Genomic DNA, 267,508 nt, shown 5'->3' on the forward strand with positions numbered 1-267,508 from the left:
CTTGCTTTTTGTTATATAAGCCAACTCATGATGAAGAAAAACTCTGGATAAGTGTTATTTGCCACAAACCCTGGGTTATAGTAGTCAATGTTTATACAAGAATAACATCATGAATGAAATTTTCTTTGCTGACCAACTTCATTTAATTTTATTTACGGGGTTTGTCTGCATCTTTGGGTGAGTATGTGCATGTCTATGAAGATTTCCAAAATTATTAAGTTGTTGTATCTTCTTCTAGCAGAAGATACACCAAGATGTCCAAACCTGACTTTGTCCCTGGGAATGAAATTTTCTTAATTACTTGGCCATGTCTCTAGCCATCTAAATAATTAAAGTGTTTTATATCATCATGATGTCAGGAAATAGAAAAAAATCTTATACAAGAGAAAAACCCTATCCATGTTGATGACCTTGTTATAGCCTGTAACATCACAGATGTTTTCCATATCAGGGACAACATCCTGTTTCTTCTCTTTTCATCAGAGCCTTGAAGGAAGTAAATTATTTCCCATGGTCCCTGGAGTGTTGTAGTAGAGATCACCAATTGTGCTGGTGGTTTTATTTTCAAACATTTGGAATAGATATTAAAGTTTGTTCTATGTCTTTCAAACCCATTTACAAACGTATATTATGCGATCCTTGACTTCCTTCTGTGATTTCTGTTCAGCTTTAATCCCACTTTTCTTGTTGATAGGTACTCTTCTACTGCAATGAAATGAATTGGATACTCGTCTTCTAAGTGGTCCATTGTTTATTTAAATATGAGGGCAGTGAGATCTTACATTTCCAGTAAGGTTGCTGGTGAAAGCATGGTGGGCGCTGCTTTGTGTTTCATTTTCTCACATATTCCTCTGAGAGTTGGTTGTTATGCATCCTAGCTTTTGTGTCAGTCACTAATCATTATCCTTTTTCTTTGTTTTGTTTTTTTTTTTGTTTGTTTGTTTGGTTGGTTTTTTTTTTTTTTTTTTTTTTTTTTTTTGGTTTTTGAGACAAGGTTTCTCTGTATAGCCCTGGCTGTCTTGGAACTCACTTTCTAGACCGGACTGGCCTGGAACACAGAAATCTGCCTGCCTCTGCCTCCAAAGTGCTGGGATTAAATTTGTGCTCCCCCATGTCTGCCTTGTCTTTTTACTCTTGTTTTTTTTTTGGGGGGGGGGGTTGAGACGGGATTTCTCTGTATAGCGCTGGCTGTCCTGGAACTCACTTTGTAGACCAGGCTGGCTTCGAAATCAGAAATCCGCCTGCCTCTGCCTCCCAAGTGCTGGGGTTAAAGGCGTGCGCCACCACGCCCCGCTGTCTTTTTACTCTTTATAGACATGTGTCAGCCTTCTGAGTTTAAGTCCAAAGATAGAAGATATACAGTCAGAGGGTCCTCTTTTGTCAACACACTTTAATATTAAATTTAAATGGTTAATATATGAAAATAGAAAGAACAGCAATACCTTAGGTATACACCCAGAGCATCCTATTCATCTCTCTCATAGAGATGTAATAATGTAGAATAGTCAGCAATCAACTACATATCTCACACATAGGTGGGCACGTTGTCGCCAGAAAACAATTTTTTTTCTTGGCTTAATGAGGCTGAATGGTTCAGCCTAGCTGGTTAGAGTAGTTAGGACACAGTCCCTAGTCCTAACACTATTAACAGAAGTCTCCCATCCTATGTAGCTCTCCTTCCTAAAAGCTACTCTCTGTGAACTAAGAACATTATTATTTTGGTTTATGGTGGCATCTGTTATAATTCACCAAAACTAGGGTAGACTTCTATTTTTGTTCTACAGATGGTAACACTGAGGGTCACACAGTTAAGTTGCTTCTGAATATACTTAATTGGAACTGTTCGTCTTTCACATGCTGTAATTCTAATGCATTAATAATTGAAGTGGAAGCCACCTAAACCAGGTATGGTTGCACATGCCTATATTCATGGTGCTTACAGAGTGAGGACAGCAGGATTTCACAGTCATCCAAGTTAAAAGTGGTCAACAGAGTGTGTTGCAAGGTCCGGAGAGCCAAGGCCGAGGTTTCTTTGAGGTTAGAGTAGCTCAGCAGAATTGTTCATGTAAGAGCAGCAACCACAGTACTGTTAGGTGACTTTTGCAATATTCTATATTTGTTTTGTGTCCCTTGTATGTGTGAGGATTGTGGCATTGATACATCTTTTAACTCAATCTTTGAAATTCTACTTCATGGTTAAAATGTGGACTTGAGTTATAAATCCCTATGTGCCTCAGTGGCTAGACTTGCAGACTCCTTTCCCTATTGCTGTGGTTCAAAGGATGACCTGGGTCCTAAAACTTAAAAAGAATTAAAATGGTAGCATATGTGAAATGCAAAATCTGTTCTTGGCTGGTTTCTCTTGAGCTGAATACACACTCTTCGTAAAGAGATTTTTCAAAATAATCATTTACTTTTATGCAGTGATTTCCTTATCAAAACACATCAGTGCTAGAGCAGCTGTACCTCCAGCCTAGAAAGATGTTTCTGAGAAAACTCTCCCACTTACACTCAGGTGGCCTTGATCTCAGTTCTTGCTCCTGAGGGCAATAACATATTGTCTTCTTGATTAAGCTAGCCAAATGGTTAAATGAACTGCCTGCAGCACCACTCAGTTTTAAATGACCTGTTAGAGCCATGTAGTCAACTTTCCAGTGCAGTAAGGGGGGAAAGGATTTGCATGTGGAGCATGGCTTCTGCCTTCAGACCAGAGTAGGAGGACAAGATTCTTGTGTAATTCACAGAAAGATATTTGGCACACAAACAACTCTTAGTATCACCATTATGTAGAAGTCCCTGGTTATGCCAGGGTGAGTGAACTTGTAGTTCCCCAGCATTTATTAATTCATGTCATGTGAGTGAAAGCAGATCAGACTGGTGGGCATACACATTGGGATAATTAGCTTGGTTCGATGAATATTGAATTTCCCACTAGATGTCAATATTGCCTATATGTCCAATCCACTTGCAAATTTACTTCAGCTCTGAAGGCTGAGAAACAGGCCAGTGATTACATGTGATTGCATGTGTTAAGTTACATAACTCAGCAGCTAACATTGCTCATGGGGTGAGGTAACACCCTATCTTCTTAATAGCATTCCCTCTGCCAGGGAATGCTCTCTTTTTTTGAAAATTGGTGGAGATTTTCAATGATATTTATCTTTTTAAAGAGTTAATAATTGATTTCAGTTTTTTGTTTGTTTGTTTGTTTGTTCGAGACAGGATTTCTCTGTGTAGTGGCTGTCCTGGAACTCACTCTGTAGACCAGGCTGGCCTCAAACTCAGAAATCCATCTGCCTCTGCCTCCCAAGTGCTAGGATTAAAGGCGTACGCCACCACCCCCTGTGATTTCAATTTTTGAATGTGATTTCCTTTAAATGCATTGCTGCTATTGTCTCTTAATAGTTTTCATTCTCCAGTACTTCCCAGTCATTAAAATTTTCTTTTCATTTTTAAAGAGTGCTGTAGATTATTTATTTCTGTTTAGAGCATTATCTCCTGGACCATAGGCTGGCTCCTACTCTGTAATTTAGAATTAATGTGATCTTCCAGTCCTGTCTCTGCTGCCACAAGCTTGGATGTCAGTCCTGCACCTCTCCCAGCCTGGGCCTTGACTGCATTGAAAGGAAAGATACTCCAGTGAATGGTTGCCATCCAACTTCTGTTTTCTGTTGGGACTGTCCAATGAAGCTGCACCTGTGCACGAATTGAATTTTGTGACCAACTTTGCAATATGTTTAGTCACAGCCCAGAAAGGGTCAGTACAAAAGGAGGTAATAATATCTCTGCTTTGACAGTACTTAAGATTCGCATTGAGATAATCAATTTTAGATGATTGATAACTGTCCTGCTGACCCATTTTTCTATCCAACCCCAGGCAATCAAGAATTTGGATAAGAAGCTGAACTTGATAAAATGTCAAATTACTGTACTTATACTTGTTCTGCCAAGAATAATATCTAGGTAAAGATTGTCTTGCTACCAAATAAGACAATTTTTTTTACACTTTTAAGATGATCCTCCTGAGGGCTGGCAGTATGGCTCAGTGGGTAAGAGCACTGACTGCTCTTCTTAAGGTCCTGAGTTCAAATCCCAGCAACCACGTGGTGACTCACAACCACCCGAAATGAGATCTAATGCTCTCTTCTGGTGCGTCTGAAGTCAGCTACAGTGTACTTATATATAATAATAAATCAATCTTTATCCTGAGAGACTAGGCTTGAGTAATACTTGGTGTGCTCTAATACACTTCCCTCCTCTCTGGAGCACATAATCATCAAGCCTTTTCCACTTTAAAACTGTATTTTCCATTATTCTTACAGCATTCCCACCATCTCTCTTCTGTCTCTGAATTCCTTCATAGACAATTCATTATTTTTCATGAGGGCCATTTCTCCTTGAACAACAGTTACTGTTTGAATGTGACCTATGTTTGCCTGCAGGACTTCCCAGCTATGAAGCAAATTGATGGCTGAACTGACTGTAGGTGTGTAAGAGAATGTAGACATGATGTACCCTGTTTCTTGATTGAATAAATCAAATAGACATGCTCTGGAAGGCTGCAAGATCTTCTTCATATCTAAAATTTCCCAGTCTAGGACCCTGTCTGCACCCATTGTGGAATGGCAGAGCTCAATAGGTCTGGACTATCTCAGTCATTTGATCTCTTCCCATCCAGTGGCAGTGCTGCTACTTTCCTTCGGTCCAGCAGGGTGACCCTAGATAGTGATGGAAGCTGGAAAGAGCTAACACTCAGTAGCTACAGTAGGAGGAACCTTGTGGGTTCATTCTAAGATTCTCCTCTGAAGCAGCCCTACAAGCAATACTGTGCTGAGTGTGGCAGCCAGTGTTTAGGATGGTAAATTCCATGGTCAGGGAGAGCAGGTTGGCTGAGCTATCAGAATCTGATCTGCTGGAACTGGGAAGGGTTGTTAGAGAGACAGTAGTCCTGCTCATACATGTAGTGACCTGGGCAGAGGAAAATTATACCAGTAAGTGTGGTTTAACGCAGAAAACAAAGGGAGTGAAAATAAAACATGGTCCAAAATTGAACTGTGAATCTATCTGTGTTCGGGGATTCTGTGTTTGTAGATAGAATAAACTCTTCTCACTGTAGATTAGGATTTTTGACAAACAACAACACAAATTGTTTAAAAGCTTGTTTTTTGTTTTTGGTATAGGTGATTTATTTCCCCCGAAATCATAGACTAGAATATACATTTGATATTTTATTTCACATGTCATTGCTGAATGAAAGCGTAATTCAAACAACTTTGTTTTGTTCCTCTGTAGTATAGAAGAATATTTTCATGCCATTCATTTTAGAATCTATATGAAAGACATGCAGAAAAGGTCTCATTTATGGTAATACCCCAGAAAATACCAGTTAACAGCTCATATGTAACAATTTAGACCTTATGTTTTTGTGGAACTATAGTTCTAGATTGTTGTGAGCTGCCATGTAAATACTAGGTATGAAGCTTAATTCTACAGTCAGTGCTCTTAACAACTGAAACATCTCTCCTGCCCCAGTAACCCAATTTCTTTTTATTTTATTTCTTTATTCATTTATTTGTTTTTTTGTTGTTTTTTTTTTTTTCCCCGAGACAGGGTTTCTCTGTGTAGCCCTGGCTGTCCTGGAACTCACTTTGTAGACCAGGTGGCCTCAAACTCAGAAATCCACCTTTCTCTGCCTCCCAAGTGCTGGAATTAATGGCATGAGCCACCCCCACCCGACTAACCCAATTTCAACAAAGTAAAATATAATACCATACACAAGGTGTTTGGGACAAGAAGAGAATCTTTCAAAACAGCTCTAAGCATGTTGTTGGATTGGCCTAAAAGTGAAGCCATGTGTGCTTCAGTGACAGAGGTGGAAGACTAGGGATGCCTAAGTATATTGTAGTCTAGGCCATTTCATCATTATCTGAAGAAGCTGAACAATGAACTTCATGATTTCATATTTTCCTGCTGGATTTGGTCTTTCTTTGCTATGTTGCATCGTTGATAGGCTGTGACTCTTTGTGGAATAATGTTGTTTATTATTAGCATTGTATGTTGGAATCATAAGTCTCATTGATAGTCATGGAAGAGTGTGGTAGGGTAAGAGGCAGGATTCACTCTATAAGAGTTGAAGCAAGATATTGTGTTTAAATGGGAATGTCGCCCTTTGCTCCTATGTTGAATACTTATTTTCCAGTACCTGGAAATCTTTGGGAGGAGCAGGGGGAACGTCTTGAATAATCATTCTTGGGAATGTGGGTGACAGCTACCTCTATATTGAAGGTATGGTAGGCTTGCCACCACCAGTAGCAAAATGCTCACAAGTAAATAAAATAATCCTCTTGCAGCTTTTGGATTCAAGGCAGGTATTTTGTCTACTTCTCAGAGAAGAGACAGCTCTGCTGTGAGCCATTCTTACAGATCCACTTCTGCATGCATAGAGAGATCCATGCTATGAGTTCTGTTCCCATGGAAAATCTTTACTAATACAGATATGTTTTTTCACCTTCTCATGTAGGAAGATGTGCTGGCTAACAATAGTGCTCCATAGTGATTGGAATCCATCCCCTGCTTTTGTCCCAAGGTTGTTTGGAATCTCATGTTGAAAGGGCAAAATAAACTTCATTTCTGGAGAATCATAATGAAAGGGAGTGATAAACTCCACTTATCTCCTTTAAGGAGCCCATTTGTCTCCATTTGGAAGACAGGGCCTGGTTTTTAAAACAGCCATAAAGCACCAGCTTCAGGAACAGGCCACAGTAACAGAAGGAAAGTTGTAAGACACCAGCTCTAGGAACAGATCTTAAATCCAGAACAAATTCATAACACCACACCCACAGAGACCAGCCCAAGAAACAAGGGGTGATATCCTCTCTCAGAATGGGCCATCTGCACTGGGCAGCCCTATTTCATCATGTGGTTAGAAGTCCATGACAGAGGCATGCAGACAACTGAAAACCTGTGACCCCCTAGCACCCACCAATGAAATTTTTGATACCCTAGATTGTTTCCCTGGTTCTCGATTAAAAAGGTTTCATACCTTTGTCTGAGGTCGCTATTTCAATGAATGACTGACCCCTGTATGATGATTGTTTCTGTACATTAAGCCCTCTTTGTTTTTGCATAGTATCTGAGTCTGGGGTCTTCCTTCAGTGATTTTCAGACACATACATTATGTAGCAGATGAATATTACCTACAGTTTTCCTGATGGCAGTGTGAAATCACAGAATCACATATCGTATTTTTTGTTTTTTGTTTTTTGAGACAGGGTTTCTCTGTGTAGCTCTGGCTGTCCTGGAACTCACTCTGTAAACCAGGCTGGCCTTGAACTCAGAAATCCTCCTGCCTCTGCCTCCTGAGTGCTGGGATTAAAGGCGTGCGCCACCACACCCGGCTCATATATCATATTTTGTGTCCTAAAATCTCTCTTCAACTTTTAATGTCCTTAGAATCATTCTGTGCATGGATTATACAATGACTAATGGACTTTTGAAGCTCTCCATCTTGATTCAAGGAGGTTTAGCATGAGAAGAAGAGGAGGGGGGAGGAGGGGCAGGTAGAAAAGAAGATGAAAAATAAGAGAAAGAACAAGAAGGAGACCAAGAAGAAGATGAAAAGAAGGGAGAGCAGGAGAAGAAGAAATAGAACAGAAAGAGGAGGTGCAACAGTATGAGGAGAAGGTGGAGGAGAAGGGAGGAGGAGGAGCTGGGGTGGCGGAAGAAATCCTTGCTTAGTGTTGGAAGACAGAAAGGTAGGCTATTGAAAGATAGGCAAAAGTGATACTGAAAGGCAAAATTTGCCATTCTGATAATGGGTCAGCTCCTGCACAAGAAAGCTGGGCCAGGAAACCTAATGTTGCTGTGTGTCCTTCAGCACAGTCTAACCCTAAGGAAGGTGCTAGTGTCAGTCAAGATTCACTGGCCAATCAGAAACACCAGGAAGACCCTCCAGTCAGAAGAGGAGGAGGGTTCTTCCATATGCATTGTTCTGTTCACCTCCATTGCTGAGCAGGCTTTTGCAGTTGGTGTGATATGCTTTGACTTCTATTGCTGAGTGCCTTAGGCAAGTGGCAGCCGTGACCACTGCCCCCTAACCTGAATTCCTAGTGGACTGAGAAGTGGGAGATGAGGTGGTGACTCTCCCCTGGGCGGAGTAGAAACCAGCAGCCTTCTGTCAGGTTCCTAATAACTTTTTTATTTGAGCTGGATCTACAAAAACATTTGGAATACGGGATTTCCTGTAGAAACATCCTTTTAAAAAATGTTTTATTTCTAATTAAATTTTTACACTCCATATTCCATTCCCCGCCCTTCCCCATCCATCTTCTGAGTGCTCCACATCCTACACTTCCTCCCCACCCCACCCCATCTACATGTGGATGCTTCCATCTCCAACTCCACCTGAACTCTGTACACCTAGCCTCTTGAAGGTTAGGTGTATCATCTCGGAATGAACACAGAACCGGAAGTCCTCTACTGTATGCGTGTTGGGGGCCTCATATCAGCTGATATATGTTGTCTGTTTGGTGGTCCAGTGTTTGAAAGATCTCGGGGGTCCAGATTAAATGAGACTGCTGATCCTCCTACAGGATCGCCCTTCTCCTCAAGTTCTTTCAGCCTTCCCTTATTCAACAACAGGGGTCAGCTGCTTCTGTCCCTTGCTTGGGTATAAATAGCTGCATCTGACCCTTTCACCTGCTTGTTGGGTCTTTCAGGGGTCATTAATGATCTCTTTTTGTGAGCTTTAGCTCTTTTTGTAAGCTTTACATAGCCCCAGTAATAGTGTCAGGCTTTAGGACCGCCCCTTGAGCTGGATCCCACTTTGGGCCTGTCCCTAGACCTTCTTCTCCTCAGGCTCCTCTCCATTTCCATTCCTGTAATTCTTTCAGGCAAAAACAATTATGGGACAGAGATGTGACTGTGGAATTGCAACCCCATCCCTCATTTGATGTCCTGTCTTCCTGCTGGAGGTGGGCTCTATAAGTTCCCTCTGCCTACTGTCAGGCATTTCATCAAAAGTCCCTCCCTATGAGTCTTGGTAATCTCTCACTTCCCAAGTCTCTGGTGCATTCTGGGGGTGTGTGGGGGTGTCCCCCCAACCTCCTATTTCCTGAGGTTGCCTCTTTACATTCATTCTGCTGGCCCTCAAGTCTTCAGTCCTTTTCTCTCACCCAATACCAGATCAGGTTCCCCTCTACCTCCCACTGCCCCCCAACCCCATCCACTTTCCCTCTCAAGTTGCTCCCTCCCTCCCCACTTGTGATTGATTGCTTTCTTCACTCTCCCAAGTGGGAATGAGGCATCCTCACTTGGACACTTCAGCTTGTTGAGCCTTTTGAATTCTGTGGACTGTGTCTTGTGTATTCTGTATAGGGTTTTTTTTTTTTTTCCTTTTTCTTTCTTTTTGGCTAATATCCAGTTTTTTTCTTTTAAGATTTATTTATTTATTTATTTATTTATTTATTTATTTATATGTAGGTACACTGTAGCTATCCTCAGATACTCCAGAAGAGGACATCAGATTTCATTACAGATGGTTGTGAGCCACCATGTGGTTGCTGGGATTTGAACTTGGGACCTTAGGAAGAGCAGTTGGCGCTCTTAACCACTGAGCCATCTCGCCAGCCCCTAATATCCAGTTATTAATGATTACATACCATGCATGTCCTTTTGGGTGTGAGTACATACCATGCATGTCCTTTTGGGTGTGAGTTACCTCACTCAGAATGATATTTTCAAGATCTGTCCATTTGCCTGCAAAACTCAGGATGTCCTAGTTCTTAATAGCTGAGTAGCATTCCATTGTACATAAATGAACCACCTTTTCTGTATCCATTCTTCTGTCGTGGGACATCTAGGTTGTTTCCAGCTTCTGGCTATCACAAATAAGGCAACTATGAACATAGTGGAACACCTGCCCCTTTGACATGGTGGGGGGCATCTTTTGGGTATATTCCCAAGAGTGTTATAGCTGGGTCTTCAGGTAGATCTATTTCCAATTTTCTGAGGAACCTCCAGATTGATTTCCAGAGTGGTTGTACCAGTTTGCCATCTCACCAGCAATGGAGGAATGTTCCTCTTTATCCATGTCCTCTCCAATATGTGTTGTCACCTTAGGTTTTAATCTTAGCCATTCTGACTGGTGTACAGTGAAATCTCAGGTTCCTTTTGATTGGCACTTCTCTGATCACTAAGGACTTTGAACATTTCTTTAGGTGTTTCTCAGCCATTTGAGATTCCTCACTTGTGAATTCTCGGTGAATTCTCGGACAGTGGACTGTGGTTTCTGTTTCCCTGTGTACAGCAGAACTCCAGGAAGGCTTTCTGTCTGTTGGGTCAGTTACCCTGCATGCCACAGAGACCCCAGGAGGTCTTCAGAAGTTGGTGCCCAGTTGCCCTGTGTACAGAGGAACCACTGAAGTTCCTTCAAGCTGTGGTGTCTTCAGGGGATCATACAAGTTGGCTATCGGTTGCTCAGTTGCCCTGTGAGTAGCAGATCTCCTGGGATGCCTCAGGCTGTAGTGTCAGTTACCCTGAGTACAATCAACAGTGAAACAGGGTAGGCAGAAGCTAGATCATAGACTAACTTAAGATAAAGGCACTCAGCTGCTCACCAATAGGAAGAAGGACCTGATTTGCACAGGTTGGGTGATTTTGTAATTTTCTAGCCTATGTTAATTTGTACATTTTAATATAAACACACAAGAGTGGTGGGTGTACAATTTGAAGTATTTAGGTTGATCCAATGAATACTGAATTTCCAGTTAAAGTACTGCCCTATGTGGATGTGTGTGGTCCTCTTTGACATGGTTAAGTCAGCTCAGATTTTTTTGTTTTTTTGTTTTGTTTTTGTTTTGTTTTGTTTTTTCGAGACAGGGTTTCTCTGTATAGCCCTGGCTGTCCTGGAGCTCACTTTGTAGACCAGGCTGGCCTCGAACTCAGAAATCCACCTGTCTCTGCCTCCTGAGTGCTGGGATTAAAGGCATGCGCCACCACGCCCGGCTAAAGCTCAGATTTTTTAAGACACAGGCCACTCATTAGGTGCAGTTGTGTGTGTCAGGTTACAGGACTCAGCAACTACCAGTCCACATACAGGCAAGATCAAAAAGTATTTTATTAATACCATTGCCTCTTTTTCAATGTCAATAAACCTATGTGTTATATATCTTCCCGCAAAGTCCATTTTTGGCATTAATTTATAAATTTCTTTTTGTTGTTGTTTTTTTTTTTTTGTTTTGGTCGGTTGGTTGGTTTTTCGAGATAGTGTTTCTCTGTGTAGCCTTGGCTGTCCTGGAACTCACTATGTAGAGCAGGCTGGCCTGGAACTAAGAAATCCACCTGCCTCTCATTTTTTTAAAGAATCACAGGCTAACCAACTTTAGCAAAGTGGCTGGATATAAAATTAACTTAAATCAGCAGCCTTCCCCTACTCAAAGGATACACAGGCTGGGATAGGAATTAGGGAAATGCCACAGTAGTCACAAATAATATAAAATACCTTGGTGTAACACTAGCTAAGCAAGTGAAAGATTTGTAAAACTTTCAAGTCTCTGAAGAAAGAAATCGAAGAAAACCTCAGAAAATGGAAAGATCTCCCATGCTTGTGGATTGGCAAGATTAATAAAGTAAAAATGGCCGTCTTTCTAAACGTAATATACAGATTCAATACAGTCCCTTTCAAAATTCCTACTCAATTCTTCATAGAGTAAAAAAGCAATTGGAAATTCATTTGGAATAACAATAAACCCAGGCTCCTAAAAACTATTCTCAACAATAAAAGAACTACTGGAAGAATCACCACCCCTGACCTCAAGCTGTAATAAAACTGCCTGGTATTGGTACAGTGACAGGCAGGAAGATCAAGGGAATGAAGTTTGTAAGAACCAGCCACATAAAATGCCTTGTTAATTGAGACACTTGGTTTTAGGATTTAATCACAACAGATCTAGCTTGCTAGTCAGAAAAATAAAATGCTAAGTAAAACATGAATTTGCTGCTTGACAGAACCTAGGGATGTTGTCATTTCCATTTAGGTTGAAAATATAGGATCTTTAGATGGTAAAGGCATTGAAATATATATTTATCTTAATTTACTGTCCTCATAGAACCCAGAAGATTGGCCCTGTTATTTGCATACAGCCGGGCGTAGTGGCACATGACTTTAATCCCAGTACTTCGGAGGCAGAGGCAGGCAAATTTCTGAGTTCAAGGCCGGCCTGGTCTACAGAGTGAGTTCCAGGACAGCCAGGGCTATATAGAGAAACCCTGTCTCAAAAAAACAAAACAAAACAAAAAACAAGAAAAGGGAAGGGAAGGGAAGTAGAGTAATATATTGTCTTAGGGTTTCTATTCCTGCACAAACATCTTGACCAAGAAGCAAGTTCTGGAGGAAAGGGTTTATTCAGGAAAGGAAAAGGAAAAAGGAAAGGAAAAGAAAAAGAAAAAAGGAAAGGAAAAGGAAAAGAAAAAAGGAAAGGAAAAGAAAAAAGGAAAGGAAAAGGATTGTGGGCTGTTTGGCCACGTTTTCATGTACATTTTTTTTTTAATCCAATTCCTTTGAGTTGTTGCTTGTTATGTGGCCTGGCTTGGAGGTCTGCTATTAGACAGGGCTACATTTTAACTCTTCATTCTCATGTGACAACCTTTGAGGACAGGTCCAAGAGTAGAAGATGTACCCACAATGTGTTCTGTTTTGTCAACAGTTTTTAATAATATTAATGTTAAAATGCTTAATACATGGGACTATGATAAACACTTATGTGTGTATCCAAAGCATAATTTTCAACTGTCTCTCACACATGTAATAATGTAGGATAATTAACAATCAAATGTTTATCTCATAATACAGGTTACTGTGCTATGGATATATATGTATTATTTGATGACCCATAATTCTTCATGCCTGTATTAAGTATCCTTTTGGAACTATGTACAGATGCTACATTATGTAAGAACAATGAAATTTCATTTTTTGTGATGTATGTTTGTGTGTGTGTCTCTGTGTCTATGTGTATGTGTGTATGTGTGTAATATGCTGGTAGGCTTTTAGGCCACCACATATATTTGGGAAATGGAAGACAAGTTTGTAGGGTCTACATTTGGCCATCATGACCTCGATCAAGGTCAGATTGCTAGTTTTGCATACCACAAATGTTTGACACTAAGCCTTCTTGCTGATCCTCAAATAAGATTAGATAAAAGATACCATCAGTAAAATATTTTCTTCTTTTCAACATACAAACATATTGTCATCAAAGGATAATAAATCTCATTTGCCAATGAAAAGTATATACTGTTTTTTTTGCAATGTGTTAATTTATTCTTGGAATAAACACTTCTTTTTTTAATTAATTAATTTATTATTATGTGTAAGTACACTGTGGCTCTTTACACATGCACCAGAAGAGGGCGTCAGATCTCATCACCTGTGGTTGTGAGCCACCATGAGGTTGCTGGGAATTGAACTCAGGCCCTTCAGAGGAGGAGTCATAACACCCGGAGTAAGCACTTCTTAATAACACTTTTCTCAGAATCACAAATGAGTGGCAGAGAATTGTTTTAATGGGTAAAGTCGGTTGCAGCTATGCCTGGAAACCTGAGTTTAATCTCTTAGAAACTCATATTACTTGTACAAATTTTTCTTGTGTTTCTACAGTTAGACTCGGGCCTATGCATGCTCACACCCCAGCACTTACATAAATACAATTTAAGCCCAAATAAGAGACACTCAGAGCTCCTTGGGTTTATCTGTAGACCTCACCTAGTACACGAAGATAACAGATACCTGTAAGGTCTTCTCTCACTGCAAGCTACACACCATGGCACACGTGTATATCTACAAACACTGTACCATTGTATGGTGAAATTAGCAAAGCAATGAAAATCACGAAATTATTGGGAACATATGAAATGATTCAAAGTTGAAATTACTATTATTGGATTTCATATGAGCCCACAGGGACACATGTCAGTTAATGTAATTTTTGTTTCCTGTAAGGAGAGAAAAGGAACATGCAAGCCTGAAGATTGATTTGTCTGAATAGAATCATATTCTGCTTTCTTGACGTACTTAGGAGCCCTGAGTGGTGGTGACTCTGAATGACATCAAGTTCTTTGTTTTTTGTTTTTGATTTGTTTTTCGTTTTTGTGTTTTGTTTTGTTTTGTTTTGTTTTGTTTTGTTTTGTTTTGTTTTTGGTCTGGGGAACCTGAACCTCAAACAGAAGTCACTGTAAGGCTACATACATGAGGCATTTACAAAAGAGCCATGGATTAGGGATGAACAGCTTAGAGTCCAGTGCTTGGGGTGTACCTGAGAACCAGCTGTCTCCTATTGTACTCTCTGTATCCACTCAGCTGTGGTTCTTCAGCCCCACCAGGTCTTCCACTCTTTTTTTTTTTTTTTTTTTTTTCTTGGCAGCTACCTGTACCTGTCAGTGACAGCATCCTGCAGGTCCCATTTGACACTCTCCCAAAGCTCCTTGCTCCTCAGTCCTCACTGTGTCATTCCTGCCACATGCCAGCATGGTAGGAATTGTATATTCTAAAGAAATATACATATCTAAAGAGACATTCATATCCTTCCTTTTGGCTAATGTCAAGTGAAACAGTGCATCCCATTCAATTAGAATTTCCCTCCGATCACAGCTGGAAAAAGTCTGATTCCTCAAGAAGAGAACTTATCTGCTGAATAAACGTTTAGTCATCGTCTGTATACTTTACAGGAGAGAATTGAGCTAAAAATCAGGAACACATCTACAGATGGGAAAATAGTTGTTATATCGATTGGTTATAGTACTCAGTTGTGCATATAAAAACATGTTAGGTCCCCAAGGATGGATTAGTTACCTTATGTCTTTATCAGCATTCCAAATTAGGCACACTAAATAAATATGTTAACATATTTTCAATTTTCATTAATATTTTCTTGTGTTCTTTCAGTTATTTTTGTTTTATTTTAAAGAATTGTCTGACTGTTAATTTCAGGCTCACCTGGAATCTAGTATGTGGAATAGGTTGTGTGAAGACATCAGAGATCAGGCAGTGGTCCTAACTCAAGTAACAGAAGAAGGCTCCTATCAAACACAGCCCTCCTGCCTCACTGTCTTCCAAACACAAGCAATATTGTTTTTGCTTTTTCACAGCATCTGTTAACACTCACCAAAGAACTAGGGCAGAGTTCATTCCTTTTTCTATAGATGGTGAAAACCAGGCTCACAGAGCTAAGTCGTGTCTGATTATACTTCAGTGTAACTGTTCATCTTATTCATCCTGTAACTCTAATGACCAGCTCTGTGAAGTGGAAGCCAACTAAACCAGGCATGGTGATACAGGCCTGTATACATGGTGCTTAGATAGCACTGTTAAAATTTCAAGATGACAGTGGTTAGCGTGGTATGGTGGGAGACCCAGAGAGCCAAGAGCGCCTGTGAGTGATTGGCTCAGGCCAATATGGATAGTTTTCCCTGCAGCTGCAGAACTTCAGGACCATGACACCTGTAACTTTTAGCACACATATTCACCATGCCAAGTGCTCTATTGTTGATAATGTTTCCTGTCCTAGATAGCCTAGGTTACTTCAGGGTCAGAATGTACTGTGAGTGGGAAGGTCATCCTCAGGCAGTGATGAGCTCCCTACTGTCATTTTCAATGGGAAATGTTCATCCCTGAAATATACACACAAGCAACAGAAATGGATACTGCCAGAGCCCAGCATGGCCTTGGTAGGGACAGCAAGACAGGGTTCCTGTTCCTAGGACAGGACCAGAAGGCATGGGCCATTTGGAGTCAATGAATGCTGGGGGTGGGAAGGCTTGTTTGTATTATAATGTACATGTTCTCACATTCCACCTTGAGGAGTCTCCTCCCTGTTAATGTTAATGACTCCAAGATAACCAGAGACAGAATTAGTCTGGGAAGAAAAGGTGTGGCTAACATCCCATCAAAACGGTAAATCCTAGGACCTTCAAGAAAGACCTAAGGCTGTGGAAAAGAACTTTAAAATCATGAGTTTGAAACTATATCATTTCTGAACTACACAAAAATATAAGGGTGCAATATAAATTGTATAAGGATCTTCACAGATCTTAAGAAAAACAGGCAGTTATATTTAAAGACAAGCAAATGCAAATGCAGGCAGATTCCTGAGTTTAAAGTCAGCCTGCAACAGAGAGAATTTAGGTCCTGGTGTGGTCAGAATGGAAATCTCAGGACAAGGTCTCACCCAGCTAAATTTATGCTGGCAGACAGACCTCTGAATTCTTTTGCAGTGCTTAAAAAAAATGCTTGTTGTCAAGGTTCTGGTGACACTGGATGCTGACTCATAGGATAATCAAAGCGACCCTACAATAAAGAATTAAACTGATGTGTAAATTAAAACCTTGGCTTTTGGTCTGCATTAGATCAACTAGCAAAAAGCTGCAGCACTTCCTGTTTAAATTTTTTTTTTTTCCTTTAGCTAGACCTGAGCAGTCTGCAGTCTGGACATATCTCGAAAACCTAAACAGTTCTTGAAAAAAAAATTTTCAGTGGGAATTTCTGATATTGTTTGGAAAATCTATGGAGAGAAAACACAACTCGTTTTAGAAATTTTCTAGCTCTTTTAGAATTCTTTCAAAAGCAGATATCTAAAGAACATTTCACATTAAGACAAAAGAATATGCCTGCTTCTAAGCACCTCACAGAAAATTCTCCAAAATTAACCATATAATTGGAGACAAAATTCTCAACAGAAGAATCTAGAATGTCTAGAAACACTTAAAGAAATGTTGAGGGGCTGGTGAGATGGCTCAGTGGGTAAGAGCACCCGACTGCTCTTCCATAGGTCCGGAGTTCAAATCCCAGCAACCACATGGTGGCTCACAACCATCTGTAACAAGATCTGACTCCCTCTCCTGGAGTGTCTGAAGACAACTACAGTGTACTTACATATAATAAATAAATAAATAAATCTTTAAAAAAAAAAAAAAAGAAATGTTGAAACTCCTTACTCATTAGGAAAATGCAAATCAAAACAATCCTGAGATTCCTCCTAAACAATCAAAGTGGCTAAGGTCAAAAACTCAAGTAAGAGCACCTGCTCCCAAGGGTGTGGAGAAAGGGACCCCTCCACCCCTGGTGGGATTGTAAAACTGTATAACCACTCTGAAAGTCAATCTGGCCATCCTCAGAAAATTGGAAGTAGTTGTACACACAAGGTACTCTGTCCCTTGATTGAATAAGAAAATGTGCTTTGGGAGACTGCAAGAATTTCTTGATAACTACAAATTTCCCACACTCAGGCCCTGTGTGCCCCTATTGTGGAAGCAGAGAGCTGGGCAGGCCTGTGCTGTCTGAGTCATTTGATCTCCTCTGGTCCAGTAGGAGTGCGGCCACAGTTTTGAGGCCCAGCAGGATGACACTAGATTGTGATGAACTCTGGGTAGACGTAGTCACTAGAAGCAACAGTAGGAAGTACCTTGTGTCTTCCTTCTGGGATTCAACTCTGATGTAGCACTAGGGAGCTGTGAGGTAGACCATAAGCTGAGTGTCACAGCTCCTGTCCAGGAAGGTCACTTTCAGGACTAGGAAGAGTAGGTTGGCTAAACTATCAGAATCTGATCTGTTGGGACTGGGATGGATTGTGAGCAGTCTATGGTTCTGTTCATACATGTATGTGGTGACCTGGACAGAGGCCCTTGGCCTGTGAGCCTTCCTGAGTTTTAATTTCCTGCGGGGAGGGGGGTGGTGGAGAAAGGTTCTGTAGTCCTGGCAGTGGAAAGCTGTGGTTCTTACAAAATGACTATCCAGTGCACACACCAAGACACTGCTTTGTAGATGTAGGGGAAAGACAATTTTAGAAAAGGAATTTCTGGTTCTGAACATTGCATTCCAAAGATAGTTTTGTGTAACAAATTTTACAAATACTTTAGAAATTGATTCACAGGATGAGATGGGGTCTACTTGAAAGAAAGATGAGTACTTGCTGGACAGTAAGAAATCTGCCAAACTAGGGTCTATTTTGAGTTATTATTGTGGGTGTTGAGAATTCTTTGTATTTTAATAACTATTTTAAATTGATCATCTCAAATGATATCACCCTTCCTGGTTCCCCCTCCACCACCATCACATTGCAAATCCTTCTCCCCCCTCACTTTGCCTCTATGAAGGTGCTCTCCCACCAATACACCCATTCCTGCCATACCACACCATCAGCCCCCTATGCTGGAGCATCAAACCTCCACAGGACCAAGTCCCTCCCCTCCCATTGATGGCAGACAAGGCCATCTTCTGCTACATATGTATCTGGAGCCATGGTACACTCCTGGGCTGGTGGTCAAGTCCATGGGAGCCCTGAGTGGTCATCTCAGCCTACATTGTTCTTCCTATGGGGTTGCAATCCCACTCTGCTCTTCCAGTCCTTCCCCTGAGCTACCCAACCAGGGTCCAGAGCTCAGTGTGATGTTTTGCTGGGCGCATCCACATGTGCTCTCATCAGGTACTAGCAGAACCTCCCAGGAAGAGCCATACCAGGTTTCTGTCTGCAAGATCCTCTTGGCTACAGCAACAATGTCCAGAGTCAGAATTTGGTGTCTGCAGAGGGAATGGATGCCTAGTTGGAGTGGTCCCAGGATGGCCCTGCTTCAGTCTCTACTCCAATATTTGTCCCTGTCTTTCCTTTGGACAGAGACATTTCTGGGTTAAAAACTTTGAAATAGGTGGGTGGCTCCATTCTTAGACTGGAGGCCATGCCAATCTACTGGAGGTGGTCTCTACAGGTTCTATCCCTCCTTTGCTTCTCATTTCAGCTAACATCATCCCTGTTGGATCTAAATTTGCCCCCATTGTGTCCTGGGAGCCTCTTGCTTCCCTGGCTTCTGGGACTCTCCAGTGGCTACCCCCAGTTCCTCATCCCCCACTGGTATATAATATTATTCAATTTCCTGATCCTCTGTAATTCTCTCCTGTCCCCTCCAATTCCTCACACTGCCCTCTCCCCTTTTCTTCCCTGTCATCTCTACCTCCCAGGTTCCTATTCCTTCTACCGATTTGAACCATCTTGTTCCCTTTTCTATGCAGGACTGAAGCATCCACACCCTTGTTTTCCATTCCCCTGAGTACCATATGGTCTGTGTGTAAAAAATGGGTTACAGAGCTAAACAAAGAATTCTCAACTGTGTAATCTAGAATGGCCAAGAAGCACCTAAAGAAGTGTTCAAATTCTTTGGTCATCAGGGAAATGCAAAGCAAAACAACTCTGAGATTCCACCTTACAACAATCACAATGGGTAAGTTCAAAAACTCAGGCAACAGTAGATGCTGGCAAGCATGTGGAGAAAGAGGAATATTTCTCCATTTCTGGTGGGACTGCAAGCTGGTACAACCACTTTGGGAATCAATGTGTCAATTCCTGAGAAAATTAGATATACTTCCACTTGAAGACCAGCTATCTCACTTCTGGTCATATACCCAGAACATGCTCCAACATATAACAAGGACACATGCTCCACCATGTTTTTAGCAAACTTGTATATAATGACCAGAAGCTGCAAAGAACCCAGATGTCCCTCAAAAGGGGAGTGACTACAGAAAATGTGGTACATTTACAATATGGAGTACTACTCAACTATTAAAAACAATGACTTCATGATATTCACAGGCAAATGCATAGAAATAGTATCATAAGTGAGGTAACACAGACACAAAAGAACACACACTGTATACACTCTCTGATAAGTGGATATTACCCCAACAGCTCAGAATATTCTATTAATTTTCCACACATAAAGCCATAGAAACATTGGTTAAGTTCACATCTTTCATTGCAGAGGTTCCTTAAATTTTTGGTGAAAGCTTTTCTTTTTTTTTTTTTTTTTTCATTTTCTTTTTTTCCTGAGACGGTTTTTCTGTACAACCCTGGCTGTCCTTGAACTCACTTAGTAGACCAGGCTGGCCTTGAACTCAGAAATCTGCCTGCCTCGGCCTCCCCAATGCTGGGATTAAAGGCGTGCACCACCACGCCTGGCTGGTGAAAGCTTTTCTAAAGTTAGGTTTTTGTTTTTGTTTTTGTTTGTTTGTGTTTTGTTTTTGGGTTTTTTTTTGTTTGTTTGTTTGGTTTGGTCCTTTTTTTGTTTTGTTTTTCGTTTTGTTTTTTATTTTTGGATTTTTTTTTTTTTTTCATTTCAAAGGCTGTCCCTTCTGCTGGTTCCTCCCTAGCCTCTTCCTGCCTTAGAGACCTTTCCCATTGTTTCTCCTGGCCCTAGGTATCAAGTCTTCCCCAGATTAGGTGCATCACATATCACAGTAAGGCCACAGGTTTAGGGACAGCATCTTCTGCTGGGGGCATAACTGGCCTTTGAGGGGTTACAGCTCAGGCGGATGGATCACAGGGTTGGATGAGGCCCAAAAGCCTGATGATCACTGGCCTTGCAACTTTCTCCAATTGTACTGGATGCTCTCAGCTCATGGCTTCTAGAAACCTAACACTCTCTTGGCTAGATTCTTTTCTCCTTATCTTGCTGTGTGTTATTGTTATTTTATAAAACTCTGGGCTTTATTCTATGCTGTATCTTTATTTTATAACTCTCTCTTCTATGCTGTATTAAGCCCTGACAACTTAACTCCTTATTAACTCCTTATTACTGTTCTGTGCGAAAATCTAAATTCTTTCTTACTGTATTGTGGTTCATAAAGTACTGGAGAAAAAACTCTTACTGTTCTGTGCTAAAAACTTAACTCTTGGGCTGGAGAGATGGCTCAGCGGTTAAGAGCACTGACTGCTCTTCCAAAGGTCCTGAGTTCATATCCCAGCAACCACATGGTGGCTCACAGCCATCTGTAATGAGATCTGGTGCCCTCTTCTGGGGTGTCTGAAGATAGCTACAGCTATATATAATAAATGAATCTTCAACAACAACAACAAAAAATTAACTCTTTATTACTTGTGCATAAATAAGTGCTAATATCTGGGGATTAAAACATACTGTTTCTCGTAAAGTTATTAAGTAAAAGAATTTATTGCTAGAAGGTTCTTGCTGACCTGGGAGCTTGTTAACACTTTTAAACAGAGAGATAGGAAAAGAGTCACTCCCAGGCACAGATACACTAGGTGAAGTAGAAAATGGCGGTATTCATACATTTTAATGAATGGATGGATGGACAGATGGGGCAGAACACCCAAGATACCAACTTTATTACTTTTTCTCTACTTTTTATACCTTCATAAACAAAAGTTCCTTAAAAGATTGCCTCATATATAAAAGGTTACAAAAAGGAGAGTTTCAGCTGGGCATGGTGGCACACACCTTTAATCCCAACACTTTGGTGGCAGAGGCAGACAGATTTCTGAGTTCGAGGCCAGCCTGGTCTACAGAGTGATTTCCAGGACAGCCAGGGCTATACAGAGAAACCCTGTCTCAAAAAACCAAAAAAAAAAAAGAGGGGGGGGGGGAGTTTCAGAAAGCTATGCTCATTGTATTTCCTATTTTAAAGACTTTACTTAGTTTTAGTAAGAATGGGCACAGTCTATAAAAAAAATTCTTCCCTAGATTATTTTAATCAAATGAAGAACTCCATAAAATCATTAATTGTTCTAAAAGCATTAATTCATCAAAGTTCATGTTCATGTGGATCTGAAGGAAATTTACCCAATAAGATTTGCTGATGCCCATGAATCATTAAACTAAGTAATAGTGATAAAAACGCGTATCATCTGCCAGAAGCAATCCTGGTGTGAAGTGTCTTGGGACCTTTCTTCTAAGAGCTCACCCATCTTATGCCACGCAAAAGGAGGTGGGCTGCATATAGGAAGGACTCCTGCTTGACTTAGCCTTTCCTAGATGGCCCCTGACACTCAGATCCATTTGGTGGGAACCCTAGAGGGAGAGTAAACCGCACTTCTGTTACATATGTACCAGGCACCTCATTCCAGCCCATGTGTGCATGTCTTAGTGTGCCAAAGGCGTGTGCCACCACCGCCCTGCAAGCTGGAACTTTAAAAAAAAATTTTTTTTAGATTAATTATTTATTATATGTAAGTACACTGTAGCTGTCTTCAGACACTCCAGAAGAGGGAGTCAGATCTCGTTATGGATGGTTGTGAGCCACCATGTGGTTGCTGGGATTTGAACTCTGAACCGTCGGAAGAGCAGTCGGGTGCTCTTACCCACTAAGCCATCTCACCAGCCCAAGCTGGAATATTTGAATTGACAAAAAATGTCTTTAATCTAGGACACAGCTTCTGGTGGCAGTGTACATATATAAAGCATATGGAAGATGGTAACTCATTTGCTTTTTCTGCTTGCCACATTCTAGCTAGCAAGATCATTATATTTTTCTGGCATTAGAGGCTGCTTCTTTGGACTCCTGGTATATGCTGAAGACCAGCTGAGACATACAGGCACTACTGTAGTCTTCAACTCTTCATGGGTACAAATTAATTGCTTCACTAACTGAACCACATTTTGTGAACCATTCATATATATCCCCTTTCTGCATACTAGAGAGATCCATGCTATAAGTTCTGTTTCTGTGTAAAACCTTTCAAATACAGATATGCTCACTAACCTTCCCCCTGAGGAAGACGTGCTGGCTAACAATAGTGCTCCATAGTGATTGGCATCCATCTCCTGCTTTTCTCCCAAGGTTGTCTGGAGAATCATATTGAAAGGGTAAAATACACCCCATTTGTCTCCATTTAATTTCCATTTGAAGACCAGTCCTGATTTCAAAAAGGTGCCAGCTTCAGGAATAAGCTGTAAATGCCAAAAGTAAGTCATAAGACATCAGGTCTAAGAACAGACCATGAAATCCAGAAGAAGATGATAGAACCGCCTTCCAGAGACCAGACTGGGGATAACCACAGAAATGGGGAACTATCTGAGAATGGTCCATCTGGGCTGGGCAGGCCTGTTTCATCATATGGTGAAAAGTTCATAACATAGGAATGCAGATCACTGACAACCTGTGACCCCCTAGCCCCCACCAATAAAATTTAAGATTGCCCTATCTTTCTAGAAGAGTTCCATTTTTTTGCTATAAGCAAGTATTCATGCTTTTGTCTGGGGTTGCCATTTCAAAGAATGCTGGTTGTTTCTGCAAAACAAGTGCTTTTTTTTCCCCTTACTATCTGAATCTGGGGTCTTCAGCGATTTTTGGACCCTTACAGTATATAGCAGATGAATATTAGCTGCAGTAATCCTGACATCAGTGTAAAATCACGATAAGAAATATCATATTTTGTGTCTTAAGTTGTCTCTTTAATTGTTAATAGGCATGGAACCATTCTGCCTATGGGTCATATAGTTTACTCTGCTCCAAGGTGAATAGTGGACTGTGCAAATTATCATCTTGAGTCTAGGAGGAAGAGGAGAGGCAGAGAGGATAAGGAAAAGAGCAGGACTAGGAGGAGGAGGCGGAGGAGGAGGAAAAGAAGAAGGAGATGAGGAGGAGGAGTCGAAACAGGAAGGGGAGGAGGAGGAGGACTAAGATGATTATGAGGAGGAGGAAGATATTCGTGCTGAGTACTGCAATACAGAAAGATAAACTATTGTAGGACAGGGAAACTCCATACTGAAACAAAAGTCTTGCGGATCTGGAAAAGACCAGCTTCTGTCTTAATTCCTGGGCCAGGAAAGCATTAGGCCTGGGCCTTCAGTACTCATGTCACTCAAGATTGCCTGCCAATCAGGGCCTGCAGGAAAACCATCCAATCAGGAGAAGAGGCGGGTTTTTCCGTGTGATTTGTTTAGTGCTGCAGATTCATCTCTATTGTGGAGTAGCCTTGAATGGTTGGTGTGACTTGCTTTGACCTTTGCTGCTGGGTGCCTTGGCGGAGTGCTTGCGAGCTATTGAGTCTCATCATGGTAAGCATGGGAACACTGCCCCTAAAGGGAGGGAGCAGTGGTCTGAGAAGCAGGAGTCTTGGTAGTGGGTCCTCCCCTGGGTTAGGTGGAAAGTAGCAGCCACCTGTGAGGTTCCATGAGGTCTTAGCCACTAGATGTACTGAGTGGTGGCATCTGAATAACTTCATCATGGGAGCTTTATCTGCACAAACCATTTGGAACAAGGGCTTGCATATAGCAACATCCTTAGTGGATGCCAAATTTGGAGAGGCCCATTATCTCTGGTTTCTTTTGGAACTTGTGTCCTGGCCGTTTAACATCCATTTGGAATTAATTTTGTGGTGGTTGTAAATCCCATCGTTTGTGCTGCGTAGCACTCCAAATTGAAGCCGTGATAAGGAGAGTAGAATCGATGATGTACAGGATTTTCTTTCTTTCTTGAGACAGGGTTTCTCTGTGTAGCTCTGTGTGTCCTGGAACTCACTCTGTAGACCAGGCTGGCCACGAACTCAAAATCTGCCTGCCTCTGCCTCCCGAGTGCTGGGATTAAAGGCGTGCACCACCATGCCCTGCTTAAAGGATTTTCAAATGCATAGGAAATAGTAAGTCACAACTAGTAGAATTTAGCAGAGGTAGGGACTGCCTCTAAAATACTTTACAGGTAAGTAATATGCTAACCCAAGCATCTGAGAGATTAGGATCCTGGGATACAAATGTTTGTTCATCAGGATTGTCAGGAATCCAGGTCATATGAAAGGAGACAACCCCGATTAACAAACAGCCACTTTAACAAACAGCCACTAGGCCCATGTCCAGATCAAAGGTGAGTACTTGAACAATCTGCTCAATGGAGCATTGCAGGGTCACAACCAACACTAAGGCCTGGTGTGCCATAAAGGATCAGTTTTCTTCTTGAGAAAAGCATAGTTCTGTCACGTGGGCAAGACATCTGGTGAAACCATTTGAAAAGGAAAAACACTGTTGTGGTAAAAACTGGCCTGCCCAAGCAAGGCTGTCCATGAGGCCTTCGTGGATGGAGAATGACACAGGTCCTTCTCAAATACAGATACATGCTTGGCAAAGCCTGTAACAGCCTGTGGTCTAGGACTCAGGAACTTTCCCTAAGGTCTTGAGGTATTTATTTAAGAACAAAACCAAAGCTGGGAATGGTGGCTTACTCCTTTAATCTCCGCACTTGGGAGGCAGAGGCAGGCAGATTTCTGAGTTGGAGGCCAGCCAGGTCTACAAAGTGAGTTCCAGGACAGCCTGGGCTATACAGAGAAACCCTGTCTCAAAAAAAAAAAAAAACAAAACAAAACAAAAAACAAAAAACAAAAAAACAAACAAACCTAAAAAAACAAAAACCAGAACTGCTTCCCTTTAACCAGGCATATGCTTGAGAGAGCTGCTAATGGTTTGGGGCTTGGTCCTGTGGTGAGGGGATGTCTCTGATCTTGAGATTCCAAGAATTCCTCCCATGTTAGGCTGATGATATCAGTTACAAATCACTGTAGGCATGGTTAGTAGTGTTGAAGAGAGTATCCTGTTCTCAGAGAGCAGCATTGTTTGATTAGATCCCTCTTTAATTTGTCCCATTGTGTGGTAGTTTCTGCTGACTTCATAGAAGCCTCCCATTTCTTTCCTTTTCCCCTGTAGGTCGTATACAAAATGCCTTAGCATAAGCCTTATCTCCTGGCCAACCACCCCAGCTTTTATACTTTCTACCTCCTACTTTTTGTACCTTTTGCCTCGTCTGAGGCCTTCCACTTAGGACTGTGTCAGTCAAGAATGGCCTGCTCTTTGAGGGTATTGGTGTCTTAAGAAATTATTAGTGAAATATATTGGTAGTGTAAATCTACCAACCGCCAAGTGGCTAAGCCAAGTAGTGCCTGCTCTATCCTTAAAGTGTTCACAGTTGCCAGGCGTGGTGGCACACGCCTTTAATCCCAGCACTCGGGAGGCAGAGGCAGGTTGATTTCTGAGTTCGAGGCCAGCCTGGTCTACAGATTGAGTTCCAGGACAGCCAGTGCTATACAGAGAGACCCTGTCTCGAAAAACCAAAACAAACAAACAAACAAAAAAACCAAAAAACAAAAAAACAAAAAAAAAAAAAATCAAAAAAAGTTCACAGTATACCCTAGGGTGTAAACCTAAAAGAGACATAAGTATGACAGAGTATATGGGATGCAAAATCTCTTCTGGCCTGGCTCCTCTTTGACCATTAATCAGAGCTAGATGAGTGGTATTATTACAGAGATTTTTTTTTCTTAATGTTTTGTTGTCAGATTTCCTTCCTGGGAAGACATGTATATTCTAGAATAGCTGTATTTTCAGCCCTTTAGAAAAATGTTTCTGACACAAACATTTTTGTGCCCTCAGGGGAAATGGCACTGATAGGAGCCTGCTGCTCCCCAGGGCAATGACCTTGATTTCCTCTTCATTAAAGTTTCTAAATTCTTAAGTTAAAGGGAAGTAGCGCAACAAAGTTTTAAAATTACTCGTTTGAGTCATGTAATGAACTGTGCATTGCAGTAAGAGGGAAAAGATTTGCAAGTAGAGCATGGCTTGTGCCCTCAAACCTGAACAGGAGGAACAGTGTCCTGTGTATAGAGCAGAGTAAAAGAGGGAAAATGATAGCTAGATCACAGACTAACTCAAGTTCGAGCCAACCAGCTGCAGGTCTCACCATTATGAAGAAGGAGCTGATGGATGCAGGGTGGGTGATTTTAAAATTTCCTAGCACGTATCAATTCATGCATGTTAATGAAAATACACATGATAGGTGGTTGTACAATTAGGAGAGATTGGGTTGATCCAATGAATATTGAATTTCCAGTTAGGGTACTGTCTGTCCTTTGTGGTTACCTCTGGTCCTCAATGACATGGTTAAGTCAGCTCAGATTTTTGGGACACAGGCCATTCATTGGCTGCAGCTGTGTGTGTCATGTTACAGGACTCAGCAGCTACCAATTGACATAAGGGCAAGATCAAAAAGTATTTTATTAATGCCTTTGCCTCTGCCAGGGGATGGCCTGCTTTTTAAAAAAACAATATACCTATGTCTTTTTGCAGATATATATATATATATATATCTTCCCCAAAAGTCCATTTTTCTCAGAACATGTTAAATTTCATTTTTTAAAGATTCTCAGCCTAATCCTTTATTTGTTTCAATTCTCCAATGTTTCTCCATCACTAATCTTTTCACTTTTTCCCAGTTACTTTATATCTGTTCATAGCATTATCTTTTGTTACTTGCTTGACTTATCCTATTTAATTGAGAATTACTTTGAACAGTCCATCTTGACTCTGCCACCCAGTTCCTGGAAGACAGTCCTGCAACACCTTCCAGCATATGCTATGACTGGTCAATGGGAAGGGAAACAGACCAGTGCAGGACTGTTTTCTGAGGTCTCTATGCTTAATTACAAATAAAGAAGAACTTTTGTAAGAATTGACTGCACTGTTCTCTAAGGAAATATAGGCCTATCAAGAAAGCTTTCATATAAATAGTTATAATTGATAAATGGTTCTCTGTATTTTTTCATATTTTTAAATTTTGTATTTATTTATTTAATGTATATAAGTACACATATGTATATGTGGTTGTTAGGTATTAAATTTAGGACCAAGACTCACTTAGGTCAACTCCACTTGCTCTGGCTGGTTCCCTGGCTCAGTCCTTCTTTGCTCTAGCCCAAAGATTTACTTATTGTTATAAATATGTACACTGTACCAGTCTTCAGACGCTCCTGAAGAGGTCCTCAGATCTAATTACGGGTGGTTGTGAGCCCCCATGTGGTTGCTGGGAATAGAACTCGGGACCTTCTGAGAACAAGTCAGTGCTCTTACCTGCTGAGCCATCTCATCAGCCCAGTTCTCAGTAGTTTTATGAGGAGTCTCTCATAAGATGTTTCTTGTGTATCTACAAATAAAGCCTCCAGTCACTAATTACCCAGAAGGTACAGTGCAGGTTTCTTGTGTGTCCATGTAGAGTACATGCCACAGAGATGTTCCACTAGGAAGAACAGTCATTGGCAATAACTTGCATTTTTTGAAACTAAGAAACTGTTAGTGTAAATAATATTCTCAAATATTTCCTTAAAGGTCATCATCTAATAAATCTTTTTACTTGAAAATTCAAAAGCTGTAAAGTTGCTAACGTATAGACTCCTTATTGCAGGTTGATTTTGAAAGAATAACTTGCCAAGGGAAGGAAAACTTAAAGTGAACATCTCAAGGGTCGAATACACTTTGACCCAAGTCATTGCTCCAGAATTGTCATATCCATTGTGTTATCTTGCAGATGAGATAGAGCTTGAGATATATATCTGACTGTGCACATCATAATGTGCCAGTTAGATTACTCTGCACTATCAAAGCTAAAAGAATCATACTTGATCACAACTCATTCAGTACATGTCATGATGAGTCCAGTGATTGACAATGAATTATAATGTATTTATTTTAGTGCTTTAATTTGATGTATTTTGCTAATGGTAAAATGAACTGTCTCTTAAAGATAAAATGCTGCTCATTGAAAAATAAAATAAAAGAATTGACCTCACTGACAACATCATGTGGAAGAGTGGATCTCTGAAGACCTGTCCTGTCTGAGTTACTTGATCACTAAATCTCAAGTAGGGGAGATGCTAAGTTCCTGAGGCCCAGCTGTGTGGTCCAAGTGAATGAGGGACATGGGCAGGCCTGGCAGTCAGCAGCACCAGAGGGAAATAACCTGCAGATACTCCTAGGATTCTCCTGAGACAAGGCCATTAGTAACTCTGAGGGAGACTACAGTCCTACCATGGTGAAGGTGAGGACCAATGACCCCAGACCAGGAAGGTCACATTGGCAGCACTATCAGAGGGCAGTGGAAGATGCAGCAATAGGGGTAACTATGACTACTGTGTCTCAGATAACAGTTACTGGGGATGGTTGCCATGCCTCTCTAACCTGTCCCTATAACTAACATCTAAATATCGAGCTTCCAGTTCCCTGGATTAATGTATTCAGTTCTTTATTAATTTAAATTTTTATTGTTGTTAATCTGTGAAAATCGTTTCCTTTATTGGCAGCACTATCAGAGGGCAGTGGAAGATGCAGCAGTAAGGGTAACCATGACTACTGTGTCTCAGATAACAGTTACTGGGGATGGTTGTCATGCCTCTCTAATTCAGTGAGCTGGGCAGGCCACTCAGGAAGCATTTTGCTTGGGGTGACCTGAGTTCAGATACCAACACCCATGTGAACTACCTGCTACTCCAGATCCAGAGGATCTGACACCCTCTTCTCTGCTGTGTCACTTGCACACATATGGAATGTATTTTCTGTCACACATAAAAACATACATATGAAAATGGAGACTAAAGCTGTGGGTGGTGGCGCACGCCTTTAATCCCAGCACTCGGGAGGCAGAGGCAAGTGGATTTCTGAGTTCGAGGCCAGCCTGGTCTACAAAGTGAGTTCCAGGACAGCCAGGACTATACAGAGAAACCCTGTCTCAAAAAAAAAAAAAAAAATGGAGACTGACATGTGTTGAAACGTGCTAATATCTTATAAAGCAAATCAAGCCAATTTATGTGTATAATAGAACTCATACACTTTTTAAATATGTTATATTGTATTTTTTAAGGTTTTCATTTCATAAATGTGGTACACACTTAACATCTAATCATCAATCATAGGAGACCACATGGTTTCTACGTTATCCTAACATGTACCCTTTTTTCTTAACATAAAAGAGTTAGGTAGCTTTAGTTATCAACCCTATTTATTCCAAATTTGAAGTGTCAGAATGCTTAATCTCTTCAATGTGTTGGAAGAGCCTCCGCTCCCAGTCCATCTCCCACTATTGTCAAAGGAGAGAACCTGAATGAACAGGGTGAGTGCTGGCCACTGATTTTGTAATTTTTATTCTGATTACAATCTTGCAGTTCTTAATTTAAATGACCATGCTAGGTTCGCAGGTCTCTTTTTGTGTTTCTTTTTTTCAGTGTTGCCATCTATGGTGTAGGGTTCATTAATAATAATCTTATTATATTGTTATTTCTCTAGGGAATGATAAACCTTAACCTCTTTTGTCTTCTGATAACTTACTGTATTATAAGATCTTTGAGTTTTTGTTGGTTTGGGAATTTCTTATGGAAAAACAATTTTAGTTTTCTCTTTTTAACCCAAAAGGATTGCCTCTCTCATTTCTTGGAAAATCTGTGTTTTCCAGTTCTTACAGTAATCAATGTTTGGATTCTTAATACTTAAGTGACTGATTAAGTTTGGGATTCTTAAATTTTTCTCATATATTATTGTCCCCATCTTAATTTCTTAAATTGTCAGCATTTCAGAGCCTACAATCATTTGAGGGAACTACAATTGAGGAGGTGCCCCAATCAGAATGGCTCTTTGCTAACTTTGTGAGAGATTGTGGTGATTGACAATTGTCTAGTGAAGGCTCATCCACTGAGTGGGGATGAATCCCTAAGGAGGTGGGCCTAGGCTGGATGAGCCAGCTAGCTGAGCATGAGACAGTGGCCAAGGGAGCGAGCAGGCCAGGAAACAATGTTTGCCCATGGTTTTTGCTTTTTCTTTTGAACTTGAGTTTCTATTACAAGCTTCCTAAATAATGTGATTGGGAAGAACCAACCAAATGAACCTGTTTGTTCCTTGAGACACATTGGCTTTTAGCACTTCATCACAACAGTTCTAACATGCAAGTGAGAAAGATAAAATGGAAAGCAAAATGTGTTTGCTTAGGTGCAACTCCTTTTTGAAATGAGATTTAAGTGTCTACAGACTTAATCCATTTCCTCTCTCTGTATATTCTTCTTTGCTTGAAACTCATCCTTCATTTTCCATCTCATGTTCTTCCTTCCTGTCATGCCTTCCCCATAATAGATTCTGTCCTTGAATCACATAAAATGGAATAGAAGTAATAGCTAGCTATTCAGTGCTAAGCTGTTTTGCTTAGTTAATGTTTTCATAGTTTAAAATTATTTATTTTTATTGTCAGATGGGTCTGTAGTGTACATGTTTTTATATGGCAAGCATGTGCTTTTGTGCTGAGCTTTGACCACATCTTGATTTTTCAAATTCTGGATGCATTATCATTCTCTTTCCCAGGATGGTACTACTCATGATGATAATACTGCTGACCCTTCTCAGTCATTGGATGGCAGGTGCTGACCTTCTTTTTCCCTTATGTGTTTGTTGTGACTTATGTTAGGTGGACTGTGAGTCTTTTGCCTGTATGCATGAATATAAACTTCATGTGTGCCCAGTCCTTACAGTAGTCAGAGATGACCTGAGACCTCCTGTAAGAGGAAGAATCGATAGCTGTGGGTCCCTGAAAATACAGGCAGGCACTTGAGCTCACATATTTGTTGGGCCAGCAAGAGCTTCTCATGTAGTGTGTAGCCTTTTAACTACCTCTTCTTCTTTTTGTTTTTTTGGATTTTGTTTGGTTTTTCGAGACAGGGTTTCTCTGTATAGCCCTGGCTGTCCTGGAACTCACTTTGTAGACCAGGCTGGCCTCGAACTCAGAAATCCTCCTGCCTCTGCTTCCCAAGTGCTGGGATTAAAGGCGTGCATCACCACCAGCTAGCAACTACCTCTTCTTAAGCTCCACACAGGCATACTACCAGCCCCAACTCTGGTTCCCTTCGCTCCATGGATTAAAATTACACACAAACACACACACACACACACTCTAATATTTTTACCCTGTCTTATGGCTCAGTGGCTGGGCTTTTCCCTGCCTCTGGCAGCTATTGTGTTCTTTTTAGTACTTGCTCAACAGTCTAAATCTTTCATTAGCTTATTTGGTGTTACCTTCTCCTTGCTCCACATCTAAAATCTGACCTCAGCCTAGTTGCCCTGGTTCCTTCTCCTTGCTCAACACCCTAAATCTGCTCTCAGTTTAGTTGCATTTCTAAACTGCCAACTGGGAAAGTGTCCAGTGTCTTCTCCAGTTGGGATCTCACCTGGCTGGTGACTCTCTCTCCCTCCCAAGCCTGGCCAATCTCCCTTTCCTGCTTCCTGCCTCTTTTTCCCTCCCCTTTAGGAACCTAGAAATCCTGCCTCTTCCATCCTCCCATTGGCTGCTCGACTCTTTATTGATGGTTCAAGTGCCAATTGGAGAAAAGGACCTTCAGAGTTTACAGGCCAAATCCCAGTCAGAGCATCAGAACCATGCCCTACACTGCACTTCTGAGCTATCTCTACTGCCCTATGTTGTTTACCTCTAATCAACATTAACATTACAAGTATTTTCTTCTGTCCAATTATAACTGTTTAAACATATATTCCTTTTTGATAGTATCTTATTAATGTTATAGTTTGAATTGGTGTACCTCAGGTTTCTGGAAGATGAATTCAGAACTAGATTGTATGTATCACTCTATTAAGAATTTAACTAAAAACCTATGAGTTCTTTCTAACTTTCTGGTTAGGTTGATGAACTCTGGCAAGGGACAGTTCGTACTTTGAACCTTTGTCTGTCCTAGAACTTACACTGGCGTCCAACTCAATGTGATACTTCTGCCTCTGTTCCCTGACTGCAGTGTTAACAACATAAGGTAGTAGGCCCAGCATGCTTACTGATTTTTACGTTTAGTAATTGTTAATGTTACTACAATTTCTTTGATGTGTGGTAAGCACTATTGATCTTGTAGAGCTTGTCTCCTCTTTATATCTGTAACTGACATTTCTCTAGAAAGGCTACATCCTATTCAAAGGGCTGAGAAATGACAGAGGTGAACTTCATTATTAAGTTACCTTCTAATATGACTTGGTAGTTAAAGTACAACTTCAGTGTCAGTAAATAAGTGGAGTAGGCCCCAGAGTTATATGAACACATTGCCTATGAAGAATAGATGCCCGATGTCTCTATTGTTCTTTCTTTTGTACACGTTTATGGGATGCTCTAGAATGCAGTGACTTATGAGGACGTGCATGTGAACTTCACTCGAGAGGAGTGGGCTCTGCTGGATCCTTCTCAGAAGAAGCTCTACAAAGATGTGATGCTGGAGACCTACAGGAACCTCAACGCTATAGGTAAGACTATGAATTCCCTTTCCTGTTTTAAAACTGGAAAAAAGTTTCTTTCTTTTGATGCACATCTGTAATTTCAATAGAGATGGACGAAGAATTTTGTGAATAAATCATCCATAATTCTAAGGTTCATTAAAGATAGTAACTTATATTTTACCTAATTTCCACACATACATTTCCTGTTACTCTATTTTAGGATTTAATTGGGACGAGAAACATATTCAAGAACATTGTCCAAGTTCTAGAAGACACAGAAGGTAATTTTCTTTCTTTCTTTTTTATTTATTTTTACTTTTATTTTTATTAGATATTTTCTTTATTTACATTTCAAATGTTATCCCCTTTCCTAGTTTCCCCTGAAAATCCCTTATTCCTTCTCCCCTTCTCCTCCCCCTGTTCCCTATTGCAACTACTCCTGCTTCCTGTCCCTGGTGTTCCCTTATAATGGAGCATAGAACCTTCACAAGAGCAAGGACCTCTCCTCCCATTGATGACTGACTAGGCCATCCTCTGCTACATATGCAGCTAGAGCCATGAGTTCCACCATCTGTTTTCTTTGATTGGTGGTTTAGTCTCAGGGAGCTCTAGGGGTACTCGTTAGTTCATATTGTTGTTCATATTGTATGGGACTGCAAACCAGTTCAGCTCCTTAGGTACTTTCTCTAGCTCCTTCATTAGGAACCCCGTTCTCTGTCCAATGGATGGCTGTGAACATCAACTTCTATATTTGTCAGGCACTGGCAGAGCCTCTCAGAAGACAGCTATTTCAGCCTCCTGACAGCAAACTCTTGTTAACATCTGCAATAGTGTTTGGGTTTGGTGGTTGTTTCTGGGATGGATCCCCAGGTTGGGTAGTCTCTGGATGGTCATTCCTTCAGTCCCTGCTCTGAATATTGTCTTTGTAACTCCTTCAATGGGTATTTTTACCCCTTCTAATAAGGATCAGAGTATCCACACTTTGGTCTTTCTTCTTCTTGAGTTTCATGTGTTTTGCAAATTATATCTTGGGTATTCTGAGCTTCTGGGCTAATATCCACTTATCAGTGAGTGCATAGCATGTGTGTGCTTTTGTCATTGGGTTACCTCACTTAGGATAATATCCTCCAGATCAGTCCATTTGTCTAAGAATTTCATAATTTCATTGTTTTTAATTGCTGTGTATTCCATTCTGTAAATGTACCACATTTTCTGTATCCATTCCTCTGTTGGGAGACATCTGGGTTCTTTTCAGCTTCTGGCTATTACAAATAAGGCTGCTATGAACATAGTGGAGCCTGTGTCCTTATTACAAGTTGGAGCATATTCTGGGTATATGCCCAGGAGTGGTATTGCATGATCTTCCAGTAGTACTATGTCCAATTTTCTGAAGAACTGCCAAAGTGATATCCAGAGTGGTTGTCCCAGCTTTCAATCCCACCAGCAATTGAGGAGTGTTTCTCTTTCTCCACATCTTCACCAGCATCTACCGTCACCTGTGTTTTTGATTTTGGGTATTCTGACTGGTATGAGATGGAATCCCAGGGTTGTTTTGATTTGCATTTCCCTGATTATTAAGGGTGTTAAATATTTTTTTAGGTGTTTCTCAGCCACTCATTATTCTTTGTTTATCTCTGTACCCCGTTTTCAATAGTGTTATTTGGTTTTCTGGAGTCTTACTTATTGAGTTCTTTGTGTATATTGGATATTATCCCTGTGTTGGATTTAGGATTGGTAAAGATCTTTTCCTAATCTCTTGGTTGCTTTTTGGTCTTATTGATAGTGTCCTTTGCCTTACAGAAGCTTTGCAATTTTATGAAGTCCCATTTGTTGATTCTTGATCTTAGAGCAGAAGACATTGCTGTTCTGTTCAGGAAGTTTTGCCCGGTGCCCATATCTTCGAGGCTCTTTCCCACTTTCTCCTCTATAAGTTTCAGCATGTCTGGTTTTATGTGGAGTTCCTTGATCCACTTAGACTTGAGCTTTGTACAAGGAGATAAAAATGGATCAATTTGCATTCTTCTACATGCTAACCACCATTTGAGCCAGCACTATTTGTTGAAAATGCTGGGTTTTTTTCATTGGATGGTTTTAGCTCCTTTGTCAAAGATCAAGTGACCATAGGTGTGTGGATTCTTTTCTGGGTCTTCAGTTCTATTCCATTGATCTACCTGTCTTTCACTGTACCCTTATCATGCAGTTTTTATCACAGTTGTTCTTCAGTACAGCTTGAGGTCAGGCATGGTGATTCCACCAGAGGTTCTTTTATTGTTGAGAATAGTTTTTGATATCCTAGGTTTTTTTGTTATTCCCGATGAATTTGCAAATTGCACTTTCTAACTCTGTGAAGAATTGAGTTGGAATTTTGATGGGAATTGTTTGTTTTGGGTCTGTAGATTGCTTTCAGAAGGATAGCCATTTTTACTTTATTACTCCTGCCAATCCACGAGCATGGGAGATCTTTCCATCTTCTGAGATCTTCTTTGATTTCTTTCTTCAAAGTCTTGAAGTTCTTATCATACAGATCTTTCACTTGCTTAGTTAGAGCCATACCAAGGTATTTTTTATTATTTGTGATTATTTTGAAAGGTGTTGTTTCCCTAATTTCCTTCTCAGCCTGTTTATCCTTTGTGTAGAGAAAGGCCACTGATTTGTTTGAGTTAATTTTATATCCAGCTACTGCACTCAAGTTCTTTATCAGCTGAAGGAGTTCTCTGGTATCCAGCTACTGCACTCAAGTTCTTTATCAGCTGAAGGAGTTCTCTGGTGGAATTTTTGGGGTCACTTATATATACTATCATATCATCTGCAAAGAGTGATATTTTAAATTCTTTCTTTCTAATTTGTATCCCTTTGATCCACTTTTGTTGTCTAATTGCTATGGGTAGGACTTTGAGTACTATATTGAATAGGTGGGGAGAGAATGGGCAGCCTTGTCTAGTCCCTGATTTTAGTGGGATTGCTTCAACTTTCTCTGCATTTAGTTTGATGTTGGCTACTGTTTGCTGTATATTGCTTTTATTATATTTAGGTATCGTCCTTGAATTCCTGATCTTTCCAAGACTTTTCTCATGAATGGGTGTTGGATTTTGTCAAATGCTTTCTCAGCATATAATGAGATGATCATGTGTTTTTTTTTTCTTTCAGTTTTTTTTGTATAGTGGATTATGTTGATGGATTTCTGTATATTGAACCAACCTTTCATCCCTGGGATGAATCCTACTTGATCATGATGAATGATTGTTTTGATGTGTTCTAGGATTTGGTTTGCAAGAATTTTATTGAGTATTTTCTCATTGATATTCATGAGGGAAATTGTTCTGAAGTTCTCTTTCTTTGTTGGGTCTTTGTGTGGTTTAGGTATCAGAGTAATTGTGGCTTCATAGAATGGAGAAGGTAATTTTCATGTGCAAGCTCATACAAATATGCCTCTGAAGAAATTTTAAGGTGTGCTGAAGGTTTTAAAGAAAAGCAGCAGTGTAAATAAATACAACTATAATTTTATTGGTTATTCTTACATTCTAACAAAACCATAGTCCTCAGTGTCCTGTACCTGATTTGTTTTTGCAAGGCATTCCTTTAAAGTAGAGGACATGGAATTTCATAAATTCATTCTGATAAGTGGATATTAGCCCAAAACCTAGGATACCCAAGATATAAGATACAATTTCCTAAACACATGAAACTCAAGAAAAATGAAGACTGAAGTGTGGACACTATGCCCCTCCTTAGAAGTGGGAACAAAACATCCTTGGAAGGAGTTGCAGAGACAAAGTTTGGAGCTGAGATGAAAGAATGGACCATGTAGAGACTGCCATATTCAGGGATCCACCCCATAATCAGCTTCCAAACGCTGACACCATTGCATACACTAGCAAGATTTTGCTGAAAGGACCCAGATATAGCTGTCTCGTGTGAGATTATGCTGGGGCCTAGCAAACACAGAAGTGGATGCTCACACATGGATGGATCACTGGGCTCCCAATGGAGGAGCTAGAGAAAGTACCCAAGGAGCTAAAGGGATCTGCAACCCTATAGGTGGAACAACATTATGAACTAACCAGTACCCCAGAGCTCTTGACTCTAGCTGCATATGTATCAAAAGATGGCCTAGTCGGCCATCACTGGCAAGAGAGGCCCATTGGACATGCAAACTTTATATGCCCCAGTACAGGGGAATGCCAGGGCCAAAAAGGGGGAGTGGGTGGGTAGGGGAGTGGGGGTGGGTGGGTATGGGGGACTTTTGATATAGCATTGGACATGTAAATGAGCTAAATACCTAATAAAAAATGAAAAAAAAATAAAAAAAAATAAAGTAGAGGACATGGAAATAGTGCCTTAGTGTATATCATCATTTGAAATATAGCCATATTAGAGCTACACTGTACAGCTGGCAATCCATTTCTTCTCATTATGTAAAAGCTATACACATTAAATGGTAATACATATAGGACCAAAATCTTCTAAGAAGCAAATAGTCTATAGTAAAGATATTGTTACTCGTATATTTGTAGTAACATTGCTAAGTTGATTGAGACGAGCAGCTTATGGGAGGTAAGAATGATGTTGTATGGTAACCTTAGTCCCTAGATCACATATCACTGAGGAACAAAATGTTATACTCAGTGAACGAAATGTTAAAACTTTTTAGTTGTTCGTTGTCCTTTTATAGATGTGTCATGTATCCTAATGGATACCTGCCACGTGTCCTTAAGGGATATTGAATGAAACAGTGTACCCCCTCTGTCTCCCAGAACAATTAGAAGACATGCATTTGCTTGCAGTTAGGGTAGACTTTTTGAATGCGATACAAGTTTCATATCATTGGTTTTCCAGCTTCAATGACAATACATCAGCAACCTCATTCTGTAAAAAATTCTCTTGAGTCCTAGGAATGTGGAAATGCTCCTCTTTCTCCTGATTCACTTTGCAAATATAGAATGACCCACAGACTAGGATAAATTGGAATACACTTATGTGGTAAAGGTCTGAGTTGTTCCACTTTTGTTCAAATATGGGAAAACCCTTTAATAGAAACAGAATATATATAGCTGAACCATGTAATACATGCTCATTCCTTCTCAGGTATCCTTGAAGATGAAAACCAACCCATAATGATGGGGTAACAGCATGAATATAAGCAAAGTGATAAAAATCTTAAGATCTGATTCCTCTTTATATTTAGACAAATAGTACCATTAAATCATACAGATGAAAGTATTCATCAGTTTGATAAAGCTTTCACATGTGCCAATTTTTTTCTCAGGCATGAAAGAAGTCAGAGTGCAGAGAAAGCGTCTGAATATACTCAATGTGATAAAATCTTTTTTTTATGCTCACAGTCATGCTCAAAGGCATGAAAGAATTCATACAGAAATGAACCCCCTTGGAATTATTCAATTTGTTGAAACCTTTGCTCAACATCGTCTCCAACTTCATAAAGAGCACAAACTGGAAAGAAACTCTATGAATGGAAGCAATGTAGTAAAGCCTTTGAAGATCAAGTCATCTTAAAAGCTATGAAGGAATTCATACGGGAGAGAAACCTTATGAATGTCATCAGTGTGAAAAAGCCTTTTCAAGTCACAGTAATCTCCTACAACCTAAACGGACACATACTGGAGAGAAATGCTATGAATGTGATCTGTGTGGTAAAGCCTTTTCACAACATAGTCGGCTTAAAAGGCATGGAAGAATTCATACTGGAGAGAAACCCTACAGATGTAATAACTGTGAGAAAGCCTTTTCACAACAAATTCACCTCCAGTCACATAGAAGAATTCATACTGGAGAGAAACCCTACAAATATAATAAATGTGAGAAAGCCATTTTACAACATTATAACCTCCAAAGTCATAAAAGAATACATATTGGATAGAAACCCAATGAATGTGGTCTGTGTGTGAAAGCCTGTATAAGTCAATGGTATCTTCAAAAGCATAAAAAAAAATTCATACTGTAGAGAAAGCTTATGAACATATATAATATGGTAAAATCTACAAATATCCATAGTCTTAATCATCATGCACATATTTGTATTGGCAAGAAATCCTCTGAATATTAACTGTGTGATAAAACCTATTTCAACACACTTATCTCCTAATGCATCAATGAGCACATACTGGGGAGACAGAGGTGTGAGGAACTTATGAATGTATACAATGTGGTAAAAGTCCATGCTGCAGGGAAGCCCTACAAATGTAGTCATTCTGATAAAATTTTGCACTTCACAGTATGTTTCTGTAAGAGGAAAGTCATTAGCTTATACTAAATCTGTTAATGTTTGCATGTCACAGTAATTTTTCAACTTCTAAGAACTCATAAGTAGGGCAGTCTATGACTCTGATGGCCTTGGTACGATCTTTAGCCAGTCCACTTACATTAAGTTACACAAAATTATTTATTCCTGAGAAAATCTCTAGCAAGTGTCAACTATCTGCTCAAATATGATGATGTGTCTTTTTTTTTTTAACATGTAAATTCATAGGTTCAAAAGCCCTTTCAATTTCATTGATAAGGTACTGGTTTAAATTTCACAGCTCATTAAATTTCACAGTCCATTAAATAACTCATTCATGTGTCAAACTTTGGGTGCATATTTGTGTGTTTTCTGTTAATATGATAAAACATTTTAAGTACTGTAGAAAAATCCCAAACCATGGTTTCCACCCCATCTTTGGCCATTTGTTTTTCAGGTAAAAGACATACAGCCTTTATACTAAGCCTTGATCAGCACATGAGCTTGGCAGATATTTATCCTCTATGCTATTATGTCTATTTCCCAGCCAATGATTTCATCCTAGAATTTGCCTTGCTTCATCTAGGCTACGCTTTGTCTGTGGCTATGTGTGATTGTGTGAATGCTGATTTCCAAGAAAATTAAGCTGTTGTATAGCAGAAAATATAGGAAGATGTAAAACCCTGACCTGGTTTCAGGGAATAAACTTTTCTTAATTGCTTGGCCATGTGTCTAGGCATGTAAATATTTTACAGTGTTTTACATCATCTTGATGTCAGAAAATTGAAAACACTTATACAAGAGAAAAACCCTATGTATGTTGATGATCTCATTATAGACTGTAGACACCACAGTTGTTTTTGATATTAAGGAAAAAACTCTGTTTCATTTCTTCTTCATCATGGCCTTGAAAGAAGTAAATTATTTCCCATGTTCAGACAAGTGTTTTAGTAGAGATCACCAATTGTGGTGGTGGTTTTTATTTTCAAACTTTTGGGATAGATATTGACGTTTGTTCTATGACTTTCGAATCCATTTACAGGTGTTTATTAGGGGATCCTTGAGTTCATTCTGAGACTTAAGTTCACCTTTATTTCAACTTGTTGAAAGGTATTTTTCTGCTGCAATGAATTTAGTGTGATACTCCTCTTCTAAGTGGCCCATTCTTTAAATATAAGGATCTGTGTGATTACACATTTCCAGTAAGGTTGCTGCTAAAAGCATGGTGAGCTCTGTTTTGTGTTTCATTTTATTCACAAACTTCTTTGAGATATGGTTGTTATCCAGCCTGGAGATGTGGTTGATCCAGTGAATATTAAATTTACCAGTAGAGGGCGCTCCTTGCAGATATATCTTATCTACTTTCATAGGTAATTCATCTCAGAGGGGTGAGAAACAGGCCATTGGTTTTAACTGTGTGTTTGTGATGTTTCCTATATGCTTGGCCTGGGGCATGTCATTGTTGGAGCTGTGGCCTTGTAGGTATGTGCTTTAATACCCTTGTCCTAGCTGCCTGGGAGCCAGTATTCTGCTGGCAGTCTTCAGATGAAGATGGAAAACCCTCAGGTCCCTCTGCACCATGCTTCCCTGGACAGAGCTATGCTCCTACCTTGACGATAATTGACTGAACCTTTGAAACTGAAAGCCAGCCCCAATTAGATCTTTGCTGTATAAGAGTTGCTTTGTTAGTGGTGTCTGTTCAGTAAAACCGTAACTAAGGAGTAAAATCCTAACTAACACATTGTATGTTCACATATCTTACACTGCATTTAGATGTTTACATTGCATTTAGGGGCAAGATTAAACAGTACCTTCTTAATGCCATTCTCTCTGCAGGGGAATGGCCATCTTTTTTTTTCCCAAGATTTATTTATTTATTACATGTAAGTACAATGTAGTTGTAGAGGGCATCAGATATTCTTACTGATGGTTGTGAGCCACATGTGGTTGCTGGGGTTTGAATTCAGGACCTTCAGAAGTTCTTGTAACTGCTGAGCCATCTCTCCAGCCCTGCCTTCTCCTTTTCAAAGTTAGTACAGCTACGTAGATTTTTTTTTAGCATATTTGCCTTTTTAAGACTCAACAATTGATTTCATTTTTTAAAAAAATTATTTATTTTCAGCTAAAATCCCAGTATCAGCCCCTCTTCTCCAACCACCCTCTCGAAGCTCCTCTCCACATTCCCTTTTGAGATGGAGGAACCAGATCCTCAACTCTGCCGCCTCCTCAACCCCTCTACCCTGAACACATCATTCTCTACAGGACTAGGCACATCTTCTCACTGAGGCCAGATATGACAGCCCAGTTAGGGTAATGGAATCCACAGGCAGGCATCAAATCAAAGACAGCCACCACTATAGTTGTTGGGGAATCCACATTAAAACCAATATGTACCTCTGTTACATATATGAGAAGGAGCCTAGTTCCAGTTCATGCTCACAGTTTGGATGGTTGTTCAGTCTCTGGGATCCATCAAGATTCCAGGGTAGTAGATTCTATTGGTCTTCCTATGGATTCCCTATTTTCTTTGGATCCCTCAATCTTTTCCTCAACTCTTCTAAACACATCTCTGCATGTATTTCTGTTAGCTGTTCATTAGAGTCTCTCAGAGAAGAGGTTTGCTAGTATCCTGTCAGCTAGCATAACATGATATGATTAATATTGTGAGGGATTGGTTCTTGTCCATTGGATGGTTCTCAATTTGGGCCAGTTATGATTGACCACTTCTTCCTTCTTTGCTCTCTTCTCCCTATTTGTCTTATAGACAGGGCAGATTTTATAACGAAGTTTGTGTGTGTGTGTGTGTGTGTGTGTGTGTGTGTGTGTGTGTAGAGAGAGAGAGAGAGAGACAGAGAGACAGACAGAGAGACAGAGATAGACAGAGAGAGTAGAGAATAGAGTTTATTCAGCACAGGGGAGGGGAGATAAGAAGGTAGTAGAGATAGACAAGGGCAGAGAGAGAACAGAGGAGTAGAGGCTGGCCATGAGCACTGGAGAGAGATGGGGAGAGGAATGGGGTGAAAGGGGGAGCAGGAGGGAGAGGACAGAGCTAGAGCAAGAAGTCAAGAGTAGATGGAAGATGTTTTTGAATGAGGTAATGTCCTTATTTCTCCACTGGGAGACCTGCTTGTCTACAGGAAGTGGCCAATTCATGATCTACATCTTACAGTCCTAGGAGTTTTAGCTAGAGGCTTGCAATAGTCATCTTGGGGGCTCCCCCTGTCTGCGGTTCCAGCAGAACCTAGCGATGTCTTTTGGATCCCTATACCACCACTTTCCATTATCTCCTCTGCTTCCCCTGCATCTGTACCCGAATCCTCCCACCCACAGCTTCCTTCTGAATTTCTTTTTCCACCCAGTTTGAAATCTTATGAGGAACATTCAATCAGCCTTCATGGGCCCTCTGAATTATCCCGGTGCTTTAGATCTGTGAAGTTTAGTGTGATTATCCTATACTTTATCTGTAATATCCACTTATAAATCAGGGCATAACATTCATGTATTTTTGAGTCTGTGCTACTGCACCTAGGATGACATTTTCTTATTTCTCCCATCTGCCTGCATGATGCCCTTGTTTTTAATGCCTGAGTGTTCCTCGTGTAATGGAATGGCTTGTCCTTTATCCATTCTTCAGGTCAGTGACATGAAAGGTTTTTTTGCAGTTTATATCTGGTATGAATAAACCTGCTCTTAACATAGTTGAGAAAGTGTCCTGGTGGAGTGGGGGAGAATATTTTGGGTATATGCCCAAGAGTGATATTAGCTGGCTCTTGAGGTAAAATATTTCCCACTTTTCTTGGAAGCTGACAAAATGATTTCCAAAGTGGTTCTACAAGTTTGCAGCAATAGGAGAGTGTTTCCCTGGCTCCACATTTTTGTTTGTTTGTTTGTTTGTTTGTTTGTTTTTTGTTTTTTTCAAGACTGGGTTTCTCTGTGTAGCCCTGGCTGTCCTGGACCTCACTTTTTAAACCAGGCTGGCCTCGAACTCAGAAATCCAGCTGCCTCTACCTCTGGAGTGCTGGGATTAAAAGCGTGTGCCACCACGCCCGGTCTGGCTCCACATTCTTTCCAGCATGTGCATTTTTTGATGTTAGCAATTCCAGTGGATGTAAGATGGACCCTCATAGTGTTGATTTGAACTTCCCTGATGAAGAAAGACTTTGAACATTTCTTTAATTATTCCTTGGCCACTCACAATTCCTCTGTTGAGAATTCTCTGATAAGCACTGTACCCTATACTTTAAGTGGGATATTTGGGTTGTTGGTGTCTAACCTCTTGAGTTCTTTAGAAATTTGAATATTATCCCTCTGCCAGATGAAGGATTATTGAAGATTATGATCCAGTGTGTAGGCTGCTGTTTGATCCTACTGACAGTGTCCTTTGCCTTACAGAAGTTCCGCTGTTTTGTTTTTTTGTTTTATGTTTTTTAAAGATATATTTATTTATTTTATGTATATGAGTACACTATAGTTATCTTCAGACACACCAGAAGAGGGCATCAGATCCCATTACAGATGGTTGTGAGCCACCATGTGGTTGCTGGGAATTGTACTGAGGACATCTGGAAAAGCAGTCAGTGCTCTTAACCACTGAGCCATCTCTCCAGCCCAAAAATGTATGTATGATTTGACAATTCATGCTCCTTCATATCCCCATTAGTTATCCATTTGGTACTTCCTCTTGAATTACTGACTTCTGATAGAATTATCTAGAGATGCTAGATATTGCAAGAGCAATGAGATGTATTATTTTGTTTTGTGTTGTATGTGTGTGATGTGATAATGGGCCTTTAGGCCCCCATGGATATGTGGAGACTGGAAGATGATTTTGTGTGATCACATTTGGCCGTCTTTATACGTTGATCAATATCAGTTTGCCAACCTTGCACACCAGAAGTGTTTCGCACTGAGCCTTCTCATAGATGCTCAAATAAGATTAGGTGAATGGTCCCTCCATCAGGACTTAGTTATTCCATGGGTCTAGGAGGACCGAGGCCTGTAAGAAAAACCAGCAGAGAAAGGGAAGCGAGACCAAGCAAAGACTTCAAGGTCTGTTTAATGGAGGCTAAGAACCTGGTTATAAGAACAAAGAGAAAAAATAGGAAGGTGTCAAGGGGGTATAATAAAATACAGAGAAAGGGATGGACATCTGGGGCAGATGCTGATTGCAGGCTTCAAACATCTTGCAGCTTCTCTTGGAATGTCGGCCCTAAAACAGTTCCGGGCAGCCTTCAAACATCCTGCAGTTTATCTTGGAGTGTCAGCCCTGACTAAACAGTCCCAGGCAGCCATCAAACATCTTTTAGCTTACCTTGGAGTGCCATAAACAGTCCCAGGCACCAAATGGAGACATGGAGGAGGAGGTGAAGCTGGCAGTGCCAGGCGCCAGGTGGAGACAATGAAGGAGGGGGTGACATAACTCCCTTCAAAGGATCAGCCGGATCTTCAGGGTGAGAGTTGTTGAGGGTCTAGTTTCCCACAGTTTGGTCTTTCACAGTGAACCAAACATTTACCAGAAAACATTGTCTTCCTTTTAGATTGTAAACATATTGTCCTATAAGGATAGAGGAAAACAGTACAAGGTGATAACACATTTTATCTGCAAAAGAAAATGATGTACTGCTAAGTCCTTTTAAAAATGTGTTCTTTTATTCTTAGGTGGGAACCCTTCTTTAGAACACTTTTCTCAGCACCACAAATGAATGCCAGACAACTGTCTCAGTGGGTAGAGCTAGTTGCTTCTACACCTGATGACCTGAGTTCAGTGTCTGGGAGACCCATATTATCCACAATTTTTTCTCCTTCCTTTCTTTCTCTTTCTTTCTTTCTTTCTTTCTTTCTTTCTTTCTTTCTTTCTTTCTTTTTTATTTTATTGGTTTTTCGAGACAGAGTTTCTCTGTATAGACCTGGCTGTCCTGGAACTCATTTTGTAGACCAGGCTGGCCTCGAACTCAGAAATCTGCCTGCCTCTGCCTCCCAAGTGCTGGGATTAAAGGCGTGCACCACCTCCCAGCTGCTTATTTCTATACTTAGGTTCTGGCTTATGCATGTCACACATCAGCAGTATATAAACAAAATAAGGAACAACGGTGTGAGTTGCCGCCAAAACCTCTTTGGGTTGTACCTCTAGAACTCACATATTGGAAGTAGATAATAGACAGCTGTAAGGTGCTTTCTCACTGCTACCTACACCCATGGCACAGGTGTATATCCACAAACACAGTTGAAACAATTTTCCATGGAAGAAATTAACAAAGCAAAAAAAGAACAAACCCAGTTTTGAAAACATATGAAATGATTTGCCAGTTTAAATTATTACTATTAAATTTCAGTAGGTATTACTGAACATCAAAACCATGAGGTTTACTCTTTAGTCCTTACCTTGTCATTCATTGTTTGGTTCAAATGTTAAGTCATTGAAAAAAATATCTCAGCTCATCTTAGAGGTGCATACCTGTAAACCTATTACATTAGAGATGGTGGTAGGCCTGTCTCTGAGTTTTAGGCCAGGGTCGTGTACATAGTGAGTTCTTAGACATGTTTTATAGTGACATTCTATCTCAAAAAAAAAAATATTAAAAGAAAGAGAAAAGAAAAATCGACAAATTTCATTTTATTGAAATTTTTCTAATGGAATCTGTATGTTTTCTGGACTCATTTGGCAGCAGTATGAGCCCACATGCACACCTGTCAATGCATGTCAGGTGTACCTTGGATGTAATTTATGCTTTTTGTAATGAGAGAAGAGTACCATGCATGTATGAACATTGACTAGCTGAATTGGGTCCTATTCTGGTTCCTTAATGCCTGTAAAACATTCATTTCTGAATTCTGAGTGATGGTGACTCTAGGTGACATCAAGGCTGGTGTCAGGGGACCCGGGGCCTCAAAACAGAGGTCACTCTAGAACTGTGGAAGTCAGGCATTTCGAAAGAACCTTAGCATATGGATTGGGGGTGGTTGAGGCTTTGATTTTAAAAGAAAGAGGAAGAAAAGGCCCTCTGGAGTGCAATGCTTGGGGTGTAGCTGAACACCAGCTGCCTTCTATTGTGCTCTCTGTATCCACTCAGCTGTGGTGGGTCAGTCCTTTCCTGTTCTTCCCCTCTTTTTATCAAGGCAACTACACAGATCAGTGGATGATAGCATCTTGCATACCCCATGGGGCGTCTCCAATTAGGCCATAAAGCCTCTCAGCCCCTACCCCATTATCCCTGTATCCTGCAGGGATGGTAGGAATTGGATACTCAGCTCTCCCTTTGGTTGTGGTGTAGTGTTACAGTGGACACCAGGAATTTTGAATTTTCCTTGGATGACTTTTCCCTCTAGTTAAGGACTTCTGTGTATAATAAATATTCATTTGTTAACTAAATGCTTTTCAGGAGAGCATGGAGCTAAAATTCTGTTCAGAACTTAGAAAAGGGAGAAAATTCTGTTTCAAATTAGTCACACAGAACAAATATTGTATTCTGTTTTCAATTCTCATTAGAAATTTCCTTTTTTATTTTATTCACTTTTATTTTTGTTTTTTGTTTGTTTGGTTGGTTGGTTGGTTTGGTTTTTTGAGACTGGGTTTATCTGTATTGCCCTGGCTGTCCTGGAACTCACTTTGTAGACCAGGCTGGCCTGGAACTCAGAAATCTGCCTGCCTCTGCCTCCTGAGTGCTGGGATTAAAGGCATGCGCCACCACGCCTGGCTTTATTGTTTTATTTTATTTTTTTTTAATTAGGTATTTAGCTCATTTACATTTCCAATGCTATACCAAAAGTCCCTCATACCCACCCACCCCCACTCCCCTACCCACCCACTCCCCCTTTTTGGCCCTGGCGATCCCCTGTACTGGGGGATATAAAGTTTGCATTACCAATGGGCCTCTCTTTCCAGTGATGGCCGACTAGGCCATCTTTTGATACATATGCAGCTAGAGTCAAGAGCTCCGGGGTACTGGTTAGTTCATAATGTTGTTCCACCTATAGCGTTGCAGATCCCTTTAGCTCCTTGGGTACTTTCTCTAGCTCCTCCATTGGGAGCCCTGTGATCCATCCATTAGCTGACTGTGAGCATCCACTACTGTGTTTGCTAGGCCCCGGCATAATCTCACAAGAGACAGCTACATCTGGGTCCATTCGAAAAAATCTTGCTAGTGTATGCAATGGTGTCAGCATTTGGATGCTGATTATGGGGTGGATCCCTGGATATGGCAGTCTCTACATGGTCCATCCTTTCATCTCAGCTCCAAACTTTGTCTCTGTAACTCCTTCCATGGGTGTTTTGTTCCCACTTCTAAGGAGGGGCATAGTGTCCACACTTCAGTCTTCATTTTTCTTGAGTTTCATGTGTTTAGGAAATTGTATCTTATATCTTGGGTATCCTAGGTTTTGGGCTAATATCCACTTATCAGTGAGTACATATTGTGTGAGTTCCTTTGTGAATGTGTTACCTCACTCAGGATGATGCCCTCCAGGTCCATCCATTTGGCTAGGAATTTCATGAATTCATTCTTTTTAATAGCTGAGTAGTACTCCATTGTGTAGATGTACCACATTTTCTGTATCCATTCCTCTGTTGAGGGGCATCTAGGTCCTTTCCAGCTTCTGGCTATTATAAATAAGGCTGCTATGAACATAGTGGAGCATGTGTCCTTCTTACCAGTTGGGGCATCTTCTGGATATATGCCCAGGAGAGGTATTGCTGGATCCTCCAGTAGTACTATGTCCAATTTTCTGAGGAACCGCCAGACTGATTTCCAGAGTGGTTGTACAAGCCTGCAATCCCACCAACAATGGAGGAGTGTTCCTCTTTCTCCACATCCACGCCAGCACCTGCTGTCACCTGAATTTTTGATCTTAGCCATTCTGACTGGTGTGAGGTGGAATCTCAGGGTTGTTTTGATTTGCATTTCCCTGATGATTAAGGATGTTGAACATTTTTTCAGGTGCTTCTCTGCCATTCGGTATTCCTCAGGTGAGAATTCTTTGTTCAGTTCTGAGCCCCATTTTTTAATGGGGTTATTTGATTTTCTGAAGTCCACCTTTTTGAGTTTTTTATACATTGGATATTAGTCCCCTATCTGATTTAGGATAGGTAAAGATCCTTTCCCAATCTGTTGGTGGTCTTTTTGTCTTATTGACGGTGTCTTTTGCCTTGCAGAAACTTTGGAGTTTCATTAGGTCCCATTTGTCAATTCTCGCTCTTACAGCACAAGCCATTGCTGTTCTGTTCAGGAAATTTTCCCCTGTGCCCATATCTTCAAGGCTTTTCCCCACTTTCTCCTCTATAAGTTTCAGTGTCTCTGGTTTTATGTGAAGTTCCTTGATCCACTTAGATTTGACCTTAGTACAAGGAGATAAGTATGGATCGATTCGCATTCTTCTACATGATAACAACCAGTTTTGCCAGCACCAATTGTTGAAAATGTTGTCTTTCTTCCACTGGATGGTTTTAGCTCCCTTGTCGAAGATCAAGTGACCATAGGTGTGTGGGTTCATTTCTGGGTCTTCAATTCTGTTCCATTGGTCTACTTGTCTGTCTCTATACCAGTACCATGCAGTTTTTATCACAATTGCTCTGTAGTAAAGCTTTAGGTCAGGCATGGTGATTCCACCAGAGGTTCTTTTATCCTTGAGAAGAGTTTTTGCTATCCTAGGTTTTTTGTTATTCCAGATGAATTTGCAAATTGCTCCTTCTAATTCGTTGAAGAACTGAGTTGGAATTTTGATGGGGATTGCATTGAATCTTTATTGTTTTATTTTAAAGCATATTCTTACTATGAACCCCTGGATGGCTTGGAACTGTACTATCTGTTCTAGGACATCAGAGAATTCTGCCCACCTTGCCTCTAGATTACCAGCATTATAGGTGGGCATGTCACAGCTAGATAAATCAGTCCTTTTAAGTGGCTTAATAAGGATGAGTGGCTGAATCTCTCTGGTTAGGGTGGCTAGGACATAGTCTGTGGTCTTAGCTCTACTAACAGAAGTCAATCATGAAATGCAGCCCTCCTGCCTTTAACTCCACTGTCTTTCAAATTAAGAGCACTATTGTTTTGCTTTATCATAACATCTGTTATAAGTCACCAAAGGACTAGGGCAGATTCTGTCCTTATTCTATAGATGGTGAAACTGAGCCTTCGAGTGTTAAGTCAATACTGAATAGATATGTGGAACTTCTCTTCTTACTCATGATGTGTTTCCAATGACTTAATCAATGAAATAAAAGCAACCTCAGCCAGACATGATGGCCCAGGCCTGTAATCACAGTGCTTGAAAAGTGGAGACAGAAAGGGACAGGATAAAAGAGCTGATAAAGTTCCCTCATTTGACAGTACCTAATATTATCAATGAACACTGAGGTAATCATTTTTAGATGCTTGATAAGTATCCTGCTGGTCCATTTTTGGGTTCAACACCAGGCATTCAAGAAACTGCATAAAAATTGAATTTACTGAAAAATCAAATTACCGTAGTTATACTAGTCCTAACAAAAATAGTATCTAGGTACTGATTGTGGTTGTGCCTAATAAGACAAGTTTTTTTTTTTTTTTTCAAGTTTTAAGATGATCCTCCTGAGAGACTAGGCCTGAGTAATACTTGGTGTGCTCTAATACACTTCCCTCCTCTCTGGAGCACATAATCATCAAGCCTTTTCCACTTTTAAAACTATATTTTTCCATTATACTTACAGCATTCCCACCATCTCTCTTCTGTCTCTGAATTTCTTCATAGACAATTTATTGTTTTTCATGAGGGATATTTTCCTTGAACAATAGTTACTGTTTGAATGTGACCTATGATTTCCTGCAGGACTTCTCAACTATGAAGCAAATTGATGGATGAACAGGAATATAGGTGTGGAATAGAATGTACACATGATGTACCCTGTTCCTTGATTGAAGAGGAAGACATGCTCTGGGAGACTGCAAGAATTTCTTCATAACTACAAAGTTTCCAAACTCAGTCCATGTCTACCCCTATTGTGGCTGTGCAGAGCTCAATGGGCCTGTGCTGTCTGAATCCTTTCATCTCTCATCATCCAGTAGCTGTGCTGCTATTGTCCTGAGACCCAGCTGGGTGACCCTAGATAGTGATGGACTCTGGGCAGAGCTATCAATCAATAGCAACAGTAGGAGGAACCTTGTGGGATCCTTCTAGGATTCTCCATTGATGTAGCACTAGTGAGCTGTGGGGTAGACAACAAGCAATTCTCTACTGAGTGTGGCAGCCACTGTTCAGAACAGTAGGACAAGAGGAGCAGCTTTTAAAGGAACTGCAAGCACATAATGGAGTTGGCCTAAAAGTGAGACTATGTGTGCTTCAGAGACAGAGGTGGAAGACTAGGGATGCCTAAGTATATTGTAGTCAGGCCATTTCATTATCTGAAGAAGCTGAAAAATAAGCTTCATGATATTATATTTTTCTGCTGGATTTGGCATTGCTTTGGTCTGTTCCATCGTCGATATGCTTTGATTCTCTGTGGAATAATATTGTTTATTCTTAGCATTGTATGTTGGAAACATAACACTCTCATTGATGGTCCTGGAAGAGTGTGGTTGGGTAAGAGACAGAATTCACTCTCTAGGCATTGAAGCAAGATGTGGCGTTTAAATGGGAATGTTGCCCTTTGCTCCTATGTTGCATACTTATTTTCCAGTACCTGGAAGTCTTTCAGAGGAGTAGGGGAAAAGTATAGGATAATCATTGTGGAGAATTTGGGTGACAGCTACCTCTATATCTAAGGTGGGAGAGGTTTACCACCACAAAAAGCAAAAAGCTCACTTGCAGCTTTTGGATTCAAGGTAGGTACTTTATCTACTTCATAGAGAAGAGGTCCTATCTTATTTTCATCCTAATCTGTCATTTGTGCTCCCCAAGTCCTATTGCTTATTAAAGAGGGGAACTCTTAAGTAGGAGAATTAGCCCCAGGCAACGAGTTCCCTGTTTGGCTAATCAATGCAAGTCAGTCAGTCCTTGAATCATACACATAACCAATAAAAATGCAGTCAGCAAGTTTTATTTATGTATTTGAGTCTTCATAGTCACACATGTATGTAACAAGGGTGAAATTGGCAGGGAAGAATTTAGGATGGAGAGGGGAGAAGTAAGGGGATAAATTGTTGAAGGATATTTGAATATGGTTAATAGAAAACCTAATTGGTATTGAAATATCCAAGCTTGGGAAGATACTGCCTTTTCAGATGCACCTAGGTGTGTCTTGGAAAGGTGTATTTTGGGTGTGCCTCTGACAGCCAAAGCCTCAATACAAGAGAATGCTAAGGGTTGGAAAGTGCCTGCCCATTTTGAGGCAAGTTACTTGGGAGGGGTCTTGAGGTCTTTGCTGGGTGACTTGGGGCAAAGTCAGCTTGGATGGCATTGATATGCTCTTCTGTAAAGGTGAGAAGTTTCAGCTCCCTACAGACTTGACCCGGGTCCTCGCACCACTACCTCCCCCTTGAGCTGACCTGCTGCAGCCTGCCAAGGATGTAGTAAGGGGGATAGAGCCTGGTTTTGTAGCAATAAGACATTTGAGCTTTCTCTTGGTGGGCATTCTCTTTGGACTCTGTCTCTATCTCTTGACTTAGAATAGCATTGTGGAAGCAGAGTGGTAAGAAATAGCAGGACATAGATGAGGCAGGATTTGAAGAAAGAGAGCAAAGGAGCCCTCCTGGGTTTCAGTGAGCTCAAGAGAAAGGTAGACTATGTAAAAATGGGCATAGACAAAGAGATTTCTGAGCATCTAGCAGTTTAATTGTACATTCAAGCTTGTAAATAAATATATTGCATATAGTTAAGGAAATGAAGTTAGCTCACTAGGCTAGCATGTTTTAACCAAGCCTTCTACCTCATTTGACATTATTGGGAATATATATTATAAAATGTAGGCAGGGCGGGGCGGGAGGCTAGGTAGGGTGACAACAGGGGCGTCCGGTCTTCTCTGTCTCTAGAAAGCAGGCAACCGGAGGGAAGATGGTTTACATCTTGAATGGTCAGGTGTTGGACAGCATTAATCAGTCCCTATGGAGAGTGTCTTTCCTAACAGACTTCTGGGGAATAGCAGAATTTGTCGTTTTCTGTTTCAAAACTCTGCTTCGGCAAGATGTAAAGAAAAGAAGAGGCTACGGGAGCTCCTCTGATTCCAGATACGATGATAGAAGAGGGCCACCAGGAAACCCTCCACGAAGAATGGGTAGGATCAATCACCTTCGTGGACCCAGCCCTCCTCCAATGGCTGGTGGATGAGGAAGGTAAATGTCTGCTCTGAGAAGCAGACAACTAGACATACACACGTGTAGAAGGAAGCCATCAAGCAGTGAAGAGCGGCTCATGCAGGAGTAGATGGTGTATGTCCAAACAAGGATTGCTCTGTGTCCTCACAGATGAATGAGGCCATGCTGGAAATTCCCTCTGCAGGATCTGGCCTGACTGATACACAGTTCTATAAATGTACATGTTTGTCTACTTATCTCTTTTTTGTATAGTTTACGATAGTATTAATATAGTTTTAAGAAGTAAATATTTCCAGGTTGCAAAACTTGATTGTTCATCTTTATATGATCATACCCAAAATCTTTGATCTGGAAGAAATAAAGGCCATGTATTTAGTCCTGGAAAAAAAAGTGTAAAAAGGTAAAGGTTACATGAAGTGGTGTATTATGATCTAATTTAAATGCATAAAAATTAACTTTACAAGAAAAAATATAATAAATACAGATATAGTTATGAGCAATTGATGTTATTCCAGGTAATACAGATTGCATTTCAAAAAACCTCATGGCTGTAATTCAATTGCTGTAACTGCAATCCAGAGGGGTATAATGCCCTCTTCCGACCACTGTAAGTAATGCACACAGACATGTTCCAGCAATAGACTCACATAAGTAAAATAAAAATAATGTATAAAATATGGAATCTTCTACAGAGATGTCACAGCCTTGAGACACACAGCATTCAGGATGCACTTCTTTCTGGTCCTACAGAGATGCACCTGTGCCTTTCCTCTGAACCAAGTTGCTTAGTTAAAAAGCAGCCTTATTCTGAGGTTAGACTAGATCAGCAAACCTGCTCAAGTAAGAATGGTAACCACAGTGCTGTTAGGTGATGTTTCCTTGATATTTTCTGTTTGTATTCTCTGTCCATTGTATATGGAGAGTTGTGGCATTGATACATCTTTTAAATGTACTTTTAGATCATACATTGTTGACTAGAAGGTCGTTTTCCTCGGTAAATCTCCATCTGCCTCTGTGACTATTGTTCAAACTATAGCTGTGGCCCAAACCTAAGAGAGACTTAGGTACAACAGCATATTGGGAACTAAAAATTCTGTTCTAGGCTGGTTCTTCTTTGGGCATCAGTCAAAGATGAATGAGTGATCTTTTCCTACGAAAGGATGCTAATTCTACCTGTTATACCTTCAGCCTTTTAGACAATTATTTCTGAGACAAGGTTTCCTATGGTGAGTCATGTAGCTCTCATTCCACTCTGTTATGTCTCAGGGCAGTAACATTGCTATCCTATTGTTTAAACCAACTAAATTCTTTTTTTTTTTTTTTAAGATTTGTTTATCGATTATACACTGTAGTTGTCTTCAGACACACCAGAAGAGGGCATCAGATCTCATTAAGGATGGTTGTGAGCCACCATGTGGTTGCTGGGATTTGAACTCAGGACCTTCGGAAAAACAGTCAGTGCTCTTAACAGCTGAGCCATCTCACCAGCCCCCCACAACTAAATTCTTAAGTTAACATCTGTACCACCACTGTGTTTTAAAATTATGCATTTGAGTCATGTAATCAACTGTTTACTGAGTTCATAGGAAAAGCATTTGCATGAGGGGCATAGCTTCTGCATTCTGACCAGAATAGGAAGAAGTTTATTGTGTGCACTAATGGGGGAATCAGGGTGGGTAATCAGCTACTGGAGTCGCCATAATGAAAAAGTGCCTGATGCTGGCATGGAGGTAATTTTACAATTTTGCAGCTTGTCTTAATTCATGTTGGGTAAATGAAAACAGACTAGATCGGTGGGTGTATGATTTGTGATGTCAGTTAAGCCAGTGAATACTCAAATTGCAGTTAGGTTACTACTGTCCTATGAGATATGTGCAATACTCATTGACATAATTAAATCAGCTCAGAAATGTAAAACACAGGACTTCATTGGCTGTAGTTGTGTTTGAAGTTACAGGTCTCAGCAGGCAACAATCCACATAGAGGCAAGGTCAAAAAATATTTGAAAGATGCTATTCCTTCTACCAGGAAATGGACTATTCTTTTACAAAGTCAGAATGGCTATGTGTTTTTTCAATAATATTTCTGTTTGTAAAAAGTCAATTATTGGGGCTGGTGAGATGGCTCAGTGGGTAAGAGCACCCGACTGCTCTTCCGAAGGTCAGGAGTTCAAATCCCAGCAACCACATGGTGGCTCACAACCATCTGTAACAAGATCTGACGCCCTCTTCTGGAGTGTCTGAGGACAGCTATAGTGTACTTTACATGTAATAAAGAAATAGATAAAATCTTTAAAAAAAAAAAGTCAATTATTGGTTTGCTTTAAATGCAGCACTTATCTGATCTCTTACTTGTATTCATTCTGTGATGTTTCCCAGAAATAAGAATTTCTTACCATTTCTTTTACAAGTGCTGCTTAGGACAAGGTCTCCTGAAGCCCAGGATGGGTCATGCCATGTAATTGATAATTGCCTTGAACATCTAATCCTGTCTCTAAAGCCACATGTTGGGAAGACAGTCCTGCATCTCTTCTAGGCTAGGCTTTGAAGGTGAACATTTTCCTGGTATGGCTGTACTTGACATTAGCAATGAGTAGTGAGGTCACCAATTTTCCATCTTGATAGTCACCTTGACTGGCCATTACTCTGGTCTGCAGACCCGGCAATTAATAATCTGGATAAAGGGGCTAAGGAGAAGGCTCAGTGGGTAAGAACACTGACAGCTCTTCCCAAGGTCCTGAGTTCAAATCCCAACAACCACATGGTGGCTCACAAATATCCATAATGAGATCTGGAGTGTCTGAAGTCAGCTACAGTGTAATTATGTATAATAATAATAAATAAATCTTTGGGCCAGAGCAAGCAGGGACTGAGTGGGGTTGACCAGAGTGAAGTAGAGGTCTGAAAAATTTAATTCTCCACAGCCACATGAAGGCTCACAACCATCTTTACAGCTACATTGTACTCATATGCATAAAACAATAAATATATAAATCTAAAAAGAAAGACTCTGGATAAAAACTGAACTTCTTGTCAACTGTTGTTGCCACCAATGCAATTATTTCAAATGACTATAGTTACAGGAGTTCAGTTACCTAAAACCAAACAGATGGGCACTCTGAGGGGTTTTTATTATTTTCACCATTTAACATGGGAAAACCCTTCTTTACTCTGGAGGTTTCGGTTAAGTAGAAAAAAAATTAATCCAGGCCAGAACTTCTGCTTTGAGCCCACATATATAAAGGATATTGAAGATGGTAGTTCTTTCTCTTTCTCTTCTTCCCACATAGTGGCTTGCAGGGTCTTTTTATTTTTCTGACATTAAGGCTCCATCTTTGGAATTCTGTTACGTGCTGAACACCAGCTGAGACATACAGGAACTACTGTTTTCTTCAACTCTTCATTGGTACAGTCATTGATTTACTAGTGGGGCCACATTCTGTGAGCCATTCTTATCTATCCAATTTCTGCATACTTAGAGAGATCCATGCTCTGAGTTTTGTTCATCTGGAAAACCTTTACTAATACAGATATGTTTTTTCACCTGCCCCCGTAGGAAGATGTGCTGGCTAACAACAGTGCTCCATAGTGATTGGCATCCATCCCCTGCTTTTCCCCCAGGGTTGTCTGGAGTCTCATATGTAGCAATTGCATATTAGCTGTGGTTTTCCTGATGTCAGTGTAAAATGAGAGGAGCAAACATCATATTTTATGTCCTAAAAATCTCTCTTTAATTGTAATTATCCTTGGAACCTATGGTTCACTCTGCTCCAAGTTGAATAATGTACTATGCAAGGTGTGACTCTTGATTCCTTGGTGGAGGAGGGGGCGGAGCGAGGAGAAGGTGAACAGGCGGCGGCCTTGGAGGAGCAGGAAGAAGAAATTCCTGCTGAGTTCTGGATGACAGAAAGATAGACTATTGGAGGAGAGGACTGAAAGAAAGTCTTGCAGATCTGAAAAGGGTCAGCTCCTGGATAAGAAACCCGAACTGGGAAGCCATATGCTGTGTGCCTTCAGCGCACTCTAACCCTAAGGGAGGTGCTCATGTCAATCAAGTCTCACTAACCAATCAGGGCCTCCGGATAGGCCCGCCAACAGGAGGAGAGGCGTGTTCTTCCGTGTGCCTTGTTCCCCTGCTCTCTGTTCCTCTCTGTTGCGAGCAAGCTGAAAGATTGGTCTGATTTGTTTTGATCTCTGCTGCCAGGGGCCTTAGGGCAATGTCAGCGATCTACAACGTGGCGACATGGTGAGCGTGTGACCACTGCCCTTAAACGGAAGGAGCAGGGGGCTAAGCAGCTGGAGTCGGGGTGATGGGATGCAGGGGACCGGCCCTGGCCATTCTTGGTTCCTCTTCAGGCAGCGGAGGGGGAAGAGTGTCTGAGGTGACAGAACTTGGTCTTTAGGGATGTTTAGGGTTGCTGTTTAGTATTAAGACGTTTGCCTATCTTAAGTCTCAGTCGCGTTGCAGCCGAAGCTGACCTGCCGGAGTTCCTCTGAGGCAAGGCTGGACACTGCAATCAGGTATTTAGAGCCTCCTCTTAAAAGACAGGGGATTAAGTGAGTAGCTTTTGTTCTATCTCCACTGAAATTGAGATACTCTTAACTTCCAGCTGCTAGTTGAAGTCACAGGAAGAAAAGTTGGACACTTTTAAACATCTCTTTAATCTTTTTTTCCAAGTTCTTCTAAAAAGTTTCCTATGAAAGTTCTCTATGGAAAGGGAGTGGGTGATTAAGTAAAGGAGTCATTGCTAGAGCCTTTCCCTCTTGTCCAGATGCCTCTTGCTTGCTAAGCCTGGGAGAAGTTTGGAACAATAAACTTCTCTTAAACCAGGAGAAGACAACCACCCTCACAGGAGGAAAGGCTTTTTACACAAGCAAATAAGAATAAATTTACATAAATTCATATACGAATTCATACACTTTTGAGAGGTTAGTTTGGTCCAATGTATGTTGAATTTCCAACTAGAGGGGACTCCTTTGCAGATATGTCCAATCCACTTGCACAGTTACTTCAGCTCAGAGTGTTGAGAAGCTGTGTGTTAGGTTACATCTCTCTGCAGCTAATGTTGCACATAGGGGTGAGATTAAACTGTATCTTCTGTTTTGGGTTTTTTTTTGTTTTTTGGATTTTTTGAGACAGTGTTTCTCTGTATAGCTCTTGCTGGCCTGGAACTCACTCTGTAAACCAGATTGTCTTCGAACTCTGAAACCTGCCTGCCTCTTCCTCCCATGTGCTGGGATTAAAGGCTTGTGCCACCACTGCCTGGCCAAACTTTATCTTCTTATGCCATTATCTCTGCCAGGGAATGGCCTACAATTTTTCAAGATAACTCTCCTTTACCAATAACTAGACCAACGCCCAATGGCATATCAGCCCTCTCTTCTGAAGATTCTGAAGCTAGGAATATTTGCTCAAAGGCGCATACATCCTGCTATCTATTGTACTTTTAATATGTATTATACATTGTAGTGTGGTTGGTGAGTCAAAATCAGCTTGGTGTCTGTATCAGACCCTGTCTCAAACACAGGAAATAATCAAAATTGTATTTGTGATAGGCTTGCAGGCTCCAGTTTTTCTTTCTTTTACAAATTAATATTAAGATTAAAATTAGATTCCAAGTTAAAAGTCACCTTCTTTTGTGTGTGTGTGTGTGTGACTTGTTCTTTATTTGTACTTTTGTGATTTCCACATCAGAAATGGATTCCAGCTTTCCTGGTATGTTCTGTTAACTGTGTGATAGTGAACTAAATTACTAACTGAAAAAGTTTCTACCTTTGTAAGCACATGCTATGTACCTAGGCCTTGAGCTTGACTATAAAAGCACTCCCTTGCTTTTTAATAAATTGATTTCTCTTTATTTATTCAATTTACATCCTGCTCACTGCCTTCCTCCCAGTCACCCCCCTCCCTCAATTCTTCCCCCAGCTCCCCCTCCCCTTCTCCTCTGAGTCGATGGGTCACATTGTATTACCTAGATTTGGTAATATAATGTGTTTGGTAGGACTCATGTAGTATCTTAGTTTTGCAGTTCAAATTTTTGTTCAGATTCTTGATTGCCTGGTGTGTGGACCCCAAAAATGGGCCAGTCAGACTCTTGTCGATGGCCTAAAATTGATTGCCTCACTGTTCATTCTTTTCTTTTTTTTTTTTTTTTTTTTTTAAGATTTATTTATTATTATACATAAGTATACTGTAGCTTACTTTAGACACACCAGAAGAGGGCATCAGATCTCATTACTGGTGGTTGTGAGCCACCATGTGGTTGCTGGGATTTGAACTCAGGACCTTTGGAAGAACAGTCAGTGCTCTTACCTGATGAGCCATCTTGCCAACCCTCACTGTTCATTCTCAATATTACATACTGTCAAAGCAGTGAAGTTATCTACTTCCTTTTGTCCTGTCCCTTTCTGGGCTGTGACTACACTACTTTCAAAGTTCCTGAACTAGAATCCTGAGCATTGAAGGTCTATACTGTGTGCCTTCAGCACACTCCAACCCTAAGGAGCATGCTTATGTCACTCAAGAATCACTGGCCAATCAGGGCATCCAGGCAGGCCAATCAGGAGAATAGGAGGGTTCTTCTGAGTACTCTCTGCCATAATGGAGGTTCAGCTCTATGCTAACCTGAAAGAGCAGGGGCATGAACATTTGAAGCTGGGGAAGTGGGCACTTCCCTTGGTTGGGTGAGAACCATTTTCCAGATGTGCTGAGCCATCTCTCCTGCCCCAAGTTAAACAGTTTAAAAAGTTGCCTTGGATGAATGGATGGATGGAAGGATGGATGGATGGATGGATGGATGGATGGATGGGTAGATGGATGAATGGATGGATGGATGGAAGGATGGATGGTTGGATGGATGGATGGGTGGATGGATGGATGGATGGATGGATGGATGGAAGGATGGATGGATGGATGGATGGATGGATGGATGGATGGGTAGATGGGTGGGTAGGTGGGGCAGAACCTTCAAACAGTCTTATTCTGAGGTTAGAAAAGACCAGCAGGCATGTTCATATTAGAACCGTAACTACAGTGCTGTTAGGTGATGTTTTCTTGATATTTTCTGTGTGTTCTCTGTCCTTTATGTATGGGAGAGTTGTAGCATGGATTTATTTTTTAAAACTCTTTTCTAGATCTTACATTATGGACTAGAAGATAGTTTTGCTCTGTAAATCTCCATTAGCCTCAGTGACTAAAATTGCAAGGTCCTGTCCCCTATTAAATTGTTCAAAGTATAACCTGGGGGGTGAACCTAAAAGGACTTACTTATTGATGACACCATATGTGGAATTCATGCTGTTTCCTAGGCTGGGTCTTCTTTGGGCATCAGCCAGAGGTGAATAAGTGATCTCTCCCTGGGAAAGATGTTAATCCACACCAGCTGTACCTGCAGGCTTTAAATAATGTTTCTGAGACAAGCTTTCCTATGTCGAGTCAGGTAGCATTCATTCCACTCTGTATTTCCCAGGACAATGACATTGGCTTCTATTGACTAAACCAACTAAATACTTAAGTCTAAATCACTACCACCACCGTGTTTTTAAATTACTTGCTGAGTCATGTATGTAATCAAGATTTTTATTACAGTAAGAGGAACAGGATTTGCATGAAGGGCATAGCTTCTGCATTCACATCAGAAGAGAAGAGAGTTTATTGCGATCCCTACTGGGGAAACAGGGTAGGCAATCAGCTGCTGGAGTTGCCATTATGAACAAGACCTGATTAGGGCAGGGAGATGATTTTTAATTTTGGATCATGTATTAATCATGTTCTGTGATGAAGACAGCCTATATTGATGGGTGTTTGAGTTGTGAATGTCAGTTAAGCCAATGAGCATTCAATTTGCACGTAGGGTACTGTTCTACATATACATGTGCAATCTTCACTGACATCATTAAGTCAGCTCGAGAATTGAAACCCAGGCCATCGGGTGTAGTTGTGTGTGTGTCAAGTTACAGGTGTCAGCAGCTAAGAGTCCACATAGAGGCAAGATCAAGTATTGTTTGATTAGTGCTATTCCTGATGTGAGGATATGGGCTGCTAGTTTTGAATGTCAGTATGGCTATGTGGTTTTTTAGTAATATTTAGTTTTGAAAAAATCAATTATTGGTTCCCCTTTCAATGTAATTTCTGTGAATTCTGCACTGCTCTGATCTCTTACTATTTGCAATTCTGTGGTTTTTCCCAGGTATAAGAATTTCTTTTCATATTTTGCAACGGCAGTTTAGGACAAGGTCTCTTGATGCCTAGGCTGGCTCATGCTATGTAATTGATAACTGTTTTGAACATCTGGTCCTGTCCCTAAGACCACATGATGGGAAGACAGTGCTGCATGTCTTCTAGCCTAGGCTTTGAAGGGGAAAGTTTTCCTGGTTTGGCAGTACTTGACATTAGCAATGAGAAGTGAGGTAATCAATTTGACCTGGTCGATAATCACCCTGACTGGCCATTACTCTGGCTGCAGAAAAGGCAGTCCTGAATCTGGATAAAGAACTGAACTTATTGTCAACTGTAATTAACACTACTTCAAGTAGTTCAAATTACTGTATTAAAACAAGTTGACTTAGCTAAAACTGGAACAGGTGGTCATTGTGAAAGTGTTTTTAATTATTTGCAACATTTAACATGGGAGAACCCTTCTTTATTCTGGATCTTTTGAATTGACAAAAATGTCATTAATCTAGGCCACAGCTTCTGGTGGCAGCTTGCATTTATAAAGGACATTGAAGATGCTCGCTCCTACGCTTTTTCTGTTTGCCATACTCTGGTAAGCGAGATCATTTGATTTTCCTAGCATTAGAGGTTCCATCTTTGGAATTACGGTATATGCGGAAGGCCAGTTGAGACATACAGGCACTACTGTGTCCTTCAACTTTCCATTGGTACGCAGTTATTGGTTTCCTAGTTGGTCCGCATTCTGTGAGCCATTCTTATATATCCACTTTCTACATACATAGAGAGATCCATAATATCAGTTTTGTTTAAGTGGAAATCCTTTAATAATACAGATGTTTTTTCACCTTTTCAACTCAGGTAGATGTGCTGGCTAACAGTAGTGCTCCACAGTGATTGGAATTCATTTCCTCATTTCCTGCTTTTCTCCCAGGGTTGTCTGGAGAATCATTGAAAGGGCAAGATAAACCCCATTTTTCTTCATCTAAGGAGCCCTTTTGTTGCCAGTTGAGGACCAGTCCTTATTTCCAAAAGGTGCCAGCTTCAGGCATAAACTGTAAATCCCAAAAGTAAGGCATAAGACACCAGGATTAGGAACAGACCATAAGATCCAGAAGATTGTAAAGCACCCTTCCAGAGACCAGACTGTGGATAACCACAGAAATGGGGAACGATCTGAGAATGGTCCATCTGGGCTGGGCAACCCTATTTCATCATATGGAGAAAAGTTTATGGCATAGGAATGCAGATCACTGACAACCTGTGACCCCTAGCCCTACCAATGAAATTTTACACTACCCTATCCTAGAGGGTTCCACCTGTTTTCTATAAGGAAGTCCTTGTACCTTTGTCTGGGGTCGCCATTTCAAAGAATGCTGGTTGTTTCTCCAGAATAACTTCTTTTTCTTTTTGCATATTATCTGATCTGGGGTCTTCAGTGATTTTTCGACCCTTTCAATATGTAGTAGGTGAATATTAGCTGAGGTATTCCTGAGATCAGTGCAAAATCACAGAAACAAATATCACATTTTATATCTTAAAATGACGCAGTAATTGATAATATGCATGGAAGCATTCTGCATGTGGTTCATATGGTTCACTCTGCACCAAGATGAATAATGAACTGTGCAAGCTACCCATCTCGATTCTAGGAGGAGGAGGAGAGGCAGAGGAGGGCAGGGAAAAGAAGAAAAGGAGGAAGAGGAGGGGTGAGGGAACATTCAGAAGAAAAGGAGGAGGAGGAAGAACAGTAGGAAGAACAGTAGGAGGAGGAGATAGAGAAGGAGGAACAGGAGCAAGAACGGAGGAGGAGGATTGGGAAGTGGAGGAGCGGAGGGGGAGGATTACGAAATGGAGGGAGAAGCTGTTTGTGCTCAGTGCTGGTAACGGAAAGCTCAGCTATTTGAGGATAGGCACATTGCAATACTGAAACAAAGATCTTGCAAATCTGAAAAGTGCCAAGTCCTGGACTGATTTCCTGGGGTAGGAAGCCCTAAGAGGCAAGCTTTTCAGCAGTATCTATCCCTAAGGCCAGTGCTCTTGTCACTGGCCAATCAGGGCCTCCTGGAAAACCGTCCAATCAGATGAAGAGAGGCCTCTTCCAGGTGTTTTGTTCCCTGTTCCAGGTTCAGTAGCATTGCAGAGCAGGCTTCTATGGTTGGTGTGATGTGCTTTTAACTCTGATGCTGGGTGTTTTTGCAGAGTGCAGGCGAGCTACTAAGTCTCATCATGGTGAGCATGTGACCACTGCCACTAACCTGAAGGAGCAGTGGTGTGAGAAGCAGGAATCCTGATAGTGGGCTCTCCCCTGGGTTAGGTGGAAACTAACAGCCAGCTGTGCGATTCCTTGAGGTCTTCGCCACTAGATGTACTCAGTGGTGGCATCTTAACAACTTCATTATGGGAGCTTCATCTGCACAAAGCATTTGGAGCAAGGGTTTGCCATGTAGAAACATCCTTAGCAAGATGCCAAATTCGGAGAGTCCGAGATTCTCTGGTATCTTCTAAACATTGTGCCCTGGCCACCATTTAAGATCCATTTGGAGTTAATTTAGTGGCAGTTGTAAACCCCATTCCACGAATTCTAAATTTATGCTGTGATAAGAAGCATAGAGTAGAATCGCTGATGGAAAAGATTTTCCAATGATAAGAAAATGGGAAGTCACATTTAGTTGAGGGAGGGACTGCCTCCTAAACACCCACAGAGAAGTAGTATAGTAACCAAGCATCTGAAGATTAGGATGCTGGGATACACCAGGTTGTTCATCAGGATTGTGGGGAAATATCGCTCCAGGTCATAACAAAGGAGACAATCCTGATTAACAAATAGGCCCTTTCCCAGGTCACAGACCAGCCCTTTAACAAGCTGCTCAATGAAGTATTGCAGGCTCACAACCAACACTAAGGCCTGGTGTCCCATAAAGGACCATTTTTCCTCTTGAAAAAGCATAGTTCTGCCACATGGTCAAGACATCTGTCAACACCATTTGGGAAGGAAAAACACTGTTGTGGTGAGGACTGTCCTGATCAAGCAAGGCTATCCCTGAGGCCCTCATAGATGGAGAATGACATAGCTTCTTCTCAAACTCAGCAACATTCTTGGTTGGACCTGTAAAAGCCTAGGGCCTAGGCCTTGGGATCCTTGCCTAAGGCCATGAGGTATTGACAAAGAAACAGAAAAAACGAGCTCCTTCTTTATAACCAGGCACATTTTTGGACGAGCTGGTAATGGTCTGGGGCCAGAGCCTGTGGAGAGGGGTGGTTTCTTATCCTGAGAATCTAATAGTTCCTACCACATAGGGCTGATGATGTCAATCACAAACCACCGTAGGCATGCGCAGTGATATTGATGAGATTACTTGTGTTCTCCTTGAGCAGCAGAGTTTGATTAGATTCTTCCTTTGTCCCATTGTACGCTACTTTCTGCTGACAGCATGGAAATCTCCCATATCTTTCTATTTCCCTGTAGGAAGTATACACACTGCCATTCTTTTTGTTGTTGTTTTTCAAGACAGGGCTTCTCTGTGTGGCCCTGCTATCCTTGAACTCACTTTGTAGACCAGGCTGGCCTCAAACTCAGAAATCCACCTGCCTCTGCCCCCTGAGTGCTGAGATTAAAGGTGTGCGCCACCACACCCAGCCACAAGCTGCCATTCTTATGAAGCTTCCTTGGCATAAGCCTTAGCAACTTACTACTCCATTCCAGCTTCCTGCACCTCTTCTAGGCTTGGCTTTCAAGGTGAACGTTTTCCTGGTATGGTTGTACTTGACATCAGCAAGGAGTAGTGAGGTCACCAATTTTCCATATTCATAGTCACCTTGACTGGCCATTACTCTAGTCTGCAGACCAGACAATTAAGAATCTGGATAGAAGCCTGACGGTGGTGCCCCACACCTATAGTCCCAGCACTCGGGAGGCAGAGGCAGTTGGATTTCTGAGTCTGAGGACAGCCTGATCTACAGGGTGAGTTCCAGCACAGCCAGGGCTATACAGAGAAACCCTGTCTTGAAAAAAACAAAACAAAAGAAAACAAAAAGAATCTGGATAAAAACTGAACTTCCTGTCAGCTGTTGTAGCCACCAATACAATTATTTCAAATGACTGTAGTTACAGGAGTTTAGTTACCTAAAACCAAACAGATGGACACTGTGAGGGGTTTTTATTATTTTCACCATTTAACTTGGGAAAACCCTTCTTTAATCTGGAGGTTTAGGTTGAGAAGAAAAAAAATTAATGTAGGCCAGAACTTCTACTGTGAGCCTATATATATATAAAGGATATTGAAAATGGTAGTTCTTTCTCTTTCTCTTCTTCCCACATAGTGGCTAGCAAGGTCTTTTTATTTTTCTAGCCTTAAGGCTCCATCTTTGGAATTCTGATAAATGCTTAAAACCAGCCGAGATATACAGGAACTACTGTTTTCTTCAACTCTCCATTGGTACAGTCATTGATTTACTAGTGGGGCCACATTCTGTGAGCCATTCTTATATCTCCACTTTCTGCATACTTAGAGAGATCCATGCTCTGAGTTCTGATCATCTGGAAAACCTTTACTAATACAGATATGTTTTTTCACCTTCCCACGTAGGAAGATGTGCTGGCTAACAACAGTGCTCCATAGTGATTGGAATCCATTCCCTGCTTTTCTCCCAGGGTTGTCTGGAGTCTCATCTGTAGCAATTGCATATTAGCTGTGGTTTTCCTGATGTCAGTGTAAAATGAGAGAAGCAAACATCACATTTTATGTCCTAAAAATCTCTCTTTAATTGTAAATATCCTTGGAACCTATGGTTCACTCTGATCCAGGTTGAATAATGTACTGTGCAAGGTGTGGCTCTTGATTCCTTGGAGGAGGAGGGGGAGGAGCGAGCAGGAGAAGGAGAATAGGGGGTGGCCTTGGAGGAGCAAGAAGAAGAAATTCCTGCTGAGTTCTGGATGACAGAAAGATAGACTATTGGAGGACAGGACTGAAAGAAAGTCTTGCAGATCTGAAAAGGGTCAGCTCCTGAATAAGAAACCCGAGCTGGGAAGCCCAATGCAGTGTGTCTACAGAGCACTCTAACCCTAGGTGAGGTGGTCACATCAATCAAGATTCAATAGCCAATCAAGGCCTCCGGTTAGGCCCGCCAATAGAAGTAGAGGTGTGTTCTTCAGTGTGCCATGTTTCTCTTTTCTGTGTCCTCTCCTTTGGGAGCAGGCTGAAAGATTGGTCTGATTTGTTTTGATCTCTGCTGCCAGGGGCCTTAGTGAATTGCCAGTGATCTTCAACGTGGCAACATGGTGAGCATGTGACCACTGCCCTTAACCAGAAGGAGCTGGGGTCTAAGCAGCTGGAGTCGGTGTGATGGGATTCAGGGGACCGGCCCTTGCCATTCTTGGTTCCTCTTGGGCCACCAGAGAGGGAAGAGTGTCTGAGGTGACAAGACTTGGTTTTCAGGGATATTTAGGGTTGCTGTTTAGTATTAAGACGTTTGCCTGTCTTGAGTCTCATTCGCTTTGCAGTTGAAGCTGACCTGCCAGAATTCCTCTGAGGCAAGGCTGGAAGCTGTTTTCTGTAGTATTTAGAGCCTCCTCTTAAAAGATAGGGGATTAAGTGAGTAGCTTTTGTTCTATCTCCACAGAAACTGGGCTGCTCTAACTTCCAGCTGTTAGTTGAAGTCACAGGAAGAAAAGTGGGACACTTTTAAACATCTCTTTAATCTTTATTTCCAAGTTCTTCTAAAAAGTTTTCTATGAAAGTTCTCTATGGAACGGGAGTGGGTGATTAAGTAAAGGAGTCATTGCTAGAGCCTTTCCCTCTTGTCCAGATGCCTCTTGCTTGCTAAGCCTGGGAGAAGTTTGGAGCAATAAACTTCTCTTAAACCAGGAGAAGAGAGCCACCCTCACAGAAGGAAAGACTTTTACACAAGCATATATGGATAAGCTCACATAAATTCATATACAAATTCATACACTTTTGAGAGGTTAGTTTGGTCCAATGTATGTTGAATTTCCAACTAGAGGGGACTCCTTTGCAGATATGTCCAATCCACTTGCACAGTTACTTCAGCTCAGAGTGTTGAGAAGCTGTGTGTTAGGTTACCTCTCTCCGCAGCTAACATTGCACATAGGGGTGAGATTAGACTGTATCTTCTTATGCTGTTCTCTCTGCCAGGGAATGGCCTGCACTTATTCAAGATCACTCTCCTTTCCCAATAACCAGACCTACGCCAAATGACTTCTCAGCTCTCTCTTCTATAGAAGATTCTGATGCTAGAAATATTTGCTCAAAGGCACAAGACTAGATACATCCTGCTATCTATTATACTTTTAATATGTATGATACGTTGGGGTATGCTTAGTGAATCAAAGTCAGCTGGGCATCTGAATTAGACCCTGTCTCAAACACAGGAAATAATCAGGATTGTATTGGTGATAGGCTTGCAGACTCCAGTTTTTCTTTCTTTTACAAATTAATCTTAATGTAACAGTTCGATTCCAAGTTAAAAGTCACCTTCTTTTTTTTTTTTTTTTTTTTTGGACTTGTTCTTTATTTATAGTTTTGTTATTATAGTGTTCCTAAATTACTAACTGAAAAAGTTTCTACCTTTGTAAGCACATGCTATGTACCTAGGCCTTGAGCTTGACTATAAAAGCACTCTCCTGCTTTTTAATAAATCGATTTCTCTTTATTCAATTGACATTCCGCTCACTGCCTTCCTCCCAGTCACCCCGCTCGCACAATTCTTCCCCCAGGTGCCCCTCCCCTTCTCCTCTGAGTCGATGGGCCACATTGTATTAATAGGTTTGGTAGGACTCATGTAGTATCTTGGTTTCACAGCAAGTTCAAATTTTTATTCAGATTCTTGATTGCCTGGTGTGTGGACCCAAAAAATGGGCCAGTCAGACTCTTGTCGATGGTCTACAATTGATTACCTCACTGTTCATTCTCAATATTACATACTGTCAAAGCAGTGAAGTTATCTACTTCCTTTTGTCCTGTCCCTTTCTGGGCTGTGACTACACTACTTTCAAAGTTCCTGAACTAGATTCCTGAGCATTGAAGGTGTATAATGTGTGCCTTCAGCACATTCCAACCCTAAGGAGCATGCTTATGTCACTCAAGAATCACTGGCCAATCAGGGCATCCAGGCAGGCCAATCAGGAGAATAGGAGGGTTCTTCTGAGTACTTTCTACCATAATGGAGGTTCAGCTCTATGGTGAGTCTGTGACAGCTGCCTCTTACTTGAAAGAGCAGGGACATGAACATTTGAAGCTGGGGAAGTGGGCACTTCCCGTGGCTGGGTGGGAACCAGTGGTCTGATGCTCTAAGACATCTCTCCAGCCCCAAGTTAAACACTTTTAAAAGTTGCCTTAGATATTTTGTTTTATCACCAGCAGCTGAGATGACCCTGGTACATAGCCATAACCTTTTACACCTAAATGAGTTATATCATGGAAGCAAAGAGAAGTGTGAAATCTAAACAGGTTACCTTATCAATGAAATTCATAGGTTTCTTTCCATGAGTTTGCAAATACAGAAACAACAGAAAGGAACATCAGTATACTTAAGAAGTCTCATGATACTTGTTAGAGTTTTTCTCAAGAAAATACAATCCTGTGGAACTTAACATAAGCGGGCTAGCTAAAGATCATACCACATTCTCTGTAGTCTTAGAGTTCCTTCAGTATTAATTCTCTCTGGTCCTCAAAAACTTCTGTATTATGCAAAGGCTTTGACAGACTGAGTACACTCTCATAATTTTACTTTTAAAGAGACCATGAAGTGTTGACATTTACCACAGTAACTGTATTTATAGATTTTCTTTTAATTTTTTATTAAGAGACATCTCTGTGTCTTTGTGATAGGATATACATACTGGTTTCCCAGAAGATTTAAACATTAGATCTTCTTTTAGAAGGAATTATAAGAAGTTGGCAAAAACTTCATTTGTTTTGGAAATGAACTTTTCTTTACGGCTTGTCTATGTCTATAGCACTGTAAATATTTTCAAGTCTTCTTATATCATCTTGATGTCAGTAAATAGGAAAAGATTTTAGAAAAGAAAAATCCTTTCCATGTAAATGACTTGGTAAAGACTATAGACACCAGAGTTGTCTTCAATTTCAAGAGCAAAATATCTTGTTTCAAAAAACAATCTTGTTTCATCTATTCTGTATCATAGCCTTGAAGGAAGTAAATTATTTACCACATTCACTCAAGTGCTTTTGGGGAGATCACCGATGTGGTTGTTGTAACATTGGTAGTAGATATTAACATTTGCTCTGTGTGTGACGAATCCATTCAGAGAGATTGTTTGGCTGTTCCCGTCTTCCTTCTATGACTCCTGTTCATCTTGGAATATGCTTTCACCTGGTGATAGGTAGCCTTCTGCAGCAATGTATAGAAAGGGACTCCTATCATCTAAATGCCTCAGTTTATACAAATATCAAGCTGTGCTTCATCATACTTTTCAAGGAAGACTGCTTGTTCGGAGCAGTTTTGCCTGGTATTGTCATTCATATTTCCACAAATTACTTTGAGAGTTGTTTTGAGAGATTATATCTACTCCATCTTGGGACCGTCCTCCATCTTAAAGAAAAGAAAAAAAGCCTGAGAACTTGACCTGCAGGAGTACCCAAGCCCCACCCCTGTTCCAGCAAGGACCCCACTGTTTGTCCTTGGCCATGAGTTCCTCCCTAGCTACTTCAGAGCAGCAGTTAATCAAAGGTAGTCTGATTGTTTCAGATGTACTTTCAGACTTGTGGTGATTGTATATGATCTTGCCTTAGAGCACCCACCTGTTGGCTTACAATAGTTATTCTAATAGATATTTGTCAGACTGGACTTCCTCCCTCACCCCCTCACTGGGTTCTATTTTCCTATAAAATCTTGTCCTGCTGAGATTTGGGGCTCATCCACCTTTCCTTCCTGTCCTACTGTGTCACAGTTGGGTTGGAGGAGAGCCCAAGCCTGAGCTTGTAACTAAGCGACCCTTATTCTATTAAATCAGAAATGGCTCCTTGGTGGTCTTTGGGGTTAAGGAATGCTTTCTGACACAGGAACTCCAAGGCCACCAGGACCCAACACAGTAGGTCTCAATGCCAGTAATGTCTGTGTCATACCATAATAATTCTGTTCTAAATAATTCTCTAATTCTATTCTGAAGAAGCCTAAAACTTTGTATTTCATGGAAGAAATGAGAAAAGAGTATGTGGAATCTCACTGCAGCAGATGTGTTGGTTTTTCATAGCCATGGAGGCTTGAGAGATGTTCCAAGTACCCCAGTGAACAGAGTGTTTCCTGGTGTTAATTTCTGGAAAAGAATGAGTGGATGTGAAACCTCGCTACATGGTGCCTTGTTTATTCTTGCTCACTGTCACTTTTGTCCACTCTGTTTTCTGTTTCTTGTTAAGGGGCAACTTTGACTTTGAGGGACTGACAATGTTGATATTAGAAAATCCACCTCACTGGGCGGTGGTTGTGCACTTTAATCCCAGCACTTGGGTGGCAGAGGCCGGCCGATTTCTGGGTTCGAGGCCAGCTTAGTCTACAAAGTGAGTTCCAGGACAACCAGGGTTATACAGAGAAACCCTGTCTCAAAAAACCAAAAAAAAAAAAAAAAAAAAGAAAAAGAAAAAGAAAACCCAAAAATTAAAAAGAAAAAACAAAGAAAACCCACCCTCTTGACTTAACAGCTCCACCCCTTTTACCTCCTGGATCTCTCTTATGCTTTATGGGGCTGAGAGTCCCTGGCTGAGGAGCAACAATATGAACTAACCAGTACCCCCAAAGCTCCTTGGGACTAAATCACCAGTCAAAGAAAACACATGGTGGGGCTCATAGCTCTAGCTACATATATCGCATAGGATGGCCTTGTTGGTCATCATTAATGAGGAGAGGCCCTTAGTTCTGGGAAGATTCTGTGCCCCAGTATAGGGGAATGTCAAGGCTAGGGAGTGGGAGTGGGTGGGTTGATGAGCAGGGGGAGAGGTGAAAGGGGATTTTCAGAGGGGAAACTAGGAAAGGGGATAACATTTGAAATGTAAATAAAGAAAATATCTAATTAAAACAAGATTTATAAATTTATAAAGGTCATTTTTAATTGTGTGGAGTGATTTCCTTATCAAAACGCATATTAACGTACTTCCAGCTTAGAAAGATGTTTTTAGAAAAGCTTTCCCGCACATACTCCATTGTCCAGTGTCCTTGATCCCAGTTGTTGCCCCTGGGGAAATAACATGTTATTTTCTTGATTAAGCTATAGCTAAATTCTAAACGAACTGCCTGCACCGTCACTCATTTTTAAACTTACCAGTTTTGAGTTATATCATCAACTTTCCACTGCAGTAAGGGGAAAGGATTTGCATGTGGCGCATGGCTTCTGCCTTCAGACCAGAGTAGGACAGGATTCTTGTGTAATTCACGGAGAGAAATAGTGCAAGCAAACAACCGTTAGCATCACTGTCTTAGTCACAGTTGGTATTCCTCCACAAACATCATGACTGAGACGCAAACTGGCCGGCTTCTTAGAGCACATGCCCATAAGGCCCATTTCAACTTTTAAACAATATTTTCTGACTATACTTATGGCATTTCCACCATCCATCTTCTGCCTCCAAATCCTTCCATAGGCGACTCATTGTTTATCATCTAAGAGCTCTTTTTGCTTGAACAATGGTTACTGTTTGAATGTGACCTAGGTCTGCCTGCAGGACTTTCCAACTATGAAGTGAGTTAATGGCTGAAATGGACTATTGGAGTGTAATAGAATGCACACACAAGGTACTCTGTCCCTTGATTGAATAAGAAGATGTTCTCTGGGAGACTGGAAGAATTTGTTGATAACTCCAAATTTGCTACTGTCCTGAGGTACAGCTGAGTGACTCTAGGTTGAGATGAATTCTGGGAAGACCTAGTCATTAGAAGCAACATTAAGAGGTACTGTCTGGAATCATGCCGGGATTCTCCTGGGATGCAGCATGAGTGAGCAGTGAGGTAGACCACAAGCAATACTATGCTGAGTGTGGCAGCCACTGTTTAGGACAGGAAATTCCATGACCAGGAAGAGCAGGTAGGCTGAGCTATCAGAATCTGATCTGCTGGGACTGGGATGGACTGTGAGTCAGACAGTGGTTCTATTCGTCCATGTGGTGAACTGAGCAGAAACCCTTGGCCTCTCAGCCTTCCTGAGTTTGGATTTCTTGGGGAGAGAGAGGTTCTACAGTCCTGGCAGTGGGAAACTGGGGTGCTTATAAAATTACTATACAGTGTACACATTGAAACATTGTTTTGTGAATGTAGTGGAAAGACAATTTTACAAATAAATTTCTGGTTTCTAGGTTTTCTGAACATTGCATTCCACAGACATGTTTGTGTGATAAATTTTACAAATAGTTTCAAAACTGAGAGAGGAGGTGATGGGGATCAGGCTTGGAAGAAAGATCAGTAGTACCTGGAGGGTGAGAAATATAACAGATTACGGTCCAGTGTGAGTCATTATGTGGGCATTGAGAAGTCTGTGTTGTTTTAATTTTCTACACATAAAGCCTTTGTTAACACTGATCAAGTTCACATTTTACCTCTCAGAGTTGCCTTAGGTCCTTGTGAAAGCTTTACTAAACTGAGGTGCTGTTTTTTGCATTTCAAATGCTGTCCCATCCTAGATCTCACCTCCTTGTCATAGAGACCTTTCCCAGCGCTTCTCCTGGCTCCAGGTATCCTCCCACATTTGCTCATCGAGTCTTCCCCAGATTAGGTGCATCAGATACCACATCAGGCTACAGGTTTAGGGACAGCCCCTGCTGCTGGGGGCATACCAGCTTTTGGGGGTTTACAGCTCAGGTGGTTAGGACACAGCATTGGATGAGGGCCAAAGGACTGATGATCTCTGGCTTTGTAACTTTCTCCAATTGTACCGGATGCTATCAGACTTGAAAGAAACCTCATAAAAATAAGGAATGTGGTAAAGCTTGTGTGTAGACAGGTCATTTTTTCTTGAGAAAAATCCATGCTGCAGGGTAACCTTGTAAATGGTGCCACTGTGGAAACCTTTTGTATGTCAAAATATCTGTATGTGAGAGTAAAACTTTTAGCATGAACTGGGTCGGTTAAAGTTTGCATGTCACAATAATCTTTCAGGACATTAAAGAACTAAAAAATAAGGCAATCTGTGACTCTGATGGACATGGTTCCATATTGGGCCAACCCAATTACATTAACTTACACATAACTCATTCTTGAGAAAAATTCTAGCAACTGTCAACTATCTGCTCAAGTATGATGATGTCTCTATTTTATTCATACATGGAAACTCATAGGGAAAAAAGCCCTATGAGGTCCATTGATAAGTAACTGGTTTAGAATTCACAGTTCACTTTAAGTCCATGAAATAACTCATTCAGGTGTGAAACACTGTTGGTGAGTATTACTGCCTTTTTGTTGTTGTGATAAAATGTCTAAGGTATTGTAGAAAACTGCAGTCCCAAACCAGGGTTTACACCCCAGCTTTGGCCATTTCTTCTCCAGGTAAAACACACACAACTTTTATATTTGTAATAAACCTTAATCAACATCCAGTATTGACTGATATCTATCCCCTATGCTATCACATCTATTTCCAGCCAGCAATTTTGTCATTTAATTTTGCTTTAGTTCATCTGGGCTATGCTTAACTCCACTTAGTCACCCCACATGGCCATTATCTTATTATTGACCTAACTTAAGGCTGTTTTTTCTCTGTCTACTTTCTTCTCCTTGTGGTTCTCCTCTGACCCCAAGTCCAGTATCCCCAATCCCTGTCTATGTCTCTTCTGCCCAGCTACTGTCCAGCTATTGATTGTTGTCATCTTTAATAACCAGTCAGATGACACTTGAGAGCAAGGTTACACACCTTCACTTGGGGCTGTGTGCAGATCTTGTCTTCTATGGAGCAATCATTTTTTAGTTTCCTGCGTTTAACATTACAGGTCATAGCAAGAGACGAAACCCCAACATGAAGGCAATTTTTAGAAGCATTTAAATTTCATTAGAGTTCTAAAGGGATATAGGATCACCATGATATTGTCAGGGTAACAAGTGTAATTTGTGGCAGCTAAAGGAGGAGCTCAGAACTCACATCCTCAACCTATAGCCTTAAAGAGAGGGTTAGAGCCAGGTGAGGTGTCACTCACCTTTAATCCCAGCACTTGGGAGGCAGAGGCAGGCAAATTTCTGAGTTCGAGGCCAGCCTGGTCTACAGAGTGAGTTCCAGCACAGCCAGGGCTACACAGAGAAACCCTGTCTCAATAAAACAGAAAGAGAGAGAGAGAGAGAGTGTGTTTTAAGACTAGACATGATTTGAGGAAGTAAACTCTAAAATTCAACCTCAGTGACATATTTTCTCCAGCAGGCAGACATTTCCTACATCTCCCCAAATGACACTACTAACAGAGAAGTATTGATTTCTCTGCCATCAATCCTCTATGTTTGCTTTTTTTTTTATATAAGCCAACTCTTGATGAAGAAAAACTCTGTGGATAAGCGTTAGACTCCACAAACCCTGGGTTATAGTAGTCAATGTTTATACAAGAATAACATCATGAGTTAAATTTTCTTTGCTGACCAACTTCGTTTAATTTTATTTATGGGGTTTGTCTGCATCTTCGGCTGAATATGTGCATGTCTATGCTGATTTTCAACATTATTAAGTTGTTGTATCTTCTTTTGGCAAAAGATACAAGAAGATATCCAAACCTGACTTTGTCGCTGGGAGTGAAATTTTCTTAATTACTTGGCCATGTCTCTAGCCATCTAAATAATTAAAGTGTTTTATATCATCATGATGTCAGGAAATAGAAAAAAATCTTATACAAGAGAAACACCCTATCCATGTTGATGACCTTGTTATAGCCTGTAACATCACAGATGTTTTCCATATCAGGGACAACATCCTGTTTCTTCTCTTTTCATCAGAGCCTTGAAGGAAGTAAATTATTTCCCATGGTCCCTCGAGTGTTGTAGTCCAGATCACCAATTGTGCTGGTGGTTTTATTTTCAAACATTTGGAATAGATATTAAAGTTTGTTCTATGTCTTTCAAATCTATTTACAGATGTTTATTATGCGATCCTTGACTTCCTTCTGTGATTTCTGTTCAGCTTTAATCCCACTTTTCTTGTTGATAGGTACTCTTCTACTACAATGAAATGAAGTGGATACTCATCTTCTAAGTGGTCCATTGTTTAGTTAAATATGAGGGCAGTGAGATCATACATTTCCAGTAAGGTTGCTGGTGAAAGCATGGTGGGCGCTGCTTTGTGTTTAATTTTCTCACAAATTTCTCTGAGAGTTGGTTGTTATGCATCCTAGCTTTGGTGTCAGTCATTAGTCAGGGTTATCCTTTTTCTTTTTCTTTTTTTGTTTTGTTTTGTTTTTTGTTTTTGTTTTTGTTGTTGTTTTGTTTTGTTTTGAGACAGGGTTTCTCTGTATAGCCATGGCTGTCCTGGAACTCATTTTGTAGACCAGGCTGGCCTCGAACTAAAAAATCCGCCTGCCTCTGCCTCCCAAGTGCTGGGATCAAATTTGTGTGCCACCACGTCTGCCTTGTCCTTTTACTCTTTATAGACATGTGTCAGCCTTCTGAGTATAAGTCCAAAGATAGAAGATATACAGTCAGAGGGTCCTGTTTTGTCAATATGCTTTAATATTAATATTAAAATGCTTAACACATGAAAATAGAAAGAACAACAATACCTTAGGTATACACCCAGAGCATCCTATTCATCTCTCTCATAGAGATGTAATAATGTAGAATAGTCAGCAATCAACTACGTATCTCACACATAGGTGGGCACGTTGTTGCCAGAAAACAATTTTTTTCCCCTTGGCTTAATGAGGCTGAGTGCTTCAGCCTAGCTGGTTAGAGTAGTTAGGACACAGTCCCTAGTCCTAACACTATTAACAAAAGTCTCCCATCCTATGTAGCTCTCCTACCTAAGCGCCACTCTCCCAACTAAGAACAATATTATTTGCCGGGTATGTATGTATATATATATATATATATATATATATATATATATATATATATATATATATATATGATTTTGGTTTATGATGGCATCTGTTATAATTCAATAGTGTATTAGTCAGGGTTCTCTAGAGTCACAGAACTTATGGACAGTCTCTAGATTGTAAAGGAATTTATTGATGACTTAGAGTCGGCAGCCCAATTCCCAACAATTGTTCAGTCGCAGCTGTGAATGGAAGTCCAAGGATCTAGCAGTTACTCAGTCTCACGCAGCAAGCAGGCGAAGGAGCAAGAGCTAGACTCCCTTCTTCCAATGTCCTTATATTGTCTCCAGCAGAAGGTGTAGCCCAGATTAAAGGTGTGTTCCTTAAACTCGGAAATTCAATCTTCTGGAATCCATAGCCACTGTGGATCAAGATCTCCAAACCAAGATCCAGATAAGGATCTCCAAGCCTCCAGATAAGGGTCACTGGTGAGCCTTCCAATTCTGGATTGTAGTTCATTCCAAATACAGTCAAGTTGACAACCAGGAATAGCCACTACAGGTAGACTTCTATTTTTATTCTACAGATGGTAAAACTGAGGGTCACACAGTTAAGTGACTTCTGAATATGTTTTATTGGAACTGTTCGTCTTTCACATGTTGTAATTCTAATGCATTAGTAATTGAAGTGGAAGCCACCTAAACCAGGCATGGTTATACATGCCTATATTCATGGTGCTTACAAAGTGAGGACACCAGGATTTCACAGTCATCCAAGTCAAAAGTGTTCATCAGGGTGTGTTGCAAGGTCCAGAGAGCCAAGGCCCACTGTGATTGTCTCAGGAAATTTGCCACAGTCTTCGCTGCAGCTCTAGAAGTTCGGGTTCCTGACACCAGTGTTATCTGAGATGTTTACCACTGTAAGTTTTATTCTTAAGGGTCAGATTCTCCCAGAGTGAAATAAATTATCCTCAGGCTGCGATGAGCTTCCTAATGGCATATTCAATGCAAATTATTCATACCTGAAAAAACAAATGCAGTCAAAGAAAATGCACACAGCAGGTTTTCTTCATGTATTTGTGAATTATTTTTTATCCTTAAAAAGAAGATATTTGAACACGGTTGGGAATGCATAAAGAATAGAAAATGAAGTAGAAAATAATGCAATATTTTTACTTAACATATACAAAAGTACAATTTAAATAAGCACCTTGCCATATAGACAGCCTAACAGTTAACATGAACTGGATATTGTTACAGCAGACAGGGGTCCCGTTCCCCAAACTACTTGGTTGTTAACTATTATTGCCAAGTGTTTGCGGTTGTCTTCTGGTCTCAGAAAATACAGAGCCCAGACACATGCATGCAAAAAAAAAAAAAAAAACTACATATAAAATGTAAAAAGTATAGCTCAAAAAACTGGAATTCTCCACCTTGAAGTAATGGCCTTGAGATAGACAGCCTAGAAAGATGTTTTTGAGAAAAGCTCTCCCACTTACACTCAGGTGGCCTTGATCTCAGTTCTTGCTCCTGAGGGCAATAACATATTGTCTTCTTGATTAAGCTAGCCAAATGATTAAATGAACTGCCTGCAGCACCACTCAGTTTTAAATTACCTGTTCGAGCCATGTAGTCAACTTTCCAGTGCAGTAAGGGGGGAAAGGATTTGCATGTGGAGCATGGCTTCTGCCTTCAGACCAGAGTAGGAGGACAAGATTCTTGTGTAATTCACAGAAAGATATTTGGCACACAAACAACTGTTAGTATCACCATTATGTAGAAGTCCCTGGTTATGCCAGGGTGAGTGAACTTGTAGTTCCCCAGCATTTATTAATTCATGTCATGTGAGAGAAAGCAGATCAGACTGGTGGGCATGCACATTGGGATGATTAGGTTGGTCCGATGAATATTGAATTTCCTACTAGATGTCAATATTGCCTATATGTCCAATCCACTTGCAAATGTACTTCAGTTTAGAGGGCTGAGAAACAGGCCAGTGATTTCACTGCATGTGTTAAGGTACTTATCTCAGTAGCTAACATTGCTCATAGGGGCGAGTTAAAACCCTGTCTTCTTAACAGCATTCCGGAATGCTCTCCTTTTTTTTGAAAATTGGTGGAGATATGTGAGAACTTTTCAATGATGTTTATCTTTTTAAAGAGTTAATAATTGATTTCACTTTTTTGTTTGTTTGTTTGTGTTTTCAAGACAGGATTTCTCTGTGTGGTCCTGACTGTCCTGGAACTCACTCTGTAGACCAGGCTGACCTCGAACTCAGAAATCCACCTGCCTCTGCCTCCCAAGTACTGGGATAAAGGCGTGTGCCACCACCGACCATGATTTCAATTTTTGAATGTGATTTTCTTTAAATCTATCTCTAATATTGTCTCTTAATTGTTTTCATTCTCCAGTACTTCCCAGTCATTAAAAATTTCTTTTCATTTTTAAAGAGTGCTGTTGATTATTTATTTCTGTTTAGAGCATTATCTCCTGGACCATAGGCTGGCTCATTCTCTGTAATTTAGAATTAATTTGAACTTTCAATCCTGTCTCTGCTGCCACAAGCTCGGGTGTCAGTCCTGCACCTCTCCCAGCCTCGGCCTTGACTGCATTGAAAGGAAAGATAGGCCAGTGAATGGTTGCCGTCCAACTTCTGTTTTCTGTTGGGACTGTCCAATGAAGCTGCACCTGTGCAAGAATTGAATTTTGTGACCAACTTTGAGATATGTTTAGTCACAGCCCAGAAAGGGTCAGTACAAAAGGAGGTGATAATATCTCTGCTTTGACAGTACTTAAGATTCACATTGAGGTAATCAATTTTAGATGATTGATAACTGTCCTGCTGACCCATTTTTCTATCCACCCCAGGCAATCAAGAATCTGGATAAAAACCTGAACTTGCTAAAATGTCAAATTACTGTAGTTACACTAGTTCTACCAAGAATAATATCTAGGTAATGATTGTCTTGCTACCAAATAAGACATTTTTGTGTTTTTTTTTACAGTTTTAAGATGATCATCCTGAGGGCTGGCAATATGACTCAGTGGGTAAGAGCACTGACTGCTCTTATGAAGGTCCTGAATTCAAATCCTAGCAACATGGTGGCTCACAACCACCCGAAGTGAGATCTAACACCCTCTTTTGGTGCGTCTGAAGTCAGCTACAGTGTACTTATTTATAATAATAAATAAATCTTAAAAACATAAAAAAGATCCTCCTGAGAGAATAAGCCTGAGTAATACTTGGTGTGCTCTAATACACTTCCCTCCTCTCTGGAGAACATAATCTTCAAGCCTTTTCCACTTTAAAACCATATTTTTCCATTATACTTACAGCATTTCTACCATCTCTCTTCTGTCTCTGAATTCCTTCATAAACAATTTATTGTTTTTCATGAGGGCAATTTCTCCTTGAACAACAATTACAGTTTGAATGTGACCTATGTTTGCCTGCAGGACTTCCCAGCTATGAAGCTAATTGATGGCTGAACTGACTGTAGATGTGTAAGAGAATGTACACATGATGTATCCTGTTACTTCATAGAATAAATCAAGTAGACATGATCTGGAAGACTGCAAGATCTTCATATCTAAAATTTCCCAGTCTAGGACCATGTCTGCACCCATTGTGGAATGGCAGAGCTCAATAGGCCTGGCCTATCTGAGTCATTTGATCTCTTCCCATCCAGTGGCAGTGCTGCTACTTTCCTGAGGTCCAGCAGGGTGGCCCTAGATAGTGATGGACGCTGGAAAGAGCTAAGACTCAGTAGCTACAGTAGGAGGAACCTTGTGGGTTCATTCTAAGATTCTCCTCTGAAGCAGCCCTACAAGCAATACTGTGCTGACTGTGGCAGCCAGTGTTTAGGATGGTAAATTCCATGGTCAGGAAGAACAGGTTGGCTGAGCTATCAGAATCTGATCTGCTGGGACTGGGAAGGGTTGTTAGAGAGACAGTAGTCCTGCTCATACATGTAGTGACCTGGACAGAGGAAAATTATACCAGTAAGTATGGTTTAACACAGAAAACAAAGGGAGTGAAAATAAAACATTGTTCAAAATTGAACTGTAATTCTATATGTGGTAGGGGTTTATTTGTTTGTAGATAGAATAAACTGTTTTCACTGTAGATTAGGATTTTTGACAAATAACAACTCAAATTGGTTAAAAGCTTGGTTTTTTTTTTTTTTTTTTTTTTTTTTGGTATACTTGATTTATTTCCCCTGAAATCTTAGACTAGAATATACATTTGATACTTTATTTCACATGTTGGCATTGCAGACTGAAAGAAAACTCAAGCAACTTTGTTTTGTTCCTCTGTAGTATAGAAGTATATATATATTTTTTTAAATGATTTTTTTTATTAGGTATTTAGCTCATTTACATTTCCAATGCTATACCAAAGGTCCCCCATACCCACCCACCCCCACTCCCCTACCCACCCACTCCCCCTTCTTGGCCCTGGCATTCCCCTGTACTGGGGCATATAAAGTTTGCATGTCCAATGGGCCTCTCTTGCCAGTGATGGCCGACTAGGCCATCTTTTGATACATATGCAGCTAGAGTCAAGAGTTCCGGGGTACTGGTTAGTTCATAATGTTGTTCCACCTATAGGATTGCAGATCCCTTTAGCTCCTTGGGTACTTTCTTTAGCTCCTTCATTGGGAGCCCAGTGATCCATCCATGTGTGAGCATCCACTTTTGTGTTTGCTAGGCCCCAGCATAGTCTCACATGGGACAGCTATATCTGTGTCCTTTCAGCAAAATCTTGCTAGTGTATGCAATGGTGTCAGCGTTTGGAAGCTGATTATGGGGTGGATCCCTGGATATGGCAGTCTCTACATGGTCCATCCTTTCATCTCAGCTCCAAACTTTGTCTCTGTAACTCCTTCCATGGGTGTTTTGTTCCCACTTCTAAGGAGGGGCATAGTGTCCACACTTCAGTCTTCATTTTTCTTGAGTTTCATGTGTTTAGGAAATTGTATCTTATATCTTGGGTATCCTAGGTTTTGGGCTAATATCCACTTATCAGTGAGTACATATTGTGTGAGTTCCTTTGTGAATGTGTTACCTCACTCAGGATGATGCCCTCCAGGTCCATCCATTTGGCTAGGAATTTCATAAATTCATTCTTTTTAATAGCTGAGTAGTACTCCATTGTGTAGATGTACCACATTTTCTGTATCCATTCCTCTGTTGAGGGGCATCTGGGCTCTTTCCAGTTTCTGGCTATTATAAATAAGGCTGCTATGAACATAGTGGAGCATGTGTCCTTCTTACGAGTTGGGGCATCTTCTGGATATATGCCCAGGAGAGATATTGCTGGATCCTCCAGTAGTACTATGTCCAATTTTCTGAGGAACCGCCAGACTGATTTCCAGAGTGGTTGTACAAGCCTGCAATCCCACCAACAATGGAGGAGTGTTCCTCTTTCTCCACATCCATGCCAGCATCTGCTGTCACCTGAATTTTTGATCTTAGCCATTTTCACTGGTATGAGGTGGAATCTCAGGGTTGTTTTGATTTGCATTTCCCTGATGATTAAGGATGTTGAACATTTTTTCAGGTGCTTCTCTGCCATTCGGTATTCCTCAGGTGAGAATTCTTTGTTCAGTTCTGAGCCCCATTTTTTAAGGGGGTTATTTGATTTTCTGAAGTCCACCTTCTTGAGTTCTTTATATATGTTGGATATTAGTCCCCTATCTGATTTAGGATAGGTAAAGATCCTTTCCCAATCTGTTGGTGGTCTTTTTGTCTTATTGATGGTGTCTTTTGCCTTGCAGAAACTTTGGAGTTTCATTAGGTCCCATTTGTCAATTCTCGATCTTACAGCACAAGCCATTGCTGTTCTGTTCAGGAATTTTTCCCCTGTGCCCATATCTTCAAGGCTTTTCCCCACTTTCTCCTCTATAAGTTTCAGTGTCTCTGGTTTTATGTGAAGTTCCTTGATCCACTTAGATTTGACCTTAGTACAAGGAGATAAGTATGGATCGATTCGCATTCTTCTACATGATAACAACCAGTTGTGCCAGCACCAATTGTTGAAAATGCTGTCTTTCTTCCACTGGATGGTTTTAGCTCCCTTGTCGAAGATCAAGTGACCATAGGTGTGTGGGTTCATTTCTGGGTCTTCAATTCTATTCCATTGGTCCACTTGTCTGTCTCTATACCAGTACCATGCAGTTTTTATCACAATTGCTCTGTAGTAAAGCTTTAGGTCAGGCATGGTGATTCCACCAGAGGTTCTTTTATCCTTGAGAAGAGTTTTTGCTATCCTTGGTTTTTTGTTATTCCAGATGAATTTGCAAATTGCTCGTTCTAATTCATTGAAGAATTGAGTTGGAATTTTGATGGGGATTGCATTGAATCTGTAGATTGCTTTTGGCAAGATAGCCATTTTTACAATGTTGATCCTGCCAATCCATGAGCATGGGAGATCTTTCCATCTTCTGAGATCTTCTTTAATTTCTTTCTTCAGGGACTTGAAGTTTTTATCATACAGATCTTTCACTTCCTTCGTTAGAGTCACGCCGAGATATTTTATATTATTTGTGGCTATTGAGAAGGGTGTTGTTTCCCTAATTTCTTTCTCAGCCTGTTTATTCTTTGTGTAGAGAAAGGCCATTGACTTGTTTGAGTTAATTTTATATCCAGCTACTTCACCGAAGCTGTTTATCAGGTTTAGGAGTTCTCTGGTGGAATTTTTAGGGTCACTTATATATACTATCATATCATCTGCAAAAAGTGATATTTTGACTTCCTCTTTTCCAATTTGTATCCCCTTGATCTCCTTTTGTTGTCGAATTGCTCTGGCTAATACTTCAAGTACTATGTTGAAAAGGTAGGGAGAAAGTGGGCAGCCTTGTCTAGTCCCTGATTTTAGTGGGATTGCTTCCAGCTTCTCTCCATTTACTTTGATGTTGGCTACTGGTTTGCTGAAGATTGCTTTTATCATGTTTAGGTATTGGCCTTGAATTCCTGATCTTTCCAGAACTTTTATCATGAATGGGTGTTGGATCTTGTCAAATGCTTTTTCTGCATCTAACGAGATGATCATGTGGTTTTTGTCTTTGAGTTTGTTTATATAATGGATTACATTGATGGATTTTCGTATATTAAAGCATCCCTGCATCCCTGGAATAAAACCTACTTGGTCAGGATGGATGATTGCTTTAATGTGTTCTTGGATTCGGTTAGCGAGAATTTTATTAAGGATTTTTGCATCGATGTTCATAAGAGAAATTGGTCTGAAGTTCTCTATCTTTGTTGGATCTTTCTGTGGTTTAGGTATCAGAGTAATAGTGGCTTCATAAAATGAGTTGGGTAGAGTACCTTCTACTTCTATCTTGTGAAAAAGTTTGTGCAGAACTGGAATTAGATCTTCTTTGAAGGTCTGATAGAACTCTGCACTAAACCCGTCTGGTCCTGGGCTTTTTTTGGCTGGGAGACTATTAATAACTGCTTCTATTTCTTTAGGGGATATGGGACTGTTTAGAAGGTCAACTTGATCCTGATTCAACTTTGGTACCTGGTATCTGTCCAGAAATTTGTCCATTTCGTCTAGGTTTTCCAGTTTTGTTGAGTATAGCCTTTTGTAGAAGGATCTGATGGTGTTTTGGATTTCTTCAGGATCTGTTGTTATGTCTCCCTTTTCATTTCTGATTTTGTTAATTAGGATTTTGTCTCTGTGCCCTCTAGTGAGTCTAGCTAAGGGTTTATCTATCTTGTTGATTTTCTCAAAGAACCACCTCCTCGTTTGGTTAATTCTTTGAATAGTTCTTCTTGTTTCCACTTGGTTGATTTCACCCCTGAGTTTGATTATTTCCTGCCGTCTACTCCTCTTGGGTGAATTTGCTTCCTTTTTTTCTAGAGCTTTTAGATGTGTTGTCAAGCTGCTAGTATGTGCTCTCTCCCGTTTTTTCTTGGAGGCACTCAGAGCTATGAGTTTCCCTCTTAGAAATGCTTTCATTGTGTCCCAAAGGTTTGGGTACGTTGTGGCTTCATTTTCATTAAACTCTAAAGTCTTTAATTTCTTTCTTTATATCTTCCTTGACCAAGGTATCATTGAGAAGAGTGTTGTTCAGTTTCCACGTGAATGTTGGCTTTCTGTTATTTATTTTGTTATTGAAGATCAGCCTTACTGCATGGTGATCTGATAGGATACATGGGACAATTTCAATATTTTTGAATCTGTTGAGGCCTGATTTGTGACCTATTATGTGGTCAATTTTGGAGAAGGTACCATGAGGTGCTGAGAAGAAGGTATATCCTTTTGTTTTCGGATAAAATGTTCTGTAGATATCTGTCAGATCCATTTGTTTCATCACTTCTGTTAGTTTCAGTGTGTCCCTTTTTAGTTTCTGTTTCCTTGATCTGTCCATTGGTGAAAGTGGTGTGTTGAAGTCTCCCACTATTATTGTGTGAGGTGCAATGTGTGCTTTGAGCTTTACTAAAGTTTCTTTAGTGAATGTGGCTGCTCTTGTATTTGGAGCATAGATATTCAGAATTGAGAGTTCCTCTTGGAGGATTATACCTTTGATGAGAATGAAGTGTCCCTCCTTGTCTTTTTTGATGACTTTGGGTTGGAAGTCAATCTTATCAGATATTAGGATGGCTACTCCTGCTTGTTTCTTCATACCATTTGCTTGGAAAATTGTTTTCCAGCCTTTCATTCTGAGGTAGTGTCTATCTTTTTCTCTGAGATGAGTTTCCTGTAAGCAGCAAAATGTTGGGTCTTGTTTGTGTAGCCAGTTTGTTACTCTATGTCTTTTTATTGGGGAGTTGAGACCATTGATGTTAAGAGATATTAAGGAAAAGTAATTGTTGCTTCCTGTTATTTTTGTTGTTAGAGTTGCCATTCTGTTCTTGTGGCTTTCTTCTTTTAGGTTTGTTGAGGGATTACCTTCTTGCTTTTTCTAGGGCGTTGTTCCCGTTTTTGTATTGGTTTTTTTCTGTTATTATTCTTTGAAGGGCTGGATTCGTGGAGAGATAATGTGTGAATTTGGTTTTGTCGTGGAATACTTTGGTTTCTCCATCTATGATAATTGAGAGTTTGGCTGGGTATAGTAGCCTGGGCTGGAATTTGTGTTCTCTTAGTGTCTGTATAACATCTGTCCAGGCTCTTCTGGCTTTCATAGTCTCTGGTGAAAAATCTGGTGTAATTCTGATAGGCTTGCCTTTATATGTTACTTGACCTTTTTCCCTTACTGCTTTTAGTATTCTATCTTTATTTAGTGCATTTGTTGTTCTGATTATTATGTGTCGGGAGGAATTTCTTTTCTGGTGCAGTCTATTTGGAGTTCTGTATGCTTCTTGTATGTTCATAGGCATCTCATTCTTTAGATTTGGGAAGTTTTCTTCAATAATTTTGTTGAAGATGTTTGCTGGACCTTTGAGTTGAAAATCTTCATTCTCATCCACTCCTATTATCCGTAGGTTTGGTCTTCTTATTGTGTACTGGATTTCCTGGATATTTTGAGGTAGGATCTTTTTGCATTTTCCATTTTCTTTGATTGTTGTGCCGATGTTCTCTATGGAATCTTCTGCACCTGAGATTCTCTCTTCCATCTCTTGTATTCTGTTGCTGATGCTCAAATCTATGGTTCCAGATTTCTTTCCTAGGGTTTCTATCTCCAGTGTTGCCTCGCTTTGAGTTTTCTTTATTGTGTCTACTTCCCTTTTTAGGTCTAGTATGGTTTTGTTCATTTCCATCACCTGTTTGTATGTTCATTCCTCTTTTTCTGTAAGGACTTCTACCTGTTTGATTGTGTTTTCCTGTTTTTCTTTAAGGACTTGTAACTCTTTAGCAGTGTTCTCCTGTATTTCTTTAAGTGATTTATTAAAGTCCTTCTTGATGTCCTCTACCATCATCATGAGATATGCTTTTAAATCTAGGTCTAGGTTCTCGGGTGTGTTGGGGTGCCCTGGACTGGGCGAAGTGGGTGTGCTGGGTTCTGATGATGGTGAGTGGTCTTGGTTCCTGTTAGTAAGATTCCTACGTTTACCTTTCGCCATCTGGTAATCTCTGGAGTTAGTAGTTATAGTTGACTCTGTTTAGAGATTGTTCTTCTGGTGATTCTGTTACCGTCTATCAGCAGACCTGGGAGACAGATTCTCTCCTCTGAGTTTCAGTGCTCAGAGCACTCTCTGCTGGCAAGCTCTCTTACAGGGAAGGTGCGCAGATATCTTGTATTTGGACCTCCTCCTGGCCGAAGAAGAAGGCCCAAAACAGGACCTTTCTCAGAAGCTGTGTTGCTTTGGCAGTTCCCAGAAGCTGTCACCTTCTGTGGTACAGACTCTCACCTAAGCAGACTAAATTCCTAAGTTCCTTGGAGTCCCGGAACCAAGATGGCGACCTCTGCTTCTGAGGCTGAGGCCGCCTCCCGAGCCAGGCGGACACCTGTCCTCCGGTCCGGATGGTGGCCAGCTGTCCCCGGCCCACAAAGGGTGCTGCCTCAGTGGCTCTGTGCTTCCGCCTGTTCCAGAAGCTGTCAGGTTCTCTGGCGCACCCTCTCACCTGTTCAGACTAATTTCCTAAGTTCGGCGGGTCCCGGAACAAGATGGCGACCGCTGCTGCTGAGGCTGAGGCCACCTCCCAAACCAGGCAGACACCTGTCCTCTGGTCCGGACGGTGGCCGGCTGTCTACGGCCGCAACGGGTGCTGCCTCAGCGGCTCTGTGCTTCCGCCTGTTCCAGAAGCAGTCCGGTTCTCTGGCGCACCCTCTCACCTGTTCAGACTAATTTCCTAAGTTCGGCAGGTCCCGGAACAAGATCTAGAAGTATATTTTTATGCCATTCATTTTAGAATCTATAGGAAAGACATGAAGAAAAGGTCTCATTTATGAAAATGCCCCAGAAAATACCAGTTGACAGTGCATATGTAACAATTTAGACCTTATGTTTTGTGGAACTATAGTTCTAGATCGTTGAAAGCTGCCATGTAAATGAATCCTTGTCCTACAGTCAGTGCTCTTAACAACTGAAAGATCTCTCCTGTCCTACTAACTCAATTTAAATAAAGTAAAATATAATACAACACACAAGGTATTTGGGACAATAAGGGAATCTTTGAAAAGAGCTACAAGCAAGTCATGGAATTGGCCTAAAAGTGAGGCCATGTTTGCTTCAGAGACAGAGGTAGAAGACAAGGGATGCCTAAGTTTATTGTGGTTTTGGCGATTTCATCATTATCTGAAGAAGCTAAACAATGAACTTCATGATTTCATATTTTCCTGCTGGATTAGGTCTTGCTTTGGTTTTTTCCATCGTTAATATGCTTTGACTCTTTGTGGAATAATATTGTTTATTCTTAGCATTGTATGTTGGAATCATAACAATCTCATTGAAGATCGTGGAAGAGTGTGGTAGGGTAAGAGGCAGGATTCACTCTATGAGAGTTGAAGCAAGATAATGTGTTTTGATGGGAATGTCGCCCTTTACACCTATGTTGAGTACTTCTTTTCCAGTGCCTGGAAATCTTTCAGAGAAGTAAGCGAAAAGAATAGGTAATCATTGTGGGGAATTTGGGTGACAACTACCTCTATATCTAAAGTAGGAGAGGTTTGCCACCACAAAAAGCAAAAAGCTCACTCGGTAAATAATGTAATCCACTTGCAGCTTTGGATTTGAGGTAGGTACTTTATCTACTTCACAGAGAAGAGGGCCTATCTTACTTTCACCCTAATCTGTCAGTTGTGCTCCCCAAGTCCTATTGCTTATTAAAGAGGGGAACTCTTAAGTAGGAGAGTTAGCCCCAGGCAATGAGTTCCCTATTTGGCTAATCAATGCAAGTCAGTCAGTTCTTGAATCATATACACATAACCAATAAAAATGTAGTCAGCAAGTTTTATTTATGTATTTGAGTCTTCATATTCACACATATATGTAACAAGGAAGAAACTGGCAAGGAAGAATTTAGGATGGAGAAGGGAGAACTAAGGGGATAAATTGTTGAAGGATATTTGCATATGGTTCTTAGAAAGAGTAATTGGTATTGAAATATCCTACCTTAGGAATACTTTGCCTTTTCAGATGCACCTAGGTGTGTCTTGGAAAGGTGTATTTTGGGTGTGCCTCTGACAGCCAAAGCCTCAAAACAAGAGAATGCTAAGGAATGGAAAGTCCTGCCCATTCTGAGGCAAGTTACTTGGGAGGGGTCTTGAGGTCTTTGCTGAGTGACTTGGGGCAAAGGCAGCTTGGATGGCATTGAGATGCTCTTCTGTAAAGGTGAGAAGTTTCAGCTCCCTACAAACTTGACCCGGGTCCTCCCACCACTGCCTCCCCCTGGAGCTGACTTGCTGCAGCCTGCCAAGGATGTAGTAAGGGAGATAGAGCCTGGTTTTGTAGCAATAAGACATTTGAGCTTTCTTGTGGTGGGCACTCTCTTTGGACTCTGTCTCTATCTCTTGACTTAGAATAGCATTGTGGAAGCAGAGTGGTAGGAAATAGCAGTACACAGACGAGGCAGGATTTGAAGAAAGAGCAAAGGAGTCTCCTGGGTTTCAGTGAGCTCAAGAGAAAGGTAGACTATGTAAAAGGGCATAGACAAAGAGATTTCTGAGCATCTAGCAGTTTAGTTGTACATTCAAGCTTGGAAGTAGGCATTTTGCATACAGTTAAGCAATGAAGTTAGTTCATTAGGTGCCGCAGACCTTCTGGGTCCCTGTGTCTGCGTGGAACGGGGTCTCTCGACGCGGGTGGGCAAAGCGTGGATGAATGACAGACAGACACACATGCAGGAGAGTTTGTGTGGAATCTGAATGTAATTTTACAACTGAGCATCAGACTTTTTATGCAGAGTACAATAAGGAATTTGGGTGACATATTCGCAAGGTACAATTGAGGTAACCGGAATCTAACATAAAACAGAGGAATGCAAACACAAAAGGTCTAACGGGAACCACCCAGGATAGAATACATTGATAACAGCTGGGATCAACAAGGGCTCCACCTAAAATTTACTAATCTTAGAAGCCAGGGTGAAGGGCTTCGAGTCCTTGCCATAGTTCCTATTTTAGTCTCTTGTATAGTCCACCTTCCCCTTAGGCCATTGTAAATACGTGTGTATGGGTGTAACTCTGCTATAGTATCTATTCTGGTTTCTCCTTTGGTCTGAAACTTCCTTCTTCCTAAGTGATGGTAAATTCCTGTGTAAGGGAGTGACTTAGGTTTTACAATCTTGCTGAATTCTAAACCCTTGATCTTGGTCAAGGATGCCCTTGGACTGTTGGAACACTGGCGGAAGGCTTTAGCCATGTCAGAGCACTTATAATAGGAAAATACTGAAAGAGAGCACGTGGATCCATACTCTAGACTAGCGTGGTAATGGAACTCGGGAATGAAAAATTAATGTATGGGTAGAGAACACTAGACTCCAGGAGGAGAGCTTCCTTGAAACTCTTTTGCCTCATGAGTGACTTTTAAGCCTTTCGGCTTGTCCAGTTGACTCGACCAGAGAGCGTAGCAATTAGGCTAGCATGTTTTTACCCAACCTCCCACCTCATTTGACATTATTGGGAATATATATTAGAAAAATGTAAAAAGCTAAAGGTTGCATGAAGTGTTGTATTATGATCTAATTTAAATGCATAAAAATTAATTTTACAACAAAAATATAATAAATACAGAGTTAGTTATGAGCATTGGATGTTGTTCCAGGTAATGCAGGTTGCATTCCAAAAAAATTACATGGCTGTAATTTAATTGCTGTAACTGCAATCCAGAGGGGTATAATGCCCTCTTCTGCCCACTGTAGGTAATGCACACAGACATGACCCAGCAAAAGACTCACATACATAAAATAAAAATAAAGTATAAAATATGGAATCTTTTACAGAGATGTCACAGCCTTGAGACACACAGCATTCAGGATGCACTTCTTTCTGGTCCTACAGAGATGCACCTGTGCCTTTCCTCTGAACCAAGTTGCTGAGTAAGAAAAGCAGCCTTATTCTGAGGTTAGACTAGCTCAGCAAACCTGCTCACGTAAGAACGGTAACCACAGTGCTGTTAGGTGATGTTTCCTTGATATTTTCTGTTTGTATTCTCTGTCCATTGTATATGGAGAGTTTTGGCATTGATACATCTTTTAAATGTACTTTTAGATCATACATTGTTGACTAGAAGGTCGTTTTCCTCTGTAAATCTCCATCTGCCTCTGTGACTATTGTTCAAACTATAGCTGTGGCCCAAACCTAAGAGAGACTTGGGAATAACAGCATATTGGGAACTAAAAATTCTGTTCTAGGCTGGTTCTTCTTAGGGCATCAGTCAATGGTGAATGAGTGATATCTTCCTGAGAAAGGATGCTAATTCTACCTGTTATACCTCCAGGCTTTTAGAAAATTATTTCTGAGACAAGGTTTCCTATGGTGAGTCATGTAGCTCTCATTCCACTCTGTTATGTCTCAGGGCAGTAACATTGCTATCCTATTTAAACCAACTAAATTCTTAAGTTAACATCTGTACCACCACTGTGTTTTAAAATTATGCATTTGAGTCATGTAATCAACTGTTTATTAAGTTAAGAGGAAAAGCATTTGCATGAGGGGCATAGCTTCTGCATCCTGACCAGAAAAGGAAGAAGTTTATTGTGTACACTAATGGGGGAAACAGCGTGGGTAATCAGCTGCTGGAGTCGCCATAATGAAAAAGTGTCCGATGCTGGCATGGAGGTAATTTCATAATTTTGCAGCAGGTCTTAATTCATGTTTTGTAAATGAATGCAGACTAAATTGGTAGGTGTATGATTTGTGGTGTCAGTTAAGCCAGTGAATACTCAAATTGCAGTTAGGTTACTACTGTCCTATGAGATATGTGCAATCCTCATTGACATGATTAAGTCAGCTCAGAAATTTAAAACACAGGCCTTCATTGGCTGTAGTTGTGTGTGAAGTTACAGGTCTCAGCAGGCAACAATCTACATAGAGGCAAGGTCAAAAAATATTTGAAAAATGCTATTCCTTCTACAAGGAACTGGACTGCTCTTTTTCAAAGTCAGAATGCCTATGTTTTGTTTGTTTGTTTGGTTGGTTGGTTGGTTGGTTTTTGCAAAACAGTGTTTCTCTGTGTAGCTCTGGCTGTCCTGGAACTCACTCAGTAGACCATGCTGGCCTCAAACTCAGAAATCTGCCTGCTTCTGCCTCCCAAGTGCTTGGATTAAAAGTGTGGGCCACCACCGCCAGGCATGTTTTTTCAAGAATATTTATTTTTGTAAGAAGTCAATTATTGGTTCCTTTTAAATGCTGCACTGCTCTTGTTTCCATTCTGTGATGTTTCACAGGCATAAGAATTTCTTTCCATTTTTTTTTACAAGTCCTGCTTAGGACAAGGTCTCCTGAAGCCCAAGCTCACGCCATGTAATTGAGAATTTCCTTGAACATCTAATCCTGATTCTAAAGCCACATGATGGGAAGACAGTCCTGCATGCTTTCTAGGCTAGGCTTTGAAGGTGAAAGTTTTCCTGCTATGGCTTTACTTGACATTAGCAATGAATAGTGAGGTCACCAAATTTCCATCTTGATAGTCACCTTGACTGGCCATTACTCTGGTCTGCAGCCCAGGCAATTAAGAATCTGCATAAAAATTGAACTTCCTGTCAACTGTTGTTGCCACCAATGCAATTATTTCAAATGACTGTAGTTACAAGATTTCAGTTACCTAAAACCAAACAGATGGGCACTGTGAGGGGTTTTTATCATTTTCAACATTTAATATAGGAAAACCCTTCTTTAATCTGGAGATTTTGATTGAGAAGAAAAAAAATTAATCTAGGCCAGAACTTCTGCTGTGACCCTACATATATAAAGGATATTGAAGATGGTAGTTCTTTTTGTTTCTCTTCTTCCCACACACTAGCTTGCAAGGTCTTTTTATTTTTCTGGCATCAAGGTTCCATCTTTGGAATTCTGTTGACTGCTGAACACCAGCTGAGACGTATAGACACTACTATTTTCTTCAACTCTCCATTGGTACAGCCATTGATTTATTAGTGGGGCCACATTCTGTGAGCCATTCTTATCTCTCCACTTTCTGAATACTTAGAGAGATCCATGCTCTGAGTTCTGTTCATCTGGAAAACCTTTACTAATACAGATATGTTTTTTCACCTTCCCATGTATGAAGACGTGCTGGCTAACAATAGTGCTCCATAGTGATTGGCATCCATCCCCTGCTTTTCTCCTAGGGTTGTTTGGAGTCTCATCTGTAGCAATTGCATATTAGCAGCGGTTTTCCTGATGTCACTGTAAAATCAGAGAAGCAAACAAAACATTTTGTGTCCTAAAATCCCTCTTTAATTGTAAATATCCTTGGACCCTCTACTTCACTCTGCTCCAAGTTCAGTAATGTACTGTGCAAGGTGTGGCTCTTGATTCCCCTGAGGAGAAAGGGCCGGAGCGAGGAGGAGAATAGGTGGCAGCCTTGAAGGAGCAAGAAGAAATTCCTGCTGAGTCCTGCATGACAGGAAGATAGACTATTGGAGGACAGGACTGAAAGAAAGTCTTGCAGATCTGAAAAGGGTCAGCTCCTGGATAAGAAACCGCAGCTGGGAAGCCCAATGCTGTATGTCTACAGAGCACTCTAACCCTAAGGGAGGTGATCACGTCAATCAAGATTCACTTGCCAATCAAGGCCTCTGTTTAGGCCCGCCAATAGAAGTAGAGGCGTGTTCTTCCGTGTGGCATGTTTCTCTGCGCTCTGTGCTCTCCTTTGGGAGCCGGCTGAATGATTGGTCTGATTTGTTTTGATCTCTGCTGCCAGGAGCCTTAGGGAATTGCCAGCGATCTACAACTTGGCAACATGGTGAGTGTGTGACCACTGCCCTTAACCAGAAGGAGCAGGGGGCTAAGAAGCTGGAGTTGGGGTGATGGGATGCAGGGGACCAGTCCTGTCCTTTCTTGGTTCCTCTTGAGGCAGTGGGGGGGAAGAGTTTCTGAGGCGACAAGACTTGGTTTTCAGGGATGTTTAGGGTTCCTGTTCATTATTAAGAGGTTTGCCTATCTTTATTCTCAGTAGCTTTGCAGCTGAAGCTGACCTGCCCCAGTTCCCCTGTGGCAAGGCTGGAAGCTGATTTCTCTACTATTTAGTGCCTCCTCTTAAAAAGGAAGGGGATTAAGTGAGTAGCTTTTGTTCTATCTCCAGTGAAATTGGGATACTCTTAACTTCCAGGTGTTAGTTGAAGTCACTGGAAGAAAAGTGGAACACTTTTGAACATGTCTTTAATCTTTATTTTCAAGTTCTTCTAAAAAGTTTCCTATGAAAGTTCTCTAAGGAAAGGGAGTGGGTGATTAAGTAAAGGAGTCATTGCTAGAGCCTTTCCCTCTTGTCCAGATGCCTCTTGCTTGCTAAGCTTGGGGGAAGTTTGGAGCAATAAACTTCTCTTAAACCAGAAGAGAGCCACCTTCACAGAAGGAAAGTCTTTTACACAAGCAAATATGGATAAATTCACATAAATTCATATACGAATTCATACACTTTTGAGAGGTTAGTTTGATCCAATGTATTTTGAATTTCCAACTGGAGGGGACTCCTTTGCAGATATGTCCAATCCACTTGCACAGTTACTTCAGCTCAGAGTGTTGAGAAGCTGTGTGTTAGGTTACATCTCTCAGCAGCTAACATTGCACATAGGGGTGCGGTCAAACTGTATCTTCTTATGCTGTTCTCACTGCCAGGGAATGGCCTACACTTTTACAAGATCACTCTCCTAATAATCAGACCAATGCCAAATGGCTTCTCAGCTCTCCTATACAAGATTCTGATGCTAGGAATATTTTCTCAAAGGCGCTATCTATTATACCTTTAATATGTATGATACATTGTAGTGTGATTAGGGAATCGAAGTCAGCTGGGCATCTGAATTAGACCCTGTCTCAAACACAGGAAATAATCAGGATTGTATTTGTGATAGGCTTGCAGACTCCAGTTTTTCTTTCTTTTACAAATTAATCTCAATGATACAATTCGATTCCAATTTAAAATCACCTTTTTTTTTTTTTATAGTTTTGTGATTTCCACATCAGAAATGGATTCCAGCTTTCCTCGTATGTTTTGTTAACTGTGTGATAGTGAACTAAGTTACTAACTGAAAAAGATTCCACTTTTGTAAGCACATGCTATGTACCTAGGCCTTGAACTTGACTATAAAAGCACACCCCTGCTTTTTATTGAATCGATTTCTCTTTATTTATTCAATTTACATCCTGCTCACTGCCTTAATCCCAGTCACCCTGTTTGCCCAATTCTTCCCCCAGGTCCCCCTCCCCTTTTCCTCTGAGTCGATGGGCCACATTGTATTAATAGGTTTGGTAGGACTCATGTAGTATCTTGGTTTCACAGTAAGTTCAAATTTTTATTCAGATTCTTGATTGCCTGGTGTGTGGACCCAAAAAATGGGCCAGTCAGAATCTTGTCAATGGTCTAAAATTGATTGCATCACTGTTCATTCGTAATACTATATACTATCAAAGCAGAGAAGTTATCTACTTCCTTTTGTCCTGTCCCTTTCTGGGCTGTGACTACACTACTTTCAAAGTTCCTGAACTAGATTCCTGAGCATTGAAGGTGTATAATGTGTGCCTTCAGCACATTCCAACCCCAAGGAGCATGCTTATGAAGTGGGCACTTCCCGTGGCTGGGTGGGAACCAGTGTCTGATGCTCTAAGACATCTCTCCAGCCCCAAGTTAAACACTTTTAAGAGTTGCCTTAGATATTTTGTTTTATCACCAGCAGCTGAGATGTCGCTGGTACATAGCCATAACCTTTTACACCTGAATGAGTTATTTCATGGAATTAAAGAGAACTGTGAAATCTAAACAGGTTGCCTTATCAATGAAATTCATAGGTTTCTTTCCATGAGTTTGCAAATACAGAAACAACAGAAAGGGACATCAGTATACTTAAGAAGACTCATGATACTTGTTAGAGTTTTTCTCAAGAAAATACAATCGTGTGGAACTTAACATAAGCGGGCTAGCTGAAGATCATACCACATTCTCTGTAGTCTTAGAGTTCCTTCAGTATTAATTCTCTCTGGTCCTCAAAGACTTCTGTATTATGCAAAGGCTTTGACAGACTGAGTACACTCTCAAAATTTTCCTTTTAAAAGAGACTATGAAGTGTTGACATTTACCACAGTAAGTATACTTATAGATTTTCTTTTAATTGTTTATTGGGAGACATCTCTGTGTCTTTGTGATAGGATATACAAACTGCTTTCCCAGAAGATTTAAACATTAGATCTTCTTTTAGAAGGAATTATAAGAAGTTGCCAGGGCTGGAGAGATGGCTCAGCGGTTAAGAGCACTGACTGCTCTTCCGGAGGTCCTGAGTTCAAATCCCAGCAACCACATTGTGGCTCACAACCATCTGTAATGGTATTTGATGCTCTCTTCTGGTGTGTTTGAAGATAGCTACAATGTACTCATATATATTAATAAATGATTAAAAAAAAAAAATGGGCTGGTGAGATGGCTCAGTGGGTAAGAGCACCCGACTGCTCTTCCGAAGGTCAGGAGTTCAAATCCCAGCAACCACATGGTGGCTCACAACCATCCGTAACGAGATCTGGCTCCCTCTTCTGGAGTGTCTGAAGACAGCTACAGTGTACTTACATATAATAAGTAAATAAATAATTTTAAAAAAAAAAAATTAATGCTCATGCATGCGTGTGTGTGTGTGTGTGTGTGTGTGCGCGCGCACGCACACACACACACACACACCCCCAAAAAAAAAAAAAAAAAAAAAAAAGAAGTTGCCAAAAAACTTAATTTGTTCTGGAAATGAACTTTTCTGTATGGCTTGTCTATGTCTATAGCACTGTAAATATTTTCAAGTCTTTTTTATATCATCTTAATGTCAGTAAATAGGAAAATGTTTTACAGTAGAAAAATCCTATCCATGTAAATGACTTGATAAAGACTGTAGACAACAGTGTTGTCTTCAATTTCAAGAGAAAAACATCTTGTTTCAAAAAACAATCGTGTTTCATGTCTTCTTCATCACAGCCTTGAAGGAAGTAAATTATTTACCACATTCACTCAAGTGCTTTTGGGGAGATCACCGATGTGGTTGTTGAAACATTTGTAGTAGATATTAAAGTTTGCTCTGTCTGTGACAAATCCATTCAGAGAGATTGTTTGTCTGTTCCCGTCTTCCTTCTGTGGCTTCTGTTCATCTTGGAATATGCTGTCACCTGGTGATAGGTAGCTTTCTGCAGCAATGTATAGAATGGGACTCCTATCATCTAAGTGCCTCACTGTTTATACAAATATCAGGCTGTTCTTCATCATACTTTTCAAGGAAGACTGCTTGTTCGGAGCAGTTTTGCCTGGTATTGTCATTCATATTTCCACAAATTACTTTGAGAGTTGTTTTGAGAGATTATATCTACTCCATCTTGGGACCGTCCTCCATCTTAAAGAAAAGAAAAATGGCCTGAGAAGTTGACCTACAGGAGTACCCAAGCTCCACCTGTGTACCAGCAAGGACCCCACTGTTTATTCTTGGCCAGAGTTCCTCCCTAGCTACTTCCAAGCAGCAGTTAATCAAAGATAGTCTGATTGTTTCAGATGTACTTTCAGACTTGTGGTGATTGTATATGATCTTGCCTTAGAGCACCCACCTGTTGGCTTACAATAGTTATTCTAATAGACATTGGTCAGACTGGACTTCCTCCCTCACCCCCTCACTGGGTTCTATTGTCCTATAAAATCTTGTCCTGCTGAGATTTGAGGCTCATCCACCTTTCCTTCCTGTCCTACTGTGTCAGAGTTGGGTTGGAGGAGAGCCCAAGCCTGAGCTTGTAATTAAGCGACCCTTATTCTATTACATCAGAAATGGCTCCTTGGTGGTCTTTGGGGTTAAGGAATGCTTTCTGGCACAGGAACTCCAAGGCCACCAGGACCCAACACAGTAGGTCTCAGTGTCAGTAATGTCTGTGTCTATGTGCCTGTGTGGTACCACGATAATTCTGTTCTAAATAATTCTCTACTTCTGTTCTGAAGAAGCCTAAAACTTTGTATTTCATGGAAGAAATGACAAAAGAGGATGTGGAATCTCGCTGTGGCAGATGTTCTGGTTCCTCATAGCCATGGGGTCTTGAGAGATGTTCCAAGGACCCCAGGGAACAAAGTGCTCCTGGTGTTACTTTCTGGAAAAGACTGAGTGGCTATGGAACTTCACCATATGGTGTCTTGTTCGTTTTTACTCTCTGTCACTTTTGTCCAGTCTGGTTTCTGTTTCTTCTTAAGAGGCAACTTTGATTTTGAGGGACTGACAATGTTGAGATTAGAAAACCCACCCTCTTGACTTAACTTCCCTCCTCAACCTCCCCTGTTCTTTATGGGGCTGAGAGTCCCAGGCTGAGGAACAACAATATGAACTAACCAGTACCCCCAGAGCTCCTTTGGACCGAATCACCAGTCAAAGAAAACACATGGTGGTGCTCATGGCTCCAGTTGCATATGTAGAATAGGATGGCCTTGTTGGTAATCACTGGGAGGAGAGGCCCTTAGTTCTGTGAAGGTTCTGTGCCCCAATATAGGGGGATGCCAAGGTCAGGAAGTGGGAGTGGGTGGGTTGATGAGCAGCGGGAGAAGGGATAGGGGATTTTCATAGGGGAAACTAGGAAAGTGGATAACTTTTGAAATGTACATAAAGAAATTATCTAATTAAGAAAAGATTATTTATTCATTTATTTATTTTGGTTTTTCGAGACAGGGTTTCTCTGTATAGCCCTGGCTGTCCTGGAACTCACTTTGTAGACCAGGCTGGCCTTGAACTCAGAAATCCACCTGCCTCTGCCTCCCAAGTGCTGGGATTAAAGGCGTGCGCCACCACTCCCGGCAAGAAAAGATTTTTAGAGATAATTTTTAATTGTGTAGAGTGATTTCCTTATCAAAACGCATATTAATGCTAGAGCAGCTGTATTTCCAGCCTAGAAAGATGTTTTTAGAAAAGCTCACCCACACATACTCCATTGTCTTTGATCCCAGTTGTTGCTCCTGGTAGCAGTAAAATATTGTTTTCTTGATTAAGCTATAGCTAAATTCTTAAATGAACTGCCTGCACCACCACTGAGTTTAAAACTTACTGGTTTGAGTCATATCATCAACTTTCCACTGCAGTAAGGGGAAAGGATTTGCATGTGGCGCATGGCTTCTGCCTTCTGACCAGAGTAGGACAGGATTCTTGTGTAATTCACGGAGAGAAATAGTGCAAGCAAACAACCGTTAGCATCACTGTCTTAGTCACAGTTGGTATTCCTCCACAAACATCATGACTGAGACGCAAACTGGCCGGCTTCTTAGAGCACATGCCCATAAGGCCCATTTCAACTTTTAAACAATATTTTCTGACTATACTTATGGCATTTCCACCATCCATCTTCTGCCTCCAAATCCTTGCATAGGCGAGTCATTGTTTATCATCTAAGAGCTCTTTTTGCTTGAATAATCGTTACTTTTTGAATGTGACCTACGTCTGCCTGCAGGACTTTCCAACTATGAAGTGAGTTAATGGATGAAATGGACTATTGGAGTGTAATAGAATGCACACACAAGGTACTCTGTCCCTTGATTGAATAAGAAGATGTTCTCTGGGAGACTGGAAGAATTTCTTGATAACTACAGATTTCCCAGACTAGGGCCCTGTCTGCCCCTATTGTGGAAGTACAGGGCTAGGTAGGTCTGTGCTGTCTGAGTCATTTGTTCTCTGTTCATCCAGTAGCAATGTCGCTGCTGTCCTGAGGTACAGCTGAGTGACTCTAGGTTGAGATGAATTCTGGGAAGACTTATTCATTAGAAGAAACATTAACACTCGGGAGTCAGAGGCAAGCAGATTTTTGAGTTCGAGGCCAGCCTGGTCTACAAAGTGAGTGCCAGGACAACCAGGGCTACACAGAGAAACCCTGTCTCGAAAAACCAAAAAAAAAAGAAGAAGAAGAAGAAGAAACATTAAGAGGTACCTTGTGGAATCATGCTGGGATTCTCCTGGGATGCAGCATGAGTGGTCTGTGAGGTAGACCACAAGCAATACTATGCTGAGTGGGGCAGCCACTGTTTAGGACAAGAAATTCCATGACCAGGAAGAGCAGCTAGGCTGAGCTGTCAGAATCTGATCTGCTGGGACTGGGATGGACTGTGAGTCAGACAATGGTTCTATTTGTACATGTAGTGAACTGAGCAGAAACCCTTGGCACTGAGCCTCCCTGAGTTTGGATTTCGTGGGGAGAGAGAGGTTCTGCAGTCCTGGCAGTAGGGGACTGGTACTTCCAAAATTACTATCCGTTGTACACATTGAGACATTGTTTTGTGAATGTAGTGGAAAGACAATTTTACAAAATAAATTCCTGGTTTCTATGGTTTCTGAACATTGCATTCTACAGACATGTTTCTATGATAAATTTTACAAATAGTTTCCAAACTGAGACAGGAGGTTATGGTGATCATATTTGGAAGAAAGATCAGTAGTAGCTGGAGGGTGAGAAATATAACAGATTACGGTCCAGTGTGAGTCATTATTGTGGGCATTGAGAAGTCTGTGTTGTTTTAATTTTCTACACATAAAGCCTTTGGTAACACTGATCAAGTTCACATCCTGCCTGTCAGAGTTGCCTTAGGTTCTTGGTGAAACCTTTACTAAACTTAGGTGCTGTTTTTTTGCATTTCAAATGCTGTCCCATCCTAGATCTCCCCTCCCTGTCATAGAGACCTTTCCCAGTGCTTCTCCTGGCCCCAGGTATCTTCCCACCTTTGCTGTTCAAGTCTTCCCCAGATTAGGTGCATCAGATACCACATTAGGCTACAGGTTTAGGGACAGCCCCTGCTGCTGGGGGCATACCAGCTTTTGGGGGTTTACAGCTCAGGTGGGTGGGACACAGCATTGGATGGGGGCCAAAAGACTGATGATCTCTGGCCTTGTAACTTTCTCCAATTGTACTGGATGCTATTCACTAATGGCTTCTAGAGACTTGACACTCTCTTGCTCATAGTGTGGCTGAAAATGGCTGGCTTCTTTCCTCTTTATCTCACTGTGCGTTATTTTTACTTTATAAAACTCTGCCCTTTATTAATTGCTGTATCTTCACTTTACTATTGTGTGTTTTATTAAGCCCTGAGAACTTAATTCCTTATTAACTTTATAACTGTTCTGTGCTTCATACCTTGCTGGGGAATCTTAACTCTTAATTACAATCTTGTGGTAAAATCTACATTCTTTCTCATTATTCTGTGGTACATTAAGTCCTGGAGAAACAATTCTTTATTAACTCTTTACTTCTGTTATGTCTTAGTATTGTTATGAACTTAACTCTTTATTATTTGTACATAAATAAACACTAATATCTGGGCATTTAACATGCTGGTTAGCCTGGGGAGTATTAAATACAAGTTTTTATTGCTAGAAGCTGCTTTCTAGCCAGGGAGTTTTTAAACTCTCTTCAAGAGAGAGAGGAAAGGAAAGGAAAGGAGTCACTCACACAGACACATATACACTGGGCAAAGTAGAAAATGGCTACACCCATACATTTGGATGAATGGATGGATGGATAGATAGATGAATGGGTTTGGCAGTACTTGACATTAGCAGTGAGAAGTGAGGTAATCAATTTGACCTGATCGATAATCACCTTCACTGGCCATGACTCTGGCTGCAGAAAAGGCAGTCATGAATCTGGATAAAGAACTGAACTTATTGTCAACTGTAATTGACACTACTTCAAGTAATTCAAATTACTGTATTAAAACAAGTTGACTTAGCTAAAACTGGAACAGGTGAGCATTGTGAAAGTAGTTTGTTTGTTTGTTTGTTTTTGTTTTTTCTTGACAGGGTTTCTCTGTGTAGCCCTGGCTGTCCTGGAACTCACTCTGTAGACCAGGCTGGCCACCAACTCAGAAATCCGCCTGCCTCTGCTTCCCAAGTGCTCCGATTAAAGGCGTGCACCACAATGCCTGGCTAGGGAGAACCCTTCTTCCTTTTGGAGCTTTTGAATTGACAAAAACAGTCTTTAATCTAGGCTACAGCTTCTGGAGGCATCCTACATTTATAAAGGATATTGAAGATGCTCTCTCCTTCTCTCTTTATGCTTGCCATACTGTGGCAAGAGAGATCAGTTGATTTTGCTAGCATTAGAGGTTCCATCTTTGGAATTATGGTATATGTGGAAGGCCAGTTAAGACATACAGGCACTATTGTATCTTTCAACTTTCCTTTGATATGCAGTTGTTGGTTTCCTAGTTTGACCACATTCTGTGAGCCATTCTTATATATCCACTTTCTACATACATAGAGAGATCCATACTTTCAGTTCTGTTCAAGTGGAAAACCTTTACTAATAAAAATATTTTTTTTTGGCTTTTTCTCTACACACAGCAGGTAAGTATAAGGGCAGTAGAAGACTCAGCAGTAGGGATAGCCATGCTTATTGGCTCTCAGTAACAGTTACTAGGGATGGTCCACGTGCCTCTACCCTGGTCCTATAACTCACATCTAAACACTGAGCTTCAGGTTCACTGCACTAATTTATTCACTTCTTTGTTAATTTAAATTCTTGTTGTTATTAATCAATATACATCTTTTATTTTGTGAATAGACTCTGTGACCTGGGCAGGTCGCTTAGGAAGCATTTTGCTTAGTGTAATCTGAGTTTAGATACCACTACCCATATTTACTATCTGCAACTCCAGATCCAGGGGGTCTGACACCCTTTTCTCTGGTGTGCTACTCGCACATACATGGAAAACATTTTCTCTCACATAAAATCATACGCATGAACATAGGGACAGACATGTCTTCAAAGGTGCTAATATCTTATAATGCAAGGTAAGCAAATCAAGCAAGCTTATGTGTATAATAGAAATCATACAGTGTTTTTTAATCTGGGATTTTGTATTTTTTTAGAGTTTCCATTTCATAAATGTAGTACACACTTTTATAATTTTATAATATCAGAATGCTTAATCTCTTCAGTTTTTTGGATTAGCCTCCATTCCCAATCCATCTCATATTATTGTCAAAGCAGAGAATAGGAATGAACAGTAAGAGTGCTGGCCACTGAGTTTGTAATTTTCATTCTGATTATAATCTTGCAGTTCTTATTTAAATGACCATGTTAGATTCACAGGCCTGTTTGTGTGTCCTTTTTCCAGTGCTGCCATCTATGTTGTATGTTTCATTAATTATATCTAACTATACTGTTGTTTCTCTAGGAAATAATAAACCTTCACCTCTTTTCTTCTTCTTCTGATAATTTACCATCTGTTCTTTGAGGTTTTGCTGGTTTGGGAACTTTCTGTGGAGAAACAGTGTTAGCTTTCTCTTCTTGACCTGAAAAGGTTGCCTCTCCTCCTTTCTTGGAGAATCTGTGTTTTCCAGTCCTTGCAGTCATCAGTGTTTGGATTTTTAATCCTCCAGTGACTGATTTGGTATAAGGGTTCTTAAATTATTTTCATATATTATTGTCTCTCCCTCCTAAGTTACTTAATTTGTCAACATTTCAGAGCCTATAATCATTTGAGAGAGCTACAGTTGAAGTGGTACACAGTCAGAGTGGTTGTTTGCTAACTTGGTGAGAGATTGTGGCATTGACCCTTGACTAGTGAAGGCTCATCCACTGAGTGTGGAAGAATCGCTAAGTGAGTAGGCCTGGCCTGGATGAGCAAGAGAGCAAGCCAGGAAACCATATTTGCTCATGGTTTTTCTTTTATACTTGAAGTTGGTTTTCTATCATAAGATTCCCAAATAATGGAAGGAGTATTTTGGTTTTTTTTTTAATAGGATATTTTGTGTATTTCAAATACATAAAACATTTCAAATGTTATATCTGTTACCCATTTCCCCTCTGGAAGCTCCTTTTCCCATACTGCCTCCACCTGCTTCTATGAGGATACTGCCCCTCCCACCCTCCCACTCCCATTTCACCACTCTGGCATTCCAGTACACTGGGGCATGGAGCCTTCACAGGACCAACGGCTTCTCCTCCTATTGATGCCAGACAATTCCATCCTCTGCTCCACATAGGGCTGGAGCGATGGGTGCCAACATCTGTACTCTTTGTATTGTGGTTTAGTTACTAGGAGTTCTGAGGTATCTGGTTGGTTGATATTGTTGTTCTTCCTATGGGGTTGCAAACCCCTTCAGATGTTTCAGTCCTTTCTCTAACTCCTCCATTGGGGTCTGTAGTGGCTATTCCTGGTTGTCAACTTGACTGTATTTGGAATGAACTACAATCCAGAATTGGAAGGCTCACCAGTGACCCTTATCTGGAGGCTTGGAGATCCTTATCTGGATCTTGGTTTGGAGATCTTGATCCACAGTGGCTATGGATTCCAGAAGATTGAATCTCCGAGTTTAAGGAACACACCTTTAATCTGGGGTACACCTTCTGCTGGAGACAATATAAGGACATTGGAAGAAGGGAGTCTAGCTCTTGCTCCTTCGCCTGCTTGCTGTGTGAGACTGAGTAACTGCTAGATCCTTGTACTTCCATTCACAGCTGCGACTGAACAATTGTTGGGAATCGGGCTGCCGACTGTAAGGCATCAATTAAATTCCTTTACAATCTAGAGACTATCCAAAAGTTCTGTGACTCTAGAGAACCCTGACTAATACAGAAGTTGGTACCAGGAGTGGTTCTAGAGTAACAGAAGTACAAGGATGAATGTTTTAAAATACTGAAATTGGCTTGTTGATCCACCAGCACTTTCAACTATTGAAACCTCTCCAGATTCACTCCTTTCTGGGAGCTCAGAGAATTTTGAAGACCCATGGTTGAAACTATATTCCGAACTTAAAGAAGCTAATGCCCTTGATTTTCTTAATGAATTAGGTGATTCAGTGCACAAAGCTTTCTACAAGATGGGGAAAAAATCGGAAAATGATTTTACTGGCTGGCTGCTCTTAGTATCTGTGGAAAAAATGATGAATGAAAGGAAGGAACATAAAACTAGAGCAGGCTGAGTTTATTGACATGGGTCCTCTGAGTAGAGATTCTAGGTTTAATACGGAAGCTCGCATAGTTAAAAAAGGTGTCAAAAGTTTGTTTGAATGGTTGGCTGAGGTGTTTATCAAACGATGGCCTACTGGAAATGACTTGGAGATGCCTGATATTCCGTGGCTTAGTGTTGATGAAGGGATTTTAAGACTTAGGGAAATTGCAATGCTAGAGTGGATATATTGTGTAAAGCATAATTGTCTACAAGGGAAGGTCCAGAAGATATGCCTTTCACCAGCTCTATAAGACGCAAATTGGTGAGAGGGGCACCAGCACATTTGAAGGGTTTTGTTCTTTCCCTTTTCCTTGTGCCAGATCTTAGCATTGGAGATGCTTCTGCTCAATTAGATGAATTAAATTCACTGGGTTTAGTTGGATTCCGAGGTAACAAGGGCCAGGTGGCAGCATTGAATCGCCGGAGACAAGGTGATCCTAGTTATTATAATGGACATCGTAGACAAAAGAATGTTTACAATAACATACCCAGTAATGGTCAGCACAGGAGAGGTGAAATTTATAATGGCATGACTCGGTTGGACCTTTGGTACTGGCTAATCAATCATGGTGTTTCCAGGAATGAAATACATAGGAAGCCTACTGCATATTTGTTTGATCTGTATAAGCAGAAAAATTCTCAAACAAATGAAAGAAAGGCTACATTAGATCGTGGTAAACAGCAATCTCGGCCAGTGAATCAATTTCCAGACTTGAGCCAGTTTGCAGATCCGGAACCCCTTGAATGAAGGGGTGGCCAGGTTCCGCTGAGGAAGGATCTTGATAAGACACCTAAAGGTTTTGCTGTTACCCTTTCTCCAGTTCTTCCCCAGAGGGACCTACGGCCTTTTACAAGGGTAACTGTACACTGGGGAAAAGGAAATAATCAGACTTTTCGGGGTCTGCTGGATACTGGTTCTGAGTTGACACTGATCCCAGGGGATTCCAAGAAACATTGTGGCCCTCCAGTTAAAGTAGGGGCTTATGGAGGGCAGGTGATTAATGGAGTTTTGACTAATATCCGACTCACTAGGTCCAGTAGGTCCCCGGACACATCCTGTGGTGATTTCCCCAGTTCCAGAATGTATAATTGGGATAGATATACTCAGAAATTGGCAGAATTCTCATATTGGTTCCCTGAACTGTAAAGTGAGGGCTATTATGGTTGGAAAGGCCAAATGGAAGCCTTTAGAGTTGCCTCTGCCAAAGAAAATAGTGAATCAAAAACAGTATCATATTCCTGGAGGAATTGCAGAAATTACTGCCACTATCAAGGACTTGAAAGATGCAGGGGTGGTGGTTCCCACCACATCTCCATTTAACTCTCTTATCTGGCCAGTGCAGAAAACAGATGGATCATGGAGAATGATAGTTGATTATCGAAAACTAAATCAGGTGGTAACTCCAATTGCAGCTGCTGTACCAGATGTAGTTTCGTTACTTGAACAAATTAACACATCTCCTGGCACCTGGTAAGTGGCTATTGATCTGGCAAATGCCTTCTTCTCAGTACCTGTCCATAAGGACCACCAGAAGCAATTTGCTTTCAGTTGGCAAGGCCAACAGTATACCTTCACAGTTTTGCCTCAAGGATATATTAACTCTCCTGCCTTGTGTCATAATTTAGTTAGAAGGGATCTTGATCGTTTGGATCTTCCACAAAATATCACATTGGTGCACTATATTGATGACATTATGCTGATTGGACCAAGTGAGCAGGAAGTAGCAACCACTTTGGACTCATTGGTAACACATATGCATATCAGAGGATGGGAAATAAATCCAACCAAAATTCAAGGACCATCTACCTCAGTGAAATTCTTAGGAGTCCAGTTGTGTGGGGCATGCAGAGATATTCCTTCTAAGGTGAAAGATAAGTTATTGCACCTGGCCCCTCCTACAACCAAGAAAGAAGCACAACGTTTAGTGGGTCTATTTGGATTCTGGAGACAACACATCCCTCACTTGGGTGTGTTCCTTAGGCCTATTTACCAAGTGACTCGGAAAGCTGCTAGCTTTGTGTGGGGCCTGGAACAGGAGAAGGCCCTTCAACAGGTCCAGGCTGCTGTGCAGGCTGCTCTACCACTTGGACCATATGACCCAGCAGACCCGATGGTACTTGAGGTATCTGTGGCTGATAGAGATGCTGTTTGGAGCCTCTGGCAGGCCCCTGTAGGTGAATCACAGAAAAGACCTTTGGGATTTTGGAGCAAAGCTCTACCATCATCTGCAGACAACTATTCTCCCTTTGAAAAACAGCTCTTGGCCTGCTATTGGGCCTTAGTGGAAACTGAACGTTTAACAATAGGACACCAAGTTACGATGCGACCTGAACTACCCATCATGAGCTGGGTACTATCAGACCCTGCAAGTCATAAAGTGGGACGCGCACAGTAACAGTCTATTATCAAATGGAAGTGGTATATACGTGATCAGGCCAGAGCAGGTCCTGAAGGCACAAGCAAGTTACATGAAGAAGTTGCTCAAATGCCTATGGTTTCTACTCCTGTTACAATGCCATCTGCTGCCAAGCATGCGCCTATAGCCTTATGGGGTGTTCCTTATGATCGACTGACCGAAGAGGAGAAGACTAGGGCCTGGTTTACTGATGGCTCTGCACGTTATGCAGGCACCACCCAGAAGTGGACAGCTGCAGCATTACAAACCCTTTCTGGGACAACTATGAAAGACACAGGTGAAGGGAAATCTTCACAGTGGGCAGAACTTCGGGCAGTACACATGGTATTGCAGATTGTTTGCAAGAAGAAATGGCCAGATGTACGATTATTCACTGACTCATGGGCTGTAGCCAATGGATTGGCTGGATGGTCAGGGACTTGGAAAGATCACAATTGGAAAATTGGTGAGAAAGACATCTGGGGAAGAAGTATGTGGATAGATCTCTCCAAATGGGCAAAGGATGTGAAGATATTTGTGTCCCATGTAAATGCTCACCAAAAGGTGACTTCAGCCGAAGAGGAGTTCAATAATCAAGTGGATAAGATGACCCGTTCTGTGGACAGTCAGCCTCTCTCCCCAGCCATCCCTGTCATTGCTCAATGGGCACATGAACAAAGTGGCCATGGTGGTCGAGATGGAGGTTATGCTTGGACTCAGCAACCCTGACTAATACAGGGTCCATGTGCTCAGTCCAGTGGTTGGCTGTAATCATCTGCCTCCGTATTTGTCAGGCTCTGGCATTGCCTCTAAGGAGACAGGTATAATAGGCTCCTGTCAGCAAGCATTTCTTGGCATGCACAGTAGTGTCTGGGTTTGGTGTCTGTATAGGGGACGGATTCCCAAGTGGGGCAGTCTCTGGATGCTGTCTGTATAAGGGCTAGATTCCCAAGTGAGGCAATCTCTGGATGGTCTTTCCCTCAGACTCTGCTCCATACTTTGTCCCATTCTTTCCTTTAGACAGAACATTCTGGGTTAGGAATTTGAAGATGAGTGGGTGGCCCCAGCCTCCAAATGGGGGCCTTGCCTAACCTCTGGATATGTTCTCTAATGATTCTCCCCTCCTTTGTTGGGCATTTCAACTAATCTCATCCCTGTTACATCCTGGGAGCCTTTTGCTCTCATAGCATCTTGGACTTGCTGGTAGCTACCCCCAGATCTCCCTTCCCCATTTCTACACACCTGTGTTCAAACTTTTGATCCTCTGTAAATCATCCCTCTCTCCTCCCATACTTGGTCCTGTCCCCCTTTTCCTACCTTCCACTCCTCACTTCTTCCCAAGTCCTGCCACACTTTTCCTCCCATGAGTATTTTCTTCCCCATTCTACAAGGACTGAAACATCCAAATTTTGGCCTTCATTCTTCTTTTGCTTCATATGGTCTGTTAATTTTACCTTGGTTATTCTGAGCTTTTCAGCTAATATCTACTTATCAATGAGTGCATATCATGTGTGTCCTTTTTTACTGGGTTATGTCATTCAGGATGATATTGTCTATTTCCGTCAATTTTCCTAAGATTTTCATGAAGTCATTGGTTTTAATAGCTGAGTAGTACTCCATTGTGTAAATGTACCACATTTTCTGTATCCACTCCTCTGTTGAAGGACATCTGAGTTCTTTGCAGCTTCTGGCTATTATAAATAAGGCTGTTATGAACATAATGGAACATCTTGTTATATGTTGGAGCATCTTTTGGGTATATTCACAGAAGTGGTATAGCTGGGTTCTCAGGTAGTACTATGTCCAATTTTCTGAAGAAACTTGAATGGTTGTACGAGCTTGCAATCCCACCAACAATGGAGGAGTATTCCTCTTGCCAAATCCTCACCAACATCTGCTGTCACTTGAAATTTTTATCTTAGCCCTTGTGACTGGTGTAAGGTGGAATCTCAGAGTTGTTTTGATTTGCATTTCCCTGATGACTAAGGATGTTGACTATTTCTTTAGGTGCTTCTCAGCCACTGAATATTGCTCGGTTGAGAATTCTTTGTTTAGCTCTGGACTCTATTTTTAATACAGATATTTGTTTCTCTGGTGTCTAACTTCTTAAGTTCTTCATATATATTGAATATAAGCCCTCTAGCAGATGTAGGGTTGGTAAAAAATCTTTCCCCAATCTATTGTTTGCCATTTTGTCCTATTGGCTCTGTCCTTTGCCTTACAGAAGCTTTGCATTTTTCTGAGGTCACATTTGTCAATTCTTGGTCTTAGAGCATGTACTGGCTAATTTTGTGTCATCTTGACACAGCTGGAGTTATCACAGAAAAAGGAGCTTCAGTTGAAAAATGCCTCCATGAGATCCAACTGTAAGGCATTTTCTCAATTAGTGATCAAGGTGGAAGGGCTCCTTATGGGTGGGACCATCGCCGGGCTGGTAGTGTTGGATTCTCTAAGAGAGCAGGCTGAGCAAGCCAGGGGAAGCAAGACAGTAAGGAACAACCCTCCATGGCCTCTGCATCAGCTCCTGCTTCCTGACCTGCTTGAGTTCCAGTCCTGACTTCCTTAGTGATAAACAGCAGTTTGGAAGTGTAAGCCGAAAAAACCCTTTCCTCCCCAACTGCTTCTTGGTCATGATGTTTGTGCAGGAATAGAAACCCTGACTAAGACAGAGCATAAACCATTGGTGTTCTGTTCAGGAAATTTTTCCCTGTGCCCATGTGTTTGAGGCTCTCCCCCCACTTTCTCTTCTATTAGTTTCAGTGTATCTGGTTTTATGTGGCAGTCCTTGATCCAAGTGGACTTGAGCTTTGTACAAGGAGATAAGAATGGATCAACTTGCTTCCACTCTGGACTGGTGCCATGAGTGGACATTGGGTGTAAATTCCTCAGCCTGTCCCACAACACCCAGAGGAAGCACCACTTCCAAGTGCTCTAACACTTCCAGGATAGTGGATTAGAGGTGAGGAGCACAAAATGTGTGCCCCAATATCTGCAGTACTGGGACCATAGGTAACCAGGCACCCAGGAACTCGGCCAATATTTTCTTAAGTCCAAGTGGAACTGCTAAACCATATATTCCCTTTTGGTAATATCTTATTAATGTTATATTGTGAACTGGTGTACCTCAGGTTCTGAAAGATGAATACAGAACTCTATTGTCTGTATCAGTCTCAAAAGAGTTTAAGTAAAGGGCTGGAGAGATGGCTCAGCAGGTAAGAGCACTGACTGCTCTTCCAAAGATCTTGAGTTCAATTCCCAGCAACCACATGGTGGTTCACAACCATCTGTATTGGGATCTGATGCCCTCTTCTGATGTGTCTGAAGAAAGCTACAGTAACATATACATAAAATATATAAATAGAATCTTTTTTTTAAAATAAGAACTTAAATAAAAGCACATAAGTTCATTCTATCTTTCTGGTTTTGTTTGTTAATTATGGCAGGAGATACAAGGTCTTTCTTCCTATGCATCTTTGACTGTCCTATAACTCATTGTATACATCACACTGACATACTACTCAATGTCTTCTGCCTATGTCTTCTGACTGCATTGGTTTGGTTTGGTTTGGTTTTTCGAGACAGGATTTTTCTGTGTAGCCCTGGCTGTCCTGGAACTCACTCTGTAGACCAGGCTTGCCTCTAACTCAGAAATTCACCTGCCTCTTCCACCCAAGTGCTGAGATTAAAAGCATGTGCCACCATGCCTGGCTCTGACGGCATTGTTAAATGCATAAGCCAGTAGACCCAGCATGCTTATTGATTTTTATATGTAGTAATTGTTAATATTAATACAATTTCTTTGGTGTGTGCCAAACACTATTGCTCTTGTAGAGCTTTTCTCTTTATATGTGTAATTGACATTTTTTTTAAAAGGCTACATCCTATTCAAAGGGCTGAAAATGACAGGGGTGACAGGGCTAGAGAGATGCCTCAACACTTAAGAAACTGTACATGCAGAGGTCCTGTGTTTAATTCCCAGCAACCACTTGGTGGCTCACAACCACCTGTAATAGGGATCCAATGCCCACATCTGGGAGTCTGAAGATAGCAACAGTGTACTCACATATGTGAAATACATAACTCTTAAAAAAAGAAAAAAAGAAATGACAGGGGCGAACCTTATTATTAAGTTTCCTTCTGATATGACTTGGTAGTTACAGTAGAACTGGGGTGTGAGTAAATAAGTGGGACAGGCCCCAGAATTATATGAACACATTGCCTATGAAGAATAGATGCCCAATGTTGTTCTATTGTGCTTTCTTTTGTACACGTTTATGGGATGCTCTAGAATGCAGTGACTTATGAGGACGTGCATGTGAACTTCACTCAAGAGGAGTGGGCTCTGCTGGATCCTTCCCAGAAGACACTCTACAAAGATGTCATGCTGGAGACCTACAGGAACCTCAATGCTATAGGTAAATTTGTGAATTCCCTTTCTTGATTTAAAGTTCAAGAAAACAAATTTTCTTTTAATGCACTTCTGTAATTGCAATAAAAATGAAGGAAGGATTTGGTGAATAAATCATGCATGAGTATAAGGTTCACTGAAGAGAGTAACTTACATTTTGCTAAATTTCAAGGCATACATTTTCTGTTCTAGGCTTTAGTTGGGAAGTCCAAAATATTGAAGAACATTGTCAAAGTTCTGGAAGACACAGAAGGTAATTTTCATGTGCAGGCTCATAGAAATCTGCCTCTGAAGATATTTTAATGTGTGCTGAAAATTGATAAGAAAAGGAGCCGTGTAAATTAGCACAGCTTTAAGTATATTGAGGATTGTTACATTCCTACAAAACCATCACCTTTAATGTCCTGTATCTGATTTTTTGAAAGATCTTCCTTTAAGAAAGAGGACAAGGAAACAATGCCTTAGTGTGTATCCCCATTTGAAACATAGCCCTAATAGCGCTACACAGTACAACTGCCAGTCTGTTTCTGCTTAATTTGGAAAAGCTACAGGAATTGAATAGTTGATAAATATGTGTGCAAAAGCTTCTAAGAAGCAAATAGTCTATATTTAAGCTGGTTGTACTCATTTATTAGCAGTGTCAGTGCTAAGTTTAGTTAGAAGGGCAGCATTTGGGAGGTGAGTAGGCGGCTTTGCAGTAACCTTAATCCATATTTCACATGTCTATGAGAACACTGAGTCAAACCTTGTGAATGCAAACTTCAACATTTTATGTATTGGACTTCCTTTCATAAGTATATAATATTTTATAATGGATACACACCATGTATACCAAACAGATATCCCAAAAAACTATGTCTGTCTTTCTTTCTCTCTCTCTTTTCTTTTGTCTCCTATAGCTATTAGAAGATATATAGTGGGTTTCAGTTATAGAGTAGATTTTTGAACATAATACAAGTTAACAGTTAATTACATTTCCACGTTTGATGGCAATACATCAGCAACCTCATTCTGGAGAAAATTCTCTTGAGTCCTAGGGATTTGGAAATGCTCCTATTTCTCCTGGTTCACTTTGCAAATATACTATGAGCCTCAGTACAGTATAATTTGAAATACATTTAGTGCGTTAAAGCTCTGAATTCCTCCACCTTTCTTAAAGTATGGGAACAACATTTTATAGGAAAAGAATACATAAAACTGAGCCATGTAATCAATGTTCATACCTTCTCAGGTATCTCTAACAATGAGAAACAACCCATAATGAAGGGTAACAGCATGAATGTAAGCAAAGGGATAAAAGGTCTGATGCCTGTTTACATTTAGACAAATAGTAACATTAAATCCTAGAGATGAAAGTATTCTGGGACTTCAGAGATGGCTCAGCAGTTAAGAGCACCAACTGGCCTTCTGACGGTCCTGAGTTCAAATCTCAGGAACCACACGGTGGCTCACAACCATCCCTAGTGAGATCCGACTCCCTCTTCTGGAGTGTCAGAAGACAGGACAGCTACAGTGTACTTACATAAAATAAGTAATCAAACTACCAAACAGAAAAACAAGAAGAAAGTATTCATCCGTGGGGTAAAACTTTCACATGTGCCAATTCTCTTCTCAGGTGTGAAAGGAGTCAGAGTGCAGAGAAACCTTCTGAATATACTCAACGTGGTAAAGCCTTTGCTTTACATGATCACAGTCATGCCCAAAGGCATGAAAGGATTCATACAGAAAAGATCCCCTCTGAAGTTATTCACTGTGTCGAAGACTTTTTAGCTTATACAAGTCTCCAAGTACATAAAAGAACACAAACTAGACAGACACCCTATAAATGTAATCAATTCAGTAAAGGATTTGCAATGCCCAGTCGTCTTAAAAGGCATGAAAGATTTCATACTGGAGAGAAACTCTACAAATGTAATCAATGTGATAAATCCTTTTCAAAACATAGTCATCTTCAAAGTCATAGAAGAACACATACTGGAGAGAAACCCTACAAATGTAATCAATGTAGTAAAGCCTTTTCTGAGAAATGTAATCTCCAAAAACATACAAGGATACATACTGGAGAGAAACCCTTCAAATGTAATCAATGTGATAAAGCCTTTTATCAATACAGTAATCTTCAAACTCATAGAAGAACACATACCGGAGAGAAACCCTACAAATGTAATCAATGCGATAAAGCCTTTTCTGAGAAAGGTAGTCTCCAAAGACATATAAGGATACATACTGGAGAGAAACCCTACAAATGTAATCAATGTGATAAAGCCTTTTCCCAATACTATCACCTCCACATTCATAGAATAACACATACTGGAGAGAAACCCTACAAATGTAATCAATGTGATAAAGCCTTTTCAGAACACTTTCATCTCCAAAATCATAAAAGAACACATACTGGAGAGAAGCCTTACAAATGTAATCAATGTGATAAAGCCTTTTCTATGAAATGTCATCTCCAAAAACATATAAGGATACATACTGGAGAGAAACCCTACAAATGTAATCAATGTGATAAAGCCTTTTCTGAGAAATGTTATCTCCAAAAACATATAAGGATACATACTGGAGAGAAACCCTACAAATGTAATCACTGTGATAAAGCCTTTTCTCAATACAGTACTCTTCAAACTCATAGAAGAACACATACTGGAGAGAAGCCCTTTAAATGTAATCAGTGTGATAAAGCCTTTTCTGAGAAATGTCATCTCCAAAAACATATAAGGATACATACTGGAGAGAAACCCTACAAATGTAATCAGTGTGATAAAGCCTTTTCTGAGAAATATAGTCTCCAAAGACATATAAGGATACATACTGGAGAGAAACCCTACAAATGTAATCAATGTGATAAAGCCTTTTCTCATAACTATCACCTCCACATTCATAGAAGAACACATACCGGAGAGAAACCCTACAAATGTAATCAATGTGATAAAGCCTTTTCTCAATACAGTACTCTTCAAACTCATAGAAGAATACATACTGGAGAGAAACCCTACAAATGTAATCAGTGTGATAAAGCCTTTTCTGAGAAATGTAGTCTCCGAAGACATATAAGGATACATACTGGAGAAAAACCCTACAACTGTAGTCAATGTGATAAAGCCTTTTCTGAGAAATGTCATCTCCAAATCCACATAAGGATACATACTGGAGAGAAACCCTACAAATGTAATCAATGTGATAAAGCGTTTTCTGAGAAATGTCATCTCCAAAAACATATAAGGATACATACTGGAGAGAAACCCTACAAATGTAATCAGTGTGATAAAGCCTTTTCTCAATACAGTACTCTTCAAACTCATAGAAGAACACATACCTGAGAGAAACCCTTCAAATGTAATGAATGTGATAAAGGCTTTTCCCAATACTGTCATCTTCAAATTCATAGAAAACACATACCTAAGAGAAACCCTTCAAATTTAATGAATGTGATAAAGCCTTTTCCCAGCATTATAATCTACAAATTCATAAGAGAAGACATACTACAGAGAAACCTTACAAGTGTATTCAGTGTGTGTAAGTCAAGTCTTTTCAAAACATTTTCATCTTCAAAAGAATAAAAGAATCCACACTGGAGAAAAAAAGCTACGAAGGAATTGGATTGTGAGCAAAGTTTTTTACAATGCCATCATTTCTGAATGTATAAGTGAACGTACTGAAGAGAAAGACTATGGATGTGATCATAGTCTTAATCGTCATGAACATATTTTAGGGGTCAGAATCCTTCTGAGTATAAGGAATGTGGAAAAATCTATGCCAGGCAGTTATCTCCTAATGCAGCAAGGAGCACATACTCCAGAGAGAGAGACAGACAGAGAGATACAGAGAGAGACTGTATAAATATACACAATGTGCTAAACCTTTGCCTATCACAGTTATCTTTGAATACATAAAAGAGCACACGATATATCTCAGAATTCATAAAAGAAGACACTGAAGAGAGAAACTGTGTGTGAATAATGTGGTAAGGCCTTTGCAGTTGACATTGACATTGATCTCATCATGTATAAATTAACACAGACTTGTAAGAAACCTCATAAAAATAAGGAATGTGGTAAAAGCTTGTGTTTAAAACCAGTCGTTTTTTTTTTTTTTCTTGAGAAAAATCCATGCTGCAGGTTAACCCTGTAAATGGAGCCACTGTGGAAACATTTTGTATGTCACAGTATCTGTATGCGAGAGTAAAACATTTAGCATGTACTGGATCACTTTAAGTTTGCATGTCACAATAATCTTTCAGGACTTTAAAGAACTCAAAAATAAGGTAGTCTATGACTCTGATGGACATGGTTCCATCTTGTGCCAACCTAGTTACATTAATTTACACATTATTCATTCTTGAGAAAACCTTTAGCAAATGTCAACTATCTGCTCAAGCATGATGATGTCTCTATTTTGTTCATACATGGAAACTCATAAGGACAATAATGAACCCTGTGAGGTTCATTGATAAGGTAACTGATTTAAAATTCACAGTTTACTTTAAGTCCGTGAAATAACTCGTTCAGTTGTGAAACACTGTTGGTGAGTATAAGTGCCTTTTCTGTTGTTGTGATAAAATGTCTAAGGTATTGTAGAAAACTGAAGTACCAAACGAAGGTTTCCACCCCAGCCTTGGCCATTTCTTTTCCAGGTAAAACACACACAACGTTTATTTTTTTTTTTTTTGAGTATCTTTATTATCTTGATTGTTACATTTATTTTTTTTCCATTTTTATTAGGTATTTAGCTCATTCACATTTCCGATGCTATACCAAAAGTCCCCCATACCCACCCACTCCCCCTCTTTGGCCCTGGCGTTCCCCTATACTGGGGCATATAAAGTTTGCAAGTCACACAACACAACGTTTATATTTCTAATAAACCTTAATCAACACTCGATATTGGTCTATCCTCTATGCTATCTTGTCTATTTCCCAGCCAGTAATTTTGTCATATTATTTTGCTTTATTTCTTCTGGTTTATGCTTAACTCCATTATTTTATTGTTGAGCTAACTTAAGGCTGCTTTTTCTCTGTCTACTTTCTTCTCCTTGTGGTTCTCCACTGATCCCAAGTCCAGTATCCCTAATCCCTGTCTATGTCTGTTCTGCCCAGCTACTGTCCAGCTATTGATTGTTGTCATCTTTAATAACCAGTCAGAAGAAACTTGAGAGCAAGATCACACACCTTCACTTGGGGCTGTGTGCAGATCTTCTATGGAGCAATCATTTTTTAGTTTCCTGCGTTTAATATTACAGGTCATAGCAAGAGACGAAACCCCAACATGAAGGCAATTTTTAGAAGCATTTAAATTTCATTAGAGTTCTAAAGGGATATAGGATCACCATGATATTGTCAGGGCAACAAGTGTAATTTGTGGCAGCTAAAGGAGGAGCTCAGAACTCACATCCTCAACCTATAGCCTTAAAGAGAGGGTTAGAGCCAGGTGAGGTGTCACTCACCTTTAATCCCAGCACTTGGGAGGCAGAGGCAGGCAAATTTCTGAGTTCGAGGCCAGCCTGGTCTACAGAGTGAGTTCCAGCACATGCAGTGCTACACAGAGAAACCCTGTCTCAATAAAACAGAAAGAGAGAGAGAGAGAGAGAGAGAGAGAGAGAGAGAGAGAGAGAGAGAGAGAGAGAGAGAGAGAGAGAGAGAGAGAGAGAATATGTTAGGACTAGACATGATTTGAGGACGTAAACTCTGAAATTCAACCTCAGTGACATATTTTCTCTAGCAGGCAGCTATTTCCTACATCTCCTCAAATGACACTACTAACTGAGAAGTATTGATTTCTCTGTCATCAATTCTCTATGCTTGCTTTTTGTTATATAAGCCAACTCATGATGAAGAAAAACTCTGGATAAGTGTTATTTGCCACAAACCCTGGGTTATAGTAGTCAATGTTTATACAAGAATAACATCATGAATGAAATTTTCTTTGCTGACCAACTTCGTTTAATTTTATTTACGGGGTTTGTCTGCATCTTTGGGTGAGTATGTGAATGTCTATGCTGATTGCCAAAATTATTAAGTTGTTGTATCTTCTTCTAGCAGAAGATACACCAAGATGTCTAAACCTGACTTTGTCCCTGGGAATGAAATTTTCTTAATTACTTGGCCATGTCTCTAGCCATCTAAATAAATAAAGTATTTTATATCATTATGATGTCAGGAAATAGAAAAAAATCTTATACAAGAGAAACACCCTATCCATGTTGATGACCTTGTTATAGCCTGTAACATCACAGGTGTTTTCCATATCAGGGACAACAACCTGTTTCTTCTCTTTTCATCAGAGCCTTGAAGGAAGTAAATTATTTCCCATGGTCCCTCGAGTGTTGTAGTCGAGATCACCAATTGTGCTGGTGGTTTTATTTTCAAACATTTGGAATAGATATTAAAGTTTGTTCTATGTCTTTCAAATCCATTTACAAACGTATATTATGCGATCCTTGACTTCCTTCTGTGATTTCTGTTCAGCTTTAATCCCACTTTTCTTGTTGATAGGTACGCTTCTACTGTAATGAAATGAGTTGGATACTCATCTTCTAAGTGGTCCATTGTTTATTTAAATATGAGAGCAGTGAGATCATACATTTCCAGTAAGGTTGCTGGTGAAAGCATGGTGGGCGCTGCTTTGTGTATCATTTTCTCACAAATTCCTGTGAGAGTTGGTTGTTATGCATCCTAGCTTTTGTGTCAGTCATTAATCAGGGTTATCCTTTTTCTTTGTTCGTTTTGTTTTGTTTTTTGGGTTTTTTTTGTTTTGTTTTGTTTGTTTTTTGCTGCAGACCCTCTGGGTCCCTGAATCTGCATAGAACGGGATCTTGTAAGTAGATGGGCAAAGAGTAGGATGTAGTGACAGACAGACACACACACAAGAAAGGTGTTGAATCTGAATGTAATTTTCCAGTCGAGCCTCAGACTTTCTATAATACATAGTAAATTGCAAATCATAACAGAATAAGGCACATTGAATTTTTCCAGGTGCAAAAGGAGTGACTTCAAAAGGAACCAGATAAATGTTTAACACTAGAGAATAGCACAGATGCAAGGGGAGTGACTTCAAAGGGAATTTGTAGGGACCAGATAAATGTTTACATTAGGGATAACAAGCCCTGCCTAGGATCAGCTTAGTGCAGGGAAGGAATTTCACACTTAGTGTTAATAGTACCAGGGGGTTGTTACCTCTTGACACTCCTCAAGAATAATGTAGTGTCACTGACCCCAAAATTCTCTAGGCCTAGTTAAATTATATTGTCTGGAGACTTTCCATTTATCAGTATAGTATTCTAATTTGCTCTTGGCATGGGATGTAGTCTGTAATATGAATTTCTATCTCAGTGAGAATTTTAGACTCTTTCTGCAGACAACTGAATTAATGGCTAGTGCTTTATTGTTTTATGGTAGTGCTTAATTAGTTACTGAATAGGTTAAACTCCTTGCTGCTAACTGGAATCTAAGAACACTGGGAAAAGGCTTTAGCTATGTTAGAATACAATCTTAAAAGGCATTTACTATAAGGTAATGCTTAATAGAGTGCACGTGGATCCATACACTAGACTAATGCGGGAATGGAAAAATTAATTTTATGGTTTATATAGATTAGGGAGAAAATGCCAGGCCCCCAGGAAAGGAGTTTCCTTGAAACTTTTGCTTCATAAACCAGCTTCTCAGCTTTCACTTTTTCAAGCTGACTCCACCAGAGTGCTGTGACAGTTTTTGAGACAGGGTTTCTCTGTATAGCCCTGGCTGTCCTGGAACTCACTTTCTAAACCAGGCTGGCCTGGAACACAGAAATCGGCCTGCCTCTGCCTCCAAAGTACTGGGATTAAGTTTCTGCTCCACCACGCCTGCCTTGTCTTTTTACTCTTGATAGACATGTTTCAGCCTTCTGAGTGTAAGTCTAAAGATAGAAGATATACAGTCAGAGGGTCCTCTTTTGGCAACACGCTTTAATATTAAATTTAAAATGGTTAATATATGAAAATAGAAAGAAAAACAATACCTTAGTTGTACACCCATATCATCCTATTCATCTCTGTCATAGAGATGTAATAATGTTGAATAGTCAGCAATCAACTACATATCTCACACATAGATGGGCATGTTGTTGCCAGAAAACAATTGGGGGGGGGGGCTTAATGAGTCTGAATGGTTCAGCCTAGCTGGTTAGAGTAGTTAGGACACAGTCCCTAGTCCTAACACTGTTAACAGAAGTCTCTCATCCTATGTAGCTCTCCTACCTAAAAGTCACTCTCTGTGAACTAAGAACAATATTATTTTGGTTTATGGTGGCATCTGTTATAATTCACCAAAACTAGGATAGACTTCTATTTTTATTCTACAGATGGTAAAACTGAGAGTCACACAGTTAAGTTGCGTCTGAATCTACTTAATTGGAACTGTTCGTCTTTCACATGCTGTAATTCTAATGCATTAGTAATTGAAGGGAAAGCCACCTAAACCAGGTATGGTTGCACATGCCTATATTCATGGTGCTTACAGAGTGAGGACACCAGGATTTCACAGTCATCCAAGTTAAAAGTGGTCAAAAGAGTGTGTTGCAAGGTCTGGAGAGCCAAAGGCCGAGGTTTCTTTGAGGTTAGAGTAGCTCTGCAGAATTGTTCATGTAAGAGCAACAACCACAGTACTGTTAGGTGACTTTTGCAATATTCTATATTTGTGTTTTGTGTCCCTTGTATGTGTGAGAATTGTGGCACTGATACATCTTTTAACTCAATCTTCGAAATCCTCCTTCATGATTAAAATGTGGACTTGAGTTATAAATCTCCATGTGCCTCAATGGCTAGACTTGCAGACTCCTTTCCCTATTGCTGTGATTCAAAGGATAATCTGGGTCATAAAACTTTAAAAGAATTAAAATGGTAGCATATGTGAAATGCAAAATCTGTTCTTGGCTGGTTTCTCTTGAGCTGAATACACACTCTTTGTAAAGAGATTGTTCAAAATAATCATTTACTTTTGTGCAGTGATTTCCTTATCAAAACACATCAGTGCTAGAGCAGCTGTACCTCCAGTGTAGAAAGATGTTTCTGAGAAAAGCTCTCCCACTAACACTCGGGTGGCCTTGATCTCAGTTCTTGCTCTTGAGGGCAATAAGATAATGTCTTCTTGAGTAAGCTAGTCAAATGGTTAAATGAACTACCTGCAGCACCACTCAGTTTTAAATGACCTGTTCGAGCCATGTAGTCAACTTTCATCAGACCAAGCTAATCATCCCAATGTGTATGCCCACCAGTCTGATGTGTCTGAAAGCACATCAGACTGGTGGGCATACACATTGAGATGATTAGCTTGGTCTGATGAATATTGAATTTCCCACTAGATGTCAATATTGCCTATATGTCCAATCCACTTGCAAATTTACTTCAGCTTAGAGGGCTGAGAAACAGGCCATTGATTTCACTGCATGTGTTAAGTTACATAACTCAGTAGCTAACATTGCTCATGGGGTGAGGTAAAACCCTATTTTTTTTTAATTAGGTATTTTCCTCGTTTACATTTTCAATGCTATCCCAAAGGTCCCCCATACCCACCCCCCCCAATCCCCTACCCACCCACTCCCCCTTTTTGGCCCTGGCGTTCCCCTGTACTGGGGCATATAAAGTTTGCAAGTCCAATGGGCCTCTCTTTGCAGTGATGGCCGACTAGGCCATCTTTTGATACATATGCAGCTAAAGACAAGAGCTCCCGGGTACTGGTTAGTTCATATTGTTGTTCCACCTGTAGGGTTGCAGTTCCCTTTAGCTCCTTGGGTAATTTCTCTAGCTCCTCCATTGGGGGCCATGTGACCCATCCAATAGCTGACTGTGATCATCCACTTCTGTGTTTGCTAGGCCCCGGCATAGTCTCACGAGAGAGCTATATCTGAGTCCTTTCAGCAAAATCTTGCTAGTGCATGCAATGGTGTCAGCATTTGGAAGCTGATTATGGGATGGATCCCTGCATATGGCAATCACTAGATGGTCCATCCTTTCGTCACAGCTCCAAATTTTGTCTCTGTAACTCCTTCCATGTGTGTTTTGTTCCCATTTCTAAGAAAGGGTAAAGTGTCCACACTTTGGTCTTCGTTCTTCTTGAATTTCATGCGTTTGGCAAGTTCAAAAACCCTATCTTCTTAACAGCATTCCCTCTGCCACGGAATGCTCTCCTTTTGAAAATTGGTGGAGATATGTGAGAACTTTTCAATGATGTTTATCGTTTTAAAGAGTTAATAATTGATTTCAGTTTTTTTGTTTGTTCGTTTGTTCGTTTGTTTGTTTGTTTGTTTGTTTGTTCGAGACAGGATTTCTCTGTGTCGTGGCTGTCCTGGAACTCACTCTGTAGACCAGGCTGGCCTCAAACTCAGAAATCCACCTGCCTCTGCCTCTCAAGTACTGGGATAAAGGCGTGTGCCACCACTGACCATGATTTCAATTTTTGAATGTGATTTTCTTTAAATCTATCTCTAATATTGTCTCTTAATCGTTTTCATTTTCCAGTACTTCCCAGTCATTAAAAATTCCTTTTCATTTTTAAAGAGTGCTGTTGATTATTTATTTCTGTTTAGAGCATTATCTCCTGGACCATAGGCTGGCTCCTACTCTGTAATTTAGAATTAATGTGATCTTCCAGTCCTGTCTCTGCTGCCACAAGCTTGGGTGTCAGTCCTGCACCTCTCCCAGCCTGGGCCTTGACTGCATTGAAAGGAAAGATAGGCCAGTGAATGATTGCCATCCAACTTCTGTTTTCTGTTGGGACTGTCCAATGAAGCTGCACCTGTGCACGAATTGAATTTTGTGACCAACTTTGAAATATGTTTAGTCACAGCCCAGAAAGGGTCAGGACAAAGGAGGTGATAATATCTCTGCTTTGACAGTACTTAAGATTCACATTGAGGTAATCAATTTTAAATGATTGATAACTGTCCTGCTGGCCCATTTTTCTATCCACCCCAGGCAATCAAGAATCTGGATAAAAAGCTGAACTGTCTAAAATGTCAAATTACTTTAGTTACACTAGTTCTACCAAGAATAATATCTAGGTAATGATTGTCTTGCTACCAAATAAGACAATTTTGTGGGTTTTTTTTTTTACAGTTTTAAGATGATCATCCTGAGGGCTGGCAATATGACTCAGTGGGTAAGAGCACTGACTGCTCTTATGAAGGTCCTGAGTTCAAATCCCAGCAACATGGTGGCTCACAACCACCCGAAGTGAGATCTAACACCCTCTTCTGGTGTGTCTAAAGTCAGCTACAGTGTACTTAGATATAATAATAAATAAATCTTAAAAAAAATTAAAAGATCCTCCTGAGAGACTAGGCCTGAATAATATTTGGTGTGCTCTAATACACTTCCCTCCTTTCTGGAGCACATAATCATCAAGCCTTTTCCACTTTTGAAACTGTATTTCCCATTATACTTACAGCATTCCCACCATCTCCCTTTTGTCTCCGAATTCCTTCATCCATCGACAATTCTTTGTTTTTCATGAGGGCCATTTCTCCTTGAACAACAGTTACAGTTTGAATGTGACCTATGTTTGCCTGCAGGACTTCCCAGCTATGAAGCTAATTGATGGCTGAACTCACTGTAGGTGTGTAAGAGAATGTACACATGATGTACCCTGTTCCTTGATTGAATAAATCAAGTACACATGCTCTGGAAGATTGCAAGATCTCCTTCATATCTAAAATTTCCCAGTCTAGGACCCTGTCTGCACCCATTGTGGAATGGCAGAGCTCAATATGCCTGGCCTATCTGAGTCATTTGATCTCTTCCCATCCAGTAGCAGTGCTGCTACTTTCCTGAGGTCCAGCAAGGTGACCCTAGATAGTGATGGATGCTGGAAAAAGCTAACACTCAGTAGCTACAGTAGGAGGAACCTTGTGGGTTCATTCTAAGATTCTCCTCTGAAGCAGCCCTACAAGCAATACTGTGCTGAGTGTGGCAGCCAGTGTTTAGGATGGTAAATTCCATGGTCAGGAAGAGCAGGTTGGCTGAGCTATCAGAATCTGATCTGCTGGAACTGGGAAGGGTTGTTAGAGAGACAGTAGTCCTGCTCATACATGTAGTGACCTGGGCAGAGGAAAATTATACCACTAAGTATGGTTTAACACAGAAAACAAAGGGAGTGAAAATAAAACATGGTCCAGAATTGAACTGTGAATCTCTCTGTGGTAGGGGATTCTGTGTTTGTAGATAGAATAAACTCTTCTCACTGTAGATTAGGATTTTTGACAAATAACAACTCAAATTGTTTAAAAGCTTGTTTTTTTTTTTTGTTTTTTTTTGTTTTTGGTATAGGTTATTTATTTCCCCTGAAATCATAGACTAGAATATACATTTAATACTTTATTTCACATGTTGTCATTGCTGAATAAAAGCGTAACTCAAGCAACTTTGTTTTGTTCCTCTGTAGTATAGAAGCATATTTTCATGCCATTCATTTTAGAATCTATATGAAAGATATGCAGAAAAGGTCTCGTTTATGGAAATACCCCAGAAAATACCAGCTAACAGCTCATATGTAAAAATTTGGACCTTATGTTTTTGTGGAACTATAGTTCTAGGTCGTTGTGAGCTGCCATGTAAATACTAGGTATGAAGCTTAATTCTACATTCGGTGCTCTTAACAACTGAAAGATCTCTCCTGCCCCACTAACCCAATTTCTTTTTCTTTCTTTCTTTCTTTCTTTCTTTCTTTCTTTTTTTTTTTGTTTTGTTTTGTTTTGTTTTGTTTTTCGAGACAGGGTTTCTCTGTATAGCCCTGGCTGTCCTGGAACTCACTTTGTAGACCAGGCTGGCCTCGAACTCAGAAATTCACCTGCCTCTGCCTCCCCAATGCTGGGATTAAAGGCGTGCGCCACCACGCCCAGGTTTTCTTTCTTTCTTTCTTTCTTTCTTTCTTTCTTTTATTTATTCATTTATTTATTTATTTATTTTATTCATGTTTTTGGTTTTTCCCGAGACAGGGTTTCTCTGTGTAACCCTGGCTGTCCTGGAACTCACTTTGTAGACCAGGCTGGCCTCAAACTCAGAAATTCACCTTTCTCTGCCTCCCAAGTGCTGGGATTAAAGGCATGAGCCACCCCTGCCTGGCTAACCCAATTTCAACAAAGTAAAATATACTACCATACACAAGGTGTTTGGAACAAGAAGAGAATCTTTGAAAAGAGCTGCAATCATGTTGCTGGATTGGCCTAAAAGTGAGGCCATGTTTGCTTCAGTGACAGAGGTGGAAGACTAGGGATGCCTAAGTATATTGTAGTCTAGGCAATTTCATCATTATCTGAAGAAGCTGAACAATGAACTTCATGATTTCATATTTTCCTGCTGGATTTGGTCTTTGGTATGTTGCATCATTAATAGGCTCTGACTCTTTATGGAATAATATTGTTTTTTATTAGCATTGTATGTTGGAATCATAAGTCTCATTGATAGTCATGGAAGAGTGTGATAGAGTAAGAGGCAGGATTCACTCTATAAGAGTTGAAGCAAGATAATGTGTTTAAATGGAAATGTTGCCCTTTGCTCCTATGTTGAATACTTATTTTCCAGTACCTGGAAATCTTAGGGAGGAGCAAGGGGAACATCTTGGATAATCATTCTGGGGAATGTGGGTGACAGCTACCTCTATATTGAAGATATGGTAGGCTTGCCACACGACCAGTAGCAAAATGCTCACAAGTAAATAAAATAATCCACTTGCAGCTTTTGGATTCAAGGCAGGTATTTTGTCTACTTCTCAGAGAAGAGACCCTATCTTAATGACCTCTTGATCTGTGGGTGATTGGTGCTCCTCAAATGCTATTGCTTCTTAAAGAGTGCAACACTCAGGTAGGAGAATTAGCCCCAGGCAGTGAGTTCCCTCTTTGGCTAATCAATTCAAGGTGGGCAGCCCTTCAACCATTTACACACAACAAATAAAAATGCAATCAGCAAGTTTTATTTACGTATTTGAGTCTTCATAGTCACATATTTGTAACAAGGGTGAAATTGGCAGGGAAGAATTTAGAATGGAGATGGTAGAAGTAAGGGGGTAAATTGATGAAGGATATTTGAATATGGTTCATAGAAAACCTGATGCAGCTAGGTGTGTCCAGAAACCTTGTTTGGGTGTGGCTCTGAAAGCCAAAGCCTCAATAGAAAGAATGCTAAAGAAAGGAGTGTTCCTGCCTATTATAAGGCGAATTGCTTGGGAGGAGTCCTGTGCTCTTTCCTTGATTACTTGAGGCAGTCAGCTGACTGGCACTGAGGAGCTCCACAATAAAGTTGAAAAGTTTTGGCCCTTGGTAACCCCTGTCCCGCCCAAACCCCCATCAATATATAACCTGTTCCAGCCTGTCAAGGGTGTAATGAGGGAGGTAGACCCCTCTTTTACAGCAATTAGACATTTGAGAGCTCTCTTGGTGAGCACTCTCTTTGGACTCTATCTCTTGTTTTTGAAAAGCATCCTGGAAGCAGAGGGGTAAGAAGTAGCAGGACACAGATGAAACAGGATTTGAGAAAAGAGCAACAGGGACCACCTGTGTTTCAATGAGATCAAGTGAAAGGTAGACTAGCTAGGTAAAAGGGTATAGATGAAAGGAGATTTCTCAGCATCTAGCAGCTTCTTCGTACATTCAAGCTTGTAAATAGATATTTTGCATACAGTTGGGGAAATGAGGTTGGCTCACAAGGGCAGCATGTTGTTACCAAACCTCCAACCTCATTTGTCTTTGCGAATGTGTATTACAAAAATGTAAACAGGTAAAGGTTGCAGAAAGTGATATATTATATTTTAATTCATGTATAAAATTAATTATAATAAAAATGTATTAGATACAGAGGTGGCATAGGTATGAGCTATTGTTACAGGTGACCACTAGGCAGTGACCCAGGTGTTGTAAATACAATCCCACTGAATCTAGTGCCCTCTTCTGAACACTGCAGGCCCTGCACACGAACAAGTGCCAGGAAAACACTCAGACATAAAATGAAAATAAAGTATAAAAACAGAGTCTTCTATGCAGATGTCACAGCTTTGAGACAGACAGCAATCAGGTTATGTAAAATGCACTGCAGTTCAAATTACTGTAGTTAATTACCTAACACTGAACAGGTGGGCACAATGAGGACTTTTTACAATTTGCAATGCTTACCATGGGAAAACCAACCTTTATTCAGGAGCTTTTGATTTGACAGGAAAAATACTTTGATCTAGGACACAGCTTCTGGTGGCAGCTTACATATATAAAGGATAATGAAGATGGTAACTTTCTCTTTTTCTGCTTGCTGATTATTTTATTTAAAATAATCACTTTATTTTTGTAGCATTAAAGATTCCTTCTTCGGAATTCTGGCATATGCTGCAGACCAGCTGTGACATACAAGCACTACTGTATTCTTCAAATTTCCCTTCGTATATAGTCCTTGTTTTACTAGTTGGACCACATTCTCTGAGCTAATCTTTTTTTTTAAGATTTATTTATTTATTATGTATAAGTACAGTGTAGCTGTTTTCAGACACATTATCTCTCTTTCCGGCCTCAGATGCTCTGGCCCTACTAGCTCTGGCCCACAGATTGATTGATTGATTGATTTTATGTAAATACACTGTAGCTGTCTTCAGACACCCCAGAGGAGGGCATCAGATGACATTACAGATGGTTGTGAGCCACCATGTGGTTGCTGGGATTTGAATTCAGGACCTTCAGAAGAACAGTCAGTGGCTCTTACCGGCTGAGCAATGTCTCCAGCTCTGCTGTGAGCCAGTCTTAAAAATCCACTATCTGCATGCATAGAGAGATCCATGCTATGAGTTCTGTTCCCATGGAAAAACTTTAATAATACAGATATGTTTTTTCACCTTACCAAGTAGGAAGATGTGCTGGCAAACAATAGTGCTCCGTAGTGATTGGAATCCATCCCCTGCTTTTCTCCCAAGGTTGTCTGGAATCTCATGTTGAAAGGACAAAATAAACTTCATTTCTGGAGAATCATAATGAAAGGGAGAGATAAACTCCACATATCTCTTTTAAGGAGCCCATTTGTCTCCACTTGGAAGACAGGGCCTGATTTTTAAAACAACCATTTTAAAGCACCAGCTTCAGGAACAGACCACAGTAACAGAAAGAAAGTCGTAAGACACCAGCTCTAGGAACAGATCTTAAATCCAGAACAAATTCATAACCCACAGAGACCAGCCCAAAAAACAAGGGGTGATATCCTCTCAGAATGGGCCATCTGCACTGGGCAGCCCTATTTCATCATGTGATTAGAAGTCCATGACAGAGGCATGCAGACAACTGACAACCTGTGACCCCCTAGTACCCACCAATGAAATTTTGATACCCTAGATTGTTTCCCTGGTTCTCGATAAAAAAGGTTTCATGCCTTTGTCTGAGGTCGCTATTTCAATGAATGATTGACCCCTGTATGATGATTGTTTCTGCACAGTAAGCCCTCTTTGTTTTTGCATAGTATCTGAGTCTGGGGTCTTCCTTCAGTGATTTTCAGACACATACATTATGTAGCAGATGAATATTACCTACAGTTTTCCTGATGGAAGTGTGAAATCACAGAATCACATATCGTATTTTATGTATTTATTTATTTTTATTTTTAAATTTTTTTTTGGTTTTTTGAGACAGGGTTTCTCTGTGTAGCCCTGGCTGTCCTGGAACTCACACTAAACCAGGCTGGCCTTGAACTCAGAAATCCTCCTGCCTCTGCCTCCTGAGTGCTGGGATTAAAGGCGTTCACCACCACACCCAGCTCACATATCGTATTTTGTGTCCTAAAATCTCTCTTCAACTTTTAATGTCCTTGGAATCATTCTGTGCATGGATCATACCATGACTAATAGACTTTTGAAGCTCTCCATCTTGATTCAAGGAGGTTTAGCATGAGAAGAAGAGGAGGGGGGAGTGTTGGGAGCTATTAAGACAACTCTTGATCTCTGAATTGGGCCTCTCCTCCCCCCCCCCAGAAGAAAAGGGGGTCAAATGCGGGCTACTGACACATTGATTCTCAGAACAACCACAGGATGTTCCAGCCCTAGGTCATCACTGATGTCCTGACCACACCCTGATACCAAGTTCCTGCTTCCCCACGTAACTGCCTAAAGAATGTGCAATTCTATTGCCCCCCACATAAGTACTTCTCCTTCTGCTTGTATTGCCCCACCCCTCCCGCTGATAAGTATCTATACTTCCCCTTTTGCTTGTGCATTTAAGCCTTGGGCCTTTCTCAATACATTTGGGGCTTTGATACATTCCAGAACGTTTCCATGTCGTTATTCGCACAAGTCCCTCGTCCCTCTCTACAGCCCATTTGGTTCTTAGGAGGAGGTCCCCTCGAGACCCTCGCATAACTGGACCTGCTGGACGGGTCAGGGGAGGAGGGGCAGGTAGAAAAGAAGATGAAAAATAAGAGAAAGAACAAGAAGGAGACCAAGAAGAAGATGAAAAGAAGGGAGAGCAGGAGAAGAAGAAATAGAACAGAAAGAGTAGGTGCAACAGTATGAGAAGAAGGTGGAGGAGAAGGGAGGAGGAGGAGCTGGGGTAGGGGAAGAAATCCTTGCTTAGTGTTGGAAGACAGAAAGGTAGGCTATTGAAAGATAGGCAAAAGTGATACTGAAAGGCAAAACGTGCCATTCTGCTGTCAGGTTCCTAATAACTTTTTTATGGGAGCTGGATCTACAAAAACATTTGGAACATGGGATTTCCTGTAGAAACATCCTTTTAAAAATGTTTTATTTCTAATTCATTTTTTACACTCCATATTCCATTCCCCGCCCTTCCCCATCCATCTTCGGAGTGCTCCAAGTCCCACACTTCCTCCCCACCACACCCCATCTACATGTGGATGCTTCCATCTCCAACTCCACCTGAACTCTAAACACCTAGTCTCTTGAAGGTTAGGTGTATCATCTCGGAATGAACACAGAACCGGAAGTCCTCTACTGGATGTGTGTTGGGGGCCTCATATCAGCTGATATATGTTGTCTGTTTGGTGGTCCAGTGTTTGAAAGATCTCGGGGGTCCAGATTAATTGAGACTGCTGTTCCTCCTACAAGATTGCCCTTCTCAAGTTCTTTCAGCCTTCCCTAATTCAACAACAGGGGTCAGCTGCTTCTGTCCCTTGCTTGGGTATAAATAGCTGCATCTGACCCTTTCACCTGCTTGTTGGATCTTTCAGGGGTCATTCATGATCTCTTTTTGTGAGCTTTAGCTCTTTTTGTAAGCTTTACATAGCCCCAGTAATAGTGTCAGGCTTTAGGACCGCCCCTTGAGCTGCATCCCACTTTGGGCCTGTCCCTAGACCTTCTTCTCCTCAGACTCCTCTCTATTTCCATCCCTGTAATTCTTTCAGGCAGAAACAATTATGGGACAGAGATGTGACTGTGGAATTGCAACCCCATCCCTCATTTGATGTCCTGTCTTCCTGCTGGAGGTGGGCTCTATAAGTTCCCTCTGCCTACTGTCAGGAATTTCATCAAAAGTCCCTCCCTATGAGTCTTGGTAATCTCTCACTTCCCAAGTCTCTGGTGCATTCTGGGGGTGTGTGGGGGTGTCCCCCCAACCTCCTATTTCCTGAGGTTGCCTCTTTACATTCATTCTGCTGGCCCTCAAGTCTTCAGTCTTTTTCTCTCACCCAATACCAGATCAGGTTCCCCTCTACCTCCCACTGCCCCCAACCCCATCCACTTTCCCTCTCAAGTTGCTCCCTCCCTCCCCACTTGTGATTGATTGCTTTATTCTCTCTCCCAAGTGGGAATGAGGCATCCTCACTTGGACACTTCAGCTTGTTGAGCCTTTTGAATTCTGTGGACTGTGTCTTGTGTATTCTGTATAGGTTTTTTTTTTTTCCTTTTTCTTTCTTTTTGGCTAATATCCAGTTTTTTTTCTTTTAAGATTTATTTATTTATTTGTTTGTTTGTTTATTTGTTTGTTTATTTATTTATTTATATGTAAGTACACTGTAGCTATCCTCAGATACTCCAGAAGAGTATCAATAAACCTATGTGTTATATATCTTCCCGCAATGGCATTAATTTATACATTTCTTTTTTGTTGTTGTTGTTGTTTTTTTTTTTTTTTGGTTGGTTGGTTGGTTTTTCGAGACAGTGTTTCTCTGTGTAGCCTTGGCTGTCCTGGAACTCACTATGTAGAGCAGGCTGGTCTGAAACTAAGAAATCCACCTGCCTCTCATTTTTTTAAAGAATCACAGGCTAACCAACTTTAGCAAAGTGGCTGGATATAAAATTAACTTAAATCAGCAGCCTTCCCCTACTCAAAGAATACACAGACTGGGATAGGAATTAGGGAAATGCCACCCTTCACAGTAGTCACAAATAATATAAAATACCTTGGTGTAACACTAGCTAAGCAAGTGAAAGATTTGTAAAACTTTCAATTCTCTGAAGAAAGAAATCGAAGGAAACCTCAGAAAATGGAAAGATCTCCCATGCTTGTGGATTGGCAAGATTAATAAAGTAAAAATGGCCGTCTTTCTAAACGTAATATACAGATTCAATACAGTCCCTTTCAAAATTTCTACTCAATTCTTCATAGAGTAAAAAAGCAATTTGAAATTCATTTGGAATAACAATAAACCCAGGCTCCTAAAAACTATTCTCAACAATAAAAGAACTACTGGAAGAATCACCACCCCTGACCTCAAGCTGTAATAAAACTGCCTGGTATTGGTACAGTGACAGGCAGGAAGATCAAGGGAATGAAGTTTGTAAGAACCAGCCACATAAAATGCCTTGTTAATTCAGACACTTGGTTTTAGGATTTAATCACAACAGATCTAGCTTGCTAGTCAGAAAAATAAAATGCTAAGTAAAACATGAATTTGCTGCTTGACAGAACCTAGGGATGTTGTCATTTCCATTTAGGTTGAAAATATAGGATCTTTAGATGGTAAAGGCATTGAAATATATATTTATCTTAATTTACTGTCCTCATAGAACCCAGAAGATTGGCCCTGTTATATGCATACAGCCGGGCGTAGTGGCACATGACTTTAATCCCAGTACTTTGGAGGCAGAGGCAGGCAAATTTCTGAGTTCAAGGCCAGCCTGGTCTCCATAGTGAGTTCCAGGACAGCCAGGGCTATATAGAGAAACCCTGTCTCAAAAAAACAAAACAAAACAAAACACAAGAAAAGAAGAAAGGAAAGGAAAGGAAAAAGGAAAGGAAAAAGGAAAGGAAAAAGGAAAGAAAAAGGAAAGGAAAAAGGAAAGAAAAGAAATTTCTATTCCTGCACAAACATCATGACCGAGAAGGAAGTTGGGGAGGAAAGGGTTTATTCAGCTTGCACTTCCATACTGCTGTTCATCACCAAGGAAGTCAGAACTGGAACTCAAGCAGGTCAGGAAGCAGGAGCTGATGCAAAGGCCATGGAGGGATGTTCCTTACTCTCTTGCTTCCCCTGGCTTGCTCAGCCTGCTCTCTTATAGAACCCAAGACTACCAGTCCAGAGATGACACCACCCACAAGGGAATCTTCCCCCTTGATCACTAATTGAGAAAATGCCTTACAGTTGGATCTCATGGAGGCATTTCTCCAACTGAAGCTACTTTCTCTGTGATAACTCCAGCTGTGTCAAGTTGACACACAAAACTAGCCAGTACATGCATACAAAGGAAATCAATGTCATAAGTTTTCAATGGGAAAGAGACTCCATGAAAAATTGAGCTATAGGTTATTTGTGTGATATTTTGGCCTCAAAACCTTCTTGTTTTGTCTATGCTCTGGGATATTGACTGAGGCAGGATTAAAAGATAAGGGGCTGAGTTCCTAAATTGAATAATAAATCTTTAGGACAGCTATTCCTAATGACTCATTCGTGAGAAAAATGAAATAATAAGTGGGTTAGAAACTAAAGCATATTTGTTGGTTATATTGAAGAACATCAGGTAGTTTGAGATGACCATCAAGTGCTGAAAGAAATACATAAATTGAAATTCAAGAACATTATCACCATTAAAGAAAAGGTCTTTTACCAGGCAGGTAGCACAAGCCTTTAATCCCAGCACTTGGGAGGCAAAGGCAGGCAGATTTCTGAGTTCGGGGACTTTTAAGGCTACACAAAGAAAACCTGTCTCGAAAAACAAACAAACAAAAAAACAACAACAAAAAAGACAGACAGACAGAAAGAAAGAAAGGAGAGAGAGAGAGAGAGACAGAAAGAAAGAAAGAGAGAGAGAGAGAGAGAGAGAGAGAAAGAAGAAAGAAAGAAAGAAAGAAAGAAAGAAAGAAAGAAAGAAAGAAAGAAAGAAAGAAAGAAAGAAAGAAAGGAAGGAAGGTGCCATGAGAATAAAATCTTTCCTGCCAAGTGTCTAACTAATGGTGGGAGTAGTCAAAGTGATTCCCAGTCCCAGTAAATAACTTCATGAAAAATCTGCTACAACTGTGGTTCACCTGTAGTGGCCTCAATCCCAGTTTAGAAGCCAAACTCAGCACAGCCACTTATGTCTTGTGGGTTCTGGAAAGAAGAATGATGCAAAATTTAAGGTCAAGGATGCTTGGATTGTGGTTTCAGTTCAACACTGTTCCAGCTTTTCTCTCTCTCTCTCTCTCTCTCTCTCTCTCTCTCTCTCTTTCTTTCTTTCTTTTTTTTTTTGGTTTTGGTTTTTGAAGACAGGGTTTCTCTGTATAGCCCTAGCTGTCCTTTGTTCTTTGTAGACCAGGCTTGCCTCGAACTCAGAAATCTGCCTGCCTCTGTCTCCCAGTGCTGGGATTAAAGGCGTGTGCCACCACCGCTGGGCAGCTCCTCTCTTTCTAAGCATCAGAGTCCCAGTGTCAAACCTGGGTGAGCTCATTGCTTGAAGCTATGAGGATGGATACTTAGTTGCATTATCTGAACTCAGGATGTTGAGATACACAAGGTATGAGACATCTGCTGTGGAGAGCTGCATATATAGAGGAGAAATAACAAACCCAAGAGACGTAGGAGAAGTTGCCCCTTAAAATTGAAGCCACATAGGCCAGGCATGGTGGCACATGCCTTTAATCCCAGCACTTGGGAGGCAGTGGCAGGTGGATTTCTAAGTTCGAGGCCAGCCTGGTCTACAGAGTGAGTTCCAGGACAGCCAGGACTATACAGAGAAACCCTGTCTCAAAAAAACCAAAAAAAAAAAAAAAAAAAAAAAAAAAGTCAAGCCTGCTGGCTCCTTCCTTTGCCCCATCTACCCACTGTACTCATTCCTGTCTATTGGAATGGCAGAGGGCATTCTGTGCCATTTTATGTTATAAAAATATAACTTGTTTTCAGACTTTAGAAGATGTGACAGTCCAAAAATTGCCTTGAGGGTCAAAAGAGACTTTGCACATTGGAACAGTGTATATGCTGCTGCAGATTTTAAGGGTCCATGAAATTAGATTCAAGGCAATTTTATCATGGAATGACTGTGACTTAGTGGGTAGTTAAGTGTATCAAAGAGCTTCCAGGTAGCAAGTTAGCTTTAAACTTTTGTATCTTCTTGGTGACCTTCCTTGATGAAAATATGGAGGTTTTTGTAGAAGAAGCCCTACTAGATGCAATTCCTTATTGAGATGGCATTTGAGTGTCTATTGGTTTAATCCATTTCCTCTTCTTTCTGTTTATTTGGTTTTGATTGAAATTCATCCTGTAGCTTCCTTCAAACATCCTTCCTTCCTTCCTGTCATGCCTTCCCCATAATAGACTCTGTCTTTAAATCCCTTAAGATGCTGTGGAAGCAATAGCTAGCTAGTCAGTCTTAAGTTATTTTACTCAACTAAAGTTTTCATACTTTATTTTTGTTTTCTGTCTTTGAAGATAATTTTTCTCTGTCTCCCTACCTAGTAGTCCTATAGGCCAGCCAGGCCTTGAACATAGAGATAAAACTGATTCTGACTTCAAATGTTAGGACCAAATGTGGGCCAACTAGCCTGGCCTATTTTATTGACAGATGGGCCTGTAATGTGTGTGTATTTCGTACATGTGATGTCAAGCATATGCTTTTGTGCTGAGCTTTATCCACCTCCTGATTTTTGAAATTTCACAGACATTATCATCCTATTTCCCAGCATGGCATGTATGCATGGCATTAATACTGCTTAGACTTCTCAGTCATTGGATGGCAGGTGCTGACCTTCTTTCTAGTTGTTGTTTTTGTTGTGACTTATGTTAGGAACACTATGAGTCTTTAGTCTGTATGCATGAATATACACCTCATGTGTGTCCAGCCCTCACAGTAGACAGAAGATGGCCTGAGACCTCCTGAAAGTGGAACAAGGGAAAGCTGTGAAACCCCTGTAAGTAGAGACAATTGAGTTCACTCATTTGTAGAAGCAGCAAGAGCTCTTCATGTAGCATGTAGCCTTTTACCTACCTTGCCTTAAGTTCTGGACAGGCACACATCCAGCTCCTGCTCTGGTTGCCTTGGATCAGCAGATTAAAGTCACACAAACACAGACACATTAATAATTTTACCCTGCCTCATGGCTCAGTGGCTGGGTTTTCCAAGCTTCTCACACCTAGTGTGTTTTTTCCTTTACTCCTGGCTCAACACTCTATATCTCCTTAGAGTTAGCTTAGTTATCTAGTTACATGGCCTTGCTCAACATCTTAAAGCAACCATCAGCTTAATTGCCCAGTTACCTTTTTACCTTTTTTGTTTTGTTTTGTTTTGTTTTTCGAGACAGGGTTTCTCTGTGTAGCTCTGGTTGTCCTGGAACTCACTCTGTAGACCAGGCTGGCCTCGAACTCAGAAATGCACCTGCCTCTGCCTCCCAAGAGCTGGGATTAAAGGTAAGCGTGACCACTACGAGGCAGCTGCTGTCAACTTTCTTGATTGATCAAAAAGCAATTGGGGAGAAGGACCTTTAGAGTTTACATGCAGGTTCCCAATCAGAGCTTCAAAACAACCCCATACATTTCACAGCTGAGTTATGTCTCCTGCCCTATGTTGTTTTCTTCTGTCCAATTGTAACTGTTTAAAGATATATATTGCCTTTTGGTATCATCCCATTAACAATATGGATTTATATGAAGCCACAATTACTCTGATACCTAAACCACACAAAGATCCAACAAAGAAAGAGAACTTCAGACCAATTTCCCTTATGAATATCGATGCAAAAATACTCAATAAAATCCTCACAAACCTAATCCAAGAACACATCTAAACGATGATCCATCATGACCAACCAGGCTTAATGCCAGGGATGCAGGGATGGTTTAATATATGGAAATCCGTCAACATAATCCACTATATAAACAAACTCAAAGACAAAAACCACATGATCATCTCATTTCATGCAGAAAAAGCATTTGAAAAAAATCCAACACCCCTTCATGATAAAAGTCATGGAAAGATCAGGAATTCAAGGCCCATATCTAAACATAATAAAAGCAATATACAGCAAACAGTAGCCAACATCAAACTAAATGGAGAGACAGTGGAAGCAATCCCACTAAAATCAGGGACTAGACAAGGCTGCCCACTTTCTCCCTACCTATTCAATATAGTACTTGAAGTCCTAGCCAGAGCAATTCGACAACAAAAGGAGATCAAGGGGATACAAATTGGAAAGGAAGAAGTCAAAATATCACTTTTTGCAGATGATATGATAGTATATATAAGTGACCCTAAAAATTCTACAAGAGAACTCCTAAACCTGATAAACAGCTTCACTGCAGTAGCTTGATATAAAATTAACTCAAATAAATCAATGGCTTTTCTCTACACAAAGGATAAAGGGGCTGAGAAAGAAATTAGGGTAACAACACCCTTCACAATAGTCACAAATAATATAAAATACCTTGGTGTGGCTCTAAGGAAGTGAAATATCTGTATGATAAGAACTTCAAGTCTCTAAAGAAAGAAATTAAAGAAGATCTCAGAAGATGGAAAGATCTCTCATGCTCATGGATTGGCAGGATGAATATAGTGAAAATGGCTATCTTGCCGAAAGCAATCTGCAGATTCAATGCAATCTCCATCAAAATTCCAACTCAATTCTTCACTGTGTTAGAAAGGGCAATTTGCAAATTCATCTGGAATAACAAAACACCTAGGATATCAAAAAGTATTGTCAACAATAAAAGAACCTCTGGTGGAATCACCATGCCTGACCTCAAGCTGTACTACAGAGCAATTGTGATAAAAAACTGCATGGTTCTGGTATAGACAGGTAGATCAATGGAATAGAATTGAAGACTCAGAAAAGAATCCACACACCTATGGTCACTTGATCTTTGACAAGGGAGCTAAAACCATCCAGTGGAAAAAAGACAGCATTTTCAACAAACGGTGCTGGCACAACTGTCAGTTATCATATAGAGGAATTCAAATTGATCTATTCTTATCTCCTTGTACAAAGCTCAAGTCTAAGTGGATCAAAGAACTCCACATAAAACCAGAGACACTGAAACTTATAGAGGAGAAAGTAGGGAAAATCCTCAAAGATATGGGCACAGGGTAAAAATTCCTGAACAGAATAGCAATGGCTTGTGCTATAAGGTCTAGAATCGACAAATGGGACCTCATAAAATTGCAAAGCTTCTATAAGGCAAAAGATACTATCATTAAGACAAAAAGGATGCCAGCCATGGTAGCGCACACCTTTAGTCCCAGCAATTGGGAGGCAGAAGCAGACAAATTTCTGAGTTCGAAGCCAGCCTGGTCTACAGAGTGAGTTCCAGGACAGCCAGGGCTATACAGAGAAACCCTGTCTCAAAAAAAAAAAAAAAAAAAAGACAAAAAGGACACCAAGAGATTTGGAAATAATTTTTACCAATCTTAAAACTGATTGGGGACTAATATCTAATATATACAAAGAGCTCAAGAAGCTGGACCCCAGAAATTCAAATAACCCCATTAAAAATGGGGTACACAGCTAAACAAAGAATTCTCAACTGAAGAATACCGAGGGGCTGAGAAGCACCTTGAAAAAATGTTCAGCATCCTTAATCATCAGGGAAATGCAAATCAAAACAACCCTGAGATTCCACCTCACACCAGTCAGAATGGCTAAGATGAAAAATTCAGGTTACAGCAGATGCTGGTGAGGATGTGGAGAAAGAGGACACTCCTCCATTGCTGGTGGGATTGCAATCTTGTACAACCACTCTGGAAGTCAGTCTATTGGTTCCTCAGGAAATTGGACATAGTACTACCAGAAGATCCAGCAATACCTCTCTTGGGCATGTACCAAGAAGATGTTTCAATTGGTAATAAGGACACAAGCTCCACTATGTTCATAGCAGCCTTATTTATAATAGCCAGAAGCTAGAAAGAACCCAGATGTCCCTCAACATAGGAATGGATACAGAAAATGTGGTACATTTACACAGTGGAGTACTACTCAGCTATTGAAAACAATGAATTTCTGAAATTCTTAGGCAAATGGATGGATATGGAAGATATCATCCTGAGTGAGGTAACCCAATAACAAAAGCAGTCCCTTGATATGCACTCACTGATAAGTGGATATCAGCCCAGAAACTTAGAATACCCAAGATACAATTTGCAAAACACAAGAAAATCAAGAAGAAGGAAGACCAACGTGTGGATACTTCATTCCTACTTAGAATAGGGAACAAAATAACTATGGAAGGAGTTACAGAGACAAAGTTTGGAGCTAAGACGAAAGGATGGACCATCCAGAGACTACCCCACCGGGGGATCCATCCCATCATCAGCCACCACACCCAGACACTATTGCATTTGCCAGCAAGATTTCGCTGAAAGGACCCTGATATAGCTGTCTCATGTGAGGCTATGCCAGTTCCTGGCAAATATAGAAGGGAATGCTCACAGTCATCTATTGGATGGAACGCAGGGCCCCCAATGGAGGAGCTAGAGAAAGTACCCAAAGAGCTGAAGGGGTCTGCAACCCTACAGGTGGAACAACAATGTGAACTAACCTGTATTCCCAGATCTCCTGTCTCTAGCTGCATATGTAGCAGAAGATGGCCTAGTCAGCCATCATTGCGAAGAGAGGCCCCTTGGTCTTGCAAACTTTATATGCCCTAGTACAGGGGAACCCCAGGGCCAAGAAGCATGAGTGGGTGGTTAGGGGAGCAGTGCCTGGGGAGGGTACAGGGAACTTTTGGGATAGCATTTGAAATGTAAATGAGGAAAATATCTAATAAAACAAAAAACAAAACACTATGGATTGAGCCAGTGCACCTCAAGTTTCTGGAAGTTGACTACAGACTGGATTGTATGTACCATTCTCTTAGGAATTTAAGTAAAAACACATGAGTTCTTTCTCTCTCTCTTTCCAGTTTGGTTGGTTAATTCTGGCAGGGGATGCAGGGTCTTACTATGCAACACTGGCATCCTAGAACTCATTGTTAACAGCACAGTGGCATCAAACTCAATGTGATACTTCTGCCTCTGTCTCCTGACTGCACCGTTAAAGGCATAAGCCAATAGACCCAGCTTGTTTATTAATTTTCATAGTTAGTAATTGTTCATACAGTTTCTTAAATGTGTGGAGCTTCTCTCCTTTTTTTTTTTTTTTTTTGGTTTTTCGAGACAGGGTTTCTCTGTCTAGCTCTGGCTGTCCTGGAACTCACTTTATAGACCAGGCTGGCCTGGAACTCAGAAATCCTCCTGCCTCTGCCTCCCGAGTGCTGGAATTAAAGGCTTGCACCACCACGCCCAGCTTCTCTCCTCTTTATGTCTATTAATTGACGTATCTCTAGACAGGCTACATCCTACTCAAAGGGTGAGAAATGACAGAGGTGAACCTCATTATTAGGTTTCCTTCTAAAATGACTTGATAGTGATAGTAGAACTTCTGTGACAGGAAATAATTTTGTCTCTATTGTGCTTTCTTTTGAGGATGTGCATGTTAACTCCACACAGGAAGAATTTGCTTTGCTGGGTCCTTCTCAGAAGCAGCTCTACAAAGGTGTCTCTAGCTGCATATGTAGCAGAGGATGGCCTAGGTGGCCATCAATGGGAGGAGAGTCCCTTGGTCTTACAAAGATCATATATCCCAGTACAGGGGAATGCCAGGGCCAAAAAGTGGGAGTGGGTTGGTTGGGGAGCAGGGCAGAGGGATGGTATAGGGGACTTTCAGGATAGCATTTGAAATGTAAGTGAAGAAAATATCTAATAAAAAAAAAAGCATAAAAGAGCCGGGCAGTGGTGGCACATGCCTTTAATCCCACCTGGGAGGCAGAAGCAGGCAGATTTCTAAGTTTGAGGCCAGCCTGGTCTACAAAGTGAGTTCCAGGACAGCCAGGGCTATACAGAGAAGCCCTGTCTCAAAAGAACAAAACAAAAAAAGAAAGAGAGAGAGAGAGAGAGAGAGAGAGAGAGGAAGGAAGGAAGGAAGGAAGGAAGGAAGGAAGGAAGGAAAGAAGGAAGGAAGAAAGAAAGAAAGTTAGTTGTGCTAGGTATAGCAATCTGGGCTGGCATATCTGATCTCTTAGATACTGTAAGACAACTGCTCAGGCCCTTCTGCCTTTTTAAAGTCTCTGCAGAGAAGTATGCTGTAATTCTAAAAAGTCTACATTTGTATGTTACTTGGCCTTTTCATTTGCAGCTCGAAATATTCTTAGTACTGTAAACTTAGTGCTTTGATTATTAAGTAGTAAGAAGATTTTCATTTTGATCCAATCTCTTTGCTGTTCTATAAGCCTTTTGTATATTTATATGCATTTATTTATTTATTTATTTATTCATTCCTTTCTTTCTTTCTTTCTTTCTTTCTTTCTTTGTTTTTTGTTTTGTTTTTGTTTTTAGAGACAGGGTTTCTATGTTTAGCCCTGGCTGTCCTAGACTCACTCTGTAGACCAGGCTGGCCTCTAACTCAGAAATCCACCTCCCTTTGCCTCTCAAAGAAAATATCTAATAAAAAAAAGCTAGGATTTTGCTAGGATTAAAGTAGTGTGCCACCACTTTTTTCTTTTTGTTTTGTTTTGTTTTTTTTCGAGACAGGGTTTCTCTGTCTGTGTAGCCCTGGCTGTCCTGGAACTCACTTTATAGACCAGGCTGGCCTCGAACTAAAAAATCTGCCTGCCTCTGTCTCCCAAGTGCTGGGATTAAAGGTGTGCGCCACCATGCCCAGCTCAGGGTGCATTTCTTTCTTAAGTTAGGGAAATTTTCTTCTATGCCTTTGTTGATAGTTCTCTGGGCCTTTGATCTTTGAGTTGAGAGGTGTGATCTCTCTCTCTCTCTCTCTCTCTCTCTCTCTCTCTCTCTCTCTCTCTCTCTCTCTCTTCCTCTCTCCCTCTCTCCCTCTCCTTTTCTAGTTCTCATACCCTGACATTATTTACTCCAGAAAGGCAACATTTCCTAAAACTTCCCAAAGGATACCACCAACTGAGAAGGATTAATGTCTCTAACTTCCAGCCCACATGTGTGTACTATGTTACATGAAACAATTCATGATGAAGAAAAACTCTTGTCAGTTGGTCTTCAGATACCTCAACTCCTGGGTAATAGGAATGAATGCTTGTAAAAGAAGAACATTCATGAGGACAAATTTATTTATTCAAAAACTTAATTTTGGCTTTGAGACGTGTGAATATCTCTGTGAGAGGAAGTACATGCTGAGGTCCAAGAAGTTTAAAGCATTGGCTCTTCTTTAGCAGGAACTATAGGACGTTGTCAAAACCTGAATTTGTCCTCAAAACTGTCCTTTACTGCTTCTCTATGTCTATAGCACTGTATTTATTTTCAAGTCTTTTTATACCATGTTAATATCGGTAAAGGGGATAAGACGTATACAAGAGAAAAAGCTTATCCATGTAATGACTTTGTAAAACTATAGACATCACAGTTGTTTTCAATTTCAAGAACAGGACATCTTGTTTCAACTCTTCTTCATCATAGCCTTGAAGGAAGGAAATTATTTACCATGATCACTCAAGTATTTTTGGAGAGATCTCCAGTTATGGTTGTTGATTATATTGTGAAACATTTGTACTAGATATTAATGTTGCTCTGTGTGTGGCAAGTCCATCAAGGAAGTTTCTTCAGCAGTTCCTGTAGTCCTTCTGTGGCTACTCTTCATCTTGGAATATGCTTTTACCTGGTGATAAGTACTTTTCTGCTGCAATGTATACAATGAGATTCCCATCATCATCATCTAAGTGCCTCACTGTTTATATAAATATCAGACTGTGTCTGATCATACTTTTCAAGTAAGGATGCCTGGGAATGTGTTGTGGGCTGTTTGGAAGGGTTTTCTTGTATATATATATATATATATATATATATATTTTTTTTTTTTTAATCAAATTCCTTTGAGTTGTTGCTTGTTGCTTGTTATGCAGTCCGGCTTGGAGATCTGCTATTAGACAGGGCTACATTTTAACTCTTCATTCTCATGTGACAACCTTCTGAGGACAAGTCAAAGTGTAGAAGATGTACCCTCAATGTGCTCTGTTTTGTCAACAATTTTTAATAATATTAATGTTAAAATGCTTAATACATAGGACTATGATAAACACTTATGTGTGTATCCAGTATCCAAAGCTTAATTTTCAACTGTCTCTCACACATGTAATAAAGTAGGATAATCAACAATCAAATGTGAATCTCATAATATAGCTTTCTGTGCTATAGATATATATGTATTATTTGATGACCCATAATTCTTCATGCCTGTATTAAGTATTCTTTTTGTACTTCATCTTCAAGTAGAGCTTTCAGTGGGAACTATGTACAGATGCTACATTATGTAAGAACAATGAGATTTCATTTTTTGTGATGTATGCTTGTGTGTGTGTCTATGTGTCTATGTGTATGTATGTATGTGTGTGTGTCTCTGTGTCTATGTGTATGTGTGTAATATGCTGGTGGATTTTTAGGCCACCACATATATTTGGAAAATGGAAGACAAGTTTGTAGGGTCTACATTTGGCCATCATGACCTCGTTCAAGGTCAGATTGCTAGTTTTGCATACCACAAATGTTTGACACTAAGCCTTCTTGCTGATCCTCAAATAAGATTAGATAAAAGATTCCATCAGTAAAATATTTTCTTCTTTTCAACATACAAACATATTGTCATCAAAGGATAATAAATCTCATTTGCCAATGAAAAGTATATACTGGTTTTTTTTTTGCAATGTGTTAATTTATTCTTGGAGTAAACACTTCTTTTTTTTAATTAATTAATTTATTATTATGTGTAAGTACACTGTGGCTCTTTACACATGCACCAGAAGAGGGCGTCAGATCTCATCACCAGTGGTTGTGAGCCACCATGAGGTTGCTGGGAATTGAACTCAGGCCCTTCAGAGGAGGAGTCATAACACCCGGAGTAAGCACTTCTTAATAACACTTTTCTCAGAATCACAAACGAGTGGCAGAGAATTGTTTTAATGGGTAAAGTCGGTTGCAGCTATGCCTGGGAACCTGAGTTTAATCTCTTAGAAACTCATATTACTTGTACAAATTTTTCTTGTGTTTCTACAGTTAGACTCGGGCCTATGCATGCTCACACCCCGGCACTTACATAAATACAATTTAAGCCCAAATAAGAGACACTCAGAGCTAATGGCTCCTTGGGGTTTATCTGTAGACCTCACCTAGTAGACGAAGATAACAGATACCTGTAAGGTCTTCTCTCACTGAAAGCTACACACCATGGCACAGGTGTATATCTACAAACACTGTACCATTGTATGGTGAAATTAGCAAAGCAATGAAAATCACGAAATTATTGGGAACATATGAAATGATTCACAGTTGAAATTATTGTTATTATCTGATTTCATATGAGTCCGCAAGGACACATGTCAGTTAATGTAATTTTTGTTTCCTGTAAGGAGAGAAAAGGAACATGCAAGCCTGAAGATTGATTTGTCTGAATAGGATCATATTCTGCTTTCTTGATGTACTTAGGAGCCCTGAGTGGTGGTGACTCTGAATGACATCAAGTTCATTGTTTTTCGTTTTTGTTTTGTTTTGTTTTGTTTTGTTTTGTTTTGTTTTTGGCCTGAGGAACCTGAACCTCAAACAGAAGTCACTGTAAGGCTACATACATGAGGCATTTACAAAAGAGCCATGGATTAGGGATGAACAGCTTAGAGTCCAGTGCTTGGGGTGTACCTGAGAACCAGCTGTCTCCTATTGTACTCTCTGTATCCACTCAGCTGTGGTTCTTCAGCCCCACCAGGTCTTCCATTCTTTTTTTTTTTTTCTTGCCAGCTACCTGTAGCTGTCAGTGACAGCACCCTGCAGGTCCCATTTGGCACTCTCCCATTGTTCCTTAAAGCTCCTCAGTCCTCATTGTGACATACCTGCCACATGCCAGCATGGTAGGAATTGTATATTCTAAGGAAATATACATATCTAAAGAGACATTCATATCCCTCCTTTTGGCTAATGTCAAGTGAAACAGTGCATCCCATTCGATTAGAATTTCCCTGGGATCACAGCTGGAAAAAGTCTGATTCCTCAACAAGAGAACTTATCTGCTGAATAAACGTTTAGTCATCGTTTGAATAATTTACAGGAGAGAATTGAGCTAAAAATCAGGAATACATTTACAGATGGGAAAATAGTTGTTATATCGATTGGTTTTATTACTAAGTTGTGCATATAAGAACATGTTAGATCCCCAAGGATGGATTAGTTACCTTATGTCATTATCAGCATTCCAAATTAGGCACACTAAATAAATATGTTAACATATTTTCAATTTTCATAAATATTTTCTTGTGTTCTTTCAGTTATTTTTGTTTTATTTTAAAGAATTATCTGACTATTAATTTCAGGCTCACCTGGAATCTAGTATGTGGAATAGGATGTGTTAAAACATCAGAGATCAGGCAGTGGTCCTAACTCAAGTAACAGAAGAAGGCTCCTATCAAATGCAGCCCTCCTGCCTCACTGTCTTCCAAACACAAGCAATACTGTTTTTGCTTTTTCACAGCATCTGTTAACACTCACCAAAGAACTAGGGCAGAGTTCATTCCTTTTTCTATAGATGGTGAAAACCAGGCTCACAGAGCTAAGTCGTATCTGATTATACTTCAGTGTAACTGTTCATCTTATTCATCCTGTAACTGTAATGACCAGCTCTGTAAAGTGGAAGCCAACTAAACCAGGCATGGTGATACAGGCCTGTATACATGGTGCTTAGATAGCACTGTCAAAATTTCAAGATGAGAGGGTTTAGTGGGGTATGGTGGGAGACCCAGAGAATCAAGAGAGCCTGTGAGTGACTGGCTCAGGCCAATATGGATAGTTTTCCCTGCAGCTGCAGAACTGCAGGGCTATGACACCTGTAACTTTTAGCACACATATTCATCATGCCAAGTGCTCTATTGTTGATAATGTTTCCTGTCCTAGATAGCCTAGGTTACTTCAGGATCAGAATGTACTGTGAGTGGGAAGGTCATCCTCAGGCAGTGATGAGCTCCCTACTGTCATTTTCAATGGGAAATGTTCATCCCTGAAATATACACACAAGCAACAGAAATGGATACTGCCAGAGCCCAGCATGGCCTTGGTAGGGACAGCAAGACATGGTTCCTGTTCCTAGGACAGGACCAGAAGGCATGGGCCATTTGGAGTCAATGAATGCTGGGGAGGTAAGGCTTGTTTGTATTATAATGTACATGTTCTCACATTCCTCCTTGAGGAGTCTCCTCCCTGTTAATGTTAATGACTCCAAGATAATCAGAGACAGAATTAGTCTGGGAAGAAAAGGTGTGGCTAACATCTCATCAAAATGATAAATGATGAATCAAGAAAGACCTAAGGCTGTGAAAAAGAATTTTAAAGTCATGAGTTTAAAAATATATCATTTCTGAACTACACAAAATTATAAAGATGCAATATAAATTGTTTAAGGGTCTTCACAGATCTAAAGGAACAGAGGCAGCTTATCGGAAAGATTCAAAGACAGGCAAATGCAAATGCAGAAAGATTCCTGAGTTTAAAGTCAGCCTGCAACAAAGAGAATTTAGGTCCTGGTGTGGTCAGAATGGAAATCTCAGGACAAGGTCTCACCCAGCTAAATTTATGCTGGCAGACAGACCTCTGAATTCTTTTGCAGTGCTTAAAAAAAATGCTTGTTGTAAAGGTTCTGGTGACACTGGATGCTGATTCATAGGGTAATCAAAGCGACCCTACAATAAAGAATTAAATTGACGTGTAAATTAAAACCTTGGCTTTTGGTCTGCATTAGATCAACTAGCAAAAAGCTGCAGCACTTCCTGTTTAGATTTTTTTTTTTTTCCTTTAGCAAGACCTGAGCAGTCTGCAGTCTGGACATATCTCGAAAACCTAAACAGTTCTTGAAAAAAAATTTTTCGGTGGGAATTTCTGATATTGTTTGGAAAATCTATGGAGAGAAAACACAACTCTTTTTAGAAATTTTCTAGCTCTTTTAGAATTCTTTCAAAAGCAGATATCTAAAGAACATTTCACATTAAGACAAAAGAATATGTCTGCTTCTCAGCACCTCACAGAAAATTCTCCAAAATTAATCATATAATTGGAGACAAAATTCTCAACAGAAGAATCTGGAATGTCTGAGAAACACTTAAAGAAATGTTGAAACTCCTTACTCATCAGGAAAATGGAAATCAAAACAATGCTGAGATTCCTCCTAAACAATCAAAGTGGTTAAGATCAAAAACTCAAGTAAGAGCACCTGCTCCCAAGGGTGTGGAGAAAGGGACCCCTCCACTCCTGGTGGGATTGTAAAACTGAATAACCACTCTGACAGTCAATCTGGCCATCCTCAGAAAATTGGAAGTAGTTGTACACACAAGGTACTCTGTCCCTTGATTGAATAAGAAAATGTGCTCTGGGAGACTGCAAGAATTTCTTTTTTGTTTTTCTTTTCTTTTGTTTTTGTTTTTTGTTTTTTGTTTTTGTTTTTTCCAGACAGGGTTTCTCTGTATAGCCTTGGCTGTCCTGGAACTCACTCTGTAGACCAGGCTGTCCTCGAACTCAGAAATCCACCTGCCTCTGCCTCCCAAGTGCTGGGATTAAAGGCATGCGCCACCATGCTTGATAACTACAAATTTCCCATACTATGGCCCTGTGTGCCCCTATTGTGGAAGCAGAGAGCTGGGCAGGCCTGTGCTGTCTGAGTCATTTGATCTCTTCTGGTCCAGTAGGAGTGAGGCCACAGTTTTGAGGCCCAGCAGGATGACACTAGATTGTGATGAACTCTGGGTAGACATAGCCACTAGAAGCAACATTAGGAAGAACCTTGTGTCTTCCTTCTGGGATTCAACTCTGAAGTAGCACTAGGGAGCTGTGAGGTAGACCATAAGCTGAGTGTCGCAGCTCCTGTCCAGGAAGGTCACTTTCAGGACTAGGAAGAGTAGGTTGGCTAAACTATCAGAATCTGATCTGTTGGGACTGGATAGATTGTGAGCAGACTGTTTCTGTTCATACATGTATGTAGTAACCTGGACAGAGGCCCTTGGCCTGTGAGCCTTCCTGAGTTTGAATTTCCTGGGCGGGGGGGGGGGGGGGGGGGCGGAGAAGTTCTGCAGTCCTGGCAGTGGAAAGCTGTGGTTCTTACAAAATGACTATCCAGTGCACACACCAAGACACTGCTTTTTAGTTGTAGGGGAAAGACAATTTTAGAAAATGTATTTGTAGTTTCTAGAAATTCTTAACATGCCGGGGCCTAGCAAACACAGAAGTGGATGATCACAGTCAGCTATTGGATGGGTCACACGACCCCTAATGGAGGAGCTAGAGAAATTACCCAAGGAGCTATAGGGAACTGCAACCCTATAGGTGGAACAACAATATGAACTAACCAGTACCCGGGAGCTCTTGTCTTTAGCTGCATATGTATCAAAAGATGGCCTAGTCGGCCACCACTGCAAAGAGAGGCCCATTGGACTTGCAAACTTTATATGCCCCAGTACAGGGGAACGCCAGGTCCAAAAAGGGGGAGTGGGTGGGTAGGGGATTGGGGGGGTGGGTATGGGGGACCTTTGGGATAGTATTGAAAATGTAAATGAGGAAAATACCTAATTAAAAAAAAAAGAAATTCTTAACATTGCATTCCAAAGATAGTTTTGTGTGATAAATTTTACAAATAGTTTAGAAACTGATTGACAGGAGATAGGGTCATACTTGAAAGAAAGATCAGTAGTTGCTGTAGGGTAAAAAAATATACCAAATCAGGGTGGGGCAGTGGTGGCACAACTTTAATCCCAGCAGAGGCAGGTGGATTTCTGAGCTTGAGGCCAGCCTGGTCTACAGAGTGAGTTCTAGGACAGCCAGAGCTATACAAAGAAACCCTGTCTTGAAAAACCAAAATAAATAAAAAAAAAAAAAAAAAAAAAAAACAACAACAACAAAAAAAACCAAATTACAAACTAGGGTCTAGTTTGCATTATTATTGTGGGTGTTGAGAAGTCTTTTAATTACTAAATTTTGTTAATTAATCATTCCATTAGTTTACATCTCAAATGGTATCACCGTTCCTGGTTACACCTCTGCCACTACCACATTCCAACTCTCTTCTCTCTACTCCCTTTTGCCTCTATGAAGGTGCTCTCCCACCAACTCACCCATTCCTGCCATACCACACCATCAACCCCCTATGCTGGAGCATCAGACCTCCACAGGACAAAGTCCCTCCCCTCCCATTGATGGCAGAAAAGGCCCATTTTCTGCTACTTATATATCTGGAGCCTTGGTACACTCCTTGGCTGGTGGTCACGTCCCTGGGAGCTCTGAGTGGTCATCTCAGCCTATATTGTTCTTCCTATGGGGTTGCGATCCCACTCTGCTCTTCCAGTCCTTCCTCTGAGCTCCCCCACCAGGGTCCAGAGCTCAGTGTGATGCTTTGCTGGGAGCATCCACATCTGCTCTCATCAGGGACTAACAGAACCTCCCAGGAATAGCCACACCAGGTTACTGTCTGCAATTGCCTCTTGGCTACAGCAACAATGTCCACTGTCAGAGTTTGGTGTCTGCAGAGGGAATGGGTGCCCAGTTGGAGTGGTCCCAGGATAGCCCTGCATCAGTCTCTACTCCAATATTTGTCCCTGTCTTTCCTTTGGACAGAGACATTTCTGGGTTAAAAACTTTGAAATAGGTGGGTGGCTCCATCCATTGACTGGAGGCCATGTCATTCTACTGGAGGTGGTCTCTACAGGTTCTATCTCTCCTTTGCTTCTCATTTCAGCTAAAGTCAATCCTGTTGGGGCTAAAGTTATCCCCATTGTGTCCTGGGATCCTTTCACTTCCCTGACTTCTGGGACTCTCCAGTGGCTACCCCCAGTTCCTCATCCACTACTAGTACATCATTTTATTTGATTTCCTGATCCTCTGTAATTCTCTCCTGTCCTCTCCAATACCTGATCCTGTGCCCCCTTCCTTCCCCCTCATCTCTCCCTCTCAGGTTTCTACTCCTTCTACCTATTTCAACCATCCTGTTCTCTTTTCTACGTAGGACTGAAGCATCCACACTCTGGTTTTCTTTCCCCAAAGCACCATATGGTCTGTGGGTAAAAAATGGAGTACAGAGCTAAAGGAAGAATTCTCAACTGAGGAATGTAGAATGGCCAAGAAGCACCTAAAGAATTATTCAACATCCTTGGTCATCAGGGAAATGCAAAGCAAAACAACTCTGAGATTCCACCTCACACCAATCAGAAAGGGTAAGTTCAAAAACTCATGTGACAGTAGATACTGGCAAGGATGTGGAGAAAGAGGAACACTCCTCCATTTCTGGTGGGACTACAAGCTGGTACAACCACTTTGGAAATCAATATGGAAGTTCCTGAGAAAACTGGAAATACTTCTACATGAAGAGCAGCTTTACCACTCCTGAGCATATACCCAAAACGTGTTCCAACATATAACAAGGACACATGTCCCACCATGTTTATAATGACCAGAAGCTGCAAAGAACCCAGATGACCTTTAACAGGAGAATGGCTACAGGAAATGTGGTACATTTATACAATGGAGTACTACTCAACTATTAAAAACAATGACTTCATTATATTCACAGGCAAATGGATAGAAATAGAATCATGAGTGAGGTAACCCAAACACAAAAGAAAACACATGGTATACATTCACTGATAAGTGGATATTAGCTCAAAAGCTCAGAATATTCTATGAATTTGGCACACATAAAATCATAGGTAACATTGGTTAAGGTCACATTTTGCCTTGCAGAGCTTCTTTAGGTTTTTGGTGAAAGCTTTTCTAAAGTTAGGTACATTTGCATTCCAAAGGCTGTCCCTTCTGCTGGTTCCCCCATCCACTTCCTGCCATAGAGACCTTTCCCATTGCTTCTCCTGGCCCTAGGTATCCTCCCACTGTTGGCCATCAAGTCTTCCCCAGATTAGGTGCATCACATACCACAGTAAGGTTACAGGTTTAGGGACAGCCTTTTCTGCTGGGGGCATAACTGGCATTTGAGGGGTTACAGCTCAGGTGGGTGGGTCATAGTGTTGGATGATGATCACTGGTCTTGTAACTTTCTTCACTTGTACTGGATGCTATCAACTAATGTCTTCTAGAAACCTAACACTCTCTTGGCTTGATTCTTTTCTCCTTATCTTGCTGTGTGTTATTTTTACTTTATAAAACTCTGGGATTTATTCAATGCTGTATCTTTATGTTATAACTCTCTCTTCTATGCTTTATTTAGCTCCTAAAACTTGACTCCTTATTAACTCCTTATTACTCTTCTGTGCTAAAATCTAAATTCTTTCTTATTATTCTGTGGTTCATTAAGTGCTAGAGAAACAACTCTTACTGTTCTGTGCTAAAAACTTAACTCTTTTTTTTTTTATTTTTTTTATTTTTTGTTTTTTGTTTTTTGAGACAGGGTTTCTCTGTGTAGCCCTGGCTGTCCTGGAACTCACTCTGTAGACCAGGCTGATCTCGAACTCAGAAATCCACCTGCCTCTGCCTCCCGAGTGCTGGGATTAAAGGCGTGCGCCACCACGCCCGGCTTCTCTTTTTTTTTTTTTTTTTTTTAAGATTTATTTATTATTATATCTAAGTACACGGTAGCTGTCTTCAGAAGCACCAGAAGAGGGCATCAGATCTCATTATGGATGGTTGTGAGCCACCACGTGGTTGCTGGGATTTGAACTCAGGACTTTCAGAAGAGCAATCGATGCTCCTAACCACTGAGCCATCTCTCCAGCCAAAAACTTAACTTTATTACTTGTACATAAATAAGTGCTAATATCTGGCAATTTAAAAATGCTGTTTAGTTTGTGGGTATTAAGTGAAAGGATTTATTGCTAGATGCTTCTTGCTGGCCTGGGAGTTTGTTACCTCTTTGAACCAGAGAGAGAGGAAAGGAGTCACTCACACAGGCACATATACACTACACAGATACACTGTGGGACAATGGGCTATGCACAGACAGGCTGGTTGAGAGGTGGAGCCCCGGTGCAAATGGTGGTGATCATTTTTATCTACATGGGAAGGAAGGCTTCCCTCATGCTCCTGGACCCCTGGTTCCTGACGAAGTTACCACCCCAACAGCCCCCAGAGGAGAAGCTCATGGCTTTCAGTCACATAGACAATGTCCCAAGCTTCTGATCTTCAGGCTAGACTCCTCCCAGTTACCTAGCAACAGCAAGATAACACTGCCCACTCTAAGAGGGGCTGCTTGGCCACTCCTTGCTCTCTTAAGCCTTTACTTTCCTTACTCTCTCTCCCTCTTACTGTCTCTGTCTTACTCTCTTAAGCTTTTACCTCTCTTTCTTTAAGCTTTCTTCTCTCTAGCCTTTCCTCTCTCTCTCCTTTTCCCCTTCTCTCCTCTTGGTCATGGCCTGTCTCTCTGTTTCTACTTTCTCTCTTTCCCCCTGCCTTTCTACAATAAAGCTATAAAACCAGATAGACTGTCTCTGTTGTTCATCAAGGCCCGCTGTGCTTGTGCTTATGATCAGATAGGCTTTCTCCTAATGCGCCGTGCCTAATCTCCCCACAGAAAGACTTCCTATGCTGCAGCCATGGACGAGACTAAGGGACGCCTCCCCGCTACCTCTCTCTCTCTCTCTCTCTCTCTCTCTCTCTCTCTCTCTCTCTCTCTCTCTCTCTCTCTCTCTCTCTCTCTCTCTCTCTCTGCCCTCTTCCCTGGGGCCCCTATTCTGTTCTCAGCTCCTCTGCCATATCCAGTGTGGGATGCCAGAGACTGAAAACATGGTTCTGGGGCTGCCCCTTGTCTACCTTCCAGCTGTGTGGGGTCAGTAGTTTCACACAGCTATAGATGCCCACCCAGGGCCTAGTGAAAAACTCCCGGCAGTCCTCCCACATCTGCCTGCCTAGAGCACAGCAACTCCGGCCGGACGCAGGCTCTCCCTCCCCTCTTCCCCCTACACCCACGCCCCATATTAGGTGAAGTAGAAAATGGCTGTACTAATACATTTTAATGAATGGATGGATGAATGGATGGGACAGAACACCCAAGTTATCAACTTTACTTTTTTCCTCTGTACTTTTTATAGCTTCTTAGACAAAAGTTCCTTAAAAGATTACCTCATGGGCTGGAGAAACGTCTCAGCAGTTAAGAGCACTGACTGCTCTTCCAGAGGTCCTGAGTTCAAATCCCAGCAACCACATGGTGGCTTTTAACCATCTGTATTGAGATCCGATGCCCTCTTCTGGTGTGTCTGAAGATAGCTACAGTGTACTAGTCTATATATATATATTTAAATTAAAATTTAAATATATATATTTATTTAAATTAATATATATTTAAAATGTATTTAAATATATATTTAAATTAATAATATATAATAATATAATATAATATATAATAATAATATAATATAATATATAATAATATATAATAATATAATATAATAATAAATATATATTTAAATTAATATGTATATATATTTAAATTAAAATTAAAAAAAAGATTACCTTATATATAAAATGTTACAAAAAAGAGAGTTTCAAAAATGTATCAATGACAAATTTAAAGCAGTGTTTCATGCTGTACGCATATATTAAGTTCAAGACAACAGTTTTCACATGGCCTTGCCTTATCAAAGTACACACCTGTAGCTTCATCCCTGGACCTGAATGGTTTTCCTTGAAGACAAATTTGTTCCAAGCCTGTTTCTCCTTTTAGTGTAATTATGAATGCTCATTGTATTTCTTATTTGGAAAACTTTACTTAGTTTTATGAGGAATGGGCACACTATAAAAAATATTCCTTACATTATTTTAATCAAACCAGGAACTCCATAAAATCATTAATTCTTCTAAAAGCATTAATTCATCAAAGTTCATCTTCATGTTGATCTGAAGGAAATTTACCCAATAAGACTGGCTGATGCCTACATATCATTCAATTACATAATAGTGATAAAAAGGTATATCATCTGCAAGAAGCAATCCTGATGTGAAATCTCTTGGGACCTTTTTTCTAAGAGTTCACCATCTTAGGCCATGAAAAAAGAGGTAGGCTCCATATACGAAGGCCTCCTGCTTGACTTAGCCTTTCCTAGATGGCTCCTGACACTCAGATCCATTTGGTGGGAAGCCTCAAGGGAGACTAAGCTATACTTCTGCTACATATGTGCCTAGGATCTCATTCCAGCCCATGTGTGCACTTTGGTTGGTGGCTCAGTCACTGGGAGCTCCCAGAGGTCCAGGCTAGTTGACCCTGCTGGTCTTCCTGTGGGGTTCCCGTTCTGAGCTTCTGGGAGATTTTTTATCCCAGGTTTTCTATTCTTGATTATGTTTCTTGTCCAAAGTATTCTACAACTCGTGGGGGTCAGGCTTGTGTTGAAGGGTCCCTGCAATTATGGAAAGAAAGTATGCTAAGAAATGAGGATGAAAACCTCATGCAGATTGTCTTTTTCAACCTGGATCAGTCTTCAGAGAGTCTAATACCAGGTAAATCGTTGACAGCATACTTAAAACACAGTGCAATTTGGGAGAAGGTTTCCAGACAACGGTCAGTCCAATCAAGACAACGGTCAATCCAATCAAGCTGACTCCAGGGACTCCAGGGACACAGGAATCATCTATACTCAAACTCTTGCAAAATACAGGAGGCCATGGGGGTCAATTCTAGAGCTTAAAGGCCTATAATCCAATGTGCTCTTTGACCAATACCAAAGAGGTCTGCAGGCCATAAATTACATGTCACATATTTTGATAAGGATCAGTAAGAGTTATGAGAGGAAAAAGTCTGGGATAATCATTCTTGGGAATTTGGGTGACTTCTACCTCTATACCAAAGGTAGGGAGGTCAACCACCACAAATAGCAAAATGTTCACCAGGTCAATAAAAAAAAAATCACTTAAGCCCTTGTATTAAATGCAGGTACTTTATGTACTTCACAAGGGAGAGGCCCCTTCCTTATTTTCCTAGTGATCTGTGGGTGATTTGAGCTCCCCAAGCCCTATGGCTTATTAAAGAGTGGAGCTCTCCTTTAGCTAGGAGACCGAACCTCAGGCAGTGAGTTGCTCTTTGGTTAATCAATGCAAATGGGTCAGTCTTTGAACCATATACATACAACCAATAGAAATTCAGGCAGCAACATGTATTTATATATTTGAGATTTCATTTTCACACATACATAGCAAGGAAGAAATTGGTGGGGAAGAATTTAGCATGGAGAGGGAATAAAGTAAGGGGGTAAATCATTGAAGGATGGCCAGGCACTGGTGGCGCACACCTCTAATCCCAGCATTTGGGAGGCAGAGGCAGGAGGATTTCTGAGTTCAAGGACAGCCTGATCGACAGAGTGAGTTCCAGGACAGCCAGAGCTATACAGAGAAACCCTGTCTGGAAAAAACCAAAAGAAAAAATAAATCATTGAAGGATAGTTGATTAAGATTCGTAGAAAACCTAATTGGTTGTAAAATATCCAAGCTTAGGAAGAAATTGCCTTTCAGGTGCAGCGAGGTGTGTCCTGGAAAGATGTTTTTTGTTTGTTTGTTTGTTTGCTTTTTGGTTTTTCGAAACAGGGTTTCTCTGTATAGCTTTAGCTGTGCTGGAACTCACTTTGTAGACCAGGCTGGCCTTGAACTCAGAAATCCATCTGCCTCAGCTTCCCGAGTGCTGGGATAAAAGGGTGTGCCACCACGCCCAGCTTGGAAAGATGTTTTTACCAAACCTCTCACCTCACGTGTCATTATTGAAAATACATATTAGAAAAACATAGGGGCTGTTGAGATGACTCAGCAGGTAAGAGCACTGACTGCTCTTCTGAAAGTCCTGAGTTCAAATCCCAGCAGCCATATGGTGGCTCACAACTACCACTAATGATATCTGAAGCCCTTTTCTGGCATGTCTGAAGTCAGCTACAATGTAATTATGTATAATAATAAATAAATCTTTGGGCTGCAGAAAGCACGGAATGAGCGAGCAGAGTTGAACAGAACTGATCGAAGCAAGCGGAGCCAACCAGAGCAAGCAGAGGTCCTAAAACTTTAATTTGCAACAACCACATGAAGGCTTACAACCTTCTGTACAGCTACAGTATACTCACATACATAAAATAAATAAATATATCTTAAAAGAAAATGTAAAGAAAGTAAAGGTTACAGAAAATGATATATTACGTTTTATTTCAAATATGTAAATTCATTTTTAAATTATTTAAATTATAATTTATTATTACTAATTATTTATTATCTAGATTATCATTTATAATAAATACAGAGATGGCTTAATTATGAGCATTTGATGTTGTTACAGATGACACAGGTTGCATTCCCAGAAACCACATGGCAGTAATCCAGCTGCTGTAACTGCAATCCCAGGGAATCTAATGCTCTCTTCTGAGCACTGCAGGTACTTCACACAGACAGGTACCAGCAAGACATGCACATACATGAAATAAAAATTAAGTATAAAATATGGAGTCTTCTACATGGATGCCGCAGCCTTGAGACACACAGCATTCAGGACAAGGTAAAATGTACTTCTTTCTGGTCCTACAGAGAAGCACCTGTGGCTTCCTCTGAACCAAGTTGCTGAGTAAGAACAGCAGCCTCATTCTGAGGTTAGACAGGCTCAGCAGACCTGCTCATGTAAGAACAGTAACCACATCACTGTTAGGTTTCTTGATATTTTCTGTGTTTGTGTTCTCTCTCCTTTGTATATGTGAGAGTAGTGGCATTGATAAATCTTTTAAAACTATCTTTTAGATCATATATTATGGACTAGAAGATAGTTTTGCTCTGTAAACTCTACCCCCCTCAGTGACGAATCTTGCAAGGTCCTGTCCCTATTTAAATTGTTCAAAGTATAACCTGGGGCCCAAGCCTAAAGGAGGCTTATTGATAACACAATAAGCCAATACTTATTAAGCCAATGAGTATTCAATTTGCACCTTGGGTACTGTTCTACAGATACATGTGCAATCTTCACTGACATCATTAAGTCAGCTCAGGAATTGAAACCCAGGCCATTGCATGCAGTTGTGTTTCTCAAGTTACCAGAGTCAGGAGCTAAGAGTCCACATAGAGACAAGTTCAAATAGTGTTAATTGATGCTATTCCTGCTCTAAGGAAATGGGCTGCTGTTTTTAAATGTCAGTATGGTTGACTGGCCATTACTCTGGTCTGCAGAAAAGGCAATCATGAATATGGATGAAGAACTGAACTTATTGACAACTACAGTTCACAGTAGTTCAAGTACTTCAAATTACTGTAGCCGAACACTGTTAAATTACCTAGAACCAAAGCAGAGGGTCACTGTGAAAGCTTTCTATTATTTGCAATATTTATAATGGGAAAGCCCTTCTTTCAGCTGGAACTTTTGAATTGACAAGAAAAGTCTATAATCTAGGACACACCTTCTGGTGGCAGCCTACACATATAAAGCATATGGAAGATGGTAGCTCCATGGGGGCTAGAGAAGTGGCTCAGTGGTTAAGAGCACCAACTGCTCTCCGAAGGTCTTGAGTTCAAATCCCAGCAATCACATGGTGGCTCACAACCATCTGTAATGAGATCTGATGCCCTCTTCTGATGCATCTGAAGACAGCTATAGTGTACTTAGATATAATAATAAATAAATCTTTAAAAAAAAGAAAGAAAGAAAGAAAGAAAGAAAGAAAGAAAGAAAGAAAGAAAGAAAGAAAAGGAAGGAAGGAAGGAAGGAAGAAAGAAAGAACTCTGGGGGAGTGAAAAATTAAAAAAAAAAAAAAGAAATAAGTGGATGGACTCAAGATCACGTATACTTAAAAAAAAAAAGGCAACTCCTTCCCCTTTTCTGCTTGCCACATACTGACTAGGAAAATCATTTTATTTTTCTGGCATTAGATGCTGCTTCTTTGGACTCCTGGTATATGCTGAAGACCACCTGAGACATACAGGCACTACTGTAGTCTTCAACTTTTCATGGGTACACACTAATTGCTTTACTAACTGAACCACATTTTGTGAACCATTCATATGTATCCGCTTTCTGCATGCATAGAGATCCATGCTATCAGTACTGTTCATCTGTAAAACCTTTGCTAATACAGATATGGTCACTAACCTTCCCCCTGAGGAAGATGTGCTGGCTAAGAATAGTGCTCCATAGTGACTGGCATCCATCTCCTGCTTTTCTCCCAGGGTTGTCTGGAGAATCATTTTGAAAGGGTAAAATAAACCCCATTTGTCTCCATTTAAGGAGCTCTTTTGTTTCCATTTGAGGACCAGTCCTGATTTCAAAGAGGTGCCAGCTTCAGGAATAAGCTGTAAATCCCAAAAGTAAGTCATAAGACACCAGGTCTAGGAACAGACCATAAAATCCAGAAAAAGATGGTAGAATCCCCTTCCAGAGACCAGACTGGGGATATCCACAGAAATGGGGAACTATCTGAGAATGGTTCATCTGGACTGGGCAGCCCTGTTTCATCATATGGTGAAAAGTTCATGGCATAGGAATGCAGATCACTGACAACCTGCGACCCCCTACACCCACCAATGAAATTTGAGATTGCCCTATCCTTCTAAAGAGTTCCAATTGTTTCCTCCAAGGAGGTGTTTGTGCCTTTGTATGGGGTTGCCATTTCAAAGAATGCTGGTTGTTTTTACAGAATAAGTGCTTTTTGTTTTTGCATCTATCTGAATCTAGGGTCATCCTTCAGCGATTTTTGGACCCTTCATTATATAGCAGGTGAATATTACTTGCAGTAATCTTGACATCATTGTAAAATCACAGAAACAAATATCATATTTTGGTCTTAAAATTGTTTAATTGTTAATAGGCACGGAACCATTCTGCCTGTGGGCCATATAGTTTACTCTGCTCCAAGGTGAGTAGTGGACTGTGCAATCTATACTTTTTGAGTCTTCGAGGAGGAGGAGAGGTAGAGTAGGAGATGAAGAAGAAGAAGATGAGGAGTAGGAGGAAGAACATGAGGAAAATTGGAAGGAGAAGGAGATGAGGAGAAGGAGTAGAAAGAGGAAGGAAAGGAGGACTAGGAAGATGAGCAGGGGGAAGATATTCCTGTTGAGTGCTGTAAGACAAAGATAAGCTATTGGAAGATAGGCAAATGCGTACTGAATCAAAAGTCTTGCAGATATGGAAAGGACTAGCTTTTGTACTTAATTCCTGGGCCAGGAAACCATTTGGTATGTGCCTTCAGTGTTCTTGTCACTCACGGTTGACTGGCCAATCAGGGCCTCCAGGAATACTGTCCAATCAGGAGAAGAGGCGGGTTCTTCCAGATGCTTTGTTTACTGCTGAAGATTCATCTCCATTGTTGAGTAGCCTTGAATGGTTGGTGTACTTGCTTTGACCTTTGCTGTTGGGTGCCTTGGCTTAGTACCAGCGGGGTATTGAGTCTCATCAAGGTGAGCATGGGAGGAACACTGCCCCTAAACGGAAGGAGCAGTGGTCTGAGAAGCAGGAGTCTTGGTAGTGGGCCTCCCCTGCGTTAGGTGGAAACTAGCAGCCACCTGTGAGGTTCCATGGCACATGAGGTCTAGCCACTAAATATATTCAGTGGTGGCATCAGAATAACTTCTTTATGGGAGCTGCATCTACACCAACCATTTGGAGCAAGGACTTGCGTATCGCATTATCCTTAGCAGGAAGCCAAATTTGGAGAGGCCCATCATCTCTGGTTTCTTTTGGAACTTGTGTCCTGGCCGTTTAAGATCCATTTGGAGTTAATTTTGTGGCAGTTGTAAACCCCATCCTACAGGTGGCATAGCACTCCAAATTGAAGCTGTGATAAGAAGAGTAGAATCGATGATGTAAAGGATTTTCATATGCCTAGGAAATAGTAAGTCACACCTAGTAGAATTTAGCTGAGGGAGGGACTGCCTCTAAAACACATTACAGGTAAGTAGTATGCTAACCCAAGCATCTGAGAGATTAGGATGCTGGGATACACATGTTTGTTCATCAGGATTGTCGGGAAATAGGGCTCCAGGTCATAAGAAAGGAGACAACCCTGATTAACAAACACCCACTAGGCCCATGCCCAGATCAAAGGTGAGTACTTGAACAATCTGCTCAATGGAACATTGCCTAGTCACAACCAACACTTAGGCCTGGTGTGCCTTAAAGGATCAGTTTTCTTCTTGAGAAAAGCATAGTTCTGTCACATGGGCAAGACATCTGGTGAAACCATTTGAAAAGGAAAAACACTGTTGTGATAAGGACTGGCCTGCCCAAGCAAGGCTGTCCATGAGGCCTTCGTGGATGGAGAATTACATAGCTCCTTCTCAAATCCAGATACATGCTTGGCAGAGCCTGTAACAGCCTGTGGTCTAGGACTCAGGAACTTTCCCTAAGGTATTGAGGTATTTATTTAAGAAGAAAACCAAAAACCAGAACTGCTTCCCTCAAACCAGGCATATGCTTGAGAGAGCTGCTAATGGTTTGGGGCTTGCTCCTGTAGAGAGGGGATGTCTGTGTCTTGAGATGCCAAGAATTCCTCCCATGTGGAGCTGATGTTATCAATTGCAAACCACTGTAGGCATGGTCAGTAATGTTGATGAGTTTGCCCTGTTCTCAGTGAACAGCATTGTTTGACTAGATCCCTCTCTAGTTTGTCCCATTGTGTGGTAGTTTCTGCTGACTCCATAGAAGCCTCCCATTTCTTTCCTTTTCCCCTGTAGGTAGTATACAAACTGCCTTAGCATAATCCTTATCTCCTGGCCAACCACCCTAGCTTTTATACTTTCTACCTCCTACTTTTTCTACCTCTTTCATCCTCTGAGGCCTTGCACTTAGGACTATGTCAGTGAAGAATGGCATGCTCTTGGAGGGTATTGGTGTACTTGAATAATTAGTGAAATATATTGGCTGTGTAAATCTACCAACAGTCAAGTGGCTAAACAAGTAGTCTCCATTCCATCCTTAAAGTGTTCACTGTATAACCTAGGGTGTAAAGCTAAAAGAGACATAAGGATGACAGAGTATATGGGATGCAAATCTCTTCTGGCCTGGCTCCACTTTGACCATTAAGCAGAGTTAGATGAGTGGTATTGTTACAGAGATTTATTTTTCTTAATTAATATTTTAATTGTGTCTTGGTTGATTTCCTCCCTGGGAAGTCTTATTATTTCTAGAACAGCTGGATTTTCAGCCCTTTAGAGGAATGTTTCTGAGACCAGATATGGTGCCTCAGGGGCATTAGCACTGATCCCTGTCTGTTGCTCCCCAGGGCAATGGCCTTGATTTCCTCCTAATTAAAGTTTCTAAATTCTTAAGTTAAAGGGAAGTAGCGCAACAAAGTTTTAAAATTACTCGTTTGAGTCATGTAATGAACTGTGCATTGCAGTAAGAGGGAAAGGATTTGCAAGTAGAGCATGGCTTGTGCCCTCAAACCTGAACAGGAGGAACAGTGTCCTGTGTATAGAGCAGAGTAAAAGAGGGAAAATGATAGCTAGATCACAGACTAACTCAAGTTTGAGCCAACCAGCTTCAGGTCTCACCAATATGAAGAAGGAGCTGATGGATGCAGGGTGGGTGATTTTAAAATTTCCTAGCATGTATCAATTCATGCATGTTAATGAAAATACACATGATTGGTGGTTGTACAATTAGGAGAGATTGGGTTGATCCAATGAATATTGAATTTCCAGTTAGGGTACTATCCTATGTGAATGTGTGCAGTCCTCATTGACATGGTTAAGTCAGCTCAGATTTTTGAGAACAGGGCATTCATTGGCTGCAGCTTGTGTGTCAGGTTACAGGATTCAGCAACTACCAGTCCACATAGGAGCAAGATGAAAAAGTATTTTATTAATGTCATTGCCTCTGCCAGTGAATGGCCTGCTGGCCTGCTTTTTTTCCAAGTCAATATACCTATGTCTTTTTGCAATTTTATACATATATATCTCATATCCCCAAAAGTCCATTGTTGGCATTACATTTTAAATTTCATTTTTTGAAGATTCACAGCCTAATTCTTTATTTGTTTCAATTCTCTAATGTTTCCTGATCACTAATATTTTCACTTTTTTCCTAATTACTTTATTTGTTTCCATTCATAGCAGTATCTTCTGTAGCTCATGCTTGACTTACCCTACTTCATTGTGAATTACTTTAAAAACTCAGTCTTGACTCTGCCACCCAGCTCCTGAAAGATAGTCCTGCAACACCTTCCAGGCTGTGCCATGACTGGTCAATGGGAAGGAAAAAGACCATGCATGAGTGTTTTCTGAGGTCTCTTTATCTTTTCGGGGTTAATTACAAATAAAGAAGAACTTTTGTAAGAGTTGACTTCACTGATCTCTAAGGAAATGTTTCTGTAGGCCTATCCTGAAACCTTTCAATTTACATAATTATAATCGATAAATGTTTGTCTGTATTTTACTAGGAGACTCTCACAAGAATGTTTCTTGTGTATCTACAAATAAAACCTCCAGTCATTAATTACCCACAAGGTACAGTGCGGGGTTCCTTTGTGTCCATGTAGAGTTACGCCAGGGAGGTGTTAGACTAGGGAGAATGGTCTTCAGCAATAACTTGCATTTTTTAAAACGGTGACAGTGTTAGAGTAAATAATATTCTCAAAGATGTCCTTAAAGATAATTATGTGATAATTATTTTTTTGCTTGAAAATTCAAAAATTGTAAAGTGTCTAATGCGTAGACTCCTTATTGCAGGTTGATTTTGAAAGAATAACTTGCCAAGGGAAGGAAAACCTAAGTAAGTGAACATCTCAAGGGTCGAATACACTTTGACCCAAGTCATTGCTCCAGAATTGTCATATCCATTGTGTTATCTTACAGATGAGATAGACCTTGAGATATATATCTGACTGTGCACATCATAATTTGCCAGTTAGATTACTCTGCACTATCAAAGCTAAAAGAATCATACTTGGTCACAACTCATTCAGTACATGTCATGATGAGTCTAGTGATTGACAATGTAGGATAATGTATTTATTTTAGTGCTTTAATATTTTTCTGATGTATTTTGCTAATGGTAAAATGAACTGTCTCTTAAAGATAAAATGCTGCTCATTGAAAAAAACATAAATAAAAGAATTGACCTCACTGACAACATCTTGTGGAAGATTGGATCTCTGAAGACCTGTCCTGTCTGAGTTACTTGATCACTAAATCTCCAGTAGGGGAGATGCTAAGTTCCTGAGGCCCAGCTGTGTGGTCCAAACTAATGAGGGACATGGGCAGGCCTGGCAGTCAGAAGCACCAGAGGGAGATAACCTGCAGATACTTCTAGGATTCTCCTGAGACAAGGCCATTAGTAACTCTGAGGGAGACTACAGTCCTACCATGGTGAAGGTGAGGACCAATGACCCCAGACCAGGAAGGTCACATTGGCAGCACTATCAGAGGGCAGTGGAAGATGCAGCAGTAGGGGTAACCATGACTACTGTGTCTCAGATAACAGTTACTGGGGATGGTTGCCATGCCTCTCTAACCTGTCCCTATAACTAACATCTAAATATCGAGCTTCCAGTTCCCTGGATTAATGTATTCACTTATTTATTAATTTAAATTTTTATTGTTATTAATCTGTGAAAATCTTTTCCTTTATTGGGTGAAAAGATTCTGTGAGCTGGGCAGGCCACTCAGGAAGCATTTTGCTTGGGGTGACCTGAGTTCAGATACCAACACCCATGTGAACTACCTGCTACTCCAGATCCAGAGGATCTGACACCCTCTTCTCTGCTGTGTCACTTGCACAAACATGGAATGTATTTTCTGTCACACATAGAAACATACATATGAAAATGGTGACTGACATGTGTTGAAACGTGCTAATATCTTATAGAGCAAATCAAGCCAATTTATGTGTATAATAGGAATCATACACTGATTTTAATATGTTATATTGTATTTTTTTAAGGTTTTCATTTCATAAATGTGGTACACACTTAACATCTAATCATTAATCATAGAAAACAACATGGTTTCTAAGTTATCCTAACAGGAACACTTTTTTCTTAACATAAAAGAGTTAGGTAGCTTTAGTTATCAACCCTATTTATTCCAAATTTGAAGTGTCAAAATGCTTAATCTCTTCAATGTGTTGGAAGAGCCTCCGCTCCCAGTCCATCCCCCACTATTTTCAAAGGAGAGAACCAGAATGAACAGGAAGAGTGCTGGACACTAAGTTTGTAATTTTTATTCTGATTACAATCTTGCCATTCTTTTTTATTTATTTATTTATTTATTTATTTTTGGTTTTTCGAGACAGGTTTTCTCTGTACTCCTGGCTGTCCTGGATGGAACTCACGTTGTAGACCAGGCTGGCCTCGAACTCAGAAATCCGCCTGCTTCTGCTTCCCAAGTGCTGGGATTAAAGGTGTGCTCCACCACGCCCGGCTTGTCATTATTATTGAAATGGCCATGCTGTATTCACAGGTTTAATCTTGTTTCCTGTTTTCAGCGCTGCCATCTGTCATATAAGATTCCTAATTATAATCTAATTATATTGTTGTTCTCTAGGAAATGACAAAGCTTCACTTCTTTTTGTCTACTAATAACTTACTGTATTATAAGATACATGAGTTTTTGTTGGTTTGGGAATTTCTTATGGAAAAAACAGTTTTAGTTTTCTCTTTTTTAACCCAAAAAGATTTGCCTCTCTCATTTCTTTGAAAATCTGTGTTTTCCAGTTCTTGCAGTAATCAGTGTTTGGATTCTTAATACTTAAGTGACTGATTAAGTTTGGGATTCTTAAATTTTTCTCATATATTATTGTCCCCATCTCCCAATTTCTTAAATTGTCAGCATTTCAGAGCCTACAGTCATTTGAGGGAACTACAATTGAGGAGGTGCCCCAATCAGAATGGCTCTTTGCTAACTTTGTGAGAGAATGTGATGATTGACAACTAACTAACTAAGGCTCTTCCACTGAGTGTGGACAGATCCGTAAGGAGGTGGGCCTAGGCTGGATGAGCCAGCTAGCTGAGCATGAGACAGTGACCAAGCAAGAAAGCAAGCCAGAAAACAATGTTTGCCCATAGTTTTTGTGTTTACTTTTGAACTTGAGTTTCTATCATAAAATCTACTTAATGGAATGTGGTTGGGAAGAACCAACCAAAGAAACCTGTTTGTTACTTGAGACACTGTTAATTTTAGGATTTAATGACAACAGTTCTAACATTCAAGTTAGAAAAATAAAATGGTAAGCAAAATGTGTTTGCTTAGATGCAACTCCTTATTAAAATGGGATTTAGGTGTCTATAGAATCCATTTCCTCTTCTTTCTATTTATTTTGTTTTGCTTCAAACTCATCCTTGAGCTTTTTTCTCCTGTACTTCCTTTGGGTCATGCCTTCTTCAAAATAGACTCTGTCCTTAAGTCTCATAAGATGCAGTAGAAGCAATAGCTAGCTATTTAGTGCTAAGCTGTTTTGTCTATTTAATGTTTTCATAGTTTAAAATTTTGTTTTTGTTTCTGAAGACAACATTTCTCTTTGTGGCCCTGGCTGTCCTCTTAGTAGGCCTGAAGTTGAGGCAGGCTTTGAATGTAGAGATCAAATTGATTCTGGCTTGAAATGCTGGGATTAAAAATGTGGGCCAACATGCCTGGCCTTTTTTTATTTATTTATTTTTATTGTGAGATGGGTCTGTAGTGTACGTGTTTTTATATGACAAGCATTTGCTTTTGGGCTGAGCTTCAACCACATCTCTATTTTCAAATGTTGTATGCGTTATCATTCTCTTTCCCAGTATGGCACTACTCATGATGATAATACTGCTGACCCTTCTCAGTCATTGGATGGCAGGTGCTGACCTTCTTTCTACCTGATGTGTTTGTTGTGACTTATGTTAGGTAGACTGTGAGTCTTTTGTCTGTGTGAATGAAGATAAACCTCATGTGTGCCCAGTCCTCACAGTAGTCAGAAGATGGCCTGAGACCTCCTGAAAGTAGAATAATGGATAACTCTGGGCCCCTGTTAATATAGGCAATTGAGCTGACTTTCTTTTAACTACCCCTTCATAAGTTCTGGTCAGGCATACTACTATACAACCCACTCTGGTTCCCTTGGATCCTTGGATGAAAGTCTCTCTCTCTCTCTCTCTCTCTCTCTCTCTCTCTCTCTCACACACACACACACACACACACACACACACACACACACACACACTTTTTCATATTTTTACCCTGCCTTATGGCTCAGTGGCTGGGCTTTTTTCATGCTTCTTGCAGCTACTGTGTCCCTTCTTTAATCCTTGCTCTTCTATCCTGCCTCTTCCATCCTCCCATTGGCTGCTCGCCACTTTATGGATGGATCAAGAACCAAATGGAGAAAAGGACCTTCAGAGTTTACAGGCCAAATCCCAGTCAGAGCATCAGAACCATGCCCTACACTGCACTGCTGAGTTCTCCCTCCTGCCCTATGTTGTTTAATCAACATTAACATTGTTAATATTTTCTTCTGTCCAGTTTTAACTGTTTAAACATATATTCCTTTTTGATAGTATCTTATTAGTGCTATCGTTTGAACTGGTGCACCTCAGATGTCTGGAAGATGAATTCAGAACTGGATTGTATGTATCACTCTCTTAAGAATTTAAATAAAAGCCGGGTGTGGTGGCGCACGCTTTTAATCCCAGCACTTGGGAAGTAGAGGCAGGCAGATTTCTGAGTTCGAGGCCAGCCTGGTCTACAAAGTGTGCCAGGACAGCCAGGGCTATACAGAGAGACCCTGTCTCGACAAAACAAAAAAAAAAAAAGAATTTAAATAAAAAACCTATGAATTCTTTCTAGCTTTTTGGTTTGGTTGATTAACTTTGGCAAGGGACACAGGTTCTTACTATGTACCTTTGTCTGTCCTAGAACTCTTTGGATAGATCACACTGGCATCCAACTCAATGTGATACTTCTGCCTCTGTCCCCTGACTGCAGTGTTAATGACATAAGCCAATAGACCCACCATACTGACTGATTTTTATAGTTAGTAATTGTTAATGTTAATACAATTTCTTTAATGTGTGGTAAGCCCTGTTGATCTTGTAGAGCTTGCCTCCTCTTTATGTCTGTAATTAACAATTCTCTAGAAAGGCTACATCCTATTCAAAGGACTGAGAAATGACAGGGGTGAACCTCATTATTAAGTATCCTTCTAACATGACTCGGTAGTTACAGTAGAGCTTCTTTGTCAGGAAATTAGTGGAGCATGCCCCAGAATTATATGAACACATTGTCTATGAAGAATACATGAAGCCAGGTGTGGTGGTGTACGCCTTTAATCCCACCACTCAGGAGGCAGAGGCAGGTGGATTTCTGAGTTTGAGGCCAGCCTGGTCTACAAAGTGAGCCAGGACAGTCAGAGCTATACAGAGAGACCCTGTCTCGAAAAACCAAAAAAAAAAAAAAAAAAAAACCCAAAAATCCCCCACCCCCCACATGATCAATAATGTCTCTATTGTACTTTCTTTTGCACCTGTATATGAGATTCTACAGAATGCAGTGACTTATAAAGACGTACATGTGAACTTCACTCAGGAGGAGTGGGCTCTGCTGGATCCTTCCCAGAAGAAGCTCTACAAAGATGTCATGCTGGAGACATACAGGAACCTCATCGCTATAGGTAAAACTGTGAATTCCCTTTCCTATTTTAAAATTGGAAAAAATGTTTGTTTGTTTGTTTTTTCTTTTGATTCACTTCTGTAATTCCAATTGAGATGGATGAAGAATTTGGTAAGTGATACATGACTCTAAGGTTAACTGAAGACAGTAACTTACATTTTGCCTAATGTCCATACATACATTTTCTGTTACTCTATTTTAGGATTTAATTGGGACGACAAAAATATTGAAGAACATTGTCAAAGTTTTAGAAGACACACAAGGTAATTTTCATGTGCAAGCTCATACAAATAAGCTTCTGAAGACATTTTAGCTGGACAGTGGTGGCACTAACCTTTACTCCTAGCACTTGGGAAGCAGAGGCAGGCGAATTTCTGAGTTCAAGGCCAGCCAGGTGTACAGACTGAGTTCCAGGACAGCCAGGGCTACACAGAAAAACCCTGTCTTGAACCAAACCAGAAAAAAAAAAAGAAATTTTAATGTGTGCTGAAAGTTTTAAAGAAAATCAACATTTTTAATAAGCACAACTATAAGTGTATTGGTTATTTTTACATTCTAACAAAACCATTGTCCTAAATGTCCTGTATCTGATTTGTTTTTGCAAGGCATTCCTTTAGAAAGAGGACATGGAAATAGTGTCTTAGTGTATATCATCATTAGAAACATAGTCCTATTAGAGCTACAGTTCACAGCTGGCAATCAGTTTCTTCTTCTTATGTAAATGCTCTGCACACTAAAAGGTAGTACATATAGGTCCAATAGCTTCTAAGAAGCAAAAAGTCTATAGTAAAGCTACTGTTACTTCATACAGGTAGCGAAATTGCTAAATTCATTGAGACAAGCAGCTTATGGGAGGTAACAGCCATGTTGTAAAGTAACCTTAGTCCCTATATCACATATCTCTGAGGAGCAAAATGTTACACTCAGTGAATCCAATGTTCAAATTTTTTGTTAGTCATCCTTTTATAGAGATATCATATGTCATAATGGAAAGAAGCCATGTATACATAACGAATATTGAATGACCTAGTGTTCCCCTCTCTGCCTCCCAGAGCAATTAGAAGACATGCATTTGCTTTCAGTTAGGATAGACTTTTTGAATGTGATACAAATTTCATATCATTGGTTTTTCAACTTCATTGGCAATACATCAGCAACCTCATTCTGTAGAAGATTCTCTTGAGTCCTAGGAATGTGGAAATGCTTCTCTTTCTCCTGATTCACTTTGCAAATATAGAATGACCCATAGTATATGAAAAATTGGAATACACTTAGTGTGGTAAAGGTCTGAATTGTTCCACTCTTGTTAAAATATGGAAAAACCCTTTTATAGAAAAAGAATATATAAAGTTGAGCCATGTAATATATGGTCATGCCATCTCAGGTATCCTTGAAGATGAAAACCAACCCATAATGAAGGGGTAACAGCATGAATATAAGCAAAGTGATAAAAATCTTAAGAGCTGATTCCTCTTTATATTTAGACAAATAGTACCATTAAATCATACAAATAAAAGTATTCATCAGTGTGATAAAGCTTTCACATGTGCCAATTTTTTTCTCAGGCATGAAAGAAGTCAGAGTGCAGAGAAAGCGTCTGAATATACTCAATGTGATAAAGTCTTTTTTTTTATGCTCACAATCATGCTCAAAGGCATGAAAGAATTCATACAGAAATGAACCCTCTTGGAATTATTCAATTAGTTGAAGCCTTTGCTCAACATCGTCTCCAAATTCGTAAAAGAGCACAAACTGGAAAGAAACTCTATGAATGGAAGCAATGTGGTAAAGCCTTTGAAGATCACAGTCATCTTAAAAGCTATGAAGGAATTCATACGCGAGAGAAACCTTATGAATGTCATCAGTGGGAAAAAGCCTTTTCAAGTCACAGTAATCTCCTACAACCTAAAGGAACACATACTGGAGAGAAATGCTATGAATGTGATCTGTGTGGTAAAGCCTTTTCACAACATAGTCGGCTTAAAAGGCATGGAAGAATTCATACTGGAGAGAAACCCTACAAATGTGATCAATGTGGTAAAGCCTTTTCAGAACACTGTAATCTCCAAAAGCATAAAAGAATACATACAGGAGAGAAACCCTACAAATGTCATCAATGTGACAAAGCCTTTTTCCAACATCATAGTCTCCAAAAGCATAAAAGAATACATACAGGAGAGAAACCCTACAAATGTAATGAATGTGATAAAGTATTTAGACAAAGCAGTGATCTCCAGAAGCATAAAAGAATACATACAGGAGAAAAACCCTACAAATGTAATCATTGTGACAAAGCCTTTTCCCAACATCATAGTCTCCAAATACATAAGAGAACACATACAGGAGGAAACTCTACAAATGTAATCAATGTGACAAAGTCTTTTCCAGGCATAGTACGCTCCAAATACATATAAGAATACATGCTGGGGAGAAACCCTTCAAATGTAATGAATGTGAGAAAGCCTTTTCACAACATAGTAACCTCCAGTTACATAGAAGAATTCATACTGAAAAGAAACCCTACAAATGTAATGAATGTGAGAAAGCCTTTTCACAACATAGTAACCTCCAGTCACATAGAAGAATTCATACTGGAAAGAAACCCTACAAATGTAATACATGTGAAAAAGCCTTTTCAAAACATAGTATACTCCATTCACATAGAAGAATTCATACTGGAGAGAAATCCTACAAATGTAATTACTGTGAGAAAGTCTTTTTAGGACATTATGATCTTCAAAGACATAAAGGAATACATACTGGATAGAAACCCGATGAATGTGATCTATGTGTGAAAGCCCACGTACGTCACAGGAATCTTCAAAAGCATAAAAGAATTCATACTGTAGAGAAAGCTTATGAATGTATATAATATGGTAAAATCTACAAATATCCATAGTCTTAATCATCATGAACATATTTGTATTGGCAAGAAACCCTCTGAATATTAACTGTGTGCTAAAACCTATTTCAACACACTTATCTCCTAATGCATCAAGGAGCACATACTGGGGAGACAGGTTGGGGGCGGGGGTTAACTTATGAATGTACACAATGTGGTAAACCTTTGCATATGACAGTCATCTTTGAACATTAAAAAATACATAATGTATTACAGAATACAAAAAAAAAAACCACTCTGGTGAAACCTTTGTAAATAAAATGGTAAGGCCTTGGCAGGTGACATTTATCTCGTAATGTATGAAACAACACTTGTAAGAAACCTCATGAAAATAACCAATGTGGTAAAGCTTGTGCATGTACGAGTCATTCTGAAAATTATGAGAAAAGTCCATGCTGCAGGGAAGCCCTATAAATGTAGTCATTGTGGGAAAATTTTGCACTTCACAGTGTGGGAACTAGACATGGTGTAAGGATGTAAACTCTGAAGTTCAGCCACAGTGACATATTTTCTCCAGTAGGGGAGCATTTCCTTAATCTCCCCAAATGACACTACCAACTGAGAAGGATTGATTTCTTTGCTTTTAAGCCTTTATGATTGCTTTCTGTTACATGAGCGCATTCATGATGAAGAAAAACTGGGTAAGCATTCAGGTGCCTCCACTCCTGTGCTATAGCAATGAATTCTTGTATAAGAAGAACAGCATGAGAAAATATGAGATTTGTCTGTGGCTTTGTGTGAGGATGTGCATGCTGATTTCCAAGAAAATTAAGCTGCTGTACCTTCTTATAGCAGGAAATGTAGGAAGATGTCAAACCCTGACCTGGTTCCTGGGAATAAACTTTTTTTTAATTGCTTGGCTATGTGTCTATTTTAATGTGTTTTACATCATCTTGATGTCAGGAAATGTAAAACACTTATACAAGAGAAAACCTTATCTGGTTGATGATCTTGTTCTAGACGATAGACATCACAGATGTTTTTGATATCAGGAAAAAAAAATCCCGTTTTTTCTTCTCTTCATCATAGCCTTGAAGGAAGTAAATTATTTCCCATGTTCACGCAAGTGTTGTAATAGAGACCTCCAATCATAGTGGTGGTTTTTATTTTCAAACTTTTGGAATAGATATTAAAGTTTGTTCTATGACTTTCAAATCCATTTACAGATGTTTATTAGGGGGGTCCTTGAGTTCATTCTGTGACTTCACCTTTATTTCAACTTGTTGAAAGGTATTTTTCTGCTGCAATGAAGTTAGTTAGATACTACTCTTCTAAGTGGTCCATTCTTTATTTAAATATGAGGATATGTGTGATTATACATTTCAGTAAGGTTGCTGGTGAAAGCTTGGTGAGCTGTTTTGTGTTTTGGGTTTTTTGTTGTTTTCACAAAAGAGGGAAAGATAAACCCCATTTGTCTCCATTTGGAAGACAGGGCCTGGTTTTGAAAACAGCCATAAAGCACCAGCTTCAGGAACAGACCACAGTAACAGAAGGAAAGTCGTAAGACACCAGCTCTAGGAACAGATCTTAAATTCAGAACAAATTCATAACCCCACACCCACAGAGACCAGCCCAGGCATAACCACAAAGTAGGGGGTGATATCTTGTCTCAGAATGGGCCATCTGGGCCCTGCTGCTGTTGCGCTGCTGCTGGCTGCTGTGCCCAGACTCCACCATAGACCAGTGCCCCATACCTACCTTGCTAGGACATGGCAACTTCTCTCAGGTCCTGTTTAACAATGTTGAGAAGTTCTATGTTCCTGGAGGAGATGTCATGTGCTATTACACCCTCACTGAAAAGTTCATCCCTCATCCCAAGGCCTGGATCTGCATCTTTAAAGTAGGATGGAAGACCACCCAGGAGTATTATACCTTCATGTGGGCTCCCTTGCAGAGAACGACCTAAACAAGGTGTCAGCCACGCAGCAGGAAATCCAATTCAAAGCTTATTACCTTCTCAAGGATGAGGAGAGCTACCAGTTCTGCTATGTGGATGAAGATGGTTTGGTCCGGGGAACAAGTGTCCCTTTCCAGTTCTGTCCAGACCCTGACGAGGACATAAAGGTTGTTATCAATAAGGAAAGGGTAGAAGGGATGGAACAGCTCAGTGAGGAGCTTTACCAAGAAAACCTGGAACTAAAAGACAAGTATACTGACCTCCATGAGCAGCTTCAGAGGAAGCGGATGGTACTGGAAGCCACGCAGAGGATGAAAAAGACCTTAGAACAGGAAGTGAAAGAGAAGGCCTCTTGGGAGGAAGAGAAGGGCTCTTGGGAGAGTGAGCTGCTCAAACTGAAAGAATCCATACAGCAGAAGATAATGTCGGAAAAGGACTTGGGGATCAGAATAGAAGAGCTTCAGACCCAGCTGGCAACTCAAGAAAAAGAAATGGAGGACCTTATTGTGAAAGATCAAGAAAAGACAGAGCAGTTGGAACAGCTCAAGAAAGAAAACGGCCAGCTCAGCCTCAGCTTAACGGAACAGAAGCAGCACTGGAAGACGCTGGGACAGACAGTGGAAATGTTGAAGGAGAAGGAAGCTGCAGCATGGAAGAAGCAACAGGGCTAAAGAACGAGAACTGTATTCTGTCGGAACAGCTCTGCAACTGCAAGATTTTGCAGAAGGAGAGACTAAAAGACCAAATCTCTGAGCTGCTGAGCAGGGAGACCTATCACCTAGAGGAGCTGCTGAGCCCGAAGTCCGGTCACCTTAAGGAGCTGCTGAGCCTGAAGTCTCTTCATCTCAAGGAGCTCCTAAGCCCGAGAGCCTGCCACTCAGAGCTGCTAGCCCAAGCACTATAAGCACAGTCTTTTATAAAAACAAATGTTGTGGTATCGAAAGAAGTTTTCATGACAGGATCCCACCAAACTGGGAACAGCAGGAGCCTCAAGATTTGTATTGTCCATTTTGTATGAAGACCATCCCAGCAACCAAGAGATGGATCTCCAGGAACATGGTTCCTGTCCTTGTCCCTGCCTGAGCACTCCAGCCTGCAAGTCTGTGCTGGGCCAGATTCCTACTGGAGCGTGGTTCCTACCTGAGAAGGCTGCCTAGCCAGAAATCCTTAGAGGTTCACACAACTGCTGTCTGTAGGATGAAATTGAATGCAGTAGCTGTCACTTTGTCACAACCAGACTCTCAGTCAATGCCCAGGATGAAGGTACCTGCTGATTCACAGCAGCTGACTGACACAAAGTCATTGTCTTCTGAGATGCCTATCTCATTCAGTCAGGTCTTTGGTGCATTTGTGTTCGGGCCTCATTCCTAACCTTAAGGGCAGCAAGCAAGGACAGCACAAAAGTGATGAATTTCTTTATCTTCCTTGTCTGTACGGAAAATCTCAGATCTGTTTTCTGTGATCAAAGATGTGGGCCATCACACCTGGCTTTCTTAGGAAAAATGTGAGTGAGCAGGGGAAACAAGACGTCTTTCTATCTGGAACACTTTCTGTTCCTTTCTATACATATAGCATGGATTATGTCATATATGGAGATGTTTTATTCTTACACTGGCTAATCTGGAATTCACTGTGTAGTCCAGGCTGGCCTGCAACTAGGCAGTCCTGCTGAGTCACCTTCCAAAGTGCTGAGACTGGTCCTGAGCCACTGCTTTAGTCTGTAGGTCTCTTAGTTGCTAATTAAGGAATTGTTAGGGGCTGGAGAGATGGCTCAGCTCAGTATTGACTGCTCTTCTGACTGTTTAAATCTCAGCAACCACATATATGGTGGCTCACAACCATCTGTAACAGGATCTGACCCCTCTTCTACAATGTACTTAATAATAATAAATCTTTTTTAAAAAAGAATTGTTAGAAGTATGTAGGCTGGCAGCTTTCTCCATAGCTAATTGAGTTTGGATGAATGTAAGAATAAGTCTTTATAACCTTTGATATTAAAAATAATTTCCTCTTCAAAAAAAAAAAAACCCAACAACAATGGGCCATCTGCACTGGGCAGCCCTATTTCATCATATGGTTAGAAGTCCTTGACAGAGGCATGCAGACAACTGACAACCTGTGACCCCCTAGCACCCACCGATGAAATTTTTGATTACCCTAGTTTCCCTGATTCCCGATAAAAAAGCTTTTATGCCTTTGTCTGAGGTCGCTATTTCAATGAATGGTTGACCTCTGTATGATGATTGTTTCTGCACAATAAGCCCTCTTTGTTTTTGCATAATATCTGAGTCTGGGGTCTTCCTTCAGCGATTTTTTCAGACATGTACATTATGTAGCAGAAGAATATCAGTTACAGTTTTCCTGATGGAAGTGTAAAATCACAGAGTCACATATCATTTTGTGTCCTAAAATCTTCTCTTTAATTTTTTTGGTTTGTTTGTTTGTTTGTTTGTTTGTTTCTTGACAGGGTTTCTCTGAGTAGCCCTGGCTGTCCTGGAACTCACTTTGTAGACCAGGCTGGCCTCGAACTCAGAAATCCACCTGCCTCTGCCTCCCAAGTGCTGGGATTAAAGGCGTGTGCCACCACGCCCGGCTAATTTTTGATATCCTTGGAATCATTCTGTGCATGGATCATACAATGAATAATGGACTTTTTCAAGCTCTCCATCTTGATTCAAGGAGGTTTAGCATGAGAAGAGGAGGGGGAGGAGGAGGGGCACGTAGAAAAGAAGAGGAAGAAGAACAAGAACAAGAACAAGAACAAGAACAAGAACAAGAACAAGAACAAGAACAAGAACAAGAACAAGGAGACCAAGAAGAATAAGAGGAGGAAGAAGAAAGAGGATGAGGAGAAGAAGAAATAGAACAGAAAGAAGAGGAGGAGGAAGACAAGGGGAAGGGAGAGGAGGAGGAGGAGGGGGAAGAAATCCCTGCTCAGTGCTAGTAGACAGAAAGATGGGCTATTGAAGGATAGGCAAAAGTTATACTGAAAGACAAAACTTGCTGGGCTGAAAAAGGGTCAGCTCCTGAACTAGAATGCCAGGCCAGGAAACCTTATGCGGCCGGTGCCTCCACCACAGTCTAACCCTAAGGGAGGTGCTCATGTCACTCAAGACTCATTAGCCAATCAGGAACTCCATGAAGCCGCCCCAATCAGAAGAAGAGGAGGGTTCTTCCAGGTGCTTTGCTCCCTGCTGCAGGTTCAGCTCCATTGCTGAGCAGGCTTTTGTGGTTGGTGTGTTGTGTTTTGACCTCTGCAGCAAAGTGCCTTAGGGGAGTGCCTACAGGAGCTACTAAGTCTCATCAGGGTGAGTGAAAGAAAGATGAAATTTTAAGACCTGTAAGTCATATAAAGTACTCAGAAATTGCTGGTTGTTTGTGAGCCTAGAGTCTGCCAGGGGCTGAGAAAAAAAAAAGAAAAAAAAAGAAAAACACGGGTATGCCCCGTAGTTAAAACATTCCTGGGAACAGTTTAACCTTAAAGATAAAAAAGAATGTGAAAACAGAACAGGGCTATCTGAACTGAGTCAACAACTCACAGAAACTCTGACACCCTGCACGTACATGTAATTTTTCTGCTGATGTTTGAATAAGCCAATAGTGTGTTGCTATGCTGAATTCTACACCCCTAAGCCCCTTACCCCATAAAAAACCCTAGTTTTCGAGCCTCGGGGTCGAATCCACTGTCTCCTGCATAAGATACTTTTGGATCCAGAGCTCTGTCATTAAACTGCCTCATGTGTTTACAACAAGAAAGGATTCTCGTGTTCTTTGGGTTCTCTCTCTCTCTCCCGAGACTAGAGTGGGGGTCCCCGAAAGGGTCTTACAGTGAGCAATAACCGCTGCCCCTAACCCGAATTAGCTGTGGACTGAGAAGCAGGAGAGGAGGTGGTGGCCCTCCACTGGGCTGGGTGAAAACTAACAGCCACTTGTGAGGTTCCTAATAACTTCATTATAGGAGCTGGATCTGCAAAAAGCATTTGGAACAATGGATTTGCTGTAGAAACATCCTTGGCAGAATGCCAAAATGGAAGAGACTAAGTTTCTTGGTATCTTCTAGAATTTGTGCCCTTGCCCTTTAAGATCCATTTGTAATTAATTTTGTGAGGGTTGTAAACTGTATCTCACAAACTGGGTATCACACCAAATTTAAGCTGTGATCAGAATAGAATCTATGATGTAAAGGATTTTCCAGTGCTTAGGAAATAGTAACTCACACCTAGCAGAATTTACTAAGGGATGGACTGTCTTTAAAACACCCACGGACCAGGCGTGGTGGCTCACACCTTTAATCCCTGCACTCCAGAGGCAGAGGCAAGCAGATTTCTGAGTTCGAGGCCAGCCTGGTCTACAGAGTGAGTTCCAGGACTGCCAGGGCTACACAGAGAAACCCTGACTCAAAAACAAACATACAAACAAACAAACAGACAAAACAAAACAAAAAACCCAAAAAACAAAACAAAAAACCACCCACGGGTAAGTAGCACGGTAACCTAGCATCTTAAGAGATTTAGGATGCTAGAATACACATGTATGTTCATTGGAATTGTCAGGAAATATGACTTCAGATCATAAAAAAGAAGACGACCCTGATTAACTGCCACTAGGTCCATCTCCTGATCAAGGTCAGTATTTTAAAAATCTGCTCAATGGAGAATAGTGGGGTCACACACAATCAACAAAAAGGCCTGGTGTGCCATAAAGGATCATTTCTTCTTCTTCTTCTTCTTCTTCTTCTTCTTCTTCTTCTTCTTCTTCTTCTTCTTCTTCTTCTTCTTCTTCTTCTTCTTCTTCTTCTTCTTCTTTTTGGTTTTTCGAGAGAAGGTTTTTCAGTGTATCTCTGGCTGTCTTGAAACTCACTTTGTAGACCAGGCTGGCCTCAAACTCAGAAATCTGCCTGACTCTGCCTCCCAAGTGCTGAAATTAAAGGCGAGTGCCACCACCACCCGGCGATAATTTTTCTTCTTGAGAAAAGCATAGTTCTGCCACATGGGCAAGACATCTGGTGAAACCATTTGAAAAGGAAAAACACTGTTGTGGAACAACACTTTTGTGGTAAGACCTGGCCTGATCGAGCAAGGCTTTCCATGAGTCCTTCATGGACAGAGAATTACATAGGTCCTTCTCAAACTCAGACACATGCTTGGCAGAGCCTGTAATGGCCTGGGGCCTTTCCCTAAGGATTTGAAGAATTGATCAAAAAAGGAAAAGAAAAGACACAGTTCCATATCTCAGGCAAGGCATATACTTGAAAGAGCTGGTAATAGTCTGGGGCTAGGTCCTTTAGAGAAGGCATCCTGAAATTCCAACAGTTCCTACCACATGGAGCAAACCACTGTAGGCATGGTCAGTAATGTTGATGAGATTGCCCTGCTCTCAGTGAGCAGCATTGTTTGATTAGATCCCTCCTTAGTTTGTTCCATTGTATGGTTAATTCTGCTGACTTCATGGATGTCTCCCATTTCTTTCCATTTTTCCCCTGTAGGTAGTATACAAGCTGATAGTCTTCAGTAGCTTCCTTAGCATAAGCCTTATCTCTTGGCCAACCACCTCAACATTTACACTTTCTACCTTCTATTTTTCTATCTTTTGCATCCTCTAAGACCTTCCACTTAGGACTGGGTCAGGGTATTGGTGTAGTTGAGAAATGATTGGTGAAATATATTTTCTATGGAAATCTCTCAACCTCCAAGTGGTTAAACCAAGTGGTCTCCACTCAATCCTAAAATTGTTCACAGTATAACCTATGGTGTAAACCTAAAAGAGACATAAGGATGACAGCATATATAGAATGCAAAATCACTTGTGGCCTGGCTCTTCTTTCAGCATTAGCCAGAGCTAGATGAGTGGTATTGTTACAGAGATATTTTTTTCTCTTAATTAACATTTTAATTATGTCTTGGTTGATTTCCTTCTGATTTCTGCCCTGGGAAGACCTATTAATCCTAGAACAGCTGGATTTTCAGTCCTTTAGAGGAATGTTTCTGACACAAACTATGTTGCCTCAGGGGCACTGGCACTGATACCAGTGTGTTGCTCCCCAGGGCAATGACGTTGCTTTCCTTTCCTCTTGATTAAAGTTTCTCAATTCTTAAGTTAAAGGGAAGTAGCACAATAGTTTTAAAGTTACCCTTTTGAGTCATGGAATAAACTGTGCATTGCAGTAACAGGGAAAGGATTTGCACGTGGAGCATGGCTTCTGCCCTCAGACTGGAACAGGAGGAACAGTGTCCTGTGTACAGTGCAGAGGTGAAACAGAGTAGGCAATAGCTACATCAGAAACTAAAGTTTAAGGCACTCTGCTGTACTTCTTCACCATTATGAAGAACAACCCGATTGACCCAGGGTGGGTGATTTTGTAATTTCTTAACAAGTGTTCATTTATCCATTTTAATATAAACACACAAGATTGGTAGGTGTACAATTTGGTGAGACTAGGTTGATCCAATGAATATTGAATTTCCAGTTAGAGTACTGTCTTATTGGGCTCTGTGCAGTCTTCCATGATATACTTAGCTCAGATATTTGAGGCAGTCCATTTATCAGGTGCAGCTGTGTGTCGTATTGCAGGACTCAGCAACTAGCAGTCCACATAGGGAGAAGATCTAAAAGTATTACATTAATGCCATTGCCTCTGCCAGGGAATGGCCTGCTCCTTTTAAAGGTTAATATATCTATTCATTTTTCAATTATATTTATTGTCCTCAAAATTCGAATGTTGGCATTACTTTTTACATTTCATTTATTAAAGACTCGCTGCTTAATCTGTTGTTTGTTTCAATTCCCCAAAGTTCCCCCATCATGAAGAAATTCAATTTTTTTTCCAAATTGCTTTGATTATTTGTCTCTATTCGTAGCAATATTTTCTGTAGCTCAGGCTTGCCTTATCCTATATAATTGAGAATTACTTTGAACACTCAATTTTGCCTCTGCCACCCAGTTCCTGGAAAATAATCCTGCAACACCTTCCAGGCTGTGCCATTACTGGTCAGTGGGAAGGAAAAATGGCCAGTGCACGAGTGTTTTCTGAGGTCCCTGTCCTTTTGGGTATATTAGAAATAAAGAAGAACCTGTGTAAGAATTAACTTCACTGACAACCTATGAAGCTGGCATAGTCACAGCACAAGGGAGGGGGAGCAAGGAGAGCTTTCCCATGTGACAGTATTTGACATTGTCAAATAGTAAGTCATTTTAGATAATCAATAAACATTAAAACTGAACATTTTTCAGGGTTCACAGACCTGGAAAGTCTATATATAAGCTGACTAAGGAACTGAACTTATTTCTTTAAACCAATTTTCTATACTAACACCAGTTCAATCAATACAGAATAACTTTCAAACTGGAGTGACTGTGCCTAACAGGAATGTTATTCTTCTTGTCTGAAAACGCACAACCTGATAGAAATGAGGTGAATAATACTTGCCAAGGCTCAGTGCACTTGCTTAGACATGGAACCTATGGGACAAGAAAGCCTGCTTAGCTGTCTAAAAGAATATCTATGTTTATATTTCAATGATTTGAACCTTCTCGTTCCTTCCTACAACTGAGTCTACAAACCTGAGACAACTGCTTGATGTGCCTATTTAACAACCCAGCAACCCTCAGTCCCCACATCTTACAGGGCGTTGCTGGCACACCCTGACTTTTAGCTCAGGATGGTGTGGTGTGGTACCCTTCCCCCAGCTGATGGCTCACATGCCTCTAGCCGGGTTATACAACTAACAGCTAAGTACTGAGCTTCGGGGTCCCAGGATTAATTCATTCACTTCTTTATTAGTTTACATCTTTGTTGTTGTCCATCTGTGAAAGTCTTTTCTTTATTGTGTGAAAAGACTCTGTGAGCTGGGCAGATCACTCAAAAAGTATTTTGCCTGAGATGACCTGAGTTCAGATACCAACACCCATGTGAACTACCTGCTACTCCAGATCCAGAGGATCTGACACCCTCTTCTCTGCTGTGTCACTCACACACACATGGATGATATTCTCTCTCTCACATAAAAACAGACACATGAAAATAGGAAAACACATGTTTTAAAAAGACCTTATAGCTTATAATGCAATTAAAGCAAAGCAAGGAAGTTTATGTGTGTAATAGAAATCATACAGTGTTTATTTTTAAAAACATTCTGTTGTTTTGTATTTTTTTAAACTTTCTGTTTTGTAAATCTTGTAGACACCTACATCTAATTATCATTCATAGGAAACAACTTGGTTTATAAGTGATCCTAATACATACACTTTTATTTTAATATAAAAGAATTAGATATTTTTAGTTATCATATTTTAATATAAAAGAATGAGATATTTTTACTTATCAACCCTCTATCTTCCAAATTTGAAGTATCAGAATGCTTAATCTCATCAATATATTGGAAGAGCCTCCACTCCCACTTCATTGCACATTATTGTCAAAGGAGAGAACCAGAATGAATAGGAAGAGTGCTGGCCACTGAGTTTGTAATTTTTATTCTGATTACAATCTTGCAGTTCTTACTTAAATGAACATACTAGATTCACAGGTTTGTTTTTGTGTTTTCTTTTTCCAGTGCTGCCATCTATGGTGTATGATTCATTAATTATAATCTAATTATATTGTTGTTTCTCTAGGAAATGATAAACCTTCACCTTTTTTGTCTTGCAATAATTTACTATATTATAAGTTCTTTGAGTTTTTGTTGTTTTGGGACCTCTCTGTGAAGAAACAGGTTTAGTTTTGTGTTCATGACCCAAAAGAATAGCCTCTCCTCATTTCTTGAAAAATCTGTGTTTTCCAGATCTTGCAGTCGTCAATGTTTGAATTTTCACAATTTTAGTGACTGATTTGGTTTGGGTTCTCATTACTTTCTCACATATTGTTATCTCTTTCTGTTTAATTTGCTTAACTTGTCAGTAGTTCGGGGCCAACAACCATCTGAGGGAGCATCCATTGAGGGCCTCCAATGTCAGAGGCTGTTTGCTAAGTTTGTGAGATATCATGTTGAATAACACTTGAAGTGGGAAGGCTCTTCCTCTGAGTGGGGATGAATCCTTAAGAAAGTGGGCCTGGCCAGCCTGGCCTACAGAGTGAGTTCCAGGACAGCCAAGGCTACACAGAGAAACCCTGTCTTGAAAAAGAAAAAAAAAAGAAAAAAAAAAGTGGGCCTGGTCTGGATGATTGAGCTCGGTGAACATGAGGCAGTGGCCAAGCAAGAGCGCAAAACAGAAAACAATGTTTGCCCATGGTTTTTTTGCTTTCATTTTTGTACTTGTATTTCTATCATAAGCTTCCCAAAGAATGGAATGTGGTCTGACAGACCCAACCAAATACACACGTTTGTTACTGAGACACTTTTGGTTTGAGAATTTAATCACAACAATTCAAAGAAGCAAGTTAGAACAAAAACAGTGGTAAGCAAAAAGTGATTTTGCTGCTGGACAGGACCTAGGAATGTTGTCTTTGCAGGTATGTTGAAAACATAGGATCTTTAGCTGGCAAAATGCCATCTATAGTCATCTTATTTAACTGTTCCTGTAGAACCCAGAAGATGTCATGTTAAGAGTAATGCATAGAATCTTTAGATGGCAAAAGGCCATCTATATTTATCTTATTTAACTGTTCCTGTAGAACCCAGAAGTTGGCCTGTTAAGAGTAATGCATAGAAAGGAAATCAATGTCATTGAATTTCAGTTAAACTCTCCTGCTAACTCTGCAATTATTTGAATTAGGCAGTGATCATAGTCTTATTTAACAATTTCATTCAAAACCTGCTGCAACTGTGGTCCACCTGTGCTGGGGTCCATCCCAATTCAGAAGCCAAACTCAGCAGGACACCCATGTTGTGTGGGTTCTCGAAACAAGAGTGATGCAAAATTTAAGGTCATAGATGCTTGGTCTGTGGTTCAATTCAGCACTGTTCCAGCCATCTGTGTTCAGCAGAGTCAGAGCCTGGGTGAGTTCATTGCTTGAAGCTATGCGAATGAAGCCTCAGTTGCATTTTCTGAGTACAGGATGTTGAGATACACAACATATGAGACAACTGCTGTGGAGATCTGCATATACAGAGTGGAAGTAACCAAGCCAAGAGATGAATGGAGAAGCCAGGCGTGGTGGCGCACACCTTTAATCCCAGCACTTGGGAGGCAGAAGCAGGCGGATTTCTGAGTTCGAGGCCAGCCTGGTCTACAAAGTGAGCTCCAGGACAGCCAGGGCTATCCAGAAAAACCCTGTCTCGAAAAGAGAGAGAGAGAGAGAGAGAGAGAGAGAGAGAGAGAGAGAGAGAGAGAGAGAGAGAGAGAGAGAGAGGAATGAGAAGCTGTCCCTTAAAATTAAGCCACTCGTGTCTGAGACAGAGCCACAGGATTTGCTGTTTCTCCTGCTGGCTCCTTGCCTGGCTCCATCTGCCCAATGCAGCCATTCCTGTCTATTGGAATGGGAAGGGATATTCTGTGTCATTTTGTGTTATAAAGATATAACTTGCTTTCAGACTTTAGAAGATGTGACAGTCCAACGATTGTCTTGAGTGTCAAAAGAGACATTGGACATTTGAACAGTGTATATACTGTTGCAGACTTTAAGGGTCCTTGAAGTTAGATTAAATGCATTTTTATCATGGAATGACCATGAGCCCATAGTGACCAAGGGCAGAGCATAGTTGGGTGAATGAAAGACAATCCAGAGAGTTTGTTGGCTTTAACTTCTTGTCTCTTCTTGGTGTCCTACCTTGGTGAGAAAATGGAGGATTTTGTAGAAACCCAACTAGATGCAATTCCTTGTTGAGTTGGAATTTGAGTCTCTATAGACTTAATCCATTTCATCTTCTTTCTGTTTATTTGGTTTGGCTTGAAATTCATCCTTCAGCTTCTGTCTTATGTCCTTCTTCCCTGTTGTGCCTTCCCCATAATCTAACTCTGTACTTAAATTGCATTAGATATAGAAGAAGCAGTAGAATTTGAGTCTCTATGGACTTAATCCATTTCATCTTCTTTCTGTTTATTTGGTTTGGCTTGAAATTCATCCTTCAGCTTCTGTCTTATGTCCTTCTTCCCTGTTGTGCCTTCCCCATAATCTAACTCTGTACTTAAATTGCATTAGATACAGTAGAAGCAGTAGGTAGAGATATTCAGTGCCAAGCTATTGTGCTTAACAAATGTTTTGTATTTTCTAAATTTTCTTTTTTGTTTTTGAAGACAACATATTTCTTTGTGGCCCTGGGTGTCCTCAAAGTAGTATGTCAGGTCTTGAATGTAGAGATCAAATTGATTCTGATTTCAAGTGCAGGGATCAAATGAAGGCCAACATGCCTGGCCTTTTTAAAATTATTATTTACAGATGGGCCTGTAATGTATGTGTCTTCATATGTCAGGCATATGCTTTTGGGCTGAGCTTCACCCACCTCTTGATTTTTGAAATTTCACAGACATTATCATTCTATTTCCCATGGTGCCACATACTCATGATATTAATACTGCTGAGACTTCCCAGTCATTACAGGGCAGATGCTGACCACCTTTCTACCTGTCATCATTGTTGTCACTTATATTAGGAAGAATATGAGTCTTTTGCCCATATGCATGAATATACACTTCATGTGTGCCCAGTCGTCACAGTAGACAGAAGATGGCCTGAGACATCCTGAAAGTGGAATAATAGATAGCTGTGAGCTCTGTATAAATACAGGAAATTGCGCTCACTTATATTCAGGACCAGCAAAAGCTCTTCATGTTGCATGTTTCTTTTTAACTACCCTGCCTTAGTTCTTGTCAAGGACACTTACAACCCCTATGCCCTACTTCCGTTGGGTAACACACACACACACACACACACACACACACACACACACACACACATACACATTAATATTTTACCCTGCCTTATAGTTCAGGGTCTGGGCTTTTTCAAGTCTCCCCCAGCTAGTGTGTCCATCCATTTACTCCTTGCTCAATACTCTATATCTGCCCTTAGCTTAGTTCTTCTGTTACCCTCTCCTTACTCAACATCTTACATCTGCTCTCAGCTTAGTTGCATTTTGAGTACCCCTCCTGAGGAAATGGCCAATGACCACTCTCCCTAGGATTTCACATGGATGGTGAATCTCCTCCAAAGAATGGCAAATCTCTCTTTCCTGTCTCCTTCTCTTTTCTCACCTTTGCAAACCTAGAAGTCCCACCCCTTCCACCCATCCTTTGGCTGCTGTCAACTTTATAGATCATTTAAAAACCACTTAGAGACAAGGACCTTCAGAATTAACTGGCATATTCCCAGTCAGAGCATCAGAACCATGCCCTATACTTCTTTGCTGAGCTCTCTCTCCTGCCATATGTTGTTTACATCTAATCATCATTAACATTGCTAATATTTTCTTCTGTCCAATTGTAACTGTTTAAACATATATTCCCTTTTGGTAATATCTTGCTAATGTTATAGTTGGAACCAGTACACATCAGGGTTCTGGAGGAAGAATACAGAGCTGGATCGCATGGATGACTCATTTACGTATTTAACTAAAATCCTATAAATTCTTTCTATCTTTCCAGTTTGGTTGGTTGATTCTGGCCGGGAACACAGGGTCTTACTATGTACCTTTGTCTGTCCTAGAACTCATTGTATCTATCACACTACTATCTGACTCAATGTGATACTTCTACGTCTGTCTCCTGACTATAGTGTTAAAGGCCTATGCCAATAGACCCAGCTTGCCTACTGATCTTTATAGTTAGTAATTGTTAATGTTAGTAAACATTTCTTTGGTGTGTGGTAAGCACTATTGATCTTGTAGAGCTTCTCTCTTAATATTGATAATTGCCATTACTCTAGACAGGCTAGATTCCATTCAAAGACTGAAAAATGACAAGGGTGAACCTCATTATTTAGTTTCCTTTTAATATGACTTGGTAGTTAACAGTAGAACTTCTGTGTAAGGAAGTAAGTGGGTTAGGCCCCAGATTTATATGAACACATTGTCTAGGAAGAAAAGCTGTACAATGTTGTCTCTATTGTGCTTTCTTTTGTACACGTTTATGGGATGCTCTAGAATGCAGTGACTTATGAGGACGTGCATGTGAACTTCTTTCAAGAGGAGTGGGCTCTGCTGGATCCTTCTCAGAAGAAGCTCTACAAAGATGTCATGTTGGGGACCTACAGGAACCTCAATGCTTTAGTTAAGACTGTGAATCCCTTTCCTGTCTTATAATTGGAGAAAACAGTTTCTTTCTTTTGATGCTCTTCTGTAATTTCAATTGAGATGGACAAAGAATGTGGTGAATAAATCATACATGATTCTAATTTTGTAAAATTTCTATACATACATTTTCTGTTACTCTGTTTTAGGCTTTAATTGGAAGACCAAAATATTGAGGAACATGGTCAAAGATCTAGAAGACTGAGAAGGTAATTTTCATGTGCAAGCCCATACAAATATATCTCTGAAAAAAATTTTAATGTGTGCAGAAAGTTTTAAAGAAAACAACAGTGTAACTAATCACATGTTGAAGTCTATTGATGGGGCTGGCGAAATAGGTCAGTGGTTAAGAGTGCTGACTGCTCTTCCGAAGGTCCCGAGTTCAAATCCTAGCAACCACATGGTGGCTCACAACCATCCGTAACGAAATCTGATGCCCTCTTCTGGAGTGTCTGAAGACAACTACAGTGTACTTACATATAATAAATAAATAAATCTTTAAAAAAAAAAAAGGAAAAAAAAAGACGTCTATTGATGATTGTTACATTCTAACAAAACCATAGTCTTCTATGTCCTGTATCTGATTTGTTTTTGCAAGGCATTCCTTTAGGAAAGAAGGCATGGAAAGAATGCCTAGTGTATATCCCCATTTGTAACAAAGCCGTATTAGAGCTATATTGTACAAGTGACAGTCCCTTTCTGCAAATTTTGTAAAAGATACACACATTGAATAGTTGATAAATATATGTCCAAAAGCTTCTAAGAAGCAAATAGTCTATAGTAAAGCTATACTCACTCATATATTAGTGACATAGTGACATTGCTAAGTTTAGTAAGACAGGCAGGTTGAAGGTAAGATGGATGTTGTGCAATAACCTTAATCCCCATATCACATGTCTATGTGGAACAAAATGTGAAACTCTGTGAATGTTATATTCAAACATTTCATTTGTTACTTTTCCTCTCATAGGTATATAATACATCCTAATGAATACAAACCATGTATACAAAAGGGATATTGAAGGAAACTCTCTCTCTCTCTCTCTCTCTCTCTCTCTCTCTCTCTCTCTCTCCCATACCAATTAGAAAATATATAGTGGGTGCCAGTTAGAATAGACTTTTTGAACATGATACAAGTTTACAATTAATTGTTTTTCCAACTTCTTTAGCAATACATCAGCAACCTCATTCTGTAGAAAATTCTCTTGAGTACTAGGATTGTTAGAAATGCTTCTCTTTCTCGTGGTTCAATTTGCAAATATAGTATAACCCACAGTACAGGACACATTGGAATACAATTAGTGGGGTAACACTCTTTGTTCTTCCACTTTTTTTCAAGTACAGGAAAAATTTTTATAGAAAAGAATATGCAAAGCTGAGGAATGTAATAAATGATCATACCATCTCAGGTATCTTTGATGATGAAAAACAACCCATAACAAAGGGGAGCAGCATGAATTTAAACAAAGTTATAAAATCTTGAGGTCTGATGCCTTTTTTTCTTTGTTTGTTTTTTTGTTTTGTTTTTCGAGACAGGGTTTCTCTGTATAGCTCTGGCTGTCCTGGAACTCACTTTGTAGACCAGGCTGGCCTCGAACTCAGAAATCCGCCTGCCTCTGCCTCCCAAGTGCTGGGATTAAAGGCGTGCACCACCACGCCTGTCTTTGATGCCTTTTTATATTTAGACAATTAGTAACATTTAATCATGCAGATGAAAGGATTTAGCAGTGTGATAAAGCTTTCCAATGTGACAATTATCTTCTCAGGCATGAAAGATGTCAAGAGTGCAGAAATACTATCTGAATATACTCAACGTGGTAAAGCCTTTGCTTTACATGCTCATGGTCATGCTCAAAGGCATGAAAGGATTCATACAGAAAAGAACCCACATGAAGTTATTCAGTGTGTTGAAGCCTGGAACCTTATATGAGTCGCCAAATGCATAAAAGAACACAATCTGGGCAGAAACCCTACCAATGTAATCAATGTGGTAAAGTTTTCTTATATTCCCAGACTCTTTACATGCACAAAAGAGTTCATAGTGGAGAGAAACCCTACAAATGTAATGAATATGATAAAGCCCTTTCATGACACAATAGACTCCAGACACATAAAAGAATTCATTCTGAAGAGAAACCCTTCAAATGTAATGAATGTGATAAAGCCTTTGCACAACACATTCACCTTAAAAGGCATGGAAGAATTTGTACTGCAGAGAAACTGTACAAATGTAATCAATGTGGAAAAGTTTTCTTGCATCCCCAGACTCTTCACATGCATTAAAGAATTCATTCTGAAGAGAAACCCTTCAAATGTATTGAATGTGATAAAGCCTTTTCACGACACAGTAGCCTCAAGACACATAAAAGAATTCATACTGGAGAGAAACCCTATGAATGTTGTCAACATGGTAACAAAAGAAAATAGAACTTGAGACCTGTGATTCATGTAATTTATGTCAAATAGCCCAAAAAGTTGTTTGTGAGCTTTGAATCCTGGGGCCGAGAACTTAGCAGAACAGGCCAGGACATGCCCAGGCAGGGCCATCGTTAAGACATTCCTGAGGCTGCTTAGACATAAAGAGAAAGAGAATGACATGTCTGGACTGGCCCGGCGCCTCCCTATCTCCCGCCCTTCTGACCTAAGTTAAATGTTAACAGCCTGCTGATGTTTAAATGGACCAATCATGTAAAACCACGCCAATTCCTCCCCCAGCCCCACCCCTTTTCTATAAAAACCCCTAGCTTCCAAGCCTCGTTGTTGAAACCACTGTCTCCTGCGTGAGATATATTTCGACCCAGAGCTCCGCCATTAAACTACCTCGTGTTGTTACATCAAGGAGTTCTGTTCTGTTCGTGATTCTTGGGTGCATGCCGAATGGGGAATTGAGTGGGGGTTTCCCCACTAGGTTCTTTCAGTAAAGCATTTGGATAGCACAGTCATTTCCTCTAACATAAAAAAGCACACATACGGGATGGAAATGCATTCAACATGATAAAGCCTTTTCACAACACAGTGATCTTAAAAGCCATGGAAGAACACACACAGGAAAGAAACTCTACAAAAAACAATGTGCTAAAGCTTTTACATATCTCAATCACCATAAAAGGCATGGAAATATTTGTCCTGCAGAGCAACCCTACAAATGTAATCAATGTGATAAAGCCTTTCCACAAAATAGTATTCTACAAAACCATAAAAGAAATCATACTGGAGAGAAACCCTAAAGCTGTTCGATGTGATAAAGCCTTTTCGCAATACAGTAATCTCCAAATACATAAAAGAATTCATACAGGAGTGAAATCCTACAAATGTAATCAATGTGACAAAGCCTTTTTTCAACATAATAATCTCCACATACATAAAACAATACATACTGGAGAGAAACCCTACAAATGTCACCAATTGTGATAAAACCATTACAAACCACAGTCATTTTAAAAAGCTTGGAAGCAGCCGGGCATGGTGGCAAACGCCTTTAATCCTGGCACTCGGGAGGCAGAGGCAGGCAGATTTCTGGATTTCTGAGTTTGAGGCCAGCCTGGTCTACAAAGTGAGTTCCAGGACAGCCAGGGCTACACAGAGAAACCCTGCCTCAAAAACAAAAACAAACAAACAAACAAAAACTTGGAAGCATTCATACTGGAGAGAAATCCTGTAGATATAATCTCTGTGACAAAGCCTTTCCCCAACATAAATTGCAAATTCATAAAAGAAGACATACTGGAGTGAAACCGTACAAATGTAATCAGTGTGAGAAAGCCTTTTAAAAACACGGTCATCTTCAAAAGCATAAAAGAATACATATTAAAAAGAAAACCTGCTGGGCAATGGTGGCTCTTGCCTTTAATCCCAGCACTTGGGAGGAAAAGGCAGGTGGATTTCTGAGTTGGAGGCCAGCCTGCTCTACAGAGTGAGTTCCAGGACAGCCAGGGCTACACAGAGAAACCCTGTCTAGAAAAAAAAAAAAAAGAAAGAAAAAAAAAAGAAAAAAGAAAGAACGAAAGAAAGAAAGAAAGAAAGAAAGAAAGAAAGAAAGAAAGAAAGGAAGGAAGGAAGGAAGGAAGAAAGAAAGAAAGAAAGAAAGAAAGAAAGAAAGAAAGAAAGAAAGAAAGAAAGAAAGCCTACAAACTTAGTGAATGTGAGAAAGCCTTTGTACAACACAATCATTTTTGAATGTATAAATGAAAATACTGGAGAGAATCACTATGAATGTGATTATAGACTTAATTGTCATGAACATATTTGTATTGGCAAGAAAAGTGAATATAAGCAGTGTGGTAAGGCCTATGCCTAGTACAATTATCTAAAAATGCAGCAGGGAGCACATACTGGAGACAGAGAGACAGAGAGACACACAGAGAGACAGACACAGAGTGAGAGAGAGAAGAGACATACAGAGAGACTTTATTACACAATGTTCACAAAGTGGTGAACCTTTGCATATCACAGTCTCTTTTGAACACAGAAAACAGCATATAATATATCTCAGAATACATAAAAGAACACACCTGTGAGAGAAAACCTGTGTGAATAATGTGGTAAGGCCTTTATAGGTGACATTTATCTCAGAATGTATAAATTAACACAGACTTGTGAGAAACCTCATGAAAATAGCAATGTGGTAAAGCTTGTGTGTGCAACAGACATTTAAAAAACATGAAAAAAATCCATCTGCAGGGATTCCCTATAAATGTAGTCAGTGTGGTAAAGTTTTGCACTTTGCAGTATCTTTATGCAAGAGTAAACCTTTATCAGGTGATCAATCTGTTAAAGATTCCATGTCACAATAGTCTTTCAAGATCTAGAAGAACTCACAATTAAGGCACTCTATGACTCTGACGGAATTGTAATGATCTTGAGTCAACCCACATTAAGTTACACAAAATATTCGTTCTTGATAAAAACTCTAGCAAGTGTCAACTATCTGCTCAAGTATGTTGATGTTTCTATTTTGTTTGTACCTGCAAAGATACATGGACAAAATTCCTATGCATTTTATTGATAAGGTTACTGGCTTAGATTTTACAGTTCACTTTAATTATATGAAATAACTCTTTTAGGTGTTAATTGATATTGTGTATTAGTGCCTTTTCTGTTGCTGTCATGAAATGACTAAGGTATTGTAGAAAAATATAATCTCCATCCAGGGTGTCTACCTTACCCTTGACTATTTATTTTCCAGGTATAGACACACACAACCTTTATATTTATAATAAGCCTTAATCAGCACAAGAGATTGGCTGATATCTAACTTCTATGCTATTAATGATATCACACATTTCCAGTAAGGCTGATGGTGAACGCTGGGCTCTTTTTTTGTTTTTCATTATTTCACAAATTCCCTTTGAACGTTTTTGTTTCTTATGCAGCCTGGCTTTGGTGTCAGTCATTAGCCAGGGTTACATTTTACCTCTTGATACTCATGTGTCAGCCTTCTGAGTACAAGTCCAGGAATAGATGTATGCTCAGTGTGTCCTGTTTTGTCAACATGTTTTAATAATATTAATATTAATTTTTTTAAGTGAACTGCCTTCACCACCACTCAGTTTTAAAATTACCTGCTGGTGCCATATAATAAACTTCCCATTGCCTTAAAAGCAGAAAGATTTGCAGGTTTATTATGGCTTCTACCTTCAGACCATAGAAGGAGGACAAGATTCTTGTGAAATTCATGGAATTAAATAGGGCAAGCAAACAATCATATCATTTTTATCATCATATCATCATTATGTACAAGTACCTGGTTGTGCCAGGGTAAGTTGTTTTGTAATTTCCCTGCATGTATAAATTCATGAATGGATGACATTAATCCATGACACTAGATAGTGATGGATTCTCGGAAGAGCTAACAATCAGTAGCAACAGTAGAAGTACCTTGTGGGATCCTCTAGGTTTCTCCTCTGATGCAGCACTAGTGAGCCATGAGGTAGACCACAGGCAATACTATTCTGAGTGTGGCAGCCACTGTCCAGGAAAGTCACTTCTACAACTAGGTAGAACAGGTTGGCTGGGCTATCAGAATCTGATCTGCTGAAACTGGGAAGGATTGTGAGCCAGACTATGATCCTGTTCATATGTCTGTTGACCTGGGCCAAAGAAAACTATCCCACCGAGTTTGATTTAACTGAGAAAACAAAGGCAATGAAAATAAAACATAGTTCAGAATTGCACTGTGAATCTGGCTGTGGTAGGGGATTGTGTGTTTGGAGACAGAATAAACTCTGGTCACTGTGGTTTAGGATTTTGACAAATAACAACTCAAATCAGTTAAAAGCTTGAGGTTTTTGTTGTAATTGATTTATTTCCCCTAAACCCATATATACATTTGATTCTTTACATCACATGTTGTCACTTGCTGACTGAAAGAGTAACTTAAACAACTTTGTTATGTTCCTTTCTAGTACATGTGAGGAGCCGCCCTTGCAATCGCCATTACAAGATGGCGCTGATATCCGGTGTTCTAACTGGTAAACAAATAGTCTGTGTATGTGCTGGGGTATTTTTCCATTCCTTGTGCCCTGCCTGTCCCGTGGCGTCATCTGGCATCATCTGGCGTCATCTGGGCTGATAGTGAGCAGCCAGTCAGGGTAAAATACATCTCCAACCCCTCTTGTGGGCTATTTAAGGACTGAGTTTCCTGTGTTCTGCCCCCCCCCAGAAGCTGATGATCTTTCTCTCAAGATGCATTAAAGCTTGCTGCAGAAGAACCCATGTGTGTCCTGTGTGTGTGTCCTCGCTGGCGAGACTCCATATCATATCACAGGCACATCTGGTGCCAAAGATCCCGGGAATTCTACAACATCGCCGGCATTGGGGAGGCCCCCTGGAAACGGGGCGGGTCCAGAACTGCAGTGGAAATCGTAAGTTCAGAGAGACATGCTTAACTGTGAGCCTGTTGTTCCCTTTAACTTTGGTCTCAATGTAGAAGCACTGTAGGACGGGTTGGTAGAAGCTTTGGTTTTTGTAACTCTGGCGTTTGTTTTCTTTCTCCTGGTATTTCTCCTGGTATTTTATTGTGTTTATCGTGGTTAGTGTGACCTTGAGGTACGGTCAGTCCAATAAACGGCAGCACTAACAAGCTCAGTCAGTCTCTCGTAGATAAGAGAGCAGAGCGTGGCAGCTTACTTTCACTTCTGCTCCGGGAGCAGTCTTCTGTTTTGGGAGCAGGCTTCTGTTTTGAGAACATACTTTTGCTTCAGGGACGGACTTTTGCTTTTGAAGTGGAGCCCGGCAGTTACTTTCACTTCTGCTTCAGTGTGCCTTAAGTCAGATGTAGATAAACCACAGGCGCAATGGGGTCCTCACAGTCAATTGTAAATGCACTGCAAATTGTCCTTAAGCAGAGAGACCTCAAGATAACCACACACACTCTACAAAATTTTGTCAAAGAGATAGACCATGTTGCTCCATGGTATGCTTGCTCAGGTTCCCTGACCACAGTCTCGTGGAACAAGTTAGGAAAAGACCTAGATAGAAAATTTGAGGAAGAAGACTTACGCCTAGGCACTAAGGCAATTTGGAAATTAATAAAGAATTGCTTGGAAGATGAGACCTGCCAACCTGCAGTGGTTGAGGGACAAGAAACGTTAGAAGAGGTTCAAGACAGCATGCCAGAAACTGAACGGTGGGAGATATAAGGAGCTCATAAAAAGAAAAAAAAAAAAAAGACATGTCTAAAGGAAAAAGGACCTCCCCCGGAAGTTAGAAAAGGGGAGAGTATAGAAAAAGGAGAAAAGAGAAAAACAAAAGGTAATATAAAATATAAAGATACAAAAGATAATATAAATTATAAAGATACAAAGGATAAAAATTAAAATTAAGTTAATTTACCCTCCTCTCAAAGACTTTGACTAAAGAGGCAGCTTTCATTAAAGGCTTAGAGATAGCTCTCAGGGTCACTGTATCTTCTCTCATTCACTGGCAGTATTCCCAGAAGAAGGGGATAAGGAAGTTAGAGTCTGAACATGAGAGAGAGAGAGGATGAGTTTTAGAAAAGCAGTTGTCCCCTGTTTGGGATCTTTTAGGAAAAAAAAAAGAGAGAAAGAGAGAGAGAGAAAATGAAAATAAGCTATTTCAGAGTGCTTCTGGGGAACAGAAGAAAAATGGGAGATGTCCTGGTTTTTTCTCTGCCTCCTATGGAGATTTTCTTAGCACTGGTTGAAATATCCGTGTCCCTTTGAGACACCAAGTTCTATTCCCTGTCTGTCTATTGTCTGTTTTGGTGCACCAAAATAAATTGTCCATATATATGTCAATTCATGTTTGTTTTTGTTATGTTGTTTGAATGGTTATTGTTCTGTGTTTCATGTTGAAAAATATAAATGGTTAAAACTTGTTTTAAAAGTAGTTTCAATTTGCACAAGTACAAACTGATAAATTAGCTGCACTGTGGCTGGGAGTCAAGTACAGCTGGAAAAGCCTTGCTGAAGAGCCGATTACAAGCAGAGCTCTTAAAGGGGCAGGCAGCCTTTTGCTTGTAACAGAAAGTTAGCTTAAAATTGGGAACTCAAGGTTAGAATCTTTCTAAACAACATGAACAAACACAAGAAAACAGGTCTTTAAGGATACTTCAACATAGGGATAATCTTTGAACCAAGACTCTGGCAGAGTGTTCAGATTGAAAAAAAGTTTGCATTTGGGTTAAGGCTGAGCTCGGAGGGGAGCAACTTCAGCGTGGCTTGTGTGGCACTTCTTAGAGCCTTATTACAGACCTAGCCAGATGTTGTTCTAAATAAAATTTAAATTCAAAAGTTTATAAAAGGTCAATCAGGCTATAAAACTTATAAAGGCATTTCAAAATAACTTGCCTAGTTCATGTAAAATTATTATAGATTTAAAAGTTTAATTTTTTTCCATTTGTAAAGAGTTTACTTCTAGTGAACTGGTGACCATTAAAGGGTTTTGCCCCTAGGTATGGCTAACATAGCTTAACAATATGTAAAAAATTTTTATTATCAGCTTCAATACAAGAAGCAAAAGGTTTAAATCTTTCAGTGTATATTGTTTCCTAAGTGAAAAGTATTTTATTAGCTAATGTCTCTAAAGGAAAGTTTAAAGTTCTGGAGAAGAGTTGTTGCTTCATAAGATTCAGAGGCAATATCCTTTTTAAATAATTAGGGTTTCAGTCATACTGAAAAATTGGTACAAATTTACTTCAAAATTTATTTCCAAAAGCTTACAGGATATGTTAATTGGCTAAGACCTCACCTTAAACTCACCACAGGAGAACCTAAGCCTTTGTTAAGGTGCTATCAAGTGAGATTCCAATTAACTGGTGAGAACCAAAAAGGCTTTAACAGAAAGTAGAAGAAACTTCTGTAATCAATTGGTATCGATTGTAATTGGTGGTAATCAAATATTAGTTACATATTCTAGTTATTTTTATTAAATGTGTCCACAGCTATTTTTTGGCAAAAATAAACATTAATGTAAAATCATCCTTCTTCACCTCAAAGTTTTAACATCCTATTATAAGGCTGCTGTGGTGCTAATTAAGAATTAAGAATTCCTTGTTCCAAACAGCAATTGGTTATTGCAGAATATTGATATTTGACCTATTACATACCATCATTTTAAATAAAATTGATACTCATCCTAAGATAAGTTAAAAATTGCTTATGCATGCTTTTGTATCTTCATGCATGCTTACATCCCATTTACTGTATTTAAAAACAACCCTTCTATGGGAGAAAAGTATATGTAAATTAAATCACATGCTTATCCTGTTTCAGCACAGATAATTAAATTGTGTGCTGAAGATGGTGTTTAAAAATGTTGAACAATCAAACTTTAAGTTGTATATTAATAGTTAATATTGTATCTCAGAGCTTGCAATTGCTTATGCAACTTATAAGAAAATATACTGTTTCTTTAAGAAAATTGTTTTGGGGCAGTTAAGAAATTGTCCTAAGTTGCCTGGAAAAGACCCCCAGGATTTGCTTTTGTGTTATAGAGGTTTACGTAAATCTTTAACTAATAAAGATTACAGATAGTTCCTGAAAAGATACAAACTCAGGATTCTTATATTTATTTGGGTTTTAAAAGATAGTTATTTGCAGAGACAATTTAAAGACTTTCTCTAATTTCTGATTAATAAATAAATTATACACAAGTGACTATAATGACTTTTCAAGCATTCTAGTTACAATCTCTCTTCAAGAGAAACAATTGAAAGTGCAATTAGTCACTGTTCATGTTATATTAAAACTGACTAACAGTTCAGTATGAAAATACAAGATTGTATTTTGATGCGTGAACACCCTTTTTATATTCAACATATTAGAGCACATGCATCATCATCTGGCTCCTATTCAAAGAAAAAATTCCTAAGCTGAAGTTAGCCACTGGCAAGAAAGACTAAACAGATAAGTCCTAGGTGTTTATTTTGTAAATCTAAATAGTATTTATGACTGGGCTGAATAGCCACCCTAGAAACAAATGTTCTGTTCTTGTTAGTCAAAAGCATTAATGACAGTTTTGCCATCAGATGAATGTGACTCATCTGACTGGCCTTCCTTATAATCCTCAAGGACAAGGCATTGTAGAACGTGCCCATCGCACTCTCAAGTCCTATTTAATTAAACAAAAAAGGGGGATAAAGGCTATGACGCCAAAGATGGCTCTATCCCTTATAATATTTACTTTTAATTTCTTAAAATTGGATAATGCTGGGAGATCACCAGCTGAAAGGCACAGACAATGGCCTCAATCGCTCAAGGAAATGGTCAAGTGGAAGAATGTCCTTGATAATAAATAATATGGCCCGGATCCTATTTTAATAAGATCCAGGGGAGCTATATGTGTTTTTCCACAGGAGGAAGATAATCCCTTTTGGATTCCGGAGCATCTCACTCGAAGGATCCAGCTCTTGGACAATGAGTCACAGGAACAAGATCCCAAGACATCGATGGATCATACTCCTCATGCTGGACATTCTGGTTCCTAGTATATCTGGAGAGTTAAGATGGGGAATTATGTCAACTTTCCCTCTTCCTATGCCAGTTATGCATAATGCACAAATATTTCCACGCTTTTTCACTACAGATAAAGAACTGGGACTTGCTTATTTACCCTTAGATGAACAGATTCAGGCTTTACAAGAAAATAGAACCTTCTTCCAACAGGGAAGCCTGTGCTTTATGTTAATTTCCTTGTTACAAGATAAGAGCCAATGTATATCCTTGCATTATCAATCAGCAGCCTGGTTAAGAAAGAGCTCTTGGGGCGTAACTACTGATATAAAGGCTGATACCATAGTTATTAGAGGATGGTGGCCCAGCCGAAAAGGTGGAAGATCTAGAAATAAGCTGCCTTCACAACCAAGAATGGCACCCTTTTGCAAGGAAGGGTCCATGGAAGATGTAACGCTACCTTGCACAGGTTGCCAAGCTAAAAAATATACTTGGGCAGTAGAGAAATATTTTCCTTTTCACCCTATATTAGTAGAGAGTATAATGATACTTTTGCTGGATATGATTTTAGTACTATGGACCCCCTCCAAACTAATACTCACCCTTTTGATCAGTGGTTGCTTTGTGGGGTTAATGGAAGCTGTACTGATCTCGCCCCCATGGCTATGATTGGAGGAGGTTCTAGCGAGAAGGGAGAAATGACCTTTGATTGGAGAAGTACCCCGCGCCAGAATGAAAAACAGAGTTCAAATTTTAAATGGACTACATCCAATGTTAAATATAAAAAACAGAAAGAGGTAAATTTTACTGCCACCCCAGTATGTGTATGGCCCCCGTTTTTGTGGGTAGTAAGTAACAAAAGCTTAAATCAGAATCAGATAGAGATAGATTGCTCACAAGAAAAATGTTTTTATGCCTTATGCTGGGATGCTAAGAAATATCCTTTTGTTTTGGTTACCCACATGCCTAGATTTGTTCCTGTTCCTGTAGATGCCCCTAATAGCTTGACTTTGTTTCGAGGAAAAAGAGATTTTGGAATTTCTGCTATCATAGTTGGACTGGTGGCCACAGCGGCGGTTGCGGCCTCTGTCACGGCCTCAGCACTCGCTCTATCTACTACTGTTCAAACAACACAAACTATTAACGAGCTTTCTATGACAGTCACAATGGCCTTAGATAAATAGGCCACAGCCAACTCACAGATACAAGGAGGGTTGATGTTGATAAATCAACGCATTAACCTAGTCCAAGAGCAAGTGGATATTCTTTGGCAGTTGGCTCAATTGGGCTGTGAATTCAAGATGCCTAGCCTTTGTATTACTTCTGTTCAGTTTGAAAATTCTACAAGAGCAGCAAATTTGTCAAAAACTTTGTCTCGTTATATGTTACAGAATTGGACCATGGAATTTGAGTAAATGCTTCGAGAGTTGAGAGTTGCTATTCTACAAGTGAATTCTACGTGTCTCGACCCTTGGCTGACGAAGGGCTTCTCCACCTGGATTTCCTCTGCATTTTCCTACTTTAAGGAGTGGGTGGGGGTAGGCTTGTTTACCGTGATCCTATGCGGTGGAGCATTGCTTCTGCTCTGGATGGTCTGTAAACTTAAAGCCCAAACAAAAAGGGACAGGATGGTAATAGCCCAAGCACTTGCAGCATTAGAACACGGTACCTCCCCTGATATATTGTTATCTACACTTAAGCAATAGGTCGCTGGCCGCTCAGCACTTGCACCCCACAAAGCTAGTCTCATTGCACGGGATAGAGTGAGTGTGCTTCAGCAACCCGAGAGAGTTGCACGGCTAAGCACTGCAGTAGAAAGGCTCTGCAGCATAAAATGAGCCTATTCTAGGGAGACATGTCATCTTGTATGAAGGTTGAGTGTCCAAGTGTCCTTCCCCCAGGAAAAACGACATGGGAGCGGACCAAGACCCCTCCGGGTGATGAGCCTGGGAGAAGGTTTTGTATAATGCCTCTATTTTTGCACACTGGGGATTTGACTTCTATCTCCACTCTCAGTACTGGGTGGTCTGTTGCCTTTTAAATAAAAGAAAAGGGGGGAGATGTGAGGAGCCGCCCTTGCAATCGCCATTACAAGATGGCGCTGATATCCGGTGTTCTAACTGGTTAACAAATAGTCTGTGTATGTGCTGGGGTATTTTTCCATTCCTTGTGCCCTGCCTGTCCTGTGGTGTCATCTGGCATCATCTGGCGTCATCTGGGCTGATAGTGAGCAGCCAGTCAGGGTAAAATACATCTCCAACCCCTCTTGTGGGCTATTTAAGGACCGAGTTTCCTGTGTTCTGGGCCTCCCCCCCCCCCAGAAGCTGATGATCTTTCTCTTGAGATGTATTAAAGCTTGCTGCAGAAGAACCCGTGTGTGTCCTGTGTGTGTGTCCTCGCTGGCGAGACTCCATATCATATCACAGGCACAAGTACAGAAATATATTTTTATATCATTATTTTTGAATCTAACAGAACACACAGAAAAGCTCTCATTTATGGAAATACCTAAGAGAATGCCAGGTGACAGCTCATATGTAACTATTTAGACATTAGATTTTTGTGGACCTATAGTTATAGATCAAGGTGAGCTGCCGTGGAAATGCTAGGATGAAGCCTAGTTCTCCAGTTGGTGCTCTTAACAGCTGAAAGATCCAGCCCCACTAACCCAATTTCAATAAAGTAAAATATAATACCACACACAAGGTTTTGGGGACAAGAGAAGCAGCTTTAAAAAGAGCTGCAAGCATGTCGAGGAGTTGGCATAAAAGTGGGGCTATGTGTGCTTCAGTGACAGAATTGGAAGACTAGGGAGACCTAAGTAATTTGATTCTACGCAATTTCATCATAATCTGAAGAAGCTGAAAAATGACCTTCATGATTTCATGTTTACCTGCTGGATTAGGTCTTGCTTTGGTCTGTTCCATCTTCAATATGCTTTGACTCTTGTGGAATAATCTTGATTATTTTTTGCATTCTATATTAGAAACATAACAGTCTCACTGAAGATCATGGTAGAGTTTGGTAGAGTAAGAGGCACTTTTCATATTCTAAGAGTTGAAGCAAGATGTGGTGTTTAAATGAGAATGTGGCCCATAGGCTCATATGTTGAATACTTATTTTCCAGTACTTGGAAGTATTTGGGGAGGACTAGAGGTGTGACTTTTTGAAGGGGGTGTATTATGTGGATGTACTAAGAACCTTTAAATCCCTCTGACCATGCAAAGTGTGCTGTCTGCTTCCTTTCTGAGTCTCAAAATGTGAAGTCTCTGTTCTTCTTACTGTCATGTGTTTACATTGCCATCATGGACTCTAATCCTTTGGAAGTGTAAGTCCACTTTAATGCTTTCAAGTATCCTTTGCCTTGGCCATGGTGTGTTTTATGACAGCAGTTAAAGTTAACTATAGAGAACTGTTCTGCAGACGATGAGAGCACAATAAATTTCCCCCTCCAATCACAGAAATCATGGAGGTTTTTTCTAAATCTAGGTCTAGAGCAGTTGGCCTCAATGCAGTGCCTTTGAGAGTAAGAGGCACCCCATGATAGACAAGTCTAGTCTGCCTCAAAGAATGAATCTTGTTAGCATCATAATGCTTGGGGTGGGGATAAGGAAGTTCTTCAAGGGGAAAACAGGAAGGGAAATAACATTTGAAATGCTAGGAAATAAAATAACCATTTTTAAGAAAATAAGAACATAATACTTTATTGCCAACCAGCCCTACTTCAAATTACTTTTTATGTCTCTCTTCTATACAGGATTATCATGCTAGGAACAGTGGTCCAAACACATAGGATAAATATATATGGGTACTTATTACAGATTCAATATGATGTGTTTATAAAAAGATAAAGATGTATAAGATATGTTCTATGGGGGTGTGGTGAGGTATGGGGGAAGGGAAGAGCCCAAGAAGGCAAGAGAGGAACAAGTGGGAAGAAAGAGTAAGAGAGGGAGGAGGGGGCAAGTATCCCCTTTTATAGTGGGTCAGGCCTACATGGCCATTGCCAGGTAACTGTGGGGTGGAGTGTAGACAGACCGCTAACACTCCCCAAGTGTTAATAAGTCCTGTTGCGCCTGGAGGTGGTGGTGCACACCTTTAATCCCAGGACTTGGGAGGGAGAGGCAGGCAGATTTCTGAGTTTGAGGCCAGCCTGGTCCACAGAGCGAGTTCCAGGACAGCCAGGGCTACACAGAGAAAACCTGTCTCGAAAAACCAAAAACAAACAAGCAAACAAGAAAATAAACAAAATCCTGTTGCTTATTAAAGAGTGGAACTCTCCCTCCACTAGGAGAGTTAGCCTCAGGCATTGAGTTCCCTATTTGGCTAATTAATGCAGCATGGTCAGTCCTTGAACCATATACACACATCTAATAAAATTGCTGTCAGCATGAGGACAGAGCTCTACTGGTGGGCACTCTCTTTGGACTCTATCTCTATCTCTTGGCTTAGAATAGCATCCTGGAAGCAGAGGAGTAAGACATAGCAGGACAGAGATGGAACTGGATTTGAGGAAAGAGCAATGGAGCTCACATGGGTTTCGATAAGCTCAAGAGAAAGATAGACTAGCTAGGTAAAGAGGCATAGATAGAAGGAGATGTCTGAGCACCTAGCATGTAAGTTGTACATTCAAGTTTGCATATAGTTAAGGAAAAGAAGTTAGCTCACTAGGCTGCATTTCTTTTTCTTTTTCTTTTCTTTTTTTTTTTTTTTTTTTTTTTTTCGAAAACTCCCACCTCATTTGTCATTATTGGGATCATATATTTAGAAAAATGTGAAAAGGTAAACGTTACAGAAACTGATATATTTTAATTCAAATGTATATGAATTAATTTTAATGAAAATATAGTAAATACAGTAATGACTTAGTTATGAGCATTGGATATTGTTAGAGATGACACAGGTTGCATTCCCAGAAATCATGTGGCATTAAGCTAGCTGCTGTAACTACAATCCCTAAGGGATCTATTGCCCTCTTCTGACCACTGCAGGTACTGCACACAATTACCAGCTAAATTCTCATATACATAAAATAAAATAAAAATAAAATATAAAAAAAAAAAGTCGGGGGCTGGAGAGATGGCTCAGCGGTTAAGAGCGCCGACTGCTCTTTCAAAGGTCCTGAGTTCAAATCCCAGCAACCACATGGTGGCTAGCAACCATCCGTAACAAAAAATCTGATGCCCTCTTCTGGAGTGTCTGAAAACAGCTACAGTGTGCTTACATATAATAGATAGATAGATAGATAGATAGATAGATAGATAGATAGATAGATCGATCGATCGATGGATGGATGGATGGATGGATGGATGGATGGATAGATAGATAAATAGATAGATAGATAGATAGATAGATAGATAGATAGATAGATAGATAGATAGATAGATAGATATTAAAAAAAAAAGAAGTCTTCGACAAAGATGTCCCAGCCCTCAGACAGAGAGCATTCAGGGTGAGGTAAAATGCACTTCAGTTCAAATTACTATAGTTAATTATCTAAAACTGAATCAGGTGTGCACCATGAGGGCTTTTTATTATTTGCAATATTTAACATGAGAAAAACCCTTCCTTATTCTGGAGTTTTTGAGTAGACTGGATACACTTTAATCTAGGACACAGCTTCTGGGAGCAGCCTATATATTTAAAGGTTTTTGAAGATGATAATTCTTTTTCCTATTTACATACTCTGCCAAGAGAAATCACTTTGTTTCCTAGATTTAGAGGTTCTTTCTCTGGAATTCTGATATATGCTGAAGACCAGTGAGACATTCAGGGACTATTGTATTCTTCAACTTTCCATTGGTACACAGTTTTTGTTTTCCTAGTTGAACAACATTCTGTGAGCCATTCTTACCTATCCACTTTCTGCATACATGGAGAGATCCATGCTCTGAGTTCTGTTCATCTGGAAGACCTTTGCTAATAGAGATATGCTCACTAACCTTCCCCCTGAGGAAGACGTGCTGGCTAACAATAGTGCTCCATAGTGACTGGCATCCATCTCCTGCTTTTCTCCCAGGGTTGTCTGGAGAATCATATTGAAAGGGCAAAATAAACCCCATTTGTCTCCATTCAAGGAGCCCATTTGTTTCCATTTGAGGACCAGTCCTGATTTCAAAAAGTTGCCAGCTTCAGGAATAAACTATAAATCCCAAAACTAAATCATAAGTCACCAGGTATAGGAACAGACCACAAAATCCAGAAGAAGATGGTCGAATCCCCTTCCAGAGACCAGACTGAGGATAACCACAGAAATGGGGAACTATCTGAGAATGGTCCATCCGGGCTGGGCAGCCCTGTTTCATCAGATGGTGAAAAGTTCATGGCATAGGAATGCAGATCACTGGCAACCTGCCACCCCCTACACCCACCAATGAAATTTTAGACTATCCTATCATTCTAGAGGGTTCCACCTGTTTCCTATAAGGAGGTCCTCATACCTTTGTCTGGGGTCGCCATTTCAAAGAATGTTGGTTGTTTCTCCAGAATATGTGCATTTTCTTTTTGCATATTATCTGATCTGGGGTCTTCAGTGATTTTTGGACCCTTTCAATATGTAGCAGGTGAATATTAGCTGCAGTATTCCTGAGATCAGGGTAAAATGACGGAAACAAATATCACATTTTGTATCTTAAAATCATTCCGTAATTGGTGATATGCATGGAACCATTCTGCCTGTGGTTCATACAGTTCACTCTGGTCCAAGATGAATAATGAACTGCGCAAGCTACCCACCTCGATTCTAGGAGGAGAGTCAGAGAGACGAAAAGGAGGGAGAAGAAAAGGAGGAAGAGGAGAGGGATGAGGAGGGGTGGGGGAACATTAGGAAGAAGAGGAGGAGGAGGAGGAACAGTAGGATGAAGAGGAGGAGGAGGAAGAGGAGGAGGAGGAGGAGGAAAAGCTCTAGGAAGAGGAAAGGAGGAGGATTAGGAAATGGAGGGAGAATATATTCCTGCTGAGTGCTGGTAGACAGAAAGCTAGGCTATTAGAGGACAGGCATAACCAGGACTGAAACAAAGATCTTGCAAATCTGAAAAGTGTCAAGTCCTCGACTGAATTTCTGGGGCAGGAAGCCCTAAGAGGTTGGCTTTCAGCACAGTCTATCCCTATAGCCAGGGTTCTTGTCACTCAAGATTCACTGGCCAATTAGCGCCTCCAGGAAACCGTCCAATCAGATGAAGAGGAGGACTCTTTGTTCAGGTGCTTTGTTCCCTGTTGCAGGTTCAATAGCTTTGTGAAGCAGGCTGCTGTGGTTGTTGTGTGCTTTGAACTCTGACGCTGAGTGCCTTCACAGACTGCAGGCGAGCTACTCACTCTCATGATGGTGAGCATGGGACCACGGCCACTAACCAGAAGGAGCAGTGGTCTGAGAAACAAGAGTCCTCATAGAGGTCCCTCCTCTGGGTTGGGTTGAAACTAGAAACCATCTATGAGGTTCCATGAGGCCTTAGACACCATATGTACTCAGTGTGGCATCTGAATAAGTTCATTATGGGAGCTTCATCTGCACTAAGCATTTGGAGCAAAGGCTTACCATGTAGAAACATCCTTAGCAAGATGCCAAATTTGGAGAGGCTGAGATTCTCTGATATCTTGTAGACATTGTGCCCTGGCCGCCATTTAAGATCCATTTGGAGTTAATTTTGTGGCAGTTGTAAACCCTATCTCACAAACTCCAAATGTATGCTGTGATAAGAAGCTTAGAGTAGAGTCGCTGATGTAAAAGACTTTCCCATGAAAAGAAAATGGGAAGTCACATTTAGTTGAGGGAGGGACTGCCTCCTAAACACCCACAGATAAACAGTATGGTAACCAGGCATCTGAGAGATTAGGATGCTGGGATACACATGTTTGTTCATCAGGATTGTGGGGAAATATCGTTCCAGGTCATAACAAAGGGGCCAACCCTGATTAACAAATAGGCCCTTTCCCAGGTCACAGACCAGCCCTTTAACAAGCTGCTCAATGAAGTATTGCAGGCTCGCAACCAACACTAAGGCCTGGTGTCCCATAAAGGACCATTTCTCTTCTTGAAAAAGCATAGTTCTTCCACATGGTCAAGACATCTCTCAACACCATTTGGAAAGGAAAAACACAGTTGTGGTGAGGAATGTCCTGATCAAGCAAGGCTATCCCTGAGGCCTTCATAGATGGAGAATGACATAGCTTCTTCTCAAACTCAGCAACATTCTTGGTTAGGCCTGTAACAGCCTGGGGCCTAGGCCTTGTGATCCTTGCCTAAGGCCATGAGGTATTGACAAAGAAACAGAGAAAAAGAGCTCCTTCTCTAAAACCAGGCATATTCTTGGAAGAGCTGGTAATGGTCTGGGGCCAGAGCCTGTGGAGAGGGGTGGTTTCTTATCCTGAGAATCTAATAGTTCCTACCACATAGGGCTGATGATGTCAATCACAAACCACCGTAGGCATGCACAGTGATATTGATGAGATTACTTGTGTTCTCCTTGAGCAGCAGTGTTTGATTAGATTCTTCCTTTGTCCCTTTGTACGCTAGTTTCTGTTGACAGCATGGAAGTCTCCCATATCTTTCCATTTCCCTGTAGGTAGTGCACAGGCTGCCATTCTTAAGAAGCTTCCTTAGCAGAGCCTTAGCAACTTGCTCCCCCACCCCAGCTTTTGTGCTTTCTACCTCCTACTTTTCCTATCTCTGGCCTCATCTGAGACTTTCCACTTAGGACTCTGTTAGTGCAGAATGACCTGATGCTTCAGGGTATTGGTGTACTTAAGAAATGAGTCTGAGCCGGGTGTGGTGGCGCACGCCTTTAATCCCAGCACTCACTCGGGAGGCAGAGGCAGGCAGATTTCTGAGTTCGAGGCCAGCCTGGTCTACAAAGTGAGTTCCAGGACAGCCAGGCCTATACAGAGAAACCCTGTCTCAAAAAACCAAAAAAAAAAAAAAAAAAAAAATAGAAAGAAAGAAATGAGTCTGGAATATCTCTGCTATGTTCATCTCCCATCTGCCTAAGAGGCTGGCCAGAACCCCAGTGGTGTTCAGTCCATTGTTAAATTATTCACATTATAACCTGAGGTGAGAACCTAAAGAAGAGTTAAGGATAACTGTAGTCTCCCCTCCCCCAGCCTGAAACCTGCTTGCTCAGGGGTGGAGCTTCCCGCTCATCGCTCTGCCACGCCCACTGCTGGAACCTGCGGAGCCACACACGTGCACCTTTCTACTGGACCAGAGATTATTCGGCGGGAATCGGGTCCCCTCCCCCTTCCTTCATAACTAGTGTCCCAACAATAAAATTTGAGCTTTGATCAGAATGAATTTGTCTTGGCTCCGTTTCTTCTTTCGCCCCGTCTAGATTCCTCTCTTACAGCTCGAGTGGCCTTCTCAGTCGAACCGTTCACGTTGCGAGCTGCTGGCGGCCGCAACATTTTGGCGCCAGAACTGGGACCTGAAGAATGGCAGAGAGATGCTAAGAGGAACGCTGCTTTGGAGCTCCACAGGAAAGGATCTTCGTATCGGACATCGGAGCAACGGACAGGTACACATGCTAGCGCTAGCTTAAAATTTCAGTTTTGTAAAGTGTTGCTGAGGATGTGGTAGGATACGAATTAAGCTTGAATCAGTGCTAACCCAACGCTGGTTCTGCTTGGGTCAGCAGCGTGTTAATCGGAACTAGAAACGGAAACAGGCAGGTTAGCCGCAGCTTTTTAGGAAGCTGCTTAGGTGGAAGAAGAAAGGGTTTAAAGTCATGGATCAGGCGGTTGCCCATAGTTTTCAGGAGTTGTTTCAGGCCAGAGGAGTAAGGCTTGAAGTACAATTAGTAAAAAATTTTTTAGGTAAGATAGATAGCTGTTGCCCATGGTTCAAGGAAGAAGAAACACTAGATTGTGGAACCTGGGAGAAAGTTGGTGAGGCCTTAAAAATCACTCAGGCAGATAATTTTACCCTAGGCCTCTGGGCACTCATAAATGATGCAATAAAAGATGCCACTTCCCCAGGGCTAAGTTGCCCCCAGGCGGAGCTTGTGGTATCTCAGGAGGAGTGCCTGTCAGAGAGGGCCTCCTCAGAAAAAGATCTTCTTAACTCAAAAATTGATAAATGTGGAAACTCGGATGAAAAACTGATTTTTAACAAAAATCACTCAGATAGAGGAGCTGCCCATTACCTTAATGAGAATTGGTCCTCTTGTGAATCTCCTGCTCAACCTGTAGTCCCCACTTCGGGAGGTGCCACTCATAGGGACACACGACTAAGCGAGTTAGAGTTTGAGATTAAGCTTCAGAGGCTGACTAATGAGCTTCGGGAACTAAAAAAGATGTCAGAAGCGGAGAAGAGTAACTCTTCTGTAGTTCACCAGGTGCCGCTAGAAAAGGTTGTGAGTCAGGCTCATGGGAAAGGACAGAATATCTCTAATACGCTAGCCTTTCCTGTGGTTGAGGTAGTTGATCAGCAAGATACTAGGGGCAGACATTACCAGACCTTAGATTTCAAGTTGATAAAAGAGTTAAAGGCGGCTGTTGTGCAATATGGCCCTTCAGCCCCATTCACTCAAGCATTACTGGACACAGTTGTGGAGTCACACTTAACCCCTTTAGATTGGAAGACTCTTTCTAAGGCTACCCTGTCAGGAGGAGATTTTTTGCTTTGGGATTCTGAATGGCGAGACGCCAGTAAGAAAACTGCTGCTTCTAACGCTCAGGCTGGTAATTCAGACTGGGATAGCAACATGCTTTTAGGAGAGGGCCCTTATGAGGGACAGACAAATCAGATTGATTTTCCCGTTGCAGTGTACGCGCAAATTGCGACGGCCGCACGCCGTGCTTGGGGAAGGTTGCCAGTCAAAGGAGAGATTGGTGGAAGTTTAGCTAGCATTCGGCAGAGTTCTGATGAACCATATCAGGATTTTGTGGACAGGCTATTGATTTCAGCTAGTAGAATCCTTGGAAATCCGGACACGGGAAGTCCTTTCGTTATGCAATTGGCTTATGAGAATGCTAACGCAATTTGCCGAGCTGCGATTCAACCGCATAAGGGAACGACAGATTTGGCGGGATATGTCCGTCTTTGCGCAGACATCGGGCCTTCCTGCGAGACCTTGCAGGGAACCCACGCGCAGGCAATGTTCTCTAGGAAACGAGGGAATAGTGCATGCTTTAAATGTGGAAGTTTAGATCATTTTAGAATTGATTGTCCTCAGAACAAGGGCGCCGAGGTTAGACAAACAGGCCGTGCCCCGGGAATATGTCCCCGATGTGGAAAGGGCCGCCACTGGGCGAAAGATTGCAAGCATAAAACGAGGGTTTTGAGCCGCCCGGTGCCGGGAAACGAGGAAAGGGGTCAGCCCCAGGCCCCAAGTTACTCAAAGAAGACAGCTTATGGGGCTCTAAATCTGCTGCCCAGCCAACAAGATCAGTTCTTGAGCTTGTCAGGTCAAACCCAGGAAACGCAAGACTGGACCTCTGTTCCACTGTCCATGCAGCATTAACCCCAGAAGTGGGAGTCCAAACTCTGCCTACCGGAGTCTTTGGACCACTACCTGTAGGAACCTGTGGTTTTCTCTTAGGACGAAGCAGTTCTATTGTAGAAGGCCTGCAGATTTATCCAGGTGTTATAAGTAATGATTATGAGGGAGAAATTAAAATCATAGCCGCTTGCCCTCGTGGTGCTATAACTATACCCGCTAATCAGAAAATTGCTCAACTTACCTTGATCCCCTTGCGCTGGTCACTATCTAAATTCTCTAAAAATGAAGAAGGACAGATTAACTTTGACTCCTCTGGCGTAAATTGGGTGAAATCTATCACTAATCAGAGACCTAACCTTAAATTGATTCTTGATGGAAAAAGCTTTGAAGGATTAATAGATACCGGGGCCGATGTAACCATTATTAGAGGGCAGGACTGGCCCTCAAACTGGCCCCTGTCTGTTTCCTTGACTCACCTTCAAGGAATTGGTTATGCCAGTAACCCAAAACGTAGTTCCAAATTGCTAACCTGGAGAGATGAGGATGGAAAATCAGGAAATATTCAGCCGTATGTTATGCAAAATTTGCCTGTAACCCTGTGGGGAAGAGATCTGTTGTCACAGATGGGCGTTATCCTGTGCAGTTCTAAGGAAATGGTGACTGAACAGACGTTCAGGCAGGGACCCCTGCCTGATCGTGGACTAATAAAGAAGGGACAGAAAATTAAGACTTTTGAAGATCTTAAACCCCACTCTAACGTGAGAGGTTTAAAGTATTTTCAGTAGTGGCCGCTGTCTTGCCTGCATCCCACGCCGAAAAAATTCAATGGCGTAATGATATTCCGGTGTGGGTAGATCAGTGGTCTTTACCTAAAGAGAAAATAGAGGCCGCTTCTCTGCTAGTGCAGGAGCAGTTAGAAGCAGGACATTTGGTGGAGTCTCATTCTCCCTGGAATACACCCATTTTCATTATCAGGAAGAAATCGGGAAAATGGAGACTGTTGCAAGATTTAAGAAAGGTTAATGAAACCATGGTACTTATGGGAACTTTACAACCGGGGCTCCCCTCCCCAGTAGCCATTCCTAAGGGATACTATAAGATTGTTATAGATTTGAAAGATTGTTTCTTTACCATCCCTTTGCATCCAGAGGATTGTGAGAGATTTGCTTTTAGTGTTCCTTCTGTAAATTTCAAGGAACCCATGAAAAGATATCAATGGACAGTTCTCCCGCAGGGGATGGCTAATAGTCCCACCTTATGTCAAAAGTTTGTGGCAAAGGCAATTCAGCCTGTTAGACAACAATGGCCAAATATTTACATCATTCATTTCACAGATGATGTTTTGATGGCGGGAAAGGACCCCCAAGATTTGCTTTTGTGTTATGGAGACTTACGAAAGGCCCTGGCTGATAAGGGATTACAAATTGCTTCTGAAAAGATACAAACTCAGGATCCTTATAATTATTTGGGTTTTAGACTCACTGACCAAGCTGTTTTTCACCAGAAAATTGTTATTCGTAGAGATAACTTAAGGACCTTAAATGATTTTCAAAAATTGTTAGGTGATATAAACTGGCTTCGCCCCTATCTAAAGCTTACTACAGGGGAGTTGAAACCTTTATTTGATATTCTTAAAGGGAGTTCTGATCCTACTTCCCCTAGATCCCTAACCTCAGAAGGTTTACTGGCCTTACAGCTAGTGGAAAAGGCTATTGAAGAACAGTTTGTCACTTACATAGATTACTCCCTGCCGCTGCACCTGTTAATTTTTAACACGACTCATGTGCCTACGGGATTGCTATGGCAAAAATTTCCTATAATGTGGATACATTCAAGGATTTCTCCCAAACGTAATATTTTGCCATATCATGAAGCAGTGGCTCAGATGATTATCACTGGAAGAAGGCAGGCATTGACTTATTTTGGAAAGGAGCCAGATATCATTGTCCAGCCTTACAGCGTGAGTCAGGACACTTGGCTGAAACAGCATAGTACAGATTGGTTGCTTGCACAATTAGGGTTTGAAGGAACTATAGATAGCCACTACCCCCAAGATAGGTTGATAAAATTCTTAAATGTACATGATATGATATTTCCTAAGATGACTTCCTTACAGCCTTTAAATAATGCTCTATTGATTTTTACTGATGGCTCCTCTAAAGGGCGAGCTGGATATCTTATTAGTAATCAACAGGTTATCGTAGAGACTCCTGGTCTCTCGGCTCAGCTCGCCGAACTAACAGCAGTACTGAAGGTTTTTCAGTCTGTACAGGAGGCTTTTAATATTTTTACTGACAGTTTATATGTTGCTCAGTCAGTACCCTTATTGGAAACCTGTGGTACTTTTAACTTCAATACGCCGTCAGGATCTTTATTTTCAGAATTACAAAACATCATTCTCGCCCGGAAAAATCCGTTTTATATTGGCCACATACGGTCTCACTCTGGTCTTCCTGGACCTCTGGCAGAGGGTAATAATTGCATTGACAGAGCTCTAATAGGAGAAGCCTTAGTTTCAGATCGGGTTGCTTTGGCCCAACGTGATCATGAAAGGTTTCATCTCTCTAGCCATACCCTAAGGCTCCGACATAAGATCACCAAGGAGCAAGCGAGAATGATTGTAAAACAATGTCCTAAATGTATTACTTTATCTCCAGTGCCGCATCTAGGAGTTAATCCTAGAGGCCTTATGCCTAATCATATTTGGCAAATGGATATAACCCATTATGCAGAATTTGGAAAACTAAAATATATACATGTTTGCATTGATACTTGTTCAGGATTTCTCTTTGCTTCTCTGCATACAGGAGAAGCTTCAAAAAACGTAATTGATCATTGCCTACAAGCATTTAATGCCATGGGATTACCTAAACTTATTAAGACAGACAATGGGCCATCTTATTCCAGTAAAAACTTTATTTCATTCTGTAAAGAATTCGGTATTAAACATAAAACTGGAATTCCTTACAACCCCATGGGACAAGGAATAGTTGAACGTGCTCATCGCACCTTAAAGAATTGGCTCTTTAAGACAAAAGAGGGGCAGCTATATCCCCCAAGGTCTCCAAAGGCCCACCTTGCCTTCACCTTATTTGTCCTAAATTTCTTGCACACCGATATCAAGGGCCAGTCTGCAGCGGATCGCCACTGGCATCCAGTTACTTCTAATTCTTATGCATTGGTAAAATGGAAGGACCCCCTGACTAATGAATGGAAGGGTCCAGATCCAGTTCTAATTTGGGGTAGAGGCTCAGTTTGTGTTTTTTCACGAGATGAAGATGGAGCACGGTGGCTGCCAGAGAGATTAATTCGTCAGACGAACACAGATTCTGACTCTTCTGGTAAGTATCATTCTAAAGACTAAAATTCCTTTTGTGCTTAAAATTCAGCTGAGAGCAACAGCTCTCAAAGCTGTTCTCCAGCTACTCTCTGAGCCAGCTCCCGACAGGAGGCCGGAGACTAGCCTCAGCTTTACAATTTGCATTTAAATAAAGTACCTAGACTTCCCCGAAAAAAGTTCTGCTTTTCTACTTTCTCACTGTCTTTCAAGATTTTGTCTTTCAAGCAGGTAAATCAACATTCTCGAGGCGGACCAGCGGATGTGCATCCCCGCCCCCCTAGAGCACTCAGGTGGCAGCTGTTATCCCCAGTCTCAGGACATTCCAGCATGTGGCCTTCAGTCTGAGTTAAAAATTAGGTTTACCCAGAGGACTAGAATAGTAGATATTTCTATATTAATAAAGATTGGTTTTTATTTTGATAGACAGGCTTAGCCCCTTAGCTGACCTCTGGCTTTTCACCCTTGCTGTTACTGCAAGGTGTCTTTAGCTCAATAAGGCTGTGGAAAAAAACAGGGATGAGGAGGAACGGCTCCCAGCTCCTATTTTAGCCACAAATCGTGGTGTTACTAACGACATAATTCTTGCTTAGGCTTTGCTAAATCTGAGGTTGATAATTCTCCTTTAGGAGCTGCACAGCGCTCAGAACTGTGCATACTGATTTGTGATGGTACAAATTCAGTATGGGCATCGCTTGGTGCAGATGGAGGTACTGCAAGGAAAGGTCCCAGCTTGACCATTTCTGAGTTTCCTGTGAGATAAACCCGGTTTGAAAGAGGTTGGTACCAAATTATATATCCCTCGGCTCTACCTCGCCTCCCCAAAAGGTACCAGAGCCACAGGTGTGGATTTTAACAGAATCCACGGGAGGAATCGGGTCCATGTCCACCCAAGCCAAGGTTAAAAGCCCACTCATCTACGGATGAGAAAATCATTTGATCACCTCAGTTAAGCGCTGCCTTATTTTAACTTAATTAATAGGGGGGAGAGAGATTGGAGACTTACTATTGAAAGGGCAAGCCCTTCACTGCCTCCCACCCAAATAAAAAAGCCAATTGGCCTTGTACTACAGAGCTGGCCGGACCCCTTATCCCTGTTACCCACCAATCATCCAAAAATGCGGAGGAATATCAACTTAGTGTTATTCTTATTATAGTGTATTTCACACTTGTTCAGTCAAACTTAGCCAGAGTTCCAACGCCCTACTTAAAATTCAACTAGAAAGTTACCTACCAAGTACTAATTAGCATTATAAAGTCAGAGCCTACAGCTCCAGGCTTTTCAGTTAGTTGTTTACTAAGATAAGAAAAGACAGTCTTAGCCAGATACAGTTTACCATAATAAAAGTTAAAGAATCCCAGGGAAGCAAGTTTTTTCTTTTAGCCCTAGATTCCAGGCAGAACTATTGAGCATAGATAATTTTTCCCCCTCAGGCCAGCTTTTTCTTTTTTTTTAATTTTGTTAATAAAAGGGAGGAGATGTAGTCTCCCCTCCCCCAGCCTGAAACCTGCTTGCTCAGGGGTGGAGCTTCCCGCTCATCGCTCTGCCACGCCCACTGCTGGAACCTGCGGAGCCACACACGTGCACCTTTCTACTGGACCAGAGATTATTCGGCGGGAATCGGGTCCCCTCCCCCTTCCTTCATAACTAGTGTCCCAACAATAAAATTTGAGCTTTGATCAGAATGAATTTGTCTTGGCTCCGTTTCTTCTTTCGCCCCGTCTAGATTCCTCTCTTACAGCTCGAGTGGCCTTCTCAGTCGAACCGTTCACGTTGCGAGCTGCTGGCGGCCGCAACAGATAACAACAGATGTAGAATAATGCAAAGTCTCTCTAAGTTGGCTCCTCTTTTAGCTTTAACTAAAGCTAGATACTTGGTATTTTCAGAGATTTTTTTCTTCTTTATTATTTTTTTCTTTATTTTTTACACTCCAGATTTTATTCCCCTTCTGATCCACCCCCCAGACTGTTCCACATTCTATACCTACTTCCTATCCCCTTGTCTCCCCTAGGATGTCCTTCCACCCCAACCAAAGCTCTAAACTTCCTGGTGCCTCAGTCTCTTGAGGGTTTTGTGCATCTTCTGTGAGTGAACCCAGACCCAGCAGCCTCATGCCTTGGTGATCTGATAGGATGTGCGGGATTATTTCAATCTTCTTGTATCTGTTGAGGCTTTGTGATGAATTATAAGGTCGATTGTGGAGGAGGTACAGTGAGGCACTGAGAAGAAGGTGTACTCTTTTGTTTTAGGTGAAATGTTCTGTAAATATCTGTCAAATCTGTTGGGTTCATAACCTCTGTTCCTTTCACTGTATCTCTGTTTAGTTTCTGTTTCAATGACTTGCCCATTGGTGGGAGTGGGATGTTGAATTCTCCCACTATTATCTGAGATAGTCTGTCTTTGTTCTTGAGGTATGCTTCTTGTATGCAACAAAATGTTAGATCTTGTGTGCAAATCCAGTCTGTTTGAGCCGAGTATGTCTTTTTATAGGTGAGTTGAGTTCATTAATATTGAGAGATATTAAAGACAGATGATTATTGGTTCCTTTATATTTGTTTTTGTAGGTGGCTTTATGGGCTTGTGGTTCTTTCCTTTTGGCTTTGTTGTGAGTGGCTTAATATCCTGTGTTTTCTTTGGTGTGGGTACCTTCCTTGTGTAGGACTTTTCCTTCTAGGATCCTCTGTAGGGCTGGATTGGTAGATAGATACTGTTTTAATTTGGTTTTGTCCTGGAATATTTTAATTTCTCCAATCTATGTTGACTGAGCATCTCGCTGGGTATAATAGCATGGACTGGCATTTGTGTTCTCTTAGAGCCTGCATGACCTCTGACCAGGCACTTTTGGCTTTCATAGTCTCTGTTGAGAAGTCTGGTATAATTCTGATAGGTCTCCCTTTGTGGGTTACTTGGTCCTTTTTCCTTGTAGCTTTTAATAGTCTTTCTTTCTTCCCCTGGCTGTCCTGGAACTCACTGTGTAGACTAGGGTGGCCTCGAACTCAGAAATCTGCCTGCCTCTGCCTCCCAAGTGCTGGGATTAAAGGCATGTGCCACCACTGCCTGGCTTCTTGGATGTTTTGATTAGGAGATTTTATGTTTTGAATTTTCTTTTACTGCTGTGTCAGCCTCTTCAACAGTATCTTCTACATCTGAGATTCTCTTTTATATCTCCTGTATTTTCTTGTTTGTTGATGAGACTTAAACATCTGTAATGCCTGACCTCTTTCCTAGGTTTTCCATTCCCAGGTTTGTATTTTCTTTATTGTTGTTTCTACTTCCAATTTTAGGTCTTGGAGTGCTTTCTGCAGTTCCATGACCTGCTTGATTGTGTTTTCCTGTATTTCTTTAAGGGATTTATTGTTTCCTTTTTAAGGGCTTTTACCTGTTTACCTGTGTTTTCCTGAATTTCTTTCAGTGAGTTATTTTTATCCTCCTTAAAGAAATCGATTATCTTCATGAGATAGGATTTTAGGACAGCTTCATGATTTTCAGGTGTGTTGGTATATTCAGGGCTTGTCGTGGTGGGAGGACTTGGTTCTGATGATGCTCACCTACATTGGCTTCTTGTGGGGAGCGGGTGTGGTGGCAGTCCCAAAGGCGCCAGGGACTGCAGCTAAGTCATATGACTTGTACCTGACTTCCTCATATAAGACACAAACATCTTGAGTGCTGCGCAGGTGTACCAGGATACAGGTGAATCCAATTTGGTGGAGATTTGCCCCTGCTGCCCTGATTAGCTGAAGCCTCGTGACTGGTGAGGGGGTGTGGCCTGCGGTGCATGGATGAGAGAGAGTATAAAAGGAGTGAGAGGCCCAGGGTTGGGGGGGGGAGATATAAACAAGAAGAATCAGGACTGAATAAACTGCTGTTAGAAGGACTGGTGGTCGCGTCGTTCTTGCTGGTCCAGAGCGGGCGCGACAGCTTCTGTTCCTTATGGTCTTGCACTTGCCTCTCCCCTTCTGTTTAATCCCTGTTGTCTGTCTGTAGTCTGCCTCTTTTGTTCCTGGGTCACTTAAGGTCTCCTGGTAGGCCTAGCTATAGCAGACCTCCTGTGAGGCCTTCCAACTGGCGGGTGGGGGTTGGGTTCAGAAAGGCAGAGAAGCTCCTGATCTGTTGCCCTGGCTGCAGTAGATCTCCTGGGCAGACATCAGAGTTTTGGGTCTTCAGAGGAGCAGTCAAGCTGTTGTCCTATGGAAAGCTGTTCTCCAGGGGGGCCTGTGGACTGTGGTTTCATTTTCCCTGTGTACAGCAGAACTCAGGGGAGCCTTTCAATCTGTTGGGTCAGTTGCCCTGCATGCTACAGAGCCCCCAGGAGTTCTTCGAACTGTGGTGTTGGTTGCCCAGTAGCCCTGTGTACAGAGGAACCCCTGGGATGCCTTCAAATTGTATTGTCTTCAGGGGAGTACACAAGCTGGTGATCAGTTGTTCAATTGTCCTGTGTGCAGCAGATCTCCTGGGAGGTCTCTGGCTGTGGTGTCAGAGGCTTAAGTGAAACAGATCTCCTGGGATGCCTCAGGATATGGTGTCTTCAGGAGAGCAAACTAGCTAGCAGTCAGTCTGTCCAGGCAGAAATCACTAGGCGAAGAGTAGATTTTTTTTTTCTTAATTAATCTTTGAATTGTGTGTTGAGTGTTTCCCTCCCTGCGAAGACATACTGATTCTAAAACTGCTGGATTTTCAGCCTTTCTGGCACATTTTTCTGACAGAAGGTATATTGTTCACAAGGCCCTGATCCCAGTCTGTTGTTTCCCAAGGCAATGTCCTTCCTTTCCTCTTGATTAAAGTTTCTGTACTCTTAAGTTAAAGAGTAGTAGCACAACAGAGTTTTAATGTTACCCATTTGGCTCCGTGAATGAACTGTGCGTTGCAGTAACAGGGAAAGGATTTGCATGAAGCATTGCTTCTGCCCTCAGAACAGAACAGGAGGAGCAATGTCCTGTGTACAGTGCAGAGTGAAACAGAGTAGGCAATAGCTAGATCTCAGACTAACTCAAGTTTAAGGCACTCAGCTACAGGGCTCACCAATATGAAGAAGGACCTGAGTTGCACAGGTTGGTTGATTTTGTAATTTTCTAGCCTATGTTAATTTGTACATTTTAATATATACACACAAGACTGGTGGGTGTACAATTTGAAATATTTACAATATACAATTTGAAATATTGAGGTTGATCCAATGAATACTGAATTTCCAGTTAGGGTACTGTCCTATGTGGATGTGAGAGATGCTCATTGACATGGTTAAGTCAGCTCATATTTTTGAGACAGAGGCCACTCATTAGGTGCAGCTGTGTATGTTAGGTTTCAGGACTCAGCAACTACTAGTCCACACAGGGGCAAGACCAAAAAGTATTTTATTAATGCCATTGCCTCTGCCAGGGAATGGCCTGTTCTTTGTCAGTGCCAGTATACCTGTGTGCTATATATATTTCTCCAAGTCCATTTTTGGCATTAATTTATAATTTTCATTTTTTAAAGAACCACACCCTGACTTATTTGAATTCTCCAACATTTCCCAATCAATAATATTTTCAATTTTTTCCTAATTGTTTTGCTTATTTGTCTGTATTTATAGCAGTATCTTCTGTAGCTCAGACTTGACTTATCCTGTATAATTGAGAGTTACTTTGGAAACTCAATCTTGACTCTGCCACCCAGTTCCTGAACAATAGACCTGAAACACATTCCAGGATGTGCCATGGCTGGTCAGGCAATGAAAAAGGAAAAAAGACCATGCATGAGTGTTTTCTAAGGTCTCTGTCCTTTTGGGGGTAATTACAAATAAAGAGGAACCTTCTTTTTTTTTGGTTTTTCGAGACAGGGTTTCTCTGTATACTCCTGGCTGTCCTGGAACTCACTCTGTAGACCAGGCTGGCCTTGAACTCAGAAATCCGCCTGCCTCTGCCTCCCGAGTGCTGGGATTAAAGGCGTGTGCCACCATACCCGGCTTAAGAGGAACCTTCTTAAGAATTGACTTCATTGACTTGTATAGAAGGGTGAATCTGGGGAGACCTGTCCTGTCTTAGTTACATGATCAGTAAACCTCCAGTAGGGGAGATGCTAAGTTCCTGAGGCCCAGGTAGGTGGCCCAAGGTAATGAGGGACACTAGTGGGAGATAGCATTCAGGTTCTTCTAGGATTCTCCTCAGCCACATGCCTTTGAGCTCTGAGAAAGACCACAGTACCACCATGGAGAAGATAAGGACAACTGACCCCAGACCAGGAAGGGCACATTGGTAGAGCTATCAGAGTCCAATCTGATGGAACTAGGATGGGCTATGAGCCACACTGTTCTGTTCATACATGTGTTGATCTGGGTAGAGACACATGGCTTTCTTTCCTCCTTGAGAGTGAATTCCTTGGGGAGGGGAGGCTCTGCAGTTGTCACCATTGGATGCTGTGGTGCTGATACCATCACTGTGCAGTGTGCACACAGAGGCTTTTGGTGTGCAGTTCGAGGACAGGTAGGGAAACTTGAGGTCTGGTTTGTAGAAGTTCTAAATGTTCTATTCCACACTTCAGTTTCATGGGATACATTTTACAAATAGTTTGGGAACTGGTAGAATGGAGGTGCTGATCATCTGTGAGCCTTACTTCATTAGAATGCTTTTTACTTTCTACTCCTACCAGTCCCAATGGCATGATTCAGGCAAGTTCAGCTCCATGGTACAAAGAGAGTTTCTGTGATACAGAGGTGTTTGATGTGTTCATCATGTTGAGCTGTCAATAGGGTAGATTCTGCATTTTGGTTCATAAGTCATGTGACAGGAAGCAGACATTAAATTATTCTTCAACTTTGTTTTTGTGTGGGCATCAAAGGGTCTGTGTTTGACTGAAACCACAACAGCCTATGAGGAGTTATAAAGCCATAGCCCACCTTTCTGATCACTTCCATTTTCAGAGGGAGCTCTAGAGAATAGGCCCTCTCTATATGGAAGAAAGATCAGAAGTAGGTGGAGGGGCAGAAATATAACAACTTAGGGATCACTTTGAGTTATTTTTCCTGTGAGTTTTGAGTTTGTTTTTCTTCTAAGCAATTATAATCACAGTTAACATCGTTGAAACTCTAATTTTTGCTGGCTGAGATTCCTCACATCTTTGATGAAGACTTGAATATATTTGGGCATTTTATTCTTGGCTTGTTCTCTATACACAGCAGGTAAGTATAAGGGCAGTAGAAGACTCAGCAGTAGGGATAGCCATGATTATTGGGTCTCAGATGACAGTTACGAGGGATGGTCCATGTGCCTCTACCCTGGTCCTATAACTCACATCTCAACACTGAGCTTCAGGTTCTCTGCACTAATTTATTCACTTCTTTATTAATTTAAATTTTTGTTGTTATTAATCTATGTAAGTCTTGTCATTTATTTCAAGAAAAGATTCTGTGACCTGGGCAGGTCAATCAGGAAGCATTTTGCTTGGGGTGATCTGAGTTCAGATACCACCACCCATGTTTACTACCTGCAACTCCAGATCCAGGGAATCTGGCACCCTCTTCTCTGGTGTGCCACTCGCACATACATGGAAAACATCCTCTCTCACGTGAAATCATACACATGAACATAGGGACAAACATGTCTTCAAAGGTGCTAATATCTTATAATGCAAGGTAAGCAAATCAAGCAAGTTTATATGTATAATAGAAATCATACAGTGTTTTAATCTGGGATTTTGTATTTTTTTAAAGTTTCCATTTCATAAATGTAGTACACACTTAATATCTAATCATCAGTCATAGGAAGAAACGTAGATTCCATGTGATCCTAATAGATATCCTTTTTTCTTAACATAATAAATGAGATATTTTTAGTAAGTAACCGTACTTCTTCCAAGTTGAAAATATCAGAATGCTTAATCTCTTCAGTTTTTTGGATTATCCTCCATTACCAATCCATCTCACATTATTGTCAAAGGAGATAACCAGAATGAACAGGAAGAGTGCTGACCACTGAGTTTGTAATTTTCATTCTGATTATAATCTTGCAGTTCTTATTTAAATGACCATGTTAGTTTCACAGGCCTCTGTGTTTAATTTTCTCTGTGCTGCCATCCATGTGGTATGATTCATTAATTATATCTAACTATACTGTTGTTTGTCTAGGAAGTAATAAACCTTCACCTCTTTTCTTCTTCTGATAATTTACTCTTCGTTCCTTGAGGTTTTGCTGGTTTGGGAACTTTCTGTGGAGAAACAGTGTTAGCTTTCTCTTCTTCTTCTTCTTCTTCTTCTTCTTCTTCTTCTTCTTCTTCTTCTTCTTCTTCTTCTTCTTCTTCTTCTAAGATTTATTTATTTATTATATGTAAGTACACTGTAGCTGTCCCCAGATACTCCAGAGGAGGGCATCAGATTTTGTTACAGGTGATTGTGAGCAACCATGTGGTTGCTGGGATTTGAACTCGCAACCTTTGGAAGAACAGTTGGTGCTCTTAACGACTGAACCATCTAGCCAATCCCCTAGCTTTCTCTTCTTGACCTGAAAAGGTTGCCTCTCATCCTCTCTTGGAAAATCTGCGTTTTCCAGTCCTTGCAGTCATCAATGTTTGGATTTTTAATCCTTCAGTGACTGATTTGGTATGGGGGTTCTTAAATTTTTTTCATATATTATTGTCTCTGTCTCCTAATTTGCTTAAATTGTCAGTATTTCAGAGCCTACAATTATTTGAGAGAACTACAGTTGAAGCAGTACACAGTCAGAATGGTTGTTTGTTAACTTGCTGAGAGATTGTGGTATTGATTCTTGACTAGTGAAGGCTCATCCACTGAGTGTGGAAGAATCGCTAAGTGAGTAGTCCTGGCGTGGATGAGTGAGAGCAAGCAAGAGAGCAGCAGGAAACAATGTTTGCTCATGATTTTTGCTTTTATATTTGATGTTGAGTTTCTATCATAAGATTCCCAAATAATGGAAGGAGGGATTTTTTTGTTGTTTTTTTTTAATTGGATATTTTGTGTATTTTAAATACATAAAACATTTCAAATGAGATACCCTTTCCCCATTTCCCCTCTGGAACCCCCTTTTCCCATACTCCCTCCTCCTGCTTCTATGAGGATACTGCCCCTCCCACCCACCCACTCTCATCTCACCGCTCTGGCATTCCACTACACTGGGGCATGGAGCCTTCACAGGACCAAGGGCTTCTTCTCCTCCTATTGATGCCAAACAGTTCCATCCTCTGCTATAGATAGGGCTGGAGCCATGGGTCCCAACGTGTGTACTCTTTGTTTGGTGGTTTAGTTCCTAGGAGCTCTGAGGTATCTGGTTGGTTGATATTGTTGTTCTTCCTACGGGGGTGCAATCCCCTTCAGCTGTTTCAGTCCTTTCTCTAACTCCTCCATTGTGGTCCGTGTACTCAGTCCAGTGGTTGGCTGTGATCATCTGCCTCTGTATTTGTCAGACTCTGGCAGTGCCTCTAAGGAGACAGGTATAATAGGCTCCTGCCAGCAAGCATTTCTTGGTATGTACAGTAGTGTCTGGGTTTGGTGTCTGTATAGGGGATGGATTCCCAAGTGGGGCAGTCTCTGGATGGTCTTTCCCTCAGTTTCTGCTCCATACTTTGTCCCCTTCTTTCCTTTAGAAAGGAGCCATTCTGGGTTAGGAATTTGAAGATGAGTGGGTGGCCCTAGCCTCCAACTGGAGGCCTTGCCTAAACTCTGGATATGGTCTCTAATGGTTTGCCCCTCCTTTGTTGGGCATTTCAACCTTGTGAATGCAAACTTCAATATGTTATGTATTGGACTTCCTTTCATACGTATATAATATTTTATAATGGATACACACCATGTATTCCAAAAAATATGTCTGTCTGTCTTTCTCTCTCTCTCTTTCCTTCACTTTCCTAAAACTATTAGAAGATATTACTCAGCGCCCCGAGTAGCTGAGTAAGGGGGTATTTAAAGGAAGAAACCACAACTCAAGGAGGTGGGGAGGGCTTTGTTGGAAAATACCAAAAATACCAGTTAAGAGTCACAAGGAAGTGTAAAGTCGCAAATGTCACAAGGAATACTTGGTAATTGTGAGGGTTATTTCTCAAGACAGTATCTAAGAGCCCCTAAGGATAGCACATTTGCATTGCAGGTTCCAGCAATGGTCAGGATGGGTCAGAGTGACTTTCTTTGAATGAATACTCCTTGAACCCAGGAAGTGGGTGGGTGGAGGGATGTTGCTATTTGTTTTATGATTAGCATACCTTGGAGCTCTGAGTCGAGTCACAAAGGCCACATTCCCAAACCTGGGCCTAAAGGCCTAGAATTGTTTTTACTACTCTTTCAGTTAGAAGTCTATGACAGAGGCATGCAGACATCTGAGAACCTGTGACCCCCTAGCACCCACCAATGAAAATTTTGATATTCGAGATTGTTTCCTTGGTTCTCGATAAAAAAGGTTTCATGCTTTTGTCTGAGGTCGCTATTTCAATGAATGATTGACCCCTGTATGATGATTGTTTCTGCACAGTAAGCCCTCTTTGTTTTTGCATAGTATCTGAGTCTGGGGTCTTCCTTCAGCGATTTTCAGACACATACATTATGTAGCAGATGAATATTACCTACAGTTTTCCTGGTGGAAGTGTGAAATCAGAGAATCACATATCATATTTTGTGTCCTGAAATCTCTAACAATTTTTAATATCCTCAGAATCATTCTGCAAATGGGTCATACAATGACTAATGGATTTTTGAAGCTCTCCATCGTGATTCAAGGAGGTTTAGCATGAGAAGAGGAGGGAAGGAGGAGGGGCAGAGAGAAAAGACGACGAAAAATAAGAGAAAGAACAAGAAGGAGACCAAGAAGAAGATGAAAAGAAGGGAGAGCAGGAGAAGAAGAAATAGAACAGAAAGAGGAGGTGCAACAGTATGAGGAGAAGGTGGAGGAGAAGGGAGGAGGAGAAGCTGGGGTGGGGGAAGAAATCCTTGCTTAGTGTTGGAAGACAGAAAGGTAGGCTATTGAAAGATAGGGAAAAGTGACACTGAAAGGCAAAACTTGCCATTCTGATAATGGGTCAGCTCCTGCACTAGAAAGCTGGGCCAGAAAACCTAATGTTGCTGTGTGCCCTTCAGCACAGTCTAACCCTAAGGAAGGTGCTAGTGTCACTCAAGATTCACTGGCCAGTCAGAAACACCAGGAAGACCCTCCAGTCAGAAGAGGAGGAGGGTTCTTCCATATGCTTTGTTCCGTTCACCTCCATTGCTGAGCAGGCTTTTGCAGTTGGTGCGATATGCTTTGACTTCTATTGCTGAGTGCCTTAGGCAAGTGGCAGCCGTGACCCCTAACCTGAATCCCTAGTGGACTGAGAAGTGGGAGTTGAGGTGGTGACTCTCCCCTGGGTGGAGTAGAAACCAGCAACCTTCTGTCACTAATAACTTTTTTATTTGAGCTGGATCTACAAAAACCATTTAGAACACTGGATTTCCTGTAGAAACATCCTTTAAAAAAATGTTTTATTTCTAATTCATTTTTTACACTTCATATTCCATTCCCCGCCCTTCCCCATCCATCTTCTGAGTGCTCCACGTCCCACATTTCCTCCCCACCCCACCCCATCTACATGTGAATGCTTCCACCGCCAACCCCACCTGAACTCTAAACACCTAGCCTCTTGAGGGCTAGGTGTATCATCTCTGAACGAACACAGAACCTGAAGTCCTCTACTGGATGTGTGTTGGGGGCCTGATATCAGATGATAGATGTTGTCTGTTTGGTGGTCTAGTGTTTGAAAGATCTCAGGGGTCCAGATTAATTGAGACTGCTGGTCCTCCTACAGGATCGCCCTTTTCCTCAAGTTCTTTCAGCCTTCCCTAATTCAACAACAGGGGTCAGCTGCTTCTGTCCATTGCTTGGGTATAAATAGCTGCATCTGACTCTTTCAGCTGCTTGTTGGGTCTTTTAGGGGTCATTCATGATCTCTTTTAGTAAACTGTCCATAGCCCCATTAATAGTGTCAGGCTTTGGGACCACCCCTTGAGCTTTGTACAAAGTCACAAATATGGGTCTATTTTCATTCTCCTACAAACAGACAGCCAGTTAAACCAGCACCACTTATGGAAGATGCTTTCTTATTCCATTGTTTATTTTTGGCATCTTTGTCAAAGATGAAGTGTTTGGTAAGTGTGTGAATTTATTTCCTGTGTCTTTAATTCTATTCCATTGATCAACATGTCTGTCTCTGTACCAATACCATGCAGTTTTTATCACTACTGCTCTGTAGCAATGCTTGAGGTTTTCTTTTTCCAGGTTTGCCTCTCTTTGTGTTTTCTTTATTGTTTCTCCTTCTACTTTTTTTCTTGGACCGCTTTCTGCAATTCCTTCACCTTTATGGTTGTGTTTTTCTGTATTACTTTAAGGGATTTATTATTTCTTCTTTAAGGACTTTTTCCTGTTTACCTGTGTTTTCCTGTATTTCTTTCAGTGAGTTATTTATATCCTCCTGAAAGGAAATAAAACTTGAGACATGTGATTCATGTAATTTATGTCAAATAGCCCAAAGAGTTGTTTGTGAGCTTTGAAACCTGGGGCTGAGAACATAGCAGAACAAGCCAGGTCATGCCCGGGCAGGTCTGTCATTATATGTCCTGACTGGCCTAGTGCCTCCCTATCTCCCGCCCTTATGACAGTCTGTTGATGTTTAAATGCACCAATCATGTGAAACCGCGCCAACTCCTCCCCCAGCCCCACCCCTTTTCTATAAAAACCCCTAGCTTCCAAGCATTGGGGTCTAAACCACTGTCTCCTGTGTGAGATACGTTTCAAACCGGAGCTCTGCCATTATGGCTCCACCATGTGGTCAACACCTCTGTCTCCTGCGGGAGATATGTGTTGGCCCAGAGCTCCGTCATTAAACTACCTCATGCTTTTACATCAAGATGGTCGTCTGTTCGTGATTCTTGGGTGTGCGCCGAATCGAGAATTGAGTGTGGGTTTCCCCACTAGGTTCTTTCACTCCTTAAAGAAATCTATTATCTTCATGAGATAGGATTTTAGGTCAGCTTCCTGATTTTCAGATGTGTTGGTGTATTCAGGGCTTGTTGTGGGAGAACTGGGTTCTGATGGTGTCCACCTATGTTGGCTTCTGTTTCTTATGATCTTTTGCTTGCCTCTCTCCATCTGGTTATCCCTGGTGTTTGCTGGTGTGGGTGACTTGTCTGGAGTCTGCCTCTTTTGTCCCTGGGTTGCTTCAAGTCTCCTGATAGGCCTGAGGCCCTCCTTGTAGCAGACCTCCTGTGAGACGTTCCAACTGAAATGGGGAGTCTTCAGAGGGACAGAGAAGCTCTTGATCTGTTGCCCTGGCTGCACTATATCTCCTGGGAGGACTTCAGACTATTGGGTCTTCAGAGGAGCAGTCCCGCTGTTGTCCTGTGTGAAGCTGTTCTCCAGGGTGGACAGTAGACTGTGGTTTCTGTTTCCCTGTGTACAGCAGAACTCCAGGGAGGCTTTCTGTCTGTTGGGTCAGTTGCCCTGCATGCCACAGAGCTCCCAGGAGTTGGTGCCCAGTTGCCCTGTATACAGAGGAACCACTGAGGTCCCTTCAAGCTGTGGTGTCTTTAGGGGATCATACCAGTTGGCTATCGGTTGTTCAGTTGCCCAGTGAGTAGCAGATCTCTTGGGATGCCTCAGGCTGTAGTGTCAGTTACCCTGAGTACAGTCAAGAGTGAAACAGGATAGGCAGACGCTAGATCATAGACTAACTTAAGATAAAGACACTCAGCTGCTCACCAATAGGAAGAAGGACCTGATTTGCACAGGTTGGGTGATTTTGTAATTTTCTAGCCTATGTTAATTTGTACATTTTAATATAAACACACAAGACTGGTGGGTGTACAATTTGAAATATTTACATTGATCCAATGAATACTGAATTTCCAGTTAGGGTACTGTCCTATAGGGATGTGTGTGGTCCTCTTTGGCATGGTTAAGTCAGCTCAGATTTTTTAAGACACAGGCCACTCATTAGGTGCAGCTGTGTGTGTCAGGTTACAGGACTCAGCAGCTACCAGTCCACATACAGGCAAGATCAAAAAGTATTTTATTAATACCATTGCCTCTGCCAAGGAATGTCCTGCTGTTTTTCAATGTCAATAAACCTGTGTGTTATATATATTCCCGCAGTGTCCATTTTTGGCATTAATTTATACATTTCTTTTTTTGTGTTTTGTTTGTTTGGTTTTTCGAGACAGTGTTTCTCTGTGTAAACTTGGCTGTCATGGAACTCACTATGTAGAGCAGGCTGGCCTGGAACTCAGAAATCTGCCTGCCTCTCATTTTTTTAAAAGAATCACAGGCTAACCAACTTTAGCAAAGTGGCTGGAAATGAAATTAACTTAAATAAGTCAGTGTCCTTCCCCTACTCAAAGGATACACAGGCTGGGATAGGAATTAGGGAAATGCCACCCCTCACAGTAGTCACAAATAATATAAAATACCTTGGAGTAACACTAGCTAAGCAAGTGAAAGATTTGTAAAACTATCAAGACTCTGAAGAAAGAAATCAAAGAAAACCTCAGAAAATGGAAAGATCCCCCATGCTTGTGGATTGGCAAGATTAATAAAGTAAAAATGGCCGTCTTTCTAAACGTAATATACAAATTCAATACAGTCCCTTTCAAAATTTCTACTCAATTCTTCATAGAGTAAAAAAGCAATTGGAAATTCATTTGGAATAACAATAAACCCAGGCTCCTAAAAACTATTCTCAACAATAAAAGAACTACTGGAAGAATCACCACCCCTGACCTCAAGCTGTAATAAAACTGGCTGGTATTGGTACAGTGACAGGCAGGAAGATCAAGGGAATGAAGTTTGTAAGAACCAGCCACATAAAATTCCTTGTTAATTGAGACACTTGGTTTTAGGATTTAATCACAACATATCTAGCTTGCTAGTCAGAAAAATAAAATGCTAAGTCAAACATGAATTTGCTGTTTGACAGAACCTGGGAATGTTGTCATTTCCATTTAGATTGAAAATATAGGATCTTTAGATGGTAAAGGCATTGAAATATATATTTATCTTAATTTATTGTCCTCATAGAACCCAGAAGATTGGACCTGTTATATGCATACAGCTGAGTGTAGTGGCACATGAGTTTACTCCCAGTACTTTGGAGGCAGAGGCAGGCGAATTTCTGAGTTCGAGGCCAACCTGGTCTACAGAGTGAGTTCCAGGACAGCCAGGGCTATATAGAGAAACCCTGTCTCAAAAAAACCAAAAAAAAAAAAAAAAAAAAAAAAAAAAAAAGTAAAGAAAAGAGTAATATATTGTCTTAGGGTTTCTATTCTTGCACAAAAATCATGACCAAGAAGCAAGTTGGGGAGGAAAGGGTTTATTCAGCTTGCACTTCCATACTGCTGTTCATGACCAAGGAAGTCAGGACTGGAAATCTAGCAAGTCAGGAAGCAGGAGCTGATGCAGAGGCCATGGAGGGATGATCCTTACTGACTTGCTTCCCCTGGCTTGCTCAGCCTGCTCTCTTATAGAACCAAGACTACCAATCCAGAGATGACACCACCCACAAGGGGACCTCTCCCCTTGATCACTAATTGAGAAAATGCCTTACAGCTGGATCTCATGGAGGCATTTCTCCAACTGAAGCTACTTTCTCTGTGATAACTCCAGCCTGTGTCAAGTTGACAAAAAACTAGCCAGTACATACATACAAAGGAAATCAATGCCATAAGTTTCCAGTGGGAATAAGACTCCATGACAAATTGAGCTATTGGGCCATTTGTGTGATATTTTGGCCTCAAAACCTTCTTGTTTTGCTTATGCTCTGGGATATTGACTAAGGCAGGATTAAAAGATAAGGGTGCTGAGTTCCTAGATTGAATAATAAATCTTTAGGACAGCTATTCCTAATGACTCATTTTGAGAAAAGTGAAATAACTCAACAAGTGGGTTAGAAATGAAAGCAAATTTGTTGGTTATATAGAATAACATCAGGTAGTTTGAGATGACCATCAAGTGCTGAAAGAAATACATAAATTGAAATGGAAGAACATTATCATCATTAAAGAAAAGGTCTTGGGCTGGTGAGATGGCTCAATGGGTAAGAGCACCCGACTGCTCTTCTGAAGGTCCAGAATTCAAATCCCAACAACCACATGGTGGCTCCCCCAAGAATTTCCTGATAACTACAAATTTCCCATACTAAGGCCTTGTGTGGCCCTATTGTGGAAGCAGAGAGCTGGGCAGACCTGTGCTGTCTGAGTCATTTCATCTCTTCTGGTCCAGTAGGTGTGTGGCCACAGTTTTGAGGCCCAGCAGGATGACACAGGATGAACTCTGGGTAGACGTAGCCACTAGAAGCAACATTAGGAAGTACCTTGTGTCTTCCTTCTGGGATTCAACTCTGATGTAGCTAGCACTAGGGAGCTGTGAGGTAGTCCATAAGCTGAGTGTCTCAGCTCCTGTCCAAGAAGGTCACTTTCAGGACTAGAAAGTAGATAGACTAAACTATCAAAATCTGATCTGTTGGGACTGGAATGGATTGTGAGCAGACTATGGTTCTGTTCATACATGTATGTGGTGACCCGGACAGAGGCCCTTGGCCTGTGAACCTTCCTGAGTTTGAATTTCCTGGGGGTGGGGTGGGGGTGGGGGTGGGGTTGAGAAAGTTTCTGCAGTCCTGGCAGTGGAAAGCTGTGGTTCTTACAAAATGACTATCAAGTGCACACACCAAGACACTGCTTTGTAGATGTAGGGGAAAGACAATTTTAAAAACGGAATTTCTTGTTTGTAGGAGTTCTGAACATTGCATTCCAAAGTCAGTTTTGTGTGATAAATTCTACAAATACATTGACAGGATGAGATGGGGTCTACTTGAAAGAAAGATGAGTACTTGCTGGACTGTAAGAAATACACCAAATTAGGGTCTATTTTGAGTTATTATTGTGGATGTTGAGAATTCTTTGTATTTTAATAACTATTTTAAATTGATCATTCTATTAGTTTACATCTCAAATGATATCACCCTTCCTGGTTCCCCCTCCACCACCATCACATTGCAAATCCTTCTCCCCCCTCACTTTGCCTCTATGAAGGTGCTCTCCCACCAATACACCCATTCCTGCCATACCACACCATCAGCCCCCTATGCTGGAGCATCAAACCTCCACAGGACCAAGTCTCTTCCTTCCCATTGATGGCAGAGAAGGCCTTCCTCTGCTACATATGTATCTGGAGCCATGATACACTCCTTGGCTGGTGGTCAAGTCCCTGGGAGCTCTGAGTGGTCATCTCAGCCTACATTGTTCTTCCTATGGGGTTGCAATCCCACTCTGCTCTTCCAGTCCTTCCCCTGAGCTACCCAACCAGGGTCCAGAGCTCAGTGTGATGTTTTGCTGGGCGCATCCACATGTGTTCTCATCAGGTACTACCAGAACCTCCCAGGAAGAGCCATACCAGGTTTCTGTCTGCAAGATCCTCTTGGCTACAGCAACAATGTCCAGAGTCGGAATTTGGTGTCTGCAGAGGAAATGGATGCCCAGTTGGAGTGGTCCCAGGATGGCCCTGCTTCAGTCTCTACTCCAATATTTGTCCCTGTCTTTCCTTTGGACAGAGACATTTCTGGGTTAAAAACTTTGAAATAGGTGGGTGGCTCCATCCTTTGACTGGAGGCCATGCCAATCTACTGGAGGTGGTCTCTACAGGTTCTATCTCCCCTTTGCTTCTCATTTCAGCTAACGTCATCCCTGTTGGATCTAAAGTTGTCCCCATTGTGTCCTGGGAGCCTTTTGCTTTCCTGGCTTCTGGGACTCTCCAGTGGCTACCCCAGTTCCTCATACCCCACTGGTACATAATATTATTCGATTTCCTGATCCTCTGTAATTCTCTCCTGTCCCCTCCAATACCTCATCCTGCCCTCTCACCTTTCCTTCCCCCTTATCTCTACCTCCCAGGTTCCTATTTCTTCTACCTATTTCAACCATCTTGTTCCCTTTTCTATGCAGGACTGAAGCATCCACACCCTTGTTTTCCATTCCCCTAAGTACCATGTGGTCTGTGTGTAAAAAAATGGGTTAAAGAGCTAAACAAAGAATTCTCAATTGTGTAATCTAGAATGGCCAAGATGCACCTAAAGAAGTGTTCAAATTCTTTGGTCATCAGGAAAATGCAAAGCAAAACAACCTTGAAATTCCACCTTACAACAATCAGAATGGGTAAATTCAAAAACTCAGGTGACAGTAGATGCTGGCAAGGATGTGGAGAAAGAGGGAATATTGCTCCCTTTCTGGTCAGACTGCAAGGTGGCACAACCACTTTGGAAATCAATCTGTCAATTCCTGAGAAAATTAGATATACTTCTACTTGAAGACTAGCTATCTCAATTCTGGGCATACCCAGAACATGCTCCAACATATAACAAGGACACATGTTCCACCATGTTTTTAGCAAACTTGTTTATAATGACCAGAAGCTGCAAAGAACCCAGATGCCCCTCAAAAGGGGATTGACTAAAGAAAATGTGGTACATTTACACAATGGAGTACTACTCAACTATTAAAAACAATGTCTTCATGATATTCACAGGCAAATGGATAGAAATAGTATCATAAGTGAGGTAACCCAGACACAAAAGAACACACACTGTATACACTCTCTGATAAGTGGATATTAGCCCAAAAGCTCAGAATATTCTATGAATTTTCCACACATAAAGCCATAGGTAACATTGATTAAGTTCACATCTTGCCTTGCAGAGGTTCCTTAAGTTTTTGGTGAAAACTTTTCTTTTCTTTTCTTTTCTTTTCTTTTCTTTTCTTTTCTCTTCTTTTCTTTTCTTTTCTTTTCTTTTCTTTTTTTTTTCTTTTCTTTTCGAGACAGGGTTTTTCTGTATAGCCCTGACTGTCCTTGAACTCACTTTGTAGACCAGGCTGGCCTTGAACTCAGAAATCTGCTTACCTCTGCCTCCCCAGTGCTGGGATCAAAGGCCTGTGCCACCACACCTGGCTGGTGAAAGCTTTTCTAAAGTTAGGTTTTTGTTTTTGTTTTTTGTTGGTTTGGTTTGACTTGGTTTGGTTAGGTCCTTTTTTTTGTTTGTTTGTTTGTTTGTTGTTTTTTTTTTTTTTGCATTTCAAAGGCTGTCCCTTCTGCTGGTTCTCCCCTAGCCTCTTCCTGCCTTAGAGACCTTTCCCATTGCTTCTCCTGGCCCTAGGTATCAAGTCTTCCCCAGATTAGGTGCATCACATATCACAGTAAGGCTACAGGTTTAGGGACAGCATCTTCTGCTGGGGGGCATAACTGGCTTTTGAGGGGTTACAGCTCAGGCGGGTGGGTCACAGGGTTGGATGAGGCCCAAAAGCCTGATGATCACTGGCCTTGCAACTTTCTCCAATTGTACTGGATGCTCTCAGCTCATGGCTTCTAGAAACCTAACACTCTCTTGGCTTGATTCTTTTCTCCTTATCTTGCTGTGTGTTATTGTTATTTTATAAAACTCTGGGCTTTATTCTATGCTATATCTTTATTTTATAACTCTCTCTTCTATGCTGTATTAAGCCCTGACAACTTAACTCCTTATTAACTCCTTATTACTGTTCTGTGCGAAAACCTAAATTCTTTCTTACTGTTCGGTGGTTCATAACGTACTAGAGAAAAAACTCTTACTGTTGTGTGCTAAAAACTTAACTCTTGGGCTGGAGAGATGGCTCAGCGGTTAAGAGCACTGACTGCTCTTCCAAAGGTCCTGAGTTCATATCCCAGCAACCACATGGTGGCTCACAGCCATCTGTAATGAGATCTGGTGCCCTCTTCTGGGGTGTCTGAAGACAGCTACAGCTATATATAATAAATGAATAAATCTTCAACAACAACAGCAAAAAATTAACTCTTTATTACTTGTGCATAAATAAGTGCTCATATCTGGGGATTAAAACATGCTGTTTCTCGTAAGGGTATTAAGTAAAAGAATTTATGGCTAGAAGGTTCTTGCTGGCCTGGGAGCTTGTTAACACTTTTAAACAGAGAGATAGGAAAAGAGTCACTCCCAGTCACAAATACACTAGGTGAAGTAGAAAATGGCGGTATTCATACATTTTAATTAATGGATGGATGGACAGATGGGGCAGAACACCCAAGTTACCAACTTTATTATTTTTTCTCTACTTTTTATACCTTCATAAACAAAAGTTCCTTAAAAGTTTGCCTCATATATAAAATGTTACAAAAAGAAGAGTTTCAGCTGGGCATGGTGGCACATGCCTTTAATCCCAGCACTTGGGAGGCAGAGGCAGGCAGATTTCTGAGTTCGAGGCCAGCCTGGTTTACTGAGTGATTTCCAGGACAGCCAGGGCTATACAGAGAAACCCTGTCTCAAAAAACCAAAAATAAAAGGGGGGGGGGTTCAGAAAGCTATGCTCATTGTATTTCCTATTTTAAAGACTTTACTTAGTTTTAGTAAGAATGGGCACAGTCTATAAAAAAAAATCTTCCCTAGATTATTTTAATCAAATGAAGAACTCCATAAAATCATTAATTGTTCTAAAAGCATTAATTCATCAAAGTTCATGTTCATGTGTATCTGAAGGAAATTTACCCAATAAGATTTGCTGATGCCCATGAATCATTAAACTAAGTAATAGTGATAAAAACACGTATCATCTGCCAGAAGCAATCCTGGTGTGAAGTGTCTTGGGACCTTTCTTCTAAGAGCTCACCCAACTTATGCCACGCAAAAGGAGGTGGGCTGCATATAGGAAGGACTCCTGCTTGACTTAGCCTTTCCTAGATGGCCCCTGACACTCAGATCCATTTGGTGGAAAGCCTAAAGGGAGAGTAAACCTCACTTCTGCTACATATGTACCAGGCACCTCCTTCTAGCCCATGTGTGCACTTCTTAGTGTGCCAAAGGCGTGTGCCACCACCGCACTGCAAGCTGGAACTTCTGAATTGACAAAAAATGTCTTTAATCTAGGACACAGCTTCTGGTGGCTGCGTACATATATAAAGCATATGGAAGATGGTAGCTCCTTTGCTTTTTCTGCTTGCCACATTCTAGCTAGCAAGATCATTATATTTTTCTGGCATTAGAGGCTGCTTCTTTGGACTCCTGGTATATGCTGAAGACCAGCTGAGACACAAAGGCATTACTGTAGTCTTCAACTCTTCATGGGTACAAATTAATTGCTTCACTAACTGAACCACATTTTGTGAACCATTCATATATATCCCCTTTCTGCATACATAGAGAGATCCATGCTATAAGTTCTGTTTGTGTGTAAAACATTTGCTAATACAGATATGCTCACTAACCTTCCCCCTGAGTAAGACATGCTGGCTAACAATTGTGCTCCATAGTGATTGGCATCCATCTCCTGCTTTTCTCCCAGGGTTGTCTGGAGAATCATATTGAAAGGGCAAAATACACCCCATTTGACTCCATTTAAGGAGCTCTTTTGATTCCATTTGAGGACCAGTCCTGATTTCAAAAAGGTGCCAGCTTCAGGAATATGCTGTAAATGCCAAAAGTAAGTCATAAGACACCAGGTCTAAGAACAGACCATAAAATCCAGAAGAAGATGGTAGAATCCCCTTCCAGAGACCAGACTGGGGATAACCATAGAAATGGGGAACTATCTGAGAATGGTCCATCTGGGCTGGGCAGGCCTGTTTCATCATATGGTGAAAAGTTCATAACATAGGAATGCAGATCACTGACAACCTGTGACCCCCTAGCCCCCACCAATAAAATTTAAGATTGCCCTATCTTTCTAGAGAGTTCCGTTTTTTTCCTATAAGCAAGTGTTCATGCTTTTGTCTGGGGTTGCCATTTCAAAGAATGCTGGTTGTTTCTGCAAAACAAGTGCTTTTTTTTTTTCTTACTATCTGAATCTGGGGTCTTCAGCGATTTTTGGACCCTTACAGTACCTAGCAGATGAATATTAGCTGCAGTAATCCTGACATCAGTGTAAAATCACGATAAGAAATATCATATTTTGTGTCTGAAATTGTCTCTTTAATTGTTAATAGTCATGGAACCATTCTGCCTATGGGTCATATAGTTTACTCTGCTCCAAGGTGAATAGTGGACTGTGCAAATTATCATCTTGAGTCTAGGAGGAAGAGGAGAGGCAGAGAGGGGATAAGGAAAAGAGCAGGACTAGGAGGAGGAGGGGGAGGAGGAGGAAAAGAAGAAGGAGATGAGGAAGAGGAGTAGAAACAGGAAGGGGAGGAGGAGGAGGACTAAGATGATTATGAGGAGGAGGAAGATATTCGTGCTGAGTACTGCAATACAGAAAGATAAACTATTGTAGGACAGGGAAACTCCATACTGAAACAAAAGTCTTGGGGATCTGGAAAAGACCAGCTTCTGTACTTAATTCCTGGGCCAAGAAAGCATTAGGCCTGGGCCTTCAGTACACATGTCACTCAAGATTGCCTGCCAATCAGGGCCTGCAGGAAAACCATCCAATCAGGAGAAGAGGCGGGGTTTTCCTTGTGATTTGTTTAGTGCTGCAGATTCATCTCCATTGTGGAGTAGCCTTGAATGGTTGGTGTGACCTTTGCTGCTGGGTGCCTTGGCGGAGTGCTTTCGAGCTATTGAGTCTCATCATGGTGAGCATGGGAACACTGCCCCTAAAGGGAGGGAGCAGTGGTCTGAGAAGCAGGAGTCTTGGGAGTGGGTCCTCCCCTGGGTTAGGTGGAAAGTAGCAGCCACCTGTGAGGTTCCATAAGGTCTTAGCCACTAGATGTACTGAGTGGTGGCATCTGAATAACTTCATCATGGGAGCTTTATCTGCACAAACCATTTGGAACAAGGGCTTGCATATAGCAACTTCCTTAGTGGATGCCAAATTTGGAGAGGCCCATTATCTCTGGTTTCTTTTGGAACTTGTGTCCCGGCCGTTTAACATCCAATTGGAATTAATTTTGTGGTGGTTGTAAATCCCATCGTTCGTGCTCCGTAGCACTCCAAATTGAAGCCGTGATGAGGAGAGTAGAATCGATGATGTACAGGATTTTCTTTTTTTCTTGAGACAGGGTGTCTCTGTGTAGCTCTGGCTGTCCTGGAACTCACTCTGTAGACCTGGCTGGCCACGAACTCAAAATCTGCCTGCCTCTGCCTCCGGAGTGCTGGGATTAAAGGTGTGCGCCACCATGCCCTGCTTAAAGGATTTTCAAATGCTTAGGAAATAGTAAGTCACACCTAGTAGAATTAGCAGAGGTAGGGACTGCCTCTAAAATACTTTACAGGTAAGTAGTATGCTAACCCAAGCATCTGAGAGATTAGGATGCTGGGATACACATGTTTGTTCATCAGGATTGTCAGGAATCCAGAGCTCCAGGTCATATGAAAGGAGACAACCCCAATTAACAAACAGCCACTAGGCCCATCCCCAGATCAAAGGTGAGTACTTGAACAATCTGCTCAATGGAGCATTGCCCAGTCACAAACAACACTTAGGCCTGGTGTGCCATAAAGGATCAGTTTTCTTCTTGAGAAAAGCAGTTTTGCCACATGGGCAAGATATCTGGTGAAACCATTTGAAAAGGAAAAACACTGTTGTGATAAGGACTGGCCTGCCCAAGCAAGGCTGTCCATGAGGCCTTCGTGGATGGAGAATGACATAGCTCCTTCTCAAATGCAGATACATGCTTGGCAGAGCCTGTAACAGCCTGTGGTCTAGGACTCAGGAACTTTCCCTAAGTTCTTGAGGTATTTATTTAAGAACAAAAACAAAGCTGTGCATGGTGGCATACGCCTTTAATCTCAGCACTTGGGAGGCAGAGGCAGGCAGATTTCTGAGTTCAAGGCCAGCCAGGTCTACAAAGTGAGTTCCAGGACAGCCCGGGCTATACAGAGAAACCCTGTCTCAAAAAACAAACAAACAAACAAACCTAAAAAAACAAAAACCAGAACTGCTTCCCTTTAACCAGGCATATGCTTGAGAGAGCTGCTAATGGTTTGGGGCTTGGTCCTGTGGAGAGGGGATGTCTCTGATCTTGAGATTCCAAGAATTCCTCCCATGTTAGGCTGATGATATCAGTTACAAATCACTGTAGGCATGGTTAGTCATGTTGAAGAGAGTATCCTGTTCTCAGAGAGCAGCATTGTTTGATTAGATCCTTCTTTAGTTTGTCCCATTGTGTGGTAGTTTCTGCTGACTTCATAGAAGCCTCCTATTTCTTTCCTTTTCCCCTGTAGGTCGTATACAAACTACCTTAGCACAAGCCTTGTCTCCTGGCCAACCACCCCAGCTTTGATACTTTCTACCTCCTACTTTTTGTACCTTTTGCATCCTCTGAGACCTTGCACTTAGGTCTATGTCAGTGAAGAATGGCCTGCTCTTTGAGGGTATTGGTGTCTTAAGAAATTATTAGTGAAATATATTGGTAGTGTAAATCTACCAACCGCCAAGTGGCTAAACCAAGTAGTGTCTGCTCTATCTTTAAACTGTTCACTTTTGTTACCCTAGTGTGTAAACAAGAGTATGACAGAGTATAAGGGATGCAAAATCTCTTCTGGCCTGGCTCCTCTTTGACCATTAACCAGAGCTAGATGAGTGGTATTGTTACAGAGATTTATTTTTCTTAATGTTTTGTTGTCTGATTTCCTTCCTGGGAAGACATGTTAATTCTAGAACAGCTGTATTTTCAGCCCTTTAGAAAAATGTTTCTGACACAAACATTTTTGTGCCCTCAGGGGAAATGGCACTGATAGGAGCCTGCTGCTCCCCAGGGCAATGACCTTGATTTCCTCTTAATTAAAGTTTCTAAATTTTTAAGTTAAAGGGAAGTAGCGCAACAAAGTTTTAAAATTACTCATTTGAGTCATGTAATGAACTGTGCATTGCAGTAAGGGGGAAAGGATTTGCAAGTAGAGCATGGCTTGTGCCCTCAAACCTGAACAGGAGGAACAGTGTACTGTATATAGAGCAGAGTAAAAGAGGGAAAATGATAGCTAGATCACAGACTAACTCAAGTTCGAGCCAACCAGCTTCAGGTCTCACCATTATGAAGAAGGAGCTGATGGGTGCAGGATGGGTGATTTTAAAATTTCCTAGCACGTATCAATTCATGCATGTTAATGAAAATACACATGATAGGTGGTTGTACAATTAGGAGAGATTGGGTTGATCCAATGAATATTGAATTTCCAGTTAGGGTACTGTCTGTCCTTTGTGGTTACCTCTGGTCCTCAATGACATAGTTAAGTCAGCTCAGATTTTTGGGACACAGGCCATTCATTGGCTGCAGCTGTGTGTGTCATGTTACAGGACTCAGCAGCTACCAATTGACATAAGGGCAAGATCAAAAAGTATTTTATTAATGCCATTGCCTCTTCCAGGGGATGGCCTGCTCTTTTTCAAAAACAATATGCCTATGTCTTTTTGCAGATATATTTATATATCTTCCCCAAAAGTCCATTTTTGTCAGTACATGTTAAATTTCATTTTTTAAAAATTCTCAGCCTAACCCTTTATTTGCTTCAATTCTCCAATGTTTCATTTTTATTTTTTAAAGATTTATTTATTTATGTATATGAGTACACACTTTAGTTGTACAGATGGTTGTGAGCCTTCATGTGATTGTTGGGAATTGAACTTAGGACTTCTGCTTGCTCTGGCCAACCCCACTTGCTCCAGCCAAAGATTTATTTATTAGTATAAGTTCACTGTAGCTGTCTTCAAACGCACCAGAAGAGGGTATCCGATCTCACTATGGGTGGTTGTGAGCCACCATGTGGTTGCTGGGATTTGAACTCAGTACCTTTGGAAGAGCAGTAGGTGCTCTTACAAACTGAACCATCTCACCAGCCCCCTCTCCAATGTTTCTTGATTACTAATATTTTTACTTTTCCCCAATTACTTTATTTATATCTATTCATAGCAGTATCTTCTGTAGCACATGTGTGACTTATCCTATTTAATTGAGAATTACTTTGAACAGTCCATCTTGACTCTGCCACCCAGTTTCCTGGAAGACAGTCCTGCAACACCTTCCAGGATATGCTAAGACTGGTCAATGGGAAGGGAAACAGACCAGTGCAGGACTGTTTTCTGAGGTCTCTATGCTTAATTACAAATAAAGAAAAACTTTTGTAAGAATTGACTGCACTGTTCTCTAAGGAAATATAGGCCTATCCAGAAAGCTTTCATATAAATAGTTATAATTGATAAATGGTTCTCTGTATTATATCATATTTTTAAATTTTTATATATTTTATGTAAATGAGTACACATATGTATATGTGGTTGTTAGGTGTTAAATTTAGGACCAAGACTCACTTAGGTCAACCCCACTTGCTCTGGCTGGTTAGCTGGCTCAGTCCTTCCTTGCTCCAGCCCAAAGATTTACTTATTGTTATAAATATGTACACTGTACCAGTCTTCAGAGGCACCTGAAGAGGTCCTCAGATCTAATTACGGGTGGTTGTGAGCCCCCATGTGGTTGCTGGGAATAGAACTCGGGACCTTCTGAGAACAAGTCAGTGCTCTTACCTGCTGAGCCATCTCACCAGCCCAGTTCTCAGTAGTTTTATGAGGAGTCTCTCATAAGATGTTTCTCGTGTATCTACAAATAAAGCCTCCAGTCACTAATTACCCAGAAGGTACAGTGCAGGTTTTTTGTGTGTCCATGTAGAGTACATGCCACAGAGATGTTCCACTAGGAAGAACAGTCATCGGCAATAACTTGCATTTTTTGAAACTATGAAACTGTTAGTGTAAATAATATTCTCAAATATTTCCTTAAAGGTCATCATCTAATAAATCTTTTTACTTGAAAATTCAAAAACTGTAAAGTTGCTAACGTATAGACTCCTTATTGCAGGTTGATTTTGAAAGAATAACTTGCCAAGGGAAGGAAAACTTAAAGTGAACATCTCAAGGGTCGAATACACTTTGACCCAAGTCATTGCTCCAGAATTGTCATATCCATTGTCTTACGTTGCAGATGAGATAGAGCTTGAGATATATATCTGACTGTGCACATCATAATTTGCCATTTAGATTACTCTGCACTATCAAAGCTAAAAGAATCATACTTGGTCACAACTCATTCAGTACATGTCATGATGAGTCCAATGATTGACAATGTAGTATAAAGTATTTATTTTAGTGCTTTAATATTTTTCTGATGTATTTTGCTAATGGTAAAATGAACTGTCTCTTAAAGATAAAATGCTGCTCATTGAAAAATAAAATAAAAGAATTGACCTCACTGACAACATCGTGTGGAAGATTGGATCTCTGAAGACCTGTCCTGTCTGAGTTACTTGATCACTAAACCTCCAGTAGGGGAGATGCTAATTTCCTGAGACCCAGCTGTGTTGTCCAAGTGAGTGAGGGACATGGGCATGCCTGGCAGTCAGCAGCACCAGAGGGAGATAACCTGCAGATACTTCTAGGATTCTCCTGAGACAAAGCCATTAGTAACTCTGAGGGAGACTACAGTCCTACCATGGTGAAGGTGAGGACCAATGACCCCAGACCAGGAAGGTCACATTGGCAGCACTATCAGAGGGCAGTGGAAGATGCAGCAGTAGGGGTAACCATGACTACTGTGACTCAGATAACAGTTACTGGGGATGGTTGCCATGCCTCTCTAACCTGTCCCTATAACTAACATCTAAATACCGAGCTTCCAGTTCCCTGGATTAATTTAATCACTTATTTATTAATTTAAATTTTTATTGTTGTTAATCTGTGAAAATCTTTTCCTTTATTGGGTGGAAAGATTCTGTGAGCTGGGCAGGCCACTCAGGAAGCATTTTGCTTGGGGTGACCTGAGTTCAGATACCAACACCCATGTGAACTACCTGCTATTCCAGATCCAGAGGATCTGACACCCTCTTCTCTGCTGTGTCACTTGCACACACATGGAATGTGTTTTCTGTCACACATAAAAACATACATATGAAAATGGTGACTGACATGTGTTGAAACGTGCTAATATCTTATAGAGCAAATCAAGCCAATTTATGTGTATGATAGGAATCATGCACTGATTTTTAACATGTTATATTGTATTTTTTTAAGGTTTTCATTTCATAAATGTGGTACACACTTAACATCTAATCATTAATCATACAAAACAACATGGTTTCTAAGTTATCCTAACGGGAACCCTTTTTTCTTAACATAAAAGAGTTAGGTAGCTTTAGTTATCAACCCTATTTATTCCAAATTTGAAGTGTCAGAATGCTTAATTTCTTCAATGTGTTGGAAGAGCCTCCGCTCCCAGTCCATCTCCCACTATTGTCAAAGGAGACAACCAGAATGAACAGGAAGAGTGCTGGCCACTGATTTTGTAATTTTTATTCTGAATACAATCTTGCAGTTCTTAATTTAAATGACCATGCTAGGTTCACAGGTCTGTTTTCCTGTTTCCTTTTTTCAGTGTTGCCATCTATGGTGTAGGGTTCATTAATAATAATCTTATTATATTGTTATTTCTCTAGGAAATGATAAACCTTAACCTCTTTTGTCTTTTGATAACTTACTGTATTATAAGATCTTTGAGTTTTTGTTGGTTTGGGAATTTCTTATGGAAAAACAATTTTAGTTTTCTCTTTTTTACCCCAAAAGATTGCCTCTCTCATTTCTTGGAAAATCTGTGTTTTCCAGTTCTTGCAGTAATCAATGTTTGGATTCTTAATACTTAAGTGACTGATTATGTTTGGGATTCTTAAATTTTTCTCATATATTATTGTCCCCATCTTAATTCTTAAATTGTCAGTATTTCAGAGCCTACAATCATTTGAGGGAACTACAATTGAGGAGGTGCCCCAATCAGAATGGCTCTTTGCTAACTTTGTGAGAGATTGTGGTGATTGACAGTTGTCTAGTGAAGGCTCATCCACTGAGTGGGGATGAATCCCTAAGGAGGTGGGCCTAGGCTGGATGAGCCAGCTAGCTGAGCATGAGACAGTGGCCAAGGGAGAGAGCAGGCCAGGAAACAATGTTTGCCCATGGTTTTTGCTTTTACTTTTGAACTTGAGTTTCTATTACAAGCTTCCTAAATAATGCCATGTGATTGGGAAGAACCAACCAAATGAACCTGTTTCTTACTTGAGACACATTGGCTTTTAGCACTTCATCACAACAGTTCTAACATGCAAGTGAGAAAGATAAAATGGGAAGCAAAATGTGTTTGCTTAGGTGCAACTCCTTTTTGAAATGAGATTTAAGTGTCTACAGACTTAATCCATTTCCTCTCTCTGTTTATTCTGCTTTGCTTGAAACTCATCCTTCATTTTCCATCTCATGTTCTTCTTTTCTGTCATGCCTTCCCTATAATAGACTCTGTCCTTGAATCACATAAGGTGGAGTAGAAGTAATAGCTAGCTATTCAGTGCTAAGCTGTTTTGCTTACTTAATGTTTTCATAGTTTAAAATTATTTATTTTTATTGTCAGATGGGTCTGTAATGTACGTGTTTTTATATGGCAAGTGTGTGCTTTTGTGCTGAGCTTCGACCACTTCTTGATTTTTCAAATTCTGGTTGCATTATCATACCCTTTCCCAGGATGGTACTACTCATGATGATAATACTGCTGACCCTTCTCAGTCATTGGATGGCAGGTGCTGACCTTCTTTTTCCCTGATGTGTTTGTTGTGACTTATGTTAGGTGGACTGTGAGTCTTTTGCCTGTATGCATGAATATAAACTTCATGTGTGCCTAGTCCTTACAGTAGTCAGAGATGGCCTGAGACCTCCTGTAAGAGGAAGAATCGATAGCTGTGGGTCCCTGAAAATACAGGCAGGCACTTGAGCTCACTTATTTGTTTGGCCAGCAAGAGCTTTTCATGTAGTGTGTAGCCTTTTAATTATCTCTTCCTCTTTTTTTTGTTTTGTTTTTTTGTTTTTTAGTATTTTTGTTTGGTTTTTTTGAGGCAGGGTTTCTCTGTATAGCCCTGGCTGTCCTGGAACACACTTTGTAGACCAGGCTGGCCTCGAACTCAGAAATCCTCCTGCCTCTGCTTCCCAAGAGCTGGGATTAAAGGCGTGTGCCACAACCACCCGGCAATTACCTCTTCTTAAGCTCCAGACAGGCATAGTTCCAGCTCTAACTCTGGTTCCCTTCGCTCCATGGATTAAAATCACACACACACACGCACACACACACATACATACACACACACACACACACACACTAATATTTTTACCCTGCCTTATGGCTCAGCGGCTGGGCTTTTCCCTGCCTCTGGCAGATATTGTGTTCTTTTTAATACTTGCTCAACAGTCTAAATCTTTCATTAGCTTACTTGCTGTTACTGTCTCCTTGCTCCACATCTAAAATCTGACCTCAGCCTAGTTGCCCTGGTTCCTTCTCCTTGTTCAACACCCTAAATCTGCTCTCAGCTTAGTTGTATTTCTAACTACCATGTGGGAAAGTGTCCAGTGTCTTCTCCAGTTGGGATCTCACCTGGCTGGTGACTCTCTCTCCCTCCCAAGCATGGCCAATCTCCCTTTCCTGCTTCCTGCCTCTTTTTCCCTCCCCTTTAGGAACCTAGAAATCCTGCCTCTTCCATCCTCCCATTGGCTGCTTGCCAGTTTATTGATGGTTCAAGTGCCAAATAGAGAAAAGGACCTTCAGAGTTTACAGGCCAAATCCCAGTCAGAGCATCAGAACCATGCCTTATACTGCACTGCTGAGCTATCTCTACTGCCCTATGTTGTTTACCTCTAATCAACATTAACATTATGAGTATTTTCTTCTGTCCAATTATAACTGTTTAAACATATATTCCTTTTTGATAGTATCTTATTAGTGTTATAGTTTGAACTGGCGCACCTCAGATTTCTGGAAGATGAATTCAGAACTAGACTGTATGTATCACTCTATTAAGAATTTAACTAGAAACCTATGAGTTCTTTCTAACTTTCTGGTTAGGTTGATTAACTCTGGCAAGGGACAGTTCGTACTTTGAACCTTTGTCTGTCCTAGAACTCTTTGGATACATCACACTGGCGTCCAACTCAATGTGATACTTCTGCCTCTGTCCCCTGACTGCAGTGTTAACAACATAAGGCAGTAGACCCAGCATGCTTACTGATTTTTACGTTTAGTAATTGTTATTGCTACTACAATTTCTTTGATGTGTGGTAAGCACTATTGATCTTGTAGAGCTTGTCTCCTCTTTATATCTGTAACTAACATTTCTCTAGAAAGGCTATATCCTATTCAAAGGGCTGAGAAATGACAGAGGTGAACTTCATTATTAAGTTACCTTCTAATATGACTTGGTAGTTAAAGTAGAACTTCGGTGTCAGTAAATAAGTGGAATAGGCCCCAGAGTTATATGAACACATTGCCTATGAAGAATAGGTGCCCGATGTTGTTTCTATTGTGCTTTGTTTTGTACACGTTTATGGGATGCTCTAGAATGCAGTGACTTATGAGGACCTGCATGTGAACTTCACTCAAGAGGAGTGGGCTCTGCTGGATCCTTCCCAGAAGAAGCTCTACAAAGATGTCATGCTGGAGACCTACAGGAACCTCAACGCTATAGGTAAGACTATGAATTCCCTTTCCTGTTTTAAAACTGGAAAAAAGTTTCTTTTGTAATTTCAATAGAGATGGACAAAGAATTTTGTGAATAAATCATGCATAATTCTAAGGTTCATTAAAGATAGTAACTTATATTTTACCTAATTTCCACACATACATTTCCTGTTACTCTATTTTAGGATTTAATTGGGACGACAAACATATTCAAGAACATTGTCCAAGTTCTAGAAGACACAGAAGGTAATTTTCTTTCTTTCTTTTTTATTTCTACTTTTATTTTTTATTAGATATTTTCTTTATTTACATTTCAAATGTTATCCCCTTTCCTAGTTTCCCCTGAAAATCCCTTATTCCTTCTCCCCATACCCTCCCCCTGCTCCCCCTTGCAACCACTCCTGCTTCCTGGCCCTGGTATTCCCTTATAATGGAGTATAGTACCTTCACAAAAGCAAGGGCCTCTCCTCTTATTGATGACTGACTAGGCCATCCTCTGCTACATATGCAGCTAGAGCCATGAGTTCCACCATATGTTTTCTTTGATTGGGGGTTTAGTCTCAGGGAGCTCTAGGGGTACTCATTAGTTCATATTATTGTTCATATTGTATGGGACTGCAAACCAATTCAGCTCCTTGGGTACTTTCTCTAGCTCCTTCATTAGGGACCCCGTTCTCTGTCCAATGGATGGCTGTGAACATCAACTTCTGTATTTGTCAGGCACTGGCAGAGCCTCTCAGAGGCAGCTATATCAGGCTCCTGTCAGCAAACACTTGTTAACCTCTGCAATAGTGTCTGGTATTGGTGGTTGTTTCCGGGATGGATCCCCAGGTTGGGTAGGCTCTGGATGGTCATTCCTTCAGTCCCTGCTCTGAATATTGTCTTTGTAATTCCTTCAATGGGCATTTTTACCCCTTCTAATAAGGATCGAAGTATCCACACTTTGGTCTTTTGTCTTCTTGAGTTTCATGTGTTTTGCAAATTAAATCTTGGGTATTCTGAACTTCTGGGCTAATATCCACTTATCAGTGAGTGCATAGCATGTGTGTGCTTTTGTCATTGGGTTACCTCACTCAGGATAATATCCTCCAGATCAGTCCATTTGTCTAACAATTTCATAATTTCTTGTTTTTAATAGCTGTGTATTCCATTCTGTAAATGTACCACATTTTCTGTATCCATTCCTCTGTTGAGGGACATCCTGGTTCTTTTCAGCTTCTGGCTATTATAAATAAGGCTGCTATGAACATAGTGGAGCCTGTGTTCTTATTACAAGTTGGAGCATATTCTGGGTATATGCCCAGGAGTGGTATTGCATGATCTTCCAGTAGTACTATGTCCAATTTTCTGAAGAACTGCCAAAGTGATATCTAGAGTGGTTGTACCAGCTTTCAATCCCACCAGCAATTGAGAAGTGTTTCTCTTTCTCCACATCCTCACCAGCATCTACTGTCACCTGTGTTTTTTATCTTGGGTATTCTGACTGGTATGAGATGGAATCTCAAGGTTGTTTTGATTTGCATTTCCATGATGATTAAGGGTGTTGAATATTTTTTTAGGTTTTTCTCAGCCACTCAGTATTCTTTGTTTATCTCTGTACCCCATTTTTTAATAGTGTTATTTGGTTTTCTGGAGTCTTACTTATTGAGTTCTTTGTATATATTGGATATTAGCCCTGTGTTGGATTTAGGATTGGTAAAGATCTTTTCCCAATCTCTTGGTTGCTTTTTGGTCTTATTGATAGTGTCCTTTGCCTTACAGAAGCTTTGCAATTTTATGAGGTCCCATTTGTTGATTCTTGATCTTAGAGCAGAAGACATTGCTGTTCTGTTCAGGAATTCTTGCCCGATGCCCATATCTTCAAGGCTCTTTCCCACTTTCTCCTCTATAGGTTTCAGTGTGTCTGGTTTTATGTGGAATTCCTTGATCTACTTAGACTTGAGCTTTGTACAAGGAGATAAAAATGGATCAATTGCATTCTTCTACACGTTAACCACCCTTTGAGCCAGCACTATTTGTTGAAAATGCTGGCTTTTTTCCATTGGATGATTTTAGCTCCTTTGTCAAAGATCAAGTGACCATAGGTGTGTGGGTTCATTTCTGGGTCTTCAATTCTATTCCATTGATCTACCGGTCTTTCACTGTACCCGTACCATGCAGTTTTTATCATAATTGCTCTGTAGTACAGCTTGAGGTCAGGCATGGTGATTCCACCAGAGGTTCTTTTATTGTTGAGAATAGTTTTTGATATCCTAGGTTTTTTGTTATTCCCGATGAATGTGCAAATTGCCCTTTCTAACTCTGTGAAAATTGAGTTGGGATTTTGATGGGAATTGTTTGCATTGGGTCTGTAGATTGCTTTCAGCAGGATAGCCATTTTTACTAGATTACTCCTGCCAATCCACGAGCATGGGAGATCTTTCCATCTTCTAAGATCTTCTTTGATTTCTTTCTTCAGAGTCTTGAAGTTCTTTTTTTTTTTAAGATTTATATATTTATTATATGTAAATACAGTGTAGCTGTCCTCAGATACTCCAGAAGAGGGCATCAGATTTCGCTAAGGATAGTTGTGAGCAACTATGGTTGCTGGGATTTGAACTCGGGACCTTCGGAAGAGCAGTTGGCGCTCCTAACCACTGAGTCATCTCGCCAGCCCTGAGTCTTGAAGTTCTTATCATATAGATCTTTCACTTGCTTAGTTAGAGTCATACCAAGTTATTTTTTATTATTTGTGATTATTTTGAAATGTGTTCTTTCCCTAATTTCCTTCTCTGCCTGTTTATCCTTTGTGTAGTGAAAGGCCAGTGATTTGTTTGAGTTAATTTTATATCCAGCTACTTTACTCAAGTTGTTTATCAGTTGAAGGAGTTCTCTGATGGAATTTTTGGGGTCACTTATGTATACTATCATATCATCTTCAAAGAGTGATATTTTAACTTCTTTCTTTCCAATTTGTATCCCTTTGATCCACTTTTGTTGTCTAATTGCTATGGATAGGACTTTGAGTACTATATTGAATAGGTGGGGAGAGAATGAGCAGCCTTGTCTAGTCCCTGATTTTAGTGGGATTGCTTCAACTTTCTCTGCATTTAGTTTGATATTGGCTACTGTTTGCTTCATATTGCTTTTATTATATTTAGGTATCGTCCTTGAATTCCTGATCTTTCCAAGACTTATATCATGCATGGGTGTTGGATTTTTGTCAAATGCTTCCTCAGCATATAATAGAAGATCATGTGTTTTTTTTCTTTCAGTTTTTTTATATAGTAGATTATGTTGGTGGATTTCTGTATATTGAACCAACCTTTCATCGTGGGATGAATCCTACTTGATCATGATGGATGATTGTTTTGATGTGTTCTAGGATTTGGTTGCAAGAATTTTATTGAGTATTTTCTCATTGATATTCATGAGGGAAATTGTTCTGAAGTTCTCTTTCTTTGTTGGGTCTTTGTGTGGTTTAGGTATCAGAGTAATTGTGGCTTCATAGAATGTAGAAGGTAGTTTTCACATGCAAACTTATACAAATATGCCTCTGAAGAAATTTTAATGTGTGCTGAAGGTTTTAAAGAAAAGCAACAGTGTAAATAAGCACAACTATAATTGTATTGGTTATTCTTACATTCTAACAAAACCATAGTCCTCAGTGTCCTGTATCTGATTTGTTTTTGCAAGTCATTCCTTTAAGAAAGAGGACATGGAAATAGTATCTTAGTGTATATCATCATTTGAAATATAGCCATATTAGAGCTACACTGTACAGCTGGCAATCCCTTTCTTCTCATTATGTAAAAGCTATAAACATTAAATGGTAATACATGTAGGACCAAAATCTTCTAAGTAGCAAATAGTCTATATAGTAAAGATAGTGTTACTCGTATATTTGTAGTAACATTGCTAAGTTGATTGAGACGAGCACCTTATGGGAGGTAAGAATGATGTTGTATGGTAATCTTAGTCCCTAGATCACATATCACTGAGGAACAAAATGTTATACTCAGTGAACAAAATGTTAAAACTTTTTAGTTGTTCGTTGTCCTTTTATAGATGAATCATGTATCCTAATGGATACCTGCCACGTGTCCTTAAGGGATATTGAATGAAATAGTGTACCCCCTCTGTCTCCCAGAACAATTAGAAGACATGCATTTGCTTGCAGTTAGGGTAGACTTTTTGAATGTGATACAAGTTTCATATCATTGGTTTTCCAACTTCATTGACAATACATCAGCAACCTCATTCTGTAGAAGATTGTCTTGAGTCCTAGGAATGTGGAAATGCTTCTCTCTCCTGATTCACTTTGCAAATATAGAATGACCCACAGTCTAGGAAAAATTGGAATACACTTATGTGGTAAAGGTCTGAGTTCTCCTACTTTTGTTCAAATATGGGAAAACCCTTTAATAGAAAAAGAATATATATAGCTGAACCATGTAATACATGCTCATTCCTTCACAGGTATCCTTGAAGATGAAAACCAACCCATAATGAAGGGGTAACAGCATGAATATAAGCAAAGTGATAAAAATCTTAAGATCTGATTCCTCTTTATATTTAGACAAATAGTACCATTAAATCATACAGATGAAAGTATTCATCAGTGTGATAAAGCTTTCACATGTGCCAATTTTTTTCTCAGGCATGAAAGAAGTCAGAGTGCTGAGAAAGTGTCTGAATATATTCAATGTGATAAAGTCTTTTTTTTTTTTAACATGCTCACAGTCATGCTCAAAGGAATGAAAGAATTCATACAGAAAAGAACACCCATGGAATTATTCAATTTGTTGAAGCCTTTGCTCAACATCGTCTCCAAATTCGTAAAAGAGCACAAACTGGAAAGAAACTCTATGAATGGAAGCAATGTGGTAAAGCCTTTGAAGATCACAGTCATCTTAAAAGCTATGAAGGAATTCATACGGGAGAGAAACCTTACAAATGTCATCAGTGTGAAAAAGCCTTTTCAAGTCACAGTAATCTCCTACAACCTAAAGGAACACATACTGGAGAGAAATGCTATGAATGTGATCTGTGTGGTAAAGCCTTTTTACAACATAGTCGGCTTAAAAGGCATGGAAGAATTCATACTGGAGAGAAACCCTACAGATGTAATAACTGTGAGACAGCCTTTTCACAACATATTCACCTCCAGTCACATAGAAGAATTCATACTGGAGAGAAACCCTGCAAATGTAATAAATGTGAGAAAGCCTTTTTACAACACTATAACCTCCAAAGACATAAAAGAATACATATTGGATAGAAACACAATGAATGTGATCTATGTGTGAAAGCCTGTGTATGTCACAGGTATCTTCAAAAGCATAAAAAAATTCATACTGTAGAGAAAGCTTATGAATATATATAATATGGTAAAATCTACAAATATCCATAGTCTTAATCATCATGAACATATTTGTATTGGCAAGAAATCCTCTGAATATTAACTGTGTGATAAAACCTATTTCAACACACTTATCTCCTAATGCATCAAGGAGCACATACTGGGGAGACAGAGGTATGAGGAACTTATGAATGTACACAATGTGGTAAAAATCCATGCTGCAGGGAAGCCCTACAAATGTCATTCTGATAAAATTTTGCACTTCCCAGTATGTTTTTGTAAGAGGAAAGTCATTAGCTTATACTAAATCTGTTAACGTTTGCATGTCAAAGTAATTTTTCAACTTCTAAGAACTCATAAGTAGGGCAGTCTATGACTCTGATGGCCTTGGTATGATCTTTAGCCAATCCACTTACATTAAGTTACACAAAATTATTTATTCCTGAGAAAAACTCTAGCAAGTGTCAACTATCTGCTCAAATATGATGATGTGTCTATTTTTTTAACATGTAAATTCATAGGTTCAAAAGCCCTTTCAAGTTCATTGATAAGGTACTGGTTTAAATTTCACAGTTCGTTAAATTTCACAGTCCATTAAATGACTCATTCATGTGTAAAACTTTGGGTGCATATTTGTGTGTTTTCTGTTAATATGATAAAACATTTTAAGTACTGTAGAAAAATCCCAAACCAGGGTTTCCACCCCATCTTTGGCCATTTGTTTTTCAGGTAAAAGACACACAGCCTTTATATTTATACTAAGCCTTGATCAGCACATGAGCTTGGCAGATATTTATCCTCTATGCTATTATGTCTATTTCCCAGCCAATGATTTCATCCTAGAATTTGCCTTGCTTCATCTAGGCTACGCTTTGTCTGTGGCTCTGTGTGATTGTGTGAATGCTGATTTCCAAGAAAATTAAGCTGTTGTATAGCAGAAAATATAGGAAGATGTAAAACCCTGACCTTGTTCCAGGGAATAAACTTTTTTAAATTGGTTGGCCATGTGTCTAGGCATGTAAATATTTTACAGTGTTTCACATCATCTTCATGTCAGGAAATTGAAAACACTTATACAAGAGAAAAACCCTATGTATGTTGATGATCTCATTATAGACTGTAGACACCACAGTTGTTTTTGATATCAGGGAAAAAATTCTGATTCAGTTCTTCATCATGGCCTTGAAGGAAGTAAATTATTTCCCATGTTCACACACGTGTTGTAGTAGAGATCACCAACTGTGGTTGTGGGTTTTAGTTTTAAACATTTGCAATAGATATTGACGTTTGTTCTATGACTTTCAAATCCATTTACCGGTGTTTATTAGGGGATCCTTGATTTCATTCTGAGACTTCACCTTTATTTCAGCTTTACTTGTTGAAAGGTATTTTTCTGCTGCAATGAATTTAGTGTGATACTCCTCTTCTAAGTGGCCCATTCTTTAAATATAAGGATCTGTGTGATTATACATTTCCAGTAAGGTTGCTGCTAAAAGCATGGTGAGCTCTGTTTGTTGTTTCATTTTATTCACAAACTTCTTTGAGATATTGTTGTTTGTTATCCAGTCTGGCTTTGGTGTCAGTCAGTCAGCATTTCGTTTTACCTCTTGATACACGTGTCAGCCTTCTGAGTACAAGTCCAGGAATAGGAGATGTATGCTCAGTGTGTCCTTTTTCTTTAATGTGTTTTAATAATATTAATGTTAAAATGTTTAATAGATGAAAATAGAAAGAACAATAAAATTCGTATCATGTTCTTCTATCGCATAGAAATGCAATGTACAATAATCAGCAATCAAGTGAATATCTCACAACATAGCTTGATATGCAGTGTGTGTCTATATTATTTGTCAGCCCATGTTTCTTCATGTCCTGTGAATTATGGAGTTGGCACTTCATCTTGAACTACTGCTGTCTTTTTTTTTTTTTTTTTTTTTTTTTTTTTTGGTTTTTCGAGACAGGGTTTCTCTGTGTAGTCCTGCTGTCCTGGAACTCGCTCCATAGACCAGGCTGGCCTCAAACTCAGAAATCCGCCTGCCTCTGCCTCCCAAGTGCTGGGATTAAAGGCATGCACCACCACAAATGGCACTACTGCTGTCTTTTAAGGAAATTACCTGCAGATGTAAAATGATGTAAGTGCAGTGAGATTTTATATATTTTTACTTTGAAGGATGTGGTGATGTGTTTTTAGGTCAGCACAGATATGTGGAGACTGGAAGACAACTTTTTGCCTTCTACTTTTGGCCACCATTATATGGAGATCAAGGTCAGGTAACCAGCCTTGCTCACCTTTGACGTTTCACATTGAGCCTTCTCACTAATGCTCAAAGAAATAGAGAGATTCCATCAGTAGGATTCTGTTTTCTTTTCAGACTATAAACAATAAAATACTGTTTTATTTTCAGACTGTTAACAAAACAGTCTTCAGAAATGACAGCATATGTGAAATACAAATTTTGTTCTTGCTTATCTTGTCTTTGAGCATTAACTCAAGATGAATGTAGGCTGTTACTAAAAGATGTTTTGAAAAAAAAATCTTTTAAATGTGTGGAATAATTTCTTCCAAGAGATACATATTGATTCTAGAGCAACTGCTCCCAGTCTAGTATGAGACTGAGAAAAGCTCCACTGGTTGACTCTGGTGGCGGTGATCCCACTGTTGCTCCTGAGGGCAATAACATGCTGTCTTCTTGACTAACCTAGCTAAGCCCTTCAATTAGCTGGGTGTCCTACCAATCAGTTTTCTGTTACCCATTTGAATCATGTTGTCAACTTTGCATCACAGCAAGAGGAAAAGGATTTGGAACTAGACTATGGCTTTTAACTTCACACCAGAATCAGAGTAGCCTCTTATTGTACAATTCACAGGGAGAAATATTGTAAGCAATCAGCTACTAGAGTCACAATTATGCTAAAATACCGCATTGTGACGTGCTGAAGGATTTTGTAATTTCCCTGCATGTATTAATGATTCACGTCAGCCGTGCAGTGGTGGTGCACGCCTTTAATTGTAGTGCTTGGGAGGCAGAGACAGGCAGAATTCTGAGTTCGAGACCAGCGTGGTCTACAGAGCTAATTACAGGACAGCCAGAGCTACACAGAGAAACCCTGTCTTGAAAAACCAAACCAAACCAAACCAAACCAAACCAAACCAAACCAAACCAAACCAAACCAAACCAAACCAAACCAAACCAAACAAAACAAAACAAAACAAAACAAAACAAAAAGAAAAAAACAAAAAACAAAATTCATGTCACTTGCCTACCAGATTTATATGCATACAGTTTGGGGAGATGTGGTTGATTCAGTGAATATTAAATTTACCAGTAGAGGGCGCTCCTTGCAGATATGTCTTATCTACTTACATAGGTAATTCATCTCAGAGGGGTGAGAAACAGGCCATTGGTTTTAACTGTGTTTATTTGTGATGTTTTCTATATGCTTGGCCCGGGGCGTGTCACTGTTCAAGCTGTGGCCTTGTAGGTATGTGCTTTAATACCCTTGTCCTAGCTGCCTGGGAGCCAGTATTCTGCTAGCAGTCTTCAGATGAAGATGGAGAACCCTCAGCTCCCCCTGCACCATGCTTGCCTGGACAGAGCTATGCTCCTACCTTGATGATAATTGACTGAACCTTTGAAACTGTAAGCCAGCCCCAATTAGATCTTTGCCGTATAAGAGTTGCTTTGTTCGTGGTATCTGTTCAGTAAAACCCTAACTAAGGAGTAAAATCCTAACTAAGACATTGTATGTTTACATATCTTAGATGTTTACATTGCATTTAGGGGCAAGATTAAACAGTACCTTCTTAATGCCATTCTCTCTGCAGGGGAATGGCCATCTTTTTTTTTTTTCAAGATTTATCTATTTATTACATGTAAGTACAATGTAGTTGTAGAGGGCATCAGATCTTCTTACAGATGGTTGTGAGCCACATGTGGTTGCTGGGATTTGAATTCAGAACCTTCAGAAGTTCTTGTAACTGCTGAGCCATCTCTCCAGCCCTGCCTTCTTCTTTTCAAAGTTAGTACAGCTACGTAGATTTTTTTCAGCATATTTGCCTTTTTTAAGACTCAACAATTGATTTCACTTTTTAAAAAAATTATTTACTTTCAGCTAAAATCCCAGTATCAGCCCCTCTTCTCCAACCACCCTCTCGCAGCTCCTCTCCACATTCCCTTTTGAGATGGAGGAACCAGTCCTGTGTATGATCCTCAACTCTGCCGCCCCCTCAACCCCTCTACCCTGAACACATCATTCTCTACAGGACTAGGCACATCTTCTCACTGAGGCCAGATATGACAGCCCAGTTAGGGTAATGGAATCCACAGGCAGGCATCAAATCAGAGACAGCCACCACTATAGTTGTTGGGGAATCCACATTAAAACCAATATGTACCTCTGTTACATATATGACAGGGGGCCTAGGTCCAGTTCATGCTCACAATTTGGATGGTTGTTCAGTCTCTGGGATCCATCAAGATTCCAGGGTAGTAGATTCTATTGGTCTTCCTGTGGATTTCCTATCTTCTTTGGATCCCTCAATCTTTTCCTGAACTCTTCTAAACACATCTCTCCATGTATTTCTGTTAGCTGTTCATTAGAGTCTCTCAGAGAAGAGGTTTGCTAGTATCCTGTCAGCTAGCATAACATGATATCATTAATACTGTGAGGGATTGGTTCTTGTCCATGGGATGGTTCTCAATTTGGGCCAGTTATGATTGACCACTTCTTCCTTCTTTGCTCTCTTCTCCCTATTTGTCTTATAGACAGGGCAGATTTTATAACGAAGTGTGTGTGTGTGTGTGTGTGTGTGTGTGTGTGTGTGTGTGTGTGTATACATAGATATATATAGAGAGAGAGACAGACAGACAGACAGAGATAGACAGAGAAAGTAGAGTATAGAGTTTATTCAGCACAGGGGAGGGGAGTTAAGAAGGTAGTAGAGATAGACAAGGGCAGAGAGAGAACAGAGGAGTAGTGGCTCTCCATGAGCACTGGAGAGAGATGGGGAGAGGAATGGGGTGAAAGGGGGAGCAGGAGGGAGAGGACAGAGCTAGAGCAAGAAGTCAAGAGTAGATGGAAGATTTTTTTGGGGTGAGGTAATGTCCTTATTTCTCCACTGGGAGACCTGCTTGTCTACAGGATGTGGCCAATTCATGATCTACATCTTACAGTCCTAGGAGTTTTAGCTAGAGGCTTGTAATAGTCATCTTGGGGGCTCCCCCTGTCTGCGGTTCCAGCAGAACCTAGAGATGTCTTTTGGATCCCTACACCACCACTTTCCATTATCTCCTCTGCTTCCCCTGCATCTGTACCCGAATCCCCCCATATCCCGAGCTTATCCCTGTCCCGCAGGAAATAAACACAGGACACGCCAGGTTCTTCCGTGGTTAACTTTACTTCTATATCATATTGAGGTAGACAAAGAAGGCTTAGAAAGTGTGTGGCTTAAATAGTTTTGGTGACGTGTCTAAACTAGGACTGGTAGCAACACCCATGATCCTCATGCACCCTGGGGATAGGTTAAAGCCCCCAGGGGTTGGGCAAAAGCCCCGGGAGAAGGACTGGTGACTTTGGCGGGCTGTGCTCTCGCAGCTGCGCACAAAGAGGTTTACCACCATCTAGTGGCGGCACATATATTGCAGCCCTTTACACCCCCACCCACAGCTTCCTTCTGAATTTCTTTTCCCACCCAGTTTGAAATCTTATGAGGAACATTCAATCAGCCTTCATGGGCCCTCTGAATTATCCCAGTGCTTTAGATCTGTGAAGTTTAGTGTGATTATCCTATACTTTATCTGTAATATCCACTTATAAATCAGGGCATAACATTCATGTATTTTTGAGTCTGTGCTACCACACCTAGGATGACATTTTCTTATTTCTTTCATTTGCCTGCATGATGCCCTTGTTTTTAATGCCTGAGTGTTCCTCATGTAATGGAATGGCATGTCCTTTATCCATTCTTCAGGTCAGCAACATGAAAGGTTTTTTTGCAGTTTATATCTGGTATGAATAAACCTGCTATTAACATAGTTGAGAAAGTGTCCTGGTGGAGTGGGGGAGCATATTTTCGGTATATGCCCAAGAGTGATATAGCTGGCTCTTGAGGTAAAATATTTCCCACTTTTCTTGGAAGCTGGCAAAATGATTTCCAAAGTGGTTCTACAAGTTTGCAACAATAGGAGAGTGTTTCCCTGGCTCCACATTTTTGTTTGTTTGTTTTGTTTTGTTTTTTTCAAGACAGGGTTTCTCTGTGCAGCCCTGGCTGTCCTGGACCTCACTTTTTAAACCTGGCTGGCCTCGAACTCAGAAATCCAGCTGCCTCTGCCTCTGGAGTGCTGGGATTAAAAGCGTGTGCCACCACGCCCGGTCTGGCTCCACATTCTTTCCAGCATGTGCATTTTTTGATGTTAGCAATTCCAGTGGGTGTAAGATGGACCCTCATAGTTTTGATTTGAACTTCCCTGATGAAGAAAGACTTTGAACATTTCTTTAATTATTCCTTGGCCACTCACAATTCCTCTGTTGAGAATTCTCTGATAAGCACTGTACCCTATACTTTAAGTGGGATATTTGGGTTGTTGGTGTCTAACCTCTTGAGTTCTTTAGAAATTTGAATATTATCCCTCTGCCAGATGAAGGATTATTGAAGATTATGATCCAGTGTGTAGGCTGCTGTTTGATCCTACTGACGGTGTCCTTTGCCTTACAGAAGTTCCGCTGTTTTGTTTTTTGTTTTATGTTTTTTAAAGATATATTTATTTATTTTATGTATATGAGTACACTATAGTTATCTTCAGACACACCAGAAGAGGGCATCAGATCCCATTACAGATGGTTGTGAGCCACCATGTGGTTGCTGGGAATTGTACTGAGGACCTCTGGAAAAGCAGTCAGTGCTCTTAACCACTGAGCCATCTCTCCAGCCCAAAAATGTATGTAGGATTTGACAATTCATGCTCATTCATATCCCCATTAGTTATCCATTTGGCACTTCCTCTTGAATTACTGACTTCTGATAGAATTATCTAGAGATGCTAGATATTGCAAGAGCAATGAGATGTATTATTTTGTTTTGTGTTGTATGTGTGTGATGTGATAATGGGCCTTTAGGCCCCCATGGATATATGGAGACTTGAAGATGATTTTGTGTGATCACATTTGGCCATCTTTATACGTTGGTCAATATCAGTTTGCCAACCTTGCACACTAGAAGTGTTTCACACTGAGCCTTCTCATAGATGCTCAAATAAGATTAGGTGAATGGTCCCTCCATCAGGACTTAGTTATTCCATGGGTCTAGGAGGACCGAGGCCTGTAAGAGAAACCAGCGGAGAAAGGGAAGCGAGACCAAGCAAAGACTTCAAGGTCTGTTTAATGGAGGCTAAGAACCTGGTTATAAGAACAAAGAGAAAAAATAGGAAGGTGTCAAGGGGGTATAATAAAATACCGAGAAAGGGATGGACATCTGGGGCAGATGCTGATTGCAGGCTTCAAACATCTTGCAGCTTCTCTTGGAATGTCGGCCCTAAAACAGTTCCGGGCGGCCTTCAAACATCCTGCAGTTTATCTTGGAGTGTCAGCCCTGACTAAACAGTCCCAGGCAGCCATCAAACATCTTTTAGCTTACCTTGGAGTGCCATAAACAGTCCCAGGCACCAAATGGAGACATGAAGGAGGAGGTGAAGCTGGCAGTGCCAGGCGCCAGGTGGAGACAATGAAGGAGGGGGTGACATAACTCCCTTCAAAGGATCAGCCGGATCTTCAGGGTGAGAGTTGTTGAGGGTCTAGTTTCCCACAGTTTGTTCTTTCACAGTGAACCAAACATTTACCAGAAAACATTGCCTTCCTTTTAGATTGTAAACATATTGTCCTATAAGGATGGAGGAAAACAGTACAAGGTGATAACACATTTTATCTGCAAAAGAAAACGATGTACTGTTAAGTCCTTTTAAAAATGTGTTATTTTATTCTTAGGTGGGAACCCTTCTTTAGAACACTTTTCTCAGCACCACAAATGAATGCCACACAACTGTCTCAGTGGGTAGAGCTAGTTGCTTCTACACCTGATGACCTGAGTTCCGTGACTGAGAGACCCATATTATCTACAATTTTCTTCTTTTCTTTCTTTCTTTCTTTCTTTCTTTCTTTCTTTCTTTCTTTCTTTCTTTCTTTCTTTCTGTCTTTCTTTTTTATTTTATTGGTTTTTTGAGACAGAGTTTCTCTGTATAGGCCTGGCTGTCCTGGAACTCATTTTGTAGACCAGGCTGGCCTCAAACTCAGAAATCTGCCTGCCTCTGCTTCCCAAGTGCTGGGATTAAAGGCGTGCACCACCTCCCAGCTGCTTATTTCTATACTTTGGTTCTGGCTTATGCATGTCACACATCAGCAGTATATAAACATGTTAAACAAAATAAGGAACAACGGTGTGAGTTGCAGCCAAAACCTCTTTGGGTTGTACCTCTAGAACTCACATATTGGAAGTAGATAATAGACAGCTGTAAGGTGCTTTCTCACTGCTACCTACACCCATGGCACAGGTGTATATCCACAAACACAGTTGAAACAATTTTTCATGGAAGAAATTAACAAAGCAAAAAAAGAACAAGTCCATTTTTGAAAACATATGAAATGATTTGCCAGTTTAAATTATTACTATTAAATTTCAGTAGGTATTTCTGAACATCAAAACCATGAGGTTTACTCTTTAGTCCTTACCTTGTCATTCATTGTTTGGTTCAAATGTAAGTCATTGAAAAAACATCTCAGCTCATCTTAGAGGTGCATACCTGTAAACCTATTACATTAGATATGGTGGTAGGCCTGTCTCTGAGTTTTAGGCCAGGGTCGTGTACATAGTGAGTTCTTAGACATGTTTTATAGTGACATTCTGTCTCAAAAAAAAAAAAAAAATCTTAAAAGAAAGAGAAAAGAAAAATTGAAAAATTTCTCTTTATTGAAAATTTTCTAATGCAATCTGTTCGGTTTCTGGACTCATTTGGCAGCAGTAGGAGCCCACATGCACACCTGTCAATGCATGTCAGGTATACCTCTGATGTAATTTATGCTTTTTGTAATGAGAGAAGAATACCATGCATGTATGAACATTGACTAGCTGAATTGAATCCTATTCTGGCTCCTTAATGCCTGTAAAACATTCATTTCTGAATTCTGAGTGATGGTGACTCTAGGTGACATCAAGGCTGGTGTCAGGGGACCCGGGACCTCAAAACCAGGTCACTCTAGAACTGTGGAAGTCAGGCATTTCGAAAGAACCATGGAGTATGGATTGGGGTTGCAGAGGTGAGGTTTGGTTTTAAAAGAAAGAGGAAGAAAAGGCCCTCTGGAGTGCAATGTTTGGGGTGTAGCTGAACACCAGCTGCCTTCTATTGTACTCTCTGTATCCACTCAGCTGTGGTGGGTCAGTCCTTTCCTGTTCTTCCCCTCTTTTTATCAAGGCAACTACACAGATCAGTGGATGATAGCACCTTGCATACCCCATGGGGCGTCTCCAATTAGGCCATAAAGCCTCTCAGCCCCTACCCCATTATCCCTGTATCCTGCAGGGATGGTAGGAATTGGATACTCAGCTCTCCCTTTGGTTGTGGTGTAGTGTTACAGTGGACACCAGGAATTTTGAATTTTCCTTGGAATCTCATTGTGTAAATGACTTTTCCCTCTAGTTAATGACTTCTGTGTATAATAAATATTCATTTGTTAACTAAATGCTTTTCAGGAGAGCAAGGAGCTAAAATTCTGTTCAGAACTTAGAAAAGGAAGAAAATTCTGTTTCAAATTAGTCACACAGAACAAATATTGTTATTCTGTTTTCAATTCTCATTAGAAATTTCCTTTTTTATTTTATTCATTTTTATTTTTGTTTTTTGTTTGTGTGGTTGGTTGGTTGGTTTGGTTTTTCAAGACTGGGTTTCTCTGTATAGCCCTGGCTGTCCTGGATCTCACTTTGTAGACCAGACTGGCCTGGAACTCAGAAATCCGCCTGCCTCTGCCTCCTGAGTGCTGGGATTAAAGGAATGCGCCACCACGCCCGGCTTTATTGTTTGATTTTAAAGAATATTCTTACTATGAACCCCTGGATGGCTTGGAACTGTACTATCTGTTCTAGAACATCAGAGAATTCTGCCCACCTTGCCTCTAGATTACCAGCATTATAGGTGGGCACGTCACAGCTAGATAAATCAGTCCTTTTAAGTGGCTTAATAAGGATGAGTGGCTGAATCTCTCTGGTTAGGGTAGCTAGAACATAGTCTGTGGTCTTCGCTCTAGTAACAGAAGTCAATCGTGAAATGCAGCCCTCCTGCCTTTAACTCCACTGTCTTTCAAATTAAGAGCACTATTGTTTTGCTTTATCATAACATCTGTTATAAGTCACCAAAGGACTAGGGCAGAATCTGTCCTTATTCTATAGATGGTGAAACTGAGCCTTAGAGTATTAAGTCATTACTGAATATATATGTGGAACTTCTCTTCTTACTCATGATGTGTTTCCAATGACTTAATCAATGAAATGAAAGCAACCTCAGCCAGACATGATGGCCCAGGCCTGTAATCACAGTGATTGAAAAGTGGAGACAGAAAGGGACAGGACAAAAGAGCTGATAAAGTTCCCTCATTGGACAGTACCTAATATTAGCAATGAACACTGAGGTAATCATTTTTAGATGCTTGATAAGTATCCTGCTGGCCCATTTTTGGGTTCAACACCAGGCATTCAAGAAACTGCATAAAAATTGAATTTACTAAAAAATCAAATTACTGTAGTTATACTAGTCCTAACAAAAATAGTATCTAGGTACTGATTGTGGTTGTGCCTAATAAGACAGGTTTTTTTTTTTTTCCAAGTTTTAAGATGATCCTCCTGAAAGACTAGGCCTGAGTAATACTTGGTGTGCTCTAATACACTTCCCTCCTCTCTGGAGCACATAATCATCAAGCCTTTCCCACTTTTAAAACTATATTTTTCCATTATACTTACAGCATTCCCACCATCTCTCTTCTGTCTCTGAATTCCTTCATAGACAATTTATTATTTTTCATGAGGGATATTTTCCTTGAACAATAGTTACTGTTTGAATGTGACCTATGATTTCCTGCAGGACTTCTCAACTATGAAGCAAATTGATGGATGAACAGGAATATAGGTGTGGAATAGAATGTACACATGATGTACCCTGTTCCTTGATTGAAGAGGAAGACATGTTCTGGGAGACTGCAAGAATTTCTTCATAACTACAAAGTTTCCAAACTCAGTCCATGTCTACCCCTATTGTGGCTGTGCAGAGCTCAATGGGCCTGTGCTGTCTGAATCCTTTCATCTCTCATCATCCAGTAGCTGTGCTGCTATTGTCCTGAGACCCAGCTGGGTGACCCTAGATAGTGATGGACTCTGGGCAGAGCTATCAATCAATAGCAACAGTAGGAGGAACCTTATGGGATCCTTCTAGGATTCTCCATTGATGTAGCACTAGTGAGCTGTGAGGTAGACAACAAGCAATTCTCTACTGAGTGTGGCAGCCACTGTTCAGAACAGTAGGACAAGAGGAGCAGCTTTTAAAGGAGCTGCAAGCACTTAGTGGAGTTGGCCTAAAAGTGAGACTATGTGTGCTTCAGAGACAGAGGTGGAAGACTAGGGATGCCTAAGTATATTGTAGTCAGGCCATTTCATTATCTGAAGAAGCTGAAAAATAAGCTTCATGATATTATATTTTTCTGCTGGATTTGGCATTGCTTTGGTCTGTTCCATCGTCGATATGCTTTGATTCTCTGTGGAATAATATTGTTTATTCTTAGCATTGTATGTTGGAAACATAACACTCTCATTGATGGTCCTGGAAGAGTGCGGTTGGGTAAGAGACAGAATTCACTCTCTAGGCATTGAAGCAAGATGTGGCGTTTAAATGGGAATGTTGCCCTTTGCTCCTATGTTGCATACTTATTTTCCAGTACCTGAAAGTCTTTCAGAGGAGTAGGGGAAAAGTATAGGATAATCATTGTGGAGAATTTGGGTGACAGCTACCTCTGTATCTAAGGTGGGAGATGTTTACCACCACAAAAAGCAAAAAGCTTACTTGCAGCTTTTGGATTCAAGGTAGGTACTTTATCTACTTCACAGAGAAGAGGGCCTATCTTATTTTCATCCTAATCAGTCAATTGTGCTCCCCAAGTCCTATTGCTTATTAAAGAGGGGAACTCTTAAGTAGGAGAATTAGCCCCAGGCAATGAGTTCCCTGTTTGGCTAATCAATGCAAGTCAGTCAGTCCTTGAATCATACACATAACCAATAAAAATGCAGTCAGCAAGTTTTATTTATGTATTTGAGTCTTCATAGTCACACATGTATGTAACAAGGAAGAAACTGGCAGGGAAGAATTTAGGATGGAGAGGGGAGAAGTAAGGGGATAAATTGTTGAAGGATATTTGAATATAGTTAATAGAAAACCTAATGGGTATTGAAATATCCAAGCTTGGGAAGATACTGCCTTTTCAGATGCACCTAGGTGTGTCTTGGAAAGGTGTATTTTGGGTGTGCCTCTGACAGCCAAAGCCTCAATACAAGAGAATGCTAAGGGTTGGAAAGTGCCTGCCCATTTTGAGGCAAGTTACTTGGGAGGGGTCTTGAGGTTTTTGCTGAGTGACTTGGGGCAAAGACAGTTTGGATGGCATTGAGATCCTCTTCTGTAAAGGTGAGAAGTTTCAGCTCCCTACAGACTTGACCCGGGTCCTCCCACCACAACCTCCCCCTTGAGCTGACCTGCTGTAGCCTGCCATGGATGTAGTAAGGGAGATAGAGCCTGGTTTTGTAGCAATAAGACATTTGAGCTTTCTCTTGGTGGGCATTCTCTTTAGACTCTGTGTCTATCTCTTGAATAGCATTGTGGAAGCAGAGTGGTAAGAAATAGCAGGACAAAGATGAGGCAGGATTTGAAGAAAGAGAGCAAAGGAGCCCTCCTGGGTTTCAGTGAGCTCAAGAGAAAGGTAGACTATGTAAAAATGGGCATAGACAAAGAGATTTCTGAGCGTCTAGCAGTTTAATTTTACATTCAAGCTTGTAAATAGATATATTGCATATAGTTAAGGAAATGAAGTTAGCTCACTAGGCTAGCATGTTTTAACCAAGCCTCCCACCTCATTTGACATTATTGGGAATATATATTATAAAATGTAGACAGGGTGGGGCGGGAGGGTAGGTACGGTGACAACAGGGGCATCCAGTCTTCTCTGTCTCTAGGAAGCAGGCAACCGGAGGGAAGATGGTTTACATCTCGAATGGTCAGGTGTTGGACAGCAGGAATCAGTCCCCATGGAGAGTGTCTCTCCTAACAGACTTCTTCTGGGGAATAGCAGAATTTGTCGTTTTCTGTTTCAAAACTCTGCTTCAGCAAGATGTAAAGAAAAGAAGAGGCTACGGGAGCTCCTCTGATTCCAGATACGACGATGGAAGAGGGCCACCAGGAAACCCTCCACGAAGAATGGGTAGGATCAGTCACCTTTGTGGCCCCAGCCCTCCTCCAATGGCTGGTGGATGAGGAAGGTAAATGTCTGCTCTGAGAAGCAGACAACTAGACATACACACGTGTAGAAGGATGCCATCAAGCGGTGAAGAGTGGCTCGTGCAGGAGTAGATGGTGTATGTCCAAACAAGGATTGCTCTGTGTCCTCACAGATGAATGAGGCCATGCTAGCAATTCCCTCTGCAGGATCTGGCCTGACTGATACACAGTTCTATAAATGTACATGTTTGTCTACTTATCTCTTTTTTGTATAGTTTACTAAAGTATTAATATAGTTTTAAGAAGTAAATATTTCCAGGTTGCAAAACTTGATTGTTCATCTTTATATGATCATACCCAAAATCTTTGATCTGGAAGAAATAAAGGCCATGTATTTAGTCCTGGAAAAAAAAGTGTAAAAAGGTAAAGGTTACATGAAGTGGTGTATTATGATCTAATTTAAATGCATAAAAATTAACTTTACAAGAAAAAATATAATAGATACAGATATAGTTATGAGCAATTGATGTTGTTCCAGGTAATACAGATTGCATTTTTAAAAACCTCATGTCTGTAATTCAATTGCTGTAACTGCAATCCAGAGGGGTATAATGCCCTCTTCCGACCACTGTAGGTAATGCACACAGACATGTTCCAGCAATAGACTCACATAAGTAAAATAAAAATAATATATAAAATATGGAATCTTCTACAGAGATGTCACAGCCTTGAGGCACACAGCATTCAGGATGCACTTCTTTCTGGTCCTACAGAGATGCACCTGTGCCTTTCCTCTGAACCAAGTTGCTGAGTAAGAAAAGCAGCCTTATTCTGAGGTTAGACTAGCTCAGCAAACCTGCTCACGTAAGAACGGTAACCACAGTGCTGTTAGGTGATGTTTCCTTGATATTTTCTGTTTGTATTCTCTGTCCATTGTATATGGAGAGTTTTGGCATTGATACATCTTTTAAATGTACTTTTAGATCATACATTGTTGACTAGAAGGTCGTTTTACTCTGTAAATCTCCATCTGGCTCTGTGACTATTGTTCAAACTATAGCTGTGGCCCAAACCTAAGAGAGACTTAGGTACAACAGCATATTGGGAACTAAAAATTCTGTTCTAGGCTGGTTCTTCTTTGGGCATCAGTCAAAGATGAATGAGTGATCTTTTCCCGTGAAAGGATGCTAATTCTACCTGTTATACCTTCAGCCTTTTAGAAAATTATTTCTGAGACAAGGTTTCTTATGGTGAGTCATGTAGCTCTCATTCCACTCTGTTATGTCTCAGAGCAGTAACATTGCTATCCTATTATTTAAACCAACTAAATTCTTTTTTTTAAGATTTGTTTATTGATTATATGTCAGAGACCATCCCGTGAGAAAGTGAGCCCTTCACAATCTCCCTAACAGGCCAAATGGCCTTGTACTAAGAGCTGGTTATCACCCCTTTTCCTCCCTATTCCTTTCTTGGCACCTGAGGCTGTAAAAGCTGAATTATAGTCCCCTCTTCCCTATCTCTTCCTGAGTTCCCATGCCATCCAAGGACATAAGTTACGCCTGAGCCCAGCCTGACCCCCAAGGCTGTCAAGGAGGATCGATGTTCCAGAGATAAGATCCAGAGTGCTCGCTGCCTGGCGCCTGACTTCGGCCCCCATGTCAGCAGATGCCCACTTCTTTGTTCTTTGTATAATTCTCCCTTGACCCCTCCCTTATTCCCCGCGATGTATGCTTTAAAAAGAAGGCACCTCAGCCTAATAAACGAGACCTTGATAGGTTGGCATATCTACTTGGTCCTCCGACTCTTCTTTCTTTTATTCTCATTTCCTTCCAGGTTTGCGGTCCCCCTCGCACCCACGAATAACTGAATCCCGCGGGACGGGATAAGTGGCGCCCAACGTGAGGGCGAGGTCCAGATCGTAATTCCTAATCAGTGGAGGTTCCAGAGAAGTTCGTCGCGACCCCAAGAATTCAGAAGTAGTGAAGGACACCTTCCGCTGCTCACGGAAGAGCTAGAAGTCCTTGGTGAGTTGAGTCTTCTCCATTTCAGGTTATGGGACATAAGCTATCTAAAGAGACAGCCTTCATCAAAGGTTTAAAGATAGCTCTCAGAGAAAGAAGAGTACGAGTTAAAAAACAAGATTAGATAGACCTTTTATTTTCATAGACCAGGTATGTCCATGGTTTATTATAGATGAAGCAGAGATACGTTGTAAAAAATGGTGAAAGGTAGGTAGAGATTTAAATGATAAACTAGCAAATGAGGGTCCCGATGTGGTCCCTGCAACTGTCTTTTCTGTCCCGATGCAGTCCCTACAACTGTTTTTTCTTATTGAAGAGTAACTATCAGAAGCAGTCACTGTATCTCCTCTCCCTTCTCTGGAAGTATTCCCAGAAGAAGGAGATAAGGAAGTAGACTCTGAACATGAGAGAAAGAAAATAAATTTTAGAAAAGCAGTTATCCCCTGTTTGAGATCTTTTAGCAAAAAAAGAGAAAAAATGAAAATAAGCTATTTCAGAGCTCTCCTGGAGACAGAGGGAAAACAGGAGACGTCCCGTTTTCTCTCTGCCTCCTATAGAGATATTCTTAGCTCTGGTTAAAATATCTGTGTCCCTTTGAGACACCAAGTTCTATTCCCTGTCTGTCTATTGTCTGTTTTTGATGCATCAAAACAAATTGTCCATATGTCTGTCATGTTTGTTTTTGTTATGTTGTTTAAATGATTATTGTTCTGTGTTTCATGTTGAAAAATATAAATGGTTAAAACTTGTTTAAAAAGCAGTTTCAAAATTACACAGCACAAGTTGATAAGTTAGCTACACTGTGGCTGAGAGCCAAGTACAGCTGAAAAAGCCTTGCTGAGGGCCCGATTGCAAACGGAGCTCTTAAAGGGGCAGGCAGCCTTTTGCTTGTAACAGAAAGTTAGCTTAAAATTGGGAACTCAAGGTTAAAATCTTTCTAAACAACATGAACAAACACAAGAAAACAGGTCTTTAAGGATACTTCAACATAGAGATAGTCTTTGAGCCAAGACTCTGACAGAGTGTTTAGATAAAAAAAGGTTTACATTTGGGTTAAGGCTGAGCTCAGAGGGGAGCAGCCTCAGCGTGGCTTATATGGCACTTCTTAGAGCCTTATTACAGACCTAGCCAGATGTTGTTCTAAACATACCATCATCTAAAGTAAAATTGATAATCATTATCCTAAGATAGTTAAAAAATTATTTCATGCATGCTTGTATATCTTCTAAAATTCATGCATGCATGCATCCCATTTACTGTGTTTAAAAAATAGCCTTTATATGAGAGAAAAGTATATGTGATTTAAATCACATGATTATTCTTTTGAATTTCCTCCTGTTTCAGCACAGATAATTAAATTGTGTGCTAAAGATGGTGTTTAAAAATGTTAAACAATCAAACTTTAAGTTGTATATTAATAGTCGATATTAATTCTCTAGCTTGCAATTGCTTATGCAACTTATAAGAAAAAAAAATACTGTTTCTTTAAGAAGACTGTTTTTAGACAGTTAAGAAATTGTCCTAGGTCGCCTGGAAAAGACCCCCAGGATTTGCTTTTGTGTTATAGAGGTTTACATAAAGCTTTAACTGATAAAGATTACAGATAGCTCCTAAAAAGATACAAACCCAGGATCCTTATAATTATTTGGGTTTTAGACTTACTGATCAAACTGTTTTTCCCTAGAAGATGTTATTTACAGAGACAACTTAAAGACTTTCTCTTATTTCTGATTAATAAATATATAAATTATACGCATGTGACTATAATAACTTTTCAAACATTCTAGTTACAATCTCTCTTCAAGAGAAACATTTGAAAGTGTACTTAGTCACTGTCCATGTTATATTAAAACCGACTATAACAGTCCAGTATTTAAGTGGTTTTGTCAAAAAATTTTTAATTCTCAAAGACAAAATATTATAAAACTTTAAAACTCTATCTTCTTAAAAACAAAAAAGGGGAAAAATTATACCCCCTGTACATTCTTTAAATCATACTTTTATTGTTAAGAGTTTTAAAATTTAGATGTCTAAGAACTTAATAAATGCCTCATAGTATCTTAAAACTAGACATAATCATGTCTAGGTGAGATAAAAAGGATCCACTCATTGACACATGGCATGAGCCTAAACAGAAGGTTATTATGGGGAAAAGGGGGCAGTGTTTCTGTTTTATCCACAGAATGCTGCAAAAGCATGCTAGCTTCCAAAATGATTCGTGTGACCGACCGACCTGAGAGTTCATAAGTGCCCTGGCAGTGATGACAAGAAAGCTGTGTTGAGTGCACAGAAAAAGAAGAATCAGAGAGAACAGACACTTACAAACAAGATGAAGAAACTTCCTATCTTCGCCGTGGGCTACAGCAAGGAGAGCCGACCTAGTGTCCACATGAGGACAACTATTAATGATGACCTGTGGGGCAGAGAGACTGCTACAGTGTATTTAACAAGATTTCATCAGAGACACTGTTTTTGGCCATTCAGGCCAACTCCCCTATAGCTGTGAAAGCTTTTGTACCTTACCTATATGCTATATTGTTAGATAATTTTAAGAGTTAAGATCACCAATCTTGACAAGTCTTTTCATATTCGTTGTAATTGTTGTCAATTAACTAATCCTGCAGATCCTAATTTAGATAAGGAATTTGCTGTTATGATTTTGTTAAATAGACCTCCTTATGTTTTGCTGCCTGTTAATATTAAGAAATGATCCTTAGTTTAAAAAAAAAAATCCAGAAATACAAACTTGGAAAAGGTCAAGTGAGCAATTTTTAGATTTACTGCTTTAGTTGCAATTTTAACTTCAATATCTACCACAGCTTTAGATCAACAGCTGCATACTGATCATTTTGTTAATGATATGCATAAGAATATTAGCAACTTATTGTAGATAAAAAAATTAGAGGCAAAGGTTAATGTCTTACAAGTAGTGGTCTCAACAATAAGACAGGATATAACATATTAAGACTACAAAGACAGAAATTTCAGGTATTAAAAGAATGTTGTCTTTACTCTGACAAGACAGGTTTAGTTCAAGATAGTATAGATAAAGTTAGAGCTAGTCTAGAAGAAAGAAAACGCAGTAGAGAAAAACAAGAATCTTGGTATAAAAATTGGTTTTCTACTTCTCCTTGGGTCACTACCTTGCTTCCCACACACTTGGGACCTTTCTTGGGTATTCTACTGCTTTTGTCTTTTGGCCCCTGGGCCTTTAAAAGATTAACCAGTTTTGTTAAGTCACAGATTGAAGCTGCTTTAAGTAAGCCGGTTGCAGTCCACTACCATCAGCTGGATGTCCGGGACTCAGACGAAGAAGATCCTCCTCCCACCAAGACAGAAACAGCAACTCGTCTCCAATTTTCCACCCTTGCTGCTAAAGCAGAGTCCCCTTGGTTCCTTAGGTTTTGGAGACAATAGGGACAAAGAAGGGTGACCTCCAGCTCCTATTATAGCTTGAGAGCCACAAATTGTGGTGTTACAATTGGCATGCTTGCAGAGGCCTTCCTGAGTCTGAGGTTGATAATTCTCCTATGAGAGCTGCACAAAACTCAGAATTGTGCATGCTGGTTCGTTAAAAATGCGAATCTGGTATGGGCCCAGCATGGGTACAAACTAAGTATTGCAGGGGAAGGTCCATTTAGACCATTTCTGAGTTCCCTGAGAGACAAACCCGGTTAGGAAGAGGTTGGTATCTAATTTCAGTTACAATTAATAATTTTTTCAAAGGCTCTGCCTCACCTCCCCAAAAGATACCAAGATCCACAAGTGTGGGTCTGTGACAGCACCCACGGGAGGAATCGGGTCAATGTCCCCCCAGCCATGGTAATGCCCGCTCATCTAAGATAAAAAGATTATTTAATCACCTCAGTTAAGTGTGGCCTTATTAAATTTAATTCAGAAGGGGGAGATGTCAGAGACCATCCCGTGAGAAAGTGAGCCCTTCACAATCTCCCTAACAGGCCAAATGGCCTTGTACTAAGAGCTGGTTATCACCCCTTTTCCTCCCTATTCCTTTCTTGGCACCTGAGGCTGTAAAAGCTGAATTATAGTCCCCTCTTCCCTATCTCTTCCTGAGTTCCCATGCCATCCAAGGACATAAGTTACGCCTGAGCCCAGCCTGACCCCCAAGGCTGTCAAGGAGGATCGATGTTCCAGAGATAAGATCCAGAGTGCCCGCTGCCTGGCGCCTGACTTCGGCCCCCATGTCAGCAGATGCCCACTTCTTTGTTCTTTGTATAATTCTCCCTTGACCCCTCCCTTATTCCCCGCGATGTATGCTTTAAAAAGAAGGCACCTCAGCCTAATAAACGAGACCTTGATAGGTTGGCATATCTACTTGGTCCTCCGACTCTTCTTTCTTTTATTCCCATTTCCTTCCAGGTTTGCGATCCCCCTCGCACCCACGAATAACTGAATCCCGCGGGCGGGATAATTATACACTGTAGTTGTCTTCAGACACACCAGAAGAGGGCGTCAGATCTCATTAAGGATGGTTGTGAGCCACCATGTGATTGCTGGGATTTGAACTCAGGACCTTCGGAAAAACAGTCAGTGCTCTTAACAGCTGAGCCATCTCACCAGCCCCCCACAACTAAATTCTTAAGTTAACATCTGTACCACCACTGTGTTTTAAAATTATGCATTTGAGTCATGTAATCAACTGTTTACTGAGTTCATAGGAAAAGCATTTGCATGAGGGGCATAGCTTCTGCATTCTGACCAGAATGGGAAGAAGTTTATTGTGTACACTAATGGGGGAATCAGGGTGGGTAATCAGCTGCTGGAGTCGCCATAATGAAAAAGTGCCTGTTGCTGGCATGGAGGTAATTTTATAATTTTGCAGCATGTCTTAATTCATGTTGGGTAAATGAAAACAGACTAGATCGGTGGGTGTATGATTTGTGATGTCAGTTAAGCCAGTGAATACTCAAATTGCAGTTAGGTTACTACTGTCCTATGAGATATGTGCAATCCTCATTGACATAATTAAATCAGCTCAGAAGTTTAAAACACAGGCCTTCATTGGCTGTAGTTGTGTGTGAAGTTACAGGTCTCAGCAGGCAATAATCCACATAGAGGCAAGGTCAAAAAATATTTGAAAGATGCTATTCCTTCTACCAGGAAATGGACTATTCTTTTACAAGAATGGCTATGTGTTTTTTCAATAATATTTCTGTTTGTAAAAAGTCAATTATTGGTTTGCTTTAAATGCAGCACTTATCTGATCTCTTACTTGTATCCATTCTGTGATGTTTCCCAGGCATAAGAATTTCTTTCCATTTCTTTTACAAGTGCTGCTTAGGACAAGGTCTCCTGAAGCCCAGGATGGGTCATACCATGTAATTGATAATTGCCTTGAACATCTAATCCTGTCTCTAAAGCCACATGTTGGGAAGACAGTCCTGCATCTCTTCTAGGCTAGGCTTTGAAGGTGAACGTTTTCCTGGTATGGCTGTACTTGACATAGCAATAAGTAGTGAGGTCACAAATTTTCCATCTTGATAGTCACCTTGACTGGCCATTACTCTGGTCTGCAGACCAGGCAATTAATAATCTGGATAAAGGGGCTGGGGAGAAGGCTCAGTGGGTAAGAACACTGACTGCTCTTCCCAAGGTCCTGAGTTAAAATCCCAGCAACCACATGGTGGCTCACAAATATCCATAATGAGATCTTGAGTGTCTGAAGTCAGCTACAGTGTAATTATGTAAAATAATAATAAATAAATCTTTGGGCCAGAGCAAGCAGGGACTGAGTGGGGTTGACCAGAGTGAAGTAGAGGTCTGAAAAATTTAATTCTCCACAGCCACATGAAGGCTCACAACCATCTTTACAGCTACATTGTACTCATATACATAAAACAATAAATATATAAATCTAAAAAGAAAGACTTTGGATAAAAACTGAACTTCCTGTCAACTGTTGTTGCCACCAATGCAATTATTTCAAATGACTATAGTTACAGGAGTTCACTTACCTAAAACCAAACAGATAGGCACTGTGAGGAGTTTTTATTATTTTCACCATTTAATGTGGGAAAACCCTTTTTTAATCTGGAGGTTTAGGTTGAGAAGAAAAAAAATTAATGTAGGCCAGAACTTCTGCTGTGAGCCTACATATATAAAGGATATTGAAGATGGTAGTTCTTTCTCTTTCTCTTCTTCCCACATACTGACTTGCAAGGTCTTTTTATTTTTCTGACATTAAGGCTCCATCTTTGGAATTCTTTTACGTGCTGAACACCAGCTGAGACATACAGGAACTACTGTTTTCTTCAACTCTTTATTGGTACAGTCATTGATTTACTAGTGGGACCACATTCTGTGAGCCATTCTTATCTATCCAATTTCTGCATACTTAGAGAGATCCATGCTCTGAGTTTCGTTCATCTGGAAAACCTTTACTAATATAGATATGTTTTTTTACCTGCCCCCATAGGAAG

The 267,508-nt window shown here is 40.6% G+C and overlaps 6 pseudogenes across 1 annotated transcript; all 6 read left to right on the top strand.

Annotated features, from left to right (window-relative positions):
* The first annotated feature begins 23,721 nt into the window (after positions 1-23,721).
* Positions 23,722-39,424, top strand: BC052688 (cDNA sequence BC052688; annotated as a pseudogene). Its single transcript, NR_028430.1, has 4 exons — positions 23,722-23,841; positions 32,745-32,871; positions 33,065-33,125; positions 38,111-39,424. The product of NR_028430.1 is annotated as a cDNA sequence BC052688 (transcript).
* Selenok-ps4 (selenoprotein K, pseudogene 4) lies at positions 51,959-52,685 on the top strand (annotated as a pseudogene).
* Positions 56,400-168,870, top strand: Gm7240 (annotated as a pseudogene).
* Positions 168,101-170,814, top strand: Gm35619 (annotated as a pseudogene).
* A 65,331-nt stretch (positions 170,815-236,145) lies between these two features.
* Gm21935 lies at positions 236,146-245,431 on the top strand (annotated as a pseudogene).
* Selenok-ps8 (selenoprotein K, pseudogene 8) lies at positions 258,723-259,453 on the top strand (annotated as a pseudogene).

The sequence above is a fragment of the Mus musculus genome, chromosome 13 (genome assembly GCF_000001635.26).
Source record: "Mus musculus strain C57BL/6J chromosome 13, GRCm38.p6 C57BL/6J".
Taxonomy (NCBI): domain Eukaryota; kingdom Metazoa; phylum Chordata; class Mammalia; order Rodentia; family Muridae; genus Mus; species Mus musculus.